General features: G+C 41.2%; 8 protein-coding genes across 16 annotated transcripts; 3 read left to right on the forward strand and 5 right to left on the reverse strand.

Annotated features, from left to right (window-relative positions):
* Positions 1–1,782: 1,782 nt before the first annotated feature.
* Positions 1,783–11,932, reverse strand: b3galnt2 (beta-1,3-N-acetylgalactosaminyltransferase 2). Of its 2 annotated transcripts, XM_056396253.1 has the most exons (13): positions 11,654–11,932; positions 10,803–10,929; positions 10,338–10,438; positions 8,160–8,359; positions 7,815–7,910; positions 7,410–7,520; positions 7,214–7,292; positions 6,452–6,635; positions 5,983–6,108; positions 5,617–5,776; positions 5,467–5,523; positions 4,599–4,769; positions 1,783–3,619 (listed from the first exon to the last, which is right to left on the reverse strand). In XM_056396253.1, exons 1-12 carry the CDS (start codon positions 11,760–11,762, stop codon positions 4,632–4,634), a joined length of 1,488 nt encoding a protein of 495 aa, XP_056252228.1. In that variant the 5' UTR covers positions 11,763–11,932; the 3' UTR covers positions 1,783–3,619; positions 4,599–4,631. The 2 variants fall into 2 exon arrangements, with proteins under 2 accessions (XP_056252228.1, XP_056252227.1); XM_056396252.1 differs by lacking the exon at positions 1,783–3,619 and having other exon boundaries at positions 3,787–4,769.
* A 2,980-nt stretch (positions 11,933–14,912) lies between these two features.
* Positions 14,913–27,716, reverse strand: LOC130181136 (guanine nucleotide-binding protein G(I)/G(S)/G(O) subunit gamma-4). The gene is made up of 3 exons (XM_056394958.1): positions 27,159–27,716; positions 25,677–25,782; positions 14,913–17,057 (listed from the first exon to the last, which is right to left on the reverse strand). Exons 2-3 carry the CDS (start codon positions 25,773–25,775, stop codon positions 16,929–16,931), a joined length of 228 nt encoding a protein of 75 aa, XP_056250933.1. The 5' UTR covers positions 25,776–25,782; positions 27,159–27,716; the 3' UTR covers positions 14,913–16,928.
* A 264-nt stretch (positions 27,717–27,980) lies between these two features.
* On the reverse strand, positions 27,981–85,898 carry lyst (lysosomal trafficking regulator). Of its 3 annotated transcripts, none has more exons than XM_056394957.1 (53): positions 85,426–85,898; positions 75,218–75,309; positions 68,804–69,002; positions 65,424–65,514; positions 62,350–64,459; positions 58,260–59,208; positions 57,987–58,148; positions 55,604–55,757; positions 53,708–53,919; positions 53,517–53,583; positions 52,845–52,954; positions 51,721–52,090; positions 51,477–51,633; positions 51,190–51,363; positions 50,944–51,104; positions 49,987–50,177; positions 49,143–49,388; positions 48,463–48,636; positions 47,431–47,580; positions 46,562–46,699; positions 46,280–46,478; positions 46,060–46,188; positions 44,537–45,161; positions 43,858–44,038; positions 43,074–43,243; positions 42,677–42,907; positions 42,332–42,498; positions 41,196–41,348; positions 40,343–40,534; positions 40,011–40,222; positions 39,689–39,898; positions 39,085–39,261; positions 38,830–38,906; positions 38,523–38,711; positions 37,485–37,630; positions 37,307–37,403; positions 37,055–37,116; positions 36,791–36,846; positions 36,529–36,681; positions 35,064–35,308; positions 34,599–34,665; positions 33,948–34,104; positions 33,242–33,382; positions 32,905–33,122; positions 32,579–32,809; positions 32,273–32,462; positions 32,036–32,172; positions 31,791–31,889; positions 31,217–31,356; positions 30,952–31,049; positions 30,683–30,839; positions 30,524–30,595; positions 27,981–30,422 (listed from the first exon to the last, which is right to left on the reverse strand). In XM_056394957.1, exons 1-53 carry the CDS (start codon positions 85,504–85,506, stop codon positions 30,284–30,286), a joined length of 11,505 nt encoding a protein of 3,834 aa, XP_056250932.1. In that variant the 5' UTR covers positions 85,507–85,898; the 3' UTR covers positions 27,981–30,283. The 3 variants fall into 3 exon arrangements, with proteins under 3 accessions (XP_056250932.1, XP_056250931.1, XP_056250930.1); XM_056394956.1 differs by having other exon boundaries at positions 46,280–46,475; positions 57,963–58,148; XM_056394955.1 differs by having other exon boundaries at positions 57,963–58,148.
* Positions 85,899–88,656: 2,758 nt separating this feature from the next.
* On the reverse strand, positions 88,657–102,583 carry nid1a (nidogen 1a). The gene is made up of 20 exons (XM_056396006.1): positions 102,298–102,583; positions 100,117–100,407; positions 99,812–100,038; positions 99,383–99,690; positions 99,111–99,251; positions 98,060–98,311; positions 97,551–97,751; positions 97,104–97,337; positions 96,766–96,903; positions 96,140–96,268; positions 95,614–95,757; positions 94,149–94,268; positions 93,457–93,678; positions 93,190–93,362; positions 92,285–92,411; positions 91,989–92,160; positions 90,942–91,099; positions 90,741–90,864; positions 89,878–89,990; positions 88,657–89,244 (listed from the first exon to the last, which is right to left on the reverse strand). Exons 1-20 carry the CDS (start codon positions 102,499–102,501, stop codon positions 89,114–89,116), a joined length of 3,609 nt encoding a protein of 1,202 aa, XP_056251981.1. The 5' UTR covers positions 102,502–102,583; the 3' UTR covers positions 88,657–89,113.
* A 3,683-nt stretch (positions 102,584–106,266) lies between these two features.
* On the forward strand, positions 106,267–111,681 carry gpr137ba (G protein-coupled receptor 137Ba). Its single transcript, XM_056395345.1, has 7 exons — positions 106,267–107,431; positions 108,894–108,943; positions 109,119–109,341; positions 109,845–109,991; positions 110,407–110,535; positions 110,922–111,043; positions 111,150–111,681. The coding sequence occupies exons 1-7, from the start codon at positions 107,051–107,053 to the stop codon at positions 111,262–111,264; spliced, it is 1,167 nt and encodes a 388-aa protein (XP_056251320.1). The 5' UTR covers positions 106,267–107,050; the 3' UTR covers positions 111,265–111,681.
* A 565-nt stretch (positions 111,682–112,246) lies between these two features.
* egln1a (egl-9 family hypoxia-inducible factor 1a) lies at positions 112,247–133,983 on the reverse strand. Of its 2 annotated transcripts, XM_056395347.1 has the most exons (5): positions 132,962–133,981; positions 120,796–120,915; positions 113,950–114,086; positions 113,795–113,862; positions 112,247–113,695 (listed from the first exon to the last, which is right to left on the reverse strand). In XM_056395347.1, exons 1-5 carry the CDS (start codon positions 133,658–133,660, stop codon positions 113,640–113,642), a joined length of 1,080 nt encoding a protein of 359 aa, XP_056251322.1. In that variant the 5' UTR covers positions 133,661–133,981; the 3' UTR covers positions 112,247–113,639. The 2 variants fall into 2 exon arrangements, with proteins under 2 accessions (XP_056251322.1, XP_056251323.1); XM_056395348.1 differs by lacking the exon at positions 120,796–120,915 and having other exon boundaries at positions 132,962–133,983.
* A 1,911-nt stretch (positions 133,984–135,894) lies between these two features.
* Positions 135,895–144,208, forward strand: tsnax (translin-associated factor X). Of its 2 annotated transcripts, none has more exons than XM_056396324.1 (6): positions 135,895–136,233; positions 137,175–137,264; positions 137,376–137,490; positions 137,983–138,113; positions 142,725–142,846; positions 143,563–144,208. In XM_056396324.1, exons 1-6 carry the CDS (start codon positions 136,218–136,220, stop codon positions 143,938–143,940), a joined length of 852 nt encoding a protein of 283 aa, XP_056252299.1. In that variant the 5' UTR covers positions 135,895–136,217; the 3' UTR covers positions 143,941–144,208. The 2 variants fall into 2 exon arrangements, with proteins under 2 accessions (XP_056252299.1, XP_056252300.1); XM_056396325.1 differs by having other exon boundaries at positions 135,896–136,233; positions 142,725–142,834.
* Positions 144,209–147,207: 2,999 nt separating this feature from the next.
* disc1 (DISC1 scaffold protein) lies at positions 147,208–191,682 on the forward strand. 4 transcript variants are annotated; one of them, XR_008829564.1, is made up of 14 exons: positions 147,208–148,248; positions 152,268–153,181; positions 155,933–156,002; positions 157,793–157,949; positions 159,055–159,151; positions 159,636–159,868; positions 164,054–164,108; positions 165,704–165,806; positions 165,982–166,170; positions 173,040–173,100; positions 179,866–180,109; positions 181,220–181,255; positions 182,497–182,541; positions 187,674–187,746. XR_008829564.1 is itself a non-coding variant. In XM_056395493.1 (14 exons), exons 1-14 carry the CDS (start codon positions 148,179–148,181, stop codon positions 190,061–190,063), a joined length of 2,559 nt encoding a protein of 852 aa, XP_056251468.1. In that variant the 5' UTR covers positions 147,218–148,178; the 3' UTR covers positions 190,064–191,682. The 4 variants fall into 4 exon arrangements, 3 of the variants coding, with proteins under 3 accessions (XP_056251468.1, XP_056251470.1, XP_056251469.1); XM_056395493.1 differs by lacking the exon at positions 181,220–181,255 and adding an exon at positions 189,866–191,682 and having other exon boundaries at positions 147,218–148,248; positions 187,674–187,796; XM_056395495.1 differs by lacking the exons at positions 147,208–148,248; positions 181,220–181,255 and adding exons at positions 148,331–149,776; positions 189,866–191,682 and having other exon boundaries at positions 187,674–187,796.
* Positions 191,683–228,755: the final 37,073 nt, after the last annotated feature.

A 228,755-nucleotide genomic window follows, 5' to 3' on the forward strand; every position in this document is an offset into this window, starting at 1 on the left:
CTGTCGAACAGCCAAACCTTCCTCCGAATGTATCATCTGACTGATCCACAGTGTCACACATTTCACAGCTGTGTTCTGCAAATGTTTGTAAAAAAAAAAAAAAAAAAAAAAAAAAAGTGACAGACACAACCTTACCAGCCTGAGAAAGTGTAGCTGCATGGAAATGAGAGCGAGAGCGAGCTGTGGGTACGATTTCAAATTGGGAATGAAAATGTTGCCCCATTAGGGCATAGTTGTTTGTCTAATAATATCCCCTCATTCCCGTGAATCAGAATCAGACAGAAATACTCGTTTTGGATGCGGGGTGTCATGAATAAATGATTTCCTCCTCGTTTTAGTGCACACAGAGGAGGAGGAGGAGGAGGAGGAGGAGAGGGGTGCTGGAGATGAGGGAGCTGATTGACAGCAATGTGTAATGCTCTGTGAGGAGAGTCTAAGAATCAGGAGTTGTTTGAATGAGTATGCAGATGCACGCCACTCAGCAGACTGTAATCTCCTCTTTCTAAGATCTCAGACAGCTGTGCCAGATCTGAATCTCGGCATCTTCACTTTGACGCCACAGGTAAGTTTTAATTTTAACCATAATGTACTGTGTTTCCACAGTGCTCTAAAATAACACCCAGGTATTACACCTGGCCTCATTAGTGGTATATCTATGGAGTGGCACGCTGCATAAACAGTGAGTTCTACTCCGGCTGGTTTTACCCCAGGGGCACTTGTGCAGTTGGAATGCAGTATATTCAGTCAGATAAATATAAATCTACTTATCTACAACCAAACAGGATGACAAACTGAGGTGATGCTGATCTTTAGTGTATTTAGAGTAAGCAGCTGCCCATCCTGAGTCAGTTGTCACCACGTTTCTACTGGGAGTGCAGACTAGTTAACAAACAAAAAGGTTGAAAATAGCTAGCTGAATGTAAACAGTTGAAATAGTTAAAAGTGACAAAATCTGGCAACCTTTTATGAATCACTTCAATGACATCAAATTATCTGAGAAGAGTTGAGATGTGTCTTAACGCCCTGCAAGTAAAGAAAAAAAGGAAAGGAACATATTCATTTTCTTCCTTTGTTTTTTCTATTCTTATGGAGGGATATGTGTATTACAGTCGCTAATGATTAAGTTCAAATATGGAAGCAGCTGGAAAGCATGTGGTGTCAGTCTCCCTCTGGAACAAAGGATCAATTCTGAAATACTCATTTTACATGTGGAGCTATTGAAAGTAATGGACAACTGCAAATAACCAAATGGAAGTCAAGAAGGGACACTGCAAATTGATAACTGTCTGATAATTGTCATATTTTGTGGTAAACAAGTTTCCATCTTTCTTTTGTTTGTTTTGGGTTATTGCCTTATGAATGTTTGGGCGTGTATAAATAGCTGGAACAGTTAGTGACAGTAAAGCGTTAACAGTTGAAAAAGCTGAAACTGGTGGATCCACAGTTGAAATAGTTATATGTGGATGAATAGCTGAAAAGCTGAAGCAGTGGTTCTCAAACTTTTTTACATCTAAGACCCTAAACTGACACAAGTTAGACCACGCCCCCATTTGATAAGATTTTGGCTTTTAGATTTTTTATCAAAGCAAGAGTTTGAAACCCATGATCATATTTTGTATCATTGTGTTACTTATGGATGGAATCGTAGCGAAAACAAATTATTCCCCTTTTGCTGTGGGACCCCCTGTAACCCACTCAAGAAACCTCTGGGGGTCTCCGGACCCCACTTTGAGAACCACTGGCGAAAGGTAACAGATTAACAGTGGAAATAGTTAAAAGTAGTGAAGTAACAGCTGAAATATTTTATTAAAAGAAACAGATAATTTGGTTGAAACATTAAGAAGTATACAATTGAATTTTACATAGTGTGTAAACAGAACCCAGTTTATAATCAGTTCATATTTGGAACGTGGTGAGTGGTGCTGATGAAGGGGCGCACACTTCATCTGGGCTGTGAGGATGCATCAGACAACAAAATGACTCTAAACACTCAAGAAAAATGAGATGTCTGTCAGAGCAAGACATGACGAAAACAAGACTCAAATTTGTAATGTCAACACAGTCTTGCATTCAATCTGCGAGCGCAAGAAGATGATGAGTTTTGGGGTGAGGTGAGACTCAAGATGAAAAGAATTTCATAAATACAATTAACTCGAGCACCCAACTTCCCTCTATTTTCTCAGAGCACTGCTTGTCACAGGTTAAACGGATGATTGCACTTTCATGGCAAAATATTAATAGAGCGAAAATAAGTCAGTGGTTCAGGGAATTGTACTCTTGTCGTCACTTAGAAAAAGATTACGCACACACACGCTTAAGGGCAGAGACGATTCAAAACGTGTGGGGGTCTATTTATATCAAACATATGGATGAATCATATATTTTAGGTCAATAACATGAGCTGAGGTATTTTCATTATGTTTTGTTGTCAACATTTTCCAGTTCTGCTTCTTTAGTCTTTAAGCGTCTACACCAATATTGATCTCTCAGAAATCACACTATCTGACCCTTATATATGCAAAAACATGAGCATTTCTTCCTCCAAATATGAAGCAAAATCATTTTCAATTAAAATACATTATTAGCAATTTAAAGTGTATATTGGCAGGAAATAAAACATTTACAAAAACCCCCGGGTGATCAGCCTGAGAAGTTTTCTAATATAATTCATGCTTGCCATTTGTAAGTAAACATGGTGTAATTTGTGTCAGGTTTATGATGACAGATGTAGATTCAGTAGGTTTGATATGTGTGTGTGTAGGAGAGAACAGGGCTTGAATAAAGGAAGCAGATTTGGAGCATATCTGAAAATATATTTTTTTTCAAAAAGCTAATAATTTAAACATTTTACATCAGTGAGTGACAACATCCCCAGAGCGTTTATCAAAGTTTATACAAATCCAATAACTTCATCTTCTAAAGAAGCACTAGAGCAGAAATGAGAAGCGAGCCTTTTTTTTTTTTTCATCTGCGTGTTATTTCCACGCTTCTCTCGGCTCACAATGAAGGGCTTCGAGCCAAATCAGCGGGAAAGGCTGATGGGGTGAAAAACGCTGTCCTTATCTATGTAGGAGAGTGGAACGGTTGCGGATGTGACTTTGTTATCATGCAGCTCACTGAAAGAGAGGAGGCGAAAGTAGAAGATGGGGAGGGAGAGGAGGAAGAGGGATGCCTGCTCCAATGTCAGGTTAATTGCAGGAATAGATTTCTTGGCAGGTAGGATGTTCCCTAAATAAAATAAATGACTTGTATTATCCCCCATTAGTAAAATATTCCACATCATCCTTCATTATTTACCAAAAATACACAGCAAGGCAATCTAATTCTCATGACCGAGCATCAATCACATGGCTATACTTCAATAAACAAACAAATCACTGCAGCGGCTAAAAGCATATGCTCTGAGGGCTCATCAAAAATCACACACATTTGATTCATGTCAACACTTCAAACGTGGCTCACTGGATGTGTTCAGTCAGTATTGATTAACGCAAAGCGACTGATCAATCTGGGGCTAAAGCACTCCACAGGTTTTCCTGTTCATCATTCCAGCGGTGGTCGACTCGCTGTCTCAGGAAAACAATGGCAAATAGAGATCAGAGTGATTCCACCGTCCTCTCTAAATTGAAAAAAAAAAAAAAACAGACTTCTGTAACAGCGTGAGCGAAGTGTGTCTGCTGACTGCGTGTCTGGTGACGACTGAGCAGCTCAAACAGTTTCAGACTAGAACACAGATCTAGTTCACCGTGTGCACTGTCCCCAAAATAAACAACAAAGTCATTCATGTCTCTTCAAGTGTTCTTTATTACCTGCAAGGAGGGTTTCGTAAAACCGGTGTTAAACTAGTGAGTCTATGTCATAGTCACTCTGACTGTGGCTTCGTCAAAAATTTGTGTTGCAAATACACTGATTGAAATCTGTGTTAACATACGTACAATATGACGCCTAACAAATACAGTAAGGCCACATCACCATTTGCACAATGACAGTTACAGTAAGAAACTGTGTGTGTTTGTGAGAAAGCTCGTCATAAATCTACAAATAGTGAGGAGGATGAAAAGCTTAAGACAATAATTTACAAAATATAGCGATGTAAAGCAGTCGTCTTTAAAATACCAACAGATATCCCTTTTAAACCAAAAGGCTCAGGTCTGCCAAATATCAGAGCATCAGTAATTATAATATTACAAAGTACTCAAGTCTTACAGCAATGATTCTGTACACGATGACCATCACATGCTCGTATTGCACATGGTTCAGTCAGTCACAACATCACTAATCCCACATTTTGTCTGTTCCACATTTTCAAATTTAATAACTGATTTCATGATACAAATACTGACGGTACGCTACAGCTAAATTTGTTTTTAACGTATTCTGAAGCTGCGAATGATTTATTATGTTGGTAGACTATCTTGTTAATATTAAGAACCTGCAATGCAATCTCAAAGTTTTTTATCATTTTCCAACAGAAAAATCACACATTTCAAAAACCAAGTGTGTATATCATACAATAATAGTGATAAAACTCAGTTTGGGGTTTTTAAGGAAACCACAGAAACTGAACTGACAACCAGTGTTGAGTGTATTTTACCCACAGTGCCCCATGGTGAGTGTGGTTTGAACCAGATTTAGTGGCCCCAGGGACAGCCGCAGGGGTCTCCACAGGCCCTCTTCCTTTCCCAGAGGATGTGCAGCTCCTCGGCTGTGTGTTGCGGGGACGACAGCATGTCCAGGTAGCACTCTTTCTCACACAGCCAGCCGGGGTCCTGGCAGAAGCACAGGGGGGTGTTAACATGCACATCTGGTTATTAGTCATACACTGGTTCAGGTCTCACTCGGGTTAAACTGTTAACACGCGCCTTTGGGACTGAACCACACGTTGCTACGATTACACCAGCTAACAAAACGATCCTGTCAAACTGTTGAGACGTTTTATTTGTCACGTTCACACACCATGTGATAAGGATGGTGAAGCTGTGCTAGAAGTCTGGTGTACTATACAATTTTGTACAAAGTATAAAAAGCACAATGGTTATCAGTTCTCAAAGTGACATAGTGAAATACTAAGAGGAGGAAAATGACAGTCATCTCAGTTTTCAGTCCTGCTCAACATGTACAGCATTTCAGCCAGCAGCCTTATTTGGGAGGAGAAAAACATTTATCATTTCAATTCAGGTTTTATTTTACATTGTATATTGTATATTTTCATTTTCGGTCTGTATTGCTGAATAATGAAGCTCTCCGGACTGAATCATTGCCAATAAAGTAAGTACAAATGATCAGCTGTGTGCATGATGATTTTTTTTTTTGTATTCAGTCCCATTGTTAAACTGTTCATCTTTCTACTGTCCTATTAATCTGAATTTAATGGTTCCATCGCTGCCAAAGTCTGATAAGTTGTCTTTTATAAATATATTTGACTATTGTGAACAAACCAAATGGCAGATCTTTTTCCTCTTTTACCTGATATTTCTGTGGTCCAACAGCTGCCATCCATATCCCCATGCTCACATCTTCTCCCTGTAACGACACATCGAGGACAGATCGCTCACATTATATTCACGATTATCTGCCCATTATTTCCCCACAGTTGCTTGGTGCTCAGTACTCCACCTGGTAGGCTTTCAGCTTCTCAGCATTACTGGCGAGCCACTGGACCAGGTCATGAGAGACCACATAGCCTGAGCCGCAGGCAAACGCCGGGTAGGCTGGACTAGCGTACTCCAGCTCCTGCCACTTCCCGATGCGATCCACTGCCCAACTCTGCCTGAAACTAGGTCAGGACAGCAGTTACATTATCATCACATCCTGTGTCCCTTTCACCTGACGCTTCACGGTTCTGACTGGGCAGAACATTCCTATTTGTTTCGTCTACAGTGCAGCTGACGGTGCACTGGAGTTAAGTTGCGAACACAAGTGGAGTAAATTCACAAGCAAAATATACATTGTCAACAGGATCAGACACCAAACTGTACTTACTTCCCCCACCAGAAATTGCTGCGCTTGAGACCCTTGTGGTCAATCTTCATTAATACTGAGTCCACATCGATATAACAATCATCATCCGTCTTCAGCAGCAGATTAAAGTCAGCGTTTCCCACAGACCTGCCAGAGAGGGAATTTGCAACCTTAATTAAAGCCGACCTCTGATTTTTTTTTTTTTGCAATATCTCAGAGTGGATTTATTTTCAAATACCGCTGAGAGTGAAAGGCAAGAGGTTTTGCAACTAAATAAAACACTTGCCAAGTCAAAGATTAAGACCACTGTGTATATTTTGCTACCTGATGACTCACAACTGTACTTTCTCCCTGACTGGGTGGTTGCAATTGTGATTCTAACAACGAGACGTTTTGAGGCGGCGACACACTTTCATTTCAGGGTGCTGATTTCCTCAGAGGGCCCAGGCAATTTGCAGACAGAGAATCGAGTCATTAGCACTCGGCATACCATTTATAGAACTGAAGCAGTTTGGAAGGTACGTTCCTGTAGGTGTCTACCACGTCTACGAACACCATGTCGCCGTGCCGCAGGCTCTCACGCTGCAAGGCGGCGTCCTCCTGCCTCAGCCTGGAGGCATGGTGCTCGGTCCTGGCTGGGCGGCCCCGCAGGAGCCCCGACAGACCGTCTCCATCTGACACACAGGTGGTGGGGGGTAAGCACAGGGAGGTGCGTGATGGGGGTAATGACAAAGAAAAACTGAATAAATCAGGGGAAATGGTGAAAGTCTTTTGGTGCATAGAGGGATTTAAAAAGAACCCACATTAACTTTTTATTCACCCAACTTATGAATAAATTAAGGCACTTTTGAGGAATAATAACTGAAATCACTGGCTGGCGGAACAGTATGATAAAATTTTAAGTTTACAGAATGGATCATTAGTTTTGTTTTCAGAGATATTGAATGGTGAATTTCATTTTCTTTTCACCAAAGTGGCTACAAATCCATTCTCAGATAAAGTCAAACGCAAACACACGCAGGAGGTAAAATCAATAATGAAACACAACAGGGTGGAGAGGGGAAGAACCATGTTATTTCCCATTTGACATGTATGCAAGAGCCCTACGGCAAAAGAAAAGAGTTAATCTCATAACCTGCCAGGGTGAGCAGGTTTTTACAGAAGGACTCCTTTTCAACAGCTGGCTAACAGAGCGATTTTCATAAAATTGTTCTCATAAGAAGCTCAGACTTAATTTTGTTGCTGGACCAACCGTAGATAGTGAAGGTGAACCCTCCAGCCAAACCGGGAAACCCAAGAGCACTTCTGTGAGGCAATATGCCCTCTGCAATCTGCAAATCCAAGAAAATAGCAAAAAAAAAAGTAATTTTTTAATTTCTTTTCCGAACTTCAAAACTTGAGACAATATTCTTTATACATTTTTTTTGACACTGCATGTGAACACGTACAGAGGAGATCTTCAGGACACCACCTCCATCATTGAGCTGCACAGAGGAGGAGTTGACTGTTGTCAATCCAGAAGAGTCCAGACTCTCCCAAACCAGCGTCCCCTCAAAACCCTGGATGAAAAACAGACATTTCACTCACTGCATATGTAACATGGTGTTGTTCTGTCCAACACCAGTCACATTACATGCAGGACACTAAAGTCATGTCGTCTGTATTATTCTGGGGTTGGTTAAGGTCAAGGTAGTTTTCTTTCTACATTAAAAAATCTTACATATTTATATTTGAAATCATATTTAGTTTTTTATTTCTGTTGGGAAATTATTCATTTCCAAGGACACTTCCTGGAAAGATGACTCATGACCTCAGTATCTCCACAGTCCTGGTGAGTATATGTGAAAACTGACCTTAGGCAAGATGAACTGCTCCACCGGTTTGTACCAGACCCCGTTCACCACGGTCCCTGTGCTGATGGCACTGAAGCGCGCAGTAACCACAGCCTCCTGCAAAAAGTTTTTACACAAAGTTTACACACAGAAACTCGACTTTTTTACACCAACGTGTAAATTTATCTTTATCTAGACTGAATACTGCACCACAGACTGTTATCTCAACGGCAGTAATCCAACAGGAGTTTCGGTTTGTGTCGGGGACCGAGGCAGTAAACAGTAGCGGCACCAGCTGCCCCCAGGCTGTGTATCAGAAAAACACCATACGGGATATATTACGCCCCGAGGTCGAGGCCCCGTTACCTCCTGGTCCAGCTGGAGAAGCTTCACCGTAACGTTGCTCTGAAGCTCGGGCCGGGTCCCGCTGGGAAACACGCCCAGCCTTGTGATAACCACTGGATGGAGGACCTTGAAATCCAGGGCGATGGCCGACACGTCGGATGGGGCGAGCACCGAGGGGTCAGACACCGTCACGATCTCTATCTCTGCATCCTGCCCTGTCACTGGGACAGACGGAGGGCAGACTGTTACTGCACAAGCACAGGTGAGATTTATTATCGTCCCAACATGCTGACCATCTCTTTTACAGTGATGAAGAACAGGTGATTCGAGGAGAGCCTTCAGAGAAGAAGGCAGACTCTGGGAAAGCTACACCATCAGCACTTTGAAGAGCTGATTCCTGGGACCGCTGTCTTCAAAGTGAGCTTCTGCTCGTGAGTGTGGTTTCTTAATTACAAAACAGCAGTTTATTACCCAGGAGATCAATGAAAAGATCAAGGCTGTTAAAGGGAAGAAGGCTTTTTACTTTATATACGTTCTACACAAGTTCTGCTGCATGCTCCAGAATAAAAGACAATTAGGGGCAAGGAATTGCAAACAAAGAGAGAGCAGCTGTTTATCAAACGACACGTCTCTCACACTGACAGAGTGGAATTGAGCTGCAGGATTTTACCGGTGTGTGAGGATATGTTAAATATTGCTATGCTGACTAAATATAAATGCTTAGTTTGTGCCAACTTGTCAAAACAAACAACAACAGCGCTTCTCTTGGCACTGGCCAGCATTAGCTTGCCAGTTTATTCATTGGAACAATGAATAAAACTTGGCATAAATCATTAATTATTTACAACAAATTTACTGCTATTTCATATTTTTTGGTGATTTTCCATATTAATCAACAACTAATATTGTATAGTGTTCTGTATTGTTTACATTTCATATAATCAGTTTATTTATTATTCTTATTTATATTTATATTCCTGATTAATTGGTTAAATAAAACGTTAAAAATACTGAAAATGGCCAATCACATCTTCCCAGATTCCAAGATGACGTCTTCAAATCTTTTTTGCAACAGTTCAAAAACAAATATATTCAATTTACTACCACAGAAGACTAAATAAACAGCACATATTCACATTTGAGAAGCTGGACCCAGTGAATTTTTAGGATATTTGCAACAAAAAAGGACTTACATGATTAATTGTTTATCAAAATCTCAGTGCGAGTCACAACATGTCAATCAAACATGGTAAAAAAAAAAAATCTGCCCTCAAGTCTCAACATTTTTGAATATCATTAAAAATTTGATTATTTCTCATTACTACAAAACACCAGCCCCTTGTGTTGGGAGCAGGATTACTAGAAACAAAGTCTGAGATGCTAATTAGCATTCACCTTATTGTAGTCCCCAAGAAAAATCCCGATGATGAAGGCAGCACAAACAAACAAACACATTTCAGAAACAATTAATTGTCCACTTAGCGCACGCTCTGACTTGAATCCTGAGTCAGGTACTCAACTGTGTTTAAAAGCAGCCATTGTCTCTTTCTCTTCCACTCACACCGAGCATCTCGCACCAAAGCTGCCCGCCTGCCTCGGATTCTGAAGCAAATCACGTCAACACTTACATCCATTAACACGCTGGAGAGCAGAGAATGGGCTGGAAAAATAAAACATCACCATGACCCTAAAGGCCATTGCCTATTCTGATGAGCAGTAATTATGTTTTCATGAAGGCAACAAACACTGAACCGACCAGAGGAAAAGTAGTGAAACGGCTTAACTGGACTGGCTCTGTGAAGGTGAGAGACATGGACAATTTGCTGCAGACGTTCAGTGAGTCTGTTCAATTATTTCATCTAGTGTGTGTCAGTGCTTCATATAGCTTTACTTTTCGAGTGTTAGTGCGCAGCTCTAGTTACGGCTGCAACAGCTGCATTGACTGTCAGACATGTCTGCTTCGGCCTTGGGTATGGAATGGAAAAGAATGGTGTCCTTGAGCTGTGGGGGAACACGAATAAAGGTTTTTTTTTTTTTTTTAACTTCTTTTCTGAAGATGCATTCTTTTAATTCTCTCAACTCACCTCCTGCTATTCTTCTCTGTTCTCAGCTCAGCCGCTATTAACAACTGCACATGCAAGCTACAGACTGCACACAGAACACCTCTCTGTATTACAGCTGCAGATGTCTACTCAGTACCTGGCTCGGTGAAGTTCAGGATGGAGCAGGAATACGGATCCTCTCTGTCCTCCTCTGGAATGGGACACCCATGTTTGCCCACGATAAACTTCACCCCCACTCTAGAAATAAAAAGCACAAACACCACTGTGTTGTGTTCATCTATTTTTGTGCAATATTAGGCAACAAGATTTCAAAAGCTTGTCCATCTATCCACCCTCCGTTGCCATGGTTACTGAGGGTTGCTTAAAGGCCATCACACCTTATCTTTGCTTAGATCGCTGAATGAGAAGGAAATGGACAAAAAGGAAGAATGAAAGAGAGAACAGTATTGGCCGCTAGTCAGGTAAAGATAAAAGAGGTTGATGGGGAAGTTTGTTATTAGCTGCCAGCTGCAGGCTTTATTTCCACTACATGAATCTGACCTGGGAAAGAAAAAGAAAGGAGGAGAAACAAGTGGTGAAGTTGGAGATCCACCCTACAGACCTGTGCTGGAAGTGGGGGTGATCTCGGAGGTAGCCCAGCCAGGTCTCCCTTATCGCTTGTCGCAGTTCATAATGGTGTCTCGCTGACAGCACTCCCACCAAAACTTCATAGAAAGGTAATGCTTCATCTGTATGAAAAACAGGAACCATGCTGAATTTTTTAATTTCTGATTGAAAACCTCAAACAACAGCAGCAGTCAACTGTGATGAAATAAAATGTAAGCATGGGGTAAAATATGACCTACAGTTGATGACAATGACAAGGCAACAAGATAAAAAATAATAATCACACTTTGAGGCATGCTTGATTTATGATTCCCATTCCTGATCCTGACAGCAGTTTCCTCTGGTACTTAGTTTGCACTGACTTACTGTGATGCATCCTGTAACGCACCTCATGGAAATTAATGTCTTCATGCATCAAAAGGTGGTTAAACTATAATCCCCTGATAAAAAAAAAGAAAGCGGCTTCAGCCTCCAGTACAGCCCTGATAATAAGTGATAATCCATTTGAAGGCAGCACAGCGCTCAGTAGTTGCACTGTAATAAGGCAGAGAATCTCAGCTCGCTCCAGCCTCTTTTTCCAGACGTTAGACTATCCCAGCAACGCCCAACACTACTGAACTGTTACATGCACATTATTTCCCTCTTAAACACACACACGTATGAACACACACTCTCCAGCGCGGACACACGGCCACGCGAACAAGCGTGAACTACCTGTTCCCACACAAACTAAAAACCACAACAGACACACCGGGGCGGTAAAAGCAAAGTTAATCAGCCGCTCGGCTGTGAAAAAGTTGCAAAGCTTTGTGGAGCTGAACCCCGGGGTTGAGGCTAAAAAAGTACCCGAGTGTGTGTTGTTGTCCAGCGAGGTGGAGGAGGGTCGTTGTGCCAACCACAAGTGCACCAGGACGGCAACAGCACAGGGCAGCAGAATGAGCGCTAGCCTCCGCATGGACGGAGCCCTTCACTCAGCCGGAGCAGCCTTCAGCTTTAGCGGCGCGGAGCCTCTTCCTGAGCCACACGGCGCTGCGCGGTGGTGTGAGCCGCTCCGTGTGTGCGCTTCATTTCAGCTCCGCAGCTCTCCGCCGGGCTCTCAGCACTGCCTCATGTCTGCCTCCGCTGCTCGGAGAGCTGGGCCAATGGGAGACGAGTATCCCTGTCGCTGTGCACTCTGGGAGATGGAGTTGGAGATGGAGAACACTCTCTAGCCAAATAAATACAGTTGAGTCTGAAAAACAATCTGTGGTTGCATTGTAATATGGTAGTTATACAAAATTAATATTATTATTATCATTATCATTTTATATATATATATATAATTATTATTACACTGATGATGACAAATTAGAAAGAACAGTCATTTTTAACATTAAACTAAGCCAGTATTATACTATCTGATCATTATTACTGATACATTAATCTATCTATCTATTCTAATTTTAAGTCTTGCTATTTTAGCAGTGTGTAGCCTATAAACAAGATAAATGTGTGCACCACAGTGGGTGTAGAACATACATTTCAGAATTTAATGTCTCCATGTAATATAAAGCAGCCCCATGCAGTTTCAATCTCCACCTAAACCACATTAAATGAACAGAATGGTGTAGAAAGCGGAAAAAATATTATGTGTTTTTCAAAGTAAGTTGAAACACTAAATCACTGATAAAAGCTACAAAAAGTTTGGCTGAGGTGGATCTTCATGTTTATCGTATCTTTTTTGTTTGTTTGTTTGTTTTTTCTTCAAACCACCACCATTGCAAATTTCTAATGAAGTGAGAAAAAACATCTAAGCATATTAGAAAATTAACATATGGATCCCTCTAAAACCCAGGTGACATGTCACAGCTTTAGGATTAGAACATATTAAACCCGTTACTCTGTGCTGCTCATAAAGTATTTAAACAGAATCTATTGTGCATGGTGAGGGATGTTTGACGACAATCTCTTCTGACTCTGAGAGCACCGGTGTTTCTCCCAGAGAGGAAGAGAAGGCCACACCACCCAGAGCGCCTGCTGCCATGCTTGTAAACATTTCATTTGTATTGATTTTAATGGAGTTCCAGTGTTGCATAAATGTTATTTTAGAGACCTTACCACCCATTCTAGGGAAAAATAATAATGTAATGGAAAACCCTGGTGTGCCACACACTGTTGTGAGTAGAAATCATTGAGAAATTGCTGCAAAACAGCCTGCTGTTACTGTAGATAAATAATCTTATCAGAAATTGTTAGTTTTCTTGTGTGTTTTGCGGAGACTTTGGGGGCTCACTGCTCAATTTGGCAAATTGCTCCAGCCCAGATTCCTGGTATTAGATAACCTACTGCCCTAGGGATAATTACTTTCCTGTGCATTATATAATTCTTTTTGGAGTCGTATTCATAGATATACTCATTACAATGATTTAGTTTTCTCTCTGCAACACATTATTCATTTGAAAGGAAAAGGCTATTCATAGCATGGGCAGGGATTCGTTAAACACAACGCAACATCTTGCTCTACTGCGGACAGCCAACCCTCATCTATCCTATTTTGTTGTTTATGTGTCCAACTCTTATTTAACTTTTTATTTATATGTTGAAACCAATGACTTATTATCTGTGCTATTTCAAGACTATGTATGCAATTATTTTCAGTTTCTCTTTTTGCTTCACAGAGTGTTCAGAACGCTCGGCACTCTCTCCAGATCTATATAGATTTCTTTTTATCCACTCCGGTCCCAGCTGAGAACCATGTGCATACCAAATAATATTGAGACCTACTTCTTGAATTTTCTAATTTTAGTTTTTGGTACATTAAACTCACATTTCACTCCATAAATTTTCCCCCCCATAAAAAACTTATTTTATCTGAACTGAGGGTCTAAGGGAAGATTGTGCTGCCTGTTGTAATACTTCTAAAGCCCTCTGGAGTAGAATCATGATTTTGGGGTAGATAAAATTGACATAGCCCTGTAAAGGTTGTTTTTCACTCCATAAGTACTTTTCTATAACCTTTATTATAATCATGAGTTGTTACATTTAAAGTCAGGAAAATAAACATCCATAAATATTATCTACTAAGACTTGAACACTCAAAAACTCAGCTAATCATCTGGACTGTAAGGATGTGGATAGAGCAGATTTTATTTACAGTGACCAAACAACCCAACTATGTTGATCACATTCTGATTAAAATGTTGTTAAAGCCTGATTGGTGCACAGAAGTTAGTTACATCTCATTTTTCCCACAGAGCCCCGCCCATTCAATTCATGTTGTTTGTCATGTTGGAGCCATTTATTCATAGTGAGAACCTGATTTTCATTTCATTATTTCAGAGCCTTTAACTTAAAATAAATGTTGATAAATAATCTACACCACAGCTGTACTGAGGCTCTGTAACTCTGACTGTCTTTAATCACATCCTGCTGCTTTGGATTGGTTCAGAGTTATAATCAGTAAGAGATGCCTGACTCGCCTTATCAGTGCCATTCATCAGCAATCTCTGTACCAATTTGTACAATCTACTCAGTTCCTGCCATTTTTTCCCTAAGTTGAATGTGACCTATGATAACAAATCACCAACTCGATCTCCTCGTGTGACTTATGTGGCCAAAACAAAAAAAGCTCTTTTGCACTGATAAAGAGACAAAGTTTTGTGAAATAGTGTCTGGATAAAATAAACACTATCAACCAAACTTGGTGGAAAGTGGTAATTTCAGTCTTCTCCCAGGTGAGGCTGTAAATGCATGCATGGATGAACACATGAACCGGTTGATACCCGGAATTATTATTTAGCAACATTATTCATGCGACCTGCAGAGTCGGCGCATGAATTACTTCTTTTTCCTCTAGCTACGCTGTAGAAGTCAAACTGGCTGAGGCTGAATTGAATCATAATCCTTAAAAAGAAAAAAACGCCACGACACATGAACAGTGCATCCAGATGGCCTGTGGTTCAGCTCAGCCACAGGGGGTCTCCACTACACACCAGAATATCATGTTCCTCTGTGAGACCCACAACGATTTGCAGTGGCTTTTCATGTTATCAGTGTGATCAGACAGACTGTATCTCGAAACATCAGTGAGAGACATGAAGCAGAAAGATTGAAGACACGGCACATCTGGGTTGCCCTTTTCCTTTAATTCATTTGATCCATCAAATGATTTACAAAGCCTGCTATTTAAATGCTATTTTTTTTTCCAAAACAATAATACCATTCATGTATACAGCTGCACATTGTCAACATATCCGGACTCCAATGAGATTATTATGTGCAGAGTAGCACCCAGAAAGTCAATGAGGAGGCAATATTTCATCTCATAATAGTTCTCTCTGTTATAGATAGAAATAAATCCATGCAATATTCATCTCTAGCCGTTATATTTCTTGTTTCAGATTTGGCACCGTCCTGAAGATGAGGTCAGTGAGAGCGCCCTGAGGTCAGTCTCAGGTTTCCAGATAGGAAATGATAACGATAATGATCCTGAAAACAATTTGAGTCCAATAGTTTGTGTTTGTGACAGTCTAGCATCAGAGTTTAATTCCTAATTCAATGGCTATTCAAGTACCGAGAGGAAATTTCCTTTAATTTACAGAAACGATGCTGCAAAAAAGCCTGAACCACCGAAGGGATCATATTATGTAAACCGACCCTTATTTTAAAAAATACTCAGATAGTATCAATAATTGCATGATTTATAAATGTCTTTTTTTTCCTAAGTATCATACAAGCTTAGTAGCACTACACGTCATGTAGCTGTCAGTGCTATGCAACAAATATTCAATAATACTACTGATAATAACAATATTAATAACGATCATAACAATTCATCGTAAAAATTAGCAAATGCTATTCAACTACCATGTAAAGGAAATGTTTTTCGACAGTGTGCTTTTTCTTCCAAAACAAACAGAACGGAAAAAAGGCTGCGGGACACAGTGCGAGGATCACACTGCTCTCACAGAAATTGGCACTGTAACATACTGTACACTCTAAAAGACTGACGGCCCCTCGGAAACAGAGGAGGCTGTCAAAAAGGAGCAGAGAAACATGCAGGCCTCTGGTCTGGCATTAATGTCAAAGGCCGTGCCATTCACTCGAGGACAGGCAAAAAGAATCAGGCTCAGGAAACATGCCCAGCAAACAAATGAGACCCGTTAAGGAAATAAGAGGAGAAGATATCCTGCAGCTTGTAAAAATATTCCAGTCGTGGGGCCGCAGGATTAACTGATAGTGTCTCTGATTTGAAGTGGATGAAGTATATGAAGAGTAAATCAAACAGAGCAGTAAAGGTAGAATGCATTAGAGCGGGCATGGGAAGGAGGCGGCAGATACATAAATAATTTTTGACTTGAGGGTTGTTTGCACAGTGATAACCCTGAAGAACTCATCTCGCCATTGAAACATTAGCTCTGCACCTTTCAATAAACAGAGTCTATTTATTTATTCGCAGGTGAACTGATGTGCAGCCCCCTGCTTATTATTACAGACCGAAAGAATTCACTATTGGAGATAAGGTTTGTGTTTGTGGGCTCTAATGAGAATCGGACTGTACTGCAGCACTAACGCGAGCGGGTTAACTGTTGCTGACTCTACAGCAAATTGAAACAGAAACCACTAGTGAGGGAAGTGTCAAATTTCAGTGGTACTTTCAGTAAGTGTTGCTACAAATAGTCAAACCTGTGCTCTGAAAGCAATAAAAACTAACTCAAATTATGTTCAAGATGATACAAAGATAAATGTTTTTTATTCAGATAAAGGGAAAGGGAATAAATGTTTTAAAAAGGTGGTAGACACTGGGCACATTTCTGTTTCCTGAGGCATGTTAAGATCTAGCACAATAAAAGAAAAAAGAAAGAAAAACATCTCTCATCTCATTAAGCACTGAGCAAGGCTGTTCTCTAATAACAAAGCAATAACAAACCTATTTAACAAGACATGATACGCTCACTGGGTTGCCAGTTTGGTAGCTTGACTCCCCCAAAACCCTCAGCCACCAGGACAGAGCTGACCAACAACAGAGTGTCCACCTGGCAAAACTCAACTCAACGCCTATGGCCAGTAGCTTCAGGTGTGGTGACGACAGAGAAGGCAGGCAACGCCATGCCTGCACCTGTACAGCTCTACCGGCAGGTCATCAGAGGATGGTGCAGAAGAACTTCTTCTCCCGGAAAGGGTTCTCGGAGGCGGGGACAGGCACGATGAGCGGGTCCTCGCGTATGTGGGCGTCGCAGTACGCCATCAGGTCTGCAGCTGCTTTGGATACCTGAGATGTTGAGATGAAGGAGAAGGACATTCATATGTGACCAGATGTTTCTCTTACTATCATGTTCCCTTTGGCTGAATCCCTCCCTCTCTTTGTCTAAAACGTCTTTGGGATGTTTCTGGAGCAAAATTAAACCTAGTCTCCCTCTTTTCCAGCCCACCGTGCTTCATTTACAACATTTTAGAGTTATCTCACCTCCTCAGGTGGTGTCTGAGTTTGTTTCTGGTTCTTCTAACACAGAGTCCTTCAGCCATATGACTTAAAAGTTCAAAGCCAGCTGGGGACTTTTTGTTGCATCTCTCTTGCATCATTTTCCGTCATTTCACCACCGTCAGTGTCTAATAAAAGCATAAAATGCCGCTAAAAATGATCACTTTCAAAAAAGTACTCTGCAATGAAATGAAGTATCTATAAGGAGAGAGAAAGAGATTTTAAGGAGCTGCTCAATCAGATGGAGCCACTTTTGAATTCCAACATGGCACTTTTAAGCTTAACTTTTTTTTCCTCTTGAACATTTATTTTTCCTTTGAGAGTGAAAATTGTATCTTATAAAAACTATAATGAATAGCTGAAGGTAGTGTTTTGTTGACTTGATGATCACTACTATGATGATGTATGAGGCACATTGCTGCCTGTATAAGGTAAGTGGATACGGCAGACACCACCCTGATGAAGGTAGGACAGCCAAAAACATTTGGCGAGGTGAATAAAGCACGGTGTACCGGAGAGGAGTTGTGTGACGTTTTAATTTTGATAGACTTCCACTGAAGACCATAATGCTCTGCGACTCGCTGCGTGTTCGTTCTGGCAGAGAAATGTTTTTGGAACTAAACTCGATCCAGATGAGACCTGTCCAAAATCTGGATGAATGTTGCGAGGCTCCTTTTTTTTCTGTGCGAGCTGCATATTGTCCGAGTTTCCGACTTGCCAGTGCCTGTGGCAACTGTACTGATGCCTATAACCTCAGCCTCAGGCAAGGGGAGAAGACAGCTCGTCAGGATGACTGACAAGTGTTAAGGCGGGACCTTGACCGGCTGAGGGGAGAGGACGACGGGACTGACAACACACTTCCTTTCTCAAGGCGAAAAGTTGCATATGTCATGCGTGTAATTTTGAAAGTCAAACAGTGAGTATGAATTCTACAGTAGAGTCGGACTGTATGTGAATGCAGGTTTCCACTCGGGAGCTGAGTGGGAGGTAATGGGAGGGGAAGCTGCAAATGGAGAGCAGAGGAGCAGCTGCATCAGAGGGACGGTGAGGGCTCAGGGATCTATGTTGAGGACAGAGCCATCTGATCTCCTGCCTGCCACTTCACCTCACCCACTGCTGCTCTCACAAGAGAATACAATGCACAACGTCCATCCCTCTGCCTATCACTTTTAGTCTTAAAGAGGGATTATTATAGTACTATCACCACAGCATAAAATTATCCTGTCTGAAGGGCTGTGGATCGATACTCGGTGCTGATTTTAAAGGAACAACATGGCTGCTTTTATGCTATATTTTTCTTGATGTCAATAAATCCCATTAAAAGACCAAACACAACAATGCATTATTCAGTCTCTGAGCCTTTCTGACTTCCCTTCCCTGTGGCACTCAAGCTGTAAACCCATTCATTCCCACTGAAGACGTGTATCTATTAAAGCAGCTCACAAATATATACTTCCACTTTTAAGAAAGACTCATGGATTTCCTAAAACATCTGGGCAACAAATGTTACTCAAGCAGGAGTAAACATTGTTAGCAGAGCATTTGTTAGGGACTATTTTCAGTCATGGATTAATACACATTTGGTGGCACAGAGGAATCAGGCTTTAGCCTCACAGGCAATACTTGTTGTTAGGATCAATTTATTATTGGTTTGGTCTTTTCATGGGTGACAATAAGAAAAATACAGAATGTCACCAGCTTTATCCTTTAACCTGTTAACCACCTTTCCATGTCAGAATACACAACTTTTTAACAATACCATAAAATCTTGTTTTCTTTTGTATCCCTTCAGGTTTATTCACTCTATCTTTACCTCAGTCGCCCATGCAGGGTTCGGGATTCCCCTAAGGAGCCCCAAGACAAATATGTGATGATCACGGGAATAAAAACAAATAAACAAACATATACTTCTGTTACACAAATGATATTTCTGATCTTTGCTTTATTCTTGTGAGATACTGGACACTCTCACCTCTCCAGGGCGTCTAGAAATCCTTCAAATGAATCAATCTTAGAAGGAAAAAAGACTCAGTGGTTGAGCTGTTCAGACTTCACGCCCACACTGAGGCCACCACCTGTGATGAGGGGGTCCTTGCTTCATTTTAAGGGGTCACACCGAGCAAAGCGTTTGGAAACCGCTGTGAGGAAACCTCACTGTTAAATAAAGATTTTCCACCCTGCATCCTCCACTAGAAACCAGGAGACTGTTTAGTTATAAGAGAAACATTAAATTCCCAAACAAACAAACAAACAAAAAAAGGCAAAATGACAGAACAGTATAATCACACACGTTTTCCTCTTTGCATGATGCTGTTGGCTCTCTGCTCTAACTACTGTAACCACCTTGTTCCAGCTAATGCGTCTTTATTATTTTTGTCAGCCTCACACCACCTGTGCTGTGGCTCCGTGCGTGTTTTTGCAATTCCTCTGTGGCTAATGAAAGCTGATAAGTCACAACGATTGCTTAATACACCTCACAGGGAGATTAAAGGAAACAGAGGTGACATTTTCTTTTCTAAATCTGACAGGACCCGCTTTTAGAAAAACACTTAAATTGTGACAACTCTGAACAACACTGGAAAGTGTGTTTATGCATTTCCTAAAATGCAAGAGAGAGGAAATCAATAGAGCAATGCAATGTAAAAAATCATCAGTGGGTAGGTTTACATGCACAACAATATACTCATATGAATATTTGAGATCATTTGATCTATACTCTATACTCAAAGCATGAGAGCATCATATCAAAAAACTAATCAAAAGACGCACATTAAAGGTTACCTCTAATGGCTGATTATTTCAGCTGCATCATTATTTTAAATACTTTTTGTCTAAACTACGGTGGCCACGAGCGCTAGCAAAGCAAATACTCTCAACGCAACCATATACAGAAACGTGCTGCGAGTAGCACAGATGACAAAGGAAGTGTTTCCAGGTGACACAAAAAAGTGATGAACCCGGCAAGGACACACTTGCTTGGATCTACATCCCTGCGCACTTGTTGTTCTTTGCTTTTAATGAAATTAAAGTCACAAAGCATTGATCAACAAGTGCGCCCAGCCGTATTTGGTTGTGTTGTGAGTATTTGCAGCGCACGTGTTGTCGAATTACTGAAGATTTTTTCTGAAATTGTTTGTGTTTTATCTGTTTGCATGTGTTTTCTGAAGTTGCAGTGCGTTGATCTTTCAGGGCCACCGTCCTAATCTGCCCAATCCAGTCCCTAATCTCGGTCTGCACAAAGCGGAAACATTAACAAAGCTTTCTCTTGCACTGCAAATAAACTGCTTATTCTCGTAATCAAACATAAATGCAATAATTACATTATCGTCTAAGTGCAGCCAGGGTTTCTGCAGAAAACGGGATCCCCACAGGACAATGATTGGTAGTGCACGTCGTGTGTGTGTGTGTGTGTGTCATTAGGCCCAGACTGACTGTAATTACACTGCAGCCCCATGATGGAAGGAGAGTCCTTCTAATTAGCACAGATCACATTCCTTTGGCTGATTGAGCAATTAATGAGAGTGTGGTGATCCCTCAATCAGCAGCACAGAGACCACTCTTGTCACTGACACACTCTCTCCCTCGTCAGATCCCTTAATTAAATTTAAGGGATCGCCAGACGTGGCCAACTATCTGTTTTATCCTCTTTTTCTGCACTTTTCTCTCCTTTCATTCGCAGCCACGTTCTACTTCACTGGCTCTTTCTTTTTCCGGGGCTGTTAATAAAGAATAACTTGGATCTCCACATCTGACGTGTCAAGTGGTTATAAAGCACAAACAGCTGCCTGCCTATCAATCATCCAACTACTGCTGGGGAAAAGAATACAGATGTGAAATCATGCCAATACTAGAACTGTTTTTTTTTTTTATATATAGAGGAGCTGACTCTTCTATCTCACGGAGCTAAAAGGTTTTCAGGTAAGAGCGAAACTGCACCACTCTGCAGCCAAACCAGACTGCAGAAGTCAACTATTCAGAAAGCTTAGATTTTTGTCGGAGATGCTACGTGGCCGAGTGAAAGCCTTTCCGATAAAGATCAAGTCTGACATTTAAGATTCATTTACATTCAAGTCTGATGCGTCTTTTTCAATAAAATGCTAAGGTGACAGTAAAACTGATAAGTCAAATCTATTCAGACACTGATCTAAACACTCCTGTTAGATAACAACATCATTTTACACTTTTTTATCATTTACCTTCACCTTCAGCACAACTATAAATGAGTCAGTTTACCTCGCACACTATTTCAGGTTGGGACAGCAGGTTATCATGCATGCTCTCGTTTTATATTCTAGCCATTAGCAGTTTACAACTTCCAGTGCACTTCAGCCGCAGCCTTCCCATCCTTCTTACTTAGTGCAACACACTGAGACATTCTTGTTTTTTGAGTTTCCTTTTATCAGTCAGCTATCACCACTAAATCTAACAGGACATTTACTCTCTCCAATCCAAACAAAGTGGAAATGGAAAACACTTCGCAAATGTATTTTTTCTGTTGTGTCGCTGTCCTTTTTAGCACCAGCATGTGAATCCACTCACAAAACTGGCTGAAGGCCTGAACCTGCTGAGTAAATGTTAAACAACTGACCACGAAACAGAGAGACGGCTCACCCAAAAAAGAAGGTGGGGACAGATTCAGTGTTAAAAATGAACAGTGTGATAAGACTGGTGTCCACGTGTCCAAATCCATTAATGTTTTTATGCTGCACATCAGCCAAAACTTGTTTTCAAAGTCAACTCATAGAATCAAGTGTATTAATGTTAATATTGGATTTCCTTTATTGATAGCGCCTTCGCAGCCATTTTGTCCCCAGTTTGTTGTCACCTCAGTAGTTCTTGTCGCCACCTCTGACTCTGAATTACATGTGACAAGTTTTTTTCCACTCAGCTGTTATGGTATGATACGACATGAACATGGGATTAGTGCTAGTCTTTAATCAAACACTGTGGCTTGAGAGCACTCAGCACAGAAATCACCTACATCTTTTCCATCCTGTTGAAACAGCTGAAGCTGCTCTGTCTAAAAACTCTAAAAGGTTGAGTGTAATCTACTGAAAACACTTTATAGGTTCAATCTTCACCACTGTATTCAGATTAGTAATAACATAACAATGCCACACACTTTTACTATTAACTTTACTATTGAACCATGATTTAAAAAAACTGTACAGCTGAACGCACTGAGTCGCCATGATTCATATTTATTTTCATTTTTATCTAATATGATTTGTGCTCAACTTACTTTATTTTGTAAATAAAAAAATGTTTGTATTATTGTATGTTTCATGTTTATGGTCTTTCTGTATCCACTAAAAGTAAATATGGTATTTTGGAGAATTGATTTGAAAAAGATCATGGTCATGTTGTTTTCTATACCTTTGGTGACACACATTACTTTTTATTTTGATGGACTTCGCAGCTCGCACTTGTCTGCACCGCGCTGTGCGCTTATTCTCAAAGTTAGAATAATTTGATCCATTTTGGGCCTTTTGAGCTCCCATAGACTTACAATAGAAAAACTGGGGGTGTATGTGGGATGTTGAGGTTATCAGTCTGCGTATGGTGAATGGAGACTTCTCCTTAAAAACCCTGTGAATGTCTGAACCAAAATACAGTAAGTGAGAAATGAAAATCAGATGTTGTGTCAAAAAGTCTACTTGTAGGTTAAATCAGGGATCCTCTATATACATCTTCCAACCCCTGTTTGTAGGGCGCAGGGATAATCACTTTGTTTTTTATGAAGAGGAAGTTTCCTTGTAAGCAGCCTTTGTTGTGCTTAGTAGGGATGATGGTGTATGGCAGGCTTCCAGACCCGGCTATAATGCTGAGCGAACAGCCTCGGGGCTGTGGGGCAATCATTCCCCGAGCACATGAGGAGCATACCCAATGAGATGATGACACCGCCTTTTAAGTTGCAGAAGAAGTCGTTGATGAAAACTATTGAGAAGAGTCTGTTGTTGCGGTGATCTTAACGCTGTGCAAACAATGACTTCTATTAATGGTTCTACTGAATCTATTGAATGGAAGTAATATAGAAATAACTGATCTCAACCATAAAGAGCATATAGGGCTCAAAAGTCAATATTTAACCAGGTGTTGTTTGATGAGGACACTCACTCTTTAGGAGGCCTCTACAGCTGCTTCACAATAAAAGTCTGGTGGAGTTGCAGGAGGTTAAAGGTAAAAGGGATATAACAGAGAGTATTAGCACATTCAAACGTCTAGATTTTCTTTGCTGAGTCTAGGAATTTGAACCAATGACCTTAAGCTCACAATCCTGCTGCACACTCGCAGAAATCAAACACTGGCCACGTAAGATGAGGAGAAATCCTGCATGACCCAGTGCTAACCGAGGACATGCTCTACAACCATCCTCCGAAAGGACTGGTAGAAAACCGACATCAGAAGTGGTCAACAATCACCGTGACCCATCATGCCTCCGGGTTCATCCCTCACAGTTACTACATGGGAGGTGCTTGGGTCTCCCAGCTGTGCAGATACACTCCGACAGAGAGGTGGCGACACGGGTTCTTTCAAGGTGAACTTTCATTTGACTCCTGTCAGAAAAGGCTGCACTAAACCACACTGAGAAACATTAATTTAATCATCTTGCAGTCTGCTGGAGTAAATTATGGGAACTCATTATGGTCAATTATGAGACTTTATGTATGTGAAGAAAGTTGTATAAAGCCGTTTGTGGCTCCAGAGGGAGCTGCATGAAATCTGATAAATGACGTCAAGTGATGTTGGAGGAAAACTAGAGGAAGAAGGAAGAAGAATGAATGCAATAAAAAAGGACAATATTTATGGTTCTGCTGCATCAGCTCTGAGGCCTTGTGTCCATTGTAAGTGACAGTGTTACAGCAGAGCAATGTTGAATCAGTGCAGTGCTGTTTGAAAGAACAGAGAAACCATGAAGGACAGACGTAAGGTAATGGTGATGGTGAACTGTCTCAGGCCATCCAATGTATTCATAATGCACTACGATGACAAACAGTGTATAACTGTGGACAGAGTAAACAACCTTTTAACTTGCATTTACATTAAGGAGTAGTGTGACATTTTGCTTTCATGTTGTAGTTGGGAATATTGACACCACACTCATGTCTGTACCATAAATACATAGCAGGTGCAAGTGGCTTGTTAGCTTAGCTTAGCTTTAAGACAGGAAACAGGGGAAACAGCTAGCCTGACCCAAAATTCACTTTCCAACACCTCTGAAGCACAACAGTTAACATTGTTATATTGCTTTGTTTCATTTGCACAAAAAGTGTAAAAACTTGAGCATGACCAGGAGCAGTCACTTCCAAACAAACCAGATATAACGATATAACATGGTGATCGTCAGCTTTAGGTAACTTTATTACCTTTGGACAGGCGGAGGCTATAGCTGCTTACCTGTGTTTCCAGTCTTTATGCTAGGCTAAGCTAACCGGCTCTAGCTAGATATTTTCTGTACAGATCTGTTCATCTGACTCTCAGCAAGAAAGGGAAAAAGCGTATTTAGCAAATCTATTCCTTTTCATTTTGTGTTTTTAAAATGACAAGATGGCAGCATTTGCCTAAGTATGACTAGGTCAACAAATTCTATGAAATCAACAAAACCGACAAAACCAACCAAGACTAAGCCTCTAAGACCATTTACTCTTACTGAAGCAGCAAATTATGTTTCATTTCATTAAAGAAAACACTCTAATATCCTAAAACAGCTGGGCACTGTAGTTTTTAATCAAACTTCACTCAAACAGGAGTAATTATTGCATTAATAGGGGACTAATTTGAGCTGCGGATTAATAGATATTTGGCACATGAGTGAGTGGGACAGTGTATGTGGGATTGACTTACAATAATCTACAATGCCCATGTTCATCGTGACGGAGCGTCGTCAGGCTGACATGTTTTTAATAGTTTTTCAGTGTAGATACTGAGATAGATAAATTATTATTATCATTTCATTGTGCGCAAATACTGAACGGTGACAGTCAAGAATGATAGACATAAAATAAATAAAAATAACTAAATGTTACTTAACTGGAGGTTTGAGACGCAGATGTTTTACCCTGTATATTTCACAGCTATATATATGCAGACCCATTTTATCACCATTTAAATAAGCTGATGTACATATGGACACAGACATGGCAGCTTATAACATTGAAGATTCATGTTAAACTGTCATACAACTCTCATGGCAAAGATACAGTAGCTCAACCATCTGATGAGTTAAAATATGAATACATTTAGTTGTAAACTCTCTGTTAAGGTTTGTACTTGCATCAAGTGGAGCTACAATTTTTGAAAGAAGAGTCTCTGAGTTTTTAGAATGACGTACACTTCAACTGGTGATTCACACATTGTTGAAAAAGAAACACATGCAAGGTGACACAGGTGAAAATAAAAGCCCTGTACCTTTATCCTATCCATGCAGGCCTCCATCTTCAGCTGCTCCACAGCTTTCCTGGCTTGGGAGATGCTGGCGGTGCTGTTGTTGGCGATACCGTCCTTCATGGTGCTCCTGTGACGCCAAACAGAGGCACAAAGGGGGACACATAGAGTCAATGAACATCACATTAAATCCAGAGAGCAGCAGCAGCAACCCCCCCCCCCCCCCCCCCCCCCCCCTCCGTGATGTCCCTCAGAGCAGCCACTTTATGCCCCAACCTTTTTTTTTTCTCTTTTAATTCAAAGGACCCATTTTGTCGGGGGGGGAGAGATCTGTTTTACAGCAGCTAAGCTCCATTTTATCTGAAGAAAGAGCTTTGAAGGCAGCAGCTGGACAGCGGTTTGTCATTTGTCAGTAAGCGTTCATGCATGATTAGTTTTCTTTTCTTTTTTTTCTTGGTAAAGTTATTCTTTACAGTAGCAGGCTGGAGGGGAAGTTACACAGCATTAAAACACGCCTCTTGGAGCATGCAGGGTTCAAATGCTTTGCTCAAAGACACTTCAGGAGACATCTGGGGGTTAATGTTGCCTCTTTTCCTTAGAATTGTCAGGTCTTGGACCCTTTCAAGGGAATAAACCCTACAACTTTCCCCTCCTCCTCCCCAGGACCTACAGACTGGATCAGACTCCTCGCTTTTATCTTTTCAACTTTCTCCAGTGTGCATCAATGCATCTGCAGACTGTTTCATCTGATCCACAGCCTCTCTGTAGATCTAAGTAATGACTAAGTCTTGCTCTCATTTTAGGCCCCTTGACCCCCCCTCACTCCTGTGTCCCAGTTTGGCAGCCAGAGCAGAGCCAGATGACACCTGACCACATATAGCTTTTATAATAATCTGCATGAAAACATGAAGCATTTGACTGAGGTGGGGTGCTGCTGAATCAATTCACACTGTGAATGAATCTTTTTTTTTTTTTTGCATCGATTTGTTTATTTATTTCATTTTCATCGCATCAAGTCGAATTTAACTGTACTGAAACAGATGTTATGAAGCAGATGTTTAGGAAAGGGGGATGCAGGCGGTGAATTCATCCTCCAATCCCACCCTTCGTGCCTCTAAAGCCAATTTATAGCTTTTAATCACACCCTCGTAGGGAAGCTATCAGGCCTTTTCCATGCAGGTTCCCCCTCGATTCGTCCATCCTGAAGCTCACACGGCTACATCTGGGGCTGTAACGGGGTCTATGCTGTTTTATCCAAATGTAACGATGCTAATTGTTGATGCAGATCTGTCAAACATGGGCGACTCTTATTTCTAAAGGGGATTAAATTGTGGACACACACCGTGCGAGCTGCGGGCCCTGGTTAGAGCAGAAAAACAGCAAACCACACATCATGAAAAAAAAAAAGATTTTGCATGAAGGAATAATGAAAGAAAAAATCTCTTGATGCCTCGCTGCATTGCGCGGCTATGATCTGATTAATGTAGGCTACAGCCGCCGACCTACCTCAAAATGTGCCAATGGATTTCCAATTTGGAGAATTCCGGGTTGACTCCACCCAACACACACACACACACACACACACTCACGCACACACACAAAAAAAAACAGAGGATCTGTCAAATATCAAATGATAAGAGGAAATCCCAGCCTCGTTTCGGTGTGGACTGAACCCGAGGAGGTAAATCCTGGCGTTTTGATTTCGCCTCAGCGGCTCGCTCAGTGTGAGTCGTGCGTATTCCGTGTAGGAAGATGAGATCCAAGCGGCGAGGTCTTGGTGAGCACCACGGCTGGACTTGGAGAGATGTTACGCATGCAGCAGGGGGGGAAACCTCCGTATGACGACCAGATACAGGCTGTGGGGCAGGGAGCACTCGATCAGTGGACCAGGAGCTGCAGCGAGCAACAAGGCAGGATGCGCTTCTACTGTACAAACTGGCCCTGAACGCACCGACGCTGCCTATTAGTCAAATTAGGATCTGCTGTTTTTCTAATTTGCTTTATTGCTGCAGAAGGCACCAGAGATCTGCAGGCTTCCCCTTTTCATTTTTACATCAGTTTTGACATCACCGGGTCCCCCCCCCCCCACCACCGTAGTAACCGATGGGCCTCATCCATAACAACACTGCTGCTCTTTGGGGGGATTTGCATCAAGATTAAAAACCCTGATTCAACCTAACTGATTGATAATCAATGTATTTTTTCTTTTCTTCCTATTTATACTCCTGATTTATTCATTTGTGCAGCATCACCTAGGTTTCCTCTTGCTTTAGATGCCCCTGAACGCACCTCTCCACACAAAGTAAGAAATGGACACAAAACACAAGATGTAGTAATATTTCTTCAAATATTTATATATATTTATATATTTATAATATACTCATCACTTGGTTTGTCCATACATACACACACGCACATATATACAAACAAAAAGAAACACAAAATGTAACCTTTCAGAAGCTCAGTCCATGATGCCAAACTGCAAAACCAGCCCAGAGGTCAATTAAACAACACCATTTAAGCAACCTAAGACAATGATCTTAAATTATGCATAGCTTAAGTTATCAACTGAAAAATATTTCCTTCTGTATCAGAAAGCACAAAAAACATTGTCCATTATCACATCTTCCTCTCTGATTTTTGCCATTTCCTCAAAAAAAAAAAGAAGAAAAAACATTCATACAATCTCACATAAGGATGTTAAAGAAAGAAAAAAAGACAAATGACAATGTTTATAAATTTCAAAGAGGAAATGTATGTACACATGCAAGCATGAAACACAGTAAACAAACGCAGTAATACCATGTCTTATACAGGCCTGACGCTGCACACAGCAAGAGTCCAGGTGGGCTGAGGAGGGAAAAAAAAAAATCAAAACACAAAAGGAATGACATCATGATATAAGAAATATTCCCTTTCTCGTAAACAAGTCGAACACAAAGTGTGAAATGTAAGACATCATTATAGTCACCACAAAGGCAAAACAACTTGTTTCACAGCTGTGTTAGAACAAACTCCTGGTTTCTCCCCATATGAAACATGATTAAATAAATTACCTATTGCATGTTCATGTCGGATATTGCTTTCTGGATTCGATTTATTAGTGGAATTAAAACAAAGCTCAGTTCATATTAATACCACAGATCATTGGCTCTCCTTGAATTAAATGGTAGCTTATTAAAAAAAGTGCTTTGACTACCATTTGACACAGAATAACTGATAAATTGAAAAGTGCGGTAAGTTGAGTGGGAATGTAAAGAATAGCTGCATGGATCCAAAGTGGGTTAAGGGAAGAAACGTTTGGTCGACTGGTTCCCAGACTGATCAGTGTAGTGTATGAGATTTTGAAATCAGAGGTAAACCTCATAAGTGCAGGAAACGCTAACTGCTCTAACCTCAGCCTGCTGGACATGATGCTCTTCACCACACCCTCCCACCTACTACAACCTTTTTTAAATGCTGCACAAGTACTGAGCGTGCCTCGCAGATCAGCGAGGATGATGGGGCGTTTAGGAGATTCCTCTCTGCTTCTTCTCCAGCTTTAGGCAGCTTGTGCTGTTTGTTAATTGCTCTCTCAGGATCTCAGTGAGCTCTCTAAAGTAGTGGAGGGTTTTAGTGCATTTGAGAGGCACAGTAAAACACAAGGGAAGGAAAGAAGGAAAGATGAGCCTCCATGGTGTTTCTAATAAATAAATGAACATCAACATTTCTCAATGCAAAAGGACAGGTCCAACCAAGGAAGGCATTAATTAATGAGCATAATGACAGCAAATGTCACACAGTCGAGGTCAGCATCATCCTAGCATGCAAAAGTAGGACAGAACAGCCAACACAGGGTACAATTCATCCCAACACCCCCGCCCTCCCATCCTTCCACTGAGCTCAGATACAAAGTGATGCAGGTCCGTGACACTAGTGTTCAGACTTGAGTGGAGCAGACAGCCCAGCAGAGTGGTGTCTCACTCCCACAGAGTGGGACGTCTCCCGGTGACAGACGCGAGGAGGGGCTCCCTCCTTCCCAGCTATTGCAGCGTCAGCGGGACGCGCTCCCCGAGCTCCAGCAACAATCTGTCAGACGACGCACTGCGGGACATCTGAGCACCGCCGAGGCAAGAGACGGGGGTCTTCACACTTTGGATCTGGCTTCGGCCAGACAATAGCAGCTTACCAGGAAACAGCAAAATCAAAATCACACAAGGATCTTTGCACAACAAAAACGCAACAGCAGGAAACAAAAGAATAGAAGACTTAACAAACCAAACATACTCTCAGAAATGCATTTTGTGTAAAGTGTCTGTTGCAGCCTCAGCCAAATATTCATCCACCCCCCACAACATTCCACTTCAGTATGTTTATAAATATATATTTATATACATATAATACTATTTTATGATCAATTCTTGATGCTGGGAGCGGCGGTGGTAGAGTTTGCTCAGCTAGAGATGGCTTTAGTTAAACGTCAAGGAGGATTAAGGGAGGTTGAGGCCATGCTGACGAGTCCTCCCCCCAAGGAGAAGGAGGAGGAAGAGAAGGAGGAGGAAGAGGAAGAGGAAGAAGAGGAGGAGGAGGAGGAGGGGAGGGGGGGGCTCCTCTTGCTGAGAACTGGACAGTAGTAAACGTCAGACACACAGTCAGCCTGCAGCGTAACTGCTCAGGAAGGAGTAGAACATGGGCAGCTTCATGCGCTGCTGGTCCCGCCGACACCACGCCATCACTGTACCCTCACTGTTGGCTGTGTACAGGTGGTGGCCGTCACACGAGTACGTCAGGCTGAGGCACACAGGAGAGGATGTGACCATCAGACTTCCTCACAGAATTACACTGAATATTTGCAATGAATAATGTCTACAATGGTGCCACTGTTATGATACCTGATGATGGGTTTGCTTGACTTGGGAAAGGTGATTTCTCTCACTGGTTTCAAATCCCAGGTGCTCCACAACCTGCACATAAAAACATCAGAGAGAATAATTCAGTGTGTTGATGAGACAAGAAGCACTTCAACCTAAAAAAATGAATTTTCTGCTCACCTGACGACCCCGTTCTCCAGCCCGCCGGCGATGACGTTGACAGACACGCCCTCCGGCTGGTTGGAGAAGGCCAGAGAGCAGATGATCTCTCTGCAGTGGACGTGACCAATCAGGTCACCGTTCACCGTCCACAGACGCAGGTCGCTGCCTCCGCCCACTAGATACAAAGACACACGAGCTATGACTCACATTGAGGACCAACACACACTTCAATAAACTAGAGACGTGATATGATAAACACTGAGGTTGTACAGGGAGACAGTCCTCACCCGAGTCACAAACTGTTGCGATGTCACCTGTGGTCTCGCTGGCAGACACAGACGTCACCGGGCTTTTGTGGCCAGTGAGGCTTTGTACATAACAGAGCCTGAAGAAACATAGAGCAGCTCAAAGACCACACTAACTGTATGCTGCAGAAATGTTGTTTTATTTTAGCTTTCTCACCACACAAACACAAACACTAAAAGACATACAAAATATGATATGATATGATTAAAGCATTTTCTTCTCTTTTCATATCTCACACACACTGACCTGTTGAGGTCCCAGAGGATACAAGTGCCGTCTTTGCTAACACTGATGAGGATGCTGTAGGGTTTGCAGACAAACAGGCTGGTGACTTCCCCCGTGTGTCCGTACAGGTGAACCTGAGATTCCACCTCCATCTCTGACGGCTATGTTATTTAAACAAAAGACACATATTAAAGACCATTTACAGATCACATACACGTCTGAATACTTGCCTTTGACTCATTGTTAGCATGTATCAATCTCCAACAGGATTTTCTGAACAGCATAAATCAATTGTCACTGAAACGCCCTTCAGGAATAGAGAAACAGGAAATGTAATTGCCTGTTGGTGGGGACTGATGAAGGTCTGAAAGCCCCTCTGATGACTGAACTCCCAGACCCCTAATCCCACTTGTAGGCTCGGTGGAAATGTGTTTCAAGGGCAACTGTGATGTGACTAATGAAGCTGAGCGTTTGAGCATGGTGAAGCTGTCTAAAGAGGGGGAGAGGAGGGTGGGGGTAATGGGAGGTGGGTGGGTGGATTGGGCATTGATGTGGAGGCGGAAGGTTAGAGGGGGACGTTGCCATGGAAACCCACCGTGGTGCTGGTGAAGCGGTTGCTGTAGGCGGTGATGACTCCACACTTGCTACCTGTAAATAGCTGGCAGCCATCAGGCACCCAAGCGCAGCTGGTCACCTGGAGGAGAGGGAGACGCACGGTTGGACAGAGGGAATGAAAAAGCTGAAAGCTCATAGGTTGATCCTCAGTGCAGAATTATGTAACACAAACAACCAGTATTTTCTTTCACGAACAGTTGGCCTGGATTTCTCTGAGCTGTTTACCTGGTGAAGTTGTGAACACTGAATAAAGTTGATAGGTGGTTCACTCTGTTTGCTCTTTAGCCTCAATATGTTGTCTGCATAGCCCCAGCTCAAGATGGCCGACCACTGGATGTCTGTGCTGTGCATACTGCGAACACCTACAGAGGAGAGAACACGAAATTAATGGAGTCAGCAGGACACTGTGCAGAACATCCTGTACATCCACTCTGACTTGTGGCTGAGCGGTGGGTTTCCTACCCTGCTCCTTGCTGTAAATCATCATGAGGCAGAACATGCGGGACAGCCCGCAGATGGCTCGCGTTGGCAGAGCCAGCAGGGATCCAAACCTCTCCCCGTGCGGCTGGCTGAAGCACACCACTGGGTCTGGAGCAGAGGGCGAGCCCACGTACTCACCCCACTTCAGACCTTTGATCCATGGCAGTGGACTCTGTGGAGGGGGGGAGGAAATTACCAGGTGAGCAGCACATCATTTCATGGACGATGCATTGAGTCCTGTCTTTCTCAGCACACAGCAGGCTGCCAGAGTCACACAGAGAAGATTACCGGGCACACTATTTCCTTGGCCTGTTCTCTGGTTTCTCTGAAGGCCAGATGAACCAGGAGTCCCATGGCGGCTGGCAGCTCCCCCTCCATTGTGAGTTTTGGGCCGGCCCTGCTGATATGAGAGGCGTTGAAGAGCTGCCTGGGTGTCTGTCCGTACGTCTTGATCATTGTCTCCAGGGCCCTTCGCTGCACTGGGTCTTCTACAGCCGAAACATCCATGCCAAAGTATGTCTGTGAAAATTTATATGAAGCCGATGTAAGCAACAACAACGCAAATACTTTTTACCCATAATTCTAAGCAGATGTGGTAATTCGCAGCTTCTTACAGCTGGGTGGAAGACGTTGATGGCCTGGACTGCAGCTTTGCCTTTCTGCTTGAGCCCGAACACCAGGTCGATCCACTGGCACAGCGTCTGGGAGACCTGGTCGGACTCTAGCGCCTGTCGGTGGATCAGGATGAACAGACGCGGGTCGTTGCGAGCCCAGGGTGGCAAATTCACATGATTCACCCTCTCGCCATTCTGACGAACCCCAAAATCAAAACCTGTTCAAGCAAAAAGAAAAGTTACTTTTCTAATTTATGAGAAGCTATAAAAAATGTATGCAGGAATAAAAGGTAGGTATAAAGGTCAAAGGTATAAAAGAAAGTGAAAAAATAATTACCCTCTCTGTTGACCAAGAATTCTGGGAGGTAGAAAAACTCTGGGATTAGCTCTTTCACATCAGTCATGGACTCGTAGGAGGACAGGCGCCACGTGGTGTTCATAGAGTGAAATGTCCGGTCCGGAATATCAAAGCTCTGGTCTGATTAAGGCCAAAGACAATCTCATTACACATTCAACTCAGTGATTGAAAAGATCCCCTTTCATGACCTGAGACACCATGCTTGATGAATACATTTACGATCACACAGAAAGAGGATCAGAGGAGAGACACAAATGAATGAAAAAACTATTAACATAAATGGAAGAAATAGAAAAGAGAAGGGGAAAGCACTAGGAGTTGATCAGAGAAATGTATTGAGATGAAGTAACCTTTCATGGCTAATACATGTGACGCAGCACAGCTACGGCAACACGCTGCTCAGTTCCAGCATCTCAGTACTAAAAGCCTCAGAATCAATTAAGATGGAGCTGTCAATGTAATGCAGACAGGTGGGACTAGACAGGTGCTGCTAAAAGCTTTTTGGAGCTGTATGATAATCATCTGCTGTTAAAGAGCCACCCACAGTCAGGGCTGTCACTCACTTAACATTTACAGTGCTTGTTGAAACTATAAATACTGTAAAAGATAATGCAGCCAGGAGTTTTTTTTCCCTGGCTTAAGATTTCCTTCCTTGACTTTCAGTAAACATTAATGTGAGACTCACCCTGGTATGCGAGGAACATCTTGGTGAACGGGGGCATACGGACCAGGAAGTGCAGCACAGTGCCACTGTTGGAGTAGTGGGAGCCGTAGTGGTAAGGCTGGACAGGAGGCATGGGGTCGTCCTCACGGATGCCCTTCTTGTACTCCTCCTCCAGGTACTTCACAGCAAACACACACATTAATGCGTTTTATTAATGGCACATCCAGGAGTGGTATGAAACAGTAAGTCAGGCCTGGGATTTGGCTCCATTCTAGACCACCTTTTTCACACACCATCAGACCACTAATGTTATAGGCTAACCCTGTTTGATGATGTAACAGGTGCCAGACTAGTTATAAGTTAACAGACCATTAGGTGAAGGGCAGTAGTTTTCATCTTTTCATCGCTTCAGGTTTTTATCATTACCATTATCAAAGGCAGGGTCGATGTTTAAAGACAGTGCTGGAAGTAACAGCATCACTGTGGACACACACACGTGTGAGCCGCACTAACCCTCACCCTCACCCTCACCCTCACCCTCACGCACAGTTGAGGTAAGCGGTGTGTCCCAGGTCTGAGAAATGCATCTGAGGTCCGATCATTCCTGCTTGCTATTCATGGCGCCACTGAAAACATCCAATAGACATGCTAATAGGTACAACGGGGCCTTACCCTGTAATTATCCACATAGCGATCCTCTTTTTCTTTTGACTGGACTGCGATGGGTTTGCTCAAATTCCTGCACAATGACAAAATGGAAGCAAAACAGAAATGAATCGTGATTTTCAATAGTGATAAACAAGTGTCCTATTATAAATGATTTTCCTGTCATGAGTCTTGACCTCAGAGAGGCCTCATTTACCATCTAATCCATCAAAGAATAACATAATATATAAATTAACAATGTCTGCACTGATTTATCATGATAGTTTGGAACAACTAGCATATGTATGAAGAACACTTAAGAATATATGAGAGCAGTACACTTAAAATACGGAGTATCTAACGCATCAGTGACAGCACGAGTACAAATATGTATTACAATGCTTAAGACTAATCTGTATGAGCCTCTTAAAACCTGGTATAACCTCAAATGCCTTGCAAAACACAGTAACAGAGGAACCATCTGCCACTGACCTGTAGATGTTTGGGTCCTGCAGGTCGAGCGTCTCGCTGGTGTAATCTCGCAGGATAAAGGGGAACACAGGGTACTGCATGAGGTCATTGAAGGAGCGGCCTGCGTGCTTGTTGAGATGAGTGAGGTACTCAAAGTTCGAGATCTGACCCGAGCCCCAGAGCTGCGTGAGTGCTGTGATATTTCCGTGCTCTAGCAGGTTGGGCAGATCAGATGTCAGGATGTTGTGGTAGACGTCGTCACGGAACTAAAGGCGAGAATGCAGAAAACCATGAGATCGTTTCCAAACATGGAAACTAACTAACTAACTTGCAAATTAAATCTGATTAACAGTTTGATCACTAAAATGCTGTGCATCTCCGTTTCCTGTGCAACTGACAAAATGAGCCCGGTGCCTTAAGAGAGCTGCTAATCCACATAGAATAACTCAATTAGTCTTAAATTTTAATTTAATTCATCTAAAAGCTGAAACGTTTCCACCAAACCAAGCCAAAGATAATAAATGCACAAAATGCCCCAAAAACATGGCAAAGAACCAACATGCTGATGTTAAGCAGATATAATGTTCACCCTCTTAGTTTAGCACATTAACAAGCTCACATTTACTAATTAGCAATCAACAAAAACTTCAGCTGCAGGTTATACCTACTGAATAAATCAAATTTTTGGCCTGATGATGGTTCTAGATGAAAAGTCAGAGGCTCACCAAAGTGATTACAATTCATCCTGAGGGGGACATAAATGTTTGCACCAAAAACCAAAACAGTCTAAACCTGAAGTGAGCACACAGGGAAAATGGAAATAAATCCTTTTTGCCTGTTTATCACGTTAAAGTTTTTGCAAGTCCACAGACAATCTAAAGGCAGATTGAAATTCCTGCTGGAAAACCCCAATTTGCTTAAAAGTCAGTTGTCCGACCTCATTGTAACATTCTTTCAGTATTTAAATGAAAGTACAACAATAACAGTTTTTCCTTACAGAATATAATGGTACTGTATCTTATTATCGTGACTGATTTCTGGCACAGAATACCACACCAAAAAGGCATCAGGGACAGAACAACAAAAAGGCAATTCAACAATTAACTCTCACAGCAAATCATTATTTTATTTTTTTTTCAAGCTGCATGATTTTGTCTATTCTTACATGTTTTTCTTTGAGCATCAGTGGGCTCTTTCATCTTGTCATTTTTAAATCACAGTCCATCCTGTGTGGCTGCATTTTAATATTCAAATGGAACATGGAATGAATTTTTCTCTTGTGATCTGCTGGGTAGTCTAGTTATGGATGATAAGCACAGTCAGTTCTTTGCGATAATGAATTTAAATAGTTCAAGTAAATACGCTGGAAGATCTATTGTATGCCAGTCACGAACAATGTCAGCATTCATTTCAGTATTTCTTTATTGTATACCCAACTTTCCACTGGCTTCCACTGGCTCATTTGAGCCCTGTGTGTTTGCCTCACCTTGGTGTTATCAAAGGCTAACAGCAGGGTCCTGCCATTGGTGAGGAATATCTCCACAGCGTTGTCTCTTAGCTGCCACCAGCGCTTGTGCACCTCCTTGATCTCCTCGTACGTCCAGGAGAAGGAAGGTGCCTCGGTCTCCCCGTGAAGGCTCTGTCCAAACACATAAACACATCCAGTGCTGAGTTGCCAGGCAGACTCACATACGGCAGTGCCATCCTTCTGGCAGAGAACAAGCCTGGACAGTAAAGCCTGGCTGTACCTGGTTGTCATGAGCATCAGCAGCGTTGTCCTCCACAAAGTACATCCCAGACTTTCCTGTGAGACAGTGCAGAGTGAGAGAGATTTGGTGTACTAAGAGCAAGACAAACAAAAGCTTTCCCCACTGAATAACTAACAAACACTTGTGTGTGAGGGCAGAGCAATATTCTCTAGTGCCTCAGAGAGAGCACATTACTCTTTGTGCCTTGTAACCGGCTGAGTATATTATGCATGGAACAGCTGTGAGGGACGGTCAGTGACTTACCCAGAAGTAGCTCCCCTGCTGTCTCTCTGGAGGGGGCCACGCTGATGCAACGTCTAGTGAACCTAAGGACAAAAAGACATTTCTCATTCAAGCAATACACCATATGAATAAAGCATAGACATCTCTCAATGTAGCACCAGTCTATTAGACATTTATGTACCTTCTTCAGATCATCCTGGCTTTCTGAGACAGATATGATGTTTACTAAAGGCTTACAGAGCGGCAGAGAGACAGAGAGGAGGAAAGTTATACCTGATGGGCTCGCTGGTGGCTTTGTCTTTGACAGTGGAGGAGAAGGAGGAGTGAGTCTTATCCTCAAACAGGAAGGACAGTGGTGGCTTCATGGTGTCTAAATAAGACATGAAGGTCAGATTAAGGGAGACAAACTCACTAGTACTGGATGGAATTTTGCCATCAAGGGTGTAACCACCTTCAGCCTTGCGTCTGTCTTTGAGCAGGTATTTGTTGGGGATGGTGAGGTAGCATCTCTGTAGTCGCCGTCGCTCCCGGTTCGAACCTTCAGTGGGGTCCAGCTGCCAGGATGTTGGGTAGGATGTCTGGTCATACCAAACCGCGCTGAAACAGACCATTACAGCCGTTTAACACTTTGTCTACTCATATACAGAAGAAACCTGACTGCGGAGCCATAACTACCAGTGAGATGTCATATCTTCATGAAGAGAAGAAGTTCATATTCTACAGTTTCCATAAATTTCAGATGGTGAGTTTTTTAAAGCCTCATTGAGATTTATTTAGTCAATAAGCTCATAATTACATTTCTAGCATCTGTTTCTGAATTTAGCTAATTGTGCAGGAAGATCAAATTTGCCAAAAAGAAAATTAACATGGCTCTGTGAATGGCAGTTGCCCTCTTTTGCCAGACTAAAATATGTCAACAAGTATTGGATGGACTGCAATGACATAACTAAAAAACATTTCTTCTAGTACCAAGAGAAAAACATTTTTTAGAGGTAATTAGCAAATGTTAAAATCTAAGAAGGTGAACATGCTAAATGTTAAACCTGATAAATATTAGCATTTTATTTTTGTCAATTGTGAGCTTGTTACCATGCTGCTTAAAGCATGCAGCTGTAAGCTGTGTGTTAGTTCAGCCCGACAGAGCTGCTCTCGTGGCTGTAGACGCAGCCCTGCCTCACTGGATATGGATTTACACATGTATAGATCAAAAAGTTTGCCTGATTTATTTTACAAATCATACTTTTTTCTGTCGTATTCTACTTCTCTACATGGCTGAGAGAATCTCTTTTTTTTTATTCCAGTTTATTTACTCAAACAAACTGCAGTCAAAGTGTTTCACATTAGAATGTCATTTTCCCTACTGTTTTTTAAAGGAGCAAATTACCGGAAAATAAGTTGGAGAAATATAATCATCATTACGGTAACGATTTAATTATTGCACTTAATGATGTTGCAAAAACCCATGTGAGAAATACATTCCCATGCCCACCGGTCATGCGTGAGTTGTTGCACCAGCTCCTGCCAGTGGCGGCTGGCGCTGAGGTCAGTCTTATAGAGTCCCCTGATGTGCTGGATGACTTTCTTTCTCTCCATGCCTTGCCGCAGAGACACATTCTGAGTGATATCTGCTGCAATCTTGGAAATGTCCTTGGACTTTCCATCAAGCCTCTGGATAAGGCTGCAGAGGAGTAAGACCGAATGGTGTGAATAGAGGAGTGGAAAAAAAGACACAATTCTTACTATTATTTTCTTGTACTGAACATCAATTTCACATCAGAAAAATATCCCAGACTCACTTCCTCTGAGTGTTGGCCATTTTCTTTTCCCACGCCACTTTGCTTGTTTTCTCTTCAGCTTCATACTTGAATTTTTCCTGTGAGAATAAATATACAAGTAAACAAGTTCTTCGCATGTATTTTTCTGGCTAAGAAGAAAAGCTGACAGGCTTTATGGATCCACCTGCACAAACCAGTTGGTATTTCATGTTTTATTAAAAAGCCTTAGAAGCTGTTTTCCTTCCCTTTGACAATGGCTGTCTTTATACAACTTACCTCTTTTATGGCCCTGAGCAACTCTTGTTTGTGTGGTGCGTTGGGTGGGATGCAGCGATGGCCACAAAGCTTGAGAGATGTCATGAATACACCCACAGCGTTCTGCTCATCTTTGGTGAGGCTGTCCTTGTGGTCGTGCAGCATCTCGTACAGGTAAAGGGACAGCTTCGGTCCGTGCTGAGTTACAGAGAGAAGAACCGATTAAAATTTTATTTGTGTCTGAAGCAAGTCACATAGTGATGGACAGGAAACAAGCCTTATACGGCTGGCTGACCTTCAGTAAGGTCTGAGAGGAGGATGCAGAGTAAATATGACAATGCAAGGGGGCTGATGAAGAGCAGTAAACATCTGTTATTTTTTCAATCTAGGCCTGACAACTCCTGGAAAACTGAAGAAGTCAAAATGACAAACAAAGCTAACATACTGTACACTCACTCACACTTTCCCCTGAAACAAACACAAAAAAGATTTAGATCTACAGTTGGTAGGTAAGAATTACCAGAATTATAATATTTTACTATATAGTGCCTGGAAGTGAACAACAACCAAGTTGATGTGTGAGGTGATAAATGGATTTTAATGATGCATTTCCGTCACCACTCACCTCTAGACCCGGGCTGAGGCTCTCCTTCAGGATATCCAGGTGTCTGGGATCAAACACAAACTCCAGTGCCTCCTTCCTGTCAGACAGCAGAAGCGCAGGGCTGAGTGTGTGCACCAGCAGGCGGCCAATTTGGACCCGGAAAGTGTCTCGACACGACCACAAGATCCTTCGCCACTGCTGATGAGGGGCTCCTCCCCGACCTGTGCTGCCCTGTGAGATCACAACCACGGACATACCGTTTCACAATATGGCAATCACATTGGCTCTTCACAGCTTAAAAAAAAACAAACAAAAAAAAAACACACAATTACTTTTGACCTACCAGGCTAATTTTGATCCCATCCATCATGAGCTTGAGGATGTCTTTCTGAAAGCTCTTCTTGCTGGCAGGTGGTAGGGTGAAGGGGGTAGGAGAGTGTGGGACAGAGGCGGAGCCAATGTCATCCTGCGCTTGATCACCTTGATCTGGTGTGAAAATCTGTTGGTCTGGGGAGTCTGGAATATTCAGCAGGTCAAACAAGTCCTGACTCACATCTGAAATGAGAGACACAATTAAACAGAACAAGGGTTAGACAGCAGGTTCGGTTTATATGAGGTGAAGGAGAAAATGGAGAAGATCAGAATAGATAAGTGGGAGAAGAAAAGGTTTTTTACCATGATAGATGAGTCTGTTGACAGCAAGAACCACGAGCCTCTGCAGCCGTTGGACGAACTCAGTCTCGCTGGCACGAATGGGGTTTTCCTGGCTCATCCTCCTCTGCATCATCTGGTTGAGCTCATCGCTGGCTACAGAGCGCATCCGCATCAGGAGAGAGTCAGTCTGGGCCAGAGAGAACCGGCGACGACCTACAAGCACAACATTTGTACGAGCTCAGTTGTGAGAACACAAACGGGGCGCTCACATCTGTAAGTGAAAGTACACATGCTTTTCTCCTTTAAAGTTCAGAGTAAAGTTATGCAAATGTCTCATATATCATTGAACACAGAGAGGATTATAAAGATTCAATGATCAAAATGCCATCTGTGCTGAAATGCTTAACACTGATTTAGTTAAGCATTTAAAATGTGCACACACACACAAAGGCACCAGTAGCACACAAGAGTACTGGGCAAATTAACCCCCCCAAGGTGAGTTGGCGGTAAAGGGTGAGTTCACTGCAGAAGTGGGAGACATGCCCCATGACAGGGAGGATGTTCTCCGCTGTGGACCGCAGTCCCAGCTACCTGCGTCACAGTGGAGCATGTAGGATGGAGCTCCTGAGGGGGAGGGGAGGGGGGAGTCCTGAGACAGGAAGCTGAAGGGAGGGGACAGGGGGATCTGGCCATAGGAGCAGTAGTGCTGTCTGGGGATACGAGGGATAATGGAGTCTTTCATGGCAATGGAACCTTCGGATCAGGATGAGGAGAGGATCAATAAACAGACAGGTGAGAGTGGCGCAGTGAAATACTTGACAAAACATGGTGGTCAATTCTGCCTCGACATGTCGGATCACTTTGAAACACTCACCTGCGATGCTCTTGCGCTTCTGATGGATGGCATGATGTGGAGAGCTTGGTGTATTAACAGAGCTGCTCAGCCTCTGAGGTTCCTGATTGGCTGTCGTCTTTATAAATTCTATGGCTGACTGAAGGACGCGGAACTGCAAAGCCACTGACATCTCTGGGAGAGAATAGAGATATGGATTTTGTCATGTTAGAAGTCATATTAATGCTCTTTGTTTGGTAGTGACAACACGTTTCATGGAAGAGCACACATGTCTTTGTTGCTAATTCACATACACTGATTTCTCACTTAATACTCTGTTCATCAGTGTAATGTGCATCTTGTCCTGGCAATTTACTGAGAGGTTCAACAGTTTCTGCAATCACAGCTGCAATACTATTTTATAATTTTCTTATAATCATTATTATTATTCCACTATTGTGTTTTCATCTGCTGAATTGAAATTCTCCTTTCTACTCTTCGGTAACATTTTTATCAATGAAACCTGCCCACTAAGGGAGTGGAAAAGAGAGCAATTTGGAATCGTAGATTAACCTAATGATCAAATCTTACAAACACACACCTTTTCATGAACAGGTCCCATTCATCAAGGTGAAACGAGAAGCTTATGACAAGTTTGTGCAGTTTATAGAGTTTGCTGAACCCGACTTCGGGAAAAGAAGAGAAAGAAAAAGGAGGGTGTTCTGTTGAGCATGGGGCTCAATGGGAGCAATAATACAGTTAAGCATAATTACTAAAATGAGAAACAACCAAAAATAAAGGGGGGCAAGTACAAAGCCATGATGCCTTTGTAATGTTTTTGTGATCACAGAATGATATTATCAGATCAAAAAAAAAAAAAAATGTAGAGAAATAAGCGCTAATGGGGAAGAGATGGGAGATATATTCTTCAGAGAGCAAATTTAGGGACAAATGAGAGAAAACCATTTAGTAGGAAGATGGAGATGTGAGATAGTTCACAAATGATATTTTTTTCTCAAATGAGTTTCCACTCTGCAGTCGTAGATAATGAAGTGACAGCCCGGTTTCTTTCTGCAGCAGAGCATGACAGCTTGATTTCACCAGAACTGCAGAGCATGGTAGATGACAACACCGATACATTTTGCATGTGTATTGAATTTCAGAAATTCACTCCTCACCCTGTGTGCGACGCATCTTGCTGGTCTGCATGAAACCCAACAAGGAAATGAGGTCTTCGATGATGCGGAAGTATTGGGACCCTGAAGAGCTGCAGGAGTGGATAGTCACAGCTACTAACAGCTGCTGGATGTCACACACCAGGAGCTTGTAGTCATTCAGGGGAATACTGCAGAGGGAGGACAAGGAAAACAATAAAACACCAAGCAGAGGAAGCGAGTCTACTACTCGTATACGCTCAATCAATGAACAGTGAGAGGATTAATGATTTAATTCATGGCTCAAAGGTTCAAGACAAAACCCATGATGGTGTTTGAATGAATCATCCTCAGTTCTGGCAGCCGTACCCGTTCTCCATGCCGTTGAGGGTGGAGAGGGTGTTAAAGAGCACGTAGAGCAGCCCGTGGTCTAGAAGGATGTCTGCCAGCTTGGGGCAGGCGTTAAGGAGCTGCAACAGCATACACAGGATGTTGTGCACCAAGGAGTTCTCATACAGGGAGTTCTCAATAAGACCCAACACTGGGATAATACAGCGTTTTCTGAAAGGTGAGATATTTTCCATTTCCTCCAGGTCCAGACTGGAAAAGATTACAGAAAAGAAAAATGATGGTACAAATGTGCAAATAAATGTGTGCATCAAACACATTTATTCATATAGTAGACAATCCTATGCATAATATAAGATATTGTCCCTATGGCGCACAAGACACTATGGCTTGACATATGTGTTGCTCCTGGACTCACTCTTCCTCTAGGCCCACCGGCCGCCCAAACAGCATCTCCAGAAAGCATTCGAGGAGCCCCTGGCTGCCCTGGTGAATATACAGCTGGTTGGCCAGCAGTGAGAAGCCATGGTTCTTCAGGAATTTCTCCTTCTGCTCCTTGAGGGCTCGGCTGAAATAGGCATCCAACAGCTGGGAGAGAGGGGTGAGAATAATATAAGAATAATGCTTAGATTTTCATCTGCCTTCTTCTGCTTTAAATAACGCTCTGTCCTGAATGTTCTGTGGTTCAGAACAGTATTTGCTTAGCTTAGCATAAAGACTGGAAACAGGCCGTAACAGCTAGCCTAGCTCTGTGCAAAGGCATCGAAATCTGCCTACCACCACCTCTAAAGCTTGTTAATTAATATTCCTATCTCATTTATTTAATCTGTGCAAAAACCAAAGTGTAACATCTGTGGACTGTGTTTCTTTCTGGCTGTTCAGCCTTTCCAAGTTTCTGGTTATTTGACTTGATGCAGTTGGGTACACATTTTTTCTTCTGAATTGTCTACAAAACTCTGACATCAATGCTGCACGACAGTTTCACTCTCTGTGAGCGGTTTGCTAAAAGTGTTTGCTAAAAGCATAAGATGTGTACAACAAATGTGTGAATGTGACTTTTGGGAATGGTAATGAGCAAAACCATCCTAAACTGGCTACCACCATAGTGCCATCTTAAGTGTAGTAAAACAGACTCCTGGTGCGAAATCAGATCAACCCGCTCGACACAATATGAGACTCCTCAGAGAGGATACTGAACTAACCTTCATGACTCCTTGCTGGATGAGAGGTGACGAGTGGTTGACCAGGACAATGAGGGCCTCTGGTTGGATGAGTTTGTCCATCACCTCTTCAAGCATGAGATCAGGCAACAGCAGCAAGACACCTCTCAGAAGATCATAGAGTCCACAGCAGATCAGCACCAGGCAGTCCTCAGTACTGGACCTGAAAATCACACAGCTTAGACTTTGGTGCTGAATTACTGTGCGTGAATAACTAGCCAAATCCCTCTGTTAGTGCTCTCAAAATGACACGTGTATAAAAAGAATATTCTAATATAATTTTACGTTTTACAAAATGTTGAAATACAAAAGGTGAGTTTTGAGAAAACAGGATTGCAATGAACAAATCTCTTTTTTAATTTCCAATCAGCTTACGCCAGCAGCTGGCAGTCAGAAACAAACTGAAACTGTCACTACAGTGTAAATCATTTTCAAAGTTAAGGAGGCTGAAGATTATGTAAATCCTTAAACAGGACCTCTTTATCAAAGAAAAGCTGTGGTCGAGGAAGTGACCTATTTTGGAGTTAAGTAAAAAAAACAAAATGCACATATACATACAAATAGATAAAATGTTGAAGAGACTGTTCGTGCTCACTGTCAGTAACACACTATCAGACCCCCAAAAGAGGATGTCACGGTCAAGGTTACTATGGCGGCGTACCTGTCATTGGACTCGGTCTTGCTGTGGGCTCTTTCATAGCCAGGTGAGTAAGTGTAGCTCTCCCAGTCTTCAGGCATGGAACCTCTGTCAGCCGCACTGGGCCAGCGGCCAATTGCCAACGAGCCGTTTGGAGCTGGGAAGGCCAGGCCCAGACTGGCAAGGTTGCTGTGGCTCCTCTGGAAGGACTGGATGCCTTTAAGACTGTCAGGGCGGCGCGGCGCTTCATCACTGGCCCAGTCAAACCTGTCCTCAGACTCTGCCACCCCCACGCTTCCCTCTGCCAGACTGTCTACCTCCGCCGCCTCGTCCCGCTCCTCCTCTACGCTGATGGAAGGAGTGCGTTGGGCTCCTCCCTCACCTATGTCCCTAGAGTCACAGATTGTCTTGGCTGATTCACAGCTGCTCAGGAGCTGCTCATCACCTCCGCCCTTCTTGAGTGTTTCTGTGCTGCCCCGTGCCTGTAGAGTGGCGAGTGAGACCCCATCACTTTCACCTGCCTCATTTGAGCTCCCGTGTCCGAGTCGAGGTGTCAGTAGCGGGGAGGAGTACGGAGAAGGTGCCATACTAGGTGGGCGTAACGACTGATCATCACCACCGTGTTCAGGGGAAGGAGCGTGGAGATGGCCTGGAAAACACAACAAAATGATTCAGCATTTAAAAAATATTCGACTTTATAACTGATGGCTGCGAGGGGCCTATTTGTATGCAGGTGCATTGTACAACACTTGCAGTGCAAATAGCAATATTGATGAAAGTGATGAATAATATGATTGGGCAGAGCAGAGGCATGGTTGTTCATTGACAAAATTGTGCATTTAATTACAGTGAGACAGAAAAACAAGTATCTTGTCAACAAGGTTCGTGCAGGAAATGTCACTTGTTTTTATATTTTTGGATGTCATCTCATTGCATTGTTGCACAGTTGCTGTTATCACAGCCAACTGTTTCATTTATACAGCCCTCTCCCAAAGTTATAAAGTGCTTTACAAGAAATACAAAGGAATTAAATTCAAAAAGCACAGTTATGACGACAAAAGAGGCTTGTAATTGTAAAACTGAGTGGGGCAATAAAAGATAAAAGAGGACAAAAGGCATAGCTAGTAAGATATATAGGATGCATAAAAAAGATGGATTCTGTGAGAACTAGTGTTATGAGCAGCAGTTAGATTACATTTTTAAAGTAAAAAGTGGAGGGAGATGGGAGGGAGTTTCACAAACATATAATGACCTAATGCTCATACATCAGCTTTTTCCCCAGAAATAATGGTGTTTACATTAGGTACTTAAAATAAAACTCTGGTGACTGTAATTCATCACAGAGAGAAAACAGGGCTGATATAGCACTAAACAAGTTAAACAGATTCTCGTTGTTAGAGGCACATGCACTCATAAAAGCACTGCTGATCTCTCCATTTATAATGTCATTCTACGCAACAAAGTGAAGGTTTCTATTTAATTATCTTCACTGCGTTTGGTGCAAGGAGCCCTTCAAGGTCAGTGTAATGTAGTTAAAGCAGCTGTACCTTCGTGGGGAGCATCAGTGAAGACGGTTGGGGAGAGTGACACCACAGAGCTGCTGGCAGACTTCCCTCCACTGTTGGAGTGTCTCAGGTACATAATGGACTGCACCTTCTCTTGGTACAGCTTCCCATCTGACAAACAGAGACATCAAAAGAACTCAGTGCATTAAACTAATGGCACTTTGATACAGAGGTGCTGCTTTCAACTGCGCTGCTTCCTCACCTATGTGTAGCGAGAAGTAGAAGCTAGATGGAGTGTGGCAGACGTAGGTGTTGGTGGGTGGGTGAACAGCCAGCAGGAAGTTGTAGATCAGTTTCAGAAGGTCCATGTCCGGAGGTGACCCGAGTACCTCCTGGATGATTTTGACGAATGACAAACAGACTTCCTGCGGGATGGCAGTCAGATGCTCGTCCCGATGCTCCTTAAGACAAACAAAATGCCGTTAGTAACAGTCTCTGAAAAGAGAAAGGGTACTGTGACAGCAGGTTCGTTACAGATACCCACCTGTAACACCTGGCAGGTGAGCAGGAAGCGATGCACTACTTCAGCCTTGAGGAACTGACGGATGTTGAAGACCTGATGAGGGTGGTGCACCCTGATGAGGATCTCTAAGGCAGCAAGCAGTGTTTCCCACACTCCACACTGACAGAAACAACACAAACAGTGAATGAACAGAGAGACAGATGTGGTTCTTCATCATCTAACGGTGGGGTTGAGCATCCTATGCCTCCTCATCATAGTGAACCAGTGCTGCACAGAATGCAAATCTAAAGGGACTCATTACTGATTTTATCAGTGATTATTTTTTCCAATATATTATAGATACATGAAAAATACCATTTGCAGTGCAAACACTTCAGTTTAACAATTGGCCAGACTGCATAGTTCTTAGTCTAGTCAAAATTAGTTTACCGATTTATCAATTTAGTACTTTTAAATTCTGGGTATTCTTTGAAGAAACATGGTAAAAATGAAATCAATGAGCCTGTGACCGAGAGATGCTTCTCTGTATGAATTTATTACTCGCTCATCATTACAAGATGATGTTTTGAACTTTCTGCTTTTCTTTGGGGATTCGCAGAGCTTAGGTTGAACAAGAAATCAGTAATGGCATCTGTATGTTTACTGTAGGGGATAGAACTGGCTGAAACTGCACTAGCAGTATTTTCTTTTCTTACTTAGGTGTATTACTATATTTTCATGTCTCATTGGAAAACAACAAATCACCAGATCTTGGAAAAACAATATTTGGAATTAAACCTATGCAGATTACCAGTTTATAGTTTCAGTATATATTTGGCTTTATGGCTATGTTATGTAACGCTGTATTTATTGTCTATTGTCAATCTGGGCTGCATGATGTGTGTGTTTACCTCAGCCTTGGCCCAGATTTTCCAGTCCAACAGGACGTCTGACAGAAGCCTGATGTCTTGCACCACTGCGATGGACTCGGTGTCCAAACGAAACTGCCCATCGTCCCCCAGGACGAGAACGGGTCCACTGCAACACCCATCCAGCAGAGTCTACAGAGACACAATATGGCCACCACATCAGAAATACAGCCTCTTCTACAGTGTTTCTATGATCTACTGTTCACTCTAATCAGACACATACCTCAACATATCGATAATCACTATCTCTCCAGAAACAACCTTACAGTGCAGAACCACAGACAGGAAAAAAATCTATAAATTCTCCATGAAATTTTTTGGAGCGCTTATCACTCTGTCATAACCAATGCCATTTACTCCCAGAGCAGCCCTGTTTGTATTGATCAAAGTCTATCATTTGTGACCAGCTTCACTGCAGTGGTCATAAATCTTGCAGTCCTTTGGGTCTCTGGAAGTCTGAGGTAAGACAGAAGCTCGCAGCTCTTATCCACGGTTAGTTACATTATTTATTGTCTGACAAATGAATTCAGTTACAGTCCAGTAAAAGGATTTATTAAATTACATTCATTGATTTCATTTTTACTGTGTTTTAAATGGTATAAATAGAAAATTACAAGTTTAAAAAAATCCAACAACTGTAACACAACACATTTCTTTTCATATAGCAATGAGAGTTTGATACACTACACTACTTTATCTGTGCTATACAATTCAGTATGTGCAACCCTAAAGTGACAAAAACAATCAGGACTGCTGTGTGACTCTGCAAGAGCTCAGTGTTTCATCAAGTCAGACAGAATCCATTTCAGCACACAGCCATCACACAGCTCAATTACAGACACAGCCAGAGGGTCAAGTAACAGCAGGGTCACCAGCTCCGGCTCCGAGAGGCACCGGAGTGTTGGGTTGGATCAGATTCATGGTGAAAACAAGTGGTGGTGAATATGCTTTACCGCACACATCAGCAGAGGTCGTTGGAACAGAAGACAGCAAAGCATTCAAGGTGTGACTCACTTTTAGCATATGATATCCCACGATGCATTTGGACTTTATGAGGACCTGGTGGATCATAGAGTAACCATGGTAACAGTCCATCTCGTGGATGCGGTGTTGGTTAAACTTGGACAGCGACAGCAGCACCTGCAGGGCCAGAGCCTGGGTCTTCTCACAGTCACTAAGCTCCACCGTCTGGATGTCAAGAGCCCGAGATGAAGGATGAAAAGAAAAGAGGTGAGAAAGGAAAAAAAAAAAAACTGAGTCAAATGTGTGAACATGAACAATGTAAGTCTGCAGATGCATTTATATGTTGGTTCTTGCATTATTCCACACAGTTCCTGCTACAGTAATCATGTCCTTGCACAAAAGAGCCTATTATCAAACCTTGTCTTTAAAGGTGACACTCGACTATGATCTCAACTGACAGGTGCAACAACACTAATATGACTTTCCTCCCTCAGGTTGAAATTGAAATAATTATTTAGGTCACATTTCTAGAACAGAATGAGAAGTGTAGCCCATAATACAGTTCAAATACAAACAAGGTGATTATTTTGAAATACTTTTATTCACATACATATATATATATATATATATATATATATATATATATATATATATATATATGAAGCAGTATATAAACTTCAAAATAAGGACCTCTGTCTCTGCAGCTTTATTAAAGATACTGATCATCCCACCTGTGCAAAGAGGAAGACAAAATTTCCTGTTCCTCCGATCTTGTGCAAGACGCTCTGCAGGCCTTGGGTTTCAGTGGGGAGCAGAGCCCTGAGGGCGTTGGGCTCCAGGGAAACACTCTGTACCTCTTTGGAGCTGAAGGGCCGCTGGGTAACCACCGTCTTGGCCTGACCCTTCAGTCGGATTACAGGCTCATAGATAGTGTAGACTCTGGGGCTGCTGGGGGCATACACTACTGCCAAGCTCTCCTGTGCAGAAACACAAAGCAGACAATTTATTGTCATCTTGTAACTTCGAATAATTCCTAATATTAGGTATATAGTAGATATTTTTTGTAATAAGTATCCTACCTAGCCTCTAGCATGGATTAACACGTGGGCTTGACTAGGTCAGAGTATAAGAGAAGTTATTAAGATGTGGAGAGGAAGTCATTCATTCTTCTTGTCTCACTCCCCTCTTTTCTTTTTAATCAGCTGTGCTTTTATCAACATGGCTATTAGCATTTAATGGGAGAAAAACTATTTTCAGTCTCACTGAAATAGCTGCAGCTTAACTGTAATAGCTTTTTCCATTGGGGGAAAAATGACTTCCTACCACGCTGTATCATTAATGACAACTAATTGGAACAGCACATTATTCATGCACCGTGAAATGAAACAATAAATGAGACATAGGAGGGATTTGCTATGCCTACAGAGCGCTTGAATCACAATGTAAAATTACAGGGTTTAACAGCAGTGTCAATCTGCATTTTAACAGAAACCTGCGAACAGATGAAACAACACTAAATAATTGCTTAGTGTATTTCATATCTTTTAAAGTGCATGCTGTGTGTTGTTGACCTACAACCAAAGCTGTTGTGTCCACATCCTTGCTCTTCATCAGAATCTCTCGTACATGCTCACACTTCAGCCCTTCCAGAGTGACAAACTTGGAAAATGTCCCACTGGGCTTGCCATATTTGCAGGGCATGATTGAGGTGAGGTCAGGTCCACTGGTGTACAGGTAGAAGGCCTCCTCAGATCCTATTCTAGACCCTGAAATACACGGAGAAACATATAGTTAGAATATAAAATATAAATATGTTTTATATGAAACTTTGTTCCATTGTTGAGACATCTGGGGAGTTCTTCTCTTTGAGTTCTTCTCTAAAAAATATCTTGGCATTTTGGATATATCTTTTATTAGGAAGCCAAAAAAATGAATAGTGAGAAATTTGAAATGGACAGTGAATCAACCCCATGAGTAAATGATTTATATTAGTGCATCAATAACCCATTAACATATGATCTATTGCAAAGTGAGACCCTTATGGCACCATGGTGCACCTTGATGTTTTATTTCCTGTTCCCATGAATCTTGCAGTCTGTCTTTTCTGCTACCCACGATGAATTCCAATGACAGCTGAGAGGCTAAAGCATGTATGAAGACATCGTTTGGGTTCACAGGTTGGGATCGCCCAGACTACAAGCCATTCACGGCCAATTAGAGGCAACAAGAGAAGTATTCACTCAGCCTCCTGAGAGAATGCTGAGTATCTGCAGCATGCCACACATTGCACCAGACACATCCTTTTACTGCCACAAGACTGGGTACACTGTTAAAATACAACTGCACCACAAACCATCTATGTACAGTATGTACTGTTTATTTATAAGAGGTAATCAATGTACCACAGGGAGCAGCACAGAGGACAGATTATTATAAATTATATAAATGATTAAAACAAACAGCATGTATGCATGTAGGGTAACATGATGATTGTCTGACTGAGATTAAATGTTAAGTTAACAGGAGTCCTACCATTGAAGAGGAGCACAGTGCCCATGCTCCAGCGCCCACCCTGCTTCAACAGCTCTTCACAGGATGGCGCACAGTGGCCCAACATGCAGAAGGTTTTGTTGCTGTCAGATGATAAACTTGATTTACGGGGTAGGGTGTAGTCCAAAGAAACCTCACATTTCCTACAGAAGAGAGCAGTTTTAAATTGTGTCCACTAATTTACCAGACTTCCAGTTTCTTACTGTTGCCATTACACATGTTCCTCACCTGATACCACACACCCAAACAACCACGCGGCTATGGATGTTCTTCTTGCCCTCTGGCTGCTGGGTGTAAGTGAGGCCGAGATGCTGCCACTGGCCCGGCCTGAGCAGCCCCTCACCAGAGTCTGCCTGTGCCAGCAGCCCTGCTTTTATCTCATCGTTTGGATCTATACAAATTCTGAAGGAAGAACACATTACAATAACTCAAGGTTAATAAACTATGAATACTTAAAAAGGAGTAACCCATTGTTCCCTCACGTCTTTGAGGCTGCAGTCTACAATGGAGCGCACCTGAATGTGAGAGAGCCTGTAGAGAAGTCTGCCCACACTTGAAGCATCAGTGCCTTGGAGCCCATGGACAGAATATGAATGAGGCCTTCCTCTACTAATCTTGTCCCAGCCTGAGAGGAGCCCTGGTGCAACTCAGCTGCGGGAGGGTTACTCTCTTCTGGAAAACAACAACAGACAACTCAGAACCGATTCATTTTTATGAACATCAGACATAAAAGGTCTTAGTGAAGTTTCTGTTTCTCACCCTTGTCTTTGTCCCCGTCCTTCTCCTCCTGCTCTGCCACCCTGAGCCACATAGAGGCACTGAAGCCACTGGCCATGTGGGGCCAGCAGTTTTGCCCTACTAGGGGCAAGTGGAGAGGAGCGATGTGCCAGGGAGAGGAACGGAGGTGGCATGGTCGGTACTCGGTATCCCCCTCTCTGCGTCCAGGGGACAGTTTGCCCTTCCAGAGCAAACCGACACTTTTCCCCCCAACAGCACCATTCTGTCTGGAGCCAGGGGACGACCCTCCTGGTGTTGAAGCCCCAAGGATTATTGGAAAGGTCAGGTAGTGGAGAGGTTCAATATTCACGTTCGCCACAACAACTTGTAGCATACCCTTCAGTAAAATTTCCTGGCAGATAAAAAATAAAAAGCCAGTGAGAAGAACAGTTTATCATTTTAGATTTGATAAAGAAACACCGGACGGATGTGTGTTGACTCTGCATATCTATAAAATTTTCACCATGTTTTTTAAAATCTCCAGATGAAGTAAAATTAATAAAAATTATATCCACACATTAATTAGCAGTTTAGTTGCTGTAACCATGTGATTGGCCGAATTAAACCTGTGATAACCCTGTGAGTCTTGAAAAAGAAGCAATAAACTATCCATAAATAATACAGCAGAATGCGGAAAAACACACTGCTTTTAAAACTGAAAAATCTGGGTGGCAGTGCAAAATCAGCAACACAATCATAGTGGCCACTGCAGTCACTGTCGTCCCATTTTTTTTAAGAGACGGAAAACACAGGTCACATGTCATTATATTCACATGGTTAAAAATACTCCTCTTCTCCCCTCTGGAAATCTAATTCTTGGAGACAGGTTATTGATGATGTCTGCGGCCGGATTCCAATTAAACACAGACCTGTGGTAATAGGTTGAAGCACCACATCTGTTCCACATTCACTGGTGTTAATTGTATATAGAATGAAGTGGACCCAGGGGAGCATTATGTCTTTTAAAGAACCAAGGAGTAAGAAGTGAGAACATGGTGACAGGAACAGAAAGGATGTGCAGACACTGTGAACATAAGCTATCAGTGTCAACACCCTGAACGTAAGCTAACAGTGAATTGTTGAGTGACTGATAGGGTGCTATTTACAGTAGGTGGAGTCTTCTCCAGGAAGAGGCGAATCAATAGAGCCAGTTCCTCTGCTGTGATTCGCTGGCTCACCATGGCAACCAGCAGCTCCACTAGCACAGTCTGGCAATCTGAATGTAGATCAATGAAGAGCATATTACGTAAACAGTTTTCATTCACTTGGGCATGCACCAGAACACCACAGACAAAAACACAAACATCATCACTGCTTTGCTATCAGCGAGAAAAATCTTTGGTAAAGAAAAACAAGTCCACAGAGAAGCACATTAGATACAAGTGCATGACATATACGAGTGCATACAGTACACTAAAAAGTATAGAGTTTGAGGGATTGTACACAAATTGTTTTAAAAGAATTATTAATATCAACCATATTGTATTTTATGTTTTATCCATGAGACACCAGTCAAATTGTCAGAAGCAGGAAAGCAGGAATTTTATTTTCCTTAGCTCTTTCAATTGACAATATCTTACAATGCCATGTGAGGTACAACATAAATTTGATACGTTTTAGACCCTGAGGACCCAGTTGAAATGTCAGCAGCAGGGAAAAAAACACATCCAAGGAACAGAGCAAAGTGAGTGTTCCCAGCTTTTTTTCCTAGATGTCACACATGAACAATATCCTACAGTGTCAGACAATCCAAAAATAAGCCAGGAGGAATAACAAACCTGTAAAGGAGGGGTCTGTTTGGCTGAGGATGTTGTGGAAGCCAGACAGAATGGTTTTGACTCCTCCCTGGGAGGACCAGAAAAAGGGTTAGTCATATTCCTCACAGCACAGTTGAGGAGAAAAGTAAGACAAAAATAGACTGGAGAGGCAGCTAAGAGTAGTACAAAGAGGAAGAAGTGGTCAATCTGACCTGGTCATAGAGCAAGGCAGCATTGCGGGGGTTGGCGTGTACTGCATCCAGCAAACTGTGAAACACATGACTCAGAACCTCCATGTCTGGGGAGCCGGTGGCGAGAAGCTGCAGCTCCATTGTGCAGATCTGTGGGAACAGCAGCATGCCCTGCCTGGGCCCGTCCGCCACCGCTGCAAACTCATGCAGCACGGCAGACTCCACCTTCACTCCTAAGACAAGAACCAGGACAAGATCATACACACAACAAGAGACTCATACATGGCCATGGAGAAATGCTAAAGGTTTCACTCACTGGCTCACATGCTAATGCAGAAACACACACTGACAGGTTGTGGGTGGTGTTGCTTAAATCCACAGGCATTCCCTGCTTCAGCTCCAACTTCCCATCTTGGAGGCAGCTCATAAAAAAGAATTAGCCTCAGCCTTGTGCTCAGCCTCAGAGCAGCATGGGAGTCTCCCCTTGATTTACAGGAGAGCAGCCCAGCAGGCTCTCATGCAGCTACTGGGACCTCCTTTATTAATGGAGCTTGCTCTCTCTCCTTGTACACAATTACACAGCTTTCCTCATCTAATACACTCACACATTCAAATACATACATACACACCTTTAATACCAGTTTACGTTAAATTCAGATGCTTATGTTTGGTCTGAGTTTGAATTTAATTTCAGCAAAGTACCAATTTGCAATTCATGTGATTTTTGCTGTGTTTTTGGAAAAGAAATGTAATCTTCTAAGTAAGTGTAAACACAGTTAAAAGACTAGGAAATGAAGACATCATAAAACATTGACATAATACGAGTTATGTCATGCATGGGATTGTGAGGAGAAATGCGGTTATTGGAGCCAGAAAACCTTGATTTGGCCATGAAGAGGAAAGCCTTGGGAGAACAGATGTATTTAGTATTGGACCAGGATGTTCAATGTTAAGGAGAGATAAGCTGTTAGATTTGGATTTGAGAATAACAACAGAGAGGTATAATTGCCAAAAGTTAGAAGGAAAGTTAATTCATTAATTTGTCTTGCATGAGGTCAGTGTTAAAGATTGACTGTTGAACAGGACGTAAGAGTTTTTCAGGAAGTTGAAGTCTCCATTTGATGGGCACTTAAAGTCACAAGATTCAGCTCATGAGGCCACAGCGTGTAGTTGCCTGCAGTTGTAAAATGTAAAACAATGACTCCATTCTGAGGGGATGAAAAAGTAAAAAGAATATAATCAGGCCACGTTCTTAACCTGCGAGACCAGAGTGTGGAGGCAGTGCTGATACAAGAGGCTGTTGTGAGGGGAAAAAAACATGCAGGCTTGTTTTCTGCCATGTCATTTGTACGCAATAAAACTAACTTGTCATTGCTAAAATAAGTTCCACAGCCCATCAAAGGAGGATGTGGTTATTACACGACACCAACAGCCCTTATCTGCACATACACTTCTATTTAATATAAAATCTTCCAGTGAATGCAGTAACGCATAAATGTATTGAATTATCAATTCAATAGTGGGAGAAACAAGGTTTCCCAAGGCAAAAAAACAACAGGTTTAAAGGTTGAGACCAATACATGAACTCTCAATTCATCAAGAGTAGTCTGTTGACATTTTGACCAACAAAAACAAATGGTAGATGAGATGGTCTACATGAAGTAAAAGTGATTTACAGAGTTCTTAAAATAACCCCAGGGACGTAAAAGGGTGAAAATTAATCTACAGTGGGTAGTTACAAGACTTAAAAGTAAAGTAAACAGTGCAAATAATGTTAAACCTGTCTAAGCTGCTATTATTTGGAGCAGTAAGGTGTGTGCAGTAGGTTAATGGGAGTAGTAAAGTGTGAGTGTGTGTATGTGTGTGTGCATGTGCGTGCGTGCGTCTGTGTGTGTGTGTGAATAACGGTGGACCTACCTTCTTCCTGCTTGGCCATGTCCTCAGGATTGCTTTCACTGTCAGCGTCGTAGCCCTCCTCCTCCCCTGGGGGCTTGACGCCACAGCTCTGCACTTCGTCCACCTCCTCAGACAGATAGTCTGATGGGGCCACTCCCTCCACCAACACCTGGAGCTTTGAACAGAAAGAGAGTGAGAGAGAAAGAGAGAGAGAGAGAGAGAGAGAGAGAGAGAGAGAGAGAGAGAGAGAGAGAGAGAGAGAGAGAGAGGGGAGGAGGAAGAGAGGAAACAGTCAGTTCAATACAGTCCAAACATAACCAAACCTGGTCAACTGTCAAGCGGTTTGTAAGATAAGAATCATTTCAAAGACTTACTCAATCTGGTTTACAAACCTTGACTAAAAATGTAATGCTAAAAAATACTAAGCATGACAAGCAGCGGCCTTACCACTAATACAGTGAATAAATTGCCAACAAAATGTTTTCAAGTGATGTGGAAGAGAAAATAAAGTACAAGATTCTGGTCATAAGGCAAATATCAGCTGACTTCTGCAGCACTCACACAGCCCAGTTTCTTGATGTGAACAGTAAGTCATCATATGTGTATACACACACACACAGACACACAATCACACACAGACAGACAGACAGTCGCGCACACACACACAAACACACACACACACACACACACACACACACACACACACACACAGACACACTCAAGTAAACAGTCTAAACCCTTTACTGTTCAAAGAACAGGCTTATTTTAATACACACATCTATTCCTTTCAACATAAAACTTGGCAGCTGTGATATTCAATTGCAGGTGAAGTAAACAATTCAAACAAGAGTCCTTCAGTGTACAAACTTGGTGGCGGAAGACTAATCTTGGAGCTTCACAGCACACACTTGCAATGGTTAAGTGAACGTTACACTCTACTGGGCTCACTGGGAAAGAACTAAGCTCTTAGGAAATAGGTAAATCTATTATATAAAAGGCTAAATCCTCCTATGTTGGAACAGGCTTAGTCAGACAGGCATTTTAAGACTTGTGGAAAACACATCTAAGGCTGTGAGACAGGAGGCACCCATAACCAGGCGGCAAGTCATTTTAGTGAGGACAGACAGACAAAAGTGATCATCTTTTTGCAATTTATTTTTTCTTCTGTATTCATCTCACTTCTTGGAACATATAAAAGCAGTTGTATGTCTGCTCCGAACCATATATGGTCTTGAAAATCTTTAATTAATGCAGCCTACAGCAATGACAGTGTCACTGTTGAGGAGGCAGAAGTTGCTGTGATGTAAGGATTTTCCTTTCTCATCTGGCCAGTCATTGTTGTGTGAAATTATCGACATGCGTGAATATAACCAATTTATTTTTTATGTGCTCATGCATACTTTAAAAAGTTACACTAACATGAAAATGTTTTAAAACAAAGTAATCTCTTTGGATGTCAAAATGAGGCCATGCTTACATCCAGTTTATTCTCTAAACAAGCGCCATCATTATTTCATCTGCTGTTTTGTTGCACGTCAGGGAGATAACAGCTGCTTAGCAACGTAGTGCGAGTGGCCATACACAGATGCCCCGAGGATTGACGATGCTTGGCTGGAAAATGGTTTACCTTTCATTGTACATTTGCTTCCTGAATAAACACCACTGCTCTTTATATTTTGACATGGTGTTCAGTTACTTCTCAGCCAAAGAAGCAGCAGGTAATACAATGTGGTAACTGAACACAGTCTGCTTCCTTTTACTGGGAAAAAAAGCAATAAAACAACTGTATAGGGAGTATGCTTTCGTTTGTGTTTAAATTTACTAATTAACTCCTGTGTTGATCAATCACCCTGACCAGAATTGTCTTCCTTGAAAGCAGCTTATTGGGCACAATGGGAGATCAGTTAATATCACTGGGTAGCACACAAGAAGATGCAGTTTGTTTCTGGTCACATTTCCCTGTTTAAAAATTGTGCGATCTCCCTTGACCGTCTCTCGTTCTCACCCCTGCCTGCCAGCCTCAGAGGCATTTGCCCATTTGCCAACTTGCTGAAATTAGTGATTGAAAAATAAAAAAGAGCAAGGGAAAGGCAGAGCAGAAGAGACAGAGGGACTGAGCAAACAAGAAAGGGAAACTACAGAAACTTACTTATGTGGTCCCTATTTCATTGCAATTACTGACAATTGGTATTTTTGGACATGTAATGCCGCTAGTTGACAGGAGAGATATGACATGATGGAAGGAGATACACAGCATAGTTATCTGGTGGGCTATGAACCAAGTGTCTTGATGCCTGACTGGCTATAACCTGAACTGGCCTCTTGATACATGAGTAGCTCAAATAACTTGATAATATAAAAAGGTGCATGTAACACTCACAGGTTCTCCAAAGGCAGGACTCACCCTGTCTGGCTTTTCCTCAGGGGGCTCAGGACAAGATGACACCTCAGCCAAAGCCACTCTCAGGAGAGAGTCAAAGAGAGGAACAGCAAGGTCAGAGTTCACCACCCCTGAGCGGGAGAGCTGGTCTCTCACCTCAATCAGGGTTTCTTCCACTGACTGGAGCTAGTGATGAGAGGAGACATAACAGTTTAACTGAGACCAGGGTAAAAGTGCTTATTTTTGTTGTTGATGTGGTTAGGGATTAGTTGATCAGTGTGATATGAAGTGACATACCTGATAAGAAAGTTCAGGCTCTATCCTCTGAAGGGCTGAGTTAGCACTGTGTAGACAAATAGCCAGCAAAGCCTCCAGCAGACGAATACTCTGAAGCTGCCACTCTTCCTCCAGCTTCTTTGCAGGATCTTTGGTCTTCCCCTCAGCTGGAACGGTGCTGAGGGTGTCGGCTGAATCATGAGTTGTCTCCTCCGCTCCCACTGGAGTGGCTGGCACTGTGGACTCAGGGCTGCCTTTGCCCTTAGCATCCCTCTTCTTCTTTGCCTTCCCATCCTTGGTCTTACAGGAAAGTTTCTGAATTACCATGGCCATGAGGCGCAAGCAGACATCCAGTCCCCCTAGCCTGAAGAACTGCCTCTGGAACAAAGGGCTGGCCAGATAGATCCACCGACACACTGACCAGACATCTGCAGCACGTCGTACCTGCTCTTTGGAAGGCAGAGCCACACTATCTGGGGAAAGGTAAGGCAGCCGCCCACCAAGCGGTTCACTAGCTGTACTGTCATACCCTGATGTGTCCTCAGAGTCATTGGCTGAGTCCCGGTCAGAATCAGCCTCTTTGCTAACACAGAGGAAGGCCACACACAGGAAGAGGTTGATAACATGAAGGTGGGTCTCTGCTCGGCTGCGCCCTGGTCCACGTCCTTGCCCGCTCCGGCTCTTATGACGTGGATATGCCTCCTTTAGGCCTTCATAGAACTTGCTGAGGCTCTGTGGGCCTTCTCCAGCCCCTCGCGACCCTAGTTCCTCAACCAGACCCAAGACAGCTTCTCTTTCTTCAGCATCAGTATTTTCCAGCTCCTGAAGCACCCCGTAAACCTGTTGGTGTCCAGCGCCAATGATCAGAGTCTCAAACACCTTCAAAGCCAAAGAGCGGGTCTGGTCCAGGTAGACGAGCTCTGTCACCTGATTGAGCCCGTTACAACTGACGAAAAGGTCTCTTATCACCCTGTAACATAATAAATAATAATCAAAAATATTAGAAACTAAGCAAATTAAAACAGAACATAAAACACTACACACACCAAATATAAATATGGGTAATTTGTAACACTTTAATGCACTATGCCATGAGCTATGCTTGTCCCTCTTACTAGCCATGGAAAGGATAGATTAAAAAAAGGTCTATGTGAACTCCGAGGGATTCAAATCTAACAAAGTCTACAACCAGTCAATCAGAGGAAAAGCCACTGCCAACACACAGTACCCTTCACGCTAGGTCCATCATTTATTTCACTTACTCCCTTCAGGTTGCAGATATAGTTCACCACCATAATTAAGTCAACTTCTGTTAACATGATAAATTACTAACGTACTTTATATATTGTTTTTGCTTTGTGATTGTTGTTGTGTGTCTCTTTGACTGAGCCACATCAACGATTCATTTCTGTCACATTGTGTCAAAGTTATCTGAATGTGAATGTGTTTAGTTAAAAAAACAAAGCGGAAAGTTAACCTTTTGCAAATTTGTTTACTGCTCATATACAAATACCGTCGAGGCAGGGGTAAATAATAAACCGTGTCACCTCTGAGTGAAGGTTAAATCAACATTTGGTGAGAAAAACATCACTCTAGAGATGTGCTGCTGTTACACGTGACTAAAATAAAAACACATTAATCTCAACACGGCACTGTCTCCGCAGTATGATAAGGACTTGAAACAGATGTTCATTTGAAGCTTTGAGCTCAGTGCATGAAATAGATAAATTTCATAGATTATTAACTTGCTGATTTTTTTCTCTAATTCAAACCCTTTCTCCAGCCTTCCTCTAAATTAATGTAGAGTTGATTGATTTTGCTTTTTCAGAACATTTCCTCTTTTCATTAGTGATGTGTAAGTCCATCAGAATGACAATTCATTAGCCTGCATATTTAATGTTCCCATCTGAAAAATATGGAGTTCTGTTATGCAAGAAGCTGTAGGAGCGGTGCAAGATGATGACAAGGCAGGCAAGATGTTCAGATGAAGTACAGCTTTGAGAAGATTACTTGTCTTTTAGATCATCTTGCAACAACAATTTCTTTCCACTTGGCATGCTTTTAAATCAATGTAATATAAAATTCTGTAGCATTAGTCGACCCATTTATGTGAAGGTTAAATAAAAAGTTATCAAATTAACCTTAGTAATTCAATACACTTCTTGAGTTTGTGAGACCACTAAACACTTAACAATTTAACAACCAAACAATGATTGTTTGGTTGTTTGTCTCCTCCCAAACTACAAAAATTCACGTCGGCCTCAGCAAAGCTTAAAATGACCATCACATTTTTCAGCTTATGTAAATGTTCCTTGCTCTTTGAATATACAATATATATATATTGATGTGGGTCAATATTTACCTGGTCTCAACAATCTGATCTACAACATGACAATCAGATGTTCCTTCAGACCAGTACAGAGTGTGTATATGGTCAAATATAACATATAAGCTTCTACTGGGCCCAGAGAAACGTTCGGGTAAAAAAAACACTTTATGTCAAATCTGCTGTTTGGAGAAGCTTTGAAGCTGATGAAAGCTGACTTTTATTTTGACAGTTTTAGAGAAGCCTGAGATGGAAGAGTGGGACAAGGGAGAGAAATATTTCACTTTATATATCCTGTGGAACTAAAATATCCATCCATACTTTAATAACAAATATAACTAGTAAAAGCTTTAAACGTGAATGTGCACAATCAAATACAACTTAGGGGAGCACATACTTGACGGATGATCAATTTTTCCTCAGGGCCAAATAATCAAACCCTAACCTTTTTCAACCAAAACAATACATTTAATTTTGGGTCATCTGATTGTGCCCTTTTATTTAAAAAAAAATTAAATAAATAAATAAATAAAAAGAAAAAAGCCCAAACCAAAACAAAACAAAATATCTCAAATATGTACATGGCCCAGCAGATGGAGCTGTATAGTCTAACCTAATGAGAGTGATCATGTGCAAGAATGCGCCGTTTTGTCATGAGTCTAGGTATCAACCTAAACTTGGTTATTTTGACATTGCCATTCAATAAGTATTGCAGTTTGGTTGCCACTGTCCAAGGCTATACAGAAAAATGTGTGTTTTAGCAGTAGTACATTTGAGCTACCACTGTTTATTTTTGTTATCATTTACCTAGTGTGTTGAAACCTGAAGTTTCAATAAAGGTGTTAGACAGTTAAAAGCTGTATGAAGTGGAATTCTTAGAGCTGTTTTGAACAACAAAGAATAAAGAGGCATTATACTTCTATAGCTACTTGGCAGCTTAATTAACAGCTTATACGTTTCTGTGCCCTTACACAGTAGTGGATTTTTTTTAGTTTAAATATAAAAACCTTTACCTGCTGCCAAAGTACTGGCTCTTGCCTCACTTACACCTTAATTGATATGCTACAATATAATGTGTAATTTGATTATCATTAATAAATGAATCATGAACAAAAAGGGTATTCAAATGTGTATCCCTGCTACGACCAATTTGTCATCAACTCAAAAAGTGAGATTTTACTGATAAAACTGGTATAATGATGCCTTTTACATAAACATTAGGACCTAAAATTGTTTCCAAGAGTCTTTTGAAAGGGCTGAGATGAAAAACATCCTGGCTGTAAAGACTGAATGCCAATCAAAGCTGCAAAGAACAGAAAACCACCAAATCCTCCGTCTCTCACTCAGTTCACAAAACTGTGATAAATTATTGATTAGCATCAATTAGCAATGAGCTGGAGAGAAAAGATCTAATGACAAACAACCTACAAGTGGATTGGGTTTCTTACTTTGCGCTGGTTGATTATATTTGCTTTGTGAAAGAAAAAGGAGCAGAACCCATTTCCTGAGTGAGAAATCAGCTAAAACATTTTCAAATCAAACACAATAATCTTAAAACAGCATCTCAATGTTTCAGAATATTTACTTAATAAAATAATTTTGATCATTTTTTGGACAGTTTGCAGCAACACGTCTTTTTGCCTAAAAATGTAAAATATAAAACACACGGCCATAATCCTAAAGTTCAGTCCCTTACGACAGGGATGACCCAGAGTAACTAAAAGAATCACTGAAAAAGAACAGACAATCAGAAAATTATCTTAAACTGATGTAAAAACAGCTCACCTTGATTTGAGTAGGGCAGGTAGTGTTTGCAGGTATATGAGTAGTATCTCCACAGGCAGGCACTGTGTGTGATAGCTGCAGACCTGAGCACAGACAGTGGAAACCCCCAGCTGCTGGGCATGGTGGGCCAGCTCTACCCCTCTCTGCAGCACAGGGTTGAAGATGTGTGTGTAGAGTTGCCACTGCACTATAGCATTGCCTCGCAGGGTCAGGTGGCACACATGGCCAGCTATCTGCTGGCTCAGCTGCCAGTCCTCACCAAACACTAGTTCTTGATAGGCCTCCAGAGCATTCCACTTCCACAACATGTCCTCTGCCCCCCCTCCACTTGGCAGAATACCCTGGGAGCGGTAGCACAGACTGGTAGAAATGGATGAAGGCTCCCCTTGCTGCAGGGTTTCCTCCAGACCTGGCAGCTGACTGCTGTCCAGAGTGCAGATGTTACAGGAGGCCAGTTTGGCTTTCTCTGAGGGCTGACCCCCACCAAGCTGGTCTAGGATCAGTCGACCCAGGACACTGAGAACATGAGACTGGTAACTACGCAGACCGGGTGCTTGGAAGGCATGCAGCAGGGGTCCTACAACTGAGCGAGGGTCCATACAACAGCAGATTCCGACAGCCTGAACCCCAGCAAGTACCTGGAGAACAGCTGGTCCACTGGGAGAGAGGCGCTGTAAGAGCCGCAGACATTGGTGAGCACACGCAGCCAGGCAGCAGCAGCGCTCAGGGTAACGCACCGCATCACCCTCCATCCCGTCCTTGCCATCTCCATCCTCTTCAAAGGGGTTGCGCCTGGCTGCCTGCTTGAAAGCAGAGACAGGCAAACCCGACAGGTCTCTGTGGTGATGCAGGAAGTGTGAATATTCACAGCGACGATGACGGCGTCGGGCACACACGGACTGATGCAGCTGCTCTGACTTTGCCTTCTTGACAGCGCTGATGATCTTGAAGACCCCTGCAATGAGACCTCGTAGCCTCTCTGAAGCCTCACCTCCTACTTCAGAATCCCTCGCCCTGCCAAGCCCCTCCAGCCGCAGAACTGTGGCCTCAAACAGCTCCAGGCCGCGGTGCTGGACAAATTCATGGATGAGCTCGAGCGCCTGGCTAAAGAAAAAGGGGTTGGGTGTGGAAGCCTGCAGGCAACCCAGCAGCACTTGTAGTACTCCCTCTAGAAGCTCTGGCAGCAGTAGTGCCCTGTGGCGATAGCGAGAGAATGAAAAGTCATCCTGGACTTCCTGCAGGGTTTTCTTGGGCCGGGGAGCAAAAGGGTTAGTCTGTCTGTCCAAGCAGCTCCGGATTTTGAGGGTGGCTCGCAGCAGGTCTGTCAGGCTGCGTCTAAGGCTGTCTGGAAGGGTTTCACTCTGACTCACATCTACTGACATCAGGTGCAAGATGGTGCGTAGTAGCATCCGCTGGACCAGGGCGATGGGCTCTTCGGTCCAGCCTCCAGCAAGCTCTTCTGCCCCTGTTCCACCTCCACCCCCTCCCCCTGGACCACAGCAGTCACCAAACTCAGTTAGGATCTCAGTGAGAGTTGGTACAACACTGACCGCCAGGCCAGGGTTGTGGTTGATGCTCATGTCAAACTTACACACCTTCTCCAGTAGGGAGAGCAACACATGGCAGAGATCAAATGGTGAGTTTTCCATGCGGTTGAATATTGATATTGCAGCTGGGTCAGTCAGGGTTTCAGTGTCTACTATCTGTGACCCAGGGGCTCGGGGATGTGGGTATGGTGCACTCATGATTTCGGTAGTGGTGGTGCCTGTGGTGGATGTTAACTGTGAGGCCTCTGAACGATGATGCTGACAGCTTACCCTGATGGTGGAACCATGTGATCTTCGAGTCCTTGCACCGCCTGGGCCTGCGACAGCTTTGTCTTCAGAATTTGCTTCTGAATCTGAGGTAGAAACCTGGGACTTGCGAGCATCCTTCACAGAGTATCTCTGCGCTGTTCTGCGCGACCGCCTTGACTTCCAGGTGCCACTGCCGACACGGGACCTCTTCCCAGAGTTCTGTTCATCTGTCGCAGCTTTCTGTCCTGCTTTGAGAGGGATGGCCTTCACCTCCCGGCTAAGGAATACCTCCAGTAAGGACGGCAGGGTGAAATCTGTCCACACACAGAAACACATGTCTATCTTATTCTGGATGTACACACAGACATACAATACCAAGTGCACTTCTAGACATACATACACTGAGGTAATATTAGGTCCAACCATGTTAATGTCACATTTTAGGATTTGAGACTTAATGTTCCAATTTTTTTAAGCACTAGCCTGAAAAACATCAGATTTTTTAGTTCAAAAATACTTTTTTTTTTGAAGAATAATCTCAGAAACATAAAGCTCATCTACATGTCAGCAGCCATGGCCTGTTTGTTAAACATCTTCAGTGAGTATGAATTAATTAAAGTAAAAATGTCTCGGGTCCATGTTAGAGGGGATCAGCAGTCCTGTACTAAATGCCAGTGTCATCCTGAGGTCACAGGCCTCTACAACCACACGTCCTCTCCACTTGTGTTACTGCTCATATTTGTAAGACTAAGGTTTATCATACTGCAGTTGCTGGTTATGATTAAAACTGATTCGTCCATCTCAAAAGGAGCTCAACATACAGTTTGCAGTGTTAAGCAAATAAAACCAAACTATAAATAAAAATTAGTAATTTGATGAGAAAACAGACCCTGTTTACAGTCAAAAGCAATGTTCACACATTCCACTGCCTTCACATAAACCCACCAAACCTAGCGCTGAAAGACTGCCAGTAGCCGTCAGTGATAATGACACAAATATATAAAAAAGAAAGAAAGCTACAGAAATTTCTGACCCATGAAACACAGTCTGCATTTCAGTTCATCTGTACAAAGATATTACTGTTTGCACATCACAGAGAACTGTAAAGCATAGCTACTTTTACACGCATAAAATGAAGTATATAAATTGAAATCATTAGCTACAGATAAGGAATAAGAAGTGGTCACATGCCATCACAGCAGAGCAGTGTGAGGTATGTACTGTTAACATCAACCTTTACATGAACAAGTAGCAGAGTAAGTATTTGCGGGTACTGACCTGGGGCTTTTTCCTCCTGCACAGGAATCTTCCAGACCAGCGGCAGTAGAGACAGCAGCAGAGTGAGCAGCTCCTCTCGACAGGTCAGCTCCTGAGAGGACAAAAAAAAAAACACCCACAGAGAAGTTACCTGGAAATCCTCCCTGCCCCTCTCCCTTTGGTCACACTCTGATGTCACAACAGGACACTCCCACCAAGACACACTCTTGTCGATACTTAAAACAAAATTCCCTTCAGCGTTTCGCCACTTTCTACAAAGCGAAATCACACACTAACATTTGCTTTTTATCTGAATTTAATTATTTTCCAAAAAATGCTTTTCACCACAGGAGCTAGTCAGTTATTTACTTGTGTGCATTTAGTTAGCTAGTCTTCTGCGCAAGTGGGTCAGAGCAATGTAGCACCTACATGACAACTTTACTTCCAAGACCTAGGGGATCTCATGTCTAACCAGGGCATTCCTCACAGCAGAGAGAGAACCAACTCCTTCATGTGTTAATTAAAACAATCAACCTACTCCTTCATGTGTGAATTAAAAAATGATCAGCTTGCTGCCCGAGCAAGACCATCAAAACACACAGTATCTTTTTTTCACTGTATAATATGGCGTGTATTGACAGAGTGCATATCCTGGAATAAATCATTACATTTTGTTTAATCACTTTAATTACATGATCATTTAGATGTCCAAAGTATATTACATTCAGCTACTTCTTGTTTTTCTAATTATTCACATATAAGCAATGCCACTTAGGTTGTGCAGCTCCATTAATCATTGATCTATCAGCTCTGATACAGTGTAGAGGGAGAGAAAGTGAGAAGGTAATGGGTCCGTCACTTTTGCTGTTCATGTATAATCAATGGCTGCCGGAAATGATGACATTGACTTATGAGTTACTAATTGAGTGACTCACTAATTAAGTAGTCTTTTCACTAGATACTTTCTCTGGTTATTTACATGAATACTTTTACTTCTATTTAGTCATAGTTTTTGGATACTCTGACCAAGTGTGACTGTAAATTATACTGCTTTTTAGCTACTAGATGTAGCTAGGTATTTACCATTTGGATTATTCAGCTGACGACCCCTCTGTACCCAGAGATGACAGTAGCCTGACATTTAACACTTGGCCAGTTGAAAAAAAAAAAAATAAAGAAATGAAAAATCTCAAAAAGAAATCCCTGTTAGAGCAGACAGACATCTGGTGGCACAGGGAGGGAGTATTTAACACCATGATGGAACAAAACCAATGCAAAATAAATTTTCTACTAAATTCAAACATGTTTTGCAAGGCACGTGCCTGTCTAAATAAACAAATGTTCATGAAGTGCCAGACCCTGACTGTCACTACAGGCTTGACTCCATTCAGGCCACAACTGACGCACATAGCCGACACACACAGCTGGAGCTTGTGATAACGCACATGCACATGAATGCATTAAATTTCTGTAGTGAAAGCTCCTATTAAAAGAGAAAATATACCAAGTATGTGTGAAATTAGCAGTATGAGGCCATGGGGACACTGACACACAGGGTCACATTCATAATATTATAATATTTCATCCCGTAATGCATTTGTTACTCCAAGTCAGAGCATTATGACTACTATGTCCTTAAAGGACACTGAAAATGACTGAGCTCAGGATCACATCTGGAGCCTTTTTAAAAACAGATTGGTAATTACATTTTATTAAAAGACAAACCATGACTGATTGGTTTCTTGTCCAAATCCCGTTCTTATTTTACCAGTCTATCTCAATGATCCTGACACACTGTAGAACTTTGAATTTTGTGGGTATTTAGCTTGTTTATCCACTGATGTTGCACTTTCTCTAAAGCTCATTTCAGATGATTAGCATCAAACCACTTAACACCTCATAAAATCATTAGAGAGTTTCATGTCGCTTGACTCCTGAGTCATCAACAGCAACAAATCTGACGAAGGGAAACGGTGAAGAAAGAGGACAAACCCTGACACTCAGAGGTCATATTGTTTTCAACTATGTGCTGGTTTCACACTGACCTTTTATGTGGAGCACTCGACTTGTCATGTGAAAGCCCCATCAATCACTCTGGATAAGAGCATCTCTGAACTTGTTACTTGACCCCAAAAAACACGCACAGATCAGATCAATACATAAACACACTGAGTGTGCTGCAGCATGGGCTCTGCCTGTGAAGTCTGCAGACCAGTTTATCAGTGTGTAGGCAGAGGAAACACTGGGCTCAGTGAGAGCCCAACAGAGTGCTTACAGGTGGATACCTTTGCCCTTCATGGTACAATATTGTCCACACCATATCTGTAACATCCATTTTGAAATAGATTAGCACTATACACATATTTTGTGTATTGGATGATAAAAATACAATAAAAACATACACAAAAAATTATACGTCAACTGTTCTACATGGATCTGATTATCAGCATCAACATCTTGCATGCATCAGCAGCAGCTGAACTTTCTGCAATCAGTCAGACAATAAAACAACATGTGGGCACCGCAGAGCTCATTTCCTCCTAGATACAGCCACTCTACAAATTGTAGTAACAGAAACCATATAGACAACATTGGCCATGTGGTGGTGTAATAAATGGGTAAAATGCTTTAGAGTGTCTGGAAACGAAAATGGGCATTCAGTTTCTCATGTCCGAGTTCAGGTGGAAATGTAAGCATCTCCTCAAGTGAAAAAAAATTAATAACGATGGAACAGTGGGAATTTAAAACTTAAAATATACAATATGTCTGTACATGAAATTATACAGCATCTTTTTATTGCATAACCTATTTTCCACCACGGAGTTTTATTGCACTGTGGTCATTAAATACCCCTTTAATCTTACCAGCTACTGTCAGTCTAATGTTTGCATAATCTTTGTTGCTTTTAGATGTGTTCATTACACTGTATCTGTACAAACTCTATAATTTCCTTTTGATAAGCAGAGATTAGTTGCAACAGAGGTCACTGAGGCTTATGTGCAGAAATTTGAATTTGTCATGCAGATATTGAACAACTGAATGAAAAAAGTTTAATACATTTAATACACTAAAAGCAGCAGCCAACAGTTCATTGGGAATATTACTGAATTCAGCTACAGTATAAGCACTTGTAATTTCAAACCCGCAGGATTTCAGTTCTCTATGAGAGCAACACGTCGGGTTACCTCTTCCTTCTGCAATGGGGATCTTTTTGTGTTGAAATCACAACAGCTGCAGTTGCCCTCACTGTAGTTTATGATACGTTTATTTGTGAGATTATTTGTTGCTGAAATGTTATAGAAATGGAAACCCACATACTCTTCAACCTTCGCTGCTCGTACCACAGTTTAAATACACAGTCAAGTCAACAGATTGGATGTATGAGCTTAGCTTTTCCTTACCTGGTCAATGATTGAGTCCAGGGTGCTGAGCAACAGGAAGCCCCGTCCCCTGACCAGGTACTCCCCCAGTGCCACCATGTGACTCTCCTCTTCATCTTCCTCCCGCGCCTCCGCTCTCTGGGCCACTGCGCTGCATAGTTGATGTACATCAGTCAGGAACTCCCTCGCCAGTGTGTTACTGGCCCCACTCATGTCTGAGCTACAAGAAAAGACGTAAACACGATGAAATTGTGGCAGAATCAAATTTTCTGTACATCAGTACAGACACTCAAAATACTTTGTAGGATTTTGAGGTTGTCCTTCACAAGAAGAAATCAAAACAATAGGTTCATTTTTGCATAGCTGTATGATTTTTAATTTTATACTCTAAATAAAAGTCATGAAATTGTTTTCGTAGACTTTAATGGGCATACTGCCCCTTTAAAAATATCAGGCAAAGCAACACACCTTGTTTGTAGCGTGATTCTGATTTAACTCTTAACAGAGACATTCCTTGGCAGTGAAAGGAAACCTAAACAGATTTGTGTACAGTAGAGAAGAACTAAGACTTCATCTCTTAGTCTCAAATAAACACTGTACTCACACTTCTGCTCTGATACTGTAAAGCATATCAAGAATTTGGAAGTAGCAGATACAGATATAGGCCACCTCTTGCTTTGTCGACACAGTTTTTGTGCTCACTCTCAAAGTCTGCTGAGATGGCACTGTAATGGTCTAAAATGAATTACCGCCATAAAAGCAAAGAAAATAATTTGAAGAAAAAATAGTTTGTCAGGGATTTAATCTGTAGATGACAGTGCAGGAAAACAGTGGTCTAATCATCCTGTTAGGGTCACATCGATGGAAACGCCTACATACTGACCTGAAGTGTGGTGAAATGAAAAAAAGGTCAGTTCCCTCAAAGCTGAACACATTGTGAATCAGGTTGTTCCAACAACATCCATCTCAATAAGCAAAGACTATTGGTCTGGTCATGCATGTTAACGGTCAAACCTTGAAATCTAGACTCATGTAGCTTGAAGAGAAGTCAGAAAACTGACTTATGCTACGAAGATTATTCATAGTGCGCCTCCAAGCTAGCATCCTTATGTCTGCCACAGCCACATTTTCCTCTAAAAGTCACTATAACAATAAGCTGTAGCTCTCAACAGGAGACATACTTCACACATCTCTCCAGTAATCGTTGAAGACACAAACACCATTTACAGGACAATCCCAATTACACAGCTCAAAGTGAATTTGTCAATATTCATGCCCTAAGGACGGAGCCATTACTAATTCCACCAGACTGTAACCAAATAATTTAGTGTTCACTTTTACATGTTTACATTTCCGCAGTTTAGGTTCTGCTCTGGTCCAAACTGATTCTGAATGATAACGCAAGAAGACGGCGAAAAGTACTGAGATAATAATTTCTACGGCAGGAATCTCCACTTAAAAAGAACAAAAATTAATTTCGGACATTCGCCTCTATAACATATGATCATTATCATCTTACCGAATGTTACTGGCCCAAACAGATTCCTTCCAGTCATCTTGTGTTTGCTCCAAGCCTGACTGCAGCTCCGCTGGCTGTATCTGCATACCTCCTCACACGACTGCTGACTGAATTTTCTGTTCTGCAGCACAAATTCCATTAAATTGGAATTTCAAATGGAAGCTTTCCAGATTCGCAGCAGATCAGCGTATCACATGAAAGCATGTGATGTCACATGGCGAGGGGACTGGCCTTGGGACTACTGGCAAGGCCCCAGGGCCCTGTGCGAGACCTCTGCGATCAACCATCATTCACAGAAACTGCCTTTGTACTCTCCACTACAACAACTGTTTTGGGAATTTTATTTTAATGAACTTGTATGGCCATGAATTCCAAACACACAATGATTTATTTGAACTCTATTGTTTTATTATTCCTAATTCTATTCTTGTCTCTTATCAACATTGCAAGGTTTCCAAAACCACTAAATCTGTCAATATTAATTGCGTAAAAATGTGTACAAAATTATTCACAAACCATGTTATTCTTGCATTTGATGTTACTTCTTTTATTCATTGTAGTTCTATTCTTGGTTCTAATTGAGACCACAAGGTTTCCAAAAAATAATTGGCTAAAAACGTTATTCTAAATGGCATTTTCCAGGACATTTTTACTACAGTCAGAACTGAATTCTACTTTTGTTAAGGAGTCAGTGAGTTTTCTATGACAATGATACATAGGAGGTGATTTTAGTATTGAAACAGAGCAGTAAGATATGCCTCACTTAAATGTGACGTGCCACTAGAAAGTAAATATGTCAGGAGAGCCAGACTTTAAATGTATGGATGGAAATTACAATGGACAATTATAGAATGGAGACGATAACAGCATTTTTCAATCACAATTTGTTTCACACTGGGATAATCTGATTAAGTATGTAACACCCCATAGGCCTGATTTTATTTTCACCAATCAATGATTATGTTGTAGAAGGTGGAGCTCACACATTGTGTTGTAAAGAAAAGATCACTCCCTACCTGTATATAGTTTTTGTTTTCTTTTGTGTATCGGTATACCTTTGATACGTACTATTTTGAGACTTATCGTAAAAATGAATGTATGATACATACACATAGTATCCCATATGTATAGGGGCGCTCCTGTGGCTTGCTGCAGTGGCCATAGGTTCAAGTCCGACCCATGGCCCTCTGCTGCATGTCATCCTCTCTCTCTCTCTCTCCAACTTTCCTGTCACTCTCTCACTGTCCCTATCTGAATAAAGGCAAAAAATAACTTAAAAAAACAGCCCTTATGTATAAAGCTGCACATTGTACCCCTTCAACATATCTGTGAACACACCAAAGGCACCTGACACACCTGCACTGAATTTTGTCCAATGTAATACATACTTTGCACACTAATGTTATATTATATTTTCCCATTGTAAAGACATTCTTACTAATATCCAGGTATTTCAAAAATTTGAGCCATATTGACCTGACCCAGGTTATGCCGAATGGTCTTCTGAAATATCTAGTATTTAGTGACACTTTGTAACCTTAGTTAAAAATCAGGTTCACCGTGCTAATTCAGCTTTAGTCAGAGTACAACATGTCTGTCTACTGAATGGAGTCTATTTAGGTCACAAGTCACTGTCAAACAGGTCAGATGCATATCTAAACGCTTTGACATGCTATCAGGGAGTCTGTCTACATCCCCACAAAACTAGCACAAGCTCACAATTGTTTTTTATCTCGCTAATATATAAAGTATGTTGCTGTATTGTAATGAGGGTGATAAGGATGAACAGAAAAGGAAATTCAACTAAATTCTTATACCGGTGAATAAGTGACTTCACCATATCTGAATTTACATCAATGTGATCAGAAATCAGGATTGACTTATTAATAAGTAGTAACTACTGTAATTTAAAGTAAAGCTAGTGTGTGTATCCAAGACACACTTGTAGTACAAGCCCAAACCAACAGATAAGCTTCGATCAAACTACCCATACTTCATCTTCACTGTTATTACAGTTGATAAGCTCAGGGCTAGGAGAAATGTACAGTATTATCTAACTATATTATCAAATTAGATACAATAAAAACCTTTCCCACAGGTAATAAAACTCATGACACCACCCATGCTACTGATTGCACTGGTCATCTGTCAGCTCAATATCTACCTATCTATCTTTCAGAAAGTAGTACAGCACCTTATATAGGGGGTTATCTAATAATTACGAAAGTCCCTCGTCCAGCTACCGCCACAAAGAGAATCCAAGTTTGTGGGAAATACTGGGAGTGTTACCTCCAGCTGCCACCTTCAAAATTTGCAGTTTACCTCATTAATGTTATCAGGTTCCCTTCTGGCATCAGGTTCGGAAATACTGACAAATACGTGCTTTTGTTTTTCGCTTTGACACCAAATCCTCTGCCATTGTCTTGTCGGTCAACTCTCCTCTCATCACGCGAGACTCCACTGCGGCACGGAGCAGACACTTTCAGGCTATAATTGTAGCCTCTGACTAAGTATTGATAACTAGTATATTAGTTTTTTATTTGGTTATTATTACTTTTTTTTTTTTTTTTTTGCTTCACGGAGGATCTCAATTTTGGCACCAGTCTGGTTAAAGGGGCCCAGCCAGAAATTTGTTTGTTTTTTATCATTTTCCCCCTACACATTTCCTGATGGGGCATTTTTCAACATTTTCATAAAATTCCTCAGGAAATGATGTATAGATCTTAAAGTAAAAAAATAAAATAAAAATCTGACATATTAAGGAGGTAGAGATTTGAACATAGAATAATAATCTGTATCTGACAGATATAGGATTGTTTGGCTTTGGTGGAGAAATGAACTCTACTGACTTCTGTTCTAGTTTCATCTACTTTCTTTACCAGCTTTGTGCCATCATCCTCCCAGTTGTGTTATCTTAACCACGAGACAGCGATAAGAGCCCTAGTCCACATGTACACAGGTATTTTTTTAAAACATAACTTTTTCTATGCGTTTTGGCCTTTCATCCACATGTGAAGTGTGATTTAGGTCACTGAAAACTGGCCTTTTGCAAGACTCCTTCCAGGGTGAAGACAGAGTTGTGCTCCATTATCTCCTTTCTTTACATGAGAGTTTTTTTTTTTTTTTTTTATAAATAGAGCTCTTGCGGACGAGGAGGAGGACAAAGGAGGAAAACCCCTATTTTAATAAATACCCATGTATGTGTGGACCAGGCCTTACTGAACAACAATAATGATTTCCATGATATCCTCTTGCAAAAAGGCATCTCTTTTCAGCAGAACTCAAATTCTGTGTTTCCCCTCTGGCAAACTATTGTGATGTTCTTCACTCTATCTGAGTTATATATTCAGTAGAGGCTTTACTCAGCTCAGTCCCTTTTGGTGAGGGACAAAAGCGTTCATTAGAGAATAAAGTACACTTTCAGCAAGGGTAACATTCAAATATTGCCTGGGCAGAGTTCAAACCCTGCAGTGTCTTTCATTGGGATTCTTGTGCATCCATGAGCTGTAATGGCACCCAGGCAGTTAGGTTTATCAACATGATTAACTGCATCAATATACTATGTTTGTTTCTACTGCAAACAATACGGGATTAAGGGTGCGCACACACCAGATGTATATTTGGAGTGATTTTACTCACTGTGGAGTGCCAACTCCTTTAGTGTGGTTTGTCTAATCAATTCAAATCTGTCACTCAGAACTCCACAGACCTGTGATGGACATTTGTAAATGGAAACTGAATACATTATATACATCAATATATTAATATGATTTTTGATTGTGGGCTCTGATTGACACCAAATGAAGCTCTTAGATTAACACAGGCTTCTGAGATTGATGTAAGTTCTGTTCAGATAATATCAACAAATCAATACTGCTTTTAAAGGTTTTACACAACACTGTAATTCATATTTATAAGACGCAATGCTAGGCTGAACCGTGTTCATGTTGCTCCATCATTACCATCACTCGCAGCCTCTTCATCTTAAAAGGTATCCCAACACTCACTTACAAACTGGCAATTTCAAACACACTAAACACAAATATGTTTGCAAATCTACAATTTAAAAATAAAAAATACCGGGATAGCCGAACCATAGGAGTTTACATAAGTAAAATGACAAACATTTTGTTAAAAACCCATTGTAGTCCAATTCCTACTACATCTGTTTGCTAAGGGCTTAATTATTTCAGATAAAAGCAGACATTTTAACCAAAACCTCATTGAAACTAATCACTTTTCAGCTGAGGGAACACATGGCTCATGAATGCTAATGTACTCGCTTGGTAGCGTGTTTGTGTGTGTGTGTGTGTGTGTGTGTGTGTGTGTGTGTGAGAGAGTGACTTATTTACACTGAACAGAACACAAACAAGAGGTACTTGAGGTGCCTAATGTCCCACGATTTTCCTCATCAGTATGTAAATCTATGCAGCAAGGTACACCAAAAGCTAATGCACTATGATTACATAATGTCTGCAAACTCCATTATAGTGGTGGGACATAAAAATGATGAACATAAATCTCCCACTTACTTTTCTTTGGTTAAGACTAAAGCAACTGCGGTTACTGCACCTAGTTCATGTCACATTAGTCTCGCATTAGCCTCGCATATCCATTCAGGCTTATGTTTCCAGTGTTTGTCCCGATAAAGGTTTAAAAATTGACCAGTATTCTTTAATTATATTTCATTTACATCATCACGAATTTGAAATGGAACGTTATTCATTGTACTCTTTGCCCACTATACCTCTAATCACGCTCTGTTTTGTCATTGAGGTGTTGATTTAACACAATGTACTTTTTTGTGAAGCTGCTATATTGGAGTTCATTATATACACCAAAGTTTTACCCACCCTCGGTGAGACAAAATATCCATTACAGAACATTTAAGAAGTTCAAATAATAATGAGACCTACCAGAACTTCAGTGCATCTTTGGTGGTGTTGTTGGGGTGATGCTGCACATAGTGGAAGAGACAGAGAAAATTCTCCAGACTCTGAAGGCTGACCTGATAAGAGAGACAGACACGGGAGTAGCAACATGAATCAAACCCTGTTCATTACTTAGTCACATGAAGACGAATGCACTACACAAAAACATTAGCCTTTCATCTGATGACCTATTATAACATTACTGTCAATGATTTTACGTTTTATAATAGTTATACATGATGGTACAGTCAATTACAAAGTGATGTAACAGCCACTAATGTCATTACATGGAACTATTGCTCCCATATTGATTTATCAGATTAGATATAGTGCTGGAAGTCTGTGTATTTTATTTCTCCCGTCTAGCCTCTTAATAAAGCACTGTAACCAGAAAAGCACACATTTATACTTCATACATATCAGAAATTAAAAGGACAAAAATAATTCAGTCTCCAAAACCACAAATTTTCTTTTAAGGATTATACTTTATCTCTGAACAAACTCTCTAAATTAATTTTCAAAGTAAAGCCTCATTACTTGGGACAATAGTCTGGTGGACAGCACAAATTCAAAATCACAATCAGCAGTAAAAGAAAAGTCATGGAGAAGCTCTGAATCTGGGAAATCAAAGGTCATATAAAGATGAAATCAGCTTTGTCACAGTGCTGCGGTCAGAGCCAGACCGCAGAGCCAGACCTTCTCACTACCACAGTTGGCAAAACAATTGGGACTTTCTTAACGGTAGTGTGACAGGCCACCTGACCGCTTTTAACTGCATTACGGGTTCCAGGGTAGTGTGTTAATACCTTCCCGGCAGACGTGTGTGATCTTCTGAGACAGCATCCTGCCGTCCCTTACACCACACCAGAGCTAGCTTTACGCCTCTGCTAATCTGACATCACTGACTGGATTTATTCAGGCAACACTGATCCCTGACTGATGTGGCTGCGCTGAGTGTCTAGGTCACAAAGCGAAAGAATAGATACCACACACTGCCAATCACATTACACACAGTCTGACCTGCGATGGCACTGATGGGCAAGGATATCGATATGGGGGGCAACAAAAATTATCAATACATAAAGTTCACTGAAATAAGAGGAATATATCACTTTATTATAAAGGGATGCCTTCAGCAGTGTAGTCTGTGGGTTCACTATACATCTGTAAATACATAAATCTTTGAAACAGAGGCAATTTCATTTAAGGTGTCGTTCCTGAATTTAACTAACTTGGTCCAGTATCTTAAGGATAAGATGATCTGCGAGCTGAGATCATCTTATCCTTAAGATCGTTTTTGGAAACGGGTCCTGTTTGCTCAATATTAAAAACTTTCCATGAAACTGTCCGTGAAAATTAATCAATCACAACACTTCATTAAAGACTAGGTCAAAACTAGTATATGGCTGGACCATGTCATAGGCTATTTACATTCTGCCTGGTGTCAGCCGGTTTCAGCTCTTTATCCATTTGCTTCTCTCCTACTCTGTGCTCACACATATACAGCATTTTAATACAGCCGAATTCCCAATAAAGCTGTTCTCATCTTCATGTTTTTCTGTTTCTGTTGTCAGACAACAGAACAAGTATGAAATAGTGACTGAAACACAACTCATTAAGACTACCTGATACCAGCACAGTCACTTCCCAGCTGCTGCTCTGCACTGCAAAAATCCTGATTTAAAAACCACAATGTCATCTGACAAGATCACCACATCAGCATGAAGAGGTTTGCCTGTAGAGGGAAAGCCAATGTGGCCCAGCCAATGAAGGAGAACAATCACATTGTTTTTCCCTCTCCCATGAGATGCTACCAGAAACAGATCGAAACTTCCCATTAGAAAATTACAATGGTCAAAATAAAATTACATTTAGCATATAAATATGTGCTCGATTATTATTGACATTAAAAAAAAAAAAAAAAAAAAAAAAGTATTATTCATCTTGTGCTTTATGCACTTAAAAACTGTTCTTAAGGTAAAGTTTCTGATCACTAGCACCTCTATGCAATGTTTTTACAACTCACATATACAAGCATGCGGGCAGCGTAATACAAAATTATGGCGATTGTTTCATGCTGTTCTACTGATTGATAGTTGGTGGCAACAGTGCCCAAACAAGTGTAGTGTAGGCTGTGAAGAAGAAGACTGCTAACAATCAAATAAGGATGTAAACAATACAGGATTTAAAATATTCAAACCAGTGGTTTCACAAATGTTTTATGAGGTGGGAAACGCATTCAACGTAGACCTTGAGGATACAGACAATGCGATTAGTTGAGTGAATGGAACACTGCATGGAAACATAACCTTTGTTTACAAAACTCCACAGACCATCTTTAACTCCTTTTGCTTAGAGGAAAATATGCAGTAACTAACACCCAACTTTATTGGTAGCTTACGACCAGTTCTCGTCATCAACAAATTTAATAATGTGCTTGTATTAGTTTGTATCCTTCCACACAAAAAAAAGGCAAACCGGTAGTATCACTTCATAGATATTTTGGATACAGTGAAATCTTTGCACAACCAAGTTATGTCACAGTGACACCACAGTAAATCATTTAGCAGCATGGACAGATTTCTACATAGTCTAAGTTATGGAATCTATTAGCATAACGTACATGAGAGCAGAAAATTACAAAAATAGAAATGAGTGATATAAACAAGCCATTTAAAGAGTAAATATAGCATCATTTAGGTTAAGTGTGTTTACCATTTTCCGTGTCTAGTTTACATGCCCTAATACAGCAAAGGCCGCTATGTATATCTGTGAAACTGCTTTTCTCATCCTCCATGTCTAAAACACAAGAGTGAAACTTTCAAATCAGTTATTCAGGTTTCTGACGCTCCGTCACACTTTGGCTTCTGCTGCTTATTGCCACGGTGAGGACAGGCATAACCCAGCTTGTGGTTAGTCAACTTCCTTCCTGATACACAACGGTCAAAACAAGTTTTATTTTTATGTTACTTGTTACCGCTATGAATGACATTAAAAGAGGTGTAAATGGCACTTATTTGTCATAGGCCTAAAAGATGCACACATTTATGTCAAGCTTCCTGAAAATTTTACGTTCCAGGTGATGAAGATGCAGAGTTGACCACACTCACCAGGGTCAAGGAGGGGCACAGAGCGTGACACTTCAACAGCTGAGGCAACAGCCCACCCTAGCAGAGAGGGGATGGGTGGGTGGGAGTCACTGCATACCAGGGGGCTGGACAACATCACACACAGGAGACGGGAAAAGGAAGAAAAAGAAATGCATGGCTCATGAGAGACAGGAGAGGACAGGGGTAAAACATGAAAGCTGACAATAACGTAAAGGTGAAAGAAATAAATGCAGCAACAGTTAAGAGCAAAGATAAACAGGGGGAGTGACTGGCAGGAAATCAAAGCTTCAAGGTTGCCAAAACTGTTATTAGTTTAATAAATAAACCCTGGAGCTATGCTGGAGCTGTACACTCAGTTTATTAAAATTAATCTACCAAAATTAGTATCTAAAATGACTTGGGTTTGTCCTTGTGTTATCAATGTACCTGTTGTGGCCGTATTCCTCATATGGGGAAGGGAAACCGAGTGGTTCACGATAACTCTAATTTCCCAGCAACGGGGTTGTTTTTTCCTCTGAGGCTCTAATCCAATATTACAATGCACTCGGCACAAACCAGCCGGGGTGATTTGATAATGGAGAGACTGCCAATACTGATTAATGCAGCTTAGGAGGGAAATCAAGAGTTCACAAAGCTCAGAGAACACACTTCTGTAAACAAAAAGAAAGCTTTGACCTCTCCTCTACACTCATGAACTTCTGTATTTGCTCATTTGTCATGTGGATGTACACAGGCAATCTGGGTGGTTGACGCATACAGCTGCAGATTTCACTTATTCACACTCATATGTTGAGAGATATTTTGCCTAGCTTTTTTTTTTTTTTGTTGATTTGTTGACAGTAGTGTTGTTCATAATTAAACAGTAAGAATTTTTTGTTTAATATCAACAAACAGTTAAAATATCCTGGGACATCAGTACCATCTGAGCGGGTATTCTCCGCCACCGGTCTCACAGTCAACAGACTGAGCATCATACTAACCCCACAACATGTCGACATGTTGCTATTTCTGAATAAAAATCAGTAGACAAGGTGCGCTCTATGCTGAGGACTGATGTAGACCTGGCCTGTTTATTTTATTTTGAGGTCTGAAAAATGCGACTGCACGTTTCTGTTTTGTTAACCTGTTGGCTCCTTCTGATCACTAATCAGCTGAGAGCAGAGGAGGAGGTTTTCGCTACACTGCTCTCTGCGATGTAGGATTCAATGTGCGTTTTCGTTCCGTTAACCTGCTTATACATTAGAAAGTCTGGCTACTATCTGCTATTTATTTTCATATGCAAAATTTTCCTACACTGGAGAGACTATTATGCGTGCCAGCGCACCCCGCACCAGAGGATTCAAAATGTGTTTACAGACACTGGTCTATTCTGAATAGTTCATTTTAATCTTGTCAGTTAATGGTTAATGGTTGGTTAATGACCATCAGCTATCGATCAGGAAAAAAAAATTAAAAATGAGAAACTCTAGTTGACAGAGTAATTTACTTAACCTATGGGGAATTTACTCACTGCATAAATACACATTTAAGTTGGATGACCAGGGAGACATAAATAGCGTAACCTTTTCAAGAACACTTTTGAATTCAATAATATTTAATGAATACTTTACACTTTTTCTTTCCTGGTCCAGCAACTTAAGAGGTCAGGTTTCGCTACAAACAGCATACCTGATGATGGCACTTGTTTATAAGGAGACCTCAGAAGAAAACACGTTTGCTCACATTTGTTTTGATTGTATTTCAGAAGAATACATCCTAGAATACTGAAAGCCTGGGTTTCCTGTAATTGCTCGGACACAGTGGCTGTGACCTGTGTCTTTACCCATCACGATCATGGGAGGCCTAGTCATGGGAGTCTGATGGCTGAGTCACCCATGCTGGTACAGACTTTCCTCTCAAGCTCTCTTTGGATAATTGGGTAGAATACAACTTGGCAGAGGCAGCGAAAGCTATGTGATCCTCTCCTCGTGAGAGAGGACATGGGGCGTTGGTTATGCAATGTTTTTTTCCGGTTTGAGATCCCTACTGATCTAATTTGACATTTGAGTGATGAGCATCATGAGGAGTGCCTAACGTCCCGCATTTCCTCACCAACTACGAGTCAGAGAGCAGAGCCGCTTCACACAACACTACAAATAACTTTTTTTTTCCCCCATTAAAATACACGGTAAAATGTCAAGAGGCTACCATCAAAAAGCATGTTTGTGTTTTTGTCAGTGTCAGATCCATACTGTCACAAGCAGTGACCTTTATCCAAGCAGCCACTGGGCAGGAAATGAAAATGTGTTGCTCTACGCTTCATTGTTTTCATTACAGAGAGATAGCGTGCAAAGCTGGTGTTGGTCAAAATTACAATCCAAAAAGCCTGCTCTGGCCTTTGTCTTCCCTAGTAGCCTGAGAGATTTTTTGAGGGAGAGAGCTGACCTAATAACATACCACTGGGTGGAAAAAGCTCAGGCACAGCTGACTCAGTCCAGAACCAGAGAGATGAATTATTCATCCATTCAGCCAATCGTTCGTAACAGCCCCGCAGACCACTACTAGTAGGAGTTAGGTAGAAATTAAGAGCGGAACAATGAGGAAATATGAAACTTGTCCTGTGGTCACCCAGCTAGACAATGAAAGCCACTTCACTGAAGACGTATATGTAAACAATGTCAGAACTTACTAAACTCACACCACTTAAAAATAAAATGATCAACAAGCTTTTGTCATAGTAGTGTGATGATCACAAGACATCATGATCAGAGCTTCACTGTATGCTTTTTATAAAGCGCATTGACCTTAGTCATGGTAAATCACAAAAAAGTGTTAATGGGAAATTAACACTGCGAGTATTAATGGCAAATTACTGTGGGATAAATAAAAAAGATTGATCACACTAATGCGATGCCAAATATGTTTTAAACGTAATTTCTACTTTATATTTTCTCCTGAATGAAACCTATATGTAAGTGGTACATGTGATTTTGACATAGTAGGTGGACTGTGATTGGTTTGAGTTAACAAGTTATGAAAGAAGACCTTTTACGCAAACCTCCAGCTTCACTTGAGGTTAGGCATTACTAACTGTGGAAACATGACTGCTGAGAAATATCCAGTCCAACCATAATCTGGCTTTTCAATTTTAGGTTTGTTCGGAGATTACTTATCAGCAAAAGTCCCACAATTCTTTAGACATGCACTGAAGTACTGATTTTCCAACTGCTATAATTAATGCATTTTATGTAAATGTGGGCATTTTAATAAATGCTGGATATGGGTTTCCCTCAAAATGAAATGGAAATAATATCATGAATATTTTTTCCATTTTACTCAACTGCTGTATGAACATTACAAGAGAGAGCAATTACCAAACCAAGTACCTTTTCCAACTTTACTGTGCTCTAAGTTGAGTATGTTCCATACATATTATCATTAATTGCTTTAGATAGTTACAGCAGTTATACATATTACAGTTGACCTGAAGGCCAGACAAACTATGCAGGATATTGTCTCTGATAATGCATTCATGGAAATAATGTGCAGTGCAGCTTCTACCAAAATATTAGAGATAAAGTAGGGTGCACCTCACATTGTTCAGTCATCACAAGTCAAATAATAAACTTGAGGGATGAAAGTGAACCACTACTGCCATCTTCCTCCTTAGTACTCATTGCATTTTGCCTTATGCTTTGTTCAACAAGTTTAATTTTCTTTAGACAAGGATTCAGGGCTTTACCACAGAAGGAATGTAAAGCACAGAACTGAGCTTAGAAAGCTAATGACAAGTAATGTAGGTGGAATATGTGACCAGGGCTGTCCTATTTCAGACAAACACTGACATTAAAGTGTCTGTTGTTAGACATTAGGTGACAATGGACATTTACATTACAGCCCATCACGAATTTAAACTATCAAAAACATGACTGATGTCAGAGTAGCTAGCGAATGATACTTACAAGATGAGTTAGATCACCCTATAGGAAAACATCTTGTCATCCAATTTTATGCAAAAAGCTAAATCCAACCAAAGTTGACATTAGTCAAAGATTACAACTGCCTGAATTTTAAACTGATATAAGAAGAAGCAGAACCAGCAACGATCATTAGTTGATGCCCTTAAGTACCAAAAGACCAAAAAAGTGAAGTCCTCTGAACACCACGTTGGTGTTTTGAAACATCCGGTTTTCTCATAATGAAACTAAACAACCTACATGCAACACAATCTGGTCTCCTGCTTGGCTCCTGGCCAGGTAACTGTTCTTCTAAATTGTATCTGCCCATCAAGATACAAAGAGACTGGGCAGACTGGAAAGTGTCACTACAGATACTTTGTACCCAGGGCAAATTTCATTTATTGCAGAACACACTAAGTAGTGTGTACTAACAGTAGTTTTGGCTCATTTTCAAGAATGGAAAGAAAGGCTTAATGTAAATAATCCTATTATACTGAAACTACAATACCAATATGATGTTTTATATTACGTAAATGCTACACAAGATATATGAAGTAATTTTGATTATAGTGGACTCCATATAGTAAATGCTGTTATTTATTATTGTGCAGTGAATTTATAGCAAGTAGGAGGATGGGTGCAATGAGTGGGTAACTGACCCATAATCTATGTACCAGTGCGCTCCTTTACAAGAAGAGCCAGGCAGATCCACCTCTACAGTTTTGAGGCGGTAGTTTCTATTGACCCAAAAATACTAAAAGTACACAAAAATACTCTTTATGGCATTTCTACTCTCTCAGAAAAGTAATCTATTGTGAATGGTTGTAGAGACAGGAAACAGAAAAGAGGAAGACAGGGTTAGACCCCACCCAATGAGCCATGAAGGCACCCCAGTTCTGTTACTGGCCTTGGTCACTGTGCTGTGCATAAGTGACCGAAAACACCAGCAAGAGATGAATCCTTACAGAAATGCAGATGAAAAGAGGAGAGATGGGAGACAAGAATGCAGAGAATAAAAAATGAGGGAGGCAGAGAAAAGGGGAGAGGCTGCAGCACCAGTATTTCCACACTTTTTTTGTGGTACTTTATTGATTACTGCAGGAGAAGGGGTCTTTTTGCCCTACACATTTCACTGTAAAGATCACAGGATTGGATACAGAACAGCAGGGCAGAGTCTTCCTGTGTGATGAGCTTAAAACAGGGGCCTTTCAGCGGTTGGACAATTTCCATGATCACTTTGTCATGTTTATATGTATTCTGACTGCAATGACCAGAAAATGGTATGAATGTCCAGTACACTTGCATTGACAGAATGACCTGAAGAAATCATGTGCAAGCATTGCAAAAGTATCCATGTGAGTGTCACATCCTGTCAGTGTGTCCCCCCCATCAGATTAAATCAGAAGAGAGCACAGATGTGTTCACAGAACCATCTTTCTGCATCTCACACACACACACACCATTTTGATGTCATCCCAAGGGAGTCGTCACAACAAAAAGTGACGTAAAAAGTTACCATTAATAGATTGTTGTTTGCTGCAGTTCAAGTGTTGTTATTACCATGGAAACTGAGGACAAGCCAGCACCACTTCTACAGCTGACATCCTAATGCACATCAACATGATTAACAAAGCAACGAAGCATGATACACCACCACAGATGTGATGACTATTGACGAAGGAAGCCATTATTTCCAAGAAAGAAAAAACCCTACAGGCTTCCTCAGCACTCATTAGCTTTAAAAAACGATAGCAGGTCTGTCTTTAAAGGACGAGTTGCACATGATAAATCAAAAATAATGGACTGCCATAATGGATAAATCAGCTCATCCTTGTGCTTGTGCTTGTGCATGTGTGTGTGTGTGTGTGTATGCAGGGCAGATCACTCTTAGGCCTGCAGTCCAATCCTAATCCAAGTCTCGTGATCTGGCTGCTGTTAGTTCTCTGACAGCAGGAGGGGAGTGAAAAGAGCTGCAGTGGCCTGACAGATTTGAGAACCACCGCCACTCACTCCTGTGATATGCCGACGCAAGAATCAAAGTGCTCTTGCGCAACACGAATAATGAACAATCTGTGGTTTACACCTGCCTCCACTTCTGTGCAGTGACTCACTGCTGGTGCTGCTTGTATTTGTGCAGTTTCTCAGTTACATTTCTAGCTCTAAAAATGGCACCCAGAGACCTAGACAGGATTCACAGCATGTCCCAAGCAACGTGGGGAAACATTATCTTTCAGAGTTATTTCTACTGGTCATTTCTCCCACAATGATAGAATAACATAATGAATGACATGTACTGCATGACTCTCCACCCTGTGGTTACCCCCTCTTACAACTTTATATAATTCTGTACAAAATAAGTCATATCTGAAGACATACAATTTCCTCCAATTCCAAGGAGAAAACAAGCAACTGTATCCTCCTGCATGTCTCTCTTGGATGTTTTTTTTTTTCAATTGTTTGAAGGATTTGAATTAGTGTAATACTACAAACACTTAACAAATGTTACCATTTGTTGGTAACTATCTATACTTTTTCACAGCTGAAGAGCGTTTTGCAACAGGCTCTTCTCACTCCAACTCCCTGTGGAACAGCCGAGGCAAAGACAGGAAAGTAATTTAGGCAGCTTGAATGACAAGCAGCAGAGTAAAAGAATGCATCTGAACAATGTTTGCTATTGTTGGATGATATGAACTTAGTGAACATTTTATTTAGCTTGGAATCTAACAAATCTCATACCAACTCCAACTCCAGATGCAGTGAGAACTAAATATATGGATTAAGCCATGACAAATAAAAATTTTAAAACAGACAATAAACCCTCATTATATCATAGTGAGCAATAATAATGTTGTGTCAAATATAATATTCTATTTTTTAAGTCCTCACGAATTAAATACTGTACATAACCAGTTTTGCAACCAAGACATGATGTTAACAAATACTTTTACTCCATCAGAATAAACAAGATAACTGTGTTCAAGACTTTCCAAAAAACACTTCAGGAATCTTCAGGCTTTTTCCAGGACCACTGCCTTGTAGTCCTGAAAATGGCTCAAGAATCACCACCACCCAGAGAAGACCCCCCCCAAGTAAAGCCGGTATCACCCTGGCTCCTGCCTTCTGAGTGTCTGCCAGCAGCACCTACCTGCAGATCCGCTCCTTGCAGTCTACAGTCCATGTACTTTTCCCACGCATATGACAGATCAGTCTGCAGTAGATTGGCCATATCGTCCACAGCTCCGGGTTAAACACAAGTCAGGGCGTTGAGGAAGTCAGGAATGACAAAATTCTTCCTTTGGTTTCCTTCCTAATCCTCCTGGTGAGTGCAAGTGACCCGGACAGCACCGAACGAAGCCTCAATTGTTTCCCTGAGTCTTTCATAGCAGATTCATGATTCACTGCGCTGCTTTGCCACTTTTAAATTGGGCTCTGCAGAAAAATACAATACAGTGTCAATGGTTAGCAAAACAGAATTAGCTGGCATTTGTCTGCTGTGGCTGTTGTCCGCGAACACAGACACTGACAGTTGAATGTGACACATTTGAACCTGACTTGAACCGAAACTTCGGCCAGATGAGCCTGACACACTGTAGCTTTTCCAAAACAACACGGGCTCAAGTAACACACTCAGCTAGCTAGCTAGGTATCTGACACAACCTGCGTCAAAAGTTCAGGCACGTTGAAGAAACTCATTTCCGGTACTGGATTTTGTTTTCAAAACAAAAGCACCTAATTTGTTACTGTAGGTAACTGCTGATGAATACAATCTCTCTCAAAACCCCATTAACACATTTTAATTCGATCGTAAATCGGATAAAATTGATTTTTTTTTCATTTCTTAGAATGAACTTCATTAAAGTAATAATATGGGAAAAACATATTTTCATTAACACTATTGTTACCACCACCTACTACTACCAACCAACTACCAACATCATTAAAAACTTGTGTGAATTGTTTGTAATTTATAATCATTCCTTGAATGTACTCTTTACTTACATTTGTAGATTGACTTAACAACTTAAAATATTGCAATTAATGTTTTATTTTGAAAGTTACGCTCGATATACGGGTTTATCGTTTTAGCTAGCTTGACCGCGATAGATCTAGGCAAGACAGCTCGATGATTTTAACCAAAATACGTGCATAAATGCAATATTAGCGTCACAGCCACTATACATAATGAGGCCTACAACGTATGTCAATTAACAAAAATGCATATTATCGAATTTTGGCTCTTTTGGTAACAGTCATAGTGTTAGCTGTTATGCTGGTTGTAGCATCGCATCGCACTGTGTATGGCAGCTGTCAAAAACTGTGTAGCAGAGACACGAACAGGTCGTTAACGGTGTTTATCCAAATAAAAAGACGGTCCGGCTACAGGCACATCTTGCTGGATTTCATAATATCAAGTTCCGAGTGGAAATAATTAATTTTCATACATACCTTCGTTTCCCATAAATTAAAGCCAGCTAACGCTAGCCTTCGTCCAGAAGCCCACTATGTGTGATTTAGCCCTCAGCAATGACTGCAAGACAAACACACTGCCGCCCCTTTCCTTGCCTGCTAACGTTAGAACCGCCTAGAATGTAATCGGCTGAATGAGGGCCTGAATTACCTTTCAAAAGCGGTTAAATTTAATTTTTATTTTATTGCTGACATTTTGGGAATACAGAATTTCAACAGAAAAAAATTTGGTCAAAGTCACAATTTTTCTGGTATAGATTCGATTAAGAACAAGAGATATCATAACCTCAAACAGAAAACAGTAAATGTAAATGAATTTCGCTGAAAGTCTAATCTTTCTGTTTTGGTGATGGTCAGGGCAAAATGTTCCTCGCAGACAAGCTTGAGGGTCAGGACACCATGAAATCTTATAAGCGCTTACAGCCGGTGGCATGCCCACAGACCCCCGTTTTGCTTCCCATTGGATAACACACAGCTGATATCCCAATCAATCAAAGCTTTTCGTTTAGGGAATGGTGGTGCGTTTGTAAATCTCTGTAAATCCGCGAATATACTCAGATAAAGGTACAATAAATAAACTGGGCCACTGGTATCCCAGATTACCTGTGTTCACATTGGACACAATTTAACGACCCTTTCCAGGCATATCGGAATTAGTAAATTAAATTATCTTATTGTTATTTTGTGCATTTGTAGCTTGCCTACTATTGACAATCATAGTGGATTTTTTAAACTTTTCACACGTAAACCACCACATACAAGATAATCGGTTATCCACAAATCACGTTGTGTAGCTATAGCCTAGGTCCTGGCCTCCATCTTTGAAATAGCACACGTTTACTTCTAGCCACTAAACTCTTGCCTAAGTTTTCATTGTTAAACTCAAAATATTAACAGTATATACCTTTCAGGGTTTTATTTTTATTTTCATTTATTTACTTAGTTTATTAGTTTGTTTGAGGGGTGAAGACATTTCACACGTTTGTTTTGTAAAGTAATTTATAGCTGCATATGTAGACTACTATTACATCTAACATAAGTTGATTAATCATTTAGTTGATAATTTGCAACTAGTCATATGCAAATCACCAGTAGTCATTTTTCCAGTCCATATAGATTTTGGAGTTTTAGTCAGACAAAACAAGTAATTTAATTACATTACTTTGGGACAGTGCCAAGCATTGGTTTCCTTGTTTGTTTTTTCACTTTTTCTTTCATTTAAAGAATCAACAAATGAATCCATAATGAAATAATATTCAGTTGCAACCCTAACATGAATATTACGGTTTCAATGTGGTTGCAGCTCACGTGGTTAATACATATTTCGAGTTTACAAAGAGCCCCTTAATGCACCATGACGTAGGCAAGTGTCTCCCTTTCCGCGGCAGTTCACGCTGTCAGTGGCCGCGTTTTTTGATTGGTTTAAAGCAGAAACGTCAACAACAAACCAAAACTCTCCTTTCCAGAACTTAAAGGCAGGTTAAACAGCAGGCTACTACTTATTCAGAACGTAATATGGCTGGTCGTGAATCCAGGTGTTGTCCTTAGTAATTAAATCCTTCCGGTGTAACGTTTCGTCACTTCTTCAAGTGGTGGAGTCATTTATTCAAGTAAACTTCTATTTCATGAATTAGAAAAAGATATATAGGCTACTGTGGAAAATCCCTAGATTAATGTAGAAAAGGGGGAGCTGGAAATGCTATAATTTTAAGAATTTTATTGTCTTAACTTTCAAATATTTAGATTTACATTTTTACATACAAATCTGCCTTATACCGTTCATTTATTCAACCATTGTAACTACCGTAAGGTTTTAGCAATTTCGGCCTATTATGTATTTGTAATACACTCTACCGAACACAAGATGTCGCTATTTTTATACTGAAGCCACAGACGTAGCAGACCAACATGTTAGAAAAAGGTTTATTCTTTTGTTGCCCAGCATGTAAACTCATCCCACCAGCTTGTACAGACACTTGTATTCCTATTCCACATTAATACTTCCATGAGATAACCTATGGGATAAACCAAACATGCCACAGTGTAACACAACTGACATGAGATGATGTCATGCATTGCTGTGATGAATTTCACATTAAATTATATATCCCTTGAGCTTTATTCTCAGTTTATGTGCACTCAGGAAAGACTTCAACATAATAGTGTTTATATTTACAATTCTGAAAGGCAAATGTGATCTTTGTAAAGGCAATGGGAAATGTAAAAAATGTAGATAAGCATAACATCGAGCAATAAAAGGCACAGTAAGTTCACCTCTGGTTTACAGTGGCATTTTCAGCAGCTATAGTTTAGTAATGCTGAGTGGCTCCTAATTTGCGGTCAAACATCCACACAACATCCTCATTTCAGTACCCGCTGTCTCTCTCCACACAGCCCACACCCACTGCGTTGTTGGGACACTTGCAGGAGCGGCCAGTCGGTGTTGCTAAACAGAGGTGAGTGCAGCCCCCGTTGTTCACTGCACAGTGGTTTTGTCCTGGCGGAAGGGGAACATAAACAAGCTCTTATCAATGCAGGACATCCTAGGGTATCTGTATAAATCATAAGCCACCATAGCAAGGAAGAGCAGGAAAAAGCCTCTTCACTGTTTATATAGCAGATATATACATACTTAAAAGAAATACATAGCAACATAGCAAACTCCAGATGTTGGAGGCCCCTCTCCCTTGACTCCACATTCCCTGGCCTTATGCATGCAGCCTTATCGAGAGGGGAGGATGAGGCCTGGTGCTGTACAGAAACATCAGTCATCCCTTCACTAAATGATGAATACTAAGTGCAGAATTCCTCCTCCTGCGTTCAGGTTGAGGAGTGAACCTGTGATTTCTCTGGTTTGCAATCAAACCTGTGATCGCTAGGTACTGAAGAGTGGAGTGAATGGATAATAAGCCTGACTCAAAGGTAGCCCCCGAATGTACAAGGGTCAAGCTATTTCTAAAAATGGGTCTTTACTGGAGCTGCACATTGGAACTACAATACAAAAATGACTAGACATGAAAACATGTTTTTTCAACATCCCTATGCTAAAAGATATGTCAAAACTTTAAAAGTGCACAAGATCTTTAAGGTGAATATCTGCTCCCTTTGCACTCTCATAAGTGGCTTATACCTGCAGGACACTGGGCATAGGCTGTGGTGATCCCGTATAACTTGGTCCGTTTCTGAGGCTGGAACTCGTCTGACTCCCTGCCGGCATTGCGATCTACTGCAACCACTCCATCCCTGTTGTAAACACAATCAGCGCAAGAGTTAAGGCATCCAGGACAGTCCCAGCTTGAGAAATGTTAGCATCCTGCCCCCCTGTGTTTTGTATAAAGTCTGTCAAGCATGAGTAAGGGTAAGGGTAGGTTTCTTAGCCATAACTAACATAGTTTGTTGTAAACTGTTGAAGTGTGTGCCTCCCCCACCACCACCACCTCTCAACCTTCTCCAGCCCTGAAAAGATCACAGGGAGGCCCTGGGTAGGTCACTCACAGACGCTGAGGCTGAGAAATTGCAAGCAGCTGCCACTTTTTAGATGCCTCCTCACCCCACATAAACACACACACACACACACACACACACACACACACACACACACACACACACACAGATACCCAGCCCCCGCTTTACAAACATACAGCCGCATGGGAAGACAGCTCCAGGTTTCAGGGTGGGACTGTGCGAGTCTTGGAAAACATCAAGGGCTCATGCTTTAACTGTGGGGAGCTGTTTGACCTCTGACCTTTGACCCCTAGCTCTGGACTATTACATTGCACAGTGGATCATGGATTAAGGCAGCATTAAGTCCTTGATGCTACAATACCTTTAGGTCTCAATTATAATCATCAAATTCCAGTGTGTAATAATTGAACTGTATCCAGGTTGTACTGAGTAACAGTACTGAGACATCTGACTGAATCCTTACAGCAACATCTGTGTGTAATAACCTTTTATGCTACTTCAAGTTTCAGTTAATACAATAAGTCAAACCTCTGCCAGTCAGTGTAGTAGATGTTCTTGCCGAAAGAAGTAATTCCAAAAGGGTACTGAATCCCCTCCATGACCTTTCTGCGATCACCCCGGCCAGGATGCATGCACTCCATTTTATGTGTGCCTACAGGCGAGAAATCACACTTAATGCTCATCACAAGGCAGACATCATTTCACAGATGAGTCTGAAATCTACAGTACCTGCATCTGCCCAGCAAAGCAGAGAGCTCTGAGAGTCATAAGCCAAGCCGTTGGGCAGGCCGAGATCGTCCTTCACCAGCACCCTTCTGTTGGATCCATCCATGTACGAGGTCTCAATCTTGGGAGCCTCGCGGTTCCAGTCAGACCAGTATAGATTTCTGTCATAAGAACAGGTGTGGAATCAGTTCATTATCAAACTGAGCAATAAACAATGAATTTAAATTGCTGATCGATTTCTACGTAATGGTAATATAACTGTTACTGTTATTCTGCTGCCAATAAATTTAACTCAAACTTGTTGCTGAGATTATTGTGAGTACCAAAGTGAAAAGTCCCTGTTAAGCTATCCAGTTTATGTTTACGAAGCTTTAAAGGAGTAGTTTGTTTGTTTTTTTCGCTTTTTGCTTTCTTGTCGTGAGTTAAATAAGATGATCGGTACCACTCTTATATCTGTTCATTCAGTATAAGTCCATGATGAGCAGCTAATTAGCCTAGCGTAGTATAAACACTGTAAATGGGGAAGAAGCTAGCCTGGCTCTGTCCAAAGGTAACAGTGCCTCTGAAGCTCACTAAGTAACATGTAATATCTTATTTGTTTAAAGCTAAATTTAAGCATTTTGGGAAGCACACTTATTTGCTTTGTGCGACGATAGACGATTTTACACTCATTACACATTTTTTTGTACAGATTAAACAAATTGGATATAGTGTGTTAATTAGTGAGCTTTGGAGGGGACGTCAAGTGGATTTTTTTTAAGGATTTGTTTATATTTTGGACAGAGCCATGCTAGCCATTTCCCCGTTTTCAGTCTTTATGCTAAGCTAACCTAACCAGCTGCTAGTTGTATCTAGTGTACAGACATGAGAGTGTATTTCCCAAAATGTTGAACCCTTCCTTTAAGCGCACACTGCCCAATCATAACTTAAAAGGGATGGATTTATGATTCAAATTTTCTTAGAACAAATCACCTTTAAAAAATCATTTGAGATTACTATCTTGCAGTATGTTAAAGAAATAAGTTAGTAAAGTGTAAAAGTTTTACACACCCATTGGGAGGGTCAGTGATAACAGCACGGGGGTTGACAAGATCAGAGTTTATAATGACACGACGCTGAGACCCGTCCAGAGAGGCAACCTCGATGTGATCCTTCACAGAGTCTGTCCAGAACATAGTTCGCCCCAAGTGGTCAATGGCGATACCCTCTGGGCTATCCAAATCTGTTGAGAGGTTACATTTTATCATCAGTTTCTTTGTTTGATGTAAACAGTCTTCTATTTCATCAAAGGCTGAAAATGGAAGAGAACCAATGGAGTGAAGGATAACAGTGAGCAGTGACCCCACCTGATCTAATGACTGCAACTGGTTCTCCCCCCTGGATGCTGGCCTTGCTGATTGAGGGAGATGTGATTTCTGTCCAGTAGACCATTTTCTCCACACAGTCATAGGCCACTCCAATGATTACCTTCTCCTGTGGAGGGGTCAACAGCCAATCTTTGAAGTGCACTTTGTTCAAACAAGAGTGGTCGGGGATAAAAACATTGAGCAGATGTGTTTTTTGACATTAACGTCTAGACATAAATCCAAACAAACAGAGCCACATACTCAGCATGAGAGACTCAGCCAGACCTCAGACCAGCTGGTTTGGAAATCAGTGTAACAAGAAATGCAGATTGTAATTCCAAAGATGTCGGACTGATGTTAGTAATTAGTGTGAATGTCTCCATGTGCATCCAATAAAGTGCAAGCCTAGAATGCATGAAGCAGATGGGGAAATCGCAGAGCTAGAATGCTAGTATTAGTACCAGCAAGGGAACAGACGTTGAGTAAGAGGCTGAGCCGATGTTGTATACACTTAGGAGAAATCCGAACATACTGCAGCTTTTGTTTAGATTGTTTGCTCTGGTTTAATCTGACTGATCACACATACCAAAAATCCTGACTAAACACTGTGTCTGAGGTCAATTTCTGTCTTCTTAAACTTGGAGCTGCATTGCCCAGAAGTGCTAAGATCTTATAAGCATTTGTCTGTCATGTACAGACATAAATCCAGTAAATGATTGCCTTTTTTTTATATGTCATAACACACATTTTAAAATCTCTCAGGAAAATGTTGGTATTAAGAGGAATAAAAATGTGGAATAAAACCAGAAATAATATAAAACCAAAATAAAACCAAAATGGATCACACAATACCACTCAAACTGCTTGTAGAGCCATGTCTCTAAAAGATAAGAAGAGAAACTTACAGGGAGGTGGAGGACAGCCTTGGCATCATCCTTTTTCATATCATAACCTTCCAGCGGGACGTGCTCTATCCTGCCACTCTGGGCAAACAACAGGTGTGTTCCCGGAGGCAGGGGGTGGACATCAGGTCGAGGGCTGGGTCCCACAGGTGGTTCCTTAGGATCATGTTCGATACCTACCAAAGACAAACACAGAGAAATCAGGGGTCTCTTGGAGAAGAAACCCACCACCCTTCTTCAAAATGTATCTGTGATGTGTGATTTACTCACACATTGGTCTGCTGCCAGGTCCAGAGCGAGTCCCATGGATCTCCTGTCCATTTTGGTCCACGCACCAGCAGTGTCCCGTGCTGCCATGGCACTGCATTGGCTCATAGGCACCATGCTCATCACATGTAGGGATGTACTGTCCAACTGGAGGCCGGGGCCCTCGTGGACCAGTAGCACCCAGAAGACTTTCTCTGTGGTTCTCGCATTGTGTTTTTGTCCTCTCTGAGGGGAAAAATGAAAAATTAGCTCCAAGCTGATCACAAGTCCGTGGCACAAACCTCAATCATAAGCTCATTTATATTTCCTTTTGTCTTCTGCTCTAAATTCAGCTCGACAAAAACTCCCACATTCCTTATAAGGTATGACAAATTCCTTTTGCTATCCAGAAGAAAATGAAAAACGGGTTCCAGCTGGCACCAATATACTGTGGAGAGGAGCTCATTTCCAAGTGGAATAAATAATGCTGTGAACAATGCTGTGAATAAAAATGATCCGTTTTCTATTTTTATATTATTGAGCATGCAGCTACATCAAAGAAAACTATTACCGAACTGTCTGAACTCCCACAGCAGACACCCAGAATAAACTTGTAGCAGCATAGACTGAATGTTGCAAGACTGAATATAAAACAGCAATGCACCATTGAAGGGGGTTTGCTTGTCAGAAAGTGATGGCATATCAAAATGACTTACCTGGAGAGCAGTAGAAGCCGTCGCCATAGTAACCTGACTTGCACTGGCAGGTAAATGATCCCTGGGTGTTATAACACACAGCGTCCTGATGGCACCTGTTTGCCTGGCACTCATCTATGTCTTCAGGTAGAATAAAAGAGGATGAGTGAGGACAGAGAAGAGTCGGGCATCATAAGCGAAAAATATTTTGTGCACATCCAAGTTGTTGCGTCCTTTTATGGTCAGAGGTCCACAGAGTGATCTGGGTCCTCAGAGTGCAGAACATCAAGCGGAGGCGTGGAAAGAATGGAAACTATGAATGAGTACTACTGAGGACCGGCCAAAAAAACTACACACCGACTCAGGACCTCCACGTTAGAAAAGCCCATCTGCTTTTCCAGTTTCACTGTTCCACCACTGCAGATGTATTATGCAACCAATCTCACCTCCCCCAGTCCTGAGCAGACGGTTTAACATTTATAGCCTTAAATTCCATGTAATGGATTTAAAATAGTGAATATTTGTGTTAAAGGACTGTACTGTTCATTTTAATTTAGCCTGTTAGCCAAGAAATACTTCACTATACTACAACAATTTTCGAAGCATGTCGTTTCAACTTAATCATCATCACATGATAAGACCATTTCAAGAAGAAAGAACTCCTTTTAAGTGTAACAACGGATGCTCTGAGACTCAAGATATCTGAGGATGAATTTCTAACAACATTTTCACTAACCGAAGCCACTAAAATCACATCATCTTCACAATGCCCTCGTCAGCTTATGTGTTTTTTTGCCTTCCTCTACAACGATTCTCAACTAAATGTTCCTACTATTTTACTATTCTGTGTTTAATCATTCAGTCATCTCATTTACGTAATGTTGCTGCCTATTTTATTCCTACTCCTCATTAACTTAAAGACAGTTTAGCTGAAAATGAAATGACTTTAAACCCGCAGAGTAGCAGCAACAACTCTGACTGGCCCGCTGTTATGTGTCTGAACACTGTGGCCAATCAGAGCTGTTGCTTTGTGGATTGGATATCACATCATTTTTATGCACACTGCTGACATTATAAAATGAACTACCTTTAAATTAAAATGTTCACAAAGTGGAAACTGGAAATGTTACAGAAGGAGACAAATGAATTAATTATAAATATAATGAATTAATAAAATCAATTAAAAAAAATCTGTTTCTAATAGCTTTTCTCAATGAATGAATGTATTAACTGATTATAAGTAACAATGCCTATAATTACATGATATAAAAAGCCTATAACTCATCTAAACACGCCAGGCTTCATAAACAAGTAGTCTCTACCAGCAAATTGCATTATCACATAATGATAATGTAACTTTGATTAATAAGTAAGTTGATTTTTACACTGCACTGCAATAAATGGCAGCCAACCTACAAACTAAAAGCAGTCTATTCCTATGATCCTTCTTTAGCACAAGCATATATTTATAGTCTCTATGCATTACCTTGGCAGATTCTACCATCCCCGATGAACCCTCGCAAGCAGGAGCAGATATAGGAAGAGCCGCCAGTGTAGCTGCACTGAGCGCGCTGAGGAATATCACAGGTATGTGTGCCTTCTTCACAGGCGTCAACAGGCCGGTTAACCTCTGAGGAGGAGGAGAAAAGTGTGAAAACTGTCAAAATCTTGCAATTTTCTGTGACTTTTTCAAGCTTGTGAACTGTCCTGATGTGGTCTAAGGATGTATTATTTCCAACAGGCCTGATGAACACACACACATACATTTACACACACGTAATGGGGACCTAAAACTTAATTACACTTTTAACTAGATAATCTGTAAAATGATGCAAGTTGCATGTGTGTACTTATGATTAGTAAGTACACATATGGTTTGTGTTCCTCACAGTGGTCTCCTTAATATTTTAATACATTTTATTACAGTTTATGTCTGAACCTGTACATCCTAAACACCAGGTGAGATTTCTGAAATATGTAATTGTACATGGCAGCACACAAACACCACTTACCAATGCAGGTCAGCCCATCAGTACCGAACTGATATCCATCTTCACATTCACAGCGGAAGGTCCCTGGCTGGTTGTTGCAAATAGCATGGAAGCCACAGATCTGGGGATTCTCTCTGCACTCATCAATGTCTGATGAAGAGAAGAGCCAATATGCTAATAACTGCAACATTAGGTCCAAGTTTGAGTTTGAGCTCTGAAGTCTGGATCAGTGTCCTTCATTATCAGATGTTAGGAGATCAGAAAAGAGAGCTTAATTAGATGTCTTAATTACAAATGTTTCAAGATACCATCTGTCTGAAATACTTCCTTCCTTTTTCTACTGTATGTACCGAAGAGCTTCCTGTCTGAACTCGAATACAAAAGACCTCTGGTTCTATAGTATGTGGCCTGGGATTGAGGACCTGGTCTGGGAGTATGGGACACTTTGTTTACAATATGGGAGTCCCTCTGCTAATTGGCAAGATTACGCAGTTCCACAGGAAGGAAGGCTCTAAACAGATGTGGAAATAGTATGATTGACTTGAAAGCAGAAAATAAATTGGTGGAGAGAATCAAGAGGCTACTACACCCTCTTTATTGACACAAACATTGTGTGTTTTTTATATCTTATCACATGCCATTCTTACCATAACATGTGCGGCCATCACCATTGAAGCCAGAAGCACACTGGCAGGTGAACTGGTTCCCCTCTCCAGGTCGACAGACAGCGTTGGTGTCACAGCCGTGTCGTCCAGTGAAACATGGGTTCTCTTCTGGCTGCCCTCCTGAGAATGGAAGATGTAGGACAGTGTTGTTGCTAAACCATTAACTTGTGTGACTGCATGAGAAAGACTTGTTTACTATTGAACAACAGCCCTAACTTTTAGTAAAACCATCTCTCGGTCAGGATGTTATATGTTGCACTCCAGGAAGGAAATGAGCACAGACCAAAACAGGATGACAGGAATAATGTCCATGACCTCACCATTGATATCCCCAATCTTGTTGCTCATGGCGAACCGGATGAGTTCATTATTAGCGTCGTACATGACAAAGACCTGGTCCACGCTGAGCATCTGAGTAGGTTTCATGTCTCTTGAAGACTCGTCATGCTGGCAGCTCTGGAAGGTGATGGTCTGACGCCACTGATACGTCCTGGTGTCAGTGGAGCCATCGGGCAAGCTCACTACGTAGTCCCGAGTGGAGGATGAGGTGATCACTGGAAGGTATGATAGACAGGTAGGAAACAAAAGGATGATGGTTTCTCAGTGTTCACTTTCTAAGGGTTTAGTTATGATTACAAAAGCTGAAAAGCCTTGGAAATTAAAATAAAGAGATATATGGCCAAAGGCAAAAGATAGGAGAAACAACCCAGTGACATTTCTGTCAAAACAAATTCTTCTCTTGGTTCTCTGCTCAAGCTGTATCTTACAGTTGTTGCTGTACTGGTAGATCTCAGAGTAAGGGTCGATCTGTACAGTGGATCCACGAGGCACATCAGGGACCCGGCCTTCCAGGGTGGTGCTCACCACCAGGTGGTCGTGCTCATCGATGCCTTTGAACTCCTGCCTGATGGTCAGCTTCTCATTCCCTGGCAGAAAGGTCACCTCAGCCTGCCGTGTGAACTCCCCCCCTTCAGAGGACAGAGGAGAGGTTAACTTTAAGACCCTAGCCCTGGATGAACTTTGGCTCACCGCCGTCTGTCTGAGCTGAGGCAATGTGAGGGGAATTCAGCTGGATGGGATTCAGCAGTGAGTAAAACAGCAGCTGTATGGAAATATGTGCTTGTAGCAGCACTGACATTTGTTGACAGAGATTTGATCCTAAATCTTCATTTGTGTCATTTTGTAACCAAGTGAAGCGTGAGAAAATCGCATGAAAAGCAGGTGGATGTCACATTATCAAATATTGTTAGTGCAGTAGTAGAACTTTTCCCCTCACCAATAATACTGAAGCCATTCTTGAAGCCCGGCTGCTCCAGAGCAAAGGCCCACCCAATCACACCACCCAGGGCCGACAGGGGCTGCAGTGACGGCCCAAGAGTGTAAGGGATGTCACTGATGGCGACGTAGGATCGGCCATCATTTACCACAACATATGAGTGGAGATCGTTGCTTGTGAACTCCACGGGAGAAGGAGAGTTGCCCACATACACTTTTCCATGCACTTTACCATTTGTCCTCTGTGGTTTTCCTGCAAAAACAAACCAATACCATCAACGTTATAGAGAAGAGTACAGAGAAGCGTGAGAATGTGTGAGGACGTCTGTGGAACAAGTGAAACTGTTAGGACAGATGCTAAAAGACTTCTCCAACATCCACAGCTGTTAGATATTAAGAAGAATTAATACATTACATAATGAAAATGTTCAGCTGTTATTTTTTAAAAGCTAACCTGGCAGATAGCAATACCATGTGATTGTCTTATGTAACTTTGTGTTTTAATGTGTTTTCAGACTGATACTGTGAATATACTGTGTTTAACTTGAACAATTCAGCTAAGGTATTACCTACAGAAGAATTGCAATTGTCAGTGTAATGATACTCGATAGAGAGCTAGCTAGCAAGCAGGGCTAAACTGTTATAACTGTAGTATTTCTGTGACATTTTGGCTACTTCAGCTAGCCACACTAGCTAATTGTTTACCAAGCCATGCCAGCCACTTAGATTAGTTAAGCTAAGACACAATTTTACAAAATAGGAAAAACTGTATTGATAAATTGGTAAAATTACAATGGAAATAACATCGCAGCATTACTGGCCTCAGCGACTAATGCAGCCTAATGTCTGATGTTATGTGTTGGTGTTTTATGTTTACTGTTATAATAAAAGCAAAATATTCATAGCTGACATTTCATGAAACTGTGTAAAGCTTGCCATAGACACACATGCATCTTAACTCATTTCTCTCCTTTTCCTTGAAGCACTGATAATTTCAGCACTACAGTTTTAATCTCTAAAATTAAAAGTCATCACTTAAAGAGGACACGTACCCTCTGCCACACACTGTAAACCATTCCCATAGAAGCCAGGTCTGCAGTGGCAGCAGTATCCACTGGAGTAGTCCTTGCAGTCAGCAAACTGGGAGCACTTATTCCTGTTGTTTGAACATGTCCCAAGGTTGTATGAGAACACTGAAAACGTAGAAACAGAATTCACAGTAAGAATAACAGAAACAATTGATTCATTAAATAACTGTAATCTTCAAAATATACAGAACAATATACAGAACAAAAAAAAAAAAGGCTTTCTGCTGTCGACTCACCATCTACATTAATATCTGTGTCATCCACCACCACCACCACCTCTGGGTTATCAGGCTGATGGGGCTGGTACTGAACTGGGTGGACTTTGATCTGTCCCCCTTCTGTCTCATAGGGAGGGTATTCTACTTGTTGTCCATCTGTATACACAGGTCCTCTTGCATCAGTGGCCTCATCATAGCCATCGGGGGCCCCATGTGATGCGGCCTCAGTAAGCAGGTCAGGGACCTCACCTGGAGCCACGTTGGTAAAAAAGGGAGAAGTTCCAATCTCGTACACCCATACACCTCGCAGGCCAGAGTTGGTCTTCCTGTCAGAGTTAAGTTTGTAGGATGAAAACACATTTTACAGTCACTGTTCTTGAAACATTATCAAGCCTTTAACGCTGCAGGAAATTGTGTTCCTGTGCTGACGGATACTGATTGACTTACTCGGCTAAATCCCTGATGGATGCTTCGTCATCTGTGGTGGTGCGGTAGTATGGTCCCTGGTCGGAAAACAGGAAACCCTGGACCAAACCCTTACTGAAGCCAGCATGCATGGTCACACCACTGTTGTCTGCAGGTGTGGAGGAAAACTGTATCCCATCCCTCGCATACAGCACAATAGCATACGAAGAGGTTTCCAGGGATGCAATAACCAGCTGGAAGGTGTTTCTCTGTGTGATAAAACATGAAAGGGGACGATCATGACCAGTTTTTTCCTTAGATCACTTGAATAACCATGTGATGCTCACCTTCTTGTCGATGCTTTGAGGTTCATGGGTGGCGACATCAACCCAGGTGATCACCACAGCATGGGTAGGATTGACTTCATCGTCCTCGGGGAAGGCTCTGTTGATGTGCTCGGCTGCCCGACGCAGGACTTCAGGACTGGAGTCTTGACGGTAGAAAACTTTACCCACACCATCACTCGTGTCCAGGTCTCCTTGCAGAGCCGCAATCATGCCAAACTTTGCAGGCATATTGCCAAGATATGTCGACTCGCTTGTTGGCTCTGCTGTGGCAACAAAACCATTGGTGTTGATCTGAAATTAAAAGCTTAAGTTGGTAATGGGCATAACAAGAAATGGATGATTGTAACGCTGTATGACTTTCTTTACGACACAACTAGAACTGTTTCACAGCAGAGGCAAAGCCAGTCCAGTCTGACCCACTTTGATCTTTATTTCAAACTCATTAGGCTAATGATCCGAGTCAGCTGCCATGTCCTACAAAAGCGCTACTGAACAAACAAGATGCCATTTAATGCAGATTTTACTCACTTAAGGTTAATGTGAACTCATGCTAGGCTTGTAAAAAAAAGAAAGGCTGGGTTCATGTCAAAATCACACACACACACACACACACACTCACTGCACATGGGGCTCCTCCACTTCCTGACCAGGGGAAAACAAGAGCACTATTCCTGGCCCAGGCCACACTGTTTCCTGTCCTTGCCCCTGACTAGCAGCCCCAGAGAGCCCGGAGATTGCACACTAATTTTCATTACAGAAACTTCCTGCCAAAATGGAAGATTGAGCTGGGAAAATGATCAGTGATCCCGATCTAACTGAGATAGTGCAGAGAGATCATTACGGCTAGTGAATATCCCAACATACCAGGGCTGGATGGAATATGAATCACACTCAGGAGGAGACGATAAAACCTGCTGATGATCAGAGAAAATGTTTTTTCTATTACCACGTCTGGTGTGAAAAGCATTACTGTTCCCACACAGGGCACAGACAGTTGAGGGTAGACTGTCTCGCCAATGAAAACAAAAATCTTCAGGCCATCTTGACTGCAGGGGAGGAATACAGTATGTTTGTCGTGGCTGATGTTGGGATAACTTGGAGGTAGTCAGCAGTGGGAACAAACCCCCTCAGACTGATTATCATAACAAAGAATTCAATATTTATTCTAAACCTCACAATCATGTGTTAACCATGACTTCATGCTGCACATCTCTAGTAGATCAACTCCTTGGTTCAGACTCCATAAATGACAAATCCACTGATTAAAAACTTTAATTAACTTCAATCAATAAGACTGATCACATCTTAAGAAATTAAAGCTATAGATATAATGAGCACTGCTTCAAGTAGACATCATCTAGTATAGACTACATTACTTTTTTAAATAAAACATGCGCAAGACAAATGTTGAGTTCCTGCCTTTCAAGGGGAAATACCTAATTACTCTCTGATAGCATGTTATCCACATGCAGCACAATTAAAACAGAGATGCAGCATTTTTCTTTGAAAAGGAGAATCACAGGGAATAAAGGGCTGTTTGTCTGTCCAACACAATGGTGCAGCTTTCAGCTAGATGTTCCTGTTGGCTTTTTCCAAGTAATTTAAAAGCTCCACTTGGCAACTGCAAACAACAAACAATAAACACATGGTGTCTTTAATAATTAGGTTACAGACTATCCTCCAAAGTCACTAGTTTGTATAGGTTTCATACTGCATTTTATTTAGATATTGCAGGATGTCAAAGTTTTAAACATTTGGTTCAAATGAGCGTCTTTTGGTGACCACACTGTTATGTGACATGGCTGTTTCGGAATGCATGGTTGCAAAGTAAGATTCCTCCAGTACTTTGGTCTTTGTGTCAACAGTAAAATGATAACCTCAGGGGAAGCTCTAAGAATGTGTGGACACATACACTCTACAAGATAGAGCAGCCCTATGATAAGTAAATCAATATTCACAAATATCCTACTATAAAAAGTCATACCCTGCCCCAGATACATTTTGCAACTTCCAGGCATTGTTTAAGTTTGCAATTACTGACCTCTTTTCACGTATATCTGCCTGGGGATTCTAGGGAATGCGCAATTGCGCAAGATCGATGGACTGTCCACCCAGACCAGTAAATCCCACGCGTTTGTGTTAAAATACTATGATAGTCTACCAAGTAATGGGTTAACTTACAAAGATGCGGTGGAAAGTGCCATCATAAAATAACACTGGCTGCTGCAGTCCCAGTTGGCGCGTCTGGTCATTCCCCGGTTCCAGTAACTGGTCTCTTGCGCGTGGACCGAAAGCGAAAAGCTCTCCCCGCGTTATGGTCTGAACCGAGGTCACAAATCCTAGAAAACTCGCACAGACGAGCCATCCTCGCTCCTGCCAGCCCATTGTTCGTGTTTCAGAGTCAGTCGAGCTGTCCTGTGGTTTGTTCAAGCCAGGTTAGAGGAGAGTGACGCACAGGCTCCACCGAAGAAAGTTCAGACAGAGTTTGAGAAACGCGGGGCGGAGTTGAGAGGGGCGCTGAGAACACTGCAGAGAGAAATGAGAGGTAGCCTATATTCTTCCTTTCATGTTGTTCCTCAAACTAACTCCTGAAGTGATGTGGTTTTTGGTTTGAGCTGAGGGTCAGTTTGGCACATTTAACCTGCATTTAACCTGCAGTGATGGCGTTTGGCCCACTTTGAAAAACAAAAACAAGAACATGACATTACATTAGATACAGGGTCTAGCTGAGGACAGAAGTCAGTTCCACATCATATCCTTTTATTGAAATTCTTCAAGCTCATTGTTCCTATGTTGCCAACACAGTAGAAAGCAGCCGTCTCTGTTTGGATGATAAGGTATTATAATACAGGGGGCACTGTGTGTGAGGTCTAAGGGTCTTCAGAGGGACAACACTGGAGCTGTATTGGCAGGTTTGGATACAGGCCAAGGGGCCATCAGAGCATAGACATCACAGCATGGACCAGTTACCGGCAACAGAGCCCCACGGCCGGTTTGATTGAAACATTATGTAAAGGACAATATCACAGAGCACTGTACCATACACTAATCATTTGAGGCATGCCGCCGTGGCTATCAGACTCCACTCCAGCTGGGATAATGAGGGGCATGCTGGTAATACGGTTCAACTTAGAGCTGTTTGTGCCCTGCTAACGGATGGTCAGTCATCTGTCCAACACTTTGGTTTTCTGAGCAACTGATGGACGCTTTAATATGGGTATTCATTTTGTTGACCCTTTGACTTCTTTTTTTGTAATGCTGCCATCAGCCTAAAATGTCTTCTTTACCAACATTTTGCTCCATAATCTCTGTCTATTTTGAAAACGAAAATAAGATAAAGCACCTCCAAATTAAGGCTAAGATTTCCCCTATATTTGATATGGACAATCTAGATCCCCAGATGATGATTCACAATGTTTTTTGGTGACCCCTTGACCTTATCCCATGTCCATCACTGGGCCAAGCTTTCACTCCGGACACCACCACCAGAGAAATCAAAACTGAAAGTACAGACTATGTATCATGGATCCTACACCCACATAACTCCACATGAGGAATAATCTCCACTTTATCAGAGCTCTTAAAGCTCTGATGAAATAATCTAAGAAGGAAAATCAAAACTGCTCTGGTCAAATAGCTCACAGCAAAAACTAAGGCTGTGACTTGTAACGAAGGGTCTTAAATAGACACTGATTTGTTTTAAAGGGTCATAAAGCCAATAGGTTGTGAAACACTGCCCTAGAGGATGAGTCTTTTCTATTGCGAACACTCAAAGAGCTACCCTCTTGCACCACCCTCAGGCCAAAACTTTGAGATGTAACAGCCAGAGTGCTATGAAATTTATAGAGCACATTTATGCTTCCAAGGGGATAAATTCTTGTGATTGTAGTGATTCCATGGCCTTTTCTTTAGCATCACCCTCAGGGCACACTTTCCATTTCCAGCCCCTCTGCTGGTAGATTGAGTTTTCCTCCTACAGTAGTGTGGTGTAATGAACATTTCAGCTTCCACTGGGGCTTCATCTTGCTGCTACTTGTTCTTACAAAACACATTACATAAACAGCCACAACGCACGCATATACAGTATGTATATATACATATATATATTTTACCTGCTTTAAAGACATTAGAATGATTTGGATTGTTGGACTGTGTCTCAGTTAAACTCAACATTTCTCGATCTGCTGTTAATTGCTAATGTTCTCAAAGAACAATTAAATCAGATGTAAGATTATTTTTCTCTGTAGATCTTGAACCACGCTAACAGCATTATGTTTATACTTAGGCTGAAGGAGTTTTCTACTGTACTTCAGTGGTTTCAAAATCAGATAACCACCAATCCAGATGCTTCCTAAATCTGGAGTCATCTTGAGACAATTATAAATAAATAAATAAGAAATTCCATAAACTGATTTCAAATGTTTAAATTGATACAACAGTGTTTCACAAAGAGACCATTATTGCATCAGCATCCCTCCCAGCCTCTCCATTTGCACATATACAGCTCTAAGCCGCCATCTTCTGGTCATCTTGTGAGGCTTGCATGTGGTGTCTGAATACTGTATACTCTCCATAGAACTGACAGGTTTTCAGAGACTGATATAAGATGATGTGCATACCGTGTGTACATTGACATCATATATGTATTTGTTTATTTTATCACTTGACAAAATGTGCCAAGATATATTTTTTAAAGAATGCTAAGTCATGAGGTGTAAAATTTTACATAAACAGAAAAGGTATATGCATATTATTTTATAACACTGTTGATATTCACTACACTTAAATACAGACTGGGTCTTTGTTGGACTTTCGGTGACTGATGGGATATTTACCCTGGGTCAGTGATGTCAGCTGTGACTTGCTGGTGTCTGTCTGAGTCTATTTTCTCCGACTGTGTTGCTTGGGAACCAGCTGACTGTGATCTGATGTCTGTGTTGCAGGAAACTGAAGCCTGATGATCAGACTGAAGTGTGATTTCGTCACCACTCTGTTATTATTCTCCTTTATTCACTGACACAACCGTAGACATGGGCGATTTAAAGGGCCAGGCGAAGGGAACTCTGCGTACAAACAAGACTTTACATAATTTGTGACATATTCATTCTTTCATTCATTGGCTAAATCTAAATAAAATGCTTGCTAATGTGAAAAAGAAAGGCATTTGGTCAAGTCTTCAGCTTTATTATAGCTTACTTATAGGGTGTAGATAAAATAAATATGGGAAACAATATAGATGATAACGTATCTGTATTAATTTCCACACCTAACGCTTACAAGGTCCAAACACATTATTATAACTGTGATACGGTGGATAGAGAAGTTGAGAGCTAAGAGGGAAGTCCTGTGACTGACAGCTTCCTGTTTTGTGTGGTGCCTGGGTGGCAGTGTCCCTGTGTGAGAAAAGATTAATGTATCGCAGTGGTCAGAGGTGAGTTAGAGTGACCTCCATCCTTGGCCCTCCTCATGTTCACATGCCCAAGTCCTGTGAAACAAAAAAACCCACCAACCATAACAAACCTCACGGAGGTTGTGTGCAGATTAGATAAGTTTCTGTTCTGGGTCGTAAACCTAATTCTGGTAGCCTGTTCTGACCAGATCTCAAGTACCCTTGGTTGGAATTAAAGGGGAACTCCAGTGATTTTACACTTGAAGATCAGTTTACCTGTGCAAATAACTGTATATCGTCTTCTGTGGCCCTGAAGAAGCTTCCTTATGTCTGATAAATAACCCTGAAATGTCATCAGAATCATTTCAGCTTGGCCAGAGATTAGAATTTTTAATGTAAAGCATTAAAAAATAGGGCTGTGACTGAAATTTGAAAGACACGGGTGTTTCCCAGATATAGAGGGTCTAATGAAAGACTGATTTACAGTCAGACAATCTTAGGATCTGTCTCAGGGGCCTAAATGGTGCCAGGTTCACTAATTACTCTGTGGAAGTTTGATTAAATGATCTACAGCACATAAACTGAAATAGTGAGAGCCTTAAACTGGCTTCTGCATTTTGAATTGGAGGGGGCCTCTCTTTAGAGGAGCCCTGTGTCAAAAGTTATATTTAAATACAATTTCAGTAATTCTAATGTAGAAATGATATGATTAAAGACTGTGCAAAAAAAACGAATTTCTCATTATCTCCTGTTTTAATATCATATTCAGTTCATATTAGACTTACATGGCTAAGGCAGTAAATACGTTTACACCATAGATGTTAATGTATTTGGTTATTTGATTACTTAACAAAATAACCAAAAGTATTTTTTTAAGAATGTGAAATAGTGAGGGTAAAATAAACAATATGAAGTAGTAATCAGAACAAAAAACATGACTACAGGACTTGCCATCAGTGCATGTATGAAACTAAGCATAGTTTAGTATCTATCTTATTCATTGTCCGTATTTGTAGTTTTAACATAGTATTTCAGTTCATATCATGCTCACATGCTGCATATTCTTAATGCATTTAACCGTATATATATATAACAGCTCTGAGCTGCTCTCCTGGGGTTCAGCGCGGTGGTGGGAAGCCCCCTCACAGGGTTAAAGGTACAGTAGCGTGCGTCAGCTGATGCGTAGCGTCACGTAATGAGCGCGGGGGGGTTGGAGGGGGCGGGTGCTGGTCCTCTCTCTGAGCTCCTGGCTGCAGCTCTCTGCAGCTTCCTGCCCGCTGCTGGCCCTGACAAACGGCTCATTCTCATCACTGATCATGTGCCTCGCTCTCTGGCTGTCTTTGGCTCTGCAGCAGGAAGTTCGCCTTCTTCTCTTCCCCCTCGTTTTATTTTCTCCCTCTTCCTGACAGCACCATTCCCCAGCCTTACTTTCTCCCGTTCTCACTTGTCCTGTGCCGTGCGTGAGGGCCGAGAGGCGCCGGTGAACACCGGCAGAGGCCCCTCCGCTCCACCCCGCTCCTGCTCCCGGCCAGGGGAGAACAGGTCATGGAGGCCCTGGTGGAGGAGAAGGAGCCGTCGCCGATGGACAAGTCTCTGCCTCTGCCCACACTGAGCCCGGCCGTGCCTCCGTACGTCACTTTGGGCCTGACGGTCGTCTACACCGTCTTCTACTCCCTCCTGTTCATCTTCATCTACGTGCAGCTCTGGCTGGTCCTGCGGTACCGACACAAGCGCTTCAGCTACCAGACGGTGTTCCTGTTCCTGTGCCTGCTGTGGTCGGCCCTGCGCACCGTGCTCTTCTCCTTCTACTTCAAGAACTTTGTCACGGCCAACACTCTGGGGCCCTTTCCCTTCTGGCTGCTCTACTGCTTCCCTGTCTGCCTCCAGTTCTTCACGCTCAGCCTCATGAACCTTTACTTTGCACAGGTGAGTTAGCTGACTGCAGTGCTGTTCACTCTGTCACAGGTTGTCATGTAAACAGTCTGTCCTGTACTCCGCACCTGCGTCTTAGTAATGTGAGCAGTATTTTATTTCAATGTACGATTCACTCTGAAAGGCTGTTTTTACATTCATCTGCTCAAGGGAGAAAGTTTCCCAGTGCTCAACCTACCAGTGGTTTTGAGGCAAACTGTGGCTGGACACAGTTAAAGCTTTGAATTATTAGAGCAAATACATATATAATATACTTGTCTGTAGGGGATCTTTAAACATACTCAGCCCTCATGTGAACTAAGGGCTAAAACCTTTAGGCAGTGGGCAAAATATAAAATGGTTTAGAAAAATAAAATGAAACCGCAAAGTACAGATTGTTAAGAGATAGCGCAAATAAATTTACAGCTTTAAAAATTATGTTGCTTCACTGTGGACCACATTCCCATTTGTAGAGCCATGAAACTAGCACTGGGTAAATGGTTGAAGTCAATATCACAAAGGAATACAGCTGCAACTTATTTTAATTACTAATAAATCTTTGGATATGTACCTTTTCGATTTACTGATTAATGGTTTGGGCTATAAAATGTCAGTAAAAAGGGAAAAATGTCCATCACAGGTTCCCATAACTAATGTTGCTGCCTTCATCTATGGAGTAATTTCTTTTTTTCTTTTGTTTTGTATTATTGCGCATTGAATCTCTCTGATTTTGTGTCAGTTGACCAATTGTGTAGTGATTTTAGTTTTAAATCTGAATAGTTTTCTAATACAGATACATTTTGCAATGTGAAAAAAATTATACATAAAATCTTAACATTGATGTTCAAAGCAATAATTGTGTTTCAGTCTAAAAATGTGTAAAATAAAGTAAAATTTTGTTACTTTTTAACTAAAGTTATATATATTTTAGTTAATCCGGTAATATGGTCATAATACAATTCCACTGAAAGTTAATAGATGATAGCACTGATTTTTCTAATAGCCTATCTGCTGCATTGATTACAGTGGGACAGGACAAGAACACTCAGTCACTAATAATAACATCATCTGATAGCAAAGACTCTCTAAGAGCTGTTCAGGAAATGTTACCTGTTGCTATCAATGTAACTCTTTCAGATCAGCTACACAGTGTGATGCAGTGAATCAGTCCTTCATCTCCTTACATAATCCAAATATCAAATAATAGCTTCTCTGGCGTCTGCTTAAAGCTTATTTTTAGCATAATCCTCTGGTGCTGATTTGAGTCACAGTTGATGGTGTGGCACAAAGTGTTACATGTAGTCCTGTGAGACTGCTATGTATCTGAGGATCAAAACTCTGCTTTTCTACTGTGAGGTTCCTGTTTCAACATAATATCTTGTTTCTGCAAGGAACAAAAATACAGAAGTGAAAATGGGTGACCAGAACAGCATGATGCATTTGCATGATGCAGGGTTTTTTTTTTTGTGTTTCACAGGTTGTTTTCAAGGCAAAGTCAAAATATGCACCAGAGCTTTTAAGATACAGGTAAGACCAAGCCGTGATCTTTAGTGGAAGAATTAGTAAAAGATATTTTACTATTAATTTGGCAAAAAAAATGACATCATCTGTCTTGGCTAAAGTGATTAAAAAAAGATAAAATGTCTATAGCAGTTGTGAATGTGAATAATATGTTTCTCTCTCTTTGTGTGCTGACCCACAGGCTGCCGCTGTACCTGCTCTTCCTGTTCATCAGCCTGGTGTTTTTAGTTGTGAATTTGGTTTGTGCCCTGCTGGTGAGGTTGTCCTCCACAGAGGCCCACACCATTGTGCTCGTGAGGGTCGCAATCAATGACACGCTGTTTGTCCTGTGTGCCGTCTCGCTCTCGCTGTGTCTTTACAAGATCGCTAAGATGTCACTGGCCAACATCTACCTGGAATCCAAGGTGAGAAATGCATCCATGTCCTGTGTGGCACTGAGAGAGAAACATGAAGAAAAAGTGGTAGAAATGAAATACGAACAGTAGAAGCTGATTGGCTTTTTTAATAGTAATTTTTTTTAACTGGCATCAAAAGGTATTATGAGCTGCATATAGCACCCTTGTGTGAAAATGCACTTCACCCCATCATTTATGCTTTGTACATAATGCTTGTTCCCTAGCAACACAGTTGTCTCTCGCTATGCATGACTGGGTGTATTGTGGTGCATTCACAAACTTAAAACAGTTCTGTTGGGTCACTATTTTTTACGTATGTTCTTTAGCACTGACAAAAGACTGAGGTACAAACTCTTACTTGAAACTCAAGCTTAATTTCTTTCAAAAATCTTTCAGTTTTCATGTAGTTTTATATGATTTCACAAATGTCTTAATCGGAGTATGTCTCTTTTTTCTTTAAGATTCATTGCAATCAATAAATTGTAAATTTTTCTTAATGAAACTCTGTTCAGGGGACGTCGGTTTGCCAGGTGACCGTAATAGGAGCAATTGTCATCCTCCTGTACTCATCCAGGGCCTGCTACAACCTGGTCGTCCTGGGACTCTCTAACAAGAGCATTAACTCCTTTGACTACGACTGGTACAACGTGTCAGACCAGGTGAGCCACCAAAGACGTCATAATGCCTTAAAGGAATAGTTGGACATTTTAGTTCGAAATACACATATTTGCTTCTATGTCGAGAGTAAGATGGGAAAATACACTGAATATGAAGCTGCAGTTAATTAGCTTAGCTTAGCTTAATTTTTACAGTACTGATATGAGAATGGAATCAATCTTCTCATGTAAGTCTATGTAAGTAACCTTACAACTATGATGTCCAACTATTCCTTTGAATATGTTGATTATTAATATGAAAAAGTCAGATCTGATCTACCCACCGTGTAAACTCTTAACACGTGGCACTTTTGTCATGAAACAGCTTTGTAATAAGAACCAAATTTATGTCAGTTGTAGTTTTTATGGAGGAAAATATTTGGTTATTTGTCTTGCGATGTGGTATGTTTTCTTTCAGGCAGATTTACAGTCGACTCTGGGCAACGCTGGCTACATCGTCTTTGGAGTGATTTTGTTTGTGTGGGAACTGCTCCCCACCTCTCTCGTGGTTTTCTTCTTCAGAGTTCGGCAGCCGAACCTAGACAGGGTGAGCCAGCAATTACCCTGAGCCAGCGGTTCCCAACCTGGGGGTCACTTGGTCACTTAATCCTTCCAGGGGTCACAGGACAAATCTGAGGGGTCACGAGAGGATTTATAGGAAAGCAAATAAAACATACTGGGATTTAGTTTTGTCATTTCAACAATCTAAAGTGGAAATCAGTCTTTGCAGGAACTGCTCACAAGTCACAGACATATGCAACATGTGACGAGGGCTTGCTTTATTTAAGGCAAACAGGGTGGGAACCACTGCTCTAAACTGTAAACAAATGATGTGAAATACTTCAAAAAGTTTTATAATACAAGCAGTTACCATTACTGGTCGTTATGACATCTAATGTTTGTTATCATGTTTGTGTCCGGCTCGTCCTGCAGAGTGGCTCTGGGCTTCCTGGTCATGTCTTCTCCTCTAGGGCTTATTTTTTTGATAACCCGCGGCGTTATGACAGTGATGATGATCTAGCGTGGAGCGTCATGCCTCAGAACATCCAAGCCAGGTAAAATAAACAAAGCACAACACTGTCCATGAACTATGAATAGGGCAAAAGGTCGAGAGGTCAGATAGCATAGTTTAACGGATGTTTTGTTTTTACGATTGTCCAGTCTGGCTGCTGACAGTTACGAGTGGGGGAGCCAAAGCAGCGGCATCGGTGCCTACATCGGAGGGGATGACAGCTACCACCTCCCTCCTCCTCCAGAGGAGCTCAGCCATTACTGACTGGAGCTCAGTGACTCCTGCTGACCTTTGTTTTCTTTTTTTTTTATTCGTATATTTTTGCACAGTCTCTTACTGACCGAGGCACATGGGGCGGAAAGTCGCCCTCAACTTCATACATTCACTTTTGTATTTTGTCTAGAGAAGAAGAACTAACAGACTTTTCTCTTTGCCATTATATGAAGGTCCACTGATGGGACATTAATTTTGCACACTCCTTGTACAAAGTATGATCTAATTTTGACTGATCTTAAACATTTTTCATTGTATAGTTTATATTGAATACTACTTAATATATTTCCTGACCTTTTGTAATATGTACTGTATTACTATTTTACGTCTATGAACATGTTCTTTTTCATACAGATTGTTTATATAGAGAAGACATTCATTTAATTCATATTAAAAATGTTTAAATGCTGTGAAAAATGCACTTTATCTTTAATAACTGACTGATACTTCAATGATACATTGACAGTAGCTTGTTCATGTTTTAGAAACCGCTGCACATTAACAAAGGGTTAATTGACAGTTTCAGATTTTTTAAAAATATTTAAAAAATATATATATATATTTTTAAATTGTTCAGCATTGACTTCATTAGCATGTGTTCTGTAGTGAGTCAAAGATCAACATCTTTGGATCCTGAATCACATCAGATAGGTTTACATAAAACAAATTACATAATGACACTATAATAAAATGCTTACTGACCAGTAATAAAGACTACTGTATAATAAACAAAGGCCCTGATGGTAGTTTATCTTTGAACACAGCCAGATGAACTTACAGGAGATGAATGAAAAAAGATATACTTTCCAATCAAGTAGTGACCTGGAGCTGGGTGGTTATTTCCCTTGCACTGACTTAAACCCACTGGTTGTAATGGAGGACACCTGAAAATGGTTGAGAGTTGGACATTAAAAGCACAAACATCCCTCTGACAAAGGAACATGTATCAGAACAAAAAGACCAGCAGGCTGGATACATTTCTCACTTCTCCCCATTTTATTGATGAGCTGTTTTCAGAGATGGTTTCATTCTAAAAGCACTAAATACATGATGACATTATGTGCCATGGAAATTTACAGCATATTTTCAAGTTTGGCAAGTAACTGGTTGTTCATTTACAAAACAGGAAACATTGTCACTGTGTATTTGTGAGACTTAGGTTAAGAGATTGTCTTGAAAAATGTCTGTATTGGTTGTATAATATCAATTTTATTGGAGCACTGATTTGTTTTTCTGATCTAATGAAAAAAATGGAAATATAAATCCACTTATAAATTAAAAACTGAAAACAAAATAGGCAACTCTGGTGGACAGTCTAGAATATTAAATTACTTTAGAAAAATCAACTTTAACCCACTTATATGATAATTTACCATTTGATCAACATATCAAGACTTTTTAATCATTGCTGAAATAGTGCAGCTAATATATTTCAGTCGCATAGTCTTATTTTTAGTTCTGTTTTAGGAATAATGATCACAGATATGCTGTAATGATCACTGCAGTTAATAATGGTCAGGAAAAAAAAAAAAGGTTTGTTGATGGATTTATCCATACATCCACAAAATGACATAAAACTAGGTGCACTACACAGTGGGTTTCCTACAGAGGGCAGCATGGAACTGTGTGTAGTGCAGACAGGAGGGCAGGCAAGGCAGTAGTAAACAGAGTGCCACAACTCACAGATCAATGTTTGCTTATTGTCAACTTGTTCCTAATCAAACAGTTGATGTATAAGTGTGGGGGGACAGCAAGATCACAAATGACACAGGCAGCATCTACTGTGCTGCAAATGAATGAACTCAAACTAAGACCAATGAAGTTCTGTCAGAAAAAGGGTGTTTTTAATTCAGATCATTCCTCATATTATTGCAAACTCAAGCACATTTTGCCATACAGTAGCTTATAACAGCTGATTCCATGTGAAAAGCATAACACATAAGCATATGCAGAACACTGTACCTTTAAGGAATTAACTGCAAAAACCTATATGCAAAAGATGTAGATTCTCTCTGAGCTTAATTCCTGTTTGAAGTGATGTTCTGAAAATGTCAGCTATAACATATGCGTTCTCCACCGAAGAGGTGAAAAGACACAAAAAAAAAAAAAAAAAAAAAAAAAAAAAAGCACAATCCCTTTCAGTACAATGTCATGACATTCAAGGTCAGCTGGGTTGCCCAGGTTTGCGGAAAATGAAGAGAAATCACTGTGTATTTGCTTGTTTTGTCTCCATGAGTATGGATCTTCCACCCACTCAATCAAAAGTCTGCTGTTTCGCCTTGTAAAACACACACACACGCTCTCTATAGGCCACTTTCTTAGGACAGAGCACTTAATGGCTGTTTTAAGGAAACGCATGGTTCCCACTAGCTGGGATCTGATGGTTTGCCGAGTTCAACCTTTACTCCTTTTTCTCCTGCACCTGCACAGGAAACAGAAACACACGAGAGATAATGTAAAAGAGCACAGAAGGGCTGAAACAACAGACACAGGATTGTGTGGTTTGTCTAACAAATCCTACCTGTTAAGTACTTTTCTTTAGCTCTGGCTCGCTCGTCTGCGTCAAAATACCACACTGTGATGGCATACCTGCGGAGACGGGATTGGAGTGGTGAATCACTACAAAAACAGACTGGATTGTCTGAGTGTGAGCAGTGGACAGACTTGGATGCTGACCTGGTGGCGAAGGCGGGCTGAACCTCGTGAGGGTTCCGTCTGTCTGACCAGAACAGCAGCAAACGGTCAAATTTGGGCTCTATGTCGGCAAACTGGGCCTTTCCTTCTGGGAAGATTCGAAGAAGGCCACCATGTTCCTGGAAGAGCAGGACAAGAAGAAACAACCCGGTTATGTATACAAATCAGGACAAAGCAATAGCAGGAAGTAAAGAGAGACTGGAGGAAGCAAACACCAAGTGAAGCCTCTGCACTGATCATATTTCTGGATTTGATTCCTATCTTGTTCATCCACATTAAAAAAGGTAAACATTCGGGGAAAGGAGACCCCCAAAAACTGCATATATTATTCATATATAAAAGACACTCAAATATAACCAATACGTGAAGCTTGTTAAATTATCAACATAGGACGACAATGTTAAAGGAAAAGGGTTGTCCAACTCCAAGGGCTAGGAGGAAAGCTCAGGATAGGAAGCAGCAGTGGGGGACGGCTTTCCTGTGGAGGGATAGGAAGAATAACCCACAGGAAAACTGCTCTGGCTGGATAAAGGACCTGGAGAGTGAAAAAGCAGATTGCTGTAAGCGTGCCGCTTTAACTCTCACACAGCTGATATGATAGGCCCCTCTCTTCACACGCAAACTAGCAGTGCAAAAAGGTTCACACCCTTTGTCGGAGATATAATGCTATTCCCATTTATACTACTTTGAATGAGGGGGAATGCCGGTGGTGTGACTAAACTAAAAAAAGCACAATAGGGTCAAAGAAGACAGGAGAAATTGTCTTTTTTTCCTGCAACACATACACAGCTCGAGGACCACAGACGTTAACAATTGTTTAACTGCATGTATAGCCAGGCTGGTGGTAACATTAAGTTGGCAGGCCTGAAAACTATGTTGTATGGATTAAATTGAATACATGTTGACTCTCACCTGCAGGACATGACCTTCTGACCTACAGTGGAGTCCAAAAGTCTGAGACCAAATGGGAAAGCGGTCTCAGAATTTTGGATCCCACAGCACATGAAGCTGAACTGGACTGATGTTGAATGAGAACATGTAAAACCCAAAGATATGATGTTCTTAAAAAGCACAATGGTCATAAAATTCAATAAAGTAAAAATGCTTTAGAGTGCAGTATTCTTCTGATCTATAGTCAAGTCAGTATAGTCATTTAAGACTCTGCCCTGGATACACACATTAATATAAAATTTGTGATATATCCCACATAACCAAAATCCACTCCATAGATTTCCATGGATATGCCAATGTGTTTCTTTTTAACCCTTTAAGTTGCAGTACTAAGATTTTTATGAAATTGAACTCAATGTAGGCCTATTAATTTATTCCCTATATTATAGTTTGTAGAGTTCATTTGTAGAATCCTGTGGGATTCACAGGAAACAAGACATGCATGTAATCCAGAGATACTGTTTTGAATAGTATTTTTTCAATATCAACCTCACTGTTTACCGTTCACTCTCCTACAGCTGTATGAGAGCTGGATTAAATTAAAAAACAATGTAATGTAAACTTTTATAGTGAAGAAGCCACTGGAAACGCAACATATTTGTCACAATGCTAGTGCTGATCAACTCTTTTTTGTCGGCACATCGGTTTTAAACATTGCAGAGAGTAATGGAACTTGTGTTGTCGCAACATGAAATCAGGTCGCACTTGCAATTTTTACCGTCTGACTTTTAAAGCACCACGTCTTTGTTTGACTGCACTGTAAACGGACACACAGTTGCTCTTCTGTTGTATTTCGAAGAAAGTAGCTTATCACAAAGTGTGTGCTGTAGTATTAAACTGCACTGGCTGTTACTATGGTGAACACAAGCGTTGCCAAATCACCCAGATCTGAAAACCTGCATTGTACCAAATCATTTCTATTACTGGCTTTTCTTTTTAAAAATAATTTGTGATTTTGGCCTATATAAATAAAACCACATTCATGTAACGTAACTTATTTACAAGTAGTCTGTGAAAGTTCTACAAAGTGCTACCATCCACACACACAACGGTGGATGGTAAAAAGTTATGAAAAGATCAATATCAAAATTATTTATGAGTTTTCTTCAGGAGGGTGGTGGAAACAGCAGATGGAACAAAACCTTTTCCTCATGTCTGATACCCTGTCCAACTTAAACAAATAAAATGTAGCTAAAACCTGACACCTCCATGCCTGCTGAGAGCACTTTTTACAAAAGGAAGTCACATGGTGTACCCACAGACACAGCGCGAGGATGACTGTTTATTAGTTGCAACAAAGTTTGTTGTAAACCAGCTTTTGCTGAGAGGAGTGATGATGCTTACTAATCATGACTATTAATGCATGAAATAAAGAGTGTGTATGTGTCTGTATGTCTCTGCAGAAGTTGCCAGCTGTGACTTCTTCTTGCCTCTTGACCATTGCATGCTGGGATGCAGTTCTATTCTCTGCAACCCTGAACAGGATAAGCAGTTTAGAAAATGGATAGACACATGTTGGTGCAGCAAAAAGGTTACTGCACTGCACGTTTGCATCTTAACGTACAGTATTTTAATCCACTTTTATTCAGTGCAGTGCTTCTAAAAATGGCAGCAGTTACAGAGGCATTCTTTTATCATGGTCCATATATATACATTTATTTTGGGGTGCACTGTAAAATATTAAAGCATACTTTGCACAGACTCTGTACTTGTAACATAACTCATAGTATTTCCAGTGGCTGACTCATTTCCTTCCACTTTGATTTTTGCTTGCCTGTACATTTTTCCTCCCACCGGTGGGGCTTGTTTCTTTTCTTTTCTTCTGTCACATGGGTGCACAGGAAACATATAAAAGAAGTGACTGGTCATGCATGCATAACTGAAGTACACAATGTAACAAATGTATAGATATATAGAAGGGAAGCAGTAAAAGAAAAATGGTGTTGAAAATTGGGGATAAATAACCAGAACAACTGAACCTAAACATTCCAAAGCCATGTCATTCGCTCATAGAACTTCGGTATCCAGGCAACCACATTCTATAACAGACAGCTCATGACACGCCTAATAAAACAGCCAATCGGAGAACAGATTCTAATACTTCACACATCCAAAGCAGTTCCAGAACATGTCACATTTGCATAAATGAAGCCTAAACATAAAATAAATCATGTAACAATGGTGATAGATGATTAACTTAAGGGCAGCCACCTGACATACCACCTTGACCTACATTGTCAAAATTAGATCCAGGAAAAGATTAGGTAAATAAGCAAGAAGAAAACTGATCGTGTTGAGTAAGTGGTAGGTAATACACAGAATAGGTAATATAAAAGTGGGGCACAGGTTAGGCTGAACCCCATTTATCAGAATCTGCTGTTGCTAAAAAGGTGTGGTGTGGTAACACCACCACCACCATTTTCATAGCAACATAACTACTAATATATTCCAAACAAATTCCAAGTCATTTGTGCCCAATTTGCAGGTACACTGGTCAAAAATGAAACCTAATGTATGGTCTTGAAAACCAGGGTTTCTGCTAGTGTATTCCAAGGTGACCCCCAGACAGGCCTAAGCAACAGGGAATTTGGGGAGGTTCAATTCGTAACCTTAACTTAATGGTTGGAAAGTTCACCAGCAACATCTGTTGACTGATGAGCACCCTGTCCTCTGTAACGCCGTGAGAACAAAAAAAAGCTACAGTCGGAGCTGGGCATATCAGGACAAATCGCAGTGGGCCGCCACCATAAAGGTTTTGGTCTCTTTACCAGCCCTCTCTGTATGCCTGTCATTGAGAATGTGCCTTGTATACTCGTGTTCTGGGACTGGGCCTTCCCAGCTGGCCTGTACAACTTTTATGGTGGAAACCCTGAAAACCATGGTAACTGCATCAACAAAGAGGAGCAGCAGTTACAGGCTGAAACTAGTCAGCAAGGCACATAATGGACATGCAGTACATCATTTTGTTGTGGTGATTCTGTTACCTAACAGTGTAACACAATTAAAGTGTTATACTAATGATTATATTTTCATTATCTCTCCAGCCACTGCGGGTCAAAGCCACTCACTCTATGCTTTTTTGAACATCTGGGAAGATTAACAAAAAACTGATGTTAAAATCATGTAAACGTCAGCTTTAGTATACTCGTTAATATACTCCTAAAGACTTGGTACTCTTGCCTTGACTCCTCTCCCGCACTCTGATCCTCTGCTCGTCCTGCCCCTTCCACTTGTGGCTGAGAACTAGGCCTACTGTCAGTCCTGACAAATTAACAGTATCCATCAGTAACATGAATTAACTTTTTTCCCATATTAGAAGAACTAATAATGTCTGCACGCTGCACTGTTTCACCTGTCCTCGCGATTCTCCTCCTCGCGAACTCTCTTTTTAAAATAATTTGTGATTTGAGACATTTCTACAAAAAAAATAAAAATAAAAAAATAAATAAATAAAACATAAAAAAACATACACGATGGGATGTAAAGTTAATTTAGGGGAACCTTTCAAGAAGCTGGGTGTGCTTGGATGTAAAAGAGATAATATTCATCTGTAGGATTGGCAATTGGTTTGGTTTTACTTGACATTACATTATTCAAAGCATTTTTAGGACATAACATGAACGAAAATATGCAAATTGCGTCCCACAGTGATTCAAATCCATCGAGTACCGATTAATAAAAGTACTAGAATTTTGTCGGGAAGTGGAGGCGCAGCATTTTATTTTCAAATACGGGACGATCCCGTATTATAAAGGGACGGGTGGCAACCCTATTCACCTGTTGGAAGAGCCGCAAAAACAGGTCTCAGCCTCCTTACGCAGGCAAAAAATCCAGCACATTCATATTTTTCTTCTTTGGCAGTTTTGGATGGCTCTGCCTGATGCACTGACTACTTTGCCGTAGTGGCGTGAATTGCAGTTACAAACGTCAAATCCACCGAGTACTGAGAAACCTAGAATTTTGTCGGGAGGCAGAAGGCAGCACGAAATTTCTCTATGGAGGAAAAACCCTGCCTGTGCATTCAGCTTGCCTTATTGCTCGCTTGATGACAGCCAAAAATAGTCACCCTCTGCTTATAGCCAGAGGACAGACTCATGGCCTGCATTCTAGCACAAACTAGCATCCAGAGTTTCCTGTAATTACGTAATTTTCATATACAGGTCTGGAGGTCAAGTATGCGAGGAAGTCTGGAAGACAATCTCCTGTCTACTTATGTGTCTCGTCATGTCACCCGTTCCTCAGAGAAGCATCGAAGCCCTTCTTTTACCTGTCAGTGGCTGCTTTCTGTTATGAAGAGTGTTACTGTTACTTCCTGGCGTGCAGCATCCTGTTTATCTGTGTCTATTAGAAGTGAGTTCCTTAACCACTTATCCGATGACATTGACTGCTTAAGGCACATTACAGTGCAGCCACGTTTTGTCTATCCATGCATGCTGTGACAAAAACGCGGAGTCTGCCAGATGTCATTTGTGTATAGACAAATTACAGTGGATAATTTGTGCTCTCAAATTTATATCAACTTACTGTCGGCGTAGGAGCCCAAGTTACAGGTTGTTGAAGCTACTACGCCCAGCAAGGAAAACATACTGTAAATTTTGTAATGCGGACACAGCGCAACATGAACATCCATAATAAACGGTGAAATTGCCAGGGTATAAACAGTCTCATTTAATTAGATGCTTGGGTTTAATGCGGCTTTGATTTGGTTTTGAGTGACCGTCAGCGAAATGTTTGTAGGCTTTTTCAAAGTAAATATATTTGACGTTTATGAATATTCCTGCAGTAAAACACAACCAAATAGTTTATCAAAAGTGCACCAATATGCCATAATTGTTTGAAATGCTTATTTGATCAATATAGTTATTGTTCAAAGATTTGAGTAATGAACTAACATAGTAACATCTCAATCTTATTCTTCTGTCTGCTCATAACTCTGCCCTTTCTGGCAGGAGGAACAATGGATGTGTGCAAGGTAGCATGGGGGTGCTCTTCCCTCTGATTGGGTGTGGCTGGATTAGCAGGATCTCTGTGTTTTAATGGGATTATAAATGGGGAGAGTGGCCGAACAGCACGTACCGACACGTAACCTCTACTACTGACTCTGCAAGGGAGCTGATGTGGAATATAGCGGAAGGGAAGATGATGACTACATTGGAGGCAAGAACTGGGCTGACTTGTCATATGGAATATGAAGACCAGATACGTGGACTTTTTGCAAATCATTTTGTTCTGATGGCTATTTCAGTGATAATTTCAAATCACAGTTGAAGTCGTTTTTGACAAGAATAAGAAAAAAGAGAAATAAGTAAAGTTCAATTGGTATACTCATCTAGGGATGTCACGATACCTGGAATTTGATAAGCAGTACCATTTGCAATGAAAGTCCATGATTCTCAAACCAAATTTGACAAAGACTGCTGCAAACACAGCGTGCTTGTTTGAGGTGTTTCCTTTTATTTCAAATAACTTGTGCTTGTTGATCCACCTCAAATACAAAATATCTCCTAACACCAGTCTTGGCGTGTTTTTGTTTGTTTCTTTTCACAAGATGTAGTGGACCTGTTGCTGCACCAACACTTGCTGGTGCCATTTTACATGTTGTTATTGATGTTTTCTGTGCCTGCCTTCTTCTCTTTGGGATGTCGGACAAAGAAACTTGTAGGTTTATTATACTGCCCTCGTCAGTGCTGGAAGAATTACATCTCCAGTACCTATGAGATCTACAGTACCTACTGTACTGTAGGAAAACAAGTACCATCACATTTTCAGAATTTTGGCATCAACTTGGCACTGAATTATCGGTTCTCGTGACATCCCTAGACTCATCATCTGTCATTTAACAGTTAACATTGTTTCCTCCACACATCACTCACATACCTTGGCATTCCAATCTTTATTAAGGTAATATATGCATGTGACACACCGTCCATCGCCGTTAGGGTTATCCACATGGCGCACATATCCTGTCCCATTTCCAGGGTAACATGCCACCATTGCCTGAAGACAGGAAGATGAAAAAGCATGATTAGTAAAAACTGATATGTGGTGACGAAAGCCTAGATCTCATATGTCATTGAACAGCAGAGGTACTGTACGAGCACAAAGAAGGAACAGTCAAGGTTACATTAAACTGTGGGTCAGTGCAAATGCCCGTGCTGGTGTGGATCCAGTCAGTTAGAACTGGGGCTGTGGAAGCAGCTCAGCTTGCCTTTGTTGGCCTGTGATGCAGATACATCAGACTTGGCACAGCCATGTTGTATTGTCTTTACCTCACCTGCACCAAGACTGACAAGCACTGGCTGCTTACAACCCAGCTGCCTCATTATAAACTTTAAACTTGCGAGAAAATAAACCGGAGATATCGTGCCACACATCAACTTCCCCTTGCCTTTTCCTGCTCTATTAAGACTTGCATGATCTGCTTGGGTGTTGGCAGTGAACCCCTATGAGCTCTTGTAAACGTCTTGGTGTAAACAGCGAGCGAACGCACTCATACAACACAGAAAGTCCCTCAGGAATAAGACACACACACGCGCACACTGCTGGGAGGAGTGTGACAGAAACACTAGTCTTTTCCTCAGAAATAAGATTTATATGGAGATCATATTGTAAATGTTGAAGAGGAAAATATCCACCTGTCTCCATCGTCTTAAAACACAGAGTTCTTACACTGTCTGCGATATCAGGCTGCATATAGTATAACAGATATCAGACTATAAGCATTGGAAATTACAACCAACACCATGTAACTGCATGCTTCTGACTTGAAAGAGGAGCAGAGGTGAGCAGCAAACGTGCACAAACACAGAGGGCAGATTGAGCCCTCATGCACCGTGTCTAAGCAGTGATATGACAAACAAAAGGCAAGTTCCTCCACATTCTTTCATGCACTTGGATCAACATAAACCATGGCAACATTATTATAAACAATCACAGCAGACTAAACTCCTTCATTTGGTCTTGTGCCAAATGAAATAATGTCACTTTCAATGTTTGAATTGTGGAAAGCGATCTTGTGTGTAGAGAAATAATCAAACATGCTATATTTCAAAATATTTGGATTTCAAGAATTTATTTTATTTTAGTATGGAAGCCTTTTTCATGCAAGGTTAATTTTATTATATCATACACAATGGCATTGCAAAATCTTTATGTGCAAAAAGCTGTCTACTCTGGCAATACTCAGTGAGAGCAAAAAAAAAATCATCTGCGCATCTGACCGTAGTTGCTTGCGTCAGTCCACATTGTGCTCACATCTTTTGAGTGATGCAGGCTCCCACTGGAATGCACAGTATCAGGGCCTTCAAAGCTGAAAAACAACAAAAACTCCAACATAAAGATGGGGAGGGTGGGGGGTGGAGTGGGGAGTTTTGCTCCGGCCGCATGAACTGACGCAACTACTTTATCGATTTAAAAAAAAAAAAAAAAAAAAGGGAAAAAAGAAGAAAAAAAAGAAAAAAAGAAGGGTCTCCTAAGAAGTGGCTGCTGGGAATCAAGGCGGGTGAGGGGTGTGCAAAGTGACAAAGGACTTCCTGTCAGTAAGGTACTATACAGTAAGCTTTTGTGTGTGTGTGTGTGTGTGTGTGTGTGTGTGTGTAAAAAGAGAGAGAGAGAGAAAGAGGCAGAGGGGCAGAGACAGAGAAAGCAGAGGGGTGGCGCTGGATCAGAAGAGAAGAGTGAACTGCTGTAAACTTTGACTCCTGGCCTCCCTCCAGAGGGAGCAGTATTTTAATGGTTGTGCTACGTGCAGAGCGTGAGGCTGATCCTCGGCTATGTCACCCCTCCCACCCATGACTGCTTGGCTCACGCTGCAAGGCTGGAGATGGGTAAACAGTCGCTGCTAAGAAAAGTGTGTTTGTGTGGATTCAGATGTGTGAGGGTGGGGTGTATGTGGGGGCTCACTCAAGGTGAGATTTGGCGCTCAACAAAAACCCAGACACAGCAGTTTTGCCTTTCACTTCCTTTAACTGGACAGGAAGGAATATCTATAAGGCTTCATCTACTGCAGGAAAGTACAGTTATGTACCTGTGAGCATGCAAGGTAGAGTCGTGCTAAAATATACAGGTTTCTAACAGAAGTCAGCTTGAATATGAATTGCCATTTGACCAGCTAGCACTTCTCCGAACATTAACAGAAAGTATTAAATCAGAGTAACAGTGTGGATTTCAGGAGAAAAACAATGGGCCATTAAATCCAAAATAAAGCAGAAATGAACATATCACACTGACTGCGTACAGAAAAGAGGGTGTACACCAATTGTCCATGGAAAATACATGAAACTGGAATGCAGATCAGCTAGTGTCTGTAAATGCCAACCTAGTATGAAGTCCTATTTAACTCTTGTTTGCTTTTCATGTGATCTGGTCATGAGGACCCAGCAAGCTGAAGCAGAGCAGAAGAGATACCACATTTGATCACATCCTCAGTCAGAGATACATGGACGGCATCAAGCTACAACATCGATGAAAAATGCAGCATGCAACAGCGATACAGCCAGTGTCAGAGTGCAGCGGTTTGTGGAAGTATGCTCATGCACGTTCATCCCCAGTATTCCCTTTCTCTGACTGCAACTCTACAAACTATAAATGTGGTATTTTGATATAGTTATGACAGAACTAAATGTTTTAATATTACCTGTTCTAAACAAACTACAAGCATCAAAAATCATGATTAATTCTCCATGCGAACATGGCTCCTCTACACTGCAGGAGGATTTTCTTCCTTGCTATCTTCACCTCTGACCTTTATCCCTAATTGTGTTTCCTTTCTTCTCAGCCAGTTATTCTTCCGCGTTCCTTGGTGGCCCTCATTAGGACGCTGACCTCGTTCACCATGCCGTTTGTTTACATTCCACCAGCACGCTGTCAGAGGGTGACTGGCATTTACAGACGAAGAGTGAACGAGAGAGAGGTAAAGGTCACTAAATCAGCTTTAAGAGGCCTTCAGTAAGGCCAAATGAAAGGCAAACATTATGCCACATATACAAAAACATTATAGACACCAGTCTGTGTCCGCATGCAAGCCACTGCGTTAATAACCAAAAACTACATGTAAAATATGAATACAATTTTTCATTTAAAAAAACAACTCATTTTCATGTTTACTTTCACTGAAACAAGTCTGATGTAATTTCCAGTTAACCAGTTGTCTTTGCAGTGTACTTTCAATAACATTGGCGGTGTGTTCATTTCTCAGTTGGCTCTGCAAACACACAGCCCATCTGTTCCAACTCAGGGAGTTTTGAAAATATTCCTCAACTTTACATCAACTTTGTATTTATAAGAAAAATGCTTTCAGACAAAATTACATCTTTACTTAAAGTCAAGTTTTGGCTGATTTAATTTTTTTTTAAATTACATACAATTCACTGGATTTCCTCCAATTTAATATTTTGTTTTTGTCATGAGACAATGTCGCTGCTGATATAAGGGTTAAAATGACAATCATTATATGATCCAACATCACTTTAATATTCTTGAACAAAGTTCCGTTACTGTTCTCGATCTACAATAATTCAATACATCAATAATTCAATAAAACATTTTACTTAATCCCTTTATATCCGAGTTGGAGATTATAGACAGAGGATCCCTCTGTGCGGAAGAGACTAATCTGCTCCACACGAGTTGTGTGCTGCTGTTTATTTTTTTCCCCTCATTAGAACAAAATAACTTGTTTAAATGGGAAAAGCTTGAACTGACATTTCAGTGGAAGATGCAGAAGAATAAAATATACCGCCCAGCGGACATGCACAATAACATAGGGCCATTGCATGGAATAATCCTGCCTTTTACACAGTTAGTGTTTTTGATGGCAACCATGGCTGTCGGCTAAGAATTTCCATCCCGTGCCCAAAATGCAAAACTCTACCATATGTTTACAGCTTTACGTAGAACATGTAAGGGGGGTGTGAATGATTCTGTGGAGCCTAGAGAGCAGCATGGTGTTTTCTTTGCTTCATAGGACCATTTGTGGTACACTTCAAGTTTTATGCAACTGCCACAGAATCATAAATAATGAAAAATCGAATGGATTTATAAAGCTTTGCCACGAAGCATACAAGTAAAGAAACAGCCCTGTTGTTGCTCATGTGGGTGAAGAGGAATTTAATCGGAGAGAAATGGCAAAGCTTCAAAACTGTTTTTTACCTGTCTTTTCAAAACCTTTTTGGATTATATTCCAGAGGGATGTGGGAAATGAAAAGGGAGAATTTTTTCATCCTAACTCACTCCTTAACTAACAGTGCTAGATTAAAAGTTAATATGAAATTTAGTACTTAGTATTTATGTTTTGGTTTCTATTCATTTTGTTATTTAGTATATATATTTTATTATCAATATCATTTATTTGAACAAAATGTTTTTGTTAAAATAATTATGGCACCTTATCATTAATATTTTAATTATTTTTGATTGATTACATTATCTCAGTTTTGTAGAAAGTGTTCTGTTCACAGAGAATAAATTAATAATAAGATGTACTGACTATGTGAATTTGAAGACAGGAAATCCACCTCATGTATAACTCACATTTCAAAAATGTCCAAATTAGAGAAAATCAAGAAAAGTGGTAGTTTAAACCAGACAGCTTCCATAATGTCTGACATAAAGTCATGGCTGATAAGCGCAAAGAACTCTCCCTGCACTCTATTCAACCTGGCACTCTGCCACCTCCGTCAGTCAAACAATAAATGGTAAATGGATTGAATTTCTATACAGCTTTTAACCTGAGAGTATAGCACAGTGTCTCAGAATAACCCCCCACACACACTAATGGTGGTGGGTCTATACAAGGCTGTAGTCTGCTCATTGGGAGCAGAAATCAGTGTCTTCAAGGATGCAAGGAAACACAGACAGGAGTAATCTAAGGATCAAACCACCAAGCTTTTGGATGACTCTCTCCACCACCTTGGCTGCTGACACCCATGGGCCCCAGTCAGACTAGAGTCTGTATGTTGTTAACCATTTATTCAGGCTAACTATCAACCAACTACCTGCTTCACTTTTCCCATGCACAAATTCTGTATTTTTTTAATGCTTTTAAAACCTCAGTTTCAGCTGCAGTGGGGAGAAATAAATAAACCTTAACATACCATTAGCTTAACAGTACCCTGTGGAGTTGTTTTGTCAACAAATTAAAGTTGTTTACATTCTGTGTTTCTTAACCAAAACTCACTGTGTGAATCACTGAGATCTAACAAACATGTTGAATACATATCTTTCCTAATTAAATTTGCGCACATACAATGTTATAACACAATACATAACAAGGTTGTCAGCATGTTACCAACTATAACTGTTGATCAAATTGTAGTGTAAAACTGTTCTTCACCACCCATCACCACCACCACCCACTCTGGCTCTCAGTTGTTTTTTGAAAGCAATTTAATCCAATGTTATTATAAAAAGAAAAGTTGTTTAGTGTAGCTTTAATACACCTTTGTAATATTTGGAATCATTAAAATTTTGGGGAATAAATAATGCAAACATTTCCAGCGAGCCCGTGCTATAAAAATATTTCTCTTTAAAATCACTTAAAAGGTCCAATATTTCAAACTTTATTTGACATTATGATATCCATAAGAGCATACATTTGTGGTTTTAAGTACTAAAAACCATCTCAATTTAGTTTTACATCTCTCCTCTCAGGCTTCTTTCTAGAGCTCTGGTAACAACAGATCAGTGAGCCTGGGTGAGTCTGGGTGGGCTGGGCTTGAGGCACGGCTGAGAGTTTGAAACAGCAGAGTTGCTCAAAAGAGACGTGTGAAACAACTCAATTCTTACATAACTTCGAAGAACTTCCACTCTGCTCATCACTTGGAAGGATACACTGATCACTGTGATGCTATCAATTCATCGCTGGTTCACGCATGAACTGGGGTGGAGCAAAAAGGAAAAGCTGCGAGGGGTCTACTCACTTCACAGAAGAGATGCTTATCCAAACACGAGTACAAACAGTTGGGATGGAGACCTTGTAGCACAGGGGGAGTGTGGGAACCAAGACAGTTTGGGCCCCAGCCCAGGACAGCTCACTGTTTTATCTGTCAGACAGTGGTCCTGCCTGCAGAGGAAATCCCTGTTTAAAGTAATGTCCTAGTTTACTCTTTTCTTCTTTACTCTAGGCTGTGAACAATAGAGGGACGTATACAGCAGCGGCGCTACCCTTCACCCTCAACATGTCGCAGCGGAAACAAAAGAACAGTTACTGGTATCATTACATAAATACTCTGAAGGGGATTGTGTAAAGTCGCCGGCCCCTGTAGATTTCAGCACACGCTGCTGGTGTCTCCCGTTGACAAACAAATGATAAACGCAGGTTAAAGCTTCATCTGGAACAAACTCAATGCTGAGGTCCACTTACACAAACAGGCCTGTTTCTACTGATGGATGTCACAAAATCACATGCAATAACCTGTCACAATCAGAGTATCAGTTCATTTTCAAAACTGTCCTGCAGTCAGTTAGTTGGTGTTATATCCATAGATAATGAGAGCTAAGAGCAGATATCTACAGTGATGTGACTGTTTTGTACAGTAACTCCTTAGCGACTGCTCAGCCTGACTGAATGGCTCTATCTGTGCCTGTATGTGAGCCAAGTGAGCTCACTCTGTAATTGGATCAGTCACTGATACTTTCTTGTTGCCAGTGGTAGAAGATTGAGCACAGCAAGAGATATTAGGTGAAAACTGAATACATAAAGGCCATTTTTAGGCAAAGTTCAAAAACGTTGGAACAAACTACATACAGGTGGTCAAAGCTCTATATCAACCATCAGCTCATAGCTCCCTGCTCATTTTATACAGAGGCTGGAGTACAGCAGATGAACGATTATAGTAATCAGAGCAGCAAATTATAACAAATTAGTTCCTTGGTATCTTTCAAATACATTTTGCATTGAATTGATACAATAGACAATAAACATGTTCAATCAGCTAGATGTCATGCTCAACCCCCCCCCCCCCCCCCCACCATAAATCCTCCCTGTCCATCAAGTCTACAGCTGTGAACAGTCAAAAACAGAAGACCTCTCAGGGCTCCACTTGGATCACACCCAGGTGCTGCTTAGACAGTCACAGCATAGTAAACAGACAAATAAACTTGCACTCAAACTTGGATTTGTTACAAATTCTATCAAATGCTTCACATTTGCTGGTGAGCCCTCATTCAAAATATATGAAACATATTACAATATATAACATATTACACAGCATGTCACATCCAACTACTGACCTTCACTTAGCTGTTGTTATAATGTTACACTATAATAACAATGGCATTACACATATCATTAGAAACCCACAGAGGAGAGGATTGGTTGAAGGTCAGCTCATACTTGACCATGGATGTTGGGTGAGCCTGTGACCTGACTAACTCCAAAACTATGACATATATTGTTTACTGTGTGATGGTAAAACAATAAGCAGGAAAAAGGTGGTATGCAAGGTGCCGCCTCGGGCATACTGGTACTATAGGAGGAAGAATGAGCAGTTCATGTAGCCTATAGCATAATGTATAGCTTGCTCCAACACACAGAGGACCACCACCACATGACTTCCTCTTGTCTACTTACTCTATAAAGCTTTAAGATTTAGGTCAACAGTCAACTTCCTTATGAAAGTACACGTCTACGATCGCTCTGACTTTACAAATGATGCAACTAATAACGCAACATCCAACAATATAAAACTTGGTTTCTCATTTCAACCACAACACTGACGGGGAAGGGGGATGGATTTGTCCAGATTTATCCCGTTTCGATCAAACTGCTTCTTAGCAGCTGTCAGCAGTTTCCACTGAAAATGAAAGGCTTTGCTTGAGGTGAATGACAGAGCAATATACGTGTTCACTTTTCAGAAGGAAGAATAGGGATTTTGCAATAACCATTAGGAACACCATTGCGGACAATGGTGCAAATCAGTGCAAGACTATTTTATGGTAATAAAGGATTTTTATAGGATTTGTCTTTTGAATGGACTTCCCATAACATTTACTTTTTCTCAATAGATGTTATTGCAATGTAAAATTGCATAGCTTTTATCCATAATCACACAAAAAAAAAACCCTGTTGCTTTTGGGGATGTATCAAACAATTACTTTCATTATTAGTACATCTATTGACTACTCAATTAATCATTGGGTTGATAAAATGTCAAAGTATTGAAAATTGAAAAACAAAAGCTGACAGCTTTAAATACCTTGTTCAATCCAACCACAGTCCATAAACAAAAGACACTGAATTTAGTATTGCATAAATCTTCATTATGAGAAGCTAGAACTAGGTGTGTTTGGCACTTGTGATGTGAAAATGAAAACTAATCAATTAGATTGTCATAGTTGCAGATTAAATTTCTGATGACTGACAAGTACATTAATCAACTAATTGCTTCAGGTCTAGGTGTGTTTCTTAAGCTCAAACAAAATACAAGTAATAATAATAATAATAATACTATAAATAATTAACAAATTATTTAAATGATGGTCATATTAATCTGAGCAGCTGGTGGAGACGTGTCTCTGCTAACAACTCGTGGTAAGAATCTCCAGAAACGATTTTCTATATCTATGTGGGGATCTGGCAACATGGTTCTACACGTGTGTCATTATGTTTACTATAGTGGAATTTATCCTTCCATGAATGTCCTTTTGTTTTTCACACCGGAGAGTCGTGCTTGAGACAGTCACTCAGTTCTCATGCTCCCTGGATTGCATTATATTGCTGTGAGTCCTGTCGCTGTAGGCCCAAACAATATGTATCTAAATCCTGTACTTGAATTATTATCATATTATTATTATACTGAGCTAAACAGAGTTATCAGAGTAGTTTCATGTACAACAACATAACTATGTAAATGCTAGCTTTGCGCAGTAGCAGTAAAGATGTTGTAATGGCTTGGCTTAGTAAGCCACTGTGTTAATATGCTGGACAAACTAACTTTCAGAGAACAGGACAATCATGTCGCTGCCACAAACTTCTTTACATGTTCTCTGATAATACTATAATGGCATCAGAGAGCATTCAACATGCTGGAGCTGCAGAGAAACAAACATGTCCTGCTGCCTGCGATGTCTCACAATGTTATCAAGTGAAAAGGGGAAATGGGAACAATGACATTAAATAACTATTTGGGCAAAATCTTTTTCCTCTATCTTTCTCAATGCGAATTGTGCTTACATTGTGTTGTATCCCTTTGAGCCACTGATACTGGCGGCCTTCCATATGTGCAAGTCATGCTGATTTTTGCTGGTCACAGTCCAGGCATGTGTTTGCCAAGGCAACTAGGGCAGTAGGTGAGGAAGTCAAGTTCTCAACAGTGTTTGACTCAGTGGCCAGCTGCGTGGATCAACGCCACAACCTGAAATAATGTGCTTTCTAAAAAATGATTCATGTCTTCTAAGAACCAGCCAGGGACAAAAAACAAAACTCTACTGAACAGGAGGAACAGTCCGAATTAGCAGCATACAGCAATCAGAGCTCTGTGCCAGCACAGAAAATCAAATACCTAAAGAAAGCAAAGGCCACGGGTGTGTGAAAGCAAAACATAAGGTACAGTGACAAATAATAACAGCGAGTACCTTCGAGGGGGTTATTCTAGTGTTCAGGAGTATCACTTTTTATGTGCTAATCCTAAATAGTGTATAGTGTTAGTGTTTGACTTAACTCTCCGTAAGACTAATGCCAGGGTCAAAAATCTGGCTCTTCAAAAACTAAAGAAGAATGAAACAAAAGTGAAAAAAGTAAATAAAAATAATTTGAAAACAAAAATTGTAGACACACTGAAAATAAGAACACACCATACTTTCACACTGAGAATAGCACAGATGAAAAAATAAAGTAACTATTTTAAATTCCTCTAAAACTTAAGTAAAGAGGCAATAAGTTTAGATCAGTTATATTAGACTGCATTTGATTAACTGGGTGTACCCAATAAACTGGTTTGTATTTCAAAAAGAGCCCTGAAAGGTCACTGAGCCTAACGTCTATTCACTGAAACAGTGACAGTCTACTTTAGAGTATTTTCCCCAGGAGAGGAGGAAGAGGGGGGAGGCTGAGAGCAGCTCATCTCCTCCTGTGTCAGTCTAATGCCACAAGGTCATAATGACCAAATCTGGTTCAAAGAAGACTTGTAGGTTGCACGCAACCCAAACAGCGGAGCTGGAGCAAGGTTGACATTACTTTGGGATGACATAGGCTGCTTTTTTTAAATCGTGCACAGCAGTTACAAAAAAAGTGATGAAATAACTAAGAGGGTGAAAAGACAACTACAATTGTTGTTCCTGGTCTGAGAGGAACCGGCCTGAAAACAAGACTACAGTGATTTAAAGACATTTTCTTCGGAAACACACCTGAGTGAAACAAAAGTTGCCCATAATTTCCTCTGCCCCACAATACCAGCCTTGAAACACTCAGGTCTTCCTCTCAACATAGGAATGCTCTGTCTGACCAATTGCATGTCTATTTGAGATACTGAACTGAATTTATCATTGCTGCAAAATTCTTCTACCCTGACACCTCTCAACAGCGAGGTCAGAAATCAGTCAACTACACAACAGTTTCCCTGTAGATGGTTCAGCAGCACAGTTGGACTTGATTGAGTTTGGTACACACATCCTGTTGTTTTACTATAAGGATGAAAACATAATTGTGTCATGCAGTATGCACAATTTTGGACAGGACGTCTTTCTTGTTTTTGTGAGTGCATTTAGCAGCAGCACATCTATTAGAGCTGCATATTACAGAGAACATGTGCTGTGTGTTATACAGTTTCACTGTGACATCTGCTTGAGCTTGCTGCAGTACACTCTCAGTTGCAAGATTATTAAACACATATAGCAGCTAAAACTTATCAGTATAATTTGTAGAGCTGAAACAATATGTTGATTAATCAATTCCATAACAAAACAATCTGAAGATGCCAATTTGGGGATTTAGGAAATTGTGATAGGCAATTTTCTTTATTTACTCACATTTTTAAGACCAAACTTTTATAGACCAATCAACCGAAAAAATAATCGGTGTTTGCAGCCTAATAGGACTGCAATAAACTGTACCTTAATGAACACTATAATGTTCAGATTTTGTTCAGAGAAGTGCCAATTCAACTTTATGGTCATTTTAAGAGGTTGTACTTTGCGTTGCTGGCTAAATGAATGACATTATGCTTAGAGATGTTTATAATGAATGTTCCACCTCCGTTTTTTCTTTGAAAATCGATGGTAGATTAATATTAGAAACACCTCTCAAACTACAGCTTCTAAAATGACCATACAACTGAACCGACACTGTTATAAACAGTCTGAACAAAATCTGTAAATTCTAACCTGCATGATGGTAGGATATACTTTACCTTTTATACGTTTTATCTTTAATAGTTTAAGATAATAAACTGCAAACTAAGTGCACACCCTGAAAAGTAAATCCGGTATTACAAGAGTAATATATAGAAAATATGCATTTCATGATATTTTGTTCTAGGGGGACCTGAGTCCCTCTTGAAGTCTTAGCCACGTGTGATGTGTTTGTTGTGCAAATTAATTTACATTAAGATTAAAATCATGAAAATGTGTTCAGCCCTGGTGTACACAGACAGAAAAAGCCATGTGTTGAGGAAATAATCCACCTCTCTGACTCAGGGCATTAGACACACTTTAACTTGGAGTTAGGGAATACTTACTAGCCTCTTAAACTTAAAGTCGGGTCTAATTAGCAAACACATTAGCAGATATTGAAAGTAACGGTGCCTTGAAGACACAATGCACATGTCTGAAACCATCGGGTGTGACCAGCCTGATTGTGATTTCTGCTGAATGATGTAACGCTGTCAGATACCTGCAAACCTTACTTTTTATTTGGTCCTATGAAGCTTAAGTACTGCTGTTTTTTTTTTTAACCAACCAAGTTGTGTGACAGGTGTAAATCAGCAGACGAACAGGGCTCTAGCTCCTGAAGGACAAGCACTGCCAACCACTGACCACAGGCATAAAAAAAAAATACCCTAGATTTCAGACTGCTGGTTTTTGTGTTTCCACCTACTACAATACTTACTTTCGTCCTTCCATTTATTGTGTAGTTTCCCAGTTTGCCGTTACAATGTCTGATCAGGTCGTCCATGCGACTCATTAGAAAGCGGATCTTCTCACAGCCGGCTTCCCTCCCCTCTATCCACGTGATTTTGTCCCCTCGGATGTCTTTAGTTGAGTCGCTTTTTTGACTGACCAACTGTCCGTCTGTGAACCTGCCCGTTTTGTGAAGGGCCTTGACATTGTCCAAAATGCCTAGCCCAGTCTCTGCTCCTAAAAAGTTGTCCACCACACATATGCCGTGCTTGTTCATACACGGGACTATGTACTCCATGGCAAGTTTCTGAGGGGATGAGTTGGTTTGTCCGTTAGGTGTGGCGGTGTTGTTTGAACCGTCCTCTCCCGGTCCAACCCCAGGTGCTTCTGTGTTCGTGGTTTGTGGTAAAGATGTACTATCCGCCTGCTCGGAGCTTTTCTTTTCTTGGTATTTCTCCGGTGCCTTGTCGTCCTCAGACGACGGAGCCTGCTCTGGCTTCTGTTTGGGAAGCTGCGCCTTCTCCGCCTCTTTACAAATGAGCTTGTGTTTCTTCCAGTCCTCTTTCTGGTGCTCCTTGCTGCAGTAGAAGGAGCTCCGGCACCTACCACACTTGAGGAGGTTCTCCATTTTCCCACAAAGTTCACAGTACTGTCGGTCTCGGTCCAAGTCGCTCTGCTGCTTCTCCATGTTTGCGGCTACAACGGGTGCACTGCGCCTTTAATTCCGATCCTTCACACGCGCCCTGCTAACCGACAACTTTGGAAACGATCCACTGCCTCTGCCACGCTACACCGAGCGAAACGGAAAAGTAAGACTCAAAACCTCGCCATTTTATCACAACTACTCCTTCTTCCCATCTTGTATCAGTGAAATAATACGACAGCGTGTGCCCTGGGCCGAACATTTCGGGCTGGGTCGAGGTCTTCAGGAGGCATTTCTGCTGGCTAGCGGTTAGGTCTGAGGGTCGTGCATGGCGCCGCTCGGTGTGTGCTCAGCCTATCTGTGGTCCAGCCCACTCTGACGTCCGACCACAAGCACCGCCCATTGTGCGCTGCATTCGCGGACTGTGGAGCAGGCGAGGCTCATGAAAAAGCACGAAACACGTGGACGTAGTTCTTCAATGTCATGACAGGGTAACAGGGAGAATGTTATCATGTACGCACCTCTGGTCAATTAATACATTATTAATACTGTATGTGTCATCATGACTGGACCCGTCGGTCCAGTCATACACCCACAGTGATTACTCTTTATAATTATGTTTACTGACTTATGGAGAGTATTTACTTATAATTTTGAAGTATTTATGGTGTAAGGTATCTTTCCTTAAGCATGTCAATTTTGTGCTACTTTTATAAATTCTTATTCGTTGCTTTAGATTAAACCACCAAACAGTATATAATATATTAAATCAGCCATTCCGACTAGCTATCCAATAATATAAAATCATATTATACTAAAATTATACAAAAATCTAAAAGGGAATATTCTGCATGCTGAGCACTTTTATTGTTGATACTTTATAACACTTTGCTAACAATACATCTTTGCAATGTGAACTTTTGAATGCAGGACTTCACTTGATATTTCTACAATGTGGTTTTGCTACTTTTATTTAATACTTGTTTCAACACTGCTTATAGGAAAGCAGAAACAAAACGACTGATTTATTAAAGCTCAATATTAAGAACACATTGTCTTTGCCATATTATTCAGTCATAGAGGCGTATCTCAAATACTTTATCAAGATAGTTTTATGAATAAATGTTGCACTTTTATTTACATATGAATCAACCAGTGGGGCATTGAAGTTGTGTTAGTTTCTCAAGGACAAATGTGTCATGTGCATATTTTAATCCTGCAGTAGCACAAATTAGTCACGTGCACCTTAATTTATAAAGTAATTCAACTGCTACAACTCTGAAACAGAGGCATTGAAGCCCCAACAGATAGAACACTAGGATGTAGGAGCTATAAGGGAGCACCTGAAGGCATCATCAGTCAACGTCAACGTCAGTGTTTTGCCCTCATTCCTTGCTCGCATATGTGAAATTCCTTTCACACAACAAAAGAATATTTTGCATAAACATTTTGCTGCTGTTATTATAGACTGATTTGTTAGTTAGTGGCCTGTTTATGAAGCTCATGATTGCGGTTGAGTGGGACTTGAATCGACTATCGGAATGCAAATTGTTACAAATATTTATTAGATTTTTATGAAGCATAAACTTATGTTAAGATGAATTTGTCATGATCTGCATGACTGGGGCCTGTCACTCATCGCACCAATGAGTGAAACGGCTTTCTGAATGTCAGGGAGTGTGCTGTGCAGAGGCAAAACGCAAGCTCAAGTTGGCACCAGTCGTGTGGCACGTACACAGTCTGCAGGAGTCCCTGGAGGAGGGGTTACTGGAGAGAAGCGAGTAATCAGATCAAGAAAGGTTGGATGAAACATACTTTAATAGCAACAAATGTTACAGGCCAATCTTGGATGGTAGTTTGGGGGATGACTGTTTGCTCAATCTGGGTTTAAACTGGAAACAGAAAGTATTTTGGCTGCAAGAGCGGGCCTGTGTCACTCCCTACAGAATGAGTTAAACTCAGAAATATGCTTATAATCAGCAGATACAGCATCTGTAACAATGAACCATTCATGACACTGAATGCTCCATGAAAAAAAAAATCCCACAAGCTCAAAAATACAATTGGTTATGTTTCAAGAAAAGTTCAGATTCTTAAAATATGTAATATACAGTGGTTGGCTCGTGGTTTAAATAGTTTGTATCTGTGTTTATTTTAGTGATTTTAAGATTAAAATTACCATATGACTTTAGTAGATTGAGGGAAATGGTATAACAAAAACAAATGCCACGTTCCGTTGTTTAACTACATCCCCCAAGATGCAACGCGCTTCATTTCTTGCTACGCGTGTAAACAGCGCTGAAGCCCCGCTATGAATGAGGTCCACAGGAATGCCTGTTATTAAAAAAAGGTTTCACCTCTCATAGAAGGACATTTAGACCTTAGTCGGTGTTTTTATCATTACCCGGAGATGGTAACTTTTCTGAGAAAGTGAAGCTGTTTTGTCTTATGACCTGGATAGTCCCTGACAGATGTGAAGTACTCATCTGTGTTATATCTGCTTGGCAGCACGGGCGATAGAGGCTAAAACAGTTCAAATATAACACGAAGATAGCCTGAAATAGTTAGATTTATCAAAAGGATACACTGCAACACTGACAGCATGAATAAGCGAGAGGGTAAGTCCATCTTTTGAGACTAAGTCAAACATTTTTCATACAAGGTGTAGTGCTGTTTGCTGTCATCAGCATGGGACAACTCACTAGCTTAGCAACGAACCAGTTAGCTAACAATAAACACGTTAAAACTAACATGCGCCGTTCTGCTATCTGTTGTGGTTGAACTATAGTGATTGTTTAAATAATATTAAAACTGCCAGCCTGCCCTATTCTTACTACCGCACTGTTTACCAAAGATCATACCCTAACTCATCTTTATTAATTTGTTAGTTACAGCAGTGGTGGTCGTTTGCCCCTCAACTTTCTACTGAGTCCAGGCTCATATCTTCATTGCTCGATGTGTCTGACCCCCGAAAACTGTTCATCTGACAAGCTGGAACCTGTGAATTTGTAGTATTTACTTGATATAAAAGTGAATAAAGCTTTCAATAGAATATAGCACCAGGCGCCAAGTAGTTTTCAAAGATTAGGTTTGACATTAACTGTAATTTGGATGCTACAACAGCCATCCAATGACATTATTTGCATTAGGACTAAGTTAGAACCCTAATACCCAAAATTGTTCCAGTTCAATAGTTTCAGCCTTAGTAACATATGTTAAAGGAGTTCACAAGTGATTTAGTATTGCTCTTCCATTAAGTTTGTGGATTTGCGAGAGACAGTCCAACAAGGTAGGAGGTATCCCAAGTTTTAGTTGCTAAAATGGGGTTTGCGGCCCACAAAAAATGCTATACTCTATGTTAGTCCCCCACCCCTATCAAACAGTCAGAAGTCCAAGTCAAAATAACATAATAATAAACAAGTAAACTGATCTTCATGTGCAAAATTGGTGATGTGGCCCTTATTTGACAAGGTCAGTTTAGAAAGAATGATGGCAACTGGACACACTTATTATTAAATGCAAACTGCAGCATTACCTTAGTTTTTCTGTCTTGTGTCAGGTGAAGGATGTCCACGGAAAAATGCTGATACAGGGCAGGATCGTGATGCAAATACCAACCCATCTTCCCCTGTCATTGCTGCTTTCAAAGGTAACTGAATCCTCAGCATTTTGATCACATTTTTCAGCCACGTGGCTGCTGCATGTCATTAGCATTTTGAATATATCTGTATTCAAACTAAACTTTCATTCTGTCTAAAAGTTTTCCAGCAGGAGCTTGATACCAAACACGACAAATATGAGCGTCTTGTTAAGATCTCTCGAGATGTTACCATTGAAAGCAAGAGGACCATTTTTCTTTTGCATAGAGTAACAAGGTATGTACTGTTATGGAAAGACATGTTAATTGATGCAGTTTAGTTTGGAAAGGGTAATAGATTTCTTCCCTTTATTCAGATTCAGTGAGAGAATGCCGCTCAGTTTGATGATTTAAATGTTAATACAGTAGACTTAAGTAACTGTGTGTATTTTGAGGAGCTAAAACAAAGCTGTTGCTTTTACCATAATTCCAGCTCATGTTGATGTAATCATCAGCATTTAAAATAACATTAAAATATTTATAGATCTTTCTAATTTAGGTCAATTTGCATCAGCCTTCACATATTTTTTTGGAATTTGTGTAATGGAAGGGGAGTTATAACATTTAATTAAAATGATCTGAATGATGAATGCTGTGATGAAAAAGTAAATTCATAGTTCCTGAACCAACTCCAAAAGTGTCATCAGAATATATCATCTATTCAAGTCTTTGTGCTTGTGTAGTCATTGCATTTCTAACTGTTATTCTGTGGGTTTTCTCTGGATTGAAGTGTACCAGATCCAGAGGACGTTCTGAATGAAGCAGATGTAAAACTGGATGGAGTCAGGCAGAAAATCGGTCAAATTGCTGAAGAGCTTAGGGGAGAGGACATCCATCAGTTTCACAGAGCCTTCACTCCAGGTGAGTTTTCATACAGCTGTTATGTTGTATTTATCACTACACAACATAAGAAAAATCAAGCCTTACCCGACTCTTGGTCCAGGCCTTGGTATCTATCGTCTAGACTACTGCAATGTCCTTCTGTCGGGCCTCCCTTTATACACAGTAAGACCCTTACGGATGGTCCAGAATGCGGCGGCCCATCTGGACTTTGATCAGCCTAAAAGGTCACGTGTCATGTGGCTACTAATTGACTTCCACTGGCTACCCATGTCCGCCCGGATCAAATTCAAGTCACTTATGCTTGCCTTCAAAGTAACTTCTTAGTCTGCACCCAACTACTTGAACACAATCATACTGGCTAATGCTTCTTCTAGGCCACGACCAAGAAGAAGCCATGGCCACTGCCACTGCGTTCCTCCAAGGAATGTCATCTGACACGGCATCCGTGTACACAAGACAATCTCAGTCCAGACTGTTCTCATCTGTGGTTCCCTGGTGGTGGAACAAGTTGCCAGATGCTATCAGAGCAGGAGCATCCCTCTCTATGTTAAAGAATCTCTCATCTCTTCCAAGAGCACCTCCTCTCCTAACATCTCTAACACCCTAACATGCCTAACTAGCACTTACCATGCACTTTCTGTGCATTTCTTTACTTGATCTCCTTCCACTCATTGAATAGATTTAGTACTTACACGAAGGTCTCCTACTGCACTGAAGCTTTAGTACTGCCTCTCACTTGTAAGTCGCTTTGGATAAAAGCATTTGCCAAATGAGTAAATCTAAATACTGTTTAAAAAAGCAACTGACCACTAAATATTTCAGTTCATTGTGCTGGATACAAAAATCTTTAAAGTTAGGTTGTCAGGAAAATAATTGTACAAAGGTCATTTGTGAAAATAGACAATGGTAAGGCCTTGTTCATTGTTGGTTCATGAAAAGAGGAAATAAAGTTTTAGTAATTCTTAACTTTACATCTCAATAATTGTGTGGATGTATTTTAAAGATTATACTTAAAATATCAAAGGACTGGGGTAAGTGTTAAACAGGGAAATGCAAATGACAAACACTGTAGTAGAAAAAAAGAAGCAGACAGATCAACCACCTTTACTAAAGCAACACATTTCTCTGCTCAGACAAGTTCATAACACATATTAACATTTCCAGGCATACAAAGTGATGAAAGAGCTGTCAGCTGTTTTTCCACTTCAACTTTCACCTGTGAAGTTTGGTATTGCTGAGCTGTTTTCATTGATATGTAAAATAAATATTTATACTAAAAGACATTTGCGGCATAAGATGCAAGTAAACGTATTTTCCTCAGCCCCGAAATGGGCCGATGGGGCTGTTTTAATCATCCTGATTTATTACATTTAAGTCCTAAGATACCAGGTTGAAGTCTTGGTCCTTAGAAACATTCCAAACTGTATCACCTTAATCTGTGTGTGACTTAATTAAGTGTAATCAGTCAGCTGAATCATTTGGCATACCCTGCTGAATATCCCATTGACAACATTTGCATTTAACCTAACATTTAATTTTGTGATATTAGTTGAAACACACACCTCGTCATCCTGCTTGAATTAGCTCATGTCTTCCAAAGGATAAATTCACATTTTTTACACGTCTGTTTTGAAGCAGTGCTGACATGCCCATCTGCACGTTGAAAGTGTTATGGATTCTGTTTTTGTTCCTGAACAATGTGCTACACAATGAGCAAACTGGATTTTTTTTTAATGCATTTTATTCCATGCTTTTATGAGGACGTATGCCATATATGGTTTGTCATTACTCAAACAAATATAAATATGTAATTAAACTGATAGATTTTAGGATTTACTATTTAAAACTACCACTCAAGTAATTCTAATTCAGTATGTTTTTACAACCATGTACCGGTGTTCTTATTTCTTTAGATATAACAATACATTTCTGAATTGACAAATAAGCACCAGCACAGGACATGAGTTAAAAAGCTAATTACACGGGAGCTTTCAGGAGGAATTCTCTTTGCTGGGCTGCTATCACTTCAATCTCTACTTTTGTGCTTTCGATTTATTTGTAAAGTCACTGATAGTGTGAGAGCGTGACCCTGATGCAGGCCTGGATATGATAGACACACCCTCTGATAAAGTTGTTTTCCCACTAGCATCAATATCAGTTTTTGTTAGCGTAGCCAAAATGTCTGCACAGTTCGGAGAAAAACATCACTCGGAGCGAGGGTTAGCTGTTATCTAGCAGCTGGGGAAGTCATTTTTAGATTGTGGTCACTCAGGAATCACTGCTGCATCCTCCGCGACGTGACCAGTGGCAGTTCCCACCAATTAGACCTTTCATTTTTTTTTTTCCATTTTTATCGTCTTTATTAGATTGAGACTAGGCTCTCTGCATGGGCTCTCCAGATAATCTTGGCTGGACGAGAAGTCTCCAGGCATGTGTAATGGGTCTGCTTTTTTTTTATTTAAGGACCATTAAAGATATTATGGACTGAATCTGAACGTAATTACCACTGATAACAGGGCAGTGTGGTGCTTTGATAAGCTCTTAAGCTTGAACCGGCTTGCAGCTTTGAGACAGTGCAAACACAAGTATACTGGTGGGGCTTTTCGCAAGGTTCACCTGCAACTCAGTGAGCCGCTCTGTGGTCAAACGTTAAGCTCAATTAATCTTTAAATCATCTGTGGACATTCATGCATTTGTTTAAGACACTATATTCACTATTCTCAATACAGGAATCTGTGCCATATCATTTTGCAAAACGGAGCGTTTAAGCAGTTTTTAAGCTTAGCCCTCAACTTTTCCAACCACTGTGCCAGTAAAACCTTTGTATTTTCCAGCTGGTTTTCCCTGAGTCATTGTTTAGACATTATCTGCAGTAACTTTTTTTTTTTTTTTTCTGGGCCTTGGTGACCAAAGGTAACTGCTGCTTCAGAGTAAATAACACGATCAGCTCCTGGCAGTAAACTCAGGAACTGAACTCCCCCTGCTTGCCTCAAAGCCTGTGTAACCTTTTCATGTCATATCCTGTCCGCCTCAGGCCGGGTTGTATTCTCTCTAAGTCAGCGTCACAGCTGTGGAGCCAATGCCAATGTTTAGATGTTTGTGGCAGCTTTTTTGTTCTTAAAGGTTATAAAAATCCTCCAATTAAAGGCTTGAGGCTTGAACATAAAATATACATGATCTACACTATTTACTGAATTTCTCAAGGATATGGTCCCTCTAGTAAGCAGCTCATTTAAAATCCCTGACTACATGGTATTAAATCTTTCTCTATCTTATATAATATATATATTCTATATGATCATGACTAAATGAGCAAAAACTGAATTTCAAGTTTTAAAAAAACACGCTTACACGTGATTTAGGGGAATTTTAACAGTCACAAACTGAGCTCACGTTCCCAGTGGCCTGACAGCAGTCACCAGACTTTGACTCACATATTGAGATATCCTAATTGGTGCACAGAAGTACGTGCAGTCTCTAATGGGCGCAATCATCCTATTCCTCAGGCATCATGACCAGCAGCATCACATCAAGCACGGGGAAAAATAAAAATAAACACAGAAGAATGTATGCTTATTATTATTATTATCCTACTTTTAAGGGCGTTAAAAAGCATTTGCACTGCTCCTTCAGTGATGTAGATGACAAATGAATGATTTAGTGCTGATCAGGAAGGAGCCTGACATAGGAGAGTGTAACAGTGTGACCGAGTGAACTTTTTCCAGCCTTAAGTTTCTTTAGTTGTACACAGAAGCGAATGTTACATACAGTACCTCGCTTTGTCTACCACGGCTACAAAACTTGGGAAAACTGACCAGACTCCAGGTGCAGTGCTGGTAGCTTGATAAACAGACTTCTTTCTTTGAGCTAAAAATAGCACTGGCATGCAGCGAACATAAAACAGAGTCAGTTGACAATCAGTTGGTAAGAATGTAAACACGTGTCTGGTCAGCGTTGAATTTCTTTTACAGAAATGTTTCACTTGCAATATCTGAAACTGAATGAGAAAATAAGCTTTTAAAGTCTAAAAGGTTGGTCGGAAGATAGAAAGGTTAGATAAATAATACGGAGGGGGACTGGCGGTTCAAATGGTCAACATGGCGTCAATGGCTTTGGTCCATGTGAAAAATGCTGGTGCGATTGGACTTAAATATCTAATAAGAGCAGTGAAAGTTATTCTGAGTGAAGTGGAGATGAAGCGGATCCTCCTCCCGGCTCTCTGCAGCACACTGTGGTTAGCTGCAGGGAGATAGGGAGTCCCTTTGAAGTTCAATTGCCGCTCCAAAAGTAAACTTCAGACACAAAGTCTTCCGTCCTGTGATTATTTGATTGTTGTTGACACAGGGCCAGAAAACAAATGAGGGGTCATCTCAACCCACCACAAAAAATGGCTACTGTTGTTCAATCAAAAGACCATGACAGGAAACAGGTTTTATTTGAATCATTATCTACATCTGTGATCTATACTGTGCAGATACCATGTAGTGTTTATACACACTCTACGTGCTGCGCTCACTGGAAACATAGTTGGCCTTGTTTTTATAGATAGTAGTCGTTTTAGAGTAGTATAAATAAATTCAACAGCCATTGTCTTGTGGTGATCCATTTCAATGTGATTTCATGCATTAGGGATCCAGGAGTATGTGGAGGCCATCTCTTTCCTGCACTACATCCGTCATCGCAGCCTCATCAGCCTGGAGGAGATCAACGCCAGACTGGTGTTCATGAGAGCGGAGAAGGTAGGAGCTAAGGTACATTTAATGACAATGGTGGGGTTAAGCTGCATGCACTTTGTTTTGTCAACTCAGTTTAATTTTTTACTGTTTTTTTGGGGTTGATATGTTTCGCTTAGCTTAGTTTAGCATGAAGCCTGGCTTTATCCAAAGGTAAAATCTGTAGCTTCATATTTAGTGCACAGACATGGGAGTGGTGTTGATCTTTTCATCTAATGAATATCCTTGTTTTCTTGATAAGAAACAAGGATATTCCCAAAACTGTCAAACTAGTTGTATATTCATTTTACATTATTTTCCTTTTTCCTTTCAAAGCAGTGGTGATGGCAGCGTTGGGTGGTGCTATGTACTGCATAAGCATTATGTGTCATTATGTGATTTTATCCACTCTGCCTGTTATTTTCAGAGATACTGGGTCCCTGCTGATGCAGACAGAATTGTGTGAACCTCAGTATTTTGTAGTAAAAGCATCATCTTGCTTGAGAAAACACCTAAATTGCTTATTTGTTGTTGTTCTCTCTAAAAGCACAGCTGCAAAATGTAACAGTCATATCTTGTAAATATTGTTGTCACCATCGGTCCTGTGCGTAAAGCCTGCTGGGATAAGAATTTATGTGCACAATCTGTGAAAAAAAGCTTTGAAAAAATGACTCCAAAGAGTGTTCATCATCTACATCTTTTGCTGACATTCACGTGTGATTTTTATATCCTGTCTCGTCATGTTTTCGTCTCAGGGCGCAGCTGAAGCCCTGCCGCTGGGAGCTCAGGTCCTGACCTTCCATGTGACGCCCTCAGACTATCTGCTCGGCGTGGCCGACCTGACCGGAGAGCTGATGCGGATGTGCATCAGCAGCGTGGGCAACGGCGACATTGACACGCCCTTCCAGCTGAGCCAGTTCCTTCGGCAGATCCATGACGGTTTCTCCTACATTGGAAACACGGGCCCCTACGAGGTGTCCAAGAAGCTGCACACACTGCGACAGAGCCTGGGCAAAGTGGAGGACGCTTGCTACACCCTGCGTGTGCGCGGCTCAGAGATCCCCAAACACATGTTGGCCGACGTGTTCTCCAGTAGAACCACACTCATCGACCCAGAGGAAGGAGTAGTTTAGTCCTCCACTGCTTCAACAACATTGTTTATGTTCTCTGCGGTGTCATTGTCTCCTTTAGTTTGGCTCCAGTTCTATTGTTTGTATGTATTTTTAATGGGATTTGTCAGATGTTTGATATGTTTCATGACATGCCTGCTAATTTTGATATTATTATTACAATAAAAACAATTGTTTTTGTGTTGCAATAGACAATGGATTTTTTTTTTCTTTGATAAAAATCAGATGGCTTCAGTTGTTTTGCATGAATAAAAGTTCTGTGCCAAATATGCCATGATCTCCCAGTCTGTGAGCTGCTTTGATAATGTGTGTGTGTTTATTTTTATTTTTCTCTCTCCGCTCTCACGTGGCACGTGTGACAAATACACATATTGTACGTGCCTATTCTCTGGCGGGGCCCACTGGCACACGCACACGCACGCGCGCACACACACACACACACACACACACACACACACAAGCAACCCCTTGCCTCCTCATTCTACGCTCTTTAAACAATTCTCACCATGCTGCAATGACGTGAATTCAAAATTAGGTTTGGCTCATGCTGGGAAATATTCCTGGCAGAGAGCTGATATATTCCTGCTCCTTCCTCCTCACCTCATGGTGACAGTTATTACCATCCAGATGGATGTTGGAGGCAGTGAGAAACAGTCTTCCTGCATAATCCCTAGTCAGTAAGAGCAACTCTAATTCATGTTTGGGGAAACAAAATTTTATTGTCAGTTTTATGAGCCTGATCGTTCAAACCACAACAACACTGCCTCTGCTGGCTTTCCAGTTACTATCCTTGACGGCAGCTGTGGTGCTTCCTTGACTGAAAGTGCTCAGTGACAATCTGCCTGTGACTAATTCTGTGTTCTGTATAAATATAAAGTATTTGCTATGTTGTTGGTTCATAGCTTTTTATTTATCCACACATGGGATTCTGCATTGTTTCAGTGCTCCTGATGTTCCACAGACTTCCATAGGATTTCAATGTTATGTAATTGTGCCATCTGGTGGCAAATATTAGTACTGACTTGTCCTCTATGAGAGGAAATGTACTGCTATAAATACACTGATCTGAAATTAATCAAACACAGTATAGTAAATTATCATTATACATGCTTTAAAAAAAATTAATTTCAACTAATTTTCTGGATTGTTTCACATGAAATTAATTTTATTTGGTCAGTTTTTTAGGAGTTGGTGAGTTTCAATGAGAGAGTCTGAGAGAGAAAGACAACTGGTTTTTGCTTTTTGTTTTCTTAAAGATAGAAATGTAAATCACACGTCTTGTTGTGTGGGAGCAGAGAGCAACTGGTGCCTTTAACAGAGACTGTACATAAACAGTTTTTATTTAACAGCAAATAAATTCTCCTGAGCTAAATATCTGATTATATCGCAGCTGAGTTGAAAATACTGGAGACAGAGAACTGCAACATGAACACGTGGCCGTCAAAATATTACTGTTTAGTGAATGCAATGCATGCAAAACAAGATGCATTTCTGCTTTAAATAGATATTCACATCATTTGGTGTCCTGTGAAGGTCAACAATATGTAGATATCAGCAGGAATAATGTAGAGGAGGCAGTTAACCCTGCTGACCTGCACAAACTGAAAACAAACAAAAAAAAACCCACAAAAAAAACACTATAATCAATAAAAAATAACCTAACAAAAGGAATATATGGAACCAAACCCCAAACCTATATCTGTGTGAAGTCTGACATCTTCTGGTGAAAGTAGACACTCAATCCATTGTGCAGCTATGGATGAATTAAACAATAGATTGAGCGTAGAATCATGGTGGATGATTACATGGTGAAACCTACTGTTCTTGGTCTGAACCAGTATCTTAAAAGCACTGAAGCATGAACAAACCTTTTGACAATAAATGTTTAGACAATATCACAGCAGGAAAATTCATGTGTTTTCAAGTGATGACTTCACTTAAAAAAGAAAAGTATTTATGTATATTATATATTTATCTTTACATATATAAATATCTGTCAATATGTCTTATGTGTTATTTTCTGATGCCATGCTCACATTTCTTACATAGACTGTTCATTGTCTGCCCCTTGTTTCTCTGTACAAGTACAAACATGTCATCACAAATCTGATTGAAAGTTTGAAAGATAAATGTGACAAAACTAAAAGGGAAGCTACAGCTGCAATGTCACAGAGGTAATCCTAAAATCTGGTGCATCATCATTATCATCATCATTATGATGATGATCATCATTATCGTCATCATTGCCGTCATCATCATCACTGATTGTTGCCAAGTGTCATTCTGACATGCCATATGCACCAGGGAATGAAAACTGCACAGAAAAGATAGAGTCTATAGACTGGAGAACTAAAAATGAAGTAAAAATAATTGAAATTTCCATGAGCTGTGTTTTCTTTGGAGAAAAACAGACCAGTTACAACCTGGAAGTCTGCTGAAAGCCAGCAGTGTGAATTATGAAGCATGAGGAAACATGCTGCAGCCCTGAGTTGTTGTCCTGTGACCGGCAGTTAGCTGATCTGTTTGCTAAAGGACATTAAGAGCTTCTAATCTTTAATACTGTGCAGGTGATCTCACTCTGCTGTGCAAGTGAGGCAGTGGATTTTATCCCTTCTGCCACACAGCTCTTTCATTCTCCGTCATGTAGCCTGAGCAAGTAGGGTCTGCACTCACTGTGTCGACTGAACTGAGCTTTTCATCACTGAGTCTTGTCCATCAGTCTGCAGCTCAGCCAAGCTGAATGAATGGGCCATTTGGAAGGAGCATGAAAAGACTCAGTTCTATGTGGGGTCTCTTCTCATGCACCCCCTCACTGCTTAAACAAAGAGGACTATAAGGATGTGTTAGGAGGGTCTAACACTGCAAAGATGCCTTTAAACTACTTTCCTGCACACAAGGAGTAATTTGACCTACATATTTAATTAGTCTTAGTCTGCCAACATAGTGTCAACAGTGCCGGGACATATGTGTTGCTAGTGTTCAAATGAACTGTTTCATTTATATGGATATTTTATGAACGTAATGTTGAATTCATTAAAGCTCCAGAAATTATCTTTACACCTTTAAAGGTCCCATATTGTATATAGTGACATGTCCATGTCTTTTTTTTTTTAACCATAAAGCAGGTCTAGGTTCTTTATTAATACTGTGAAAGTATCAAACGCCCAAGCCCCGCCCACCTGGACCCACCTCAACGTTGCAGCACTTGGTTTCTTTTGTGTGTTTACCTGAAATCTGCTAAATTTTTATTTGATCACTCAGAAAACAGCCAGCCAATCAGAAGAGACGCTCAGAGCCTTCTGAGATGGGTTTTGGTTCTTAAAATATATCTTCTTATGGATCAAAACTTCAAATAAAACCAATGTAAAGTGTAAAGTATGGGACCTTTAAAAAGTTACTACAATAACAACAGTCATTTATCACTAAATTCAATTTTGCGTGTGCATTTGAGCTTTAAATCTCACTAAAATGCAACTTTATTGGTAGTTATTGGCTGTCGGACACCATGTTTGTTTTATTTTTCTTGATTTTTTTTCTCTCATAATTCCCATTTTCTCTTGCACCAACAGCGCTGAAATCACAATGGTCCTAAAATAAGGCGTGCATATGCAACAGCAGCAGTTTAATCCGGTGATGTGTCCTGCAGCTCTCTGAGACAGCCTGCTGTGGTTATGAGGCGGTCTGAAGGAGTCTGGAGTCAAATTCCTGAACACGTAGGAGCTGCTCACGTTGCTCCAACACGACGCACGACTCAGGGGCGCAGCGAATAACGGATTACTGATCAACTGATCGATGAGGCACATATTTATCTCGGCTCTAACTTCAGTCATCACCCTGAACAACCGTATGTTTTTTTTCCGTGTTCAATATGTCAACAACAAAAATGACATGAAGACCATCTTTTCTCTCCGGACCGTCTGTTCGAGCGCAACTGAAGCCGCAGGTTTGCCACAGAGGAGAAATGTAAGAATGTGATGGACAAAGATCGATACTTGTTTCATTAGGAAATGTTTATGATGGACACGGGAGCGCGCGTAAAAGCCGGTTTCACACGTTGTTCCTAAGCGGGTGGGGAAAAAAAATAACAGTCTGGAGTCACTTTTCCACAACGGAAATGAGATCAGTCCTATTGCCTGGCTCCATTTCTCCTAAAACATGGTCGGTGTAACTTCATGCAGAACCGGGATCTGATCTGACATCGTCTGACTTCTGGCTACAAACAGCATTTTATTCATGGGAAGATGTTTGCTGGACTGATGGGGCTGGATTGTCACAATAACTCTCTACTTCACCACTGCGAGGTCAAAGAAGGTAAAAAGAAAAATCTATATTTATATAATGCTTTTCAAACTATCTGCTGTTTCTTCACGTTAATCAAACAATGATCTGTAGATCTTACAAAATGCTGATCATGAAGGTGGTTTTAAATTTTCATCAGGAGCTGCACAGTTTAATTAGGTCAGAAAAACAAGGGCTAAGTCACTGATGATGAGAGTACACAGAGGGAAAATATATACAACAGCATCAGAGGAGGGTCCTTACATGACAGTGTGCAGTGGGTCTAAATACTGTAAAGAGTCCTCATCCAAAACAAGAGGTGCAAGTCAACATGCTGCTGAGCACTGGGATGCTCCCATGTCAGGGAAGGTTCCCTGCCTTTCAGGTCACAGAGGTCAAAGGCTGCTTACCAGTCAGCCACTTGGATGACTGATGATGAGTGGTGAATTGAAAGTGACTAAATACTTGTGAAATACTTGAAGACCTCTTTCCTCTGAAAGTACAATGCGGCCATAAGAGTTTTGCTGACGTGCTTTTGTCTTGCACAACTAACTTGCATATTTCACAAACATCTGTTCAGATATGATGCTGATAGGTTTTACATTTTCCAAAAGTGGCACATATATGTTTTTTTCTTTAGAACAGGCAGTCAGGCTGTTTACTGTGGGTATAGTTATTGGCTGGAGGCCTAAACGTGGCAGCTGGTCATGTTAAATCTGAAGAACCTTTCAGACGCACATCACTTTGGAAACGTGATTGTCAGCTTTCTGCCTTAAGTGTATTGTGTGTGTGTGTGTGTGTGTGTGTGTGTGTGTGTGTGTGTGTGGACTAGCTTGTATTTTCGTTTGACTTAGAAATGAGTCACATTTTCACTTATTTTCTGACATTTGTGACATTTTCACTAAACAAAATTACTCCATTACTGAAATGATCAATAGGTTAAGTACAGGTTGTTTGTAGGAAATACTGCTTAAAACCATTTGAATACTGTGAGACATTACTTTTGGTTCACAGTTTCAGTACTGAACCTCCACAACACGAGCTCCCCCACATTCAGCTGGTTTATGATCCTCATGTGGTCATTCAGGAAGTGTGGAGCTGCTTTCCTACAACAGTCACAAGAGCAGAGATGTAACACCATACATTATGGTTACGTTTCCTGTCAACCAACATAGGCTTGTTGTCAGATAGATAGATAGATAGATAGATAGATAGGTAGTTATTACTCACATTTAGATCACCACTTGTCATATTTATGGTCAAAAGGAAAAAGAAACACACTTTTTAAACACTCATCGCTGACTTTCACTTCTCTATTCCTGACATCCTGGTTGGTCACAAGTGGTGAGGTGCTTCTATTGAGGCTGGTGACATGCAGTGTGTGTGTGTGTGTGTGTGTGTGTGTGTGTGTGTGTGTGTGTGTGTGTGAGGGAGCTGAGGTTGTTCCTCAAACGTTTGTGTTTTTATGAGATCCTCTGCATTCCTTCACTCTTTGGCTGACACGCTTGCAGCGACCAATGGGATGCAGTGTTGAACCTAAGGGCCTCTTTAATCTCCCAAGGTAAATAATCTTGCCTCTTCTGGCTGAGACGCTTAATTTTCACAGACTTTGGGCAGCTGTTCTTAAACGTTAGCAACAAGTTAGATGGAGAAAGCTGCTTCATTGTTTCAGTGGGATCATTTGGCCCTCAGTGCTGAACCACTTCAGGTCTCCTTTTGCTTATTTGTGTTTTCTGCCGGAATTCCTGGCAAACTATTTCAGCACAAAGCCTGACAGGAAGCAGCAAATGACATATGCCTGTAGGGCTTCAGCCATGATGTAGATGCCCTTCAGCACACACAAACACATACACACCGATGCACACACACAATGGACCCGAGGCATTTCCTTCCCCTTTACTGGGAAGAGCCGTCTTTGTGTAATCGAAGCATAGCGAAGATACAGTGACACTCTGTCAGCGGGTCCTTCTCCTCTCAGATCCTGGGCTCTTTGACTCTCTGGAGTGGCCGCTACATTATATGTTGACCACACCAGATGGTGGACAGTGTGCGGTTGTATTTGGTACCTTACAGAGAGTGTTGGGTTTCTTAAATTGGTTATGGAACAATGGCCACGTCTGCAAAGAAACACTAATGGATCTGTATGTAACCTGAGCTTTAGTGTGGTGGTCCCAGTGGACAGAGGGCTTTTACTATCTGCTCTGCACACACATACATACACAGCCTGGGTACAATGGGAACACCCCTGTGTTACTCTCACTCCAAATCCTGGCTTCCAGTCAGCCTAACATCCCAACTCCTCCTTAAGTGCTGTCTTTCTGTGCCTCTTCCTCTCTGGTCACATGGGATGGTTTAGTAGTGACATCACTGGAGGTCATGGGGGATTGAGCTGGGGGCTGTGGTTGCTTTGTAGTGGTCATGGTTTGTTCAATGCCCTGTGGTCCTGTCTTGACATACAGCTGCAGACAGAAGAAAAAAAAATGTGTGGAAATCAAGTAAATGTTCATTATGAAGTAGATAGCAGTGCAATAGCTTGTTTTTTATATACAGATTTTTATTAATGAAAAATTGGTGTTAAAAATATCTTAAAGGGTTTTACAATGACAGTGATATGACTGCTCCCAGTGTTTTCAGTACACAAGTGTCAGTGTGTTTCTGTGTGTCTTTAGTGTGTGTGCGAGTGGGAAGAGAAAATTGAGAGCCAAAAGTGAAAGAGGGAAGAGCACAGCTGTACACAAAGAGGCTGTTGATTCCCCACATTTCAGCCTGTCTCCGTCTCTGGATCCTACACATCGTATGTATTAATCATGTGGAGCTGCAGCAGGTGCCCAGCACTGAACACAAACTGGTCTTTATCACCCTGCTCCACTCTCAGACCCGATACTGTTTACACTGATGTTCCCTCACTTCTCAATTTTCGGGTTGGCCTGTGTTTCTGTTTCTGTAATGCCCACAACAAAACCTGCCGCCCATCTTCATATAAAACAATTCAATGCCAGCATCCAGTAACAACACTGGGAAAACTTAACATGAGTTCCTGCCAAACAAATGCAAGTTAAACTTTTCCCAAACTGCCAGAGTTACTTGACACAAAAGATAGGCTTCAGCACATATTGGTTTCATCCATCTGGTATTTAAAGCAGCACTAATCAATAATTCTGTTAAGAATGAATCAAATGACTACATGTATGTATGTGAAAGGAGCTGCTGATAATCACAAGGAGAATTATCACCTGACTCTGCAGTTCCCACTCAGGCCAATGAAGCAGTTTAGCATGTTTCAACTCATTGTTAATGATTTAAGCCTCTTTGACTGCACCTCCCCACATTCAGATATGCTCTGGAGCATATTTCAACTAAAAAAAAATATCTGAAAAAGGTTACATACTGTAGCTTTATACGTGTCATTAAATATGTCAAACATAGCAGCCCCACAAAATTAGAACTTGCTATAGCGTTGTCTGAATAATTCTTGCCAATCTGAATCTTGATAGCTTTGCTGGCATCACTGCAGATCTGTTTAGGTCCATTAATCCCCATTCAACATTACTTCCACCCCACTCCTACAAAGCCTGCAAACCCCCAGATCGGCTGCCACGTGGTCTGAGAACTAGTCTCCGGTGATACGGCTGTGTTTTCAATTATAAACAAATTCAAATGTATGGTTCTTTCAGTCCACTCTTCAACTGAGAGGCGTGTCTTAACTCAAAATTACTGTGTGGCTTTGGTATTTCCCAACAGCTGGAGCAGAACCCTGGGAAATGTCACACAGCTGCCCAAGTTTTTATTTCTTTCATTCAGTTAGCAATGAGATGCTAGCCTGAAGGGCAGAGGGGTGGGACTGGGTGGAAATCTTTTTAGTTTGGTTATATCACACTGAGAGTATTAATGATTCGGTGTTTTCACATTCTGGTGTGATCGGCACATTTAGCATAACATGTTCCTGATGTAGCTCATGATTGCACAGGTAATCCTGCCAGCTCTATGAGCTCACTCTTTATCTTCTTCATGACCGTGTTGCCCAGCTTAATGGTTAATCTCTGTATTGACAGGTGGCAGAGCATCGGGGACAGCTGGCAGCTGCGGCCGTAAGAAGCTACACCGACGACCGGGATACATGAGAGGAGAGCAGTCTAGACTACAGAGCACTACTTATGGACAGGAGGAGGAGGAGGAGGAGGAGGTGGACGAGGAAGGGAGGACCACTTGCATGAGGAACGGAAAATCTGGACGTCACACTGACATCACTGAGGCAACCAGCACTCAGAGGATGAGTCGAACACCTGCTGTCACAGTGTCCTCAATAAATCAGACGCAGCCTGATAAACTCACATGTAGCTCTTGGAAGAGTAAAAGCGTCATCTGCTCTGTTACCCATCCTCTTCCTCATGTGGGCCGCAGTGCTGTTAACAGTACATCCAGCCATCAGGGTTTGTCCTCACTGCCACAGAGTGAACTCAGGTTAAGACCACTACAGTCCTCACCGCAGGACTCCTTTAACTCCAGCTTCAGTTTCATCCAGCAGTCGCTCAACTCCAGCCAGACGACAGACACAACCACTGCTACACCAGCGCAGGAACCAGAACCACTTAATCAATCAACTAAAGCACCTAGCTCGCCTCAAACAAAACCAGCAACCTTACCCACTGATGTCTCAAAGCATTCAACTCCTGTCCAGGGCAGCCAGGCAGAGAGAGAAGAGCTGTCATTAAGCGGGAAGTTTTGGCGGGAATGTCTGTGCGGTGACAGCGAGGTCACGTCCGACCTGCCTGACTGTGACTCCCAATCTCTGGACATAGAGATCACCTCCTCACTGTCTGTGGACTCGGACACAGCCTCGGCCTCCTCTGTCACCTCCGGCTATGAGAGTGCCACACCCGCCTCCGACCAAGGCTGGGACAACCTGGTGAAGAGGTACGAGGTCGTGCTGCAGGACTGCCTCCAAAACAACCGCACTCACACCAAGGTGGGTATGATAGACTCCTGATGTGAGCATGAAAAGCAGGGCTGAGGTCACAACCGCGGTAATTGGCTCTAAGTCAATTTCAAGACAAGGTTCAGAACCAAGACTGAGGCCAAAACACATTAAGATGTCCTCTTTAAAGAAAACAAGAAAGACAAAGGTGACAAAATCCACCAACCAGCTGAATGACTAAATCTAAATCTCACAAATTAACATGTTATATGTTGTTTGTTTACTTGGTACAAGACAGACATTTACAGTTTCCTCTTGTTTTGAGTCTTTGTGCTAATCTAAGCTAACGCCTGCTGGTTGTATGGCATAACATTTAGCATCAGACATGAGTGCAGTATATCATCAAAAGCCTCTTTTTAAAAATGACAAATCCTTGTTAATTAGGGAACCACCTCCCATCTCCAGGGGTAATAATTAATACATTAATTATTTAATCTAATAAATCCAATCAATAGGATCTAATATCAGAGGCTGTGATCTCTCGATTCTACTTCAAAGGGACAAAACAGGACAACAACAAACAACTAATACACAGTAAATGCAATGTCTGATAATAATCAAGATGAAAAGTGGAGCAAAAAACAGCTTTAATCAACAGCTGATAAAATAAACTGTCATGAATCGAGCAATGGTGGGAGAGAATAGGATTTGGTTAATTACTATATGGCTATATGACTAATTGATACTGAGATGTCTACTAATGAAATTTGATGATTAAAATATTATTTTATCTCAACATCAATGCAGTCATGAGCAGAAAAGGGAGTCGCACCTGCTGTGAGTCGCGCTGTAGCTTGAGATTTTCCTGGTTGGAACCTGCAGTTGTTGGTGTTGAAAGCTGGGGATTTCTTCACGCCCGACTCTGGGGTGGTTTCCCTGGAGATGAGGTGTAGTTACCGGGCAACTGGCTCCGTCTGCTCTCTCAGCTTGGCAGTTTGTAGGCGGTCAGGGGCAGATAGTGTTGTCTGCCAGTTCAGTTGATGCAAAATAAAGCACTAATTACGAGACTTAAAGGAGAGACTTAGGAGGAGATTGGAGTTGTCCAGATGAGTCAAAAACCTTCAAAACATGTTTTAATAATGATTAAAATTTTATCAAACATTATGAGATACTTTGACCTTTTGATTCATTTGGTATTGACTTGGCTTGTAGCATAAAAGATGTACAAATAAGCACAAAACAGCAGCATGGCACAAAGCCTAAAAGCAATCCTTTGCCGCATGTCATCCTCTCTCTCTCTCTCTCTCTCCCTGGCTTTCCATCTCTCTCTCACTGTGCTATAACAATAAAGGCAAAAATGCCCTAAAAATAACTTTAAAAAAACAATATACAAACCTAATGGCGCTAATAATGAGAGAAAGGAATAAGACAAATGTGGATTTCATACTAGTACATCATTGAAAATATGGTGGTTAATTGATCAGACAACATAATAAATGGATACTAGCACTTATAAGACATAATTGTGGATTACAGAGCAGTCCTTTGATTATAATAATAGTGACCATTTTGAATGTTTGTTATCTTGTATGGAGGATCCTGGCAGTGTTGTCACATATTGCCTCAAACAAGATTTACATCACGAACTTCTGACCATCAACATGATATAGATCAGGGGACTGAACTAATTGACATGTTTTATATTACTAATTTTATATTATTTGAGATGTGTGTTTCAAAAGAGGAAAGTGATGTTTCTACTCGAGAATGGAATGTGACTTGTGATTTCTGATTGTGTTATCTAAAGAGGAAAGAGACGGGGGAAACACTAGTTTTTGTGTGTGTGTGTGTGTGTGTGTGTGTGTGTGTGTCTGCATGTGTGAGACTCCCTTTGTTGTTAACTTTTCTACAACAATCACATACACACATAAAGTCTTATTGTTACAAAACAGAGATTTTACTCCCATTTTGCCTTGTGACCATGTGGCTGATCCTCTTGAAGGACCCTTTGACCCATGAGCTGGTCATACAAATCTCTGATGTGGTAATAAGAAGGATCCTTTGTCTCTGTTTCCTATCCATTTGATACTTTTATGGTGGGATGGGCGGAAGAATTTGTCCTTTTAGTGCATAAACTCTACATGTCCTTACCATGAACTTGATACTTGAGACTGATACCACTGTAGTGGACATCTGTGGCATCAGCCCTTCTCATCTAACATAGATGAAGTAAAACCACCCAGTGTTTAAGACTAAAAGAATAAAAGACTGGAGAAATGTACCCAAAAAATGAATGCAATTACTACTATTATAAATACTTTATGATACAGCCCCGATTTACAGTATAATTTTGTTGTCTGAACCAGGTACCAATAAAATACTTACTGGTTCCTACTGATACTTAAATGTAGGTACAGTGGAAGAACTACTTGGCATGTTAGAGGAAAGGAGAAATAAATGATACCCCTTTAAATACTAGGTGACTGCAGGGTGCTGTACTAGGAAACAAGATTGAAGTTTGGAAAAAAATGCTGTTAACAACCTTTTTCTTGTTATGTAATTAAAGAATAAAAAGGGTAGAACAGCCACACATTATATTACAACCCATATACATTATCCTGGACCTTATACTTTATATGATGAGGTTCATACCCAGTCCTCAACTGGCTGACCTGGTGTCCCTTTTGAAATGACGGTCATTGCACCCACACTTTTTGGCCTGCGGCGTCTGTTTAAAGAGCATTGACCTTTGGACTGTTAGGTAATCTGATCTGTCTTCTGTCCATTGTGTCTTCCTCTCAGATTGAGTCCATGATGTTGAAGCTGCAGAGACTCCAGCAGAAGGCCATTTTGGATGATGACTATGACGCAGGTGAACTAAGACTTTCAGCTGAGCCATTGGTTCAATAAGTAGGTCATTTCAGATTTGGATGAGATACTGTCGCCGTGGACGGATTGAAGAGTGCTAGCTTTGAACCACAGTAAATTGAATTCCTTCCATGTTTTCCTTTCTTTTGATATTTTTTTTTACAAACTTAATTTGTTGAATAAATTATTTCGATCCTAATCAAGAACAATTCTCACATGTTATATGTTGTATTACATGCTTGGACGGAGAACAGGACAAAGTGAACATGAACTGTTTGCGTGGTCAAGAAGCTGTAGCAGCTTTTCATATGGCAACTCTGTGAGAATCTAGTCCTCATTTACATCGACGTTTCACTGCCATGTTGAGTCAGGATTTGACATTTGTGTTTAATGAGTGAAGATGTGCAAGTCACCCAGTTTCCTTTATTGGATTTCTTGCTAACTCGATTAGTTCTGCATCATACTGAAATGAGTGATAAAGCACGTGAGGGCAGAGGGCCACGCATTAATTAGTGCAGAAGAAATGGTTTGTTGTTTACTGACTCTGACATGTAAATGACATCGAACTCAGAGCAGAGAGTTTAGTGCCGTTAACTGAAACGTCCCAGTCATGTATTTTTGGCTTATGTGTGCATGGTGTCTGTTACCGGAAGATTACACACATAAAATAATTATTGTTTTGGTTTGAGGGTTAGTTTGACAGTTGAGTCAGAGTCTGTGTGTCTGTACTTGAAAGTGATAAACTCATCAGATCAGTCAGCAAAGTCCAATTCAACACCAAAAACCAATGAATGTTGCACAGAGAGTAAGTAAAGCTGAAACCAATTCCACATTTATTCATGAGAAAAACCTTGGGCTTCTTGGGCTTTGTGATTCATGTTTCAACATTCACACTCAGCATTTGATGTTTTAACTTTGAAGACTGAATGGAAAAGAAGCAGAGACTCCTCAATCCTAACAAATTAAATCCGGACTCCCTTTTCATCCGTGTCCAGGAGAACCTGCACTTATTTCAGTTCCTGCTTGACCTGAATATTTTTTCCAGTGAGGAAAGTTTATTTTCAGGAGAAAACTGTTTTCTGACCCATTTCTTGGCCCTTGTGACGAAAATAAAAAAACAACATCTGTTGTCAGGGTCCTGCAGACCTTGAACTATTTTTGTGCATTGAGTATTTGGGTCAGTATGTCTTGTCAGGTTTTCTGTTTGCCTTTTGATATTGTGCATCACAAACCCCTCTCCGGCGTTTTAAATTGTGCCAGTTGTTCCACATTAACTTCATTTTTCTGATTTTCTGTCGGCAGGAAGCTCAAAAAGCTCAAGAACAGCTTTCCAAGAAAGGTTGTAAACAAGAAAAAAAGACAGTTGATTAGATTTCCTTGCTGACCACGATCTGGATGTTTCACCCTTTGATGTTAATCATTTTTTAGCTCCAACCATGAAGTCAACAGAGAGGGATGATTCAACATCTTACATGTGTGTTTATAGGTCAAGAAATGAAGGAGTCAAAAGATGTTAATGATATGAATGAATGATGTCTTGTTCTTTCAGTTTGCTCTCTGGTTAGAGTTAATGTGCTAATTGAATAAGGAATGATACGTGTACTCATGTTATTTCAGCGAATGCAGGCTACATAAATGTTACGGCCGACACGGTAAATTGCTTTGTGTATAGTCACAACACAGCGGTATGGAAAAGTTTCTATATCGACTTTCTGACTTGGACCTGGTTGCTATTGACTGTATGTTTTTTGTATATGCATGTTAATCAGAGTGTGTGTGTGTGTGTGTTTTCAGCCGAGCGTTTTGGGAAAAAGCTGGAGGAGTTGTGCAGGGAGCGAGGAGCTCTGCAGCTGGGTTTACCCTCCAGACAGCCCAGCGTGGCTCTGTTCCTGGAGCGCCTCACACAGGTGGTGCACAGCGCCCTCCAGAGGGCAGACTGCACTCAGCGCAGGTCAGTCACACAACAGTATGACAACAATGATCCATGATGCATTATTAATGCAGACACACACTGACTGGACACACACCAAGAAGAAAGGAACATCATGACAAAATGGTTGGATCATCAGACTCTTGTTAATGTCGGTCGGTGTTAATGTGGAGAATCACAGTTCAGTTTAATATTTAACTGTGGTGGAAAGTAACTGAACTTTCACTCAAGTGTAGTTTTTGAGGTACTCTTACCATATACTTCTACTGCACTACAGTTCAGAGGCAAACATTATTCTTTTTCCTCCACTTCATTTATGTTACAACTTTAGTCACTATTTATTTTGCAGCTTCAGATTAATAAAACAAAAATATAATCAACAAATTAATTATGATGTTTTAAAATAGCTTAAGATAAGGTCCCAATGATCCCAGGGGATAAATTCATAAGCTACACCACAGTATATAAAATAATCAATGATGTCCAATTTACTCTTCACATCTGAGAAGCTGCACCCAGTCAATCGTTGGCATTTTTGATTAAAAGAAAATATTAAGACCATTAATTGATTATCAAAATATTTGCCAGTTAATTTTCTGTTGGTTGCTAAAATGATTAATTGACTAATTGATGCAGCTCTACCTTAAATTGATCCAATAATGTAATATAAATGGTTCTGAATTGGCCCATTCTTTCCTCCATTGTAATGTTGCAGGACAGAGTGGAGACAGAGGTATGTCAAAAATAGCTCCTGTAACAGGAAGGGAATCAGGTGGGGTCCCTCCTGAGGGCATCCTGAACAAATGTACTGTAACTGCAAGCTCATGCAGCAGTGCTGTGTTACTGGGTTTTCTGCACATACCTGTGTCTCTGTCCCAGTTTTTACAACAGTAAAAAAAACAGGAAAACATGAAGAGATGAAGGGGTCAGCTTTGTTAAATAGAGTCTGTGAGTTGGAGAAAGAGAAAAACATTAATAGACTGGCTCAAAAAAACTGTTGTTATAATGGTACATTAAATCCAAAAGGACCCTGAAATGTGGATGAAAGGTTTAATAAATACGGTTTAGTAATGTCATGATTAAAAATAGCAGCACCAGTGACTGTGTTTTTGTGGCTGGTTGTCAGGGAGGGCGCAGAGCCTGATGCGGGGGAGCGGACAGACTCACTGCAGGGACCGCTGCATCGAAGAGATCGTCTCATCCGAGAGAAAGGGATGGTGGAGGTAAATTCAGCTCGTGTTATGTCATGAAAGCTCTCAGTGGTCATTTCTGGCACTTTGTGTCACGTGTGTGTGTCTCTAGCCTGTTTCTTGTACTCTGCCTTTATCACTGCATTTTCCTTCTTCACATGAAGGACATTTCTAAAATAGCCAGAGTGGTCATTAATATAAAACTAAAACAAAAAGTGGCTTAATAGTCAAGTACCTAATGATTCCTACTTATAATACAAAACTTATATTGCCACATAATAGTACTGATAAATGCTCATTTATTTATGTACTTGAAAGTAGTGCTGAATGTAATCGTTTAGATAATTAAAGTGCTGCTATTTCATTTCAGTTAATTTATAAGGATCCCAATTAGCTCTATAAAAACAGAACAATGTTATGCCAACACACACAGAGAGGAGAAGAAAAACTCAAACTGATGAATAAAACCTGAAATGAACTCCAGGATCAAAAGTGAAAGTGTTGAAACCTTCTGCAGGAGGAGATAGCCGAGCTGCAGCAGAGGCTGGCGGAGCTGAGGGACCGCAGTCGATGCCTGGAGCAGCAGATCCAGCAGGAGGAGCAGCAGGTGGAGGCTGAGGAGCTGGAGGGCTCCGTGCTGAGGAGCTGCACCGTTGCCCAGCTCCGCGACATCAGCCGGACCATGCAGGACCTCGTCACCTCCGAAAACCGCATGCAGATCTCTGTCTCACCGCCATCTTCCATGCTCAGGTCAGCATCACATGCATGCAGTATCATTTACTAGTTTCTTATTACACCGAAACACTTCCTTTACATGAGTGTTGAATTGGACAAATGTGTCATAGACTTGCAGGTGCACGCTGAGTACTTGATTACATGCTTGCATAACTACTAGCTGCACATAAAGATATATAGGCTCATACCAAAGTTTGTCATAATGTGTTGTAAAAATGTCCATCAGGATGATTGCATGAGACATTTTCAGATTCAGATGAGTCTGTTTTTGTTACTAATAATGACATTTTAGGCTTTCTAAAAAGCTGAAAGTTAATTATTGAATCAAACCTGCTGTTACCTGGTACAGGACTGGCTGCTCAGGTACATTTACCCATTCCATAATTATGTGATCACCTGCACAAAGAGAGTTAAATCCCAATGAGCAAACTAGGGCTGTCATAATATCAGTTTTTCACTACATGATTATCGTGGCCAAAAGGATTCAAGATAATGATATTATCATGACTTCTATAGAAAATTTGAAAAAAAAAAAAATGCAATCTGTCAAATTCATCTTTAATTTGTTTATTGGGTGTTTCGTCTGGAAAATGAATTAGACTCAAATAGGAGTGTGCACTTAATGGACAGTGAAAAGGAAACCAGATGAAACATTAGATCCACAAGGCCCAACATCTGCCCTCAACATCTGCCCTCACAATGTTATCATATGTAGATTTTGAACACAATATCAATATTTATTTTTTAAAATATCACAGATAGTGTCAGTAGTGGTATATCATGACAGATTTACTACAGATCTCTGAACATATTTGTGACCTTTGCCGTGTGTGCTCCTGCTCTGCAGCGTAGTGGAGAACATGTGTAAATGCATGTGGAAAATCGAAATGTCAAACTGCACTGTGGAGTCTTCTATGAAGAAACACACTTAATACAACTGCATCTTATACCTTTGTGTGACGGTCACTGGAGTCAATTTCTGATTGGTTGAGCCAGAAAGTTGTTTATTATTTTTTATATATTGTTCATCATACATTTTGTCGAGGCGTGGCCGATATTTTAACAGTGAAGTCCCTGTTGCCCCAGTGAGAAGTTAACACAAGCTGAACCCCCCCCCCCCCGATCATGCAGTGAACATGCGTGACAGTTCCTGCAGTACCACTCGTCACCAGGTGGGGCTGCTAGAGAGCTGTGAGCGAGGAGTGACGCTACAGCAGTCATCAGTTCATGAGTGTTTCTCCCTGTATCATGTCACGTATTTTCTTATCATTAAATTAGCTGGTTTCGAGGAGGATGTGTCAGTGCAGATGTGTTTCACTAAATCTTTTTTCTCCCAGCTTCATTAATCCTCTGACAAACAAAGTGACATTCTGAATCAGTCTTACAGCAGGACCGTCTTGTTTCGTGCCAGGAGTCATGTTTCAGCCAAAAACATCACAAATAACTGCATGGAAGACACATACTGGATGTACAGTATGTTCACACAAAAGATCATTCAAATTGCACAGACTTTTGGATGTTTGGGAGGATTTTTTTTCTTTTTTTACATCTAGCTTTTGTTCCGATGGAGGTTGAAAGCATTTACTGTAGGTCTGTCTCGACAAAAGCGCCTCCCAACTGAATGTCATGTAATGCACTGATTTGTAAGACTTAACGAAGAACAACTTGTTTGTTTTCGTATTCAGACAGGATGTATCAAGCAGCCACAACAACTTTTTCTTCATCCCTCGCATCCCCTGTGCCCCCAGTCCTCTTCCCTCTTCCCTCACACCTGCTTGAACCTGCTTTGAATTTTAATGGTTTTTCTCAGATGCAAATGATTACTTTGCATCATATCCTCTGAAGTTAATAGCTTGCGAGGGAGCACTGTGGAAAGCCTCTCTGTCTTGCCACTCGTTAGAAAGACATGTAAATTGTACTTATCGCCTTCTCGGTGGCGTGACCCACCATCACTGGCATAATTTGATATCTGACATTTCTCACCCCGACTGGAACGCATTTCTTCTTGCTGCTGATTGAAAATTGCGGCCCCAGATTGGATATTCAGCTGCACATCTCCGGGTGGCGCGCTTTGGGTCATCATGATGATTGTGTTGCAGTTCCCTTCCCAAATAACACGGGGCTTTTCTTTCTCATATCAAAGTGTATTTTCCTCCGGTTACTGGATAAAAGAAATCGACACTATCTGTAAGAGCTGCAGCCCTAAAAAAAAAAAAAGAGGATGTTGTAACGCTGATGTTCAGAGACAACATCTTAGTCTGACTCACCCTGAACATCCGTTTGAATAACATGTAAAGGGCAAACTGATTTTTACGATACGGGGCGACTGGGACGGTTCTCAAGGTGACTGTGTTGTGCATAATGGATTTCATACTCTCTCTCTCTCCCCCATCTAGTAATTGATTCATATCTCTGTCAACAAATAATGTGACCTTAATGGTTTGTCCTGTCTGCATGTTTACATACAGCACTAACATTCCTACCGTAATACGACATTTACCCTTGATATCTGCAGTATTCATCTGGACAGTTAAATCTAATGAGCCGGTCGATGAAAACACATTCATCAATATTTTATCATGGTTATGATAGAGGCTGCTTTAAAGGCTGCCGTTATTATTGTAGGAATAATAAAAGCTCTCAGTCAAGTAAAAACGTTACAGGTTAAACTGAAATGACAGATTTAAGCTGTGACCAAGCAACAAATCATCTCGCAGTCTTATTTTCAGCTCGGCTGCCCTTAGTGAGCTTTAATAATTGCAATGTGATTTTTAAAAAGTGTTTTTTTTTTTTTTTAAAGAGTCGTTTTTCATGTCCTTATATGACATATTATGCTTAGAAATTAAAAATAATGGGCCGGATTATTGTCTTGAAGATGTAGTAAACGTCTAAACTGGAGGAGTTACTGGAGAATGAAGAACAGGCGGGACCTGGCTGTTACCTGTCACTATAAACTGGACCTGGTGGATGATGCTTCTTTACAATAAGACTTTGTTCTGTTGAGGGGTATTCGATCCCAAAAATGTTGGGTTTGTCACCAAGGATGCTTAATCCTTACCAGAGCTAAACCAATTTAATGGCTGGATCAGCTGACTGACAGAAAATCAACCGGCAGCGATGAACCTATCACCTGAATCTGCAGCTCGCCTCATCTTTACAGTGAGTTTCAGCTCACAGCTTTCCTGCTCTGAGTCACTCTCACAGCTGCCCTGATGTCGTTCTCAGCAGGCAGCTCTAAAAACTCACTGTTAGCTGACACAGTTAAAGACTAGATGGTGAACATAGTGGACTTACATCCACCAGGTAGGCGCCAGGAACACGACTCCAAATTGAATGATAGTGCTCTGTATCTGCTGGTTTGCCATATAAACTGCAGGTTGTTTCTGTTTCCCCCAAAGGACAAAAAAAACATCACCTATTGCAGTTTTTTTTTTTTTTTTTGCAGCTGTGATCAATATTTTTGTAATAACAATGGATCGAATGACTTTGTGTTGTGTGAAAGCCGTTGTTGATAGTGATGAGACCGCACATCATTATCATCATCTGACCCTGCAGCTCCACTCAGCTCAATAGGTGGTGACCGCAAGTCTGAGCAAAAACATCAGAAAAACAAAATGGACGTTGGTTCCAAATGCTTTTCTTCTTTTGTTGTTTTGAATTGAACGTCTTTGGGTTTTGGGCTGTTGGTCAGACAAAGGAGGACCTAAAGACATATGATCAAAATGATTGAGCAAAATATTAATCAATTAAATGATCAAACAATGAAAATATTAATTAATTACAGCCCTAATTTTGTCCTTCAGCACACAGAATAATTCCTGTATCAAACCACAAAATGGTAAATAAATAAATAAAAATCAGTCCAAACACACTTTTTTCATCCAACCAGACTTTAAACCCCCAAACCTCTTATTCTATTATCCGCAGGCTTTTTGTTGAAGTTTCTGCTGCTACAGGACGTAGACTTATCAGTGAATAACTAGTGTCTCCTCTTCTGCTCTCATCCACTGGATGAGACCTTTAAGAAATCCCTTTATAAAAGTTATAACGCACTCAGTAATTCTCTTGACAGTGGATAAACCATTCTGTGTTGAGCAGCCAAATGAGTAGATCCAAAAAAAAAAAGCCCTCAAGTGAAGAAGAAATCACAAGAAATTAGTTTTTATGCTGCACTGCAACATTTTGATTTTCTCATTGCAGGCTCCAGGAGCAGGAACAGGCATTGAATCTGTCCATCAAGGAAGCCACTGCTAAAGTAAGCCACTGTTCCTCTGACTGGCAGCTCAGCCTCCCTTCAGCATGCCAACAGTGATTGAATGTGTATGAATATCTAATGAGTAGTAAGTCAAAATAGACGGTATGTGTTGTGTGCCAGCTTCAGTTGTGTTAAATATGCATACTAAATGTTGATGTCTGTGTTCATGAGCCTGTTTGACAAGGCAGTTGTAGGCTGAGAGTCAGAAACAGCAGGTAACATCCTCTGTTAAACAATATAACAGTGTAAAAAATTCTTATGAGAAAAAGAAAAGCAACCAAATAAGTAAAGTTATGAATGCAGTGGGTTTTCTATGCATGTCAGTGGTGTATTCCTGTGTGTGAATGGCTTTGCCTGCTTCCGTTTGTATGTGTCTCACGGGTTTTCTCAGGGGTTTGCTTTTCCCTCTCACTGATCTCTGCACATACAGTAGATCTGGAAATAGTCGGAAGTCGCAGAAATCTGTAAGAAGTGGTGGGAGCAGCAGGGGGGCAGGGGGCTCCGTAAAGACCTTTTTACTGTCACTATGTCCTTTAGAAAGTCATCATCAAATGGTTGGTTGATGCTACGACTGCACATCAGAGGAATATATTGGTTTTCCACAAAGAGACACTTTTGCCTCAGTCACAAGTCTGTCCATTGTTAAGCTGAAATGAAAAGGTTTGTTCCTAAATGAGATATCCACCATGTGGAAAATAGCACACCGTCTGTGACAAAATGATTGCCGCAGTGAAAATAACTTTCACTTTCCATATTGACTTTTTCGAAATTGACAAATAGCCAGATGTGTTGAAATTAAATCACCAATGTTGGAATTTCTACAGTTTGAGAAGCGCTCCAGAGCAGCTCCCAGTTCATGTAATCTGTGAAATAAAATTATGCAAGCCTGTTTGAAAGAAGTGTTTTCTATATTTCTCTGGGAAGAAAACTCCCTGGAGATGTTCTGCCTCAGAAATACCAACCTATTTGTCAGCCTTTTCAAAGTGCTGCAGAAAACTGTGTCAGATTCAACAAGAAAATGCGTCAGAAAATCCGGCTCCGGCATCCCTTTGAGCAGTGAAAATAGTTCCTCAAAAGAAACGAAGCGGATCATGGGGATTGTATCTGGATTGTGTGTCAAAGTGAATACGTTGGAGAGAACAGAGGTTTAAAGGGCAGAGCGAGGGCAGATGGGGGGCCTGACAAGCTGTATCTGAACCCATCAACTCCGTGAATATTTCAGATCTGAGGTGCTGCGTCCCCATCAGGCCCGTGACATTCAGGGCCTTTTTCCTCTCTGACATTCTAATGGCATCTTTTATGGAGATTTCACATTTCCCTGTCTGTCCACCAGAAAGAGATGCGCACTCTTTCTTCCTAAAGGTTACAGACAAGGTAACACATCAGCGTTGATACTGTGCTGTGTATTCAAAGCGGTGCGGACGGAAATGAATTTGTAAGGCCTTGTAAGAATGAGTGTCAGAGAGAAAATGAAAACGGAATTGGAAATGAGCTTTGCATCCTGTGGGATCCATGTGTCTGCAATGGTTTTGTTAGTTACCCCCCCCCCCCCTACCCTGCTCTCTCCTCTGCCTCTTCTCTTTTCTTTTCCCCAGGTGGTCATGAGTCAGAGGCTGGGCAGCAGCCTGAGGAGGAAAGTCAGTGAGACTGAAACGCAGCTCTTGGCACTGCATGAAGCCAAACTGGCAGCCATCTCAGGTAGCTCTCCGCTCAACCACACCCCAATACACCTCTGCCTGGATTTTACGTCTTTTATTTACCTCATTTATTTGAATCGCCCACCATTAGCCCCGCTTAATTATGCCATTAATGATCAAGACGCTCGTAAATAGGCAGTGTAAGCTTAATGTCCTCCTGTGGTGCACTGGTGCAGGTAATGACTTCAGCAGTGCCAAGGAGCTGAAGGCTGAGATGAAGGCGGTGTACCTGGAGCGGGACCGGCTGGAGGCTCTGGCCAAGAGGCTGCACAGCCTCAGCTCGGGGAGCAGCCAGGAGCTGGCCAGGATGAAGGAGCAGCGGCAGCAGCTCAGGCAGGAGCTGGAGCAGAGGGAGGCCCAGCACGGTGAGTCACTGAGGCCGGTCTGCATCAAGGTCACATGAGCTGCTTTCATCTTAAAGGAGAAACTGGACTGCTGTGGGCAACAGGGTAGAAGTAAGAGTTACAAACCATCCACATGAATTAATTTAAAAATATGTTATCTGAGAGAACAATGCTGTGTTTTTTTCACCTGCACACCGAGACAAGAAAGCATTTGTCGTATTTTTAAAAGGTAGCCCTTCTTTCTTTGAATACACCTTTTTAAGTATCAATCCGAGCGCTCTCTTGATGTAGCTCCACGCTGCGAGGACATCACTGGACAATGACTTTACTCCCAAATGAAGGAGAAGTGCTCTGCTGTCAGTGGGACTTGGATCATCAAATGATTTACCAGCAGGATTGGCAGCTGTTAATAAGAGGAGGGGGGTGTGGTGGTGGTGCAGAGGAAATGATCCTTAGATTGTGTGAAGTAGCCAATTACCTCCAAGCTACTGAGTGCAGACATGACAGTATCGGCAATAACACACACACACACACGTGCACACACACACATACACTCTCCAACCAGAGGAGATCTGAATGCTGCTTAAAGAAGGGGCTTGCTTGCTTTTTAGGGTGGGGTGGGGTGAGGTTAAATTGGTTTGTCCTCCTGGCACTGGCAGAGAGATAAATGGATTTTGATGGCACCACCTGCAGTCTCTCTCTCTCTCTCTCTCTCTCTCTCTCTCTCTCTCTCTCTCTCTCTCTCTCTCTCTCTCTCTCTCTCTCTCTCTCTCTCTCTCTCTCTCTCTCTCTCTCTCTCTCTCTCTCTCTCTCTCTCTCTCTCTCTCTCTAGTCCATCAGTCACAGGGAGATTTCTAAAAAAGGTCACTCCGCTCTCTGAGGCAGTGAGACGGGAGCACGGGGAGAGGAAGGGGGGAACGGTGAAGTGACGGGGCCAGAGCAGGCTGTCGGGGACTGGAGCTCTGGATCGGGCTCCTGCTGCAGACCCCGAAGCATGCAATCAGCCATCTAACTTCCACTGTTATGTAAATCATTAAGGCCTGTGGCTGCAGCGTCACCATTAGTGTCGAGCCTTTGTCCCTGTCTTGAATGCACGCTCGGCTGTCACTAGGGGGCACACTTTCATTGTTGCAATCAGGGTGAGGTGCATCGAGTTTACATGGGGTATGTGGTAATGCATGAACTTGGTATTTTTGTTCATGCCAGTTCCATAAATTCATATTATTGACGTGGACACCGATTCTTTTCGCTTTCAAAACCAATCATCTCTCTTTTCATTCCACCTATGTGCATGAAACTCAGTCACCTGCTTGATTTTTGCTGCTGGAGTACAGTCCTGCACACCATGACTTGCTAACCAACCAGGGGTAGTGACAGCCACCAAAGACACGTTCAGGTTCACATCAGCACCATAAACACACAGAGTGCCTCACGCAGAATAATGCAGCTCTCAAGAACACGGAGGCTGGGAAACCAGTGACATGTAAAACACTCCAGCTAAACAAAGGGGACGGGAATCAGGTGGGTCACACGTCACAAATGTGGGAAGAGACGGCATCTTAATGACTGGTTGTGTGGCGCGCTCAGATGCTCAAGTGGGTGCTCACAATATGGCAGCAGGCACAATTTCACAATGTGTTGCTGACACCAAGCAAAGGGCTCATTAAACTGTCATCCTTTTTGGTAATAAGGGGCTGGCACACGCTAGCTGGAAACTGATAGCCCACAAACAGCACATTACCATTTCTTTAGCTAGGGGGGATTAGAAATTACTTTCTACTTCAAAGTCGAGATGGCCATCCTTTTGGTTTCTGGGGCATTTTTTTTCGCACATGACACTAGTGTCATCGTATAACAAGGAAACCATACGCCTGTTCATGAGAAAGGCTGTTGTCACGGGCTGAGCTGTAAAGCAACACATTGTTCAGCTGATGCCTTGACAAAATCTAAATACATACATTCAGTTAAACTCCACAGCGTTAGCTTGTTGAGCATCTCTGCCCAGTGTACTCTGTGGTGTGGGGGTTTTTGGCCTGGGAGCCATTAAGCCCCTAATTGCCATTGGCTCGATTGCTGATGAATACCAAACCCATTATAGGTCTGATTCCCCATTGAGGGTATAATTTTGTCCCCAAGAGAGATCTGGAGTAATACTAAATTTACAAATAAATAATTGAAGAGCCGAATAAGATGAGTAAATGACCCCCAGGAGTGAGGACATTCAAATGTAGGAGGCAGCGTCAGTGTGTGTTCCTCTTGATTTATCCAAGTATTCTTTTAATGCTACTGTTAGTATGCAGGAGGTATGTTCTGAAACAGCGGAGTAATGTGGCCATCTGTGATGAAGACAGTAAGTTGTCTGCTCCTCATGGCTCCACTGGAACGCCTTTAATTAGGGGTTGTTGTTTTTTGGGGGTTTTTTTTGTCTTTTACTGAATCTTTCTCGCTCTGGTGTCACATCTGTGCAGGTTTATGGAGCCCGTCCAGGCCAAACTCACCTGTGCAACAACACATCAAAATACTGTCACTCTGTGTTATTAAACAAACGCAATTTCCTCTTAATGGAGTGCCAATAGTAAAGGTGAGGACATATATGATTTATTCATGACTCTGCCTCTTTCAGGGTGCTTCTGCTGATGGCATGATGGAACGTATGACAGCTCCTCTCCTAAAGAGCCTGAATGATTGAGAGCGGTGTAGTGGTTAAGTGGACCCAGGAGAATGTTGCCTGGTTTTTGTCTCTGAAGTTTTGGCAGTATTCATTTTTTCCTGTGATTCAGCAGAGGATGTCTTTCCATTGTGAATTTGTCATGAGTATCATAGCATCCATACCCACGAGAATCACTGCAAAAACAAAGAGAAGTTGATTGAGGCACCACTACAGTAGCAACCACCACTGCATCAATCAATTGCTTTTCTTTGAATCAGTAGCGCTCAGTAGAAGGCTGAGGTTCACAGTGTTTGTTATGTCACTTCTAGTGACTACAAATGTGTTTGTCAGCTGTTTGTTTTCAGCCATGCTCAGTCACGATGACAATGTCAGTCTCTCAGTCCTACATTTTGGTGCAGACTGAGAGACAGTATCTCAACAGCTACTGGATGTATTACCATGTGACTTTTCATCTAGTGGCATCACCTGATAACTTTGGGAGAGTTCCACTTTTCTGAGCCTCTAACAAAATGTTATTTTGCTGCCCACAGCAAAATAAGTTCGGCCACTCTTCTAAACAAACTCTGTTTACTCTGTTGACTTGAGTCATAATGTCAGCGAGCACATCTAACATTTCAGTCAGAGCAATTCAGCACCCAGAACTGAAATATATACATATCCACCCAAGCACAGATTTTGTACACACAGCCAATTTTTTGTCAAATGATTCCTTTTGTTGTGAATTCGTGCATAGCCCAACAATATGTTACGCCGTGCCAGCTGCAGTCTGTGCACTGCTATGCTCTGTGATCCCGCGGCCTTAAAGCATCATGGGTTATTGAGTGTCTGTCTGAGATATCAGCCTGTCCCTCTTCCTCCATTAGCTATGCTGCCGGGCTGCAGTTAGGTTCAGATACATTCATACACTGTGAGCGTCTGCATATGCTGACTCTGTGTTTGTGTTACCTGCAGTGCTGTTGCACTCAAACAGCCCGAGCTGAGCTTAAACACATTAATCACAGTCAGTGCCTTCAACTCGATTACAAAGACACACAATTTCTCTTCTGCCTTATTATGCGCAGGCTTTTATAACACGCATATCGGTGGTGCTGCGTTAGCACAGAGCCGCCTCTAATTTGTTCGACAACATGAAGGCCTCGCAGATGTTGGGTGCTTTTATTGTTATGACGCAAGTGAAGAAATTACTGCATTATTCACTTTCAATTAGAGAGCTGTTTAAATGCTTACAATGCCGCAGCAAATCCAAACACCTTGCAATCGTTAACTTCTGCTGGCTCATTAAAGCCCATAACTTCATCATCGTGGATCGTGCATCACTGGGAGATACTGTGTGTCTGCTCCATTTGCTTTGTCTGTCTACATCGCTGATTATAATAATTAGATTCATCTTTTTTTTTATCAACTTTACATCTATTTAGCTGAAGTAATTATTTCTTCATTAGGCTAATGAATGAGCATTTTGACCTATATGAAGCAAATGGCCTCTTTGCAACATCCAGTAATACACTCTCACCATCTTCTAATAGTGTCTCAGCTCTGTTTGTATTATGAATGAGGGGCCTCTTCGATTTTGGCCGGGGTCCTTGGCAAAAATCAGTGATGTTTAGCACCTGCTGAGATCACTGGTGTGAGGGGGAGGCTGAGCTCATGAATTTTCCAATGCGAACGCTGTGAGGTTCCTTCAACACCAAATATATGGCCCCATGTATGAGGGACTAACAGAGTGGCTCTCTTCTTTAGGTTTTTTTTTTTTTTGTGCCAGTTTTATTCGCATGGCCTGCCAATGACAGCAGCCTCCCGCAGACTTACAGGAAGTAGTAATATCACCCAGTGCTCTGGTTCCACTCAGCACAGGAGGAGGCTCTGCTGCTTGATGTCTTGTCCCATTCTATAAAGAAAAGATTATTTTCATCTGTCACGCCCGAAAAGGCTCACTAGTTTTGCCACCGGTTGGCATGGCGACAGGATGGCGCACCGACTCTCCTCGGCATATAACAGTATCAGTACAGGAAGAAATATTAAGTTAACAGTTGATACACTCGTGTCTGTATCTCCCATCTTCATCCGCCTTTAATATTTACTCTTTCTATCCCTCACAATATATTAATTCTAAATCTGGCTCTTGCTCTTGTTCAAGCTGCAGCCTACTTTGTCATCTCGCATCTGTACATGCTCTCTGCCATCCAAAGTCAGGCTTAATGCCCCCATGTATTATTCAGTGGCTATCTCCTTGCACGCTGCTTAACGGAGCCCACATGAATGGAAGTTGACAAGGGAGACTTTGTCAGGATAGGATCTCACATAGCAATTAGAGGGGTGGTAAGTGAGCTGTCTGGTCCACGTACACCAGATATTTGATAGCTGCTCCAGCGGCCTCCCTCTTCCCTCTGATTGAGCAGATTTGGCCACTTTGAATGAAGATGACTCTCAGGCATGATCCCTCTTTCTGTGACACACACACGCAACCCCCATAAATAGCCCGACTATCTCCATCTCAATTCTTCACCAAAGTATGGACGGAAATATGTGTGTGTATAAGTCTGTCTCTCTGTGTGTGTGTGTGTGTGTGTGTGTGTGTCACAGTCACTTTCTCTCAGACATTTTCCTTTACCTCCCGCTGTGCCAGCCCGCAGCCTGTCTCATCCGGGAGCTGATGCTGTCTAATAACCACCATGAAGACAATGATACAAATTATATTTCAAACCTCAGTGTGATTCAGAACACCCAATTAGGTGACTTTCTCTCTGTGTGAGCTCCAGTCAATGCGAGCAAGCTAAATGGCATTACACTGGAGTAGTTTCCAGCAATTTTTGTCTTGAGTGTTCTTAAAATGAAGCGATTTCTATGCAGGACCATCATAGATTTTTTATATGGTATGTGCTCAACTAAAGGAGTAGTTTGACTCTTTTGGAAATATTCTTATTCTTATTCAATTAAATCAATTCTTATTGATTTGATGTTTGATATCACTCATAGCTGTAAAGTAACTCTACTGTCAACAGCAGGTTAGCTTAGTTTAGCATAACCTGGGAGTTAGTGAGCTTTTTTGTTACTTTTGGACGGAGCCAGGCTAGCTGTTTCCACCTGTTTCCAGTCTTTATGCTACGCTAAGCTATCTGGCTGCTGGCTGTAGCTATATAGTTATTTATTTATATATTTCCCATACTGTCGAACTGTTCCTTTAACCAACAAATTAATTTCCCTCCTTCTCAGATTACTTCATTAGAAAACTCTTACAGGCTTGTAGGGATAAAAGTATCCACTGTTTTGAGAGAAAATAGAAGTGACTATAGAAAAGTCTGAAAGAATATAAACAATTCTGTGTAGTACAGTATGTTTTTTGATTCTTCCCTATCCTATTAATCATTATGTGCAACCGCATTGGGTGGCACTGACCCCCCACATTTGGGAGCCACTGCATCAGGGTGTGGGAAAGCACTGAATCTGACTGGTTGTTTAGTTGCACAGATGTTGGGATGGGCAGATGTATCAAGACCAGCTTTGTGTGTGTGGGTGTGTGTGTGTGTGTGTATGTGTGTGTGTGTGAGTGTGTGGGTGTGGGTTTCACTGAGGAGGGGGAGGGTTATATTGAAAGTTATTGCTTTTGTGCACATATATACGTGGTGCAATTTGATACAAGTGCGTCCTATTGTGTTCAAAGATCTGCTGCTGTGGGAGGCATATTCTCATGTTTCATACATGAGCTCATTAACGGCGCTCAGATTGCCCTCCTCTCCATCCTGACTGACGCTCCGCCAGCCTGTGTCTGCCTCCTCAGGCTCAGCTCACTGCTGGCAGAAGGGCACAGGAAGCAACATAAGCTATCCATCCAACTTTATGCCCCACAGAAAATCTGGCAGGATATAAGGACCTATGCCACGATAAAATCTCCTTTTATCCTCAGGCCATCTCCAATTTTATCCCTTCTTAGAGCAGAGGGAATGATCTTTCTTCGATTGTGTGTTTGTCTTAAGAGAGAACCAGCTGGGCTTTTTGCGCTGAAGTGGACTCATGCAGTTTCTCACCACAATTGCCATCGCCAACTGTGATGACTACCTTTCCCAATAAAACCAGTGTACAAGATAGCAAATGACAAGTCAGTTTTAATGGTATTAGAGCTATGATTTGTTGCTAGGATACCCCATCACGGCTAATAAAAGTAATAAATGAAGTGCAAGTAACAGGCCGTTGCCCTCTTTGTGCTTTTCTCTCCGTACAGAAAGCCGACTGAAGGAGAACACTGCCAAGTACATCGAGCTATTGGAGGACAGATTGCACAGGTAAGAGTGTCCTGTGCCATCTTTGTCTTTTTAGTACAGACTTGAAGGCTCAATATTCCTCAGGAGTAAAACAACAAGAAGACATAAACAGAGCAACAGCCCCCGAGGAATTTCCTCTCACCTTTGTCGTCCTCTAACCACAGCGCTGTCTCCCCAATACATCACCTCACCCAGCGCATCATGCATTCACACCTTTTTTCTTATGCTCTTGTCTCCCAGAGCCCCTTTCTCACGTTTCGCTTCATCTCTCACCTGTGCAGTTTTTCTTCCTCTTCCCACCTTCTCACATATTTTCTATACCTTTATTTTTTGATACTTCTACATCAGCTCAGTTTCCACCTCCCTCCCTCCCTCCTTCCCTCCCTCCTCTCTGTAAACAATTTTAGACAAAACAATATCTCTCTGTGTCTGTTTCATTGTTTCTATCTGCGACTCAGAGCTCCTAAACCACCGAGGACAGGTCTGCTGAGGTGCGGGTGGTCGCCCGGCCCGGCCTGACAGTTACACAACAGGATTGTGGGGTGCTGAGTGGCTGACTTTTGGAGCAGAGGGTGTTGAACCCAGTCAACTGTTGACACCATACGTCTGTTTGTGCTTCCTTATGGAGATTAGAGCTGCTTAGCTCGTCTCCCCAGCAGACAGACAGACAGACAGACAGACAGATAGACAGACAGCACCGAGCAGCTGCGACGCATTCGGCTCTTATTCTGCAGCATTTTGGAACCATTTGTGTTTTACAGATGGATGAATAGAGCTAGTTATGTTTTTGTGTACACCATATGAGCTGTGTTTTCCACTCGGTCTTTTCTCTTTCTAAGGAAGGTCAGGCTTTCTGTGCTTACTGCGAGCCAGGAAAAGCCTACAGTATATTGTCAGAGACACAGTGTCTCTGCTTGAGTCTTGTTTCTATTTGTGGTGTAATAGAAGGGTGTAACTTTCTGTGTTGCATCCTTTGAGAGCCAGGGTCACCTCTTTGGATGGGAGCCAGGAGTCAGTCACATACTGCAGAGCTTTTTGTTGTTGAGGGATGCGCAGGTCTATGTGGTCAAGGAGCAACGTGGCTGCGATCTCAGTGCTCAGCAGGGAAGCATGCCTCAGGACCTTTTCTGTCAATAGGGCAGATGGCTGCTTTTGTGTTTTGTTTGTTTGATTTTTCAGAGAGTACCTGTCTTGTGGAAAAAAAACAACAACAAAAAAAAAACACCTCAGTAACACTAGTTGACATACTGGAAGAGGCATTCTCAGGGTATTTACAAAATGGGTAAAAGCACAGCCCATGTGCAGTACATATACAGTACAGGACGACAGAGCTAGACACATACTGTACAGTAGATGCAAGTCTTTAAAGGATGCTGCACAGGAACACAGGAACTTACTTAGACAGAAAAAATCATCAAAAAAAAACCCATATAGATACAAATACTGTCCCAAAAACAAGAGCTACGTGAATATTAAAAAACTACAAAGTCTCTTCTATTAAAGTTGTACTAAAGTTGGAGGATTCACAATAGTCAAATTTCAAAATGGATCAAGAGCCAAAATCACTGCATCCTACAACTTCCATAATTCAACTCAATAGCATTTGTTATTGCTCCACACCTCCAGTGTACACCACAGCCTTTCTGTTAGGGATCTGATGTCTGCAAACACAAGCTGAGATGACGCCCTCCGGATCCATCACTTTGGTCCACACTGAAATATCTCAACCACCATTTAATGGAGTGGCACAAGCTTTTGTAGATACATACATGGTTCTCAGAGGATGAATCCACCATCATTAGTGATCACCTGATTCTAATAGAATCCAGTCTTGGTCAGACTTTGGAAAGCTCTCTCCAGGGCCACAGAGGACACGATAGAAGACTAGTACTCCCTGTGATGAATAGAATCAGTGTCCCCAAGAATAACAATAATAATAAGAATAATAAGAAAAAAAAACTAAATAAAACTCCATGTCTATTAATTGTCATCTAATGTACTGTATGCCCCTGAGATTATGAATCCAGAAGGTCTCTTTCTCTTTCCTAAGGAAGCCATTTTAGTCCCAGTCCCAATACCAATAAAACAAAAATAATAGTTCATTGAACGCTTAGCCTTGAAAAGAGTCTGGCTACTGGGTGCTTTTTATCTCCCCTTTTAATGGAGCTCGTATGTTCTGTGATGCTATCTCTACGTTTATTGCTTCAACCGCCCGTTATATGGATCACATGTATCTAACCAGGTTACCATTGAAAGAAAAATCACATTAATGGACAACTCCTTCAGTATTGAGTACTCTAAAGTAATTTACTTGCTCATCACAGTCTATATTAATTGATTGGCTCTCCAGCCTTGGATCTGTTTCTATAGCCAGAAGTGTTCCGGATCAAATCACATATACAGCTTTAGCTTCAGGCGAAGACCAGCAGCTTCCACCAGCTCCAGTTTGGCACAGTGACACATTTCTTGACCGCATGGGAAATTGTCCCCATATGCGCATGTACACATTTACTGTACACGCACACACATTCACACACATTCACACAAATGCACCAATCATCCACTGTAAATTTTATCTGTCAGCTCTAATGTACATTGATGGCGTGCTGTGGTGATGGGAGGTGAGAAGAGGAGAGGAGGAGGGGGGGCGGGGAGGAGAGAGGCAGATTAGTACTGGTGAGATGTCTGGTCTCCGTGGAGACGGATGGTGTTGAAAAAACCAATTATCTCTTCCTTGCTAAAGACTAGAACAGGATGTTAGAGCAGCGCAGATGCTGTAAGTGTGTCACCAGAGCAAAAAACATTTTATTCAGATTAGCAGCGCCGCACACTTGTTTAAAACATTATGTAGATGTTTCATTAGGAAATGCCTCTCGTATTTTTCCTATATTTATGCAATCTTCTGCTGAGATTTGGATGCCATTTATCATATTTAATGGACACAATGCAACTGGTGGAGAAGTCATTAAAATACTCTGTCAAGACATGTTCTTTTAGTTAAAATCGAAGACATGCTGAGAGCATCTAGGGAGGGGAAGTAAGTGAAAGAAAACAACTCTATTATCACTTGTAATGTACAAAATCTTGAATGTACATAAGATAAATGTTTGAATGTTTGAAGCACAGGGACACTGGTCGCTCAAGGGGCTGCTGCAAAAACCTCCCCAGACATCAAGCTGCCCACCTTACAACCGCTTCACTTCATTCACCACCCATCACATCTCATCCAGTAGTCACCACCTTTCACCATATTATTAGCACCTCTCGTCAGCTGGTGTCCTTCGAGTTGTTGCCACATGATTAACGTGAAAGATTTCCATCTCCTTTTTCCTTCTCTAATGTGTGAATTCTCATTGTGTTTGTGTTTTTTTGTGTACTCGACATGAGAGGCACTGACTTGAGACCACAGGTGAAAATAGCACTAATTTCATTTCAGTCAGGATGCTAATTTCTTGGGGAAATGGTGCTTACTTATCGCTCATAGCCTGATCTTTTAGATAGCCAAAAACGTCCAGCTGTGCCTGAAGATAGGAGCTGTTTTTCACAGTCTGTCTCATATTAGTATTCAGGTGTGAAAGCTGAAGATGCAGCTGAGCATATGAGTATATATGCTGGATAGAGTGCAGACTATTGGCCAGACAGTGTGTGAACCCGCTTTGTGCCTTTTCCCTCTAGAGAGCTAAGACTGAACCTTCTAGTAGCAGCAGGACCAGACCGCTGCTGCTCCGTTCAATACTAATCCGTCCTCTGTAGCTGTCTGTGTGTGCACGCGATGCCTAGAGGAGAAAGAGCAGTTCTCTCAGTCAGCAGTCCCACGGGGGGGGGGGGGGGGGGGGGCTGAGAGACTGTAGAAGGAGTGTGCCTGCCTGTCTCTCCTTCTTATTACTGGGCCATCAGTGGAGCAGCACGCCCACACCCTGCCACTGTCAGATGGCAGGGCCGAGCGGCTGCCACCAATTAACCCCCGGGCGAGGAGGTTCATACCGACGGGCACCAGGACGCCACCATCACAGGGATGCTTAGGCGCTGACATGTTGTCTGAATTTCCTGTACAGGGCCTCGATGCCAGTGCCAGTTATTTGTAATGAATTGTGGTTGTCATTGAAGAGGAGTTTGTAGTGATACATGAAGCAGGCTTTGACATTTTTAGAGGAATTGATGATTGTACAACACTGAATCCCCACAGAGATTGATTTATGGGTGTGTGTGTGTGTTTGTGTGTGTGTTAACACACACAAGTTAACACATATGTGCCCAACCATATCTGCAAATGTGTGTATGTGTGTGTGTGTCCCTCTCCACTTCAGAAGAGACAAATAACAATGGCATGGCTCACTGGGTGCATCCTCACTATAGCAGAATTCAGCAGCGGCAGCGTTGAGTAGAGAATTAAGGGGGGGGGGGGGGGGGCTGGGGTGAGCAATTTTTCTATTGTCTGTGTGCCAAATGAAGGTTAGAGAACGGCTGAGAGGCGTGCGTTGGCAGGGCACAGAGGTTGGCAGCCTTTTCAGACAGGAGATAGGCTGGAAAACAAGTGGCATTCAATTTTTGGGCGAGAGACGAAGGAACAGAGGGAGAGATTAAATAATACTGTCTGGGTGCATTTTGCCTTTGAGTTTGTTTACATATGATGGGGAATGAGCAATTTCTCAAATCTAACTGAGCAGCAGGGAGGTGTACTCTAGGTGAAATTACTGAATATATTATAGAGGCTTATATGTAAGTATATTTCTGCTTAGAGTTTGAAATTGTTGTGTTTTTATCGTTCTTACTCACTCAATGTGCGATTTAGTGTTTGTGAGAGAGAATCTGGGTTGGGAATCGACGCACACACACACGCACGCACACACACACACACACACACACACACACACACACACACGATTCATCTAATATGTAATATGTATAAAACCGTCCCTGCCTCCTGTCAGCACAAGATGGATTCCAAGGTTGTTATTGACAAGTAGAGTAGAGTATTAGAGTATTAAAGTATTAGAGTATTAGAGTATTAGAGTATTTCCTACTTTGAAATATTGATGCTCTTTAGTGTGGAACCTTTGATTTTGGTGTGTCTCTTAAAACTTATTGAAGGTAGAATTAAGATCAATGGATGTCGGCCCCCTGAAATGCCACCTGGGACCACATTTATTTGGGAATGATATGTTACCCAAAGGTCACTGAAAGAAGAAAGGGGGATAAATATGAATAAATATTTCAAAGGTCAGAGGTCTCAAATGTCAGTCTGTGGAGGGGTATTTCATTTAAATGTAATGGGAAAACTTATTTTTGAGTTCCAGAAACACCTGCTTATAGTTCAACACCAACACTGTCATCACCATGGTGGACTGCTGCTTTCACACAGTGGCTAGCTTAACCTAAATGATGGGACAATGAACAGAGAGCTCCACTGGACGGTGACCATCGCTCATTTTCTAAATAATACATTCAGTCAGTTGTAGCTGCTTTAATTGTTCTCTTCTGTTTTTGCGCTCAGAGCTTGGATCTGAGATGTCACAGGGTTCAGGGCGAGAGACAGTGAAATAGGATGAGTGATTGTAATTCAACGACTAGATAAACAAAAAACAATCTTTTTGTCCTCCCCCTGAACTAAAGCTCAGTGACCCCAGAAGAGATGAACACATCCAGGCTCTCTTTTCTCTCGCCACTGTGGCTCTCTGAAGGAAAGGGCAGCCTGAAAGCAGGACATTCACTCTCATTACATTTCGTCAATGGAATTCAAATCTTTGAATGATTTATTTCTCCTCTGTCACTCTTTTGAGCAAGGCTTTATTATAGTGATGTGATTAAAGATGTCCTTTGCTGTGCCTTTGCATCTACTGTGCTCACTTATCAGGTAGTCACAGCCATGACATGCATGCAATAACTCATACTGTCGTCTGTCCTGTTTTCCCGATATTAGTGTGATCATGATGTTTACACTTCTTGTCTGTATACTTTAATTTAACATCTTATAACCCTATGAATATATATTTAGTTTACATTTGTACAACATGGAGTTGGGAGACAGCTAGCCTAGCTTCATCCAATTAACATGCTATGTCTCAGTTGTTTAATTCATAAACAACCAGACACCATATACAAAGAGTTATGTACTTGAAATATTATTTAAATTTCTGTTTGTGTATGTATTTAAACAACAGTGTTTAGAAATGAGTGAGTTTAAGAGGTGCTGGTTGATGTATTATTGAACAGAAGCATGCTAGCTGTTTCCTTCTGCCTTCCTTCCTGTCTTTATGCTAAGCTAAGCTAATCATCTCTTGCGTCTAGTGCTATACTAAATGGCAGATGTGAAAATAGTATGGGCATTTTTAAATTTTGTTGTGTCCACATTATTTTGTGTCCAAATTGTTTATAGAACTAAATTATATTTAAATCTTTGCCTGTATCAAAACTTTTAAGTAATAAATATGTTACTGCTAAATAGTATTGTATTTAAAGTATCATATACATATTACCAGATCATATTAGTATGATATTGCATTTGCTTTATTCACTATGAAGTTGATTCATGTTTTTTCATAGTTTAATCATATCATATAACATATAATATGTTGTGTATCAATATATCATATCACATTGTATCGCACATTGTATCATATCTTATATTTTACTGTATTGTCACATTTTGAATCTTTTATCGTATTGTAATGTATCAAATCTTTTATCGTATTGTAATGTATCGAATCTTTTAATGTATCATATCATATCTGTTATCATATCAATATCCTATCATCTCGTAACATTACGGTCTCTTGCTCCCTGTAGTTGTGGCTGTCCAGGCTTGGAGCGGATTTGGGAAGCTGACCTGGAAGCGTGTCACCTGTTCTTGCGAGGCCTCCAGTTGCGGACTCCCAGCTGCAGTGGAGCAGACATCGAAGACCTCTCCGCTGCAGCAGTTTATCCTCCTGCCCATCCATGTACCAAAGAAGAAGAAGACTGCGCCATGCTCACTGCTTTGGGAGGACGCTGGTGCCCCGAGGCCAACTTACAGAACTCAGAGTTCACCAAGGTACGCAACAATGTCTTGTTAACAATACACAATGTATTATTCATGTAGATGCCCATGCATGCATTGCAGAGTTCAGACAGAGATTTAGAGCATCTTGAATATAAAAGATTGAGGCGTTCCATAGCTGAAGTCTTAGATATTTTCTTCACATAACTCCTCTTTGACACAGAAAGGTCAAATGAGGATTACCTGTTTCCTAATTCACGCGCTTTTTCACTGTGGTGTGAAAAGTGACCTCTGTCAGTCTCAGCACTTGACTGGAGAGGACATTCAGCTGCTGTCAGAATGTAAAAGTCTGTCGACTACAGTGAGATGAGCAGCAGTCTATTAGTAAGTTTGCTTGAGGGTATTTTTAAACCAGGAAAAATGAAAATGTGGGCGTGTGGGAGTCAACCATTTGGAAACATTTTGGCTTCCTTCAAGAGTTTCATTTTACAGAGCGCAGATTTAAGAGTCTGTTTCTGCATGATTACATGCATTTAGAGGGATTGCATGTGCGTGTGTGTGTGTGTGTGTGTGTGTGTGTGTGTGTGTGTGTGTGTGTGTGTGTATTCTCTGTGTTGGTCTATCCCACAGTGAGCTGAGGTCCACTGCCTCAGGGCCAACTCATTCTCTCCTCTCCTCACACTTTCCTCCGCCCACGTAGTCTAACACACTTGTCTGAGATAGGAACAAAGCCAATAAAAATACAGCACACTTGTTTTTGTGAGACTATATTTTTGTTACTTTGGCTCAGAGATTGTGATTTAACATAATATTTGCTGTTTCTCAGCAGCAGGTGATACATTCAACGTACTTATTTCAGTATGGATTTACTGGATTGTGGCCATTGACAAATGTTTGTCGATGGTCTTTGCTGGTGCTGTTGGCAGAATTTCCACTTGCATGTATTCTAATTAGAGGCTGTGGATTTTCATTGTCATGTTTAATTCTACCACGTTGCTGCAACCTCTTTAACTTCCCTCACAGTCTCTCTCTGTGCATCCATAAATATACACTTTGCATTGATGTCTTCTGTCCCTGCACTGCCTGACTGTTTTCTATAAACTGCATGAATCTATTTCCTGCTTTCCCTTTGTTTCTCTCTGCTTTTTCTTTATGCTCCTAAAGCCTGGCCCCTCCTAACATTTCTCCAAGAACTAAAAGGTGAGACAGCCAACCAATTCTCTCCTTTTTTTTTTTTTTTTGTCTCAGTGCTTTGCACTCTATTTTCTGTGTCCCCTAAACTGGAAACATTAGAGCTCAATGTAGCAAAAAGTTCTCTGGCTGCAAAAATGTTATTAAAAAAAGTTATAGATTTTTAGCAGAAATCCTTGAATATTTCAGAGCATCAGTGCAAACCTGCATCCTTTCTGTGAATATGAGTCACAATATCACTCTGAATTATTTTGCACAAAAAGAACCTCTGACATCTGTGGACAGAGAAGAAACATAGATGCTCTTTGCAGCATTTAACATTTAATGAATGACAAAACATTCATTCCATTGCATTCCCTCCCTAACATACTTTCATATCAATAAGCACAAGAGATGGATAACAGTGAATTCAGTGGACATTTTCTACAGCTCTCTGTCTTGGGGAAAATATAAGAGATACATAAAAACATTTTTTAGTAATATTGTCATTTTTCAGCCGTTTAATATCACCCTGCATATGTAAAGCTTCTACTTTTCTTTTTTTCTGAATATTCAAGGACCCAAATATATTAATAAAAGTCCTTCACTGTGGATGCTAGTTTGGTAGATGTGAGTGTTTTCATCTCAAGGCCACAGGCAGTAGAAGTATTTTATCAGTTGGATGCCAGAAAACGTTTGTTTCTGTGGCTAGAAGACTGCAGGTGACAGATTATATGTTGCTGTGAGATGGATGTAATTGGAGAGAGCGAAGACAATCCAGTTTGTGTGACCGCTTCAAAATTGCAGGGTTTAACAATCTCACATCAGATACAGTGTGAAGAGTTATAGATGGTCAGCTGCACCTGCGTTTACTGGAGCGCCTGACGCCTGCTAGATGTTACACAATTTTTAATTAGAAAATAGTAATTAAAACTTTGCTGATTGTCATTTGTTGTTGCTCTGCCTTCTTATGTACTTACCCTAGAGCCACAAACAATATGTTAGCCTCTAATAGGTACAGTGATTAACTCCTTCCTTAGTGAAGAATGTACAATTACATACTTTGAATACTAACAAAGAAACCTGCAGTGCAGATGAGCCAGTTAATCTATTTTCTCCTTGTCAGTTTTGGTGATGAATAATTACAACCTCCTCTCATTATGATGATGCTGCACACATACAGTACACAGCCAACATAATTGCATTTTCAATTATTCATGAGCAGGTTTATGACTGTGTGGCCTCAACAAATGTTTCCCTTTTTGTTGCAGAAATTGGAGGAGTTTTTGTTCTGCATGGAAGATAATCACCAAGAGGTTGGTAACGCCAAAACTGTCACTGTACGGCTGAATGTTATCAGTGTAATTAAAGTGTCACTTGCATTGACACTGGGCTTACTGGGACACAGAAGAATCCATTAGTTGACCTTAACTTAAACATGACCCCTGTCACCTTTTTGATGGTCTGATCAATACTGATCTACATGAGGAGCCTGGGTCGTTGTCGCAGACTGTCTGAGTTTGCACAACGGGTTTGAGGACTTTTATTTATGCAGGGGAGGGATTTGCTGAGCACGTTTTCTCCTTTCAGCACCTTCCTGCTTTAAATCCATACATTTATACCCATTCACACCTGGTAGCCAAACAGTACATCACCACCTACACTTGTTAAGGTGTTCCATGCAGTCTGATAATGGTTATAATTCCTCATAAATCAAAAACATGAGTCGGAGCCGACAAAAGAGAGAAAATCCACTTGGTCAAAACCATTTATAAACATTTGTAAGCTTGACAGACGCTGCTTGCCTCTAATTAAATTCTTCATTTTAAATTCCAAACTTCCTGCAAAAGCTGCAAATTAAAGGTCAGTGAAATGACTTTTTGCCAAGCCAGTAACAAATCTATGCTCATGCAGAAAGTGGATGGGAGGGTGACTTGCATATCTGAAGTACACAACTCTGAATCACGTTGAGTGATGGAGAACCTAGCTGACACAGAATGGTTCAATCACAATAAACTATGATACATGACTGAGGCAGATGATATGATGGCTGTTGAATGGTATTGGTATCTTCATCTTGATGGTGTTGTGTTAGCGTTGTGGAGGAGTTGGATTCTCCGCCTCGCAGAGCGCCTGACCTCCTTCTCCTTTCCATAATGACTTTAAGTAAATGATTTCCACTTAGCTGCTGCCAAAGCTGCTGCCCTGCTACCACAATGGAGATTGATTGGTGTGTGTACGTTTGTGCAAGTGTGTGTTTCAGCACTGCTCTATTTTCTTCTAATCTCTACTAATTGTTCTTTTATCCTCTCAAGGTCCTTACATTAACCTCTTCATACTGACCCCCGTACAAAACAACAATGGAGACATAATTCAATTCAAATGTTGAACGCTTTTGATTAGATTTGTTAATCTGGTAGTTTGGATGATAATGTCATGAAATTTATGCCAGCCATGTTAGATTTGAGATGATTGCTGCATTACAATTCCTTATTGCACACTAATTGCACACATTAGCTACTATATATATATATATATATATTTTCGTTTTATATATATATATATATATATAATATATATATATATAATATATATATATATATATATATATATAAAAATAAAAATAATACTTTGTATTTGCAGTAAGTACACGGTATGCAACATCACCTTTGCCATTTTGTTCTAACAGGTAATGAGGTACAGTACATGTGCAGTCAATCAAACTGTATCTGTGCTTCTGCCAGCCAAACTTCACAGAGACAAAGCTTGATGCTTTTCCAAAAAAACAGGGACAGTTGTAGAGGCTTGTGCATTGTGGGACAGAAGTGTAAACTGACAGCAGACTCAAAAACCGAAGTTGCATCCAAATCCTACTTAACGCTTGAATAGTGACAAAATTAAGAGTACTCAAAACTGTCAGTGGAGTGTGCTGTTGATAGACACTATTGTCCCACAGTAAAATGCAAAATGTGAATGGTGGTGAAGTAGTTCCAGGAGGATCCTGGAAAACCGAAAAACCACGAAATGAAAGTTGTAAATTATTTGACAAAAGGATTTTCGTTTTTTTCTCCGAGGTTTAATTGTCAGTGACATTTCAAAGTTGCAGTGAGGCGCACATATGTGACATTTCCTGTCTGTATAAAACAGCAGCTGAAGTTCTTGTACATTTCAACAGTGTACTAAAAAGACTAACAGAGTAGATACTGTGTTCATTTAGTATGTGAAGTTGAACAGGAACTACAGTCTTGTTGACATCTCATACTGTAACATCTTACACTGTAATGAGATTGTAGTATTTCTAAGAGTGGACGCAGTAACTTACTAACAGGGCATCGGTGATAACAGACGCTAGTTCATCATAAGCTAGTTAATTTCCTCTTGAGTCTGAAATGAATTCAGCTATTTTATTGTTTGTAAAAGCAATTATGACCTAATGCTTGTACAATATTGTTGCTTTGTACTGCCTGCCCGGTGCAAAGTGTCAGGCCTAACAGTACCCATGGGAACACACACAATTACCTGCTGCCTCTCACTCATTATTGCTTAAATAACCAGCACATGCATGAGTCTGAATATTGAATTTCTAAATAATTTGCTCGACTTCATGCTTCTGCAGTCAGCTTTGTTTACTTTTGGTCTAATAACATCAGCACTAATCAACATGACAGGAATCAACATGACAATACATGTATGCCTGAGATTCTATTATGCAAATTGACATTTTGTTGAAATCTCATTTCCCATGTTTTCTTGTTTGTCGACGGCAGATGTAGCAGAGGAAGTCATTTATATTGTTTTGATCACCACCAGGAGCAAAATAACAGCTTTTCGATTGTTGTAGAAGTTTTTAAAAAGGTTTGATAACAAACTGTCAGGCATGTTTTCAACGGTGTCGCTCTGCACGGGGAGCTTCCGTCTTCTATCTTGTGCTTGTATTGACTTTCCAAAAGCTGACTGGAGGCTGTAATGTATAGAATCAATCAGCTACACAAACACAGAGCTCTTATCTGCCAAAGATGCTGCTAACCTTGACAAACAAACGGCTCAGTGGATCTATAAACTGGCCGTCTTTTCTTCTCTGTACGGGCAGACAGGGATCCCAGCATCACATACGATGACACCTGACCGGTGTTAGTGATCACTTGTTCATTTATGTGCCTCGTACACAAAAACATCATGTTTTCTTTAAATCCTGCATCCGTGTGTGTTGTTCTGCCTTTAAGTCTGGCTTAATTCTTTAATTGCATCAGGGATGACTTGTACATATCACCACACCTCAGGCCTGTTGTTGTTGTACATTTCTTTTGGGGGGGTGTTACATCATCTGGGGAAGGAGAGCTATTCCAGGACAGAGACCAGAGACACGACTTTCCAGTGATTGTTCTGACACCTCTGAGCTGCAGGGAGCTGATATTTTCTACCTGCAGCTATGAGTCAGATTAGACTTGCTATGTGTTGTTTGACGAGAGCACTGGGTCTGTGTGCACGTGAGTGTGTGTCTATTTGCTCGAAGTGTGGACTGTGTGCTCCGGTGTGTGTGTTTGTGTTCTCTATGCTTGATAAGTGCGAAGAAACTAGGACACGATGTCTGCAAAGGGGGCCTGTTCTAATTATGGCCAGCTCTGCTCTCTGAATGCTCTGCCCTACTGCACTCTGCTCCGCCACCAACCTGACATCCACACCATCCTCCAATACACACTCAGGTGATCCGCAGGTACACACCCAAATGCTGTGCACACAGCTCCCCTGGTGTGCATTGTGTACATTATGACCTTGGTGCTTTTCCAAACAAATATTTTTGGCAGCCTCATTTTTTGCCTGTCCAGCTGTTCGCCACTTCAGACCTGTGTGTGTTTAAACAACGTAAAGGATAAGATAAGATAAGGGTAAAAATATAATAAGAAATAAAATAATAATAGAAACAGAATCTAGAATAAATAAGATAAATTAGAAATAGTTTATACAATAACATACAAATGCAAGGAGGCATTTCTGTAGATGTGCAAATATAAAAATAGATATAAAGAGATTTGTAGTTGTTGCAGTTTGCTTGGGTTCTATTGTTCTATACAGCTTTGAAATAATCAAATATGAACGAGATGAAGTCTAGGAAAACTCTGGAGAGCTCCATGTTGAGCTCTGACTCACAGTCATTCACAATCATAATTAAAACTAAAACTGAACTCAGAACAAAACAGCTCAAGTCAAGAAGAACAAGTCAAGAAGCCTTGAAGAAAAATTGCACATGCTTGTATAAGAGCAATAATTTTATTTAAAAGTAGGCCACAGCCACTTTAATCATCAATCATTGAAATATTTAATCATAATGCTATAAGATGTACCCACTATTCTTGGGTGTAAAAGTGGCTCATAATACCTGCCTTATATGAGAGTCTGGTGCTGCACTGTATATGATCTAGAGACAGAAATGCTACAGGTGTTGTTGCACTGGTGTGAACTCTGCAGCACTGTTCAGCGTGAGTTTAATTAGAAGCACAAGTGATGATACAAGAAGCGGGTTGTAGCACAATACTTTACTGCATCCATCTTTGTTATCCGTGTTGTTATGGCGACTAATGAAGCACAAGATACTGCATCATAATATATCATTACACTTGTTTTAGAGGCTCTGAGAAAAGTAGACTATGGATAAGTTAACACTGATGCTGTTAAGGCATCAGCAAAGCTTAGAAGTAAGGTGAACACAAATGCATTGTAGATCATTATGAGCAGAAGCAGACAGGTTAAAAAATGGAGGTGTGGGATTTGAAAGATGTGGGTGTTTACCAGGCAGGGAGGGGCTACTGAAAGACTCACTAAAGCATTACAGACTCAAGGAAGCATAATGGGAAATGTAGGACACAGGGTTTTTGGAGGGACTAAAAGTCAGGACTTTATGGAGGTGCGGTTCTAACTTGCCTGTGTACCTCGTTAAATACTATGTGCTAAGTGCGAAGCCATGTTGCAGCCTTTGATTATTTTTACATTTCTGTCTGATTGAAGATGTTTGTGGTAACACTTGACTGAGACTTGGCTTCGCCGATTGAGACGAGAATTCACGTTGCAAAAGAAATTCAAGTGAAATTTTAGGTTCCTGCTGATTTTTAGTGTTGAGTTTCCCCTCACACAAATATGTTATCTTTCCTGAAATGTGATAATAAAAATGTTCATAGCTTCAATACAACAAAGGCTCCCGTTCTTTTTTGCCAGATGACTCATGAATCCTTTTAGTCTTGTTGTTGTTGTTGTTGTGTACTAAAAACACCCAAATACTCTTTCTTTTGTTTTGTTTTTTACCTGGTACGTTGCTTGTTGTTACTGTTAGAGAGATTTTAGTGTTTATTCATTTTCCAAATCCATATATTTGAACCATTGCAGCTTTGTTTGTTGTTACTTTGTTCTTTTCCGCATCTCCATCATTTCATCCCTTGTTTCCTTCCCCGGCCAGGACGGGTGCAGCGAGGCTGAGGCTGCGGACCTAACAGAGCGCTGCGAGCTGATCAGTGACAGACTAATGACCTTGGAAGATGAATTGCAGACGGCCATACTAAACCGGGATCAGGCCCTCACCCATATCCTTTCACTGCTCTCTAAATATACATGTATCGTATAAACTGTGCACTATCTGTGTGTGTGTGTGTGTGTGTGTGTGTGTGTGTGTGTGTGTGTGTGTTCCTGTCTCTGTCCATCCATCTTCAGGACCTAGTTTCTTTCCAACTCTCAAAAGTACACATCCCAACTACCTTAAGGCTGACTGATGTTAGCTTTCAGTGACTTTACCTTTTGAGGAAAAAAAAAACAAAAAACAAAAAAAAACACCTGTCTTATCTGACATTATGGGTCCATTCAGGGAGGGAATTGAAGATAAACTGGGATCAGAGGATTTTTCTTGACAGGCTGGACGTGCCCACTGGAAAATGAAATGGTTAAAGTCCAAGCGAGGTTATTAGCTGGCCTTTGATGTGAGCTGCCAGTCACTATGGCCTGAGATTAAAGTTTGCCGTCAGGGGCAGCGCGGCGGCAGATAGAGGAATGTCACTCTAATGACTCCACTGCCGTCATATCGTAATGTCCATCCTCCCTCTGACCCTCCCTTCCTTCCCTCGCCCCTCCTCCCCATCCCCTGCTCCGTCTGCCCACATCACTTGGTGGTACTGGCTCGGAGGAAATTACAACATCCATGATAATGACTCAAATGAAACTGTTGAAGCTGATTACAGGTCACAATACATCATTTTCCATGCTAATTAGAAACTGATTGGAAATAGATTAGTGTGTTTTTCTCGCTCCACTTTTCCCCTCCACACTGTGGGCTTATTGAGACAGATAGAACAGGTGATATTTCAACACAGGGATAAAGAAAATTTGCCGTCTAACATGCTGAGGTTTTATTTATTCATTTATTTATTTATTTTCTGTCGTGCCTCATTTCTCTTCTTTGAACACAGACTGCCAGAAATACTTGCCCAATCTGCCCAAAGTGATGAAGAGGCTTATTTCCTTTTTAGGATCTCTAAAAGCAGTGAGTTATTCAGTACGTCCTTCACTCTCTGTTGAAGTGTGGCCGGACTGTTTTCACATCTGATTAGAGATTCATGTCCCCTGCTGTGCTGTCAGGGGTCAGTACAGGCTCCTCCACTGTCTGCATGATATCAATGCAGCCTGGCAGTCGGAGATAGACACAGATTGGCCCGCTCCTCTCCACCTTTCTGTTTTCATGTCCTTACATGTCATTCATCCTGGCTTTTTGAAGTAGAGCCTCTCTTGCTATGCAAAAGCACCGTGGACACTTGCGGACACTGAAGATACATAACAATATTGTTATTGTGTTGCAGAAATCAAACAGAAACTGAATTTAGGATGACACTACAGTTGCCATAGTGACGGGCAGTTCAAACCTCCAGTCTCTGAGGGTCTTAATTGAGTCCCTGCTCTCAATACAAGGAAGTGGTTGGACAACCACAGAGACGAGGGTTGAAAAAACCCCCACTGTGGTTCGTTTTAAAGGTTTTCACCCTAATTCTGAATCTCATCGTCCCAATTGGATCATGTTGCCTTAAAGGTCTTTCGAACCCTCTGCAGTATTCATGGCAAGCTCTTTAACGGCTGGTTAATTATGAATGAGAACAATCTGTGTCCATTCAGACAGTAAAACGAGCCATCAGGCCCCATCTGCCATCAAAGCTATCCCTTTGATTTGCCACTTAAGCTGGACACTCGTACGATTAATTTGAGTTTCTAAGCAGGTTAAACAATCCCCCCCCACACACACACTGATGACAGCCTCTATCCCGTTTCATTGATGGGTTATGAATTATTTAGCTGGGCAGTCTGTTTGCCTGGGTCCCCACACTGCCACCAAGCCCCACAGACGAGATGAGCTCATGAATAGTGAATTGGATGGGGTTAAATTGGGTATGACTTGATGATCTGTCCCAGTAATTCGTTCGGTGGCCAAATTGGAGATTGATGGCTTCATCAGGTCATGGCTGCCCTCTGCTATTACCATTAACCATTGAGGGCCACAAGTGTCAAATTTTTCCCAGATATCTGTCTGCTGGCATGCTTTTTATTTACATGTTAATGTGCGACTCTCAGCTTGTGTCTGAAGCGTCAGATTCTTCCTTAACTCACTCTGCACAGTCTTTAGAAAAAGAAGTCCAGGAAGTAAAGGCCACCTTGCAAACCATGCTCACACAGCTCAAACAGGAAGAGGAGGAGCAAGAGGAAGTGAAGGAGCTATTAGATGATGACCTCATGAAAAATGGGACTGAGGAAGAAGAAGAGGAGGAGGAAGAAGATGAGGACCAGTACTTCAGTGACAGCTGGGACATTTGAAATGGATGCCTGTAGTGTTTTATGACCACTCACACACAGACCGGCTCTCCGAGAGCCTGACCTCGGCTTTGTAGTAGAAGTGACCCCATATCCATTTTCCATAAAGCCTCACTCAAAGCGCTTTACAAGCAGCCGCTGTGGTACTGCTGAAAGTTTCCAGCACAAAGCCTTAGAAAGTCTGTGTAACATTTTATCTACAAATAGAAAAAATCAAGGATTTTGATATAAATGCAAAATATAAGACACTTTTATGCAAATTTTAGAAGTTCGTCAAATCTTGCCAGCCTACGTTTATACCAGGTAAAGAGTGCCTTAGGCCACTGAGCCAAACTAATGATTATTTCAAGTATCTGGATACAGGTTTTAATGTCATGTCTTACGAGCGCAGAGCAATAAGGGGATTTTTCTCTTCAGTTTTACTATCAAAACATCAGCAATTTTAAATTATTATTTGGTAAATTGAGAGTTTTTCAGTTTTTCTGATTTGTCATTTACAAAGTTGAGAAAAGGTATAGAACTTTTGCTGAATGAAAAAATAATGTAGTCACAAGTGAATTAAATGAAACGGTTATGGTGGATCCTAAAACATAGAGTAACAGTAATACACAAAGAGCAAAGCCATAGAGTCAGTGAACTGACCCAGTCATGTCAGTTAACAACACAATATCTGTCCAGTGTTTGCTAACATTAGCTAGCATTAGCCAACATAAATTACTGTTCCTCCCACCAAGTAAAGCTACATCACCAAAACCACCACCCCTGAGTGCACTGAACTGAGGTACATGTCATTTTAATTTTAGTTTATAAGAGTAAGATTGTGTTATTTCTTCTTACAAAAGTGACATTGTTTTAAACTGAATAGCAAAGAAAATAAAAATCCAATTTTTTTAAATGGCGAGGCAGAAAACCAAACTGAAGCTGAAAAATGACTGATCGCTCACTGCAGCTACCTGTTTGAATTTTGACCGAGGACCAAGTAGACAATCTAAACACCTTTTACTGGTAACAGTTTTGCACATAAACTAAAACATATGCTTAATTTTAAGGTCAGCTAGCCACTCTTTGTGTGTTTTCCGTACAATTGGACTTGTATGACAATGACATGTAATTTTGTCTATTAAGTAACTTTAACATTTGTGGTGCTACAGAATGTGAGCTAACTTGAACACTTTATTTTTTGCGTGTGTGTGTGTGTGTGTGTGTGTAAAATGCAATATATATATATATTTTTTTCCCTCCCTGTCTTAAAGCAGTGTGCCCTTGGAGAGATGCTCCATACTTTAAAATATATCTGTCACAACTGTCTCTTATGCATATAGAAAAAACTGAAGGATAAAATATCAGTGGGCACATAAAATAAGTACTTGCAACTGCTGTTTGTTCATTTGTTTCTAAAATAATATTATATCTGCCATTGATTATGTGTTGTTTTTATTTTATGTCAGCTCAGAATATACTTGTTCATTCCACTGGGTGTCACTTGACTTTTTGCCAGAAACATTTTTGTACTTTCACCCATTAATCATTTTTTTAAATTTACTGTGCAGCTTGAACTCGCCGTGTTGTATATTTATTCCTTACAGCATCTCGCTAATTACAGCATGTACCATTCAGCCTAATGTTGTGTCCTGCTGTTTTCTTCTTGTATTGAGTTACAACCCCTCTGGTGATTTTGCCTCATATAAAATGTGCGGGCATGCTGCCAGGCAAGTGAGGGCAGTGGTGACATGTAGGAGATATCAATACGGTAATAAAGGTCCTCTAGTGAGGTCTTTAGGGGATACAAGAGCTTCTATTGTTATCTCACCTCGGCAGCGGCGGTGTGGCTAATTGGGAGGCAGCTTCACAGAGGACATGGTGGGGGAAATGGGATGGTGTTGCTTTGTCTCCATCTGACTCTACCCTGTGTTTTCGGAGCAGGGGCTATTGAGGGATCCGCAGAGGCGTGTCTGTAGTCTCGCGCTCTAGGGTGTAAACACAGCTGAGTGCGCAGGGTTTTTCCACAGCAGCACAATGGGCCTTTCTCACATTACTACCGGGTTGCAACCCACTTGCCAGACCAGAAGTCTCCACATCGATCAGCTTCAGGCAGCGTACAGACAGAGCTTGGCACACACACCTTTCTACCAAACACGCCCCCCCCCCCCCCCACCTCATAATTGAATCTCTTCTTGCACCACACTGTGCCCCACGTGGCAGCTCTGCTCATAAAATCGCCATGGAGAAAAGCCCAGTTGATTTCGAGCAGGCGGATAAAGCGGGGTGAGATGTTTCCTTATGTAAAATAAAGCACCATGCAGTGTAACAACCTTTGTCTCAGCAATTTGGTTGCAATTATGTTGAATGTTATTACATAGATATTACATTATAGTAATATCTATATAGTACAGATATTACTCTAATCCGTTTTCTTTCCATACTTTTTCCGTACAATCCGGTCAATTAATTTCTGTTACTACTCCTGTAAAGCTTAAGTTCTTGTGTGGCACAAAGACAGTTTACAGTGGCAGATTTACTGATCGAAATTCATAGTTATTTTCGAAACTATTTCGAAAATATGTTCTTGAAGACTATATGATATTGTGCTAAAAGACTGAGGCTAAAGCTGCATGTGGCAGGAAAAAAAGTCTGCATCTTCGTTGTGTAGTAAAAGAAATACTGCAAAGAGGAGATGCCAGTAAAGAAGAGGCCGTTTCTTTTTAACATAAACTATTAAGGGGCAATCTCTGCAGCCGACTGTGGCTTCTCACCAGGAGCTGGTGGTGGTGATCGTCGTTTGAGACAAGAGATTATAATACGCCCTCTGAGCAGCGCTACTGTAGGACAGATTGAAGGCTGCAGTGAGTTGCTATCGGAAAGTGACGAGACGGGCTGGGGCTAGCTGGTTAGCGTGCTAACTTCAGTAGAAGAAAAGAGATTGGCGTTGCTTTCCACTGGAGACAGCTCTTGGTGAGTAAAGGAATGAAGTTTGATTCTGAACTCACAGCTAATCTACTTAGCTGGACTCATGTTTGTAGCTTACATAGACAAACACTGTTGATACACTCCTTAGACTTTTGTTCTATGCGGCATAAATCAGTCAATAAATATGGTGATATAGTTTCCTTTTTTCCCCCAGTAAAAATTGATTCATTGTAATAATTTTTATGCGTCACTTCAGAGTGTGATTCTGCCTTCAAAGTAAAGAATAAAAGAAACACTAGAAGAAAGACAGCTGAGAAAATAGGACTGAATTTAGCATCTGAAAATGAAATGCAAATGAAAGTGATGTTGTTCTACCCGTTGTTCGAGTGTTTCACTGGGTTCATGAAAAACATTTCTCGACTGGATATGAATGAATGAATGATTTTAGGAGTGTGTCTGTACCCGGGGATTTGGGTCTAGGATCTGGATTCGTTTATTTGATTCCCTGCTGAGTTGTTCTGTTGTCTGACAGGTACATGTACAAACTCTCTGAACCATGGGAGAATCATCAGATCGTGTTGCAGCTTTTCCTCTCGCATCGCTTCAACCGGAGTCACAAATACCACTAATGAATGCAAATTGAGTTTGTTTTTTTTTTTTTCTTATAGTCATGACTTTCACATTCTCTGAGTTTTCTGTATCCTCCTCTGAAACTGACACCTTTGTTATGTGTGAGCCTCTGCGTGTCAGTTCTGGTCAGTGAGCCAGTGAAGTTAACTCTCCTGAGGTGTTTTTGTACAGAGCAAAAGTGGACACTGACACTGTCTGCAGCTTGGCTTTTATTCTTTCTCTTTCCAGTGGTTTTATAGGAGCTCATTCAAATTCACTCTGCACTTCACTCAACTGTTGAATAAATCAATTAAACAGGGAGGAAATTCCAGTAGAATTAATGAGCATTTTAAATCATTTAATTGCAAGACTTCCCAACTCAAAATCTGCATCTTTCTCTGTCAAACCATTAGAGGAAGCACGGCACAAATGAAAAGCTGAGCAGGCTGAGCAGAGACAACAGCAAATAGCCTGCCTCGCTCTTTTTCCTGTGGTTGGATCCTGATGTCGAAAATCGCACTTAATTATAAACACTGTACCACTGGGAGCTGCAGTCTCCTCAGAAACAGACCTATTTCTATCACTTATGGCTGTATGAGAAATCAAAGGATTTGGGGAAATGTACTGGGACACAAAGCACATGTCTATTTTCATCTTCAATTTGATATATGTAATTCACACACAGGTCCTTCAGAAATTACACATGATGAACCCTTCTGGAAAAAAAACAAAAAAAACAGGAGTTTGAAAGAACCAAAGTGAAAGGTGTGTGTGTGTGCAACACGTGTCCCTGCGAGTGCGGAGAGAGTCTTGCTGATTCTCCAGGAACACGGTCAGAAATATGACTCATTTACATATTTAATCATTCAGACTGAACTTGGAATAATTAGCCTGCGTGTGATCTGTCTGAGCAGTGAGAGCCTGAGGAACAAATCACATTTCCTATTAAAAGATGATTCAAGCATCCGATGTCTGATATGCCTTAATAATAAAAGAGTCTGTAAGTGCTGTGAACCGCTGCGGCTGGACTGATAGTGGAAGTTGTATAATGACACTACTGAGTAGACGTTGAAGAACAGGACCGTTTAATAGCACCACTGTGACAATGACAAGCTCTGACAGCCCCACTTCAGCTTCAATATAATTTTCATAGAAGAACATACATCGTAACAGTGATTGAACCCATCACTGTTTCATATGCCATTTTTCTTGCAGCACTTTCCCAGGACAACCGCTCTGATCTGCAATAAGTGATGTGTTTTTGAGTTTTAGTAGTTTGGAATAAATCAAGAGAGCGCTGGACAGTTAGCATAAAACATGAGAGGAACTTCGATTGAACAGACAAAGAAAATATTGAAAAGTAAAGTGTATCATGCTGCCACGGCTTCACCTACACAGCAACTGGACCACTCAGGACGCCGCTGTCATGTCATTTTTTTTTTTTTTTCAGATTTTAATTTACAGTTCATCACTGGACTGATATATCACTCCTGCAACACTAAACGGATGTATCATATGTGATCAGGCCATATGATGCTTTAATTATATTTCCCACACTAATTTAATTTCTTTAATTTACTTTGTGATATAGAGTGACTCGGGGCCACACATGTAGAAGTGGTGGAACATCCAGGTAACTTCTATTTTCTGTTGTTTTTAAGGCGACTCCTGCCTTCCAGGCGCTGCGTTCACTTCCTTCTGTTCACTGTGATAAAGAGTGCTGATCGCTTTTAGCAGTGGGTTTGTAGAGGAGGTGGCGTTGCTATATACTGTGATACTGGGAATTATTACAGTCTCTCCTCAAATCCCTGGATGTTGTCTTCAATCAGCAGCTTCCACCAGCATCAGAAGCTTCAGGAGACAACATAAGCAGCCAAAGGTCGACTGAGCTATGCTGTAATCCATTAACACAAAACTTTAAATCTATCTTAAATGGAAATTACAGAAAATATAAATAACAGTTAAATGCATTAATGAAATAGGAAGATGGAAAATTATCAACACATTTCAGAAACATTATTTTGGTGTCTGGTCATATTTTTCTGGGGGAACTACGGCTATTGTCACGGCCCTGCATACAGATTAGTGGCACTGCGTTGAAGATGGATCTGTTTAAAAGACAGATGTTTCAAAACAATGTCACAAACTGTGTATTTAATCCCAATCAGAAGTATAACAAGAGCTCATGTCAGACTGCTCTATACTGGCTCTCTCAAAGGCAATTGCTTTAAAAGCTTAAGTTTGCTTCTCTGCCCAAAAACCATCAGAGAAATAAGATCAAAGTGAAGAGGAACTCAGTGTGACACACCACCAAATCTCTTTAAAAAGATTTACAGTACCCCTGTTCTTTTGTGAAACATCACTGTTGAACCATAAACAACAGTTATGACAGTGATTTTGAAAAAAAAGAAAGGCTAGGGGCGTGTTGGGGGTGGGGTTTAGTTCATTTTGTGCGAAGAGATGTTTGTGCTGCTATCATGTGTAGTATTATGATGAATGGAGTTAACTTTTCTTTTTTTTTCCTTTTTTTTTTTTTTTAGCAAACAGAGTGAAGAGACAACAGATTATTACTTCGATGTCCAGGCAGTAAAAACATATTGTTAGTAATTCCTCCAGGGAGAGCTCCTTCATTTAGATCTATGGAGGAGCACTTCCTCCACGAAGCCCAGCCACCGGTTCACCTTGTAACATCCCTAGGGGACGCGGCTGTCACTAGAAAGCTGAAATATCATGCCAGCTCTGCCATCCTTCCCACTTAGTCTCAAAAACAGACAGGTACCACACCAGGGGAAGGCGGGATCGATAGATCTGATGGATGGAGCTGGCTGCCTTTAGGAGAGGGGCTGGGGCAGAGAAGTAATGAGAGCTCCTGGGAGCGTCGGGGAGGGTTTTTGTCATGGGAGGCTGGGCACGTGGCCCTCTTGCCTTTGACTTGAGCTGCCAGTTTGGCCTAATGAGACTTAGAGGAGCTCCTGTCCCGGGGAGGGAGCTGGTGATGTGAGATGCTGTTTCTCAGCAGCTGTCTGTCTGAGTGTCTAGACCAGCCTGCACCCACAGAGGATGAGGAACATGCGACGTGACTTACCAGCAGTATGTGAAGTTTACTTTTTTAGGTGTGGTTCTGAATCCAGGCCTGAGCTAGATAACTGAAGTCACTATGCTCCAAGTGTAAGAGAGTCCTGATTAATGCTAAAGGCTGCAATAATCAATATTTTTATATTAACAGTTGATCACATGACGATGTATAATGTGAAACTGCTTGCTCTGCATGAACCCACAGGGAACTTCCACTGATTCTGTAATTCCCCTCAGGCCTTTTAGCCTTTTAGTTTTATGGCCCGCAACTTTACTGTTTTGGTTCACTCCCACCACTCTCATCAGCCTCGTTTCCAGCAGCAGCAGCCAGCTGTTTTCAGCAACAACAAAAAAAACTAACTCCCAAAACCCCACCAACCACCAGACAGACAGTTAGTGACAAGCTGGTGAACATAGTGAAGAATTTAGCAGCTAAAAAGCCAGATATTTGCACTTGCTATGAGGACACAATCCCAACTCTGCTCTGTGTGTCTGTGCTAGATGCGTACAGTAAATAGGCATCTGTTTACTATAATGTTTGCCCTATCAACAATACAGGGTGATAATATTGATAATATGCTGTGTGTATGCGCAGCTGAGAGAGAGAGAGAGCGAGAGACAGTGAGAGCGAGAGAGAGAGCATTCCTATTTGTTGTTCTACAAATGCAGATGTGTGTGCACGTCGCCTTCAAATGCACGTGTCAATATCAGTGAAGCGTTGCGTTGCTGTGCGTCTCCTGGACAGTTAACTTCATTTTCCTGTTGTATTTAAATGTGTTTTAGTGGTTGGTTGAGAAGGAAGATTTACCATGAAAGCAGGTGATGAGCGGCTATGTTGAATGTTGCTAATAGTTTAGCCTCCTCTCTACTTGTTAACTCAACAATGGCTCAAGCTCTTATAAAGCGACCATTATATTATAATAACCATATTATAAACCACCATATCCATCTCTTCCCAGCAAGAAACCACGTTCGCCGTTTCTTATTTTCTCTCTCGTGAAAAACAGTAACTCTGTTAATCTTGGAGTCATGTGACTTGCATTGGATTTTAAGAGGGACACATTTTCACAGTCCTATGTTACCCTGGAGCACAGTCCACCCAGTCATGTCACATTATTGTCCTCTCCAAAGCCCCAGACCTCCACCAGAAGTAGATTTTGGGTAAATACCATTTTACAGCTAGTTAACAAAGCACCAGATGCTATACAAATTAAAAAAAAATAAAAAATACTACACAAACTACACATGCTAATTTGAACGACTGCAAATGCTACTGCAGGTTTTACAGACTGCTTTTTGGCGGTCAAGGGAGGAACTCCCATCAGAGCTGGACAGGAATGACTGCCTGATATATTAAAAGATCAGTATTGGACCACTATATCATAATTGTAGGGGAAGTGTTGTTACATTATTTTTCATCTCGGCTCAGCCTCACTCAAACATGTCAGTACTTTTCAGACATCCCTCGTGCTGACCTCTGTGACCTGGTATTAATGTTATTAATGTAGGCCCTATGGTCTTCTTCCATAATAGATTACTGTGTTGACCCTTGGTTGACATCAGACTCGGTTTATCTGTTGATTCCAGCCGAAAGGGGTCACTGTCTGGGTCTTTCTGTTCTGATACTGCATCATTAAAATAAGTTTTCAGTGTGTGTGATAAACACGCATCACAATGAAGGTCTCTGTTACAGGATTGTCTGTCACTGTGAGTTCATGCGTGTGCGTACACACACAAAATTCAGTGTATTTGTCAAGAGCCCAACACGCTATTTATAGCAATTTAGCCTTGAGGTGTGCAATATTTTAATAAATGTGTCAAGAGTAGCTATATGGGCCCTCTTAAACTTCCCCATCCTCCTCTGCACTAACACATTAACACAACAAACAGATGATGAAGAGCAGCCCAAGGACATTGGTGCCATTTGTAATTTAAAATGGAAGCAGGGTGAAAAAGAGAGGAAGAAATGGTGAATGACAGAGAAAACAGATAGCGATGAGAGTATTCCTGTAGGCGAGGATGTATATCTATAAAAGATGCAGGCTCTAACACACATCTGAGAATAGATTCCTGTTGGAATATGGGGTGCTTCGCCGCCGCACAACACAAAGTAGTTCTGAAATGTTTTGCTGTTTCACAGGAACGCTTGTCCCTTGATGTTTTATTAATCACACTGTACAGCTAGAAATGTTGGGAACTACAGCTGCCTACATCTGCGTGACAATCATCCAGCATGAATTATCCATATGAAATGAAAGTGGTAAATGTAGATAAGCGGACTCACGGCTACAGGAGACAAGCTCAATTTAAACGGAAACATCAATATTCATCTCAGAGCTTGAGAGTGGATTAAAGTCTCGTGTTGTGTCATGACACCAAGAAAAACTCAGAAGTCAAGTTAAAAACCTGTGTGTGTGTGTGTGTGTGTGTGTGTGTGTGTGTGTGTGTTTACTGATGGATTATTCTGGACAGCGGATTTCTTAAACTGACTTTAGATTCGTTTGATGTTTGGAGATTTATGATCACTGACATGAGGGCTCCGTATATTTAGAGAATAGCCTGTTTTAATATCCTGCTCTGGTTTTACCTCAGGCAGTAACTTTGGTTGACAAGGCAAATCTCAAGCACTGAATTTTGTTTGGAGATATTTCTTCCCTTCAGGATACAAAAATAACATGTACATTTTAATTTGTGTGTCTCATAAAATCAGTATAAGGCTTAAAATAATATAAAAGTATAACAAAACTAGTCTAAGACTTCAGTCCAGTTTTATTTACCTAATTTAGGAGAGTATAATTAAATGATGATGACAGTGTTTTTTTTTGTCCTGCAGTGGTTCCTCTTCATATATTAGTTTGCTCCAGTGACTCTCACAACTGTATAAATAGCCACAGGAGCCGTGAAATAGAGGAAACACTGACTTTTAGCATGCTCTGTTAAAAGTGGGGCAGGTGGAAGCCCCTTCAGTCAACAGGAACATCACTGTATATGTCAATTGATTAGAGTGGCACTTAACATTTATGGATTAAGTCTAATACATACATCCCCACCTAGCTCAAATACCGTAATGCATATCCTGAATCTACTTAATCTGACTTAACCCCAGTTTAACCCCATGGGTCACACTCTGTATATCGTGTGTAATCATAGACTGATTCCATGTCACACTTACATATTAATCCAAATATAATCTGTTATATCTCCAAGGCCTTCTTTCTATTTGTGTCTTTTAATTCAAATTATACTCCTAAAGGAGAAAAAAAGGTATCGACCATTAGCCTAACATTCATTTATCATACCATCAACAAAGAAAACAAAATCTGATCCTAAGATACATGCATGACTGTAGAGAGCATATGTTGATATGTTAGCATTAACATTAGCTGCTGTTTATTTACCAGTCTAGAAGAAATGTTGAGAGTTCAGCATCAAACTTGATTCCTTTACTCACCAAGAGCTGTCTCCATTGGTGGAAAGCACCACCGCTCTTGTCTCCATCACGTCTTTTCTTCTACTGAAGTTAGCATGCTAACCAGCTAGCCCTGGTACGTCTCATCTCTTTGTAATAATGACTCACTATAACCTCCAATCTGCCCTGAAGACGCAGTGCTGCTCAGAAGGCGTATTATAACTCCTGTATCATAAAGACAACAATGGCTGAAACAACAATCACCACCAATGGCCTTCAGCGAGAAACGATGTTCGGCAGCAAAGAAAACTTACAAGTTTTCACACAGCCTCTTTAAAGAACTGTTTAACATCTGGAGAACATCATCTCCCAACAAACCTTGTGGGTGTCTAATAAAACCTGCAATTTCATATTAAATACGCTTCCCTTTCACATTTTGGGTAATATTGTTCAATAGGCAGCCATTATTTGGTAGTTTAAAGAAAAAAGAAACAGAAATAAAGAAGGGTGACAACATTACATGAGCCAGCAAAATAGAATAGTTCCTTAGTTTCCCAGGGCTTCCCCTTCTGCTTTGTTTTAACACCAAGAAACATTTTCCTGTTCATACAGAAAGGTAGAATAGAGGTAATTAGGTTGTGTTTATCCCATTGAGAATCCCAAATAACATTTTATTGTTCTTCTGCAAAAACTCTCTGATCACTGATCCAACAACTAAGGCTTTGCAGACATTTTCATGGCAAAGAAAACTCAATCTCTTTAGAATAACCTCAGTCTGACCCCCTCTACATATCTGTAGCAGCATGAAAAAGTAAACTGCACGTCGTCTTCATACTTTACTGACCTTGTCCAGTCTGGAACATCATATAACATTATGAATTAAGGCCGCAGCAGTTTCAAGGGCAAAACAAGCAAACGACAAACATGCAGCCGAACTAAGAGTTGAGGTCTTTGAGGGTTATTAATATACAGCTGGCAGAGGGACAGCAGAGGGAGCTGCCATATCCTGCTCTGCAGCCGGTCCACTGCAGAGCTGTGAGGTCACTTTGTTGTGTCTCCCCAGGAGGTTTCCTATGAAGCAGCCATTCCTCCTCATTCCTCATTCCTTCCCGCAGTGTAGGAAGTGAACTCGAGGAACCCTTTGTAAACACACAGGAGATTCAGGATTTGTGCGACCCTGAGGTCATGGACACGGTGGGAATGGCTACGAATGAACTCTGCCTCTGTCTGGAATATCTGCATCCTATTTCCCCCAATTTCTGTTCACTTTGTTAATTTTTCCTTTTCTTTGTATATCTTCCACTGGGCTTCATTTATTACAAAGTGAGAATAGGAAAGGCATTTTTTAATTGGAAAAAGTGTAAAAACTATTTCAGGGGAATGCACGCACACACACACACGCACGCACACACACGCACACACACACACACACACACACGCACACACACACACACAGTTCATTATTCTGGCAGAATCTAATTAATTTTACATCCAGTACAAGTTCTATCTGATTTGGGAATTATCAGCAGTGGGGAAAAATGGGTACATTGTGGTTTTGTGTTGTTTTTCTCATTTATTCTTGCAGCATAAGTACAAATACTGTATCGAAATCAATGGTACCCTCCAGCATTAATGAACTGTCAGCCCCAGTGAACATCTTGTTATTGGTGATAAGGCGAATCCACGAGAAGAGCATGAACAGTTGCCTTGGGAGTCTTATGAGGGGAGCTATGCTGCCCTCCCTTTGTTTTTGTTGCCATGGTGCTGGCTCATCCATTCCCCACATTTGTCCATGGCATTTCACAGTACAGATAGTGTTACTATTACTCTCACTCTGTAAGACCCCCCCCCCCCGCTCCCCTCCCTATGCACATCTCTGTGCAGTCTCCAGTACACCAGAGTGCCCCATCAGCACCTACGTGCCATCTGCAGGCACAAGACTCCGAGCAGACCCACTGGGTTTATCTGTCACTGAGCAGACTGTGGGACAGGTGAGGTGGTGAGGTGAAAAATAACCTTCTGGCTGGCTGCTCCGAAGAGCCAGAAAAAGAGGAACCCCCCTGAGTAAAGAGAATGAATTGAAAAGGAGAGGCGTATCATTCTTCTTCTTTCTGATGGGTGCTCTCATTTCAACAGCCTGCTGCTCGTGTGTGTAATGTTTGTGACAAAACAATCAGGGGAGCTCATTGTGTGAAGGCTTCCTGGCTGGGTCAACAATAAGACTGTGTGATCTCTGATACTGATGCCATGCACACTGAGAAAATGGTGCCAACAGTACATCTTTCAGCTCCATCATTTTCCTCTCTCATTTCATGCATAAATGCATTAAATGCACTAATGAGGACGTTAGACTTGAGGTTTGGCAGCACCGGTAAGATAAAATTTGATGAATTTTTTTTTTTTTTGCTGCTGCTGCTGCTATAAAGAAAAGGTGCCATGTTACTACCATCTACAGCTGTGGCAGCTTTGCCAAAAATAGTCTTGTCGTCTTGTTCCATCCATCAGCGATGTGGTTGACTGCCTCGCTATAAGCAATTACCGCTCCAATTGGACTTAATGACACTGAGAGGGAGGCAGATCTGCAGCTCGGGGAGCAGCTATGTGCTATTTATAAATCTTTTGAAAAGACACCTGACGCTTCTCCATCAAAGCGGTAGAGCTCCAGCGAGAGTACCATGATCCTGTGTGCTAGCCAGTGATTGGCTCAGGTGTTCCTCTACCACAACATGACCTACTTCTGTAGCTGGTGGACCTGGACGTGCGTGGAGTCAACAAACATATGGACGATGTCATCATTTTTATCTGCAGCATCTGGAAATCTTTTTTGTGTCAGTCTGACGCTCGGGGACGAACATTTACCTGCAGCTCCTCTGTGCTTTATTAGCCCCCCAAGTTTCTCATGCAAACTGAATTTTAAGTTCAACCACCTTGGAGGCCTGCTTGAACAGCATTCAGCTAATTATTCTCCTGTTGAGATATTCCCTGTGTCGGGAGGTGTCCTCCATCTTTGTCCATCGCAGCTCACTCCAGCCTGGTGGCACATGACAGCTTCAGCATGAGTATCCACAGACTGATTGATACCTACACTGGCACTCCCGCTCAGGGTTAATGGAAATGAATGACACCACGTGCAGAACGTCTCTCAGGCTCTACATGCTACATTAGCTGCTACCAGGGTAGGTTTTGCCAGGAGCACAACTCCACTTCCTCTAAATGCACACATCCCACAGGATACCTTTTGGCAGCTACACTACCTTTAACATGACCAGACTTGGACTTGCATTTTTCTGAATACATCTGGGAAGGGTAGTGTGATGAATCAGCCAGCTGGGGTCTAAACAATGTGCTTATTATCTCGTAGGTTTCAAGGCATTGGCCTGCATTCTGTAAAGTAGAAACTGTGGGTCTGTGAGGATCTAATTAAACCCTGAAGTTTTTTTAAGGCTTGAAAAATGAAAGCTGCTATAGTTGATATGTTTATATTAACAATGGATCAAATTCTTATGTGTATTTGAAACCCACAGAGAATAATCACCCGCCTCTGCAACTTCCATTAGCTCTACAGAGCATTTTAGCATCTTTCAACTCATTGTTTTGGTTTTACAGCCAACTTTAATGTTTGGGTTCATTCTCACTGCTCCCATCATCCTCTTTTCCAGAGGACAGCTGCTTTTAGTGAAAAAGCCCATTTTCCTAGCAGCCTGAAATATTATGTTACTCTGTATGGGCTGGATGAATAAAGCAAGCGATGTTTGGAAATAATCCTAAATGGTGACAATATTTTTGTGTAGAAAATAAAGAAATAGTTTAATAATGCGATGAGAATTAATACTGTATACAAAATCTTTTAAAGAGGCTGTAAGATTTACAGTAAAGAGCCGTGAGGTAATTTAATGCACTCTTGCTTGGAAAGGCTCAGCTGTCAACAGTCTGTGATCCATTAAATATCTGTAGTAAGCTTGTAAGTATGAACATCAGCAGAAATACCTTTGATGAAGGGCTGCATCATCTATCATCATATGGTAATGATCTGTTTCACTTTGAATACAATGCAATTGATGCTTCTTGTGCATGTAAATCAAATATATTGAGATTCCTGCCTGACCATTAAAACCAAAACAGACCGCAGATTGCACATTTTCCAATATGTTCAGAAGCCCGTTGCTCGTCTTTCGCACTTCCAGTTCACACATTCCACTTTTCTCCGCCAGTTACACATTGCATTTCACCCACACACTCTACTTGAAAACGACTACCAACCAGTCACACTGCTGTGTTATTATCAGTCCAGAGTATGTAATCTAAATCCGTTCACATTTGGTAGAGTGACATGCGACACATGATTTGGAGAACCCGTTCAGTGAAATACCAGCGCGATGACACGGTGGCATTTAGCCAGAAAGATGAGCGCGGCTCTGGAAGGCTTCTAACCATAAGTAGAGCTGGCTCCTGCCTCAGCCGGCTGGAGAACAGGAGCCATATCTGATTGGTCATAAAGACATTGAATCGAGGAAATAAGAAGTAAAGTGACTGTTTACAAATGTCAGGCTGGTCCTGCCACGCTTGTAAAAGATAACATTACAGAGATCAAAGAACACCTGACTCCCACAATTGTAAGATAATGGAAAGTGACTTTTACAAATGTGAAGAGGTGGCCTTTTCGGAAAGCATTTCATCAAGTGCAGCCATGGCTGCACTGATTGCCTCAACTAACAGTGCATGCCAGAGGTAATTTTATTCTGCAGGTCAAATGGCTCTGCCAGTAATCAATCCACATACATTTAAGAGTGATATCTATTAGGCTACATGATGATTATGTGTCTGAGTCAAAATGAATGGTTTTTTTATTCAAACTAAAATTACACTGAACTTTTAGGCATTAAATGATGAATGTCTCAAAACAGATTTTTTGGCATTTCTACTGAGACTACAGCATAAACTCCTCTCTATCTGTCATGTTATTTGCTGGCTTGCATGTGGACATAATGTACATAATAGGGATGGGTATTTCAAGCCAAAAATTCGCTTTGAAATTCGTTACAAACTATTTGATTATTCTTCAAAGTTCGTCTGCCCCCAGCAGACAGGGAAATTTCATTTTTCCCAAAAAATGTTTCTAATTTAATGACTATTCGAATATTTGAAAATCATGACCCATCCCTAGTACATAACTGTTTCACTTAGACTATATTTTTTTCCAGACGCACCGTGTTGTGATTCAAAACCATTTCTATATAAAAGGGGCAGGCTCATTATCCTTCTATCTCACTGCTTTGGTTCATTCCCACTGTTCCCATCAAGCGTTTTTCTTCAGCCAAAGAAAGCAGGTGTTTTTTTTAAACTCACTGTTCACAACCTGCCCAACAATAAACAACATTCAGACAATGTTACTGACTATCTGGTGAACGTAGTGGAGCATTTAGCGAACTAATAACTCAGACATTTCCTTCCAGAGCTAGAGACCAAAACAGAGCAAAAATGGAGAGTGAATATTGGACTTGCATTCATCAGGAGGCCAGAAACGCAGCTCCAAATACTATAGTCGCCCTGTTACTGCTGGATGTGTAAATGTGCAGCTGTCTCCCAACACGTTTCACCATAGCAACTTTACAAGGTAATATGTTAATTTTGGGGTTGCAGCTTATTGCACTGCTCCCAAGTGGCCAAGAAATCTACTGATGTAGGTGTTGTTCAGCCCAGCAGCTGATTCAGTGAATCAGTGACAACGCATTAAGAAAGTGGTCAGTGTATAAACTCAAAGGTACCTAGCAACTAATCATTACGTACATTTAGATTTCATTTGCATAGTCTCTTGACATCTGTTTTAAAGTTATGTATTTGTATGTATAACACAATCCACAGTTATGACTACTATTATACTATTATTACAGTGAGTTTCTGATATGCTCCTTATATTGTGTTGTTGCTTGTTTGGTATATATTATTTTAGATTATTACGTTGAGACATTTTTCTAACAATGAAATGTCTAACCCAGAAAGTAGCTCCAACATGACTACTCCTCTATCTAGCCTCATTCCCCCTCTGAGTTGACTTGGAGAATAACAGCTACTAATGCACTGACCCCTCCGCCTGTGTTCCTGCAGACCATTGAGAGAGTAAGGCTGACGCCCCCGGATACAGCGCCGGATGGAACTAACCTCCATACAGCTCAGGAAAAAAAAAAAAAGGCTTTTTCTTTCAGTGGAGTAACATGACTACACATTAGAGGGCTCACATTTCCTCTAGCTGAGTGAATCATTGTCCATCTCCTCTGGGAGTTGGTCATTCTGGTGAGTGTGCAGTCTGGAGTTCACTGAATCAAGATTAAATTTAACATAACAATTTAACTTGGTTTTAACATAAATATGGAATTTTTTGCAGTACCAGGTGCTAAAACCTCCCAAAAAAAAAAAAAAATGGTGAAGAGGCAATTAATTTGATTGACGTGAATGCTTGGTATGTTCTTTCCGTCTCCTCTCGTCAGTCTGTTTAGGTTTGGAAGATTAGCCCTGAGGCGGGAACTGTACTCGCTGTGACCTGTTACCACTGCAGAAGGTCAGCGCACCACTGGTGGCAATGGCAACACATATGTATTGTTGCTGTACACCCTCCCTGGGGCACGTGGGCATGAAGAAAGCAGCCAGTGTGATATATAGGCTATCCTGGTTCTGCTGACAACTCTGGATGTTTGTCCCATAATACAGTAAATTCTGTATCTATGTTTGTCCCACAGGGCAGTGTGTCTAGCATTTATTACAGCATACTCTCTGGAGTGACTGTGTGGATTTAAAGCTGCCATGTAGAAATTATGTCTGTTAAGTCCCCTCAGCACTATAAATCTTTAGTTGTACGGACAAATAAGCAACCATGCAAGCCTCTTAAATTCATCATTTTAACTACTGAAGCACATTATAATCCATATAATCCAAACTCACAACAGTAACTAACAGACATTTTGACATTAAATGAAAAATTAAAATGACAGACAGCTCAAATGAACCAGCAAATGTCATGTCTTTCCCAGACAGGCAGAAGAATCCAGCAGATGGTCTCTTAACGTTCAATAAGAGCACAGTCACCACGACCACGTCCTCTCTGCTCAGTTGTATCCATCCAGACCAAATTTTGCCTGGTTCTAACATTACAGGGAAGCAAATGTGTAGCATTCACATTCATCAGTGTCAGCAGAGGTCCTGAGGCAAGGTCAGTTCAGCTCCAATTTAATCCAATTGAGGAGTCAATTTTCTTCACAATTGAAAAAGTGGATGCTCTTTGGAGGTAGAAACATTTTGTTCTTTCTTTTGAGACATATTGACGAAGTTGGGAGGATTATTGGCATGTGAGACACAATTTTAATTGAGAATTTATATTGAATAAAAGAATAGAACTTCACTTAACTTCAGCCCAGTTTCAAAACAAAGTGATAATTGCAGTAATTGGAGGGAAAAAAAGTAAAAAAAAAAAAAAGAGGGGAAAAACCTCCCAGATTACCTCTTCACATTTTACTGAAAAGCTGAGCTTCATACTTTGCAATTTTCTTGAACATCTGGCATATGTTTGACTATTGACTGGATAATATATCATCCATTTATTTGTTTTGTTTTGTTTGTAGTATCATCAGTATTTGTTGCTTCAGCAGCACACCCCTTCAAACGGTCTCACCCCGAAACTTGACAGAAAGGCTAAAATCCTATCCTCTGTCACCGCCTCACACTGACCAATCAGTGCGTAAAGGGAGTTTGAATATCAGATATTTGGATGCAGCCCCCTAAGTCCTGACATCTGAAAGGCGTTTCAGTCGCTGTTTGACAGGCACTTCATTTGAAGCATACTGACGCCTTAAGCCTGTCATCAGGAAGGTAGACTTATCAAGATTTTCCTGCATTTTCTGCCCAGAGCCATCTGCTCTTGATGTTTAGTGTTTCTGCTCGGTTAGCCACGAGACAACAAATTACAGCTGGTTCTTCCTGCTGTGGATCTCACTGATGTGAACAGCACCAAGGCCACATAGAGATTTATAATACCAGTAAGGTGACAGTGTGTTGAGAAGGGTAGTGGGCTTAAAGTATGTTTGTGTCTATTCTGCAGTATCTTCGGTATCTTAAATTACAAGGTGCCCATGGCTCAGTTCTCCTGGAAAGTGAAGAAAAGTTTTGAAAAAAGTGTTGAGGGAGAGAACCTGAAAAGAAGCAGGTACAGGTGAGGAAAACGGAACAAAAAAAAGTGGTTGAATGCAATTACAAGGAAAAAACAGCTGACAGAGTTTATTTAGTTCCATCGTGCTCTGTCAGGACTTTTCTTGCTACGGTAGGTGTCTTCTGGGTTTGGGGGCAACCTTGCTTCTGGCTGATGGGTGGGCGATGGAAGAAAAGCAGATGGAGGATTATAGCTAGCCTAATTGCCTCTGCCCTGCTACCACACCCCCATCTGCCGAGAGGGGATCCTTGAGGCTTTCTTCTCCTCAGCAGAAGTCAGCGCTCTCCAGTTCTGCCGTTGTCTGAATATGACTGATGTGCCCATCTCTGACCTTCACCTCTTATACATCCAGCCACCAGTTTCTCAATTCCAAACCATAGATTTGCTTACCACGGCAGAATAATTCATTGCGATATCATAATGATATGCGAGACACACAAAGTCAATATAAAATCTTTTAATATTTAATATAAAGTTTGCTGCCGTGCAATAAGGCATGTTATTAATGGTAGATTTAGATACTGAATCTTTGGGTGTTGCATTTTCTGATGAGCAAATATCTTTGTCGCCCATCTTCCTCTTGAATTTATTGGCTGCCTGTCTGCTGGGCTGAGACATTCAGAGTGACAGCACATCCCCTCTGCTGTCACTGTCAGAACACATCAACATATTAACTCACTGTTGCTGATAGCGTTCCTGTCTTAAGCTGCACAGACACGGCATGACATGGCAGCTTGGTTCAGATCCTCTTCCATTTGTGGTCTTGAAGGAATAGTTCAACAATTTGTGAAAGGCACTTATAAATACACTCTCATGTCTTTAGGATGAATATAAAACTACAGCCAGCAGTCGGTTATCTTATCTTAGCATATAGACTGGAAAATGAGGGAAACATCTCTGTCCATAGCAACAAAATCTGCCCATCAACAGTTCTGAAGCTCACATATTAACAGGTTACATTTCATTTGTTCAATCTCTACAAAAATGGAAGTGTAAAAAACAGAGTTCTGGTTTTATGAGTGTTTATGCGTCTCGCTACTTCTTGGCCAGACACCGTTACTCTCTCAAGTCTCTGCCGGTTGCCTGGCAACTTCATGGTGACAGCAAGACTTCAGGAGAGCAAATAAGTGTATTTCCCTAAATGTCAAACTATTTCTCGAAATAACTTGTGTTTAATTGTTTTGCTTTATGTTAAAGTTCAGTCAGCCAACTCACCTGGAATAGATTTGTATGTAAACATTGAATATGTACAGCATTAATGTTTGGCCTCAACGGAAACTTTTTCAGTGAAAAGGATTGGATGATTTTAACCAAGCAACTGTCTATTGAACTAATCTATCAGACAAAAAACATTGTTCCAAGTATTCGGAGTATTTTCATACTGCATGTCTTAAAACACGTCTGGAGAGGATCTTTAGAAGAGTTAATGTTGACATTAATGATGAAGAATCACAAATGAAGATGACTGGTGTTGGTGAGGTACAACCTCATTTAGAGCACCACACCTGAACCAAGAACACAGAGCTCCACTGTGACCAACAGTCTGTCCGTTACTGGTCCAAGGCTCTGCCTTCTATCTGTGTATGTGTGTGTACATATGTGTGTGTACATATGTGTGTGTAAGTGTAAGTGTATGTGACAGTGATACTTACAGGGCTTTCATCAGTGAAACCTGTCTCATGAGCAAATCTGGGGCTTTCCTCCTCCTTGATCCTTTTGGGCTTCACTTTCGCCATCTTTATCCCTCTCTTTCCCTATGTGTGTGTGTGTGTGTGTGTGTGTTCATATCAGGGAAAACTATTATCAAAAAACCCTTTGAGAAACATATGGTGCTCCAATTTTGCTACAGATACCTCCTGCTCTTGCTCCGTATGGTGATCTGCCTCAGGGTTTAACAGTGGCAACACTATTGTCCTGTGAAACTGCTGAGGGCATCTGATTTAGAGGTGATTAGTGGTGCCTTGGGAAGCAGGGATTGCATGGTGTTCTACCCTGTGGACATACAGGTTTCATGGGGAAAAACAGCCTCAGGGGAGGATTTGGAGCCACATTTCATTAAGTTTGAGATAAAGACAACTGTGACCAAGAAAGACGCTTTTGTGGTCTTAAAGCATCCTGAGGATCAAAATCTAAACACAAAGGCGGTTTTAAATGACTTATTATCATGAATTAAAAAGCCACTGATCACTGACATATTAGTCTTAACTGTACTGTTGCTCCAGTGTGGGCAGTAGATTTCCTCGGGGGGCACAGAGAGCTCGTGAGCTCATACACTTAAACACAATGGACCATTTCACTAAAGGCCAGACCATAAAGAAGCACTCGGGTGTGAGTGATGACAGACAAGGAGGGTCAGAGGAGAGGAGGGGAGAGGGGGAAGAAGGGAGCTGAAAGCTTCCCTCTGCGACAGACTTGTGGCCCTAGAGTCCTCCTGCTGCTGCACTTTCAAACGAGACAGCACTTTGACAAAACTGTACAAGAACAACTAGACACAGACTGACCTACTTACAAGAACCATTATTATCTAACACTGTCTTGTAAAGCAAATGAGCTCTGGTCCCTGGCACACTGATTGCATTGAAGTGCTACGAATGACAGAAGTGAATTCCCAATGAAAGAACATTTGAATAAAATGGCCGACATTTCCATGTGAGCCCCAAATGTGATACTGACGATACGGCTGAATTCTGAGCCCCGGGGCCCATAACAAATTGTCCATCTACGCCATACAGTGTGGCTTCCCATGTGGGTCTCTAATGGGGCCAGGGTGGCCTACAAGTGGATCCATGAGAGCCATCCTCAAACCTACTCAGGCCCCTTTCTGCTTGCACTTCGTACCTTACAGTACAGGATTGATTTGCAACAACTATTCATTAATCCACCCTGAAGTTTGGAAGTCTGTCATAAGTCAGTAACAACTAGCAAGTGTTAAAATGAGTAATTTACTAAATAAGGTTTCACAATGAAAACCTACAACATGTCTTAGCGAGTAAAATCCTTAGTAATGCGTAAATTGGTTGCTAGAAAATATCAGTAGCACCGTCCAATCAAAAGAAATTAACTATACAAAACAGGAAGTTGCTGTAGCATCAATAGCTGCAGCATAGCTTGCTAAAGTTACTGTTTTCATTGAAAACTGTTCATCTTTTGTGAATGTGGGCATCACTTGGTTTTATCCATGTGCGCGTAAAAAGAGAGATAAATGTTTTCAGAGTTAAAGTTGAAAGTGGCAAATGTCTGATTATGCTAAACTGACACAGTTTTGACATCTAGGGAAACTTCATTGGTGTAACATTTCATAATTTGAGGTATGTTGTGTTATTTCTGTTAAATTTGATCTTCTCGATTAATTTAACAACATTTTATGAAGCTTCAAGTCAGTTGTGCCATCCATAGGTTATTCCATATTACCTGTTTTACTCCTCACTCTAAACGGGTTATGCATTAGTAAGTTAATGTTAGCTTTAACAGCTAATTCAGTTTGCTACAGCTACATCTGACCACTAACTGTGAGACTAGTGGTTTTAAATATTTAGTAACATCTAATCTCTAAGTAAAAAACTACTTGTGGTGCATAAATCTCCATTTATAACTCATTTGCACTTAGGACTAGAAATGATGAGGAACTGATGCAACAGCAAACAGCTCCAGTATGAGCCTAGGGGGTGCAGGTGTGGACTCTTTGGATAAATATGGCCCCAAAGTGGGTTATTTGTTGGCTACTAGGTTAAACATGAATTGCCACAGGCTAGTGTGTCATTTTCCTCCTAATCCCGCTTCCTAACATTTGGGCAACAAATTGGGCCCCATTTGGTTTGCCAAAATGTCAGGGGGTGGTGGCTGTCCACTGTCAGCCCTTCATTAACAATGTTGGGCACTGGTAGACCTATTAGCTGGGAGAGTGATGCTCCCAATACACTGCTGTGAGTGCTGCAAGAGCATAATTGTAACTTTCTGCTCATCATATTTTCTAATCTTTCTGATTCAGTTGATGCTTTCTGCTCAGCCATCTAATTCAATAAAAAGCTATGATAGCTGTGGCTCATATAGCACCCCTGACAGAAGGCATCATCAGAGAGAAAGCTAGTGGACTCGGAACAGCTTTGACACACTGACACCAGGCTGTTAATCTCCATGTGTCGGCAGCATCAAAGGAGAGCGTCCAAGGTTATTCTCACAGAGCTGCACCTGACATGGGCTAAAGGCTAGGGTTTATCTGAGGTACTCTCTCCCACAGTGACGCACTGTGTTATGAAAGTGAGATGAAAAGTATTTGTCAATCTGAAGTGTCACTATTGTCCCCTGAGGATTAACGTCACACAAGGTCTCACACAGTTAGCAAAACGTATTATATCACATTCCTCACAGATACACAAACAACGCCCACAGATTTCTGATGTTCAGTAGTGGAACTAGACACAACAGTCTTGTTAATGAAATAGGAAAGATCACTGTATTGTGCAATGGAAAAATCAATAGAGCTCTGTCCACTAAAATTCAATTTTTGCTGTGCATTAATGATGCTCAACGAGAGAGAATCAAAACTCACCAAAGGGCTGAGTTCAATCAAATATTTTATAAATATTAATACTTAGAGGGAAGAGGCTGAATTATCAGATATTGTCACTAAGAAGTAATGGACTACATGATTTCATTGAGGCAACACAAATCACCACAGAACTATAGTCAAAGTGGGTTTAGGAAACTCATGAATTATTTTATTTTAAAACAGTTTTTAATGCTTTTTGTTTTGAAATGAAAGCTTGGAGTTGGTTTCACGCTGCAGTTTATTGCCAACTAATGTCCATAATACAGATAATTCATTTTTAAAAAGAATTAAGACCAAAGAAAACATATAATAAAAGACAACACAGAAAAAAGCCACCTTTTTAAAAGAGCTGTGAGGCTCCTGAAGATGGGAACTTAGCCGTTACATAAATGGATCGTTCTTGGTCTGGTGACTGAGCCTGTGACTGTTAACACTGCAGGAGAAACCACTGAGTCAGACTGGGAGCATTGGGTACACTGTCCACAGGCTAGAGCCGACTGTGCTGGGCATCAGACCAGAAGGGGTCACTCTGCCACCATCACTGTACTGTTACTGCCTTGTTTGTTAGGCCTGATATGACAACCACGATACAAGCACTGTACGAGCTTTAATTCATACTGAGTCACATGAATACAGAAAGGATTTGGTGCGAGTCGCGTTAAGGTTTTTACATCCAGGAGAAAATAAATGCTTATAAATTGTTCATTTCTGTCTGCTTAACAAGGTTCCTACCAATCTGTTGAGTCACTGTGAATACGTTTTGATCAAAATTACAGCTTAAGATTTAAAAATTCAAACATCTGTTCAGTTGCTTAACCAAGGTATTACATCTACACAGGTGTCAGTAACTGGAACACCGTATGCTTTTCCAAGGATTTGTGATAATAGTTTTCCATTTCTTCCTCTGATCTCTCTCTCATACACTCACACTCACACACACACACACACACACAGAGTTTCTCAAGCACAAAAGCACTCACTCACTGATATTCCAATCATTTCTCTTCCGATTGCTCTGCACTTGGCTGCACCTGCTCCATCGTCCTCTCTCCTCTTTCCTACCTGGGGGGAAGGTGAGTGACGACGCTTGGGCAGAGAAGAGGGCTCTGATTTGTATTAATTTGTGGCTGATCTCTGGGGAAAGAGAGAGAGAGCCTGTGTGTACCTCCTCACCCCACGCTCCACCATCGCAACCGCTGCAGCTATAGAGAAACAGGAACCATCCAATCAATCCAACTCTCCCCAAAGGCTTGTCCAATCAGCCCAAGACCTGACACAGAAATTAATCACTTCACCATCTCGACAATTGATGGCACCAAGCCGTGTACGGCACTTTCAAAAGGAAGTGCATGTGGAGAGACGCATGCATGAGTCCAAACCCCTTCAACCTCACCCACACACATCTGCAGAGCTGGGGACATTTTAAATTTGATTTCAGTTAATTGTTGATTACAGTTTAGTACAATGTGGCTAATATTTTTGTTGCTGTCGTCACCTAGGTCTCTATGATTAACTTGGAGAGTGCAATAAGTGCAGTGTTACTAGAACTAATAGATCAATCAGAGACACTTATGTGTTAGATCTGGTGGAAAAGGCTCTGCTCTCAGGGAAAAGCATTTGAAGGGAAAAGAATCTAAAATCTCAAAGAATTCCAACACCAACCAGTATTACAGATTCAGACACATTACAAGTATTACCAACAATACCAAGGCAGACAGTGTTGGCATTAAAAATTAGCAGAGAACTAATCATTTTAGAAGGACCCCTTTTACACTTGTATGAATATAACTGGATGTTACTAGTCAGTTGGTAACCAATACCTGATGAATAAGCCAATGATACTGAGCATGAATGACAGCTGACACTGAACAACTGACATGAGCTCCAGTTCATTGCTGTCCCTGCAATAAGCTGAAGTTTCTTAACTAATAATTGATATCCAGTAAGTTTGAATTCGCAATAAAGTGGAAAATAAAATAAAATCATCCTGCAAAGCCTCATGATAGATGAGGCTTTAAGGACCTGGAAAAAGGATAACAAGACTAAGAGTCTACAGCCATGCTAGTGGCTCTGTGAACTCGGATCTACTCACAGCGGCTATGAGCTAAATGCTAATGTAAACATGCTAACATGCTCTGACAAAACTAACATGTTGATGTTTAGCAGATATAATGCTAATTTCAGCTGATGCTGATGTGAATGTTGTTAGTTTTGCTGGTGTTTAGTCATGAACCAAAGTACTGGAGAAAGTAAAATTTTGAACTGATGATGCCAGTATTCAGTAGAAAGTTAATCCATCCTGAGGGCAACATGTGTGTGTATCCAATTTCATGGCAATCCATCCAATAGTTGTTGAGATAGTGCAGTGTGGACCAAAGCGGTGGACCAGCTGACCAGCACCGCCATGCCTAGAGCCATGTTGCTAGTGTGGATTAAAAAAAAGAAGGAAAAAAAAAAGCACATGGCTGTTACTACCTGTAATAGTTTCTTTGATTTTGGCATTTAATCAATAAGAGATAACACACAGTCAGATGTCCAAAAAATAAATCAAAATCACTAAAGTGGAGTTGCCATTTTAACTCTGTAAATGCAGACCTTCAAAGAGACTTTGATCACAGTGTGGTCTCTCCAACTGGGAGACAGAATAAAGGCTAGTGTTACTAACTTAACACCCCCCCCTTCACACACACACACACACACACACACACACACACACACACACACACACACACACGAATGACCATTCCACACATTATTGCAATACCATGTGTTGCTCTGCTAAGGAGCAAAGGTAATTGTGCTTGGGAACAGCTTAAAGGGTAATTGCCCATGGTGTGCAGGGTGTCCACAGACGGCCCCGCAGGCATCGGAGGGGGTTTAAGGGGTTTGAGGTGGGGATGACTGATCAGAGAGCTTTGATGCTGCTTTAGATCTCCTCTTCATCACCAGCACACTCGACTGGTATTTGACAGTCTGTGTCGAACCTGCTCCAAATCTTCCTGATGCTCTTTGGTGGTGAGGAAGGAGTCGGCGACGCAATCTCCACTCATTCATCTAACAGCCGTCTATCTCCTGCACCGGCAGCATCAGTTCAGTTTTTATGCCGAGCAGGTGTGAAGCTGTTTGCTCTTAACATAACTCGGTTAGTAAGGGCAGTAGTCTCGATGACATCAGTTCTGGACTGAGATGAAAGCCTGATGAGATGCGGAAGCTAAATCGGTCCCTGTGAGGGATTAGCCTTCTGACAGGAGGACTCAGTTACACCTTCTCAGCATCAACATGGAGCTGGATCTGGGTGGAGGTGTCCCTATCTGTAATCCAATGGCATGCTTTTGCTGGTGTTTTTCTGACCTACATGCATAGATAAGTCTGTGCCCGGCATTTATTTTACTCTGACTGTGAAATGCATTTGCTGTAGCTCCTACTGACTGATGGTCTGATTATACCTGCTGTCTCTGTGTGGGTGGACAACAGTCATTTTGATGTGAACACATGAGAAATAACTGCCTTTCCCTCTGCTTTCTATTCCCTTCCACCTTATGAGAAAATCTCTTGGCTTTAGGAAATGTACATTTACAAACCTCTTTAAAGATAGATTAGGAGAGGATCCTTTTGAGGGAAGCTATTTATCTTTTCTTTGTCTTGTGCTTGAAAAGATGGAGCTGAATTACAAAGCTTGCGAGGAGACATAGACCAGTCACTGTGGACATGGACATGAAACACTCCATTTGTAAAGTCATGCAAAAATTTTAATGACAGAATTACAATGACAGATGGCTCTGAATAGGGAGTTGTTGAATTTCTTTGATGCCCAGGTGCTGAAACAATAAAGAAATACAATGTATCCTGTGCTTTCTGTCTGTTCACACATCATATATTGTACACGCCACTAATGATTTTCATCTGCCAGCTCTGTGAAGAATCAGTTAATTGTTGTCTGCCAATGGAAAGACATTTGGATGACAACCATGTCATCTGAACACACAAAATGAATTAATAATGATAGACAACAAACATTTAACAGTCTGTGTTTCAACCATTTGGTGACCAGAGTCCAGTAGTGGCAAGTGGACAATACAGAGAACAATAGGACAGACTGTTTGACTAACAAGTGATCTCTGGGAGGCACAGTGGAAAATTCAACTGCAGTATCAAGTGCAACCGATCATAAAAATAGAGAACGTATGTAAATATTATGATACATTATATTTGTTTGACAGGCATTTTTGTCCAAAGCCACTTAACAACAAGTGCATTCAAAGTCAATGGGAACAATTGGCAAATGTCATCAAAAACTGGAAGTGCATTGCTCTCCAAAAAAAAGAGTGTGTTAAGAGTGCTACAGTACAGGTGCTAGTTTAAAAAATATGCAACAATTAAATTTGCACCCAAGTTGTAAAATATTAAATTCCCTGTCTCTTTCTGTTGGGTAGTATGAATATTAAAATCTGAGGAAACAAGCAAAAAAAAAAATTTGATCAATTCGATTTGAGAATATGTTTCAAATATATTTTTCTCTAGTTCTCTGTAACATCATGTAGGCAGCAGGTTACTAAAGAGGTGACACAGCCCGGTAGAACTGAAAAATTCACTGCCTTGATACTCTGAACTTCATAGTCGCCTTTGATAAATTTATGTTTGGTCAAATGACTGTGGAGTTTTCCGACTTACTTCAGAAAAGAAAATAATGGCGTTGCCCAGAAAATTAAACCTACTCCATGTCTTTGCCCCAAGTTATACTGTCCTTTGTTTTTGTCACATTTATATTTGCTTGAGTGTTTTGCAACCAACTCTGGCTTTAATCACAGCAGTAAGTGTAGTTTGGTGAGATTAAATTTTCACTGCCGCCTTCAGTGTCACCTGCCAAAGTATGTGATGTGATTGATCGCACTTTTTCTGTGGGTCATGTGCAGCAGTGCAACATATTTGTCACAGGCTTATTGTGCTATGGTGCTAATTGTTTGGGGAGACCTGGGAATCACACTCAGACCTCCTGCTTGGCACAGTGGATCACAGCTGACCCAACGGGCCACAATCGATAGACTCCCTCCATTCCTCTCTGTCCCTCTGAAAGAAGCACAGCCCACGCTCTTACTCATCCATTAATGAGTGAAGATATTTGGTCTGGACCGAATTGTGGACGAACTGCCTCATACTGTCATCGCCAGACAAAAATCAGCCGAATGCTCCTACCTGTTTTCCATTCATGTCACTCTAAGACTTTCTTCAAGACTTGCTATTGCTAGCCAGCGTTAGCATTAACAGCTCTTTACCAACCAGTCTAGAAGTTGTGAGTTCAGCACACTAACCAGTTTGCCCAGGCCTGTCTCAGCACTGTCTGATAGTGACTCACTGTAGCCTCCAATCTCCTCAGAGGGCGTATTATAACCTTTTGTCTTGTAAACGCAACATTGGCTGAAGCTCTTGTCAAGCGACAATCACCACCACCTGCTCCCGATAAGAAATCACGTTCAACAGCAGAGGAAACCTATAGATGGCCCCTTTACTTCTTCATCCAACCAGCTGTTCTCAGGAAAAAAAGGGAAAAAAAAAAAAACCTCAAGCCCATTACTCAACCGTTGACCCACTGACCATTCCCAAAGAATCCCTGAAGGTAAATGTGTATTTTGGTGTCATTGCACAAAAGCATCCACACACTGGTGGTGAACATCTCATCCTTCTGGTGGGCAAAGGCGTTGTTTGAAAAATACAAGGTGACAAGACTGTTAGGAATGTTATTACAGTTCATCACTCTGTAAAGTGACCCCATGCGTAGGTGAGATGTCCCATGACCTTCAACTGTGGAGCAGATGAGAGCTGGCTTTGTGTGTTACAAGGCAGATGTAGAAAAACACAGATGTAGTGACTGCTATATAACTGTGACAGTTGCTGCTGCAGCTGTACAGGAAATGCAATTTTCTAAAGCACTTAAGGGACTATTTAATCTAAAGACACATTTAAGACAGTGATTATTAAAATGAAAGTTAAATATTACATTTAATCGTCAAGTCAAGAATCTTATTTACAGTATGCCTGAAATGCCTCATTTGCATGTTATGATAATAAACTACACATTTCAGACATTGTTAATACATTTGCAGATTAAATACAATGAAATGGTTAAAGGAAATGTATCTAGTTCATACTAGTCATTTAAAATAAGTGGATTCTGATTACACTGTGCTGTGGTTTGCACAATATGTGGGTGCATGATTACCTTTGTTTTGTTTTTGTTTACAGTCAACCCTTGGAATTGTGTCTATTTTGGACGATTCCTCACCTCATGATTTCAGTCCAGTTCATTACCAATGCAGGAAGTAATGTGGCGTTTATACAGTGAGGTGGAAGGTAAGGGTGGGGAGGGCCAGAGTGTGACACAGCTTGACACAGATCTGCAGTTAAAGTTTCCCTCATTGTTAACTGTAAGCCTGATCTTTTGCTTAAAGTGTTTATTTGCCTGACCATGATTTATTTGTCCTTGACACAGAAAAAGTTTAGGAGCCTCTGGTGTAGTACAAAGCAGATATGTTTGTATAACCATGGATAACGGGCCTACCAGGCACAGGCTCAGGGGCCCAAGAGATCAGGGGGCCTCTGTCCAGAGCTTGACAGTAATAGAACTTAGTTAAAAAACACAAAATGACCCAAAAGAGACACAAAACAGCAAAAAAAAAAAAAAAGAAAAAAAAAAAAAAAAGATGAAAAACCACCAAGAAAAACTAAAATGACAAAACAAAGTGTCGTACTCAGTCTGGAGATGCTATATATAAAGGAGGGGTTGAGGCCCTTTTAACTGTGTGTGCACAGGGGTAACCTTTAAGAAGTGTGCATGAATAAAAAAGTACCATAGATCTTTGCTTCCCTCTCTGTAAGAAGAAACTCACAGTGATCAGCGCACACGCACGTGTACATCCACCTACACATGCTGCCTGATGAGTCGAAAGATGTCCATTTCTTCATGGTTAGTGACCTGTTGCGCCAATAAATCTGAACCTTCCTGACCTAAATTAGAAGTGACATAAAGGTGAGCGCACCGTACCTGTGGGCCTCCTCTGCCATTTATGTCATCAAACCAAAACAAAGCCAAAAAACAAGCGACCAAAGTTTACACAACAGAGCAGAGGATTGTGACTGTTCCTCCTTCATCAGTTACCCCTCGGTGTGGTGATACCGGTATTTCCTAATCTTTTTAGTTGTAGTAGTAAGACTTCTATTCATCAAGGGCCCTCGACAAAATGGCTGCATTCTAGGCATGTACTCTCAGAGACAGAGCAGGAATACTAAATTGAGTGCTTTTTACGATTCTCCGAACGACTCCTCCTCTTTCTACTCTCTCCATTATTGTTCCTTTTCTGTTTTGTCTTTGCTGGTTCGAGAACACACAAGTCCTGGGGTCATTGTGTTTGTGCAGACATCAGCTGATTTCTGCTTTTGCCTCAGGCAGAGTGAGGAGCCAGGAGAGAGAGAAAGACAAAGAGCAAAAGAAACAGCCCGATTGAGAGGCAGCAAAGTCATCCACCTAAAACTTGAAACTGGTGCAGGATATGAATGCTCCCCTCTATCCACTGTCCTTGAGTGGCTGTCCGCCCCCTCCCTCCTCTGCTGTCTCTGTCAGGCACTTTGTAGAGAAGTGCCTGTGATGCCTGATCATAACATGACACTGCAGAACAGCGACTGCTCTTTCCGACTGTCTTCATGAGTTACCCTCTCTCTTCCGGCCTCATTCAGCCGGCCTGGTACTGGGACTGTGTCTGCAGATTCTGCAGTCATTTCAGAACAGTTAGAGATGGGTGGACCCACGTCTGTCTGCTATTTCTGACCTCATTAGATCACATTAACTACAGTATTAGGTATAGATACTCATTATGTCTTGAAAGCATGACAGTGAAAATTACAGAAGCATCTCTCAGTGGATCTTTAAATAAAACTGTATTGTTATGTAAAGGAATAGTTCTACTCTCGCATCTGTACAGGCGTACCACTTCTGCCAGCAGCCGGTTAGCTTAGCTTAGCACAAAGATTAGCCTGGCTTTGTCTAACAAAATCATCCGTCCAGCCTCTAAAGCACACTACTTAACACATTATATCTAATTTGTTTTATTCGTACAAAAACTGAAGTGCAAAGGCAACATGTTGTGGCTTCACTCTCACAGTGTTGGAACAAGGAAGGTACTGCATCTGGCCAAGAAATAGTCTGGCACATAAGCCGCAGTAAAACCACAATGTGGTGTTTTTACACTTCAGTTTTTGGAAGGTGTTTTAACAAATGCATCTGGTTCTAGCACAAACCAGTTACATAGGTAAGCATGGATGGATTCCCGAAGGGACCTACAGGACACAGGCTCAGCGGCCCGAGAGATCAGGGTGCCCCTCCACCTCAGCATGAAGTGAGTGTTAATATTTATACTTTGAAAGTCAAAAGTACACATTATTTCCCAAAAGGTTTCTTCATCCTAATTAAGCTCACAACAGATTAAGCAGCAGTTATGACAGCCTTGTTTCTGATATAAAATTACCTCAGAGCTCTGATGCCTTTCATCAAACCAAGCTAAAAAATTTCACTTTCCTCGTAACTTTAATCTGCTTCACCTCTCAGAGTGAACTGTAGTGACAAGCACAATAAAGCAATGACCACACAGTTCTCAGATTCTTCCATTTGCTTGATCTGAGAGGTTTAAGAGAAAGAGTTTCCCACTTGAAATCAGATCAGTTACACAGTAATGCAGGGTAATTCTCTTACCTTCACTGCGCTTAAGATGTAACAGAGCCCTCATGAGAAACCTCTAGCAAATAGATAGCAAGATATAATGTTAATCAGCCAACCAAAATTAAATCAGGATTATCCTGGCAAAGCTGTGTAGCTTACAAAGTAATATTTTTACTCAAGTATTTGGAAACATGCCCAAATATGAGCAATCACGTCTACACCCACTGCTCAGAAGTGACGTTAAGCTCGCAGAAGAATTTGCTAATAGGTCTGTGTGGCAGGGCTCAGACTCAGTGAAAAGCAGCTGGCAAAGACCAAGAAGTCAAGACAACTCATGTAACCATGACCACATTTTTAATCAGCAGCAGGCTCTCATACAAAGACAATAAGCAGTTCATTAGAGTCACTGCTGAGCTGGTGGTTTGAAAAGGAAAACAGTCACACACCCAGGCAACACAGAGTCGACCAAATGAGACTTCTGTTTGTTGGTACAGTCCGTTTGGTTTTACAGTTGGTTTACTGTCAAAAAGGTTACCCATGACCGTACATTATATTTTATATTCTCTGATAGAAGGCTTTCAGTGCTTCAGCTTTAACAATGAAGTAAAAATCAGAACAATAAACAAATACCAACCAATAGCACATACAGGAGACGGACTAAAAACCGTGATTTTTAAGCTTGAATTCTGAATGGTTGGACCAAAGTTTTTTATTCCTTGTTGCTGATGACCCTTCGCCTTTCCAGCTCTGCTTCTGCAAAACTCAAAATGGCCCGAGGAGCTCTGGAGGCTGCTGCTGCAGCTCGTAGGAATTTACAACATGCACGTGTGCGCCAGGCTGTATTGATTTGTGTGGTGCTGCTAGCCAGACGTGCCATGATCCAGAATGGTCAGAAGACAAAGAACTGAGACAGTATGGCCACTCATACTGTACAGCCTGACTACTGGGTACATTTCACGCCTCCGTCACCGTGGAAACCCAGCTTTGGCTGAGCCTGGAGGGTGACAGCAAACCCTACATTGGGGGCGGGAGTTCATTTGTGCCCTGGCAGCAGGGTGGGTAGACAAAAAGAGACCTTTTTCCTTTCTGCCATGACAAAAAAACTCCTAGTGCAGTAATTCTGCAGCTGACAACTCTTTCTCACACATGGAAACAGTGTGAAAGTCCAACTAACAAGAATGAATAGTCTGGATCAGAAGATTATTTGCCTCTCTGCGTGTTTGCTTTTAATGAGAGATGCCATTCACACCTTTCAATTGCTATTCATTTCTGTTATCGCTCACATCTCCTCGACACAATGTGCTGCCTTTGTGTGCTGAATTAGACCTATTGTATGTGCAAACCTTCAGCCGCCTGTATCGTGATCTCTCATCGCTCTGCCTTCATGCACACAGAGAAATTCATTTTAGTTCTTTTATTACAGCACAAGCACGCATTGCCATTACCTGCCCTTTTTTATACAGCCAAATGGAATAAATGAGCATTTTGTAGCACCATAAATACGTTAATGCAGTACTGACACATGGACAAATGTGAGCTCTTGATTAGAAACACTCCTGTTTTGCAGCCAACAATCAACGGTGATATTTCAGCTTCCAGACAAACAATTTGATACTAATTTTTACATTACAACAACATTGAATATATCTCTTTCAGCCTGTATTTGTTGCCAACATTCGAAGCCTCACCCTCACTGCCATTGTGAATTTGTATTTTGGTGGCGAAGCCACTTGGGAACTTGTTTCTGTGAGTTGCCCGTCCAGGGCAGATGCCCAGGTCTGCTGTAGCGCCAGATGGTGGTTCATTAGATCCTGTGTGTTGTGTGCTTGGTGTGAAGCGTAGGAGGAGCAGGGCGGATGTTTGTTCCCATCAACAGCCAGACTTTAAGGCTGGCTGGCTTCATCCCTATATAATGCTTCCATTCCTCAGAGAGCCAGAGTGCCTGGCAAGCAAAGTGATACTAGAGTGAAGTGTGATGGGAGGAGACGTCGCCTTTTGTTTTGTTCTTGCTCCTTAAAGAGAAGTAACCTTTATTTTAATGGCTTGTCTGTTTAAATCCCTACATATAATGGGATAAACCTGCACTGTATTGTGTTGTGTTTGTCATTGTTCTTTTGTTTATGTTAAACTTAAAATGTGCAAAGCTGCAAACTATATGAATAACCATATATTTCACTGTTGTATACTGTATCAACAATATGTCAATCATGGTCTAGTTTGTTTTTGTTAATGAACTCACTTGACCTCAGTTTATTCCTACATTTTCCAGAGTGCCTGTCAACATCCCTGAAATGGTTAACTGTTTATTCATTCATCAGTGGATTACCTGACACGAGGAGGTGAAAAAGGAGCAATAACACCAGTGTTATCAGTAGCAACAGTGGAGTTGTTTGACAGAGGAGAACAGTTGAGGCTTTCAAATCCAGGGACGTGTTTTGTTGCTGCGTTGAATTCTGGTCTCTTGAAGCTACAGTTGATGTTTTGCATTGCTGAAATATTTTCCTCTATCAAACTCCAGATCGTCTTTGGATTTCACCACAAAACTAATTGGAGCCAGAAATCCAAAATAATTAACATTACCAACTGCATGACTTCAAAGATGAAGAGACGCAACATGACCCTGGACAGTGAAGGATGTTTCAACAGATTTATCGTAGGTGAAATAAGATACTTTATTTAGCAGCTGACATTTTATGTATTTCATTAATCTGGGTTTAGATGATTTTTAACGACTTTTCCGAGTCCTTTAAAGTTTTTTTCCAGTGTTAAAAGAGTGAATATGGAAATGCTCCCAAAGTGAAAATGTTTACAGAAATCTTGGAATAAATTGAGGCGACAGACTGTTCCTGGAAGTTGAATCTTGGCTTAACCAGAGCATTCTTTAAAAAGGAGCATGGTACTACATATAGAAAAAAAGGGAAATAAATGAAGCAACTTCATCATAAAACATTTTTTTAAATTTATTTTCTGAACAGGATAAAAAAAACTATACTAAAACGACCTGCAAGGTGCATATCTGGGCTGTTTGTTCATTGTTCACAGTGATTGCGGCTATAAAATACACCACAGGAGACTGACAGGAAGGCGGTTAATGGCAAACAGTATAATGAATTGTATACACACACACACACACAATACGCACACACACTCACACACACACAAGCAAACAGGTTAGGATGAACATAAACAAGAGTGGTATTAGTAATATAATTTTGGCTGCTTGCCCACCTGCCCTGTTATACTTCAGCCTGCTGCTGCGTGGTGGGTGGTGTGATAGAAACCTGACCTCGCTCCTTGAAGATGTTGTTGTGGTTTGAGCTCCTCCAGCTGCTAGCGGACGCACAGGCTGCCACGAGGCTTGCACTTGCACTTAACGTTACTCTCTTTCCTCTCTCCAGCCCATTTACACTGTCACACAGTGCGCGGATAGAGGTTGATGATTAGAGACAGCATGAGAAGGGGAACAATCACAGTAACCACGAGCTGCAGAAAAGCAGGTACTACCAGGAAAAAAAAAAATCTGTCTCTGTGTGTCTGTGCTTGGCTGGAGAGTGCATAACGTTCAGTTGCAGAATATTCAGGCTAGATGCCTTTTCACAGAGGAATGCAGGAGACAGGAGGCAGATTGGTACCTGGCTTTGTTGATAAGCCGAGCATTAGGAGAAAGAGAAGAACAAAAAAAACCTCTGTCTCTATCATCAACCCTTCTTTCTCCCACTCTTCTCTGATCCGTGCATCATGTTATCTCTGAAGCTTCCCCCTGCTTCAAAATCTTTATACAAAAGCTGGGTCTTAAGCCACAAAACATCAAAGCCATAGTGTTTTGTGATTTTGCAAAGGTTGATTCTGTACCTTGCAAAAGAACCAGACTGATGCCAGCAGCTCCGTGAGGCTGTACTTAGCAAAACGCTGACATCAGCATGTTAACGTACACACAATGACAATGCTAACATGCTGATGTTTAGCATATTTACCATCTTGGTTTAGCAAGAAACTATTTTATTGGAACCTGAGTTACAGGACAAAATGACAAAGTAAAGTGCTACTGTATTATAAAATATCACCAAATAAATACAAGTAAAATAATAAGTGTAGCTGAGGGTGATGGGAACGTCATGATCTTTCCAGGAGTTTGGTCATTAACCAAAGTATTGATTGCATGAATGTCTGTAACAAACAAGAAATGGGAATTCATCCAATAGCTGTTGAGACATCTTACTCAAATCAAATCAAAGTCAATGAATGTCTGTACAACCAACACATAGACACTGCCATCCATTGCTGCTTGCATCATAACATTGAATAACAATGCATTTTTTTTTCATTCTGATAGTAGATATTTGGATTTTAGTAGAAAAAAGGAAAAAATGCCATACATTATGAGCAGAAATAACAGAAACATTGTCCGCATGACCCAAGTTTGACACATTTAGTAAAGTAAACGACCTGCAGTGAGAAAGAAAGATGAAAACACAGAGAAAGTGGATGGAGGAGGTGGGTGGCATGTGAAATGGAGGCACAGTAAAACTGATGGAGAACTGAGAATCTCTTGCACCTTGGGGATCCGGCAGACTGAGAGCCGGGCTCGTCTTTGACGTATAGATCACCAGAGCTTTGCACGTTTGCTATTGCACACATAAACTACACGGGCAGCGTGGTGAGCACTTGTCAAAGTATCATGTCGCACCAGGGAACAAAGACAAATAAGTTGTGAGTAAGTAAGTAAGTAATAAAACACACAACTGCACATCAGAGGATTGGAGCAGTGTGTTTGCCTTCCTGAGATTAAAGGTCGTTCATCTTGAGAACGCTGTTTTATGCAAATACATTCAACCATATTATGTTGTACATTATTGATTGCACAAGCAGTCAATAGAAAATAATGGCTGGAGTCAGAGGTCAACTTTAACATGTTGTTCACAGATGTGTGTGTGTTGAGATGGAAAATTCTTCCCGCATATCTTCATCGTGTTGTGCAGGTTAGTGGCTTTACATTCAATCTAATATGAAATGCCTTTTTATCTCATTGTTTCATTCATGCAGTAGTTTGTACATTGCAAGAGTCTGGGTTTGATGCCATAATGCAATTATAGGAGCTTAGTTATCAACTTAGTATTAAATGCAGCCTTGAAGAATTTATAAAAATACTCGAGTTGAATGGATTGATGTAGCATATGGAAAATACTTCTGAAAAATATTCTGATTAATCATATCTAATAGTCTACAACCAACAAGTTATTTTAAGGCTAAATTCAGCTGAGTAATCTGAGCCACATGGATCCTTCATTACAATGGTGTGTAATGGTGCAGCTTTGTTCCCACATCATAAACTGAGCTGTCACAGGGAGAGGAAGAAGTGAACATTAATTTGTACTTATTGAACCGTTTAATGAGCTATTCAGGAAAATACCAATATTCAGCGTTTGCTTCATTGCTTCTAGTGAACTTAAAGTCCTGCTATTAAGCAGACTAATTAAAATCACAAATCAAAATCCTCTGGTTTTTATGTTTTATTAGCGTTCATAGATGAAACATTTATTACTTTTGTTGCGGTGCTGAATAAAGACAGATAAATGTCATCATCTTGCATGAGATGAAGGAGACACCTATCGCCGATAAGCTTCACTGCAAGGATACACAAGAGGGAAGAAATACTCATAAGTCCCTCAGGTAAGGAGAGGTTTGATATAAATACACTTCCAAGAACAGTTTTGATCATGTAAACACTGACAATGGGACAAAGGTCATTTTTGCCAAGCTAACAGCCTGACTCTATGCATGTCTTTTGGTGTTTTGGTTAATCACTTTGGTCCAGACTAAAATGTTTCAACAAATACTTGGTGCATCACCAGAGGATAAAACCAAACGCCTTCTGCCATCTCCTCTTTTGTTTTATTACACTTTCACATCTGTTCCACACTTCAAAACTGAGACATCTGCTCTTTCAGATACAGATACAACCCTGCATATGGAGTCAATAAGATAGATAAGAAAACTGGCTGTGCACTGAGGTAAGGGGCAGCAAAGAAGACTGAGTGGCATGAACTAAATAGTCTTGTGTGCCTGACCCAAATTTTTAGTCCCATTCCAAAAGCTTCTATGTGCTCTTCTGCAGCAAATAAGCTCAAGTCAAACACAATTGACCAGTAGTGATCCTAGACTCTTAGGGGCACCAGGCAAAGAAGCCCAACACCAACAAATGCTACAATTTACAGATGGCCCCTAAATCCCTCACATGCAGGCAATGGGTAGATGCTTGCTATATCACCTGTAGCATAACATAATTGTGAATCCCCCATGCAGACATTTTTCTTGTGCCCCCTCAAAAAAAAAAAAGCTCGTGCACGCACACGCACGGACACACACAACCACTGCAGACAATGGCTATGTCACCATGGAGATGCTCACCATGCAACTCCCATCCTGCAAACAAGCCTTTGATCAGCACATGGGACTGCAGCAGTCATATTTATCAGCTCTACTCGCACAGCCTGCCCTGTACTCAAACAACCACAGCCCGATTTCTCCAACCATCAAAACAATCCGAAATAGCTTTAGCCAGTCAACATTAACAAATCAACACAGATAGCTTACCCAGTATGTCAGTAAGCATAGAACAAACAGCCATCAAGAAAAGCTCATTATAGATCTACAAAATATGAATGAATGGTCGACTGCACATGTTCACACAATCACTTGCATTTATAGACTTCATCATTCACCATCAATGACACGGCGGTCAAACGTTATCACACACACAAAGATCATAGTAGCTGCGCATTTTCTAACATCTGAGAGGGGAGGATGACACTGCTACAGATTTAAATCCCTGATCCCGCTCCATAAACAGAGAAAGCTGTACTCACCCACCATAAGTTGATCTGCCGGGCCGCGCGCTCGGCGAAGTCATTAGCAACATTGAGAGTACAGCCAGTCCAGCTAACGTTAGCCTCTCGTGGGCACGTTAACATCGCCAGCATTCGATGAACTTGAAGTATGGTGAGTAAAAACGTATCCACTTTCGTCAGTTTAGCAGTAAACTCATCTTGTTCTCTTCTATCCTTCCTCTCCCGACGCCCGCATTTTTTGTCTGGCCTTGCTAAACATTACGCTGCTAACTGTCCATTAGCTGAAGGACACTTTCTTGCTAACAGGTAGAGAAAAAACTGACGTCTACTCACGCAAATTATAACAAATGACAGGGAGCAAGCTCATTGGTCAAATTAGGATTTCCCAGCAATC

Source organism: Seriola aureovittata, chromosome 14 (assembly GCF_021018895.1).
Source record: "Seriola aureovittata isolate HTS-2021-v1 ecotype China chromosome 14, ASM2101889v1, whole genome shotgun sequence".
NCBI lineage: Eukaryota > Metazoa > Chordata > Actinopteri > Carangiformes > Carangidae > Seriola > Seriola aureovittata.

Bases quoted from the DNA above. Each gene is read 5' to 3' on its own strand.
- b3galnt2 (XM_056396253.1), bottom strand. From the start codon at position 11,762: ATGCGGAGGCTAGCGCTCATTCTGCTGCCCTGTGCTGTTGCCGTCCTG. The intron at 7,293-7,409 runs GTACGTGTTCAC...TTGGATTTGCAG, and splicing joins GTGTCCTGAAGATCTCCTCT to ATTGCAGAGGGCATATTGCC. The intron at 6,109-6,451 runs GTATGCCGAGTG...CCTCTCTGGCAG, and splicing joins CTGCTTCAGTTCTATAAATG to GTCTGTGGGAAACGCTGACT.
- LOC130181136 (XM_056394958.1), bottom strand. From the start codon at position 25,775: ATGAAGGACGGTATCGCCAACAACAGCACCGCCAGCATCTCCCAAGCC. The intron at 17,058-25,676 runs GTACAGGGCTTT...TCAACATCTCAG, and splicing joins CCTGCATGGATAGGATAAAG to GTATCCAAAGCAGCTGCAGA.
- lyst (XM_056394955.1), bottom strand. From the start codon at position 85,506: ATGGCCAATCTACTGCAGACTGATCTGTCATATGCGTGGGAAAAGTAC. The intron at 53,584-53,707 runs GTCAGATTGACC...TGGTCCTCCCAG, and splicing joins CTGCCTTGCTCTATGACCAG to GGAGGAGTCAAAACCATTCT. The intron at 48,637-49,142 runs GTGGGATGATCA...CTTGACATCCAG, and splicing joins TTGTCTTCCTCTTTGCACAG to ACGGTGGAGCTTAGTGACTG.
- nid1a (XM_056396006.1), bottom strand. From the start codon at position 102,501: ATGGGCTGGCAGGAGCGAGGATGGCTCGTCTGTGCGAGTTTTCTAGGA. The intron at 98,312-99,110 runs GTACGTGTCCTC...TTGTTTTTGCAG, and splicing joins TTTACAGTGTGTGGCAGAGG to GAAAACCACAGAGGACAAAT. The intron at 92,412-93,189 runs GTAAGTTTCTCT...ACCCCTCCACAG, and splicing joins AGGCTGTCCTCCACCTCCCT to GAGAAGGTAATCATTGGAGT.
- gpr137ba (XM_056395345.1), top strand. From the start codon at position 107,051: ATGGAGGCCCTGGTGGAGGAGAAGGAGCCGTCGCCGATGGACAAGTCT. The intron at 107,432-108,893 runs GTGAGTTAGCTG...TGTGTTTCACAG, and splicing joins TGAACCTTTACTTTGCACAG to GTTGTTTTCAAGGCAAAGTC. The intron at 111,044-111,149 runs GTAAAATAAACA...ACGATTGTCCAG, and splicing joins CCTCAGAACATCCAAGCCAG to TCTGGCTGCTGACAGTTACG.
- egln1a (XM_056395347.1), bottom strand. From the start codon at position 133,660: ATGGAGAAGCAGCAGAGCGACTTGGACCGAGACCGACAGTACTGTGAA. The intron at 120,916-132,961 runs GTAAGTATTGTA...TCCTGTCTTCAG, and splicing joins CAATAAATGGAAGGACGAAA to GCAATGGTGGCATGTTACCC. The intron at 113,863-113,949 runs GTCAGCATCCAA...CCGTCTCCGCAG, and splicing joins CAGCCCGCCTTCGCCACCAG to GTATGCCATCACAGTGTGGT.
- tsnax (XM_056396324.1), top strand. The intron at 137,265-137,375 runs GTAACTGAATCC...TCTGTCTAAAAG, and splicing joins TGTCATTGCTGCTTTCAAAG to TTTTCCAGCAGGAGCTTGAT. The intron at 142,847-143,562 runs GTACATTTAATG...TTTTCGTCTCAG, and splicing joins CGGAGAAGGTAGGAGCTAAG to GGCGCAGCTGAAGCCCTGCC.
- disc1 (XM_056395493.1), top strand. From the start codon at position 148,179: ATGTTTGCTGGACTGATGGGGCTGGATTGTCACAATAACTCTCTACTT. The intron at 153,182-155,932 runs GTGGGTATGATA...TCTTCCTCTCAG, and splicing joins ACAACCGCACTCACACCAAG to ATTGAGTCCATGATGTTGAA. The intron at 166,171-173,039 runs GTGAGTCACTGA...CTCTCCGTACAG, and splicing joins GCAGAGGGAGGCCCAGCACG to AAAGCCGACTGAAGGAGAAC.